Here is a 232,669-nt window from a genome sequence, read left to right as displayed (position 1 = left end):
GATGTGAAGAAACCGCTTGATCTGTTCGTACCTGACGAGCGACAACGATTTATTTGGCAGCGTAACCGATCCCCGGCGGTCCCAGTAGTCGACACGTTGCGGTGCCTTGACCACACCCATAAAGATAGTCGCGCCGAGAAACCACTTCAACTCGACAATCGTCAATGGCTTCCATACTCGCCGGGGGGCTGAAGTTCGACGCCGCTTAAACTCCGCGCAGAGGTTGGTCGCCACAACGATCTGTTTGAGAATCTCATCGTCCCAGTAGAGTGAGAAGATGGCTAGCGGTGATAACTCTGTCCCCTGGGGGACTCGTGGTACACCCAGATGCTCTGGTCTCGGATGCGTTAACGGCGTGAACGTTTCGGCAGGCGCAGTTGTTCCCGGCGCGTCCTTGATCTTCTTCCGGGGGTTTCCGGCGACTTCGTCGAGTGAGTTTCGAGCGCGTTTGGCAGACATGATGGTTGGTTGGCGCGTTCACCGAGGTCTCCCGCATACAGAGGCCTCGCACAACTGAAGAGGTGAGGTTTCTCTGCCAAGGACACTATCCCTTGCTCCGGCACAAAAGGAGGAAAGTGTGTGTTGTGCATCAGTGCGTGCCACAACCACTCAGAAGGAGTTTAGAGTCGGGTTCAGTCGTGGCTCAATTCTGTGGCACAGTGACTTCGCCATTGCGCTAATGCACAATGTTCCTTTTCCACAGCCGTGCCGGACCAACAGATACTGAGCGGCCCAGTTCGAACGCACGGACACTCGGTGGAGGGGGGGTGCCTTCTCCCCCACACCTCGATGTCCGCCGCAGAACGGTGAAGACGCGCTCAACCGTGCCAGCGACGGCATCATGTGATTTTACTAGATGACTTCGCATGAATCCAGAGCCTTAAAGTGGTCACTTTGATGATTGGAGATAGTTCCGCACTGGCAGAGGGTGCTAGGTAATGATCAATTCTCGTCTCGCCACATCTTGACGAATTGACACATCATTACTCATATCCGTATCCACCTCCTCGACCCCGAGTACGCCCACAATATTCCGTACCGACACCTACTCAGTAAAATCTACACCCTTCCATCCACTCCCGGATAAACACCGATGCACCAGTAACCATGAGCAAGAACATAAGCAACAGGTGACCAGACACAACACAAAGAGCTCCTGGGAAATACAACAAAGTGCTACAAAACCTCCATATCATAGCCACCCATCACTATCTAAACAAAGTTTACAAAGTATTAGGTAGCGATCGTAAAAAGCAAGTAGAGTACCACAAGACATCTTCCGCCAGATCACCCCCCATGTTTCACCCTTACGCCTCTTTCGCCTAGCTGAGAAGAACCTCTAGAGATAACTAGAGCCATACTATTGACTCTAGATATCCAACGAGGTTCAACTGCTGCTGCCGCGACAGTAATGGCAGTTACTGGCGATCGCCAGTGGTGGAGAACCTTCCGGGTCCACCGCCTCTTCCACCTCTTCCGCCGCGTCCGCCTCTCGATCCTCCCCTTCCACGATGAAAGATGGCCGGTGGTGGTACAGCTTGGTACTGGCCAGTATTAGACGTATTGGCCCCCTGCTGCCCGTCTGGCATGTGCTGAATTCCCTGAACACCCTGGGCTCCGCCGCGTGGGAGAATGGTCGGTGCGCCGGGGGGTCCGCCACGGCGACTGAGCACCGTCGGGCCTCGCGGGACGAAACCACCTCTTCCGGGCTGCTGCTGCTGATCGTAGCCGCCGCGTCCACGCCCACCTCCACGACCTCCACGGAAGCCGTTGGCTGGCTGCGGCGAGGGTGAGCCAGAGGGGGGTCCCATTGTTGCGTCGGCGTAACTGCTCGTCAACGGAGCTGGCGGCGGCACAGGCTTATACTGGTTGCTCGCTTTCGTGCCAGCTATCAGTTGGCGAGATGTAAGGTTAAGCACCGAGGAAACCGGGACCGTCATGCCCCTGAATGGAGAGCACCTATTGCCTAGGGTAGTTCCGCTCATGAAGGTGAAATCCCAGACGACATCGATGAGAGTGATCCTGGACGTTCGAGTGAGGCCAATGACTGTTCCGCGCGAGGCAATTGGAACTTTGCCCGAGTCTTGCACGTAGACGACCCTGTCGCCCAGGTCGAAACGCTGATGCGCCAGTCGATGTTCGGCATCCACCGGCTTGAGGAGTGCTTTGCGAGGAACGTTCTTGACCCTCTTAGGGACCCGAGAACCACTGTCGAATGCATCCATAGCTTTCTCGATTTGCATGACGACATCTCCATCGAGCTGCATGGCCTCCAGAGGTACCTTCTCGAAGCCCTTGCTGTCAAAGGTCTTTAACCAGTCCTTGATCTCGTTGATCTTCTGCTTGCTTTCGCTGGGATCGTAGAAATCGGTGTCTTTGTAGAGGTCACCGTGCGGGTTCCTCATGAGCGCTGTGAAGAATTGTGGAAAACTCTTCATATAATCCTCAATGAGGGCAACGGCTTTGTTCGAAAACTCCCATCCGCCCTGATTCTTGCGGGAGTAGCCAAGCACTTTCAGCTTCTTGGCCTCAAATTTCAGGTTGAGACCCAGGTTCACGCGTTGGTCGCCAACGAGGACCTGGAAGCTGGATGTGATTTTACTCAGCACCAACGGATTCAGGCCGAGTTGGCGAGCCAAACGGTAAGAGGCCACGTAGGGAGTAGACTGCTCAGCCCGTTGAATAAACTGCTTGGCAAAATCCGGCTCTTTTGCTTGCTGTTCACAAGTTAGTACAGTCTAGTCGATACAAAATGTGCGCACGGTAGTTACCATTGTAGATATCCAGATGTCGGTGCGATTGTCGTTGTGCCTGATGACCTCCAAAGGCCTTCCGTAGTTGAACTCCCCGAGGAAGAACGCTCTGGCACCCTCCGGGAACTCTTCTTCGATGGGAAGAGGCGCCTTCTCTAGGAACCGCTGATCCTCACTGACCACATTCCATACAATCGTCTGCGCAGCGTAATCCGTCTCCACACCGGGAATGGGACCGTATTCCTTGACTACTGCACCCTCGTCCGTCTTGCGCATACCCTTCAACATCTCAACGTGGAATAGAACTTCGACTGGCCCGGTAACGATTCCCATTCGCTTGGAGTAGTGGTTTTCGATTCTCTCGGATTTCCGCCTCCAGTTGGCGAGCTCAGCCGGACCGTGTGGAACGGGAATAATTTGTCCCTCGTCCTGACCTTGGTCCGAAAGCATGTACCTGAACATCTCGTCCGACACCGAATTGATTTTCGCCTCTTGCAAGAAAGGATAGCCTAGACACAGTTAGGCTCGTGTACGGTCATTGACGGAGAGATCTTGCGCCACATACCAACAAATGCTCTCTTCCCAATCATCTGCTGCGCCGCCTGAACCTTTCCGCCTTCGAAGGCATTCGCTAATGTCAATATCATGCTCTCGTTCCGGCTGTCTTGCTGGAAAACAGCGACGCCATGGAAACCCAATTGAGCTATGTGATCCAAAGTGCTTAAACTAGGGAACCCAGCCAACGCATCCGCCCCGAGCTTAGCTCCCTCACAAAGTCCAACAATGATATCCAGACCTTCAAGGGTAGGAAGCTCGTAGATGTTGAGATTGCAGCGGCAATGCGGAATATCCGGAAACACACCCTGCATGCTGCTTTCGTATAAATAATCCAGCTGCGGGTCATAGGTGAACTTCAACGTGACTCCAAACTCGTTGCGAAGTCGCTGAGCGGTAGTCAAATTTGCTTCCTTCGTTCTCATAGCCTGCAACAGACGGTCTTCTTCGATGAACGGGATTTTTACTACAGCCTCCCATTCCATCTTCTTTCCGTTCATGTCGAGCTCGAAATCTCTTGGGTAGAAGTCGATGATCGGCGAACTCGACGAGGTCATGAGTTCATGATAGGCCGATGGCACGATCTTCTTACTGCGATCCGGGAGGACACCCATCAACTGCTCGAAGGGCCTGAAAGGCTGTCCCAACCTGAAGTTGAGGTTTGCCCCTAGCCCTTTTGAGATATCTAAATATCATAATTAGTATTGGTGTGGGTTGAGTTAGATGTTTTTGCCTACCGGAAATCCTCGGGGAATAGTGGTACTTGTAGAACCATGGCCACGAAACCACTCCTCTATAGTAGTAGTAGAGAACCCATTGAAGACCCTCGACGTAGTTCTCCGTCAACTTCTTCATTTCCACCTCGTTGTCCAAGCCGAACCCGAACTTGCTCTTGTAGTAATCGTTCCTCCATTCATAGAATTTCTGATCGTATTTCTTTTGCATTTCCTCCTGCGCTTCCTCAGGAGAAACGTCTATGACTTGGGCTCTCTCGTACTGGCGGAACACTCTTTGCACTGCCAGTTGTCCTTCCTCGTCATCCTCGCTCTCATCACCGCCGATCGTCGGGAGCATACTGATTCGCTGACTAAGCTCCCCGTCGTCGCCCAAAATCCTTTCGTACTGGAGGTTCAGATCACGAGCGACGTCCTCCACAAACTTCCTATCCTTGGCAGCAAGTGTGGCTGGTAGATCCAGCGCAGTGGGTTCGGCGGTATTCTTCGTTTTCTGGACATTGAGCAACCACTTCTTGATCTGCTTGAACAATGCCATCTGTTGTGTTGACAGGACAAGCTTGCCCTTCTTCTTCGCCTTCTCAATGGCCGCCAAGGCGCCAGGCTGCTTGCTTTTGAGCCAATTGCCATCCTCGCTCTCCCTCTCGAAGTCCTTCTGCTCGAATTGACCAAGCTCGTCAAGTAGCAACCGCAGCCGACCGAGGTTTATTACACCGTGTTCGTTCAAATATCCACCCGCCCGGGGCAGAATCTTCTTGTAGGTCTCAAACTGCAACGCCAATGCGCCTTCGTTGATGTGCAGATTCGGCAAATTGGGTAAAAAATCGTTGCCGACAAAGAAAGCGAGCAAAATGAAATCGTCAATAATCCTCTCCAAATCGTAAGGAAAGCTCATAACTCCTGGCTGCCGTAACTCCTGGAATTCGTGCTCTAAGTACTCCCGTACCACGCTGAGATGCATCAGAAAGAAATTCTGATGCTCTAGCTCCTTCGCCTTCCCCCGGGTTGCACGTCCAAACGTAACCTCTTCTCGCAGTAAACAGAAATGTGGGTCGTGCGATAACAGCCCCAACATGATTAGATCGGCGTCTAAGCCGTAGAGACAATGCCGAACGTTCGAGTCGTAGTCGGGCTGCGCTTTCGCTAAACGGATGTACTCCATGATCTTGTGCTCTCCTTCTCCGGGTACCTCGTGGCCAGACAAAATGATCTCGACGCCTTGCCAGTCGCCGTCTTCCGACACCTTCTTGCTAACGAAATACTTGAGTTGCTCGGTCAACCGCGCCATGAACTCCGTTCCTAAGTTCGCCCATTAGCAATCAGCGGTTCCACACAACCTCTGGACATTCCACAACTAACCCGGAGTGATGCAATTGCTGTCAAAGGCGTCTTCTTTGGGCATCTCTACCCCTTTCCGAACCGCCTCCATGTGAGCCTTCTCTGCATCTAGCGCAGTTCTAAACCGTCGAGCTCGTTGTTGGTTCATCTTCGCGCGAGGAGCGACTCCATCGATGGCCATGAAGAAGAGTTTCTGCGGCTTGATCTGACCGAACAGGTGCTCGATGTAGTTGAAGATCTGGATGAACATCTGATCCTCCGTCATGCGGAACGTTGCGCTGTCGCCATCCTTGTGTGTGCAATTATGGATGATGCCGTTCATGTCAAGCTTTGCACATTCTCAGCATAGTCTCTTTCCGCAAATTGCGCTGCCACTCCAGCGCCGCTCCAACCTCGTGCACCACCACCACTACCGCAGCCAACGCCACCGAGGGATAAGCTTACATAGAGGTTGTCGAATTCGGGGATCCTATTCTCCGCAATGAGCTGCGAGATTGTCGGATAGCGTTCAGAGATCCATCGGAAGAACTTTGGGACACCCATGGCTGCAGATGCGATCGTTCGTAGATGAGACGATGTGGTTCCGAAATGAAAGTGTAGTCGAAGGTGGTAGGTGTAGAAGAACCGACTCCACTCGTCAAGCGGCGATGGGGCTGAGTTGATTAAGAAATGAAAAGGTCAAACAGATGAGTGAAAAGGAAAGAAACTTCCTCAGGCAACCTGTAAAAGTTTGGTGCCGTGAATTATCCAAGGGCCTGCTCTTCGTCTTGCTCCTCGAATCGAAATCGTTTGTTCGAGTAATGGTGGCGTGTATTGTGGATGACTCTAGGTGAGCAACTCGGAGCGGGAAGCTTGGCCTTGCATTCCTTGTCGATTAGTCAGAGCGACTGCTGCGACCAATCGGAGTAAAGTCGGATGTCGCATGCTGGGGAATCCCCTCTCGAGTTCCAATACATCACTCCAGATTTGTTCGACTCACACTGTCGACATGGCATCTAGGCTTTCTGTTCTGTAAGAAGTATGATGTATCTACTTTAAGTATTTTAAGTTCTTAGTCGACTTAACTTAATTTTTGTCCAAAGTCCGCAAGAAATATTTCCTTTATTTCCCCAAGACCAGAATCATGCATTAACGAAAGAAACATCGATACGAAACGAAGCGAACGTCTCTACGAGATGTAACGAACACGTCCATGAAACAAACTTTAGTAGGTTCTTCCTCGAACTAAAATGATATGAACCAGAGTAGTCCTCCAGACGAAACCCCACGAAATAAGACGAAAGCGTAAGGGAAACAAAACCTCGTCGAAACTAATCCATATCATGATATTTTTTCTTCAATACCTTAAACAGCCTCTCCATTTTCGGGCATTGCCAAGGACTGACTCTTATCTTATAGTTTGATGAGTCTCCCAATGATTACTGACGCAGCAATTGTAGTGAACTGGTGAACTGGATGGCCGTAACAGGACGGCTGTGGTCCAAACTCCTCCAAACTACATCTTAGGTACATATGACATATCGTCTTTCTACAGTTACTCCAACCTCCAGAGCACCGATACTACTCCGGTCCCGACGCCCTTGCCCGCACATACCAGCATAAGTATCCACCTTTTCTAAAACAAAACTTCGTCAGTTCTGTACGAGTTCAATAGAGCTTGGACAGCCTCGTTTCCCAAGGCTTCGAGGGTCGTATCGTGTCTCAAGCACGAACTCTTACTCAAGACCTTCCTTCGTGAGCCATCGGTGAGCTGATAGGGGAAGGCTTAATGTGCTGGTGAAGCTGTTCCTCCTCTCTACCGGGAACTCGAAAAAAAAATGACGACTCCGCGGTCGTTTTCAAGACGGAATTCGTGGCGATGTGCTAGTGCTTGCATATTCCAACCTCCGTATATTACGCTTCAGTTAGCCCAATTGTTATTGAACAGTACCTATTACCGAACGACTTCGAGATGGTCATGAAGCTACACTTAGAGGAAGGGGCGGTAAGTTTTAGACCGTACAACGGCGGTTATTGGGAAACGACAAGAATAGAGCGGTTATTAGATGGATGGAAAGAGAATTTTGTGACACTGGATACTCTACTCTATTACCAAGTAGGTGAGGATACCGTATGAACTCACAAAAGAGTCACACCTCTTAGCGTAAGACGAGCTCCCGATCTGGTAATTCTCGCGGCTAATCGGAAATCAGATTGTGGGGGTTTTTGTTTTCTGCTTTGGAGATTTTCTGAGAATTAAGCGCGGAATTTTAAAAGAGATCGGTAACTACAGTTGTTATCATGAAGGTGAGGCTTCATTAGAGGATACGATATGGAGAAGGCGGTATATAGAAGATATGATCAGATACCGGTGTCAGACGCGCTTAGGAAAATATGGCCGTTGATCGGCCCGTGGATCTCCAGTCGCAACGCCCCGCGGCCCTGCCCCGGAGGAAGCAGCGGCTCAAAGCCCCCAAACGTCGAATATATACGGCTCCGTGTGCCAAGACAAGAACTAGCTGAAGCACAACGCGCCAACTCCGACGTGATCCCAGCAACTCAAACACGTCCTTCATCTTCGACTCACCACACCTAACAAAACACTAAACTCAACACCGACACCACGAAATTCACCGCTCTTCTATCCCATCTAGCTGCTAAAATGGATGAGGATATCGACAGTATGCATATCCAACCGCGATTTTCTATCTCGGAAAGCTGACGAAATCGCAGTGGACCCCACCTCGCGTGAGCGGGACGAGCAGCAGGTAGTCGACAAGATCGTTAACGAGGGTAAATCGCGCGCTCCTATGCGTAGGTGGAGAAAAGTTTGGTACTAATGCTACTGAATAGAATATAAGATTTGGAAGAAGAATGCGCCGTTCCTCTACGATCTCATCCTAAGGTTTGATGATGCCTCCGGTTCAGACGAGGGTTTCGAGCTGACATTGTGTAGCACGGCGCTCGAATGGCCAACCTTGACCACCCAGTGGTTTCCGGACAAGCTACCGTAGTGATACCAACTCCTCTCAGCCATTGGCGCAGCTCAGCTAAAGAAGACTAGGCATCCCGAAAAGAACTACTCTACGCATCGTCTCCTCATCGGTACCCACACGTCAGGCAATGACACCAATTACCTCCAGATTGCGGAGGTCCAGCTCCCAAACCCTCCGTCGGAACGAGACCCGCGCAAGTACGACGAGTCCAAAGAGGAAGTCGGCGGATACGGTGGCGGGGCCGAGTGCAGGTTGCAGGTCGTCCAGCGCTTCGTGCATGAAGGTGAAGTCAACAAGGCCCGATACATGCCCCAGAAACCAGACATTATTGCGACCATGTGTGCGGATGGCAACGCCCTCGTCTTCGATCGGACAAAACACCCGTTGCAGCCCGATAACCTCACACGATGCATCCCGGAGATGGTCTTGAAGGGTCACGCGAAGGAAGGGTGAGACACATCATTTGTGAACCAATTACAACGTGGATATGTGTGCTAATACTAATTGTAGCTATGGACTGGCTTGGAACCCTCACAAAGAGGGACACCTTCTCACGGGCTCCGAGGATACTACAGTTAGGCTTTGGTACTGAAGGTCTTCCTCTGTTGCGCGACGCCGCTGCTAACAGCGTGACAGGGATATCACAAGCTGGACTAAGGCAAACAAAACGATATCTCATTCTCACTGTTACACCCATCACACTGCGATCGTTAATGATGTCGCCTACCACCCCATCTCCGACCATCTCTTCGGATCCGTTTCCGATGATCGCACCCTCCAGATCATCGACACTCGCGACAGCAGCACCAACAAGGCCTCCTTAAAGGTTACCGCCCACACGGATGCAGTCAACAGTCTAGCGTTCAACCCAGCGTCGGACTACGTGATTGCCACTGCATCGGCTGACAAGACGGTTGCACTCTGGGATATGCGTAATATCAAGTTTAAGCTGCACAGTCTCATGGGTCACAACGACGAGGTGAATGGATTGAGCTGGCATCCGCATGAGGAGTCCATCCTTGCGAGTAGCAGTGCGGACAGGCGGATCATATTCTGGGACTTGGCTAGGATTGGAGAGGAGCAGACCCCCGAGGATGCGGAAGATGGCCCTCCGGAATTGTAAGCTCATCCTGAATCGACCCTCTCTCTGATAGTTTGCTGACTGTTGTAGGCTGTTCATGCATGGAGGCCACACGAACCGTGTGTCTGAGTTTGCCTGGAACCCGAACGACCCCTGGGTCATGGTAAGTGCTGCTGAGGACAACCTCATCCAGTGCTGGAAGGTGTCGAACACGATCGTGGGCAAGGATATGATGGATCCTGCGGCAGACGAGCTAGAGTAGTAGACTGGGCTGGCAGTATGATACCAACCTCTGCCGTCCATACTTGTGTCTTTTGCAGCTCTTTTTTCTTCATGTTTGGGGGGTTCATTTCTTCTTTCAATGGGAGTATTCTGAAGCTTTGGTTGTATCATAGCGGCGAATACTCACTAACGCTCGTATTTCAATTAGCACATGTGAATCGTCTCATATTCCCGGGCCGGGCGGAGGGCCATCTGCGTGCGGGTAGGACAGTGGGGTGGAACCGGCTGTAATTGTCATGATCTAAAAAGGTCGAATGCAAATGATGAGAAAACAAAAAAATCGTCTCATATTCGTGCCAATCGGACATGTAAACAGTCCGTCTCGATAATCCGCATTGCGGGCAAGAATCGTAGATTATCAACCATCCCTTTCGTGCGACATATGCTTTGTTGGGATGGATCGATGGCAAAAGGTCTGTCTACTTTGTAGGATAGAAGCGGCTAAACAATACGAGGTTCCTCCAGTTAGATCTGCAGTAGAGTAAGTGCATACACAGGCGCAACCGTCGAATCGCAATCCCCGCATTTCGGGTAGGACGGGCCCGTGTTGTACATAGACGTCATGTTAGTAATAGTGCCAGGGCTCGACAGACTGCACTACCAATGTCGCTCGTGTACTCTCGACGATCTAGAGCGTCACGGTCTATCAAAGGGACTCCGTGTACATACACTCTTCTGTTCTATGGAGGTTTAAAATGCAAGCATTCAGACTGCGACTTATAAACCGTCAATTCACACGATCAACATCAATCGTCTACCAGCAGCACCATCATCATCCTCAGCACCATCACAACCAGCAGCACCAGCGCAGCATGTCTACGACCACATCCCAGATCGTGCTCACGCCCCAGACCCACGGGATCGTCCCGTTTCCGGGCCTGACGCCCGCCTCCGCCGCGGCCACAAGCGCCGCGCTGACCGAAAACCACGAGCGCAACCACATATACTTCAACAACGACGGTTTCCACAACCACATAGCGCACTACCTGCTGGCGATCTACTCACTCGGCGCCCCGGCGCCGCTCATCCAGAGCGGCTACGAGCGTGAATCCGCCTACCAACGTGCCCTTTTCGCGCTCCCAGCTCCACCGGCAATCGACCTGGCCGATCCCGCGCAGTGGGAGAAGTCCCTGGGCAAGGATGAGTGCTATATCCCGTTCCTAAGGTACTTCTCGAGGGAGATAGAGATCTACGGCGTCGAAGACACCTTGATAAACCAGCTGTTCGATGGCTCGCCTAAAGCAGAGGATATGCTGGTCCGGCTGTTTGCGGGGTTTTTGCACCCGTTCATACACATAGGCTATGGCCTCGAGTTTGGATTGCCGGCGGTTGTGGCGGAGGGCCTGGCGATGGCCGCCGTAGAGGCTAATTGGCTTGGTGGTCTGCTGATTCCGGCGGAGGTGGCCGCACGGGAGGTAGGTTGTTCCGGCTTGTGGGAGGAAGAGGTGCTGACAGATGGGCTAGGCGAAGGACGACACCAGCGCTACCACGTTGGTAACGCTCCTTGACGAGATCCGCGAAGATGTCAAGCTCCGGGACGCACCCAAGTGGAGCGACGGGAACAAAATCAAAGGGATCCTGCAGCGGGCGCCGCAGGAGATGCTCTCGTACCTCAGCCGGTACACGGTGCCTGTCGACAAGCTGCAGGCGAAGATGGCAGAAAGCATTAATGCAGCTGCACTCTTTACCGCTGCGGCGCAGAGGGAGGATAAGGAGATCCGTATTGATTTTTAGTGTGTCCCCCTACCCCACCTTTTCTCGTTGGATGATACCGACGAGTGCTGACTCGTGATGATAGCTACATGCACTCCCACAACTCCTCCATCTTCCTGCCGGCATACCTCTCGCAGCCCTGGCTGCCGGACACCGCAAAGGCGCGCCTACTGGAATGGAAGTCACGGCACGACCTAGCACTGTACGCCTCCCGGCGCTCGCCGGTCCTCCGCGTCGACGACATCCGCAACTACACGGCCAAAGAAGCGTCTTCCGCCACCAATCCATGGCTCAACATCATCTCGCGGGCGCTAAAGCGGGAGGATGACGGACACGTCGTCAAGTTTATCCGCGCTTGTATGCATGGTGAGAGGATTTGCGCCCAATACCAGGATCATGAGAAGGAGGGCTTTGTCGTCCAAGGGGATATGTGGATCAAGATTGCGCAGATGTGTAAGTTTTCCTACGGACGAGGGGTGCGGGCGGGACTGATGTGATGTGCGTGTAGGTATGGACTCGGTCGAAGAGGAGGGCGTCCAGTGGGCCAGGAGTGTCGGCTTCGATGAGGCGTGGGCGAAGTACGGGCCGAGGCGCAAGTACTAGGTGGTAGTTACTGAGTGACTGAGTGACTGTTGTTTTCGTCGCATTGTATTTACACTAGTATACCTACCCCACTCATTATTCAAACCGTATTCCATTCATTCCGTTCATGCTTCCGTCTCGTCGTGGCCGAGTCGAGTCGAGTCGAGCGAAGCCTCATGTTTAACCGCACTACCGGTGTGTATGTACGATGAGGTCCGCAGGCGCAGAGGAGGTTGGTCGTCTGTTGCGTGTATGTAGATCAGTTGCCGATCTATTATTAGCAGCGCCGGCCAGAGATAGACGAAGGTTACACGGATGTCGACATCTCTTGCAGACAGGCAGACAGACAGCGACAAGGCCCTTTGACTCTTGAGATCCCGGCGCACAGGAGCAGGAGCTGGAAGGTTGGAAAGAAGGGATGATGGGGGGATGAATGGCTGGACTTCTTTTCCGAATGCAGTGCAGTGGGAGTTCTTTTGCTTTTGATTTTCTGCGATATCGCTCGAAGTAAAAGCAGGTGGTGAAGTGTACTCGGTACCTAAGGCGGAGGACCAGGTAGGTACCATACTATACCCACTCCAGACTCCGCACGATGGGCTTTACACGGCGTCCCATCTCGACCATGGGCCATGTGACGTTCCACTGGGTCGCTTCGAGGAATATGTACTCTCGAGCGACGTGAAGCCTAAGGATAGGACGAACCATGAGCCTTTCACGGTTCGGATTTCATAGGTACCGTATTCGGATTTCATCGCCACGGCGCCAGCGACCATCAATCCAGTCGACTGCTGCTTGCTTGCTTGCGATGGGGATGGGAACCCGAACCCGAATCCGGCGAATCTGGCGAACGGACGGACGCTGTGGGGTCATCATAATACGGTAGATTATGTACTCTACATATGCAAGTGAGCGCATCGCCCGGCACCGGTCACACCCCTCAATCTCAGCTCCGTGTAACATCCCCACTCCCCACTCTCTTCCTCTCATGGTACGAGAGCTCCGCTTGCGGTACTTCGCAACTCTACCGACTCTACTCTAGGTAGAGGAGGATAGGTACTCTAGATCTCCACACGCACGCACGAACTCGAGGATGCAGATTCGTTGCTTTGATGCGTCGTTGGTTTATACCCGACGCCTTCTGCCCCCCTACCGTACAGTTCACTCTGTCGTCTGCCCGATCGGAGGATCCGCAAGGGCAGCCCCTCCCCCTCCCCCTGCCCCAAATTAAACCCCCTTGGGGCAGTGGCCCAGTGGGGGGGAGGGAGGGCGTTCACCCCTCGCATTCGACTTCTTCCGACGTCCCTCCTCAAGTTGATCAGCTGTCTCGCCTCCCCGCCGCGTTGGATACGTTTGATACCGGTTTCGTTCGTCCGTTCGTTTACAACTACCGTTTTCGAGATCCGAGGGATTTTTGACAGTTGCTGGCGAGGCGGAGCCATCCAGATTATCTACCATCGCTAGGAATTGTTAGCGGTTGGGTGGGCGGGGGGATAATCCACTGGATTGGATTGGATTGGATTGGATTGGATTGGATTGGATTGGATTGGATTGGATTGGATTGGATTGGATCGTCACTTCGACATATCCTTGTTGGCTGGCTGGTACAGAGGTAGGCTGGCTGGCTCGGACCATGATCGATCCACAGAAGGGATGGGATGGGATGGCATGGGATGGGGACGTCTTGTCACACACACAGACACACACACATACGCATACGCATACCCACGGAGGGAGGAGGGAGGAGAGGGAGGAATGCCCCAGCGAGAGAACCGCCATAGATAAAGAAAGCAGAGCCGGCGTCCATCTGCGCAGCGCAGCCGAATTGTTTCTTTCTCTGTTTCTCCGTTCATCTGTCCGTCGGTGCTTTCGGGGCCTCCCATTGATGCGATGCGCCGGAGTGCGCTGCACTCGTTGCCACGGACAAAGACAAAGAATTCATCGCGGACGGCGCTGGAGACTGACTGCCTGCAGAGCTGAAACTACTAGATACCACCACCATCACAGAGCTCAGCATTCGAGAAGACCAGGGTTTAGGTATCGTTCGAACAACGGCAAAAGAGCTTCTTCCTTCACTCGACAGCGACATCGACAACAGCAGCAACGAACTCGCATAACTATCAGCGATCTAGGCACCTAGCCAGAATAGGTAGCCCCCCTCCCCCCCGGCCCCCACCCTACCTTCAGTGGACGGGAGCCAAAAACAAAACACGCCATGGCGCGCGGATCGCGCCGGCCCTCGACAAAGAACACCGCCTCAGTCCCACAAGAAGAGACCGGCGGCTCGATTTGGTTGACTGGCCTCTCTGGGTACTCTACTCTGCTCTAAGTACTCTATGCATAGCAGCAACTGATATGCACGTCGCATCGTCACCGTCCTGCATATGCGCGGGCTGGGCTGCCTGTCTGTTCTCTCTACACATGCGTGGGGTGTGGATGGATTTGATGGATGGAGGATGGGTGGATGAATGAAGGATGGTGGATGGATGAAGGATGGTGGATGGATGAAGGATGGTGGATGGATGATGGACGAGCGAGATCGTCCATGCAACTGCAACTGCAACTGCAAGTGCAAGTGAGAACAGAGCGAGAGCGGGAGATCCAAGTTCCCGTTTCGTCGTCGGTGGGCTTTTCATCATGGAGTCCATACATATATTTTTTTTCTTTCGGCTTTTCGACTAGTGGGGGTGGGCAGTGGGCGCGGCAGCGATTGGCCATGGATGTGACCGTGGATGTGACCACCGATGACACATGACTGCTGCCTGCGCCTGCGGACTGAGGAGAACAAAGCGAAAGGAAACGTTTATACCTATTGGCTGTTTTAAGGGCAGGCGTATGATATCTACCTCCTTTCGTGGTTGTGGTGGTGGTGGTGGTGGTGGTGGCGGCGGCGAAGCGTGGGATTGGAATTAGGGGGGGAGGGGGCCGACCCCCGCCGACGATGATGATGCGTGGGCCGTGGCCGGCGGGCTCATTGCGGGTGTTGGATGGAGCGGCCGACGTCATGGCTGCGGCTTCAGCTGCGGCTTCAGCTCCAGCTCTGGCTTTCAACGGAGTGGATGATTTGACCATAGATTTATGTGGTTAGAGAAGTGCTACTGTCTGCGAATGGCCGCGCAACGGGCGGATGCCGTTGCTTTACATACTTACATGAGCTTATCCCCACCTCAGCCTACTGCGATCGATTGATCGATCAAGCTGCTACACCTCGGTTGGTGTCCTACTAGTATCTACTGGTATATAGCTCCGTCATTGTATAGGTACTCGGCACCATAATTCTCAACACTGCTTAGTATGTATCATACTCGGACACGACTTCACGAAGCTGGCCGCTGGCGACGATCGAACTTCGAATGCTACCCACCGCATCTTGGCCCCACCCCCAAAGATCGTGGAGAACGTTGCTACATATACCGGTATGCATAAACCGGAGCTCCCGTGCACACTGCACAATGGGCATCGGCAAGGCCGGACTTAGCCTGCGAGCAAGACCAGGTATTGCTGCCGCACTAGGTATGATACACATCTCGGCCCCTCAGTGGAGTGTCTGTTCTTCCAGAGATCCGGATCTCAAACTCCTAAATACCCGCGCAGATCCATGAGCCCGCATGTCGCCGTCGAACATGTGCTTACACGTGTCGTGTCGACGGAGGAGCGGGCGGAGGAGCGGGCGGAGGAGCGGGCGGAGGAGCGGGCGAGACTGATGCAGCGGACTCGGACGCAAAGGAACTCGAGATTCGAGAAGTGCAATGCACACACTCGGTGCGGAGAGATAGGTACCTACTGCATCGGCGGCGGTGACGTTCCTCGAAACCCGTGAGCCGCATACATGGTCAGAATTATACATACCAAACGATCCACATTCCCACGGATGGAAGGCCCAAGGGTGGTCGCCAGCCGGGGTGCCTAACTACAGGGATGCGATACCTACTCTCCAGAAGTGAGGATCAACTTCATCGACGAGCCTCGAGAAGAACGGCGGAATTATTATTGACGGGTTTCAACTTTCAGATGACATGGCCATTGGCAGGCTCGCTGCTCAGTGTTGGAGCCTCGTGGACGATACATACGCGGGAGTCGGGACCGGGTCACAAAGAGTTTCAGAGTTTCATACTTGCCAGGTGGGTAGTGATGGATTTCATTCAGCACTTCACTTCAGGCTGTCAGCGTCCGTTCTATGTACCAGTACCAGGTAGTAGGACGCGACACGTTTTACCTGGGAGTTCCATGAGTCCCACGAGTTCCGCGAGTTCCACAGGTACCTACTCGTACCGTATATAGGCGGTACATGAGCGGTTGATTCGTGAAGAAATTCCTTAGCGATGTAATGTTTGTGCCAGTGACACGGTTTGCGACTATCCACTTGAGTTTGAACTTTCGAGAAACTTTCCTTTGGAATCTGGAAGCCACGCACGTGGAGTTTTCGCACTTGTTCAATTGGCCATAGTCAGTCATTTTTTCCTCCTTTCCCCCCCCTCCTTTTCCTTTTCCTTCATAGTCCCAGCGGCGTGGACTCAATTCAAAATTTATCGTGAGTAGCAGCGGCAGCAGCAAAAAGAGTTGCCGCCGTCGTCGATGTCGTTGTGGTCGGGGTCGTTGAAGTTGAGTTTCGAGATATCATACATAGGACAGACACGCACGGAGGGAAGTCGGATATTTCCCGATGGGTGGGATGTCCGATGGATGTCCGATGTCCGATGTTCGGCCGCTGCATGGCAGCCTACCTGGCAGGTGTTAGGGAAAATTCCATTCCTGTCGATATACAGTCAGCTCTAGCCGCTCTGGTCATTGGTCTGGTCACTGGTCGCTGGTCGGCGCTGGTCGGCGCTGGTCAACGCAGCGCACACCATACATATATACGGTTCGCGATTGGAGGTGCGCGTGAGTTGGAGATACCGAGATACGGCGCACGAGAACATATACTACAACTACATACACGGAACGGAAAAGTAGGCAGTTGGAACTTGGAAGTGCTCCTCTTCTCCCGCTGGACTTAAGGCCAGCAGCAAGCAGTCAGCAGCCAGAAGTCAGTCGCGGAAAGCACGGATAGCCACGGGAGTTGAGTTGAGTTGAGGCGTCCTGGACCATACAACTTACACTTTACGTGCGAACTATATATCTGTCGCCGTGGGTGGGTAGGGGGGAGGGAAGCGTGGGCACTGGGTAGGCAGGCAGGCTGAAGAATCGACGAAGACACAACAACGGGATAGGCGAGTCATCATCACCACCAGCATCTCTGTTGCCGCTAGCGACAGTACGTACTCTGCATGGTACGTACAGGCCAGGCCAGGCCTAGCACGCCGTAAGTACCCTACTTACACGAGCGCGGTTGAATATAAAGGCGTATGTACTCCCACCTCCCACCTCCCAGCTCCCCCCGGTGCCATACCCGCCCACGGGCGAAGAGAGAAAGAGAGAGAGGATCAGGATTATGAACGATTAGAATATTGGACGAATGGTATCCGCGCTGTGTGCTGTGCGAACATTCAAGGGATGTTGCCACTGAGGCATGGCAATATAATTCCGAAGGCGTGTGCCGGTAACTCCTCCAGAGTCTAGAATATGTGCTCGCCAGCCAGACGTCAAGATGATGATGGTGATGATGATAGATGGCGATATGTACCAGTACCTAATGCCTATGTCCGCGTGAATCGTGCTTCCTCTCGCTACGTATCCGAAGAAGAAGAAGAAGCTCGGGAGTCTAGCAGAAGAGAGAGAGCTGCTTCTCGGCGACAGAGGTCGAAGAGCGCTCTAGAGTACCCAGACTATGTAAGATCTAGGTATCTCTCTCCCGTGCACCGTACGGTAGAAAGTACTCTAGTTAGCATCTGCTCTGTGGCCAGCCGTGGGCTTACTTGCCATACTCGTAACTACACTTTGCACCTCCTCTCCATCCCAACTACCTGCCTACTCCTATGGGCTAGCGGCGCGCACCGAATTCCCACCGCCGGCACCAACTCTGCCTGCGAGTCTCTTCAATCCCTTCTCCCGCCGTTACCGACTACCACCACCAGTGGCCACCACCACCACCACCCCAACTACCTCCTCGCGCCCGCCCTCGCGCCCGCCCTCGCGCCCGCCCAAACGCCTCCTGCCACTGTCTGCCCGCCTTGCGATCGTCTCCTCGCCCCTTCGCCTTCCAATTCGGTACCGAAAAAAGGATTCTTTCGCTCAAAGGCCTTAATATATATCAGACTGCGCTGCAGACGGAGAGCTGTCACAGAAGGGGTTGGTTGCTCGGTCCAGATACACATATATCTCAGCCCACCCACCACACACACCCATTCAAATCCCAACCCCATCCTAACACCCCCCCCCCCCCCCAACCCAACATCATCCACCTAACCCAACTGCCCGACTGCACGATTGCCAGCTGCCCACCCCTCACATGCTCATGGTTCGGGCCCGTCTGTGATAGTCTCTCGTACGCTTCAGCATTCCCTTTCGACCTCCACGCACACTCTCGACTGGAGTGGCCGCTGCAATTTTCTTGCATGCTCCTCTGAATGTTCCAACCGCTGGGGGCCCGTAGTTTCTCACAGATATACCACAGCCTAGATTACTGTTGCTACCTACGCACATCCACCTGCCTACCCCCCACCTACCACCACCACCACCACCACCACCACCACCGCATACACCGCTTAACCACCAGCACCATTGTCACCCCGATCGACTGCCACCACCATATACACCGCCGCCGCCGCCGCCGCCGCCGCGATGACGCCGGTCGCCGCCACACCGAGCTCCTCCGCCACGGCGACTCCCTCCGCTAGACCTTCGCCGCGCGCCTCCTCGTCGAAAGTGAAAACTAATGGCGCATCCACGTCCGCATCGGCGGCAGCACCGAAACCAGGAAGCGGTACTCCGGTGCCCCTTGCTGGGCAGCCCGGGGGCTATCAAACGGCGCCGCTGAGCTCCCGAAAGGCCCAGTCGCTCGATATGTCGACCGTGGAAAGACGAAATCCCGCTATCAAGGAGAATCCTAAGAGAATTCGTCCGCACGGTTTGATAGAGGCGCCTACGTTTACACCCACTCCCGAGGAGTTTAAGGATCCCATGGAGTACATACGAAGCATCGCGGAAGAGGGCAGAAAATACGGAATTGTAAAAATCATACCGCCGGAAAATTGGTCACCCGACTTTGGAATAGACACAGAGGTTCGTCGCTCGCTCACCCGGCTTCCATCGCTCCCTTCATACACTCTGCCTGCCCCACCACCACCACCATTACCAGCACCCATTACCATTAAAACTACCACTACCACTACCACCACCGCCGCCATCATTGCCGTACTCTACCAATCCAACGAGAACCTGCATTATGCCCGCCCTACTATTTTCCCACCAATACGTTTAGACAAGCTGCTAACCGACTGTTAGCGATTCCACTTTCGTACGAGACGACAGGAGCTCAACTCGGTGGAAGGAGGTACGAGAGCGAATCTCAACTATCTCGACCAACTCTCAAAGTACCACAAACAGCATGGTACCAGTCTCAACCGGTTCCCTTCGGTCGACAAACGGCCACTCGATCTCTATCGTCTAAAAAAGGCAGTAGAAATCCGAGGTGGTTTCGCTACGGTTTGTAGAGGCAAGAAATGGGCTGAGATCGGAAGGGACTTGGGATATTCGGGAAAAATAATGTCCAGTCTGTCTACATCCCTCAAAAACTCATATTCACGCTACTTGCAACCGTATGAGGAATGGGTCAAGTCGGCGAAGCCCGGAGTCCAACAACAGATAGAGGCCGAATTTGGAGGGCCCATCACACCTTCCCCCGCTTCTACCCCGATCAAGAGTACCCCAATGCAGAAAAATGGTTCGCCCATTGGTAGTAGTTTCGGACCGGACTCCCCGACAATTAGAGCTTCCTCAGCTCTGGCAGCGTCGGTGGGTACACCGAATAAATTTGATGTGGATATGCCGGACGCAACCCCCACGCCTTCGGTCGGAGGATTCAACGGGGGAGCATTTGCACCAGTTAATTCGGGCCATGCCCCTGGATTTGCGGTCGGCGGCACGAATGGGGTGAGAAGTGAGCTCGATTCCGGATTGACGCCGAGCAGCAGTTCCATGCGAAGCGCCGATGGAATTTCAAGCACTAGAGAATCGCCAGAGGCCAAGGTGGGAGGAGGAGTCATGAGTTCTCCGTTAAAGCGACAGCATAGCTCAGAAAGCAGCTCAGATTCTCGAGATATCGCGAATGGCAGAGTCGACGATATCGAAAACGGAGAGCGACGCAGTAAGAGGTTGAAGAAGGGTACGTTGTTATTGTTATTGTTGTGTGTCCCTGCTCTGTGTGTGTGTGGATCCTCGCTTGCGAGATCTCTTGGCTGACGAGAACTTGCATGTGTGTAGAACCTGCTCCTATGGTTGCGGGGTCACACATGACATTGCATAAACCATCATCCGTGCCCAGGACCTTGGGTGACCGGACCCACAATAAACCCGGAGAGGTTCGTGCAGCTGAAAATTCAACCGTAATTTTCTATTTAATATTCGTTGGTGCAGCTGCTGACCTTTTTCGCACATTTAGAAATGTGAAAAATGCGGCCGTGGGGATGACATGAAAAGTCTACTGCTGTGTGACGGCTGCGACTACGGATACCACATTTACTGCCTCGATCCGGCGCTGAAGTCGGTCCCTGATCGTGATTGGTACTGTGATCGCTGTCTGGTCGGAACCGGAGAGTACGGCTTCGCGGATGGCGAGATTTACTCTTTGCGACAATTCCAAGAGAAAGCGAACAACTTTAGAGATCTCTACTTTCAGAAGAAGATGCCGTACGACCCGATACTGAACAAGCCGCGGCCGGTCACCGAGGATGATGTCGAACGGGAGTTTTGGAGGCTGGTGGAGAGCGTCCATGAGACCGTTGAGGTGGAATACGGCGCCGACATCCATTCGACAACCCATGGTAGCGGTTTTCCCACAATAGAGAGGCACCCGTGCAATCCATATTCGACGGATCCCTGGAATCTAAACATCCTACCACTGCACCCGGAATCTTTGTTCCGACATATCAAGTCGGATGTGTCGGGGATGACCGTGCCTTGGCTGTACGTCGGTATGTGCTTCTCGACCTTTTGCTGGCATAACGAGGACCACTTCACCTACTCGGCCAACTACCAGCACTTTGGAGCCACAAAGACCTGGTACGGCATACCCGGAGACGACGCCGACAAGTTTGAAAGCGCCATGCGGGAAGCCGTGCCGGAACTATTTGAGCAGCAGCCAGATCTACTGTTCCAATTGGTCACCCTGCTCACACCCGCGCATCTCCAGAAGGTCGGCGTTAGGGTCTATGCACTCGATCAGCGAGCCGGTCAGTTTGTGGTTACTTTTCCGAAGGCTTACCATGCGGGCTTCAACCACGGATTCAACTTTAACGAAGCGGTCAACTTTGCGCCCTCAGACTGGGAACCATTCGGACAGGAAGGAGTTGAAAGATACCAGCAGTTCCGAAGGGCGCCTGTTTTCTCTCACGATGAATTGCTCCTCACGGCCGCGGCTAGGGACACGACCATCAAGACTGCTCAGTGGCTAGCTCCCGCTCTCGAACGCGTCAAGAGCAGAGAATTGGCACTGCGAAGCATGCTTCAGGAACAACTTCCGTCCTTCAACAAAGTGATCCTTGGGGACAACGTGGAACTGACAGAAGAGGAGTACCAGTGCGGGGTATGCAAGGTCTACTGTTACCTCTCTCAGGTCATTTGCTCGTGTACCAGCAACATTGTTTGTCCGACCCACTTCCGCGATATCTGCGATTGTAACAAATCTCTGATCACCCTCCGCATGCGGATGAGTGATGAGGATTTGGAGGAACTGGTCCGCAAAGTAGAGGAAAAAGCAAACCTACCGAAAGCTTGGGCTGCAAAGTTGGAGAAAACCATGCTCGAGACTCCCAGGCCACAGCTGAAGGGTCTCAAGGCGCTTCTCGCGGAAGGTGAAAAGATTCCTTACTACATCCCCGAGTTGGCTCCTTTGAAGCTTTTCATCGAGCGTGCGCAGGAATGGGTCGAGGAGGCTACTCCATTCGTCTCACGGAAGCAGCAGAACCGGGGAAAGAGCGGTAAGGTCTGGAGGACCGGGGGAAAGGCAAAGGTTGCGGAGATGGAGGAGAAAGAGCGTGCGCACCGGAAGCTGGAGAGGATCTTGGAACTGCTCCAGTCCGCCGATGATCTGGGATTCGATTGCCCGGAAATCGAGCAGCTGACCGAGCGCGCCGACTCCATACGGGAATTTCAACTCCGCGCGAGACACGCCCTGGCGACTCCTGGAGCGTTGTCGACGACCGATTACGAGGGACTGGTGGAATTAGGCAAGAGCTTTAATGTGGATCTCGCCGAAACCGACCTTCTCGAGAAGATTGTCAAGCAGCTGAAGTGGGTCGACAATGCACGAGAACTCCGGGGCAAACAGCTCACCCTCCAGGAGGTCGACGACCTGATCAAGAATGGTGTCGAGCTGGGTATTCCCGACAGTAACGACCAGATCCTCTTCTATAAAGCGCAAAGGGAGGCCGGTGAGATGTGGGAATCGAAGGCCAAAGAGCTCATGAGCGCCGAGATGATCAACTTCCAGCAACTGGAGGCGCTGTCTGGACAAGCGGCCACCTTGCCCGTTTCGGGAGATACTCTCGTTCAGGTCGATCAGATCTTGAACAAGCAGAGGGAAGCTCACCGCCAGATCGTCGCCCTGTACGAGGCCAGCAAGTCACCCTACCTGCAGAATAGGCCGATGTACAAGGATGTGCGGGAAGTAATCGATAGCCTCCTGGAGTTCCACAGCAAGCCTTCCGGAACCCTCGATCTGGAAAAGGAACAGAAGCGCCACGAGGACTGGATGCGGCGAGGCAAGAAGCTTTTCGGAAAGGCGAACGCGCCTCTACACATCCTGCAGCAACACATGAGTTATGTGGAGAGTCGGAACGAGCACTGCTTCGCGCTCGAGGATAAACCGCGTACACCCGTCGAACCCTCCAGCAGGGAGCCCAGCCCCGATACCAAGAACGATTCGAGCTTTGGGGAAGGAGAGAGCTCGCGTGGAAGGTCGCGGGAAGTGTTTTGCATCTGTCGACAACCAGAAGCGGGAATGATGATCGAATGTGAGGTGTGCCACGAATGGTATGTTTGGCCAAAACCTATTCTTCCGGGAATTAGATGCTGATTCGATCACAGGTACCATGGCAAGTGTCTTAAGATTGCTAGAGGCAAGGTTAAGGAAGATGACAAATACACTTGTCCCATTTGCGACTATCGGGTTAAGATCCCTCGGGACGCAGCACGGCCCAAGCTGGAGGACTTGATCGAATGGGAATCCGAAATCCCCAGCCTTCCGTTCATACCAGATGAAATGGACTGTCTCCATCGGATTATTGAAGGAGCTTCCAAATTTAGACAGTTTGTCAGCTCGTATACGAACTCTCCTCTTGGCCTGACTTCCGCCGAGGTCCCGACAATGCGATTCTATCTGCGGAAGATTGAGGGCGCCGAGATTCTACTCTCACACGAGACAAACTTCTTTCGCCAGGAGCTGCATAAATGGATGCCGATCGCGCCCGAACCACCCCCAACGGTCGAAAACTCTCAGTCGACCCGCAAGCCTCGACCTACCAAGCAACAGAAGTTGATGGCGCAGATGGGTATTCAGAATCCGGATGATCTCCCACCGCAATACCGAACCAAAGCCCACATATTTAAGAAGAAGGTGGGCGAGGTCAACGGAAAGCCACCTCCGATCAGGCCGGCACCGCTTGGGAACAATGGATCACCGGAGCCTGACCACACACAGTCGTACGACTACCAGCGATACGGATCGGCTACCACGCACGGGTCGCCTACATTATCCCAACCTAGCTACGGAACGCCTGGCTCCCCCGTGTTGGTCAACAATCCCGGCCGCGGACAGACACTCGACCCAGCACTCTTCGGTGGTTACCACGGTCACCGTACTGCCACCAGTAGTTGTTCCGGGAGTCCCCAATACAACTCCGCGAACAGTCGAGAAGAAAACAGCATGTTCGACCTTTACACAAAGGAGCCGTCATCCGGACCCGGCACATCCGGATACGAGTCGATTGCCGCCCAGGCACTGGAAAATACTACTGCGGAGACTCTCGACAGCATGGCGGACCAGTTTCTCCACCGCGATCCCTCATGAATAATGTACCCTTTCTTGCCTTGTCTCTCTTATCCGTCGTTTCCTTCCCTTCTTTTCTCCCATGTATAAAGCCCTTGATTTTGTGCTTTTTTCTCTGGCGTTTGAGAATGGTTGGGGGGGGGGGGGGTTTGTTTTTTTGTCTCTGGGATTGCGTGGCTGTTTCTGGTTGTTTTTTTTCCTTTCCACTCCGTACTTTGCAAATAACTGGATTTTTGGGGGTTTCAATGGGCTTGTAAACCTAGCTCCTAGTGTTTTTTTTATTTTCTCTTCCATACATCGAACGATCGAATGGCTGCTGATGGGAAACCCTTCATTTTTTCTTTCTTACCCGTTACTTCTTCTTTCTTCTTTCTTCTTCTTTCTGCTTCTTGTAACTTTATTTGTAGTCCTGTGCTTGGTGATCCTTGTCTCTTCTGATGCTACGCGCGAGTTTGGGATTTTTTTTACGTGGATAAGTTTGGTTTTTTGTTGCTTAGGTAGTAGATTGTTCTCATCCCAGCTTGCTCTTGGTGCTTGCGAGAGAGGTGAACTTTGAAGGGTGGACTTTGATGGGTATGCAAATGCAAAATGCAAATGTTAATTCTATTGGATGGGTGGATGAGTGGATGGGCGAGTGAGATCTTGTGTACACACTACGAATGGTTTTCTTGACTACAAGCCGAATGGTCAAATATTGCTACTATGATCACAGAGGCCTACATGGTACCGTATGTACTCTTCGTCGAGAGCGTCGATGATACCTATCTTCCTGTGGAGCGGTCGTGGTTGGACGTGATGTCGGGTTGCCGATGTGGTGGGATTGGGATTGGAACTGTACTCTCTGGAAGGAGGACACAATATACATCCCCAGTTGGACTAGAACCGGTAAACCAACCACACCACACCCGACCTATGCAGCTACTTAGCACAAGTATTCCGCAAAATCGACCCCCACTATTCCTACCGCATCCAGCTCATCGAGTGACGTCCGATGAACTTCCACATGCCACAGGCCTCCAGAGTCAACCGGGGTCGCAATCCAAATCCGTACTCTACACAATGTCGTCACTGCCATTCTCGCAATGACGTCATGCACATTGCCGCGTCCACCTCGTCCACCTCGTCCACCTCGTCCACCTCGCCCCTTGAAGAGCACGCGAGCACCCACCCCGTTCTCCTGAATATTTACATTTCCACAACGCTTTAATTACTGCCTACTATCTCGAAATCCCGCGCCACACACGACACGATACTACACGACACTACACTAAAACCCCAAACACCACCACCACCACCACCACCACCAATACCCCAAGCCCCCCAAGCCCCGCAGCACTATGGGGTTCTGCTCCACCTTCCTCCTCGTCCTAATCACGATCCTATTCCCGCCTCTGGGCGTATTCTTCGTCGCCGGCTGCGGCGCCGACGTGCTGATCAACATCTGCCTCACGCTGCTGGGCTACGTTCGTCCCCCTTTCCCTTCCTTCTTCCCCCTTCCCCGCCAGGATTCTTCCCCGCAATGCTAACAATGCTAATAATAATGTATGAATGACAGCTGCCCGGCCACCTCCACGCCTTCTATGTGGAATACGTCTACTACGAGAGGAAACATGATCGTGCGGCGGGTGTGCTGCCTGTAAGGCGCGCGCCGGGGGTGTACTCTGAGAGGGTGCAGGGCGTTGGGACGAGTTATGGGACTGTGGGGCAGACTGGGGTTTAGGGGGGTTTAGGGGGGTTGGCGGGTGGTGGGGCGGGGGGGGGGAGGGGGGCGGTGGGATTGCTTGATTTCTTATGTGCGGTTAATGATGCGGTTGATGATGCGGTGAGCGGGCATGAATTTTAATTGGAGGTGGGGCTTTACTGGGACGCGGGCGGTGTGCTGAGATGGTTATTCGTGATCGAGATTCAGCCTTGTCGATAGTATCTCTTGTCAACGTAGTCGTGAGATCAAATCGGTGCATACTCGTCCGGAGAGGAGCTTGCCCACCTACTATACAAAGCTGCTCTTCATATGTATGTACATACCGTGCTTGGAAATATGCGTTCTTCGAAACTTTTCTGAAATTATTTCTTCTGCTATACTTACACGAACGTCTTGTCATCCTGTTGGGGGCATCATGGCCGTGCACTCGCGCTATGTTCGGTTGTGGTGATTGTGATTGGGGGGCGGTGGATGATGACCGCTGTGCACCCGCGATAGAGAGAGAGAAATTCGGTTTATTATCGCGTACGGGCCCTGTCTTGACTATAGCAACTCGCTGTACACCCGGGTATCCGTAGGTCCTCGGCGAAAGCACAAAGGCTCGAGTGAATACCCATGACCGCTCCAAGCCCGCAACAATGCGTTACAACATACATTTCCGACGTTCGGTATTGGCTTTGGGGGCTGTCTGTTCGTAAGTTCTTGTCCTTCGTGTAGATCCGCCGTTGTTCTAGAATGTGAGTTGGTGATACGGAATCTCCAGTCGAAGGCTGTTGTTCCGTTGTCACGTGGTGCTATTCGCTCGGATGCTGAACCTCCGGAATCCCGGGCGGCCGCCACTAGGTAGATGCGAGGCCGCCGCTGACTCCACAGAACGCCCCGAAGTACCATGACTAAGTACAGTTAGTAATGCGCCATTGTCCGAAGACGTCCTCCGGGCCGCATCGCCACGGAATCTCGGATTCCCCCTCGTCGTCAAAAGTGCTATTTGGGGGTTAGCCAGCTCAAGATACCTATATAGAGTAGATAAGCGTTCTTCGTTCGTTCGGACGGTCGAATCCTGGTACTCTAACAAGCATCCATCGGCTGCCGCGTGCTCCCAAGGGCCAACTACTCTACTCTAGTACCGAGCTCTAGAAATTCTTCAGATTTATCCATTGGAGGGTTTTTGTCGTGTGCATGCTGCGTGTCCCCCTTTCTCTAACACACTTCTTCTTCGCCTTCTTCTTCTTCTCCTGCAGTATTCTTTCTCTTCACCGCTGTCGTCTTTTGATTATTTCATTGGGAGCTCTGTCCAGCAAGCCACCGAAATGGGTCTCTTTAATATCCTGATACAGTACATTGCGCCGTGTTTGTAAGTTGTGCTCCGCTGGTGGTGGGTGGTCGGACGGGGGAGCGAGCGAGCTTGAGTGCTAATGGAGGGAACGGAACAGCCTCATCACCAGTCCGTTGACGAGCTATGGCGATCAAGTACGCACGCGCGCGCGCTCAATGCGAGCTTCACCCGGACCGGAACGCGATTGACTGACTGTCCGCCGGTGTAGATTCGGAATATCCACGTTACGCGCTCGTCGCGCGGGTTCTCGCTTGACGTCCGTCCCCTCCGCTCCCCCCGTCCCCGCCCGCACCTTGGCTGACCGGTCGCGCACTAGACACCGTTGATAATGCTCCTCGCCTCGATCCTGCGGTGTTTCTACTGGCTCGGGGCCGAATTCGAGACGTCGCTTTTGCTACAGAGTATCCTAATGATCTTTGTGCAACTAGCACTGCTCAAAGTGGCGCTGGACCACCGTCCAGCCGACAGCGCACACAACAGCCCATTCGCCGGGGGTGCTGCTACAAAGCGTCCCTATCGCTTCTGGCAGTGGCGCTCGCAGCGCCCCTACTGGGAGTTCCTGGGGTACTTTACGCTCACCACCACCGTGCTACAGCTGCTGTTTGGCCGCTCGAGCTTGTTTGTCGACGCCGTGGGGTACCTCGCGCTCGGCATCGAGGCGACACTCCCAATGCCCCAGGTCATCGCGAATCATCGCAGCAGGAGCTGTCAGGGCTTTCGTGTATCCGTTCTCGCCTCGTGGCTGCTCGGCGATGTCATGAAAATGGTCTACTTCTATAACGCTCAGCATGTCGGTCTGCAGTTCAAGGTCTGCGCTGTCATACAGATGATCATGGACTCGTATCTGGGCGTGCAGTTCTGGAGGTTTGGGAATGGGCCGAAGGTGGAGGAGAAGGGGAAGGGGGTGGAGATGGTGGGGTAGTAGGGAAAAGGAAGGGAAAGGGAGGGGGGCGTTTGCTTTTTTGGATGGGGATACACAAGGTGATGAGGGGTTTTTTTTTTGGTTTTCGGGTTTAGACGGGGGACTTCATGTATATTGACGATCGATGCACGCTTAATGGTACTAGTAGAGTAGATGGGAGATGGTTTTTGGACATCATAAACCGCAGGATCTACTCTATTGTAGTAGTAGATATAGAGGCACATAATTCGTTGAATCCAATTGCCATACAGCTGGATCCCATCACCGCCGTCCACTCTATTCACCGAAATGCCAACCAGCTATCGGACCGCTCTCGATGTCACTGATCATGTCTGAACCAGGCGGGGAAAAAAAGTCTCACTCAGGAGCAGGCTCGTGCCAACGCAGAAGAGCTGATCGACAGAGTGTTCCGGATCCCACGAGATAACTGGTGGGAATAGTTAACCCGCCAACGATGCCCTTTCCACTGCTCATAAAGCGTGCGATCTTGCAATTATCCGAATCAATTATCGGTTGCTGAGGCTTCAAGAGTTGGTCATACTTGTCTCCGCCGTCAGGCCGTCATTGTTCCCCGCGAATGCTGTGCTTTGACGCGGAGGGGTTAAATAGTACCTAATAGTATTACGGCATGACTTTACTACTCGTTGCTCGACGCGCCACATCGCGTCTTCCCACCACATCCCCGCTACCATCACTATCACTGTCACTATCGGTACTCCAGCTCCCACCCACGACCACGACCACCACGACCACCAATACCACAATCCACAACCCACCACTAGCAATGCCGCCCCAAAACAAGAAACGTCCGCTCTCGAGCCTGACCTCGCGTATCTCCCCTCCTCCCGTCGCCGCCGCCGCCGCCGCCTCCTCCTCCTCCAGTGTCACTGTGATCACAACGAGTACGAAGAAAGCTAAGATCAAATCGACAACGACCAGTACTATGCCCTTCCCTCCCGTGCCCAACCGGAAAAGCTAACGGCGCAAAGAAAGCGCCATGGTCAACTTCTTCAAGCCGGCCAGCCAGAAGACGCCCCCGCCGACCACCTGGCGTGTCGTCGGCGGGACGCTGCTGGTCGGGCGGTACCGTTCGCCCGGCGCCACGGAGGTGGCGGTGGAGCGGGGGAGAGAGGGGCCGCGGAAGGTCGCCGGATTTGATCTGGTATGTATGTTCTATACCCGCTGCTGCAGAAGGGGGAGGAAAAGATGCTAACATCAAATCCCAGGACGGCACACTAATCAGAACTCTCTCGGGCAGCGTCCACGCGCGGACCGCGAGTGACTGGACCTTCTGGTCACCACTGATCCCGGCGCGGCTTGCTGCACTATACCAGTCCGGCTACGACATAGCGATCTTCAGCAACCAAGCCGGTCTCAAAGCGCCACGGAAAGACACTGTGACGCTGCACAAATTCAAGCGCAAGGTCGCTGCGGTCCTGGCGGGGCTGGACCTGCCTATTGTCACGGTGTATGCCGCGACGGAGAAGGACGGGTATAGAAAGCCGGAGAAGGGGATGTGGGATGTGGTAGTAAAGGAGCTGCAGGGAGAGGTGGATATGAACGCCTCGTGGTTGGTTGGTGATGCCGCCGGCAGGAAGGGCGACTTTTCGGATTCGGATAGGAAGTGGGCACAGGGCGTGGGGATTGGGTTTTTTACGCCCGAGGAGTTCTTTTTGGGAAAGGAGAAGGACGAGAAAATTGCGGATGCGGGGGCGTCGAGTTGCGACGAGGACGAGGGCGAGGATGAGGATGAGGAACTTGCCGAAGAGGTAGACGAAAAAGTCGGCGGGAATGACGACGAAAAGAAAGAGGATGCTGCAGCTTCCGGCGGTGATAAATGACGCCCCTATCTCTGCCGCCCAGCGGGTATGTAAAATGCTACTTTCTGCCAACATCCAACCAAACTTTTACCTTGTTTTGACCACGCTCTCTTGGGTAACTAGTACCAATAATCTGGTGGAGAAAACCGAAAGATATATTCTGAACGAAACAACCCTAACACCATTTACACGAAGAAGAATCAAACGAACAGGACCACCCGCCACAAAAAACAACAAAACATCTCCCATCACCACCTCCTCCCCGAGCCCCATAGAGACCTGGCAGCACTCTATGCCGTCGGCGATCTCACGTTTGGTAACCCGCCCGCTCCCGACTCCGTACTCTCCCTTATACTCGTGTGGCCCTGGGTGCTCTCCCTCCTACTCGCGTGGCCCTGCGTAGCAGTACTATCCCTCCTCCCACCCAGCGTGACACTGCCGAGGCGTTCAATCAGATTACTCCCGATAGCGTCGACACCTCCGCGTGGCGCCAGTAAACTGGGTCCTTCCGGCGCCGTCTCCTGGACTCTAAACAGCCTTACGGCGGTACCGTTCCAGACGCCAACCGTACCGGTACCCTTCGACACGTGCCGCTCGCCCACAAAGATGAAGCCCCACAGCAGCGACTCGTACCAGCCCAGGGCTTGCGGACTCCACTCAAACATGTGCGTCTTGACGGGGATAGGCTCGACGCCGCGCAGCTCGGTCTTGCGGATGCGCTCCAGGAGCGGTGGGAGCGTGTTTTGCAGCGCGCTGTCGTTGGGTTTGGGCGCGAGGATGGAGCGGAGCTCGGGTTGCAGCTGCTGGATCACTGTGAGGATCGTGTGCAGCGGGAGGTGCGGGAGCCAACTCTCGATCTAGAACGGTTAGTTGCAAAGTCATTCCGTGGATGGGGAGGAACATACCCAAGCAGACGTCGGTACGAAGCCGTTGCCACCGAGTGTTGGTGTTGCGGCTCCCGAGACGTGGTTTGTAAGACTCGTGGTGCTTCCTTGGCGCTGGAATGCACCCTCCGGTAGCTTACCACGAGCTTTCTCCGACATGCCACGGAGCTGTAATGGGACTGCGTCCTCTGATTGCCCAGAAGTGGAAGCTGTTTCCGACATTGCCCTCGGTGATGCTACCATTGGAGATGTTGGAGATGTGGGAGATGTCGGTATAGATTCTTTTGCCTTTGCAGGTTTCGCTTCTTTTTTCCCTCCCTCCTCCTCGCCATCCTCCCCATCCTCGTCATCGTCGTCCGAATCCTCCCCAATCTCGAAGGCGTTAGGCGATGAAGGTGTCGCCGGCGTATCTGGAGCTCCTCCTCCTCCTCCTCTTTTGGGTCGTTGCATTTCCGACATGCTGAAGGAGACTTTAGGCGAGCCCTCGACGCCCTCACCCCGGTCCTTCTTGAGCCTGTTCTCGCGGTCCACCTCCTCCTGGCCCTGCTCCAGTGTGAAGTTTCGCAGAGCTTCAAAGCGCTTGCTTTGGCGGAGGATGGAGTAGATAAAGTGGGGGTTCGCTGCCATCGCAAGTCAGTCTTTGGTCAGATACGGCAATAACACTAAGACCTACCAGAGTACTGATGCTCGACGATTCCGTTCATCGACTCCAGCAACGAGTGCAATAGTGAGTGATTGTTCTCATTTGCGAGCAGGAATGTGGGCGCAGACATCGACGTGAACAGCTGTATTAGTTTGCTGCTCGCCGCTGATGACATATTTTGGACGTGAGGGGCAATGTTTGCAACGATGGCCAAGAGCGCGGGATACACTGCACTCAGTTTTCCTTTACTCGTAGTGATCAGGGTGTATATGGACTGCGGACATGGTCAATACACCGCGCGGGGGGAATGAAAGTTCCGGGGACGACCCACGATTATGAGATAATCCGCATAGCTGCCGCTGAAGGACGGTATCCGAACACTGGCAGGGAGGCTGTCCTGTCCCTCGAAGCGCTTGTTCAAGCTCTTGCCGAACTTATGCTCCGTTGACAGCGTTTGTAAGACAAAGACACACATGCGCACCACTCCCGATCGTGAAGGGTCCAGACGGTGCTCCAGTGCATAATACATGATCAAGACGACAAAGTCGTGGACTCGGTCCGTGTCGATTATGAAGCTCCGGAATCGCTTGTTACACTGTAGTGCCTCCCAGAATAGCATCATCATCTCCGGTGCCCATTTGAGCGATTTCTGGCTTCCGGGAAGGTACGATGTCGTTGCTTGTATCTGTTTCAACCATCAGCCCCCAAGCCACGCAGGATAATCTCATGGCACACATTCATACCGGCTGATTTAGGATTCTTGTCATTCCATCCACACAGAACTGAAAGTCCTGTGTTCTATGCAGTCGGCCCAAGTAGTGGCGGTAGTTGTTCTTCAAGACCGGACCAGGTGCTTCCGGAACGGGATACAGCAATAACACCAGGAGCAATTGTAAACTGTAGGTGACCAGCACTTGCCTTGGATCCGTGAAGACCACATGGTCGTATGGCACTCTCCAGCTCGCCGGGTTGTATTTCAGCGTGGTATTAAGCAGCGAACAAAGCATTGACAAGACCACCCTCTTATCCGGACAGGTAGCCATGTAAGTCAGCACCTTGACGCCCTTGATCGGCAGCACACTCGCCGGCATAAACATGGCTTTGCTAGTGATGGCCAGGAGCAGCCTCAGTATCTCGATCTTATTATTCTCGCCCTCGCGCGTAGTCCCCACCGGCGCATTGCACCCCACTCCGCTCTGCCAGATCGCATAGGTAACCCTCGACTTCCCCGCATTCCCGTTCGTCGCCGGGGGCAGCGTAAAGCCCTGATAGAACAGCAGGTCGATCAGGCAGTCGACCAGCTCCTCCATCAACGGTGGCGCATCCTCATACTCGCCCTCATCTTCCGTAACCGCGGCATCCGGCTCCGTAGTCTCATCGAACAGCACCTCGGCAGGAGGCGCCGCATACGCCTGCCTCGCACGGCGTCTCCTCGCTCCCCAAAAGAACTGGTTCTCCCAGGCATCCAGCTGCTCGCTCTCGTAGATAAACGGCATCAGCCGTGTCAGGATGCGGATACAGTTCAGCGCGTGTCGCTCGGGAGCCGAGTCATCCGGGAACGACGCATGGTGGCGCAGCGCAAGCAGCCGCGAGCTCAGCGCAAGAATGAGGGTTTCGAGGTTCTGGAGGTGGTTATCGCGCGCGCGCCGGATGTCCGCCGCGGAAAACAGCGTGAACACGTCGTCGACCGACTCGGGGAGCTCCCAGAACGAAAGCCAGTACGGGTCGTTCGCCGGAATGTCCTATCGGTCGGCCGGAGCAAGGTCAGAATTCCGCTACAGAGCTTCCGGAGAACGAAGGAACGGGAGGAATGGAGTTGCGGGATTGTACGGTTTCTTCCGAGAGTCGGAACACGCCTTTCTTGAATGACAGCTTGCTATCTCCGGCCCCCATTGCCGCGGTAGTTTGTCGGCGGTGATGTTCAAGCTTGTTGGGTTTTCGGTGCGAGCTTGGGGAAGCTCAGAGGTGTTGTGCAGTTGGATAAGGCGAGGCGATAGGTGGAAATGTGGGGGAATGTGGGGGATAATGAGGAGAGACGACGAGCCACGACGTTGGTGAGCTAGGATGAGACTTGGCGCTAAATAGAACGTGCGGCAAGTCATGCCTCGACGACTCCCGATAGGTAGAGTACAATACTTACACATCCCAATGGCTGCGTGCCTCCCTACCCGCGCCACGTTGCTACTCGGCCCACCCAGCATCTCCGTCACCGAGGTGGTGGGGGCTCGAACCTGTTTGGGCAACTAACTATTGGCCTACCTCACCCAGTATGGCATTGTAACTGCATATTGAAGTGGGGGAAGTCGGCTGTACGGACGGTGCCGATACCTACCGGTGGTGAAACGAGCAGGCCACATCCATTGTTCGTTGGTGGGGAGCTCTTACACGCATAAGCGATGTGGCGCAGTCGCTGCGCCGTCAATGATCGCCCCCATATCGCCCTTCCATCCGTATCATGTGAGTGTAACGGTCGCTTATGCATGTTGCTACCGCGCGACATGACGAGCGTGTCGGCTACGCTAGTGATGTGGTAACGAAGCTCGCGATGAGGACGTTATGTGCGCATGGACAATATTTACCGCTCTTCACCAAAACCCTGATGATTTAACGCACCAACTTTACGCGGCGTCTGACTTCATTTAGAGCGCAAGTACTGGGGCTAAATGGCCATTATTCAGCCACACTCCAGCCTCCGCCACAGAGGGACATCAGTCCTTGTCGTGGACGCTCATTTTTTCAGCTCGTTTCCCCCGAGCTGTTCGCCCGATTGTACATAGTTGGTATCATGATTCCGTGAAACAGCCGAGTAAAATTCTAAGTATGTACTCCCAAACGCCTTTGACCTGAGAAGCAAATCCTCCGATTATCTAACCATTTGCACGGAGATATCTCTGCAAGCTCTCTTCGTCCATCTTGCTGTCCTTATCGCCGCCGCGCTCCTTCAGCGCCTTCTCATATCTCTGCTTTAGTCCATCCTCATCCTCTTGATTCTCATCCATGGCATCGTCCTCATCTCGCTCCACCAGGCCTGTGCCCTCCTCCTCGTCGCTGCTCTCGATGTCGCTCATGACGTTGGGTTCTTCCTTCTCCTTCTTCTTTCCGACAGCGAGGTCTTTCATGAGTCTGTCCAGCTCCTTCTGCTTTCCCTTCAGCTTATCCTCGTCCCTCTTCGCCCGCGCCTTCTCCATCTCCGGTCTGTACTCCTTCTCGTACTCCTCAACCTTGCCATCCACCGCCTTCAAGAAGTCATCGATGCCCGCACCCGTCATCGCACTGACACTGACAATATCGAGGTGATTGTAGAACTCGTCGAGCATGAGCGACATCGAATTCAGCAGCGATCCCATGTAGCCACTGCCCCCGATCGCCTCCTCATCGCCGCGCTCCTCACTCGCCCTCAGCGCGGCCTGAAACGCCTCAAAATCCGTCATCCACTCCTTCGCGAACGCGGCATCATGCGCGTCCGTCTTATTAAAGACAAGTACCATTGGCAGCTTAGTCTTGTAGAGGATCGAGCAAGCGTAGAGCATATTCGCCATGAAAGTAGCGGGCTGTGCCGTGCGGGGCGTATCAATGATGTACGCAATGACGGTGGGGAAAGTCGACGCCAGTGCATCCGTGATGATAGCGCCAGAGGCGGACCAGACGAAGCACTCGATCTGCCCCGGGGTATCGACGAGGACGCGCGTGAGCGTCGCCGCGCGCTTCTCGAGGATCCCGATGACTTGGTCGATCTTGGTCGCGAAGAGGTTGAGCGACGTCATGATCCCGCCGTTCGGGCCTAGGTTGTACTGCGTCATCACCTCCCGGTAGTTCACAGAGTCCCGGATGTCGATGTGCCGGTCGAACGGCACGTTCTTCACCGCTGGGTCGAGGTTGATGATGTAGGGTGGCTCGGCGGCCGCGTGTAGGTGCGCGTTCAGGCGCTGCATGAAGGCCGTTTTGCCGGCACCTAAGGAGATGCGTGAGATGCGTGCACTTGGATGGACTCAATTGAGGGGGGAGAGAATGGTGCCGGACCTGCCATTCCAATGCAAACTACGGTCGCGGGCAGCTTGCCAGGCGGATCGGTGGGTGCGGTCGCCATGGTTGTGGTGTTTTGTCGGTGGTGATTGGTAAGTCAGATGCGGAAGAAGGTGGGATGTCGTAGGTGGGGGCAATGAGACTTCCGGGTTGCTGAGGGAAGCTCGCTACCCGGTCAAGCATCACACTACACACTAGGTAGCTTGATGTCAACGGGCTACGGTTCGCAGTGACTACGTAATATCTCCGTTGGGCCAAGCTACATACTAGTATGTAAGCCTTCGCCAATGCTTGATGTACGACTGGTGGATGTGGACGCCGTTGCTAAATGGTTCATGATTTTCAGCCACACAATGCCAGCCTCCAGACTAATGCTGTAGAGCACCAAATACTCGAGCTTCCTGCTTTGCCGCCTGGTTCCATAGCTACATAATTGACGCACTTGTAGCAGCCTAGCAGGTCGATGAGATCAAGACATTCCTCTTTTTATATGCAGCACAGCATCTATAACGGCAGCATTATTTGCTATGACCACTTTACTTGTTGTGGTTCCAACCGAGTGATAACCCGTGCAGTGTCAGCGAATATTTTATCAGGAGCTCACTATTCCAGTAAGCGAAATGCACAGAAAACCACCAAACCCATCAATTTCGCTAGTCAAAGATTTAGCCATATGTAACAATGCGTTGAGCGCCATTATACCGCCGCCTTCAACTTCTCGTCGACTTCCGATTTCTCCTCTCCCTCAGCGAAGCCATTTCCCCACCAACGGCCACCGAGCGGATCGAGCTTGTCAACTTCTGGAGCGCACAACAGGGCACAGTTAGCTACATCACTCGTCACCATCCTCGTCGCCGTCCTCCTCCTCGTCACCAGAGTCAGACCCGGACGTCGACTGACCAGAGTATTCCTTCTCGTCGCCAACCCAACGATGGAGCTTCTCCCTCACAAACTCCGCAAAATCCCACTCCTCCTTAACGAGCCTGTTCTCATCTTTATAGACGTAAGTCGCGCACTCCCTCTCCCCCATCTCCTCCATCCCCTCCTCCCCCTCCCCCCGCAGCAACCTAACCCTCACCACCTCGCGCCTATACTCGCCGCCTTCGAAAGCGTCGAGCCGCCACAGCTCCATGTCGGTGATTCCGGTTACATACGTGCCGCGCACGCACTTTCCGGGCTCTGCCACGATCCCCGGGTAGTCTGCGAAGCGCACTTGGTGCCGGCAGTAGTCGTGAAGGATCGCCGGGCGGATGTGGAGGCCCTGGCTCTGCCACGCTTCCGGCGTGGGAGTGCCGTAGAGGACTCGGCTGAGAACCTGGGAGGGGGTTAGTGGGGTGGTGGGATGAATTGGGCTGGGATGTGGTAAATGGGATGTGGTAAATGGACGTACCTTGAAGCTCATCAATGTGCCTGAACGTCGGCGAAATGTTAGCACGAGAGCTCAGCGGGTGGAGGAGGGGGGGAGGGTTGTTTCACCGTAGAAAAAACAGGCATGTCCCATCGTCGTCGTGGTAGTAGTAGTAGGGGTCGTCATTTCTGTTGCGTTGTGAGAAGATATGGTGCTCGTTGGTGAGTTCGATTGGAGAAGAAGATAGATGGATGGATGGGATGGGAGGGATTAGAGCGTGTGAGTACACAGTGGAGGTCCTGGAGAAGCAAGACTAGGGCTAATTATTTATACGTACTTGCGTCGCGGAGGGGTGTTGCCTATCATATCGTTCAAGTTTGAGCTGCGTTTGCACGAGGAACCATTGAAAATGTATGTGAATACGAATTGATACTAGTAGTACTCAACGTCAGGTTGCGATCGTGGAGCGACGGATGGCAACCAGCCTTGAGGTTTTCCGACGGCTACTTTTCTGTTTCTGCATGTAACCAGATAACCAGACAAGTACGAGAACCCGCGATACTGTGTACTCACACTGTGCACCATACGAAGGCCCGCATTCGAAGCGCGTTTCGAACTGACACATTTCCGAACGTGAAGCGCACCAAGTCTTGGGCGTTTAGGTACGCGGGCTTCGTCGACGCTACATTGGCGCCGGAATGATGCTGCTGGAAACTGTTTCTTCTTGCCACTCTGTTCGCAACAAAGAAAGGCAGATCTTCAAAATCTAGCAACTAACAGCTGAGCTTCAGCCGGTGCCCGCCAATGGAATGACTCGATGAGCTGCTGGTCAGGATGAGCGGATACTTGCACCGTTGCACGCTCGCCGGTTGAGCATCTGTAGAGTAATCTCCTTTGTCTCGGAACCGAAGGGATTGTTGACGATATGTAGAGTACTATCGAATACGCAGGCTGCAGGATTCAGCCGCAAACCCGAAGCGCTGCTGACCGAGTGTCCGACTATGTGCCCGATCGACCGCCCCGCCCCGCCACCCGCCTGGCGCTAGATAAGCCCGCACCCCACTCCGCAGCTACGCACTGCAAAGCTACTCCGCAGCTACTCCGCAGCTACAGCTACCATACAGCTACTCCGCAGCTACAGCTACCATACAGCTACAGCTGCAGCTGCAGCTGCGTATATACCCCGAACGATGCACATGTGCCATCGGATTCGTCTGAATGCCCGCCGCACATGTTGAGCAGTCAGATATGCTAACTGCCTACCTACTGTACCTGTATGTACGTGCTATGTGCTGTTTGCCTATGTACCTATGATACCCAGTGCCTGTGTACCTGTGTCTGTATGCACTGCCTAAGGATCTCAAGCGAGCGCCTGTCGCCCCCTCTGCGCATTTCGGACTATCGCCAGTCTCCACGTGTTCGCACTCCTACTGCTACCGTCATACTCCCCCATTCTCTGCTCCGATTCCCCGCCTCAAACTCCCCGCCCCGCTCCCCACTCCCCGCCTCAACTCCCCGCCCGCCCCATTCCCACCCGACGCGTGCCCTTATCCCCGCTTATCCCCTATCCCGCCTATCGTGTCGCCCTGTCACGTGAATCGAGCTATTCTTGCAATCGTGGGCGTCGCTCATCCTCGCTCCGCCGTGCAGATCGATCTCCTTTGTGTTTTGATGTGCTTCTCCTCGCCTCGCCTCGCCTGCCGTGCCCACCGCCCACCGCCCACCCACCCCCCCGCCCCCGGCGGTTCCCCAAGCAACCCAGCCCAAAAAAACAACTACCTTCCGCAACAAGGTCCAACCAACCTCACTCACTCTAGATATGCCACCAATTATTATCGCTCCCAACACCCAGCCATCCCAAGTATCACCCATACACTCGAAAACATACCCTCGCTCCCACAATCCTCAACTCACATCACTTCCACATCCCACCCACCCCACCCGAACACTTACCCATAACTGCCTGCCGATACTCCCTCGTCACAGAGAGTCAATCGTTTAAGGTTGCCAATCATCTCCCATCAGCCTTTCATCAAACATATTGTCAATCCCCTAGCTCGCATCCCGGATCCCCCCCGAGCCTCGTGAATCATCACCACCACCAACCAACGCGATCCAGCCACCTCCGATATGCCGGGCGCGGGCAGACCATTACCAACGTTCCCATGCATGTGCAAGGCCATCTACTCGTGGGGAGGAGAGGTAAGCCAGCGTTATTGTTGTTGTCGTTGTTTTTGTCGTCGTCGGGAACGCGAAGTGACGACGGCGCGGCGCGGCGCGGTGTGAGGTTCCAGCTGACAGAGTGCAGACCAAGCGCGATCTTGGCTTCGTGGAAGGCGACCTGATTGAATGTTTGAACGCGGGAGACGGACAATGGTGGATGGGGCGACTGCGGCGTAACAAGACGGTGGGCTTGTTCCCGTCGAATTACGTGGAGGTGCTCGAGAACTACCAGCGACCCGGGATCCACCCACCGAGACCGGCGTCGCGGAACGCCAGTCCTTCGCGTCTGGGGCCCGACGGCGATAGAGGGAGGGCGTCGAGGGCGGCGTCGCCGGCGCCGTCGACCCGCTCGAGGAGGGGGGCTTCGCCCGCGCACGATCGCCATGGTGGTGGTGGGGAGGGGGGGAGCTCCAGGTCGCGGACGGGAAGATCGCGCTCGCCAGCGCCACCGGACCACCACAACCAGCAACGGTCGATATCTCGCGCGGCGTCTCCGAGTGGCTACAATCGCGCCGCATCGCCCAATCCGTACAGTAGAGCTGCGTCGCCTAATCCTAATCCCTACAACAGGGCTGTTTCGCCCGCGCCGTCCTTCGGTGGCCGCGATAATATCCACAGGAGCGCTTCTCCTGCGCCATCGCATTACAGAGCCGTGTCACCCGCCCCGCCGAGAAACTACCAGCGCGCAGCATCGCCGAATCCACACGGGAGAGAAGATGCGTATCGAATGCCCCGCGCTACTTCGCCCGCACCGTCGCAGCATTACAGGGCCACTTCTCCCGCTCCGTCGCAGCATTACAGGTCCACATCGCCTGCACCGCCGAGGGACTACCAGCGCGCAGCATCGCCGAATCCGTATGGTAGGGGTGAGATGATGCATGATAGAGGCGACTCGCCCCCGCCAGCCCCACCGCCTCACAGAGTCAACCGGCGGGCCGCCTCACCACTGCCTCTGCCCACGCCCGACGGACGGCTTACCCCGATGGGTTCGAGAGCACCAACGCCAAACGGTCAGACGCCGAGTCCGCTGAGGAATGCCATGGAAGATGTGATGGAGAGTCTCGAGCATATGAGCTCTTACGACGATCGGCCTCGCACCCCGAATGCTCCCTGGTCCCCCGAATCCTTCGGAGAGATCTACGCGGGAAGTCCCACGAAGCGGCACATTCGACCCGAGACATCACTGGGAATCGCTGGACGGAATGAATACGAGGATGATGAGGACGAGAATGGCATCCCCATGTATCCCACCGAGCCTCCCATGCCGATCGGCTATGCGGAGCGGATGGAAGACCGTCTGCGGAGATTCCAAGAGCAACCAAGGCGTGACTCCGAAGTCGACATACCCCCGCCAACTCCGGCAAAGTTCTCGAGCTACAGCGAGCGACCGAGGACCGGCGATCCCACGCTTAAGGCCCGTAATCCCGCTTTCGATCTTCGCTATGCTTCGAGAAGTGCCAGCCCGGCAAAGATGGTTCGCCCGAGACCGTTGGCTAGAGTCGAGACCCTTTCGTCGAATTCAACCTCCAATCACTCGTCCGCTACAAACAGCACGAATTCAACGGCTCTGACAAGTGCGAGTATCATGAGCGGCATGAGTGCCGGCGGGTTCTCGGCCACTAGTGCTGGTAGTCTGGCAAGGCGGAAATACAAATCCATCAGCACCATCGAGGACCCAGGACGTAATTCGCCCAGACCGGTGAGCACTTACGGCACTCGAGCAGAAACGCCATCGGGCTACATGGCCTCCGGGTCGGGTTCGGGATCTGGGTCCGGAACGGGGACGTTTGGTCGCAAGCGTGGTCAAACGTGGGGCACGACCGTCAGTACTCCGGCCGATGGTGTTTTTGGTGGACTCGTTCCGCCGAAACCCAAGAAGGCAAACTTTTTCAAGAAGATCCTCAACAGTGCGAAGACCAGCGCGGCGTCCATAAGGGGTGTCGATGAGATCCCGGTGCAGTCGAGGGCTATGCAGTCGCACGGACAGGACTGGGTGCAGGTCCGACGAGACGTCAATCGCTCGAATACGCTGTCTAGGAATGAGCGGATAGAACGGCAGGAGAAGCAGCAAATGATGGATCAACCGGTCCTGAGACCGGTGGATGCGTTGGACGAGGACGTGGATGGCGACGAGGCGGCCGATGGTGGCATCGTCACTAATCCGCAGGACTTTGAGACCACCAGCCTGGCTCTGGTCGATAAGGCTGCCAGGTTCATCACCAGTTTGCCGCCGTTCACCACACCAGAGAGTCTTGCCACCCACCAGGTCTGTCGGCCGTACCGCAGCGACGTCCAGCGGTTGCGCGCTATATACACTTGGATCACGGAAAGGATCGCTTGGGAGCACCCGAGCGGACCGATGGACGGCGAGTACGGACCACATTCTATCGATGCGCGGAGAGTGCTGGCACAGAGACGTGGGTCGCCCGAAGAGGTCGCGGCTGTGGTGCAGGGGATGTGCGCAGCAGTCGGAATCCACTGCGACATCGTCCGGGGTTTCCTCAAGGCTCCGGGTGAGGCTGTTGAAATCGAGACCTGTCCCCGCGCAAATCATTGGTGGAACGCGGTGGTTGTGGATGGCGAGTGGCGGTTCATGGATTGTTCGCTTGCGTCTCCAACCCACCCTCGGCGTTACATGTATTCGCAGGCACCGGTCAACCAGGCGGAGTTCTTCTACTTCCTGACAAGACCGAGTGAGTTTGTGTGGACACACATTCCGCTCACGATGGAGGAGCAGCACCTGGTCCCGCCACTGCCGCTACCAATACTGATGGCGTTGCCGTGTGCCTGCCCGCCGTTCTTCAGACATGGCCTGCAGCTGATCAACTACGACACCAGTCTGATCAGGATGGAGAACCTGGAGGTGGTGCAGATCGAGTTCAGCGTGCCGCCGGATGTTGAGTGCGTGGCGGAGGTGGAGGCAAACGGGTTTGCGATCGACCAGGACGGCGACGTGTTCGAGACCGGCGAGGTGGTCAAGAAGCGCGCGCTGGCTCAGCCGTTCTGGGAAAATGGCGTCAAGACGTATCGCGTCAAGGCGGTGCTGCCGGGTGATGAGGGCCAGGGCGTCTTGAAGATCTATGCTGGCCCTCGTGGCTTGATGGTATGTGGACCCGTACTTCCATGTTTACAACGCTAATGATTGTGTAGCACTCCATCACTAGCAATCCCCATCCGCTGGCTTTCGCCCTGCCCATCTACCACCACGGCGAGAACCCTCCGTACGACTTTTACATCCGCCACCCGACGCCGCACGCGCAGCGCCACGACCTCTATGTGTCGCAGCCGCAGTGCGCCAAGCTGGCAGTCAACAATACGTTCGTGTTTGCGGTGCGGCAGAGTCCCAGCGACGGGTCGTCGATGTCGCCAGTGCTGCAGAACGGGATCCTGCCCGCCAAACCGGCAAAGCTCGGGATCCAGACGCCGAGCGGAAAGATCCTCAGGCTCATGAAGAAGGCGGATACCCCCGGCTCGTCGGATGGCATGGTCTGGGAAACTATCATCAAGTGCGGGGAACGAGGACCCTGGAGAGCTCTTGTCCTCGCCGATAGGAGCGCCCGCTGGTGTGTCTATGGCGAGTGGAATGTGGTGTAGCTGGAGCGTGACACGTGATGAGATATATGCCCCTCCCCTCCCCCCTCTCACGGTCGGTGATGTTTTTTTACATTTCTTACATTTCTTACATTTCTTACGTTTGGTGTCTGGGTTTAGGTTGGCGACAATTCTTTCTTTCTTTCTTTCTTTCTTTCTTTCTTCTTTCTTTCTTTCTTCTTTCTTTCTTCCACTTCACTTCTTTTTAACGGTACTGCGTTGTAATTAATACCACACTCCTCGTCTCGTCTTTGCTTGCTTTGGTCTGGTTTGAGCGACATCTTATCTATCTTGTATTGAGTTGCAGACATACATATCATATATATATTGTACGTAGCATGCATGGGTTTTGGCGCTGTTTTCTTCTTTCTTTCCGAGTCTTTGTTCTGGGTCTGGGTCTGAGGTTGGGTCTGGGTCTGGGGGCCTGGGTCTGAGTTTGAGGCTGGGTCTCAGTCTTTGTTCTGCTTCTTATACTATATATACCCTTCTCTTATCACCAAGTGTGGCACTGTGTCTGTCTGTCTGACTGGGGAGGCTTGGAGGCTTGGAGAGGTTTGGAGATGTTTGGAGTGAGCGAATTGAGCGAATTGAGTTGTGCTTTTGCTGTTGCTGTTGCTGTTGCCGTTGCTGTTGCTACTGCCGTTTCGTCTGTATATTTTTCTGAATGGACCGAGTGAGGTGGGGTTGAAGTTGGAATATGTGGATCATCGAGTTCTGCATGCGAGTGATGACTTTGTGCTTCGAAACTGCGATTGAGACGCGATGAACGAACCCTAGTTAGCATAGTGCACCACCCCGCAAGCAACCCCACCAAGCACATCCATCCATCTCCGTCTGGCGAGTACGCGGGGTACCACCCACCACGACACTTCATAGACCATCACCCAGCTCGTCATGTCCCTTCCCAACAAGCTGACCGGCAAGCCCGCCGAGATCGGGGCGTTCCTGGACCGCTTCGATGTGGGCATTCCCCAGCTAACGTGTGTAGTATGCAGATAGCTAACGAGCGACCGCGCTGTGCAGGTGTTCCTCTTCGACTGCGACGGCGTGCTCTGGCGCGGCGACAAGCTGCTCCCGCAAACGGTGGAGACGCTGGATATGTTGCGGTCTAAGGGTGCTTCCTCTTTGCTTCACCCCGCGCGTGCACCTCGGACTGACGACTTCCGGAGGGGCGCACAGGCAAGCAGATCATCTTCGTCACCAACAACAGCACGAAGTCGCGCGCGGCATACATTTCCAAGTTCACGTCGTTCGGTATCCCCGCCGCCGTGGACGAGATATTCGGCAGCGCGTATTCCGCGGCGATCTACATCTCTCGCGTATTGTGTTTGCCGAAGGACAAGCGGGTGTACGTGATCGGCGAGGTCGGGATCGAGGAGGAGCTCGAGTCCGAGGGCGTGCAATTCTTTGGCGGGACTGATCCCGACGAGGATCGCAGGGTTTCGGCAGAGGATCATACGGCCTTCGGCCCGGATGACAGTGTCGGCGTCGTCCTGGTCGGACTAGATCATGGGGTTAATTATAGGAAGATTGCGAGGGCGTATCACTTCCTGCAGAACCCGGACACGAGGTTTCTCGCCACGAATATCGATAGCACTTTTCCGACGCCGGGCGGGCTGTTTCCTGGCGCTGGGACCATGAGCGCCCCGCTTAGCTTTATGCTCGGGGGGAGGCAACCGCTAAGTCTCGGCAAGCCGAGTCAGGCGATGATGGATGCTATTGAGGGGAGGTTTAGGTTCGATAGGAAGCGCGCGTGCATGGTGGGCGATAGGATCAATACCGATATCAAGTTTGGCGTTGAGGGTGGGCTGGGTGGTACCCTCGGCGTGCTCACGGGTGTGTGTAAGGAGCAGGAGTTTTTAGATGGCTTGGATGGGGTTAGGCCTGAGGCGTATGTTGACAGTCTGTGCGATTTGCTGAGTTAGATGGTGGTAAGATAGACGCATATATCACGGTACTCGATAGATGTGGACAATAGAATTTGCATTTAGTACGGTCAGATGCTCTACATATCAAAACTGACTGGCCTCACTTCGGTGTAGGCGGGCGCGGAGGAGGGTTGTCGGGTGGATAGGGGAAATAGGGACCCGGAGAAGTGTTGGTATCCATAGTTTCTGCAGGCAAGATCGATGTTGTGGTGAAATATGAGGTGTTGGTAGCCATGATTTGTGCAGGTACGATTGATGTTGTGAAGTGTTCGGTGAGTATTCGCAGCGAGGCACAGGCGGGGTATTTATACACCCCTCGGAGTTGATCTCGAGTTGATCGAGTCGATCGAGTCGCACCATCATAATAGAAAATCCGCCCACCTACTCCCCCCAAACCACGACCGTCCCATCCGCGCCTCCAGTGATCATCTGCCTCCTCCCCGTGCCAGGCGCCCACTCAACACTGGACACGACCTTTCCACCATGACACTGCAGTCTTTGCACAACCCTTCCCTCTACCAGATCCCACACCCACAGCTCCCCACTCTCACTCCCACAGACAACAAACTCCTCATCCTGCGCGAAGGCACACCTGACCCTGAGCGCCTCATTCTTATGTCCCTTATAACGCATCAACAACCCCCCATTCGTTCGATCCATCAAGCGCACGCTACCATCCAGCGCGGCGACCAGCAGCGCCTTTCCATCCCTACTGACACGCAGACTCGTAACCGGCGCCGGCGAGATCACATCAACCACACACCGCGCCATGCGCACATCATACGCCCTGACTCTTCCGTCGACGCTCGACGCAACTACCTCCGCACCCCCAACCACAACATCCGTCACCGCGTCCTTCGCGTCGTCCAGGCTCTGCACCGGCCGGCGGTCGCGCGACCGCACATCCCACAGCTTTACTGTCGCATCATAACTCCCACTCGCTAACAACCCTCCATCCCCCGTAGCAGAAAACGCAACGGCATTAACCCGCGCCCAATGCCCCTCGAGCCGGCGCAGGGTGGTGGCGGTCGCCACGTCCCACAGGAAGACGAGCTTGTCGCCGCCGGCGGAGGCGAAGAGCGCGTTGTCAGGGGAGCAGGTGAGCGAGAGGACTTCGTAGCCGTGGCCCGCGTACGTTTGTATCTTCGTGGAGGTCGATGGGTTCCATAGGTGGATCTTCCGGTCGCTGCCGCCTGAGAGGCAGTAGGTCCCGGTGAGGGAGGAGTAGGTTACGCAGTGGACGGCGCCTAAGGGGGAGGGGGTTAGTAAGGTGGGGGGAGGACGGGGGGGGAGGGAGGGATGGAGGGAGGGGAGGGGACAAACCGACGTGGCCGGTTAGGACGGTGGTTTGGCGGCGGGTGGTGAATACCATGGTAGCAGTGACGGTGACGGTGGCGGTAGTAATAAGGGCATGGTTTGGTGGAGCTGAGAGACGTGTTTACGTGGTGCGGTTTAGAGTTGCGGTACTCTAGTTACTCTACACGCGCGCCGGCTACTCACACGTGCAGCTTACACGGATGGTCGAGCAGCATCACTTCAAAGCGTACTCTACACACAGCACAGCACAGCTAACGCAAGACGACATAACACAAACACACACATCACTATTATTTGTAAAACGAAAAAGAGACGGAGAATGAGAAATAATAGGGCAGTCCAAGCAAACGTCAAAGCGGATGAGGAGGCATAGGATAAAAAAAACAGCTCGAATGAACGGATATAGGTAGAGAGAAAAAAGCGAAGAAAAGAACAAGCCGAGGAGACAACTACAAAGTAATGTAGAGAAGAAGCGGACAAAAGAAACAGCAGAAACAGCAAATGCGAACGCCTTTGCTCGGTAACGACTTGCCTAACACAGGCCCCTTGGTATCACCACCACCAATCCCCGTCCCCTCCACCGCCCGAGCCGGAAGAATTGCATATAGCTCCAATAAGTTTTGATTCCTTTGCTCTGCTTCCGGAAACAAAGCTTCCCCCACATCCTCATTACTACCCCCGTCCCCACAACGGTCCATTATCGTCATACTTAACGTCTGCCATGGCTTCGCTGGACGCTTCCCTGCATCGACTCCAACTCCAACTCGAGCTGCTTGATGCTGTAGAATGAAACCCAACATTAGCCTCACCCCCACGAAGCAATCAGACAGGTATACATACGCAGCGTGAGTGTTCTCCAAGTCCTTGTTGAGACGGTCCCTCTCGGAGATGAGCTTCTGCTCCCACTGCCTGAACCTAGCCTCCTCCTTCTTGACCTGCTCGGTGAACCGCTTCCTCAAGTTCTCCTCCTCCTCCTTGAATTTAGGGTTGTCGAGCTTCCTGGGACGGGCCTCGCCAAACTTGCGGGTCTCCATCTGCTGCGCGCGGTAGGCCTCGTAGTGCTGCTCTTCGGTGGTGTGGATCAGGTCCAACATGTGCGTGCGGATCAGGATGCTGCGGAGCTTCTTGAAGTCGCAGTGGTCCTCGTTCTCGACCTCGGCGACTCCCCAGGAGTACTGTCGGCCCTTGACGACACGTCCGTCCGAGGTCTTGACGTCCTTCTCGCTACCGATGACGGCAAACGGCATGGCAGCCTATAGATCTTCGTTAGGTGGTGTGCAATACACATGGAGCGAAGATGAATTGCGTACCATCAAGCTGCGGGCGTGCTGAGCAGCAGCCTCGTCGTCCTCTTCAACAGGGGGCTGGTAGATCTTGATACCCTGAGCCTCAATGACCGCACGAACCTAGACAATAGCCATCAGCACCCAGTCCGCAAGATCCCATCAACATGAAATATCTCACCCTCTTCTTGAACAGAGCCAAGTCATTGGGCGACAAGGTATCGGCCTTCGCAACGACAGGGATCAAGTTGACACGGGTGGACAGCCTCTTCATGACTTCGATGTCGAGGGGCTTAAGGGTGTGTCCTGTGGGCCGGATGAAGTAAAGACAGGCGTGGACACGGAGGTCGATCTTGTCGCTGCGGCGCGGCTGCTGCTCCTGAAGCATATACGACTCGTGCTGGTCGTCAATGAACTCGACGATGGGCATCCATGAGTCGCGGTTGTTAACGTAGTCTCCGAAGCCGGGAGTGTCGATGACCGTCAGGCGAACTGCAACAAGCAGAGGTCAATCTCAATTCGTTTTTCCTACGTGAGGTCCGTGTAGGGAGAAGCAAAGCTCAATGACGTACCTTTAAAGAACTTCTCCTCGAGCTCGGCCTTGGTGATGGCAATCTCGACCTAAAATTCCAACACGTTCCAGTCAGGGTCCTGCACCACGCAGCGGGGATCGAGACGCGTCGCGCGATTTACCGTCTTGTCCATCTGTTTCTTGTGACGGAGGCGATGCTCGGCATAGTTCTTGATGGTTGTGCTAAAGAGGGTGTTGATGAAAGTCGTCTTTCCCAGACCACTCTCACCAACTACCATAATCGTGAAAGCGGCACCTCTAAGCAAGCAAGCAGTCAGCATATGCACAACGCAAACAAGCGAGCAAGCAAGCAGCAGCAGCAGCAACACACCTCTTCGCAACGATCTTGTGCCGTTGGTTGGGGAGGTTGGCGATGCCGATGAGCTTGTCGACGTGTGCGGAAACCATCTTGAAGGCAGTTGTTTTGTTTGTTGGAGGTGCAAGCAAGCAAAGAGGAAGATGACGATCGAGGTCTGTTGACTTTCGCCGGGAACGAGACGAAGATTGATGCGATGTGAAGGAGGAGGTTGCTTCTGCTGACAGACAACCTTTCTTGGTGGAGGTGGTGGAGGTGGAGGTGTTGGTGGTAGTGGGTGGTGGTAGGGGGGGAAGCGTGGGGATGGGCGGGCTTTCGAAGCTGGTGTTCGGTCGTTAAAGGGGGTGGGAGATGTTCGCTACACTGCTACTTTCCTCCTCTCGCTCACTCAATTCAATTCGAGAGAAGAGAGACCAACGAAGCCCGACCCCTGATCGAACCTGCGCCAAGAGTCACTGCAGCCAATTCGACCGAATGCAGGCGGTGTAGCGAATTGATTGGGGGATAGCGGGTGGCAGCGTGAAATTAGCTGGGGCCAACTAAATGAGTAGGAAAAGAGATAGGGAGAGTGAGAGGAAGTGAGAGACGTCACGTGACCAAGGTCTGGCTTATGTAAGTATCTTGACCACACGCCCTACACGTGATCACGAGATGAAGACGATGATTCGATTTTCAGCGTATCCCCCCGATGACCGCAAGATGAATGGGGATTACGTGGAGACCGCAAAACGCCGGAGGTGTGCACATATAAATGCACCAGATCGAACGCGCACGCCACAGCACGACATACTGGTATATAGCCATGTACAACATGTCGACATCTAGATTCTACAAACGCAAATGGCACGCGATCACCGCCACATCGCCATCTTGGAGCGAAAGGAAAGGAATTGCCGCCGGAGAAGAGATGGGCCATATTAGCATCGGCTGACAGGAACGAGAAGATGGTGCCTCCGGACTTTTCTGGGCGTGCGTGATCAGCACCTCGGGGAGTGAATGCATCGGACTGGACACGAATTGTACGTATACCGCGGTGGATAATTGTGGAGCGGAGTGAATCTGACGTATGGAGTGGCGATTGTGAGGTTGGAAAATGAACCGAGAGCAGACACTCGAAAGTACTTTCATGTCAAGAAAACATCATGAGTGTAGGCATCATATGTATGCACCGACTGTTGACTGTGCACTGTGCAGAGAACAGATCCGCCCCCACATCATCCTTCACGGAAAATCATTACCCCGCGATCTCACTCTCCACAAGCCCCCAGCCTAACAAAAGTATGTCACCTCATCATGAAACGCAAGAAACTCATCTTTACACGAGCGGATTACTGCGCGATTAATAAGGTGGTGAAAGTTATCCATCCATCTGGAACAGAAGCGACGAGTCCCACCGGCATGCCAGCTCCAACAAAACGTTGTCACCGAGCACAAGTGGGTCATCGCGCCTTCCTCCGGGCCCTTGGGAAGTGACGGTCGGGGAGTGCTTTGCCATTTGTTCGTAGAGAGGAAAGGAAAACAAGAAGGAAGGCGAAGAAAAATCGCAGATTTGTATGGTGTGCAGGGTAACAGGCCTTGGCGAAAGCGGCCAATCGAATCGCGCCGGAACATAATCATGGACCGGGGGACGAGATGTAGCCGAGGACCGCCGAACGGTAAGTGGGTGTGCAGGTGCTTGCTCGAATCCGAACGGCAACCTCAAAACCTCCTCCACAACCACAACCACAACCATAGACCACATACGACCCAGACACACGACACTCCGACAGGACCAATACAGAAATCGAACCGCACACACCGCACAGCAACCATGTCTCTCTCCAGAACCGCCTTCCGCGCCGCCACCCAGCGTATGCACACCCCACCACCACTGGCACCCCACCACAAGTGCAGCACTTCGACCTGATGACTGACGTGTGGTGTGCTGTCCAGTGACCCGCCAGCCCACCGCGGCGTCCCAGCTGCTCCCTCGCGCGTTCACCCAGACACGGTACAGCACCAATTCCCCCGGCACCATCATTCCCGCAACTAACTATGACCCCTAGCACGGCGGCGACCACCTCCTCCACGACCGCCACTGAAGCGCACTCCCTTTTGGTGCAGCAGCGGCTGCTGCGGCCCATCGCGCCCCACTTGTCAATCTACCAGCCGCAGCTGACATGGTACATGTCGAGCGCAAATCGTATCTCGGGCGTGATGTTGGCCGGGACCGTGTACCTCTTCGGGATCGGGTATGCCGTCTCGCCGTGGGTCGGAGGGCACATGGAGAGTGCGTCGATGGTCGCCACCATGGCCGCGCTGCCCCTCGCCGTCAAGCTCGCGATCAAGGGAACTCTCGCGGCGCCGTTCGCCTTCCATGCGTTCAATGGTGTTAGACATCTCACTTGGGACACCGCGAGGGAGCTCAGCCTGAAGGGTGTTTACAGGACTGGCTACGCCGTGCTGGCGGTCAGCGCGGTTAGCACTGTGTACCTTACTTTCTTTGCGTAAGCGTGTAGGTGGGGGAGGGGGGGTCGGTGTAAGATGGGAGGGGATACCTATGCGGGGGATTTCGTCGTTTTCAATGCATGTTCATGTTTGTTGGAATAAAACAGGAATGGAAAGTTCAGATGGGGGGTTTTGATCAACCTACGTAATCTGCTAGTCTGTGCTTAAGATTTGAGGAACCCAATTCGTCAGCTACATGCCATGGCAAATACAAACGATGAGGAATATGGTCCATAGTGGGGGAAACCAAATTCGTCAGCTGATACCATGGCAACTACAAACGACGGAGAGTATGGGTCCATGGTGGAGAATCAAATAACTTTTCTATACCCAATGCAACCAAAACCAAACACGAATTACTATCCTATATAACAAAAGATCATATTTACGCTACTCAAGCCCTTCCCACTCCTCATCTGCCTCCTCTGCTTCCTGTTTCTCCTCCTGTTTCCTAGGCTGCGACAGCAGGTAATCCAGCGCATATCCATTCTCATCACCCCTTCACAGCACGCAGTCAGTTTCCGCAAAGTCTCACAGGTAGTCGGGGGGAAAGGGTGTATGTAACTCACAATCTAGCCACCTCATTCTGCACACGCTTGAGACACCTAACGACGCGTCTCATCTCGCTCTCGACCTCTCCACGATTATCCATGACCCACCTACCATGGCTCTCAAAGATGGCCTCGATCCAGACGAGGCCAAACTCGACGTGAGGGCCTTCCTCCATGAAGCCCGTCACGAAGCGCAGCAGCCGCGACAGGTAGACTCGCGGCACGGCGCCGGCGACTAGCTTGACGTCGGCGACAGGCGTGCCCTCGTACACTTGGTGGATCAGGTACTTTTCGTTGAGCCGGAACGCCATGACCAGGGCTTTGAGGTAGTCTTTCTCGGCCGTGAGAGCGTGCAGCGTTGTGGCCGGGGTCACGTCCACGTCTAGGTCGAAGGGGTCGAAGAGGAGGTCGTTGTCTAGGGAGTAGATCATGAGGCCCTCCGTTGTCGCGGTGGCAAAGGACCGGCCCGTGGGAGAGAAGCTGATGCCAGTGACTCGGATCTCGGGACGGACTTTTCTCGAAGAAAGATCGCCGCGGGTTGCACCAGGGAGGGAGCGGTCGATACGGTCTTCGAGGTCCGAGGCTTCGCCTTGGTCGTCGATCAGGTCCATCGGCCCAGCTTCGGTCAGGTTCTTGGAATTGAGGAATTCCTGGGTGCCGTCGATGGAGAGGTTGACGGAGACGGTGAACTTCTTGATCAGACTGCCCGAGGCTACGTCGTAGAGGCAGATGTACTTGCTATTACCGCCAGCAAGAACACATGTACCGTCCGCAGAGTAGGCTATGCAGTTGAAGTGTTTCGTGGCGGGGTTATTTGCAGCCGTCATACGGTCTGCTATCTTTCGTCCTCCGGAGATGTCCTTCTTGCCGTCAACATGCCCCAGCTGCTCGGCGTTCTCGATCTCCCAGAACGTGAGCTGGCCGTCGAGCGTGCTGACGGTGAGCTGCTTCGAGTCCGGGCGGTGGATGACGGAGAGCACGTCGGCCTGCTGTGGCAGGGGCTCACTGGTCTGCGTCCGTGTGAAGATGCTCCATATCCGCACCGTCTTGTCCCAACTTCCCGACACCAGCGAGGATCCGTCAGGCGCAAAACTCAACGACGATATCGGCCCGTCATGGCCGGATAGGCGCTCCAAAAGCTGTCCGGTCTGGACATTCCACAGGTGGATATCAAAGCTGTCCAAGCTGCCAGCACACACGATCTCGCCACTGCTGTCGACCGCCAGACTGGAGAACTGCAATCTGCTGGGCGCAGTGAAAGTCTTGAAGTTCCGGTATCGGATCAGATCCCAGGCTCTCACACTGCCATCCAAACTGGCGGTGAACAGAAGATTCCGCGCGCTGAACTGGACCGCCGTCACTCCTGCCGTGTGTTCCGTAAACGTCACTATACAGAACCCAGACGTCGCGTCCCAGACCTTTATCCTTCCGTCGTCGGCCGCGGTGATGATCCGCTGTCCATCGGGCGAGTATGTGAGCGCATTCATGGCGTCAAAATGTCCCTGCTGTTTGATAACATACGACTCGGACTGCCACTCCCACACCAACAGCTGTCCCAGCTTCGAGGCCCCAAACGCCAGCCACTCTCCAGAGGCATTGATGGTGACGAAATCGATGCCGTTCTGCGATATGCTCAGGGTATGGATCGCATTGAAATCGGGCAGTTCGTACAGCGCAAACACGCCGCTCGAGAACCCCACGACCAGCAGATTGCTCTCCTTGTGGAACGCCGCGCACTTGACCTTGGCATTGTTCTGCAGGAAGTAATGCCGGTTGACCACGAACCACCGCTCGGGCAGCTCCCGCTCCATATCTTCATCGTCATAGTCCTGCCCGGGCTTCGTCGTATACTGCCACTCGCACAGCGTTCCGTCGCGACTGCAGGTATAGATCTTCTCCTGATCCTTCGAGAACCACGCGCCGACCACGGAGTCCTTGTGGCTCGACAGGGTCGTAGGAACAAACCCTTCCGTAGGATTGAGCGACCAGACCCTAGCGGTGAGATCCTTCGACGTAGTCAAGAAGAACCTCGAGTCGCCGCTCCACGTGATGCTATTGACGGCATCGTAGTGACCGGTGTACTCGCGGTGCTTGATGAACGGGGCGAACTCGCGCTCCTCAAGGTAATCCGGCGTGCGCCAGACCTCGGTCTTGCGCCCCGTCGCGACCGCGAAATGCGTCCCGTCCGGCGAAAACTGGATGTCGTGCACCTCCGACTTGAAGTTGAAGTGGTGCAGCACCATCCGCCGCACGAAGTTCGTAAGGATTGCCCGGCCGTCTGTGCATGCGTGGGACACGATCAGTACCCCTCCCCGTTCCCCAGAACCGAAAGATCTCACCTTCGTCGACCGACAGCAGCAGCGTGGCCTGCGGCGACAGCGCTATGCGCGCAATGTTCTTGCGGTGTTCGAAGCCGAAGGTGAACGACTGATTGCTGAGAAGGAGGCATCAGTCAATGTGCCTGCCCACTGTAGCCTCAGGATACTCAGGATAAGGTAGGGAAAACACGAACTTCACGAGGTCGAAGCAAGTGACCTTATTGCCGACGGGGGAGAGCAACGAGTTGCCATCGGGTGTGAACACCAGATTCCCGCTGCAGTAGACCGTTCCGAGGAGGTTCGAGAACTTTTGAGCACAGTCATTAGCATGGATGCTCCAGAATTACCGCGCATCGGAATGGACCGCCTTACGTTAAATCCGACCTTCATACTTTTTTGAAGGCGAGAAGATGTCAAGTGGCGCGCAACTCCCGAACTGGATCTTCTTGACACTGTTTGGTTGGGTTTAACTTTTTTTAACTTTTTGGCGGATGTTGCCGCATGGCATGTGCTTGGCGCGACTAGCTACTCGCGGTGGCAATGTCGCTCGAGCCATAGTCATCCTCAAGGCAAGAGATACTCGATATTTGTAGTAACCTCCAAGCCCATGCCCAAAGAGACCCTTCAGTCAAGTCTCATCAGAACCGCCATATAATATCTTTCCATTCAACACTCATAACTGTAGCCACATCTACGTGTACTTCCATCGAAACTAGGTAAGAAGACGAAGAACAACATGAAGGAAGGAAGACAAGACATGGAAATGGCCATTTTCCAGCCCGGCGTAGCACTATAAAGAGAACCCGCAGTACGGACCAAACAGACATATAAAAAAACGAAAACACTCTCCAACCAATTAAGAAAAGAAGAAGAAAACAGGAAAAACGAGCATCGATTGTCGCAGTATGTAAACAGCAACGGTGGATTCGCCAGCCCTTCATCAAGCACATACAAATGCCATCCCCCTTCTCCGCCATCCCCTCAGCAACCACTCCGATCAATTGCAATCCAATCAAAAAAAGCGCCAAAACACGTGAAGCAAAAGCACTCTATTTGATTCGGATCTCTGGTCCCTGCCGTGCCCATTGATTCCTGCTGTTAGCATGTCTATCCGCGTGATCCAGGCCGAGAGCATCCTCGGCTTCGTTCGCAACATCGTACAAAATATCATCTGCAACAACTTGTAAGCTTCTTGTCCACTTGAAAGCGATTGCACCGCGGGAACGAACCATCAGCAAGATATATGGGTTTCGAATAAGTGGACTTTTTGACAACTGCAAATTTGATCTTCTCAAATGGCTTGCCCTTGAGACCCGTCCGAGCTTGAAGGCGAGCCTTGGTATCCTCGAATTTCTCGCCCTAATGAAAGGTGATCAGCTGCTGTTCCGAGCCTAGAGGATTGTTTCCGACTGACCTTCTTCGCGACGAACTTGAACGGTACGCCTTGGGTGTGCTGCTTGCTAGGTTCCTTGTGGTAGTGGAAACAGTCAAGGATTCTGGTGATCTTCAAGTCGGCGTCAACCTCCTCTTCTGGCACTATCTCGCAGTATAGCTGATTGTAATCCTGGATGCTGGCCACAGTGTACTGTAGGTTTAATTCCTTATGGAACTTACCCATATGCGCGGTGAAGAAGCGGATCCTGTTCACCATGGCATCCGCAACATTGAACCGCTGTTGGAGATAGGGAATGATGTCGGCCATCGATCCAACCTTGGGGACCAGCGCCTCTGCCGGCTCCTCTTTCGTGATACCTTCCGGTAGCCATGTGAACTTGATCAATCTCTTGGTCTCAAGCTCGGCGAGTGACATATCCAGAACCTCGTATAAAAGTTGATTGTGAGCAATCTGAGTGGTGGAATAGTACTGAGGCGACACCATTTGCACCAATGTCACCGCGGGGTTTCTCTTGATCGGTGTCCGGGCTGCACTGCTCGAAGCGATGATGGTCGTGAACCGGATATGCGTGGGAGGAACGCCGATATGCGCGGCAACCTTCTCTGCAACCTCATCGTACAAGTTCTTCTTGGAGAGCGGTAAGATGAAGTCCTTGTATATATCCGGCTGGCCACCTTTAGGGATGAAGCGTATGGCAATGAGGTTTACGAGCATGTCATAAAATTCCTTCGCATCCCGAGGTAATCTCTTCTCCTTGATGACCTCGTGCTCCTTCTCGGTCGGCACTTTCTGGAAACAGATGATATCCCCGTCTTGGATCTCCGCTTGTTGGAACGTCTGCTTAACCTTGATCGGCTCAATCATCGTGGGCTTGATCTCCTCGAAGAGCATCAGTTCGGTCTTCGCGGGCCACCCCATGATTTCGTTGATCGTCGGCAGTATTTCCTGGACCTTATCGTTTCGCCGCATGTAGACATGTCGCACGCCCATCAGAGACTGGTTCAGTGGGTCGTAATACTTGAGGAAAACAACTATCCAAGGACCATTGGGATTATGCTCCTTGTTAAAGGGCGCGTCCTTGAGACTCTCGGTGTACTCCACCCAAACACGGAAGTCACTACTCTTAGTGTTGTGCTTCATCGACATCTCCTCAACCGCTACGAGTCGTCAGCATTACAGAAACAGATTTACCGGTGAATCCAGTGTGCTTACTCTTGTCAAGATCCAGTAATGGTTGATCGGGTCTCACTGTCTTGTTCTGCCGGTTCACCATTACCCATAGCCTCAGTTGATCCGGCGAACAGCCTTGGCGCTGTGCGAGGTCTTCCACCAGCTCCTTCATCTTACTGGCCTTTTTGAAGCGGAATACAATGGGCTGTGAGTCTTGGTGGGCGTCCTTATCATCCCACGTAGCCAGGTCGAACCCTTGATGCGCTCTGAACTGTTTACCGGTGATTGCTCTCACCCAGAGGTAGAGGTGCTGCTCTTCCTTGTCTTTCCTCCGTCGTTCCAGTTGCAACCTCTCTTCTTCAAATCGTATGGCTGAAGACACATGTCAGCTATCGCACACATAGTGAAGGACTGCTCACTTTTACATACGCAGGTGTTCGGGAGCATCCGCCTCGGTCACAGGGACCAAAATCTCATCAATCTTATTTTTGCGGTGGTAGACCAACATGTAGGCGTTCATCGATCGCTTGGTAGGAAGGGTTCTAGAGAGCTGATTCCGACTGCCGTCGTGGTTAGCTGGTATAGTGTACTCTCCGCCGAAATTGTCATCCATCGCCTCCCGTTTCGTGGCTTTCGTAACACGGTCGTCATCGAACTTGAAGAATTCACCGCCCTTCTCTGGCTTCAGGAAGGCGTAATAGTGACCGGCATTGAGATCACCACTATGCACCAAAACTCTGTGGGAATTCAGCTCGACTGTCTGCGATTTCCGGGGAACGACCGGTGTGACTTACCCATGCAAAACGTACTCCCATCCTGCATCCTTATCCGCATCATCGGACAGATACGGCGCGGCGTCAAAGTCCTCGGGGAATTCATAGTAGTCATTGACCTAAAGAATGCCACCTAATCAGATCTGTAACCAAGTTCGCCCAGAACATGCGATCCCTACCTTCTGCATAGCGTAGGTATTCAAATCATACTCGAAGCGCTTCAGATGAAGGTGGAGAACATCCGGAAAAGACTCAAAGATGACTCCCTTCTCCGCATCCTGTAGTCCATGCCCTTCGGCGTAATACTTATTCTCACCATTCATAGTTTCGACAGCGATATAGTCTTTGAATGACTCGTCCAAGTTCTTGTAGCCTCGAACGTTCAGCTGAATGTCCCAAAAATCTTCCACGCGTTCCGATCCATAATCGACATCGATGCATTTGATGTAGGTCTTTGTCCTGCCTACGAAAATCCTGTTGAGAATGTTGTCGACTTCCGTCCCCTTCATCTTGGTCTCCAAATTCTCCATCAGGACGCGATTCAGCTCCTGTACATCTTGCTGAGCAAAGATGTCTTGTGTCTCCCAGCCGAACGACTTCGTCAACTCCAGAGTAGCTACAGCATCGTGATGGGTTTGGAGTGAGAAAAACAGGCGCTGTAGAGTGAGGGCGCTATTTGTGAGGTTCGCATCCTCGGTAGGAATTTGGTATACCGCCTTCCGGAAACAGTTGGTGAAGTACAGCGACTGCAACAAGGAATTCAGATAGCAGGTCGCTCCCTGGTTCTTCAATCCGACATATCCGGTTTCCGCTTTGGAATCATAGCTACGACGAGTCAGCCATTATCATATGCATGACGAGCAAGTGCCATACTTCTGAAAGTTGTGCCACAACACTCCGGTAGGGTCCTTCATGATGCGCACGTATGCAGTCACTCGAGTCGACTCGTTCTCAATCAATGGCCGTGGCCTCTTGTCGCTGGTCGCCATAAGCTCCCTCAACTCGACGAACCTTGTGAAGCCCCAATCGCCTTCCTCGACCGTGAACCGGTGGTGTGCCTCTACGGATATTCATCAGAAACGCATCCCGCCAACAGTGTCCCCTCGATTTGGAGATTCCTACGGTGGTGAACAAAACTTGTGGGCGCGTTCGGATTCCACATTACCAACCCGAACTGCACGCACTTGTACCATTTCTCCGGCGGCTTATCCGTGAATCCGTGCTCCAGGTAGAACGAAGCGCAGTCGCAGTTGTTTCCGAAAGGGAAGAATAATATCCGCCTAGTAAAGGTATCAGCCGTGTACAGCTGCAGATGGCCAAGAGTTCTCTCGCACATACCATGGGGTGTCACCAACTGTGAATACCGGACTGTGAGACCTCCGCTCCATTTTCCGCCAATTGGTGATGTCCCAGTGGTACATTCCCTCGATTTCCGCTTCCAGACCAGGTTCCTCTGGGAGCACTATGTTCTTCATCATTGCGACTGCACGAACACATCAGGTCAGCTTCGGATCACCGGGACAGGCTAACACCGTCACCAAGACCAGCGAGAAAGAAACGATGCGGATCCGAGGTGGGAACGCCAGCCGAGCCGGGAGGTGTACATACAGTCATCAGCCCGGATGGGGGCAGCTGCAGGAGCCTCAATCTCGACGTCGGGGGTGATGATCGCAACGCCATCTTCAACCACAGCCTGCTTTTCGTCCAGGGCTGGATCGACGTCTATGCTCATCGGATTGGAACCGTCCTGCATCGGCGGAATGTCAGAGAGACGTTAAGGGAAACGGGAGCAACGGTCGTCTGGGGGGAGGGGCATCGGCCATCTCTGCGGAATGCGGGAACTCACAATGTCCGCCATGCTTGCTAACCCGGGGAGCTAGGTATTTGGGCGAGCTTTCTAACGACCTGCTTCGGCACGAGTGAATAGTGTAACGTGGAGTAGCAGCTGAAGGGTAGAAGGTGTATAGGATCGGTTGGGGGTACTGCAGTCGTGCAATTCGGGAACGAGGTGGAAGGATGCGATGACGGTAGTGAGAAGTGTAATGTCGTAGTTATGTAGGTAGGCGGAGCGGACAAAGAAGCGGGCAGCAGTTGGCAGGGATTAGCAGTCGAATAAAGCGCGGTTAGAGCTGAAGGCAGAGCAAGCCGAGAACATGGGATGGGGGGTTTGATTAATGCCCTCTGAGCCTTGGAGCAGGTGGGGGAGAGGTAGAGGTAGAAGGCTGAAATCAGGCGCGGGAGGAAGATGGCGGTTTCGAGCAATAGCTTTGTTTCCGGGTTGGGAATGTAGCCGTGACTACAAGCAACTGCGATGTGGTTTGCGTGATGGATATGTAAAATAGAGTAGAATCAGTGTGTGAGTGGTTTTGTGTGGTTGGGATACGATACGAGCAAGGCAGAAGGAGATGGGGGTTAGTAGAAGGGCTGCTTGCGTGGTGGGGGATAGAAAGGAAGGAAGGGTGAGGAGGGGTGTGGCGGGGCCCTTAGAGCCGCACTTGGAAGGTAGAGGGTACTAGTGCAAGGTGAGTACGGAGTACTACGTAATTTGCCACACCTGTGGCACAAACGTCTAGGTGAGAGGACAAAGGCTGAAGCCCTCTTTGCACCGGGAATACATTATGTAACTGCCTCTTCTCACGGAGTGAATTGCAATTGCGAGTGGAGACTTCTTGTCCGTTGCTTCGTGCCGTCTGGTACAGGCCAAACTACCTTGCGAGATGTCTATTGCTCTAAGTATCGTTGACCACCAAGTACATCATGAATGCCGGGCTCATCATGTACCGTATGCTGTCCACTTGGCCGTTTCGATTCGGGAGAGACCCTTCGCTTGCTCGCAAATCCACAGCCCTCCGTCATAGAATTCATACAGTCTTTGTCGCCCAGCTTCCCCTCCCCCGCTAGCACGCGAGAGAGTCCCAAACGTAGCCATCAAGGCTGGGGTCATCGGAAGCACTCTAACCACATGTGATAGCTCTCGTGGCGCAGCCGTGCTTAACGGGCGACCGGCGGACACTCGCTGACGGCGGGCCCCGCAACATGGCTGGACAGCGAGAAAAAATGTTTACCTATTTGCTGACGGGCTGCCGTCCCGTTTCCAGGCCGCTTCGATCCATTGTTGTCGTTCGGCCCAGCTGTACGGAAACGAGGCTTTCGCTCGAGAGTAGCTATCCGCCGCGGGAATCGGTGATGCAAGCCTTCTCCAGAGTGACGTCGCCCTAGAAGTCTGAGTATAGTATGTACCAGCGCTACAGTACCAGTATCCAGATACATACCGGTACTCCGCCGCTCCGCAACCCGCTTGATTTGTCAGTGAGCCCTGCAGGCCAGTGAAGCACTGAAGCAGGCCATGCGCATGACGATCGTGCCTGGCTGGAATCATCCTTTCGGGAAAGTGGTCGCCTGCTTTGAGACTGCCCGGTCGGGCTGTTTCTTGTGATCGACATCTATACTGCGCACAGCACAGACCAACGACGAATGTGTTCCGTCACCGCGTGTCACTCGGAATGCCGTGTATCCAAGCCACAGAAGAAGCAAATCAACTTGCGGCCTAAGTAGCAAGGCCGTATCCGACAATAAAACCAACGTTCTCTCTCTCAACTTGCAGCCGTGCCTATCACAATGCTGCGTCCAATCATCGCGCTGCACTCTGCCGCCCTGTCCGCAGTGTGGGTGGACTCGCATAAGCGTCTATCCTCTATTTATCTCTAGTACACATTTAACTCAGTTACCTATTACCCACTCCACTCTACCTATGACTGCTTGCTCGTAGATATCTCTTCCTTCACTTCCGTCCATTGCGAGTCCACGCATACCATGATCGTGGGGACTGAAGTCCTGATTCAAAGTGTCGCCGAGTACGCACCGGTACCTATCTCATCCGGTGTCTTCCTCTCCGACACTCACGGCCAGTAACAATCACCGCCATCGATATAGAATACGACCAGAGCGGTATATAACAAGTGCATGCCCTCTTTCCGTGTACCAGCTATTCCCTCTCCTACCATGTACTATCCCCATGATCCATCACATGTGCCCCAGCATCAGTGCCGATCCCCCAAAGTGTGAAGACTTCACTCTAACCCGTCTGGCTTAGGCCCAGTCGCTTGCCTGCTTGTCACACCTTAAATCCACACCCCGCAAAACTGCCGTCCACACGCCACCACTACCCACCACCACCACCGCCGCCGTCACCTCATAACCTCTCATCGCAGAAGAGTCAATGGCATCCTCACGACCATGCTCTTGCCGCAATCATCGCACCGGTTGCTGTCCTTGAGGAAAGGACTACCCCGCTATATCGCTCGTCTACATCTTTCTCCTACTTCTACTGCCGCCGTGATCCATCGAAGATACAATCAGTCGCAATCTGCCCAGCCCAATCTTCCTTCTGTGACCGCAAACGTCACAACCACGCCAACGACATCTACAACCTCAAATAATCCCACAAGATGGCGCTCCTCCACCGTCCTCGATTCTTACGTCGAGAAGCCAGCCCGCCCCATCTCCCTGCGCCAGGTGAGTCCTTCCGCTATTCCCTCCCCACCCCGCGCCCAGCGTGACTCACACCCTGCAGCTCATATTCTTCGGCTGCCGCAACCTCGACGAGAAACGCATCGTGAATAGCGCCAACTATGTGCGAACGGAGCTCCCGGTTCGCCTCGCGCACCGAATCCGTGACATGCAGAAGCTTCCCTACGTAGTCGTCACGAATCGCCACCTGTCGTACGTCTACGAGCTGTACTATGCCGCCTTCGAGTCGTTCCGAAAGGTGCCCGAGATAAAAACTGCAGAGGATAATGATCGCTTCTGTGGCATCATCAAGGCGGCGCTGAAGGAGCATCTCACCGTGATTCCTAGGCTCGCGATGGGGGTGCTGGAGTGTAGGGATCTGCTACCCGCCGAACAGCTGGATAAGTTTATGCATACGTTGTTGAGGAGTGTAAGTGATGCATGGGGGAGTGGGGGTTTGTGGGTTGGGGAATGCCTACTGACTGCAACCAGCGAATCTCCCGCCGCGTCATAGCAGAGCAGCACCTCGCCCTAACCGACACGTTCAACAGCCCGTTCCACTTCCCGGACGCGCCGGCGTACCACCACGGCGACTTCGTGGGCGAAGTCTTCCTCCGCTGCAACGCCAAAGAAGTCGTAGAGCGCGTGGGCGCGTACGCGGCCGAGCTCGCGCGCAAAGCACACGGCGCTTCGCACCCGATCCCCGAAATCCGCATCGAGGGGCACCTGGACACAACGTTCCCCTACATCCTGAGCCACCTCGAGTACATCATCGGCGAGCTGCTGCGCAACAGCATCGAGGCGACGGTGGCGCACCACGGCTGGAAGACGCCAACCCCGCCCCCCATCAACGTGCTCATTTGCCACGCCCCAAAACACGTCATCTTCCGGGTTAGCGACCAGGGAGGCGGCATCCCCCCCGACGAGACGGAAGACCTCTGGTCGTTCGCAAAAACTCGCCGCACCGACCTCACCCGCCTCAAGAATTTTGCGCAGGTTCCGAAGATGGCCGGGACCCTGCAGGAGCTCCAGGAGCTCCAGCCCGACGTCGGCGAGACTAGTCTGCACACCCTCACCTACCGCCCGCCCGACCTGAAGCTCGGCATGGGCCTGCCCATGACCAGGGTCTACGCCGAGTATTGGGGCGGCAGTCTGCAGCATACCAGCATGGAGGGCTACGGAACAGATGTGTTTCTGCAGATCGAGAAGCTTGGAAATCGCCTCGAGCAGTTGAATATCGACCAGTTGTAGCGCAGCTGATCGCTTCTATGTAGTGTTTGGGTGCATGTATGCTCGGCTGGCTGGTTGGTGTTGTGGTTTCGGTTCTGGATTTCTATTTCTATTTCGCAGAGTTTAAGGTTTGGTTATTACAGTTATGCAGTTAGTGCTTTGCAATTGGATTGGATTGGATATTTCGTTGGTCTTGTACTTGGTTTTGATTTTGATATCAAGTTGTCTGTCTGCCTGTCTGTCTTTGCGGTGATTCCCTTTTTTTCCTTGCAAATACATTATGTAGGAAGCAGCGATGTCACGATGCTTAAGTGCTTATGCACATCCAGATTTCACATTGATTTCTCATGCGCCCTCCATCTGTGCAAACAGATATGCAGACTAGCCCTTGATCCAGAAAATATATACACCACGTACCTCCCTCCATAAAAGTAGAGTACAATACAACGCAAAACTCCCCTAACGCCAAAACAAACCCCCCCGTCCCCCCGTCCCCCCGTCCCCCCGTCCCCCCGTCCCCGCTCCCACCTAATCCCTCCCAAACCTCCGGTCCAGCATCTTCAGCACGTCCCTGACCGAACTGATCTCGACCTGCGGACACCGGCCATCGCGACTCTGTATCACCAGCGGGCGCACGAGTGCGCCCAGGTCTGCCGCCGCCTCGTCGAATGCTCGGTGCCGGCTCAGCGCTTGGTAGGCGGCTGAGCAGGGGATGTATGTTCCCGTTTTCACTCCCGTTCCGGTTGTTGTTGGAGGAGGTGGGGCTGGTGGTGGCGGGGGAGGCGGTGGAGGTTTCTTGGCCGTGCTGGCGCGCGTAGTCCGTTTTCGCAGGGGGACGGAAGCAGGAATACTAGTGGGTGTTTCGATGTCTTTGCAGCAGCCGCCGCCTGGGCCAGCGCCGCCGCAACAGCCGCCGCTACCACCGCCGCCACCGCTCATGCGCGTGGAGACGCTTTGGCAGAACAGCGTGGACATGGGGTCGGCCTTGCACTGGTCGCAGCCGCCGGGCTTGCAGCCGGAGGATGGGGGGGCGGGTAGGGAGGAGGGGGTGGCCACGGCGGACTGGGGCGTCGGCCGCGTGGACGGCGAGTACAGTGGCAGCGGCTTGTCGAGGCCGGCCATGCGGCGGAGCGGGACGTGCTCGCCTATGCTGGAACCGGGCGGGGATAGGAGGCCGCGCCCACCAAGGAGTGGCGCCAGCTTGATGTCACCGCCCTCGCCGTCGGTGTCGGTGTCCTCCATGTCCATGGCGTTTGCCATCTCGGCGCACACGCAGGGTGTGCCGTCGGAGCAGAAGCCGCACGGGTCGGGCATGTGCAGTATTCCCGGCCGCGGACGGGCTGTGTACGTGGTGGTAAAGTCGGTTTCGAGATCGTCGAGGTAGTCGATTGTTCGTGAGCGCTTTGGCGGATTGGCTAGTGGAGAGATGGAGCGTTTGGGGACGGATACGGCGGCGACGGCGACGGCGACGGAGGCGTTGTAGCAGCTGCAGTCTCCGTCTTTGCTGCACGAGCCGCAGCCAATTAGGTCGGTGAGGTCGGTGGGAGGGCGGGTGCGCTTGGGGAGGGCGACTACGACGGGTGCGGGCACTGGTGCAGCGATGGCGGGGTTGCCGCGCTCGCAGAGGACCTTGTCTACAACGTCTTGACACGAACAATCGCCCGCGCAGGGCACATCCACAGTCGACGCCGGGGAGGCAACCTGTGTGAGCTCCACCTGCTGCTGCGGCTTCTGCCGCTCGTCTTCAAGCTCCTTTTGTAATTTATCGAGCTTCAGCTTGTAAGCTGCATTCTCCTTGGCGAGTTCGGCGTTGGTCTCCATTAGCCGCCGGATTTGTTCGTGGTATTCGGCATCTTTGGTGGTGGTCTCCGTGGTCACTTCTTTCAACCTGTCTTCGAGCTCGTTGACTCGGGCAGCTCGACGCTCGCGGAATGCTCGCTGAGCGGCGCGGTTTTGGGCTTTCCGCTTCTACCAGGGGTTGTAAATACATGCCGAACGAGGAGGCGAGAAGCCGAACTTACTGTTGGCGGCGTATCAGTAGCCGGTTTCCTTCCCGGCTGAGCTTCATCAGCACTTCGCTTTCACCTCATCGGCGTTCTGTGGAAATGCCTACCTTTGGCCGCGGCGGCACAACCCATTCCTTGTGTGTGACGATTCCCGGGTTTTCAGACGCGCCCTGCAGAGCCGGGGAAGCCCTTGGCGCAAGGGTTGGACATGGACTGCCAATGGAAGATACAGGCGCCGGCGAAGCAATGGCTGCAGCAAACAAGAACGAGACATTGAATGTTAGTGACGAGTGACAGCACGTGCCGGAGTTGGTATCGACCAAAAAAGCAAGTGGACTCAGCTCACCTATCGGGGAAGCAGCGAAATCACCTGATGCCATAGATAAGATCCGCTGTCGGCAATACTATCGAGCAGTAGTAGTGGTGGCGGTCGACGGCGGGAGGAACAAAATGAACAGCAGCTGCCCGTGGGAGACGAGACATTCAGGGACGTCGACGATTATTGCAATGCGCCGGAGGAGCGGAGGGGAGAGTCGAGCACAGCTGGGGGTTTATGACGGAGAGTGTGGAGCGAGTCGGGAACCCCACTGCGGGAATTGCGCCTACACCCAAAAGCGGCAAGCGCCGTGAAAACTCTGATCTGATACGGCAAGGGACATCTGATAATCTCGGATGTGGACGACATCCTGAGAGCCGAGGTGGCATGCACCACGCGTCCGACTGTCCCCTTCCGAGAACTTATCAGATGATCATTGGAGGCCAACGCCCAATAGATAAGGGGCTGGCTAGGTGGGAAGTATGTACGTAAAATACACCTTAACAGACGCAGCAGGAAAGCAGAAGCAGGTATCTACAGAGATAAAAACACGAGTGTGAGTAGAATGGCAGTAGTACCTATAGAAACATAAAAATGATCTTGACTCTGTAATCGTAGCATCGCAACCATCCATCATTACATCGTTATTTCTTGATGCCAGCCACCAACTCCTCCTTTGGCCTGTGCTCCATGGTCTCTCTGTACTGTGGATCCAAGCCCATATACCACGTTCCAATGCTGGCCACATATGTTTCTTCCTCGTCGCCGTATTCCACCGGAGGCCCGGCGCATACGGCAGGCCGCTGTTTACCATGCTCCTTCCACACCGCCCAAGCCGAATTCTCTGTTGACACGCCGACATACCTGTGCTTGTATGATGTGATCTTCCATAACTGTCAGAACTCTACACGATAGGCAGGGATAAAGATGAAACCAACCTTGAATGAACGTAGCATTACCACATCCCCCACCTCAACCTCCGGAAGGGCATTTTTGTACGGCCTAAATATCCGCATAACAATGCCCGTGTTTTGCGAGGAGTCAACGATCCTGAGGGCCATGTAATAGTCCTTCTGGCCCGACTCGGCTCGTGCGATAGGACTGTGCTGACTGACCACGCCGATCAGGTCTACTGTTGCACCCCATGAAAGGAATACCAATGGAGGGAAGTCCGACAGCTGTTGAAATCTATGTCAGCACCGAGATCTAGCCACGAGTATGTCCTTGGCACACTTACAGGAGTCGTGATGCCGGATCTGAAATGGACCGTGCTCCCCCTTCGCTGCAAGTGTGGTTCATGTATACTGTTCCGGCGCTTGTACGGGCCCTTCTCTGCGGTGGGGCTACTCGGAGCTTCGGCTAGACCGTCCTCTTCTGCGACCGAGTACTCGGTTGCATGTGGGCCTGGGCGGCCAAAGTAGGTCGATAAGTCTAGCGGAGCGGAGTCCAGGGATTGACGAAGCAGTTTTCTCTTCTGTCCGCGTGGTGAGTCACCCGCTTCGGATGCTCTTCTGCCGAAGTCCAGCCTGCTCGGCGGAGAAAATGGGAACGACATGTGCTCGTTGCTGGTGACCTTCGGTGACGGCGTCGGAAGGTAAAGGTAGGGGGTTTTCGGTGCGGCGGATCGAGGTGTATCGCCTGGTTGTGGTGACTCCGAGGTGGTGGAAGTGATTTGCAATCTTAGCTTGGATCTACTGGCGGTAGGTGATCGTTCGGGGGTCTTCACCCGCTGGACTTTCCGTAGAGGCGATGGACCCGGTAATGGTGATCTGCTCCTTGGGCGAGTTCGCGAATCCTCCCTGTCTGACATCTCATCGAACAGAGAGTCCTGTTCACTCTCACCGGCACTCGACGTGGGTCTCGAATTCTCTGCTGAGATTGCCGTCACTACGGCGAAGGGATCGTCATCGAATTCATCACCTTCTTGGTCGCGCGGTATTCCCTTCGCAGGCATAGACATAGGCGCCTGCAGCTCCATTCTCAAGCCTGCATCTTCCTGTGTATCCAGCACCTCTGATGCGTTTTCGCGAATTTCTTCACCAGCACTGACATAGTCCTCGGACAGTCCGCGGTGAAGGAACGGGGAAACAAGAGGTAACTGTGGTGATGGGGCTGGTCGTAGCGAAGGTGAATCGGGTATTTCGTCTTCCGTGTTATTGAATTGTGTATTGAGGGGAGGAAGAGGTGGTGGCGGCATGTCCATCCAATTTGAGTGATCACCGGCATCGGGAGCAGGCTGATCTCGAAATATCACCATGGGCTCATCAGGAGTAGGCTCATCTTGAAATATGACAAGCGGTTCATCTGTCATGGCAGCAAGGCGTGCAGCTTCCAGATCGATCTCCGGCATGAAGTCGAAAACGTCCTGCACACCCTCACCCTCGTCTTCGCCTTCGGGCCCAGGGCTTGGAGTTCGGTCCACGAGTCTGTAGGAATTGCCAAACCTGGGTCTCTTCCTCGGTCGTTCCACATCGACCTCCAGATTATATTCTTCATCGCCAAACAGATTTTGCAGATACAACGGTGAGGTTGCGAGCAGGTCCCCTTTCCGTTTGTAGCTCCACTCATTCTGGCGTCGAGGAGTAGTCGGCTGTTTTGTGGACGGAGCAGGTGGATACATAAATGCGTCGTCTTCGTCGGGAAGTGTTGATTCGAATGAGTCCGTAGGTTCCTCCTCTGAAGGAACATCGATGTCTATGCTATCCCAACCGGTGGGGGTTTTGAACTGAACATAACTTCTGTTAGCTACAGGAGCGGCGACAATCCCTCTCCTCTGTCCAGTCAGTTCGTAGGGGACATTATTTATTGTACCTTCATGACCATTCTCGTAGAAAATACCATCTTCCATGGCACATCCCTCGGCGTAGCATTATCCAGCGCTTCAAGCTCGGCGCCCTCCAGCGACAGCTCTATATGATCTCCAATTTGCACTTTCTTCGCGTCCACCTCTCTTGCCGAAGCACCCCGAAACTCGACACGAAGCTGCCCATTTGACGCTCGCAGCCGGACGTCCTCCTCGCAGACGAGTAGCGACAGTGTTGCACTACTCGGCGAAAATGGCCATTGGAGTGATACTACGCCCTTGAGGTATGCCGAAGCTGCCGCGGTTTCGGGCGCTACCGAAGCGAGCGAGAGGTGTGTGGTAGGCCATGAACCGAGTGATGGAGGATCCGACGACATGGTGCGTGATGGTGAACGGACTTGGAGTTCGGTCGCTGAGTGTTGACGGGTGAGCGAAGGGTTGGTGTGGAGAGTCTCGGGTGATGGATCGAAGTATAGTAGCTGAACGAACCTAGCAGCATGCACAGCTTTCTGTGAGGGCGGCGCGGCGCGTTTTATCGTCACGACAATGCGGTGCGGTTGCCACGTGAATTGCACGCGGCTGCAGATGGGCTTGGCTCGCGTTGGGAGGCGTTTCGCTTATGGAGAAGATGGTCGATTTGTGTTGTCTAGGCAGCTGACTCTACAAAGCGTTCTGAGTATGCATACAAATGGGTGACTTGACTTTGGCGACTGGTCATTATTCGCGACTGTCACATCGGTACGGTTTCCCAACCAACACCTCACAGTAGATCGTGAATTCGGAGTTGCACGGTGGGCGATGATGTGATGCGGACGGGAGCTTGCAGGACAAGCCGTGTACCAACATGTTTGGGCCATTGGTGGCTGCGATCGACATGAAGTTAGGGCTTAGGTGTTAGGGCTGAGTGTGAGGGTGGAGGTAGAGCAGAAGATGGCGACATGGACAGACAAGGAAGAGAGGGATCGTTCCCGAGGAGTACGGCATACGGTTGAAAGAGCCGGTAAGGAGCAGACTTTATAAACTCTTCACCTGCAAGGCCGATCGGATTGGACAATGAAAGCACCACTCTCCAATAGTTGGACCTCCCACGGTGTTGGCCGTACTCGTGTGAGTCCGTCCTTTCTCCATATTGATCGAGCACCTTATTGCGCGGGTGGCTGCTGGCCTGTGCGGGTGGAGGGCGAAAACCGTGATGAGAATCACAAGAGCTAGAGGCGGCATTCACCTTGCGGGCTCGTTCTTGCCCTTCCTGAGTATTGCACCCCGCCTCATGTTTTCCCCCGCGAGCTTGGAACCTTGTGCTGTCCCGCCAGAACCACCCTCCTCCCCGCGTGAAGATTTATTGAAGATGAACGTTAACCTACCTACAACTGCGTCTGTCTTACGTCCCCCCTAACGAAATCATGGAGGCTCAGTCTTCAACCGATCGAACCGAACCAGCTGATAGTCCAGGTGATTCAACCCAGTCTTCGGGCGACAGTGAGTGGTATGAAGTCGAGGGAATTACCGGCGAAAGGGGCCGCAAATACCGTGTTAAGTGGAAGGGGACTGATCCAAAGACCGGAAAGCCATGGCCACAACAGTGGGTAAGTCGCGTCGGCCGACGTCCGCGGCGAGGCAGTTGCTGACCGACAGAGGGACAGGTCGTCAAATCCGAGGTTACTAGCGATGCCGTACTAGAATGGAAGGAAAGGAGAAGGAGGAAGGCGAAGCGAAGAAAGAATGGCCCCAGGAGTTCTCTCAAGGGTCATGATCAAAAGCTGTTTCGGAAGGAAGCCACTCACGTGACCCCACAGCAGAGTACCTCTGACACTCCCGTCCTCTCTGACGATGACGACGATCACGCAGCGGACGGAAGAGCGAAACGCGCTCGGCTCTCAGCCACACCCCCGGCCTCTGAAAATCGCGTCGAACTTGATTCTATTACTCAAACTTCGGACTACAGGCCTACACAATCGTTCGCGCGGTCCTCGCAAGATCCTTCATCGCCGTTTCCCCGCAGACTCCTCCGCGAGAGCTCCATCCCGTTCTCCCACCCATCAGTCTGTACTACAAGCGTACCGGCTGCCTCGAATCCGCCACCGCGGCGCAAGTCGTTCTCTGTTCTCATCGAGCGGCCGCAAGGGTTCGACCCCACCCAGTACTATCGCCTGTCGTGTACCGACCTTGTTCCTTCCACACAGACGGACTCTTCCAACCCAAGCACGCCGTTCACAGCGGAAGCTACCCAGAGGAGCGTAGTCATCCCTGATTCCCAGGACTTCTACGACCAGCCGGACTTTTCTACCTTTATTACTTCATCACAGGAGATCGTATCGCAGGAGAAGCAGGGGGCGGTGACCTTTACTTCTGTGATTGAGGTTCCGAGTGATTGGGAATCGTCCCTGGATGAACTTGTAGGTGAGCACGCACAGAACGTCTCCGATTCGGTTCAGCCGCAGGGTCCAGCGGAGCCGCCAACGTCGTCCGAGCCGCCACCCGCGTTACTACAGACAACAACCAACTCGGCCTTTGAGAACCACACCCCACTCGCCGAAGCTACGTTCCGGACACCACCGCCGCTGGAGCCAGAGACTACTCACGCTCTCGACACACAGGACGAGAAGCTTGAGGCATCACAGGAGGCGCAGCGAATAGCGAATCTAGAGCTAGATCTACCTCTAGGTGGGCTGTCGCAGTGTTCACTGGGTGACGATAGCTTTGATCTCGACCTGCCGCAAGGCTTAGATCTATCATATCCTTCCTGGGACAAGGGACCGGTTGCAGTGGGCACTTCCGGGGGAGAGGTTTCAAAGGAAGCATATCAGGAGGTCACGGGACTACGGATCACTGGTGTTGAAGAGTCGCCGTACTCGCAGGAGAAGCTGAATCTTTCTTCTGAGGAACCAAAGGACCCCCAGCATCAGGCTTCTCCACGACGCACGACGACATCGCCGGTCCCGAAAACAAAATCTAGGAGGAGGCAACTGCTTGGAGAGGCATCTTTCCAAGACTGGTTCCGAATCGAAAGAAACCGTCAACGCGGATTCTCAGAACCACCAACAGCCGTGGCTCAATCACAGCAGACCGAAGGGTTTGACTTCCCGCTCGACGCGTACTCAGAATTCACCGATCAAGACTTCCCATTGCCTCTCACACACTCCGCAAGAATGTTACCAGCACCGGACCCGCAAATGGCGCGCAAATGGAGCTCGTTGCGTGAAATGCTGGCTGCAAAACGGAAAGAAAGGGACGAAGACATGGTGCGCAGAAGGGCTAGTGGTGGCAGAGATCACTCTGCTGGTGCACCGGCAATTCCAAGAGGGTCCGCGACAATAAACACCCAAAAATCGACTTCTGCTGCGCGAATAAAAGCGGTCAAACAGGAGATGAAAACGGAACCCAGATCAACCCAATCGCAGTTCCATGCACCACACCTCGGACCGGCGGAATACGCGATCCCTCTACCCTTAGGCACCACGGCACCTACGCCCGATGGTATCAGCCAAAAGTCACTCTATGTACGTGAAATCGTCAACAAGTATGCGGAAATCGAGGCATACCTCGAGCATCGAGGAGATGATGCAAAGAATGTTGCTTTCGACGTAGCCAAACGCTGTGCGAGGATTGCCACTCATCCCCACATTGTCTACCCGATTCCACTCGATAGTGAGGACACGAAGAAGGGGGCAGATTTCCTCGCTGTCATGAGTGCCAAATTCCGTTTCCTCATGGATCTTTTCGCCGTCATCCTTGACGAAACCATCAAGGTTGGGATCGTGGCGGAGGCTCCAGATATGATCGTATGCTAACCCCTTCCCCCCGGTACGTTCGAGGGCCTTACTTACTCCCGTAGGATATGCTGGAGGTTTTCTTTCGCGGCCTAAAGATCTCCCACAAGCGGTTGGACCGGCTCAGTAGTCATAAACCACTACCAGATAATGAGATCAAGGGGTGTATACAAGTGTACTTGATCCCTTCGTCTCGTGGGAGCGGTATAGTCGGGGTATGTGCACGCACAGCGATTCAATTTTTTTCCATCCTACAAATGCTAATGCGGCGGTAAGACTACGTGCCACATGCTGATCGCAATGGACGCTACATTCGACCCTCTCGCCAAAGAAGTGACACAAATTCGCCAGGACCTGTATGATCCTAAGAAGCTCGCACCTGTCCTCCGTCTAATCACCGTCAACACCATCGAGCACGCCATGTTGTGTATCCCCCCTGATCCAGCCCTATTCGTGTATGGCAGCGTCGAGGCTATCAAGCTTCTTAGACACGAAGCTGGTATGGTGGATCCTACCTATGCGGCTGCGATTGGTGATGCTCCTGCAAAGGCGGCAGCGTGGATCAAAGGGAAATGGCAGGGCGAGTTTGGAATTCCTCCATTACCGGAGCTTCCACTGTACGATACCGTCGCACTTACTCAGACGCAGACGCAGCAAGGAGGGGATGAGCATGGTGATAAACGGAAGCGAAAGGTAAATACCACCCAGCTATGAGACACCAGCATGAACTAATGGGGGGGAGGATTCGCCCTCGCAGATACAGGATATTAGTGAGTCCGAGCTCAAGAAGAGGAAGCTTCAGTTATCACCTGCAGGCGTGGGGGATGTCACACATGTTAGCAATACGATGCCGAGTCAGAGTCCGAGTCAGAGTCAGAGTCAGGACTATGCGACCCGTCCAGGTGCTCCCGGCCGCCAAGTGGACGACGGAGGAGAGGAGCCCATGATCATTGACGATAGCGAGACGGAGAGTGAACCGGAGCCAGAACTGGCGTACAAGAAATATGCGAGGCCTGTGCAGCCCATCGGGGGTGATACGCCTTTCGAACAGATGGTAGGAAGCCTTCATATCCCATATCGCCGATTGTTTGACTGACCGATCGAACTAGACCCAAGAGGAATTGATCGAAGAGATCAAGACAAAAACTGTCGACCTGAAGAGTTGGATGGACTGTCAAAACCGCCTGCAAACCAACTGGGAAGAGCAACGCGAAACGATCCGCAAGTTGAAGCTCCAGGCAACCGAGAGCGAACATGCGCACGAGCGAGAACTCAAGCAGATCAAGACCAAGCTTGAGCGAGCCCTTGCCGACATCGACAAGTACAAAGCCCAGATTCAAGGCCTCGAAGACCAACTATCGCAAACCGACGCGCTCCTTCTGAGGGACTCACCTCTCGCGCACAATATGCTCGTCGCTAACGTCGACCTCACCAAGCAAGTCGCCCACCTCACGCGCAAGCTTGAAAGCACCGAGCGGGTCGCCGCCTTCGCGGGCGAGCAATACCAGGCCGCCTCCAATGCGTCCTTCGAAATGCGCAACGAAGTCAAGGCGCTCGAAGAAGCGAACGTCGACCTCCAGCGCCGCGCGGACGATAATGTCGTCAAGGTCCGTGAGGCATTTCGTGATACCCAAGTGCACGACCGCGATAGACGGATCCAGGAGTTGCGGACCCAGCTTACGCAGCGCGATATCGAGATCAAGCGCCTGCAGGAGAAGGTCAAAGATGCCGAAACGCCACAGCCGAAGCGCGGTGTGCCCAGACGAGTTGCTGGTGCTGGTGCGAGTCCCGCTGGGAGCAGGAGCAGTAGTCCGAGTGTTAGGAAATAACACCTAGACCGTGTCGTGCTGGCCACTCTACTTACATGGGGGGAGTTGGGGGGTTTTTTTTTGCGTGATTTTGAAATGCTTCTTCGACCTACCATAACTCTTTAGTTTCTTTACATCTTTCCTATCTTTTACTTCTTGGGGTTTGGGCGTGTCGGTCTTGGTTTTTTCTTGTGCTTTCTGTTTCATTGATTTTTCACGCGGGTGTCATGGTTGTCCTGTACATAGAATGGTCTAGCTGAAGCCTGACCTGGCCATACCTATCGGCTGTTCCTGTCAATCTGAATTCTGCACCACGTGGTGTCACTCATATACAGCCCTCACATCGTAAAATTCAACTCCAGCCCATCGTTCTTTTCTCTATGGCTCAAGCCACAAGTCACAGCGATGATGCAAATTATTTACTGATGTACCCACCCTAAACGCCGCTAAGTATGAAGCCAAAGCAAGATATAAACAACAACCCGAATCCCCATGCTCTAAAACTGCCTCCTCCTAACAGGCGTGCCCAATGGCGTTCCCAAGCTCTCGGCATACGTGCTCCCCCTGATGCTGCTCCCCTTCTTCAGCGGCGTGCTCATCTTGCTGGGACTCAGCCCACGCGAATTCTGCCTACTCCAGTCCACCATTCCCTCGGTACCCATGCGTCTCGCTGGCTGATCGTAGCCGGCGTGCGCAGTGGTTTCTCTCCGGCGGGAGCGGTTTTCGCGCTCTCTATCTTCATCGGCGGCAGCGGTGCGACGGGAGGTATTAGCAAGGGCCCTGTCGAACTGCGGCTGGCGGATGCGTCCCGCCATAGGCTGCATTGGCGTAGCGCCGCGGGAGAAGATGCCGGGAGTGTTGCCGGCGTTCTGGCTGCTCCGCGCGAACGGCGGTGGTGCCGGCGTTTGCACAGTGAGGTCGGAGTAGTTGGGGTTCGCGTAGATTTTGAAGCCGGAGCGGTTGAACTGCGGGGTGTACACGGAGACCTCCGGCTCATTACCACTGTCGGTTTGAGTCGAGAGCGTGCATTGTACCGCCACGTCCCGCTTGATCACGTTTAGCCGTGGGTGCACGTATTTGGCGTCGTATTCGTGCATCACTTCTTTGCTGATTACTTTTTGGTCCCAGGCTTGCTGGACGAACCAGGACTTGAGGAAGATGATCTGCAGCGAGAGGAGGATCTGCGTCAAGAGGACGGTGAAGTAGACTGCGGCCGATGAGGTGGATCCGCCCAAGCCGCCCGTGGGGTGTGAGGTGATGGGCAACGCGAGGAAATAGATTGCGACGTGCACAGGCGAGAGGAAGGCGAGGATGTGGAGGGAGAGGGGCGACGGATCCCATACGCCCACTTCCCAGACGTCGCGGCTCTCGTCCGGATGTGCGCGACTCGCGGCGTCGTTTCGGAAGGGCTCGATTATGTTGCCGAGGATGCGGAGAGGGGAGTTGGCAACCGGCGAAGAGTCGACAGGGACACGGCGGGCTGAGGGGGTTTTCGGCTCGACCTGGATGAGTTTAACTTGCTGCTACCAGAAGGGAAGGGAGGAAGGCCGACTGACCTCAATGTTCGATTCGAACAATCGGTACCTTCTCTTCCTAGTGAAGCAGTACACGGCATTGCCTACACTAAACACCGCGAGGGCAGATTGAGCAACCCAAAGCTGCGTGCCGACACACGTCACAAATGAGCACAAACCGCCGTGACAAATATCTAGGAGAGGTAGGAGTGGTTTGCAAGCCATCATCTGGCCCGCTGCATTGCTCCCGTGACATACAAGATATGAGATACCGTTGGCCATGGACCTTCCCGCGGATGGCTCGCCAAAGACGGGATTAGCCTCGCGCCGGTATTTGTCCGCGTGGCCTCGCGATATCATGCAAAAGACGTTGAGAAGCAGCCCGAGCGGCGTCCCCCACGTGTTCTGCCAGTTGTCCCAGTCGAAGGCCTCATAGTCAGTCGCGAGGCTAAGGAGGTGATCGAGGGGGTTGAGGTAAGAGGAGATACGCTGGTATGGCGTTTGGCGACGGACGATTCGTGACATGCTGTTGGTGTCGAGATATGAAGCCGGGATGCCGACAGCTATGGATGTAGTGATATGCAGGGAGAGGTGTGGCTCGCTGACGGCACGAAGGAATGGGCAAAGGCAGAGGCGAAACTCGCAAGGTTTGTTGGGGTTGTTTACTTCAAGATACACAGTTGCTCTGGCGACGTGACATGGCATCGACTCACGTGTGCCAAGATCAGTCGGAGCGACGTCACAGATCCTCACTCGCGGCACCACTCTGGATAGAAAATCATGGTACACTTCGCTCTGTTCGAGTTGGTTCGCCATAGTCTAGTAAGGCTGCATGCGAAATAAATTGATGTTCTCTCTCCCTTTCGCTCTGTTCAACATCAACGTCTCCCTATACCGCTTTTACTTCCAGAAGCATCGCCTGTTCATTACGTTTCTCAGAATACCCTCAATGCCACATCACGTTTCTACAGCACAGCCTGAAGCGTCGACAAAGACAAGACAGACATAATAACAACATAACGAAAAATCGACAGGGAACGAGAAGAGAAAGGAAAGAAACAGAACAGCCAACCTAACAGTAGCCCGCAAGTATCCCGTCGTTCTAGTATACAGCATACAGAACTTTATACCCATGTCGCACCCGCAAAGAATTTCCGAACAAAATCCGTGCCTTTCATGTCGTCAGTCTCTAGCCACCAAACCTGAACTTCGGGCCCTCAGTCCCGGCGATGCCGGTGAGCTGTGATCTCGGCGTAACCTGTATAAACCAGTCAATATCGGAAGAAACAATATGCTGAATAGCAATGGACAACATACGTTTTTACGACGGTACCAAGCAGTAAAGTCTCGGAGAGTATAGCGAATCTTGTTCCAATCCTTGTTGATGGCAGCGGCCTCGATACCCTTAAGGAACTTCTGGGCCTCAGCAGGACTAACGCTTCCCGGCGGTAGAAGCTCCAATGTGCTCTTGATCCACTCAATCATCTGCAAAGGACATAACTCTACCAGCTCCAGGAGTACACCGGAAGAATCTGTGACGCAGTCGCTGGGGAACGAGTACATCAGTCCGCTCAAGATTCGCTGTGTGATCCTAAGTCCCATGCTAGCCGCCACTGCTTGCACTGCGTTCCGCACTTCTATGGGCGTTTTGCGGTAGTCCTGGTAGCTAGAGTTGGGTGGGTCTTCGCGGCCGTATGCGAGGAGGTCACGGAGGAACTGGAGGACAGACAGAAGGGGCTCGGTCTGCTGCAGATCCAGCGCAGCAAGAGACGCTTCGATGATGGGCTGCAGGAGGGAGGACATGATGATCTTGGCCGGGTGGAACATGATTCCGTCTGCGAGGAAGCGGAAAAAGTCCTCAATCACTGGATAAAAGCTAGTGATCAGCACCAAACATTGGGAAGACAAGATATAACGAACCATCGGGTATGTCCTTAGCCGGAGTGTTGTTCAACAGTCGGAACATGCTCAAGCACTGAGCCTCCAAGAACTGGCAGATCGAGTTTCTCGTAGCCTCATCCGTGAACTCTTCGTCACCAAATTCCCGAATGACGGTTCCAGAAACCCACAAGAAGATACCCTGGTGGCTCTTCTCAAAGCTGGTAGTCAATTTAAGAGCAACCTCCGGCAGCAGCGGGAGCATGGCCGTGCGGTAGCTAATCAACATACTCCTAAAGAACCGACCGACTTGCTCGCAAATTGGTAGGAAATCGACGAAACCGTCAAGGATGGTAGACAGGACGGGGACGATGCTCTGCCAGAAGCGGATCATGGGGTTCTCCTGGCCCTTCGGAACGTGTGGGTGCACGACCTGGACAAAAATAGTAAGAAGCTGGATCTCATCGGCCAATTTGCATTTCTTATCATTGTCGTTGTCGGAAGCGGCATTAGCCTTGGCCATTAGTCGGTTTGCAATGGGCGAGCAGAACAGCATCAACGCATCGTAAACCTTCTCCAGCGGTTGCGAGGCCACCACGTGCGCGACACCGTCCGTAATCTCGTATAGACTGCTGAGCGGCAAGTTGGGCGCCACTCTCTCGTAGAATTCATGCAGTTGAGTGATCATGCCAACAAGCAACTTTCCACAATCCTGGCAGAAGAATTTCAAGGCCATAGCAGCAGCCTGTGCAACGTCCTTCGATCCATGCTGGAAGCCGTTAATGATGTAGTTCATTTGCGGCTCAAGGTATTCGGGGTGCTTAGCCGTCCATTCCGTGTACCGACCAAGGACCAGTGTAGCGGCGAACCGGACTTTCTCGTGCTCGGGAAGCTGTATCAACAGGCTCATAATCTGTGGCAGAATAACCTCCTCCTCCGCGGGTACCATCCTTCCCATTGCCCTCAGACTGAAAAGAGGGGCCTCCAGCTTCTGCCAGTTATGACATTTAGCACGGTCTTCCGGACTCTGTTTCGAGTAGTTCTCCATCCAAGCTTTGACGATCTCGAACGCCTTGGTGAGGCAATCCGCGGATCCGATCACTTCGCAACAGTCCTTCAAGACGTCTCCCATGGCGTGCCTGAACTCCCGGAACTTCTCTTCGTGCTCTCGGTCACCCTCAAAAAGATCCTCGCTGCCGCCATTCGGATACTGGAGGTGAGCGATCATGATGTCCACAAGCCGGGAGAAAAGGTCGGCATAGTGGATGCGGGCCTCCATGTAATGTTCCAGAACGAGGTAGTTCTTGAGGTCGTACCAAAAGTTAAATGTCAAAGAAATGACATCACGTCCGGTATCCTTCCGAGCACAGTCCTCGATCACCTCAACCAGCGGACGGAACTGTGCCGGCATTCGAGCAATCAGAACCACCCATGCCTCACCAGCCTCCGCGAATAACCTGGTGATCCCCTTGTAGACATCGATATCTTCGGCCTCCACGGCCTCGGCGACCTTTGGCTTGAGGGCGATGAGACGGGGGTATAGCGCCTCGATTACCTCCATCGACTCATCCACTTCTCTGGTTTCGCGGAACATAGTGCACGCACAGTCGACTGCCTCATCGAATGCGGTATCGGCGCGAAGAGCATGGAATACTGAGTCGACGAGAGGGGTCTTGACCACATCTGCGCAGTTGATCTCCCGGAGCCACGAGTTCAAACAAGTGATCAGGGCCGGCGTTGGTTTGTCGATACCTGTTGACCCGAGTCAGTAACTCGATCGACGCTGGGATGCAGAAGCGATCGCATATTACCTGTGACCTGTGCGTATTGAACAAGAAGCTGCAAAACCCTCGAAGCATTATCTGTCAATAGCTCCTGTGTCCTGTGCGATAGTTCATCCTCCTGTGCGCCGGATCAGTTCTGTCCGGTGCAAACGATAGTGTGAGCAAAGCTTTGCAGCACTGACCGATAAGGTAATCTTCCTGCCCTCCATCACCTCCTCCGGGAGAACCGTCAAAAACTCCAATAGAACGACCGAGCTCTGCGCATCCGTACCCAGCGCCTGAACCACAAGGTCGATCACATCTCTCCACTCCAGCATCTGGAGGGACAACCCCGCAAGACAGACACATAGCTGAGTTCGTATGGGCCGAGCACCGGTACGGTAGTGGACGAGAAGGCTAATCAAAGAATCCCGCAACGAAAACAGCGATTCTCGCGGGAGCTGGTGCAAGTCGTAGGTAATCTGAGAATCTCATGGTCAGCCACACCGCTTTCCCCCCTGCACACCGCCGATGGCCGGGATGGGGGAGAGTGCCCGCAACAAACCTTCCCCTTCAGCGTGCTAGCCGCGAACAATTTCGCCTCAACCCCGATAGACTCCGACTGCAACACGGCATGACCGAAAGTCCATGCCTCTGGCTGTTCAACAGAATGCCATCCGTCAGCCCATCCGTCCCGAACCTAATACCGATGGCAGCAGCGGAAGTGCTAGCAGTGTGTTGCCCCGCATCGTGCATGACCGCAAGAAACCAGCTTCGCCCTCTTCTTTTTGTGCTTCTTCTGCTTCTGCTTCTGCCTTCTGCCCCGCAACCTGCCGCCGCCGCCGCCCGTCGAAAAAACGCAAGAATGAAGTCCGCTGCAACCAACCGATTTCTGAAACTGTTCTAAAAACTCCGTCGCTTGGTGTTTTGCTTGTCTGTCTTGGTTGCCCTGCATGGTCCCCAGTGCAGCGAGCACCTGGGCGAACTGCTGCTCTGGAGGAAGTCCACTCGACGTGGCCATTGTGTTGGAGTATTTCGAAGGAGGTTAGATGGGCGGGGATATTAAGTATTCGAGTTCGATGTTGGCGAGTGTGTGAAGGGAGTCTCCGGGTGGATCGATCTGCGGCGGGAGTTCTATTGTCAAAGCGACTAGGAGCTCTGGGTAGCAGAGACAGAATAAGTACCAAGCCTTTCAACTTATCGGATCACGTGCGAGCGATGACACAACATGTGGGGTCCTTAACCCCTCTTTGTGGCGCAGCAAATCATGACGTTCAGTGAGCTTCCAAAGTGATCCACGGGTGTGGCGCGTGTTGGAACAGAGTGATCGAATTATTACGAGTCCAATTCTGATATATCAACAATGAATTCTGCAATTTCCACGGGATCTTAAGGGATTCCGATCATGCCCTCCTTCTTTTTGGTTTTGAAATCGTTTATTGCATGCGACCTACAAAGTATCAAATCATACTAAGAAATACTTCCCCCTCCCAACATCTTGGGCCGTATATGAGTGATTTCGGGTGATCAGACTATTCATCGAACCTGGAGAAAGAGCTACTTGGCAAGTAAATCAAATATTACTTATCTCAATATAGCTGAAGGAGAAAGGTCAAAGGACTTTTTCGTTTCTGTCTTGACCCAGAAAAATCTGTAGACAGCTGTCTAGGTAGTCACTCGATCTCAAACGATCACGCCCTCGGACAAAGGGAGTGTCAATAGCTAGCTAAGAGTTATTTTATGGTGATATGTTTCATCCTTTGTGAGGCATGCTAATCGACATCATTTTCTACTTTGTGCTGCTACTTGGAATCGTCAGGTTTGATTACCTGACGGGTGGCAGGTGGGAGGCGGGTAACAGGCGAGAGATGGGTAGCTAGCAGATGAGGATAGTAAATGATCTTTCGCTTATCTGATCGAACTATTCTGTGAAGAAGGCGTGTGGGCTTCATCCTCGAGGTAGAGACCTCTGCGTTGCTCACTTAGCTGTTTATTTATCTCATCTCGGTCGTTGTGTGCACTATTACGTGGACTAATTATTTCTAAAGTCAAAGGCTTGACCATATCTAAATCCCTATGGCGCAGTGGTAGCGCGCCGTTCTTATATGGGAAGCTTGTTTGGAAACGTTTGTTTTCAGGCAATCCTATATGATCTAGCTATGCGGATGTCCTGGGTTCGACCCCCAGTAGGGATATGATGTGCTTTTTTTGTTCTTGATGGGTACGGTTTTGATTGCAGCTGCACAGTGAACGTTGAAGCTTGGGGGTTGGACAAAAATCGAGTGATATATTAAGCATCCAGACATTTACTTATGGGCGAGAGTAGAGACGCTTCACATCAACCTGGTGCTGCTCATTTTATCCTTCAGACTCAGTCGGGATACTTTGCACTTCATTGTAAAGCTTAAACAATCACATAAAACGTGCCTTCAATTCGTCTCGTTGCCGTAACGTTGGGGGCCGCGCTAAAAAGTGAGTCTTGGCGCGCAGCAGAGTAGAACAACTCTCGTGTCGCTGGCTACTTTCATCATCAACGATCGCCTGAACTCAACTCCCTAACAACCTCCACCACCACCATGACCTCCATTGCAGCAGGTCTCAACAAGGTCCTTCCGGCGCCCAAATTCTCCTCCGAGGAAGCCGGACCATCACGACCCTCTACTTCGCGGATCCTTGGTGCCGGCGACGCGGAGCGACAACAGCTCGTGCTCAAGGTGAATTGCCACCACATGACGAAGATGGTATCGGACAGGTCTTTAACTGATGTTTGTTGTTGCCGTGAACAGCAATACGGACCGCCAGCGTACGGACATCGGTCATCATGGCGACCGCGCTCACAGGAAGACTTCGGCGACGGCGGCGCGTTCCCCGAGATTCCAATCGCCCAGTACCCACTCGACATGGGGCGGAAAGGAGGTAAAACAACGAAGTCGAAAGCGCTTGCACTGCAGGTCGACGCCGAGGGCAAAGTCAAGTACGATGCGATCGCGAAGCAGGGACACGGTAGTAATCGGATCGTTCACGCGTCGTTTAAGGATCTTATCCCGCTGAGGCAGCGTGCTGATGTCGGTGAGATCTCGTTGGAGCGGCCAAGTGAGGAGGAGGTGCAGGCTACCGCGGAGAGGACAAGAGCTGCGTTGGAGAAGTTGGTGACCGGGGCGGTCGCAGCGCAGAAGCCGAAGACGGTTAAGGGGAATGAGAAGAGGGAGGCGCAGTATGTGCGGTATACGCCGTCCGGACAGATGGGTGATACATCGAAAAAGAGTGATCGGATCATCAAGATCATCGAGAAGCAGCAGGATCCTATGGAGCCGCCGAAGTTCAAGCACAGGAAGATTCCGAGAGGACCGGGCTCACCGCCGCCGCCGGTCATGCACTCGCCCCCGAGGAAGCTGACGGCTGCGGACCAAGAGGCGTGGAATATTCCTCCGCCAGTATCCAACTGGAAGAATCCTAAGGGTTACACCGTGCCATTGGACAAGCGTCTCGCCGCCGATGGCCGAGGTCTACAGGATGTTACGATCAACGACAAGTTCGCACAGTTCTCGGAAGCACTCTTTACCGCTGACCGACACGCACGCGAGGAAGTCAAACAGCGAGCACTCATGCAGCAGAAGCTGGCGGAGAAGGAGAAGGCGGTGAAGGAAGAACACATCCGGGAACTCGCACAGAAGGCACGGGAAGCCGCCAACGCCCGGTCCAAACCCCGACGTGCCAGATCTACAAGTGCAGACTCCCAGGGCTCCGCTCGGTCACGGTCCCGAAACGCGTCCTACTCCTCCCGATCAGGCTCCGACTCCGAAGGCGACGATGCAGTGCACGAGCGTGAACAGATGCGTCGCGAGCGCCGTCGCGAGGATCAGCGTGAGCTACGGATGAAGAGGATGGGTCAGGAGCGGAAGATGCAGGTTCTTGCACGAGAGCAGGGACGTGACATCGGCGAGAAAATGGCGCTTGGCCTCGCGAAGCCAACACAGAGCACCGAGAGCATGTTTGATTCTCGACTATTCAACCAATCCTCTGGGTTCTCGAGTGGCTACAACGACGACAATCCTTACGACAAGCCATTGTTTGCCGCGGCAGAGGCCGCCAACGCTATCTACAGACCTAGAGTACAGCAGGAGGACGACGAAGACGCGGCCGACAACGAGCTCGACCGGATCAAGAAAAACTCGAAGTTCGAGGTACTGGGCCGGGCACAGAAGGGGTTCAAGGGAGCAGGTGATGGGGAGGAGCGGGATGGACCCGTGCAGTTTGAAAAGGACACAGCAGATCCATTCGGCGTCGAGGCGTTCGTGAAGAGTATTGGGGACGAGGTGGGGAACAAGAAACACGGGTTGCAGATGCAAGGTGGGCCAAGCAGCAAACGGGCAAGGAGCGACTAAGCGGTGGGGGCAGATAATTTTGATGAGATGCTCTTAGGTTGCATTTGGGGTGTTTCTTTTAGTCGAGGCGAGTCGAGTTGGTCGGGTTGAGCACATCATTTTCGTGGAGGTCATTGAGATCTTAGTGTATACTACGGACTGCTGCCTGTCGTGGTTGTTGATGAGGTGGTGGTAGTAGGAGTTCCTTTTTCTTTGCTATTGATGTGTGTTTCGCTACTGGTTGGATATGGCTCCCTGGTAGTTATTAGTGCTATGCGTTCCCTTTACGAATCTCAGAAACCTTTGTTATTCGTTGCAACTTGGCCGTGATCTATCCACGTATGTACATACATCATAGGGCTACTAAGGATGCATTATGATGTTTCCCCCGCAGACCTGCATGTCTAGAACTAAGTCCGCAAATCCTCGCGGTCTACTAGTATCTCCACGACGGAAACAAAAGGCCGAAAACCGCCTTCTTTCTGCAGCCCTCGTGATGCTATGTCCCTATATAGCACCGTCCGGCTTGTCGCACTACTAATCTTTTTTACCTGCTCATCCCAAAGGAACCCGGGCATGCTAAAACCGCCACAAAATTGGCCCACTGTGCTGCGTACCGCACGGGTTTGGCCTTATATCGCATGCCTACAGGCAGATGAGTGAGTGCCAATTATCTGAGTGCCGAGTGAAAAGCCCGGGCCCTTGCCGGGGACCAACAGTCTCCGTACTCTACTCCCCTCCTGCCCGCCACTGTCACTCAACGTATAATTTCAGATATATCTAAGCCACGGCCCGGGCCTGTGGAATAGTTATGGTGCGTAGATACCGTTTCCTTCCATGAAAGGGTTTCATCACAACGCCCACAACGGTGGTCACCTACCTACCTGGTATCTCTCCATAACAGGACACCCGACTTCACTGCTTCAGCCCTCGGTGGCATAGAGGTTAGTGGGGATGGACGAGGTGGATAGAACTCTTGAGGGTCGTTGAGATGGCATCTTGTCCTTTTTTTGCTCATAACACTCAGAAGTCTCGGAAGAGCCACCAAGCTGCCTCAAGTTACTAAGCAATACCTACTCTGAACTTAGTCGTATATATGTGAAGGTAAGCACTTGCGGACAAAGCTTAACTATGAAATAACTGCCACAAGCCTTGATTTCAGGTTGTTTCTAGCAAGCGGCACAATCGTCACCCGTATAGAGGTGTGGATCTGTGGTAGGCAAACGATAGATCCGTAGGGATGTTGAGTATAAAGTGAAGTGTACTGGTTATCAATTCCCCTTCGAGGAAAAACCACCGGCGGCGGCGCCAGTGAGCCCCCACCACGAGGCGGCCAATAGCGATCCATGACAAAGTATGGTTGGAGTAGCGGGAAAGTTGGGGTGCATACAGCTTCCTCGCCGCTGACCCATGTGGCATGTGTTTGTACATGTGTGGGGAGAACTGTCTTTGCTTTCCATATTTTCTTTTTGTTTGCGTGTCTGTCCTGTGCATTCCAGACCAGACGGAGCTCTTCGCTGTTTTTCGTTCGCTATTCGCTTGCTGTACATCGTGAAGATTTTTTTTCCAGCGCACGGGCGTAAAACGCTCATTCAACTTCACAGCATGCAAACACTCGGTGATGGCTTTCCGTCCGTCCTGGCCTTCAAGCCGACAAGCAGAGATGAGATGGAACGAGCATCTGGAAGGTGGAATGAGAGAGTACTGATCTGACTAGACGTCCGCTTGCCGCGTTAAAGGGTGTGCGAGCCTGGTCTGTTATTACGAACTTTGTCTCTATTCATCGCAAAGGGCTGCCGCTGCGTGCGGCCGCGGCGTATGTAGATGTGTTTTGAATTCTCCGCGTTGAGGATGCGGGTGCGGGGTAATCGTATCTCGTGATGGTGAGTGGTGGAGGGTTGCGGAGGAGTTAAGGAAGTGAGTCGAGGCCATCGTCTGCTTTGGTGAGGAGATATTCGGGATATGCAATGCGGCTTGCGAGGTTGTGGTGTCGAGGAATGAGGGGTGGTCGGTAAAGGGTGTCGAATGATGAAGATCGCTGCCAAGACAGTCGACGTCAGCGAGCTTCGATCACCCTGCCGGTTGCTTGTGCTCACATTACTTTACCCCCCACTCCCTCCCGTTGCCCCTCCGACATTAGCAAGCCCAGAAGCACTCTCCTCCTTCTCCTCACCATAACCACAACCACAACCACTACCACTACCATCTTACCTCCTTCTGCCCCGCCAGTATACATCAGTCTTTCCATATCGCTGTCGCCAGTTATTTCCTCAGCTTCAACCTACTACTACCATAATGGCCCACTCACCGCCGCCTCTCCACGGCCCAGAGTCGAAGCGTCCCAAGGGTGCAGCGATCCTTATCTCCCTAGCCGCTCCTTAGTCGGTCCATAAAGTCAGGGCCACAGCTAACCCTGCATTCAGGCATCCTCAAGAACTCCTACCACCGCTCGCCTACGCATAAACCTGTAACGATCGAGGAGCCCATCGCAGTTGTCGAGGAAGCCCCCTCGGCCGTGATCTCTCGGGAAGCGACCCCCGACGGCGACAGTCTTACTGAGCGCGACATCGTGTTGCAAAACACACTCAAGAACGCGGGCCGCCGTCGCTCATCGTCGAACCAGTCTCGCGCTGGCCCCTCCCGGCGACAGTCTCACCATGAGTCCAGCGACAACCCCGATGGTTCCCCTCGCCTCAAGTGGGACGAAGCAAATCTGTATCTCACCGAGCAGGAGCGCACGCCGAAGATGAAGATTGATGAGCCGAAGACTCCGTTTGCGAAGGGGTATGATCCGACCGAGGATGAGGCTGAGCTGAGGATGCTGGATGTCGATGATATTGTTGTCGATGAGCTTGAGGCGAGACCGAAACGGAAGGTTACGCCTGATGTCAATATTCCTGACTTGGATCTGGGTGAGCCTTCAGCTGCACCTAAGCTCACCAGGAAGGAGAGCCAGTCGCCCAAGCAGGTGGTTGTCAAGGAGGATGACGACGAGAGTCATCGTGCACCTGGCGCTGAACCCGAGACACCCGAAGAGGAGGAGGAGAAGCACAAGAAATTCGAGGAACTGAGGAAGAAGCACTACGAGATGAAGAATGTCGCGAATCTCTTGGGGTGAGTCGTGCGACTTTTGTCAAACGGTGCTCAAGATCGTGATTCTAATTGGAAATAGTCACCCTGAGTACTTGGAAGAGGAAGATGACGATGGTGATGTCGAGCTCAAGGATCCTGTGGATGATGCGATAACCCAGACCAACGGAGCGCCCGAGGTTCCCCAGGTTCCCGGGGCCTTCGTCAACGGCGAGCAGACTAAATAGTTTGAGCTAGACTTCAAGTGGTGTTTACTGCTATCACGATGGAACTGGGATAAAATTGCAATGGATTGTATCTTTTCTGCTGTTGAATTGCGACTGTTGAAATTTATTTCGTTTGTCTCGTGCGTCTTGCGTGTTTTTCGTTATTTTTCACGGTTGGCAATGGATTGCTTGCTTTGATGGAGGTGTTTATGGGTTTATTTCTCTTCCTCATTTCTCTTCCTCTGTTCTTCTTCGCCTTTGTACATTTTAGCTAGGTTTGTGAAGAGTTGAATCAGTGAATACCACCTTTGAATACAATCCTCAGATGGCCTATGTTAACGGTCGATATTTTGGTTCTGGGTGATGAATGGGTGGAGATGGGCAATGGGCATACTGATATCAAGTTGTGGGGTTGGCAGAATGTAAGGGGTCATGGCACTCACCCGGGGTATTGCCATACCGGTACTGTTGGAATTGAGAGAAGAACTTGGCTTGATTGATGTATTGATACGAGAAAGAAGAGAAAGAAGACTGCTTATAAAGGAAAACGAGCTCGTGTAGACGACGAGAAGGCCGGGCCTCAGACAGAGGATGCGACGATAGTCGTCGCCGGACTGGGCTGGTGGCTTGAAGGCTTTCGGCTGACGAGGCTGATTCTGATGAGAAGCCACAGACAATGCTAAGCAGCCACGAAGGAAATGAGGGCAGTAGGCAAAGGAAAGTAGAAAGTAGCAGTGACACCGGAACAGGTAATAAGACGCATAATATCAACAGGTACCACCCACGGCGACCCATCACAACCATGGTCGCCATAGTCCAGTAAGGCCATATGCAGCAATAAACCGATTCTCTCTCCCTCTCTCTCCCATCACACCACCAACTCCATTCCTATCGTACCACCATTACTACAAACCACTCCACATCAAACCAGCCCAGAAACAATGAGGAACACCTCCCCAGCGACTACCCCGGCCTCCCCCTCCTCCACCCACCGCACCCACCGGCGCTCCCTCAGCAAATCCCTTTCCGCCGCAACCTCCAGCTACAACACCCGCTTCCTCTCGGCCTTCAGACACCCGCCTCCTCCCCCCTCCCCACCTCCAATCGACCTACCAGGCCTCCCCGGCATCCGCTCCGATAGCGGCGTAGCCCGCGTGTTCCGTCTCGACCCGCGAGTTCCGCGGGCGGGGGTGCGGCGGCGGATTTTTGGGCATGGCCATGAGGAGGAGGAGGATGAAGACGGGCAGGCGGGGAATACGGTCGTGAGAGGGGATACGCTGCCAAAACATGCGAGCGTTTTCACCGGTCTGCCGAGCACTGCGAACTCCGTGTATCCCTCTGCGGCGGCGAGCCCGGCGAGCTCGGGCTCGGATATCGCGGTCGGGGGAGGGAGAGGGGGAGAAGGTGGAGCGCAGCAGACGAGGCATAGGCATCATGCTAGGAGGAAGAGTGTTACCTTCGAGGCGGATGTTGGGCCCCCCACCTCGCCGCAGCAGCAGCTACTGGAACAGCGTTTTTTGTACCAGCGCCTCAAGCCCCAGGCCCGGCGGAAATGCGGTGGGGGTTGGAGGGGAACGGGGCGCAGGCGGACGGGGAAAGAGAGGTCGAGACGATCACGACGTTCAAGATCCGCGTTCCGGCGGATATGAATCTGCCGGATGATATCCATGTGTACCTTCCCAGACGGGGGAGGAGTGCTAGGCCCGGGTTGCCAGCGGAGTGGGCTGTGATTGCGGCGGACCCTAGTGATAGGGTGGTAAGGGAACGGAGTGTGGTAAGGGAGGTGTTTGAGTAGCAGTAGTGTTATTGGTAGCTTGAGTATTGAGTGTTGCGAATGATGGTTTTGTTATGGGTGATATCGCATGATACAAGAAGTGTGCTCACCCGCTACAAATCCACCAGCAGCTACACGAAGACGGAAAAAGAAGAGAAGCGATATGACGGTGTAAAAAAAAGCAGTTCGTGCGGATGTTTGCTCCTGAATTCGCCGCCGCCGCCCATCAGGACCCGTATGACCTGCGTATCGCAGCAGGGACTCAAATGTGCTGTTCAGCAGTTCCTACCGCAGCCGCACGAATGCCGTGAATGATAGCTACCCGTCATAGTACCTATAGTTGATCCCATTGTTAATTTCAGAGGGATATCCTAGCACCAGCCTCAATATCAGCACAAAGGGTTTTCTCCTACGAAACCTGAAGGCAGATGTCGGAATCATTGATCATCACATCCTCGAAACCAGCATCAGTACATTCAACGACGGGTGATCGTTGCCGAGTGATCTGAGCCCGAGAGCGCGCAAAAGGATATGTACAGTCGCAAAAAACGGGGTGAAATTTCCAACGGTGGATACGGTGTTATAAAATCAGCTCGCTTTGTCAGCAAAAACGTATGCCGCAGAATCGGTATTTATCGGAGGTGAGTGTTCACGCGATATTGTGAAGATGAAGACGACGTGTTCTGCGAGAACACCGGTGTCCAAGACAACGTTGTGAATATCATACCGACACTGGGGGTCACAGGAATACCGTCCTCGACTGCGGTTAGTACCCCCCTACCGACCGGATTTACGCAGAAGCCGGACTCTACAGAATTTGGGTTTAATACGGTGCTGATGCAGTGTGTACATAGGAGGACTCCGAATTCAGGCTTTTGTATGAGGCATGTCGAAGTGGGCTCACCCGCGGCTGTACATACTAGTCACGGACTATGCGGCATGACTGACCACTGGATTTTTTTTCGGCAGCGTCGGTGTCTTTCACTGCACCTACATAAACCCATCTCCATCTCCACCTCCGTCTCGCGCTCAAAAACGTACCTACTGTAGAGCGTCACAGTTTCTGACTCGGTGAGTAGCGAGTGATAGTTTATGAACCATCTTTGCCGAAGGTGAGTGGAGAGATGTTCCAAGTCCTTTGGGTGCAGGTTTCGTGAAGTATTGGCATTGTGCATCGTGAGAGGGAATGGCAGTGCTCGGGGTCTTGCAGTGCCATTAAAGCTCCCCTCTTGGAACTGGCGTTCCGCGCCTGCACACATGAATGCACCACCTGTACACTTAGGTGTTATTCAACCTTCCGCTCGCGCAGCCCCACAGCATGAATCAACAGAGCCACAGTGCAATGCTCACCAGCCTTCACCCTTAGCCCTCGCTGACCAAGACGACCACGGCAACCACTACAACCACCCACAACCACCCACAACCACCCACAACCTCAGGGTATTGCTCCCAGCAACCAGCAGCCAGCAGCCAGTGACAACCTACGGGCTACAACTTACACAAAGAAAGACGTGACCAGGCTCTGCCCAAAGTTAGACACCAAGTGCACCATCACTGGCTTCGAAACCCCATGGATATTTCCGTCTCGGGGAGACGGTCGTCGGTATTGGTATCTGTTTCTAGTACTTCGCGACGGCTTCACCAGCCAGTGCCCCTCATTATCTCGCACTCGCACTCGATTGCAGTGGTGGCGATGGTGTCCTACGAGGCTTTTGATTTGCCCGCCTATGGGTATAGTTAGAGTACCTAGGTAGGGAGTTCGTCTCACAGTCAGTCAGTCAACGTGCCGTCCCGAGCGCTGCACCTCTGATGACCGCCGTGCGTGCGTGCGGAAACCACTCAGCCAGTCAGCCAGTCAGCCAGCCAGCACTCTTAACGATTGGAGTGGAGTGGATGATGGTCGAGCGCTACGCGCCGCATATCGTCAAAAAGTTAAAACGCAGAAGCAGAAGCAGAGGCAGAAGCAGTCGTCAGTCAGTCAAGCAGCTCCACTTCCAGGGATACTGATACTTGTCAACCAGCATATATCTGACAGCAAGTTTCAACCGCCATGTGGTGTGGTGTGGTGGGGGTATGGTGGGGGTGGGGTGCGTTCTCCTTGCATGCGGTGACAGTGACAGTGGTTAAAGTTCTCGTTCCTGCCCGGCGCCCGCGTCTTTGACATGTGGCATGTGGCAACCGACAACCGCCAACAACACCTCACACACCTTACACACAGTCTCGTGGAGAACGAACGAACGATTCTTCATCTTAATCTTCTCGCCGCCGGAAGCGAAGCGAACGAACCCATCTCGCCACTACTAAATATGATACCCACCCTCCCACCATGGAATGCAGACAGACACGTAAAATGCAGGGTAACTACCTACCTACCTACCTACCTACCTAATGTACAATACCTACACGTAAATCCCCCACTGGGGATCGTAAACAAAGATAATGAGAAGGAAAAAAAGATAAGGACATCGCTCTATGTACTTCTATTGCTTCATTTTATCGTCTTCCGCGGGTGGTGGGGGAGGAGTAGTGGTAGTGGTAATAGTGGGGGTGGGGGTGGAGGGATGTCTCACGAACGTCACCGCATCCTTCGAGTAAATGTAGCTCAACCCGCTCCACACCGTCGTAGTGGCAACCGTGTATCTTCTTCCGTCAACGTCCTCGTCGCACAGGGGGAGGGTGAGGGGGAGGGGGGGTACCGCATGTGCGGAAACTTACTGCATAGCTTGGAACGCGGCCTCCCAATCGGCACTCCCACCGACGATGGGATGGGCGACACACGCGCCGATAAGCGCGAGTTGCAGTGCGGTATTGAGCTTGCTGATATTGGTAGGATGGACCTCAGCACTGGGGAGCGAGAAGTCCCAGTAGCGCTTCATAGTCTTCGGCGGGGGCAGTGAGATCCAGCGGAAGTAGATCGCGGAGATAGCGAGCGCGACGTCGCGGCCGAGGATCACTCCCGCTATCCACACCGGCAGGATTCCTTTCGCCGCGAGGCAGATCGTCAGGATCGTCATCAACGTCTTGTCCGCCATCGGATCGATCACGCTGCCGACTACCGTCTGCAGGTTCCATCGCCGCGCGATCCAGCCGTCGAGCAGGTCTGAGGCCCCCGCGACCGCGAAGAGCGATAAAGCCGCGACATGTTGGTCGTGCAGGATCAGGTAGCCGATCACGGGCGACGCGAAGAGACGCCCGAAGGTTAGCGTGTTCGGGACGTTCCAGACTTTTTCTCGTGGCGCTTTGGCAGTGCGGAGAGTGCGCTTGAGGGCTTCGAGTGGGCTCTTGGTGTCGCTGCTGCTGCTGTCAGTGGAAAGCACGGAAGGAGGGAGGGAGCGAGTGCGGGGTGGAATACTGCTTGTCCTCAGGCGTGCGAACGACGACGGATGCGCGGAACGCTCGGTGTCCTGTCGCTTGTATCGCGGCTGTAGTGGTGGTGGTGTTGGTGGTGGTGGTGTTGGTGGTGGTGGCCCTGAGACATCCGGTCAGCTCCCACCATTGCGAGCTCAAGACGGCGGGGGCTACCCACCAATTCCTGACTCCCGAACACCTCCACAGCGCTCTCGTCGTCGTGGGCGTCGGAAAGCCTCTCGCCATCGATCCATATAAGCGCCTCGCGATCACCATCGCTAACTACCGTTGTCCCGTTTTCCGTTTTCCGTTATCGTCTGTTGTTGTCGTCCGTTGTTGTCGTCCGTTATCGTCCGGGAAGGTGAAGGTGAAGGTACGAGTACTTGGTTATACCTAGTACAGTACAGAAGGGAAGGCACGCGCGAACCGATTGACGTCAGAATAAGCTATAATTTTCCTTGCTTTAGTTATAATCGTAGAGTGCCGCGCATGCTCGCAAAAAATTTAAATAACCCTCGCTACCAAACATTTCATCCACGACAAGGGTCTGCGGCACAAGTCAGTGGCGGTGGTGGTGGTGGTGGTGGTGATTTCCCTGCCTCGCGTCTTCCATTTCAGCCGGCTTCTTTTTCCGGCCTGCACCCCATAACTACAGGTGGTTTCAGATTTCTGTCCAAGGCATTACCTACAGTGAATATGCAGAGTATGATCGCTGAGGGAGCGGCCCGGCCCGGCCGGACGTCGTTACATACATCATGTCAAGGGAGGTTGCTGGACGCTTAATCGCGATTAATGTCGAGATCCTTTTCCTTCCATCACCCCCGTCGGCTGGCGCGCTTGATAACCGCGGGCAGAGGGGTATTGACAGCAGACAATCACGGATGTCACGTAGCGATATATAGTAGATCTCCACCGGCATGACGAACAATGTATTCGAACAAACATTTATGAACTCGAACTTATGACAGAAAGGCCATATCACTACGCTAACCTGCCCTAGGTACATTACAAGTGTGTGCTCAAGAAAAGAGAATAATAAAAAAGAATCAAAACAACAGACAAAACAGTTCTGTATGCACAAGTTCCCCCCAAGTCTATCAAAGCCATTTAACAACCAAACAGCCCAGAAGAAAACGAAAAAAAAGGTCCAAAATAATAGAGAGAGAATCACACAAGAAAGTCGGTGGAAAAGCCAAAAGCCAAAAGCCAGTCAACGCGGCACGCCTTTTGCAAAGAGAAACAATATGAAAAGACATTGGTTACCCCGGAACAGCATGGACGGTTCCACAAGATGGGGAGGGAGAAGGGGGGAGAGGGGAGAATTTAGAGAGAGAGAGAGAAAAGAAAGAAAGAAAAAAAACAAGAAACCCCCGACGCCTAGTGAAAAGTTCCAGAGAATGCAGGTCGGAATGGATCCAGAACCAGCCGGTATGCAACCAGCGCTCGTCCGACAACACGGCTCTGTGTACCATTACTCTCATACCGGAAAATCTGCCCGGCTATTGACTCAATGCAACTCCAACCGCCATATCCATACTCATGCAACTGTTCAATAGAGCCGCTCAAAGTAACATTGCTCAAAAAAGGAAACCCGAATCCGACGCCACAATTATTTGGTCGTCAAGTTGGCGACTACGACCAGTTGGGTTGACTGAATGTCACGGGGTCTTCTCCAATTTGGTAGCCCAGGCCAGGCCTTTGATCTTCGGGGTGCTCCGGTGTGGAAGGCTGCTGACGTGGAGAAGGGAGGTAGCTTCCATGAGAACCGTTGTTCTTCTCAGGAGAAACAGAACCGGCCGCCAAGGGATGCTGCTGCATGGTGAAGCTGCTTCTCGACGCCAACAGTGGTATCGGAGGAGGGCCGTTCACATAGGACGACGGGTCGGTCATTCCACTGTAGTGTGCGCCGGCACTGTACGACTGGGAGCGGCCCTGTGGCATTCCGGGGTGCGGGTTGCCTTCCATTGCATGGGAATCACCATGCATACCAGAACCGATGGAAAATGAGCGCGCGCTGCTATCCTGTGGGTATCCAGGGTATTCTTGAGGGGGTTGGTATGCCATCTGCGACCGCGGGATGTTGTCCCGAATGGACGGCGAATAAAGGCTTATGTCGTCGTTCCTTCCGTTTGAGCCGTAGCCGGAACAGTTGCGAATAGAAGTGCTGGAGGTCTCGTAAGACAGCGTCTCTCTTTGATAATCGTATCGGTTGAGCACGGGAGGCGAATTGTACCCGCTGGGGCCTGAACTCGACATGTAAGTCTGATGGTGTCCATGGGAGTAGGGATCCTCGTCGTGGTACCGGTGGGAGGATGGACCCGGAGAGCCAGTCGAAGGCGGAGGAGTATTGTTGTTGTTGCTGGCAATATCCGTTCCGTTTACGTCAACAGCAACACGGAAATTCTGACCGTTGACAAGTTCATCGATGAGCTGCGTGGTGGCGAACTCAGGCATCCTCGAAGGCTGCCTACTCATGAGGTCGCTCATAGCATGGCGCAGGGTGTAATAGGAGACGAGATGGTACACCTGATCCTGGTACTTGACGCTAATCGTCTTCTTCACTAACCCTTCCCTCTTGAAGTCGTAGGAATCGATAAGGGAACCGATGAGCATTCGCTCTTCATCCTTGCTGATATTCACAGGCGGAAGCAGATCTTCCTCCGTCTGCTCGTGAGGGCTCTCACTGCCGTCATCTGGGTGTTGCTTCTTCTTCGCGGCCCTTTTCTTTTCGCCGGGGGGAAATCCTTTGTTGAGCTCGCGGTAGATAAGAAAGTTGCCCATGATCCTGCTGGGACTCCAGGTGACTCCATCGGTCCACCGCTTGATTGACGAGCCATGTTCGCAGTAGATGAAGATATTTCCCGACGTGATTGAGGAGGCACGTTCCTTGTCGTGAGGACGACGGGTGATCATAGGAATATGGCCCTGAATAGCGTCCGTGAATAGTAGGAGGGCATCCCTGCTGTTGAGCACGATGCCGTGGAAAGATGGAGTGACACCCGACATGATGGGGGAGAATTAGAGTTCCGAGGAAACTCTGGTGATGCACGGCCGTGACGCTGAAACAAAGATCCCCGAGATGCTCGTTCGTTCCGAAGGGAAAACTAGAAACGGCGTCTTTAAACGGGTGAGTTAGCAGGGTACGAGCATAAATATGAGATGGTTTTTCCGCTGACAATCGCACTCAGATAGACAACGTGCTGTTCTGCATGGGCCAAAAGCAAAGAGGACAGCACAGAGAACCGGAAACGAACCTAGTAGGTATGTTGGGGAGGCAGCAGAGTGCACGGAGCAGAAGGGAGAGTGTGAAAGTCGACAGAGATGAAACTCGAGGAGGTTATTCTGGCTCGAGGACTTTATACTGAGATCTGGCAGTCGTGTCGGGAATCTGGATTTGAGACTAAAAAAGTATGTTTTTCACTTTTGTTGGAGCGATGGAAGAAGGTTTTTTGATATAGCAGGCGACTGAACTCTGCAGAGATGGATATGGATAGCTTGGGGGGGGGGGGGGGGGGGGGTGGAGGAGGAGAGGAGCTATGTGAAGGCGGGCGATGACAGCCAACTGGAGTGTGGTAGCTGGATTCAAGTTAGTATAGGCGCATATGTAGTAATACAGGATATATGTCTAAGTGAAGCGAGAGAAGTGGGGAGGGGGGAGAGGGTGAGTTGGGCATGATGTGTTGGAGATTGAATGAGTGAATATGTGAATGAATCACAGCCGTAAAGGGTAAGTCATTGATCCAGTCAATGGAATGAATGAATGAATCCATAGACGGTGATAAAGAGCTATCCCGTGTCGGCATCGCGGGGATAACTGGCGTGGGCATCACGGCCCACCACGAAACAGCGCCAGGCAGGGCAGCAGAACAAAAACAGGACGATAAAAGAGAGAGAGAGAGAGTGGAGAGCATGGATCCAGAAGCAACACAGACAAACAAACGGACTGTGTGCTGCTCCAGCCGGAAAGCAAAGCAATGGGGAATGTCCACTTACACGTGAAAAGCAAGTATCCTATGCTCAGGCTCAGGCTTCAGCTCCGATATGTCTGTTCCTCTTGCTTTGGAAAACACTGCGGTCCCTGGAAGTATTTATTATAAGAGCTGCCACGGCCAGCCAGGTCGTGTCGGGCACTCGAGGCTGCTTGGGAAATATCGGAGTGCGATGATTACGTCTTGGATCACTCGCTATGCGCGCGTCTAGCCTAGTTGGGCTGGGAGAGGGGTCAAGGGTGAGGGATGTAGGAAGAGTCGATCTCCCCGAAGTGTGTTGGGCTGTTCGCTATCTGCTGACGTCTCTTGCGTGGTGATGTCGAGATTTCTCCACTCGTCGCCTCCGATGGTCTGGAATTGACACGAACGAACGAGCACAACAAGCGATTGGAAGAGAATCTAGGACCCTTCGCGGAGACGTTCTGCTGTTAGGCTTTCGACAACTGGCTGGCTGCTTGCTGCGGCACTACTGGTCGACGAAGATATTCGACAACCACGACTGATCAACCGGCGCGGTCCCAAAGTCTCTGGGAATCGCGAAAACGCTGCTAAAGTACGTGTGTCGTGTCCGAATGCCGCGTCACATTCAAAGAGGCTCGGTCTGAATTTCGCAAACAGGCAGCCGAGTCAGAACACGAAACTATACACGAGGGAACAACAATGACAGAAAGTGCACATGCTGGCCGGGTGGTATGTAGACAATGCCTACCAGCGGGGGGGAGGGGGGGGGACAGACAAACAACTCACCAGCTAGAAGAGGCACCGAGAATGCTGCTACAGAGAGCTCTACCGGAGAACTGCTCGTGGGGCACCGTTTCCAGTGTCTGCCTATCCACGCACGCACGCTCCACCCCGTCCGTCCGAAAACTGGACGAATGGACCCGATCGCTAGCGCAATCGATAACCTTTGTCTAGCAGAGGATCGATGGAAGGAATATTCCAGGACCCGGTGGAAGCTGTTACGGTGTGGCCTGATGGATAGTTTGTCGGCAAAGATGGCTAGGCGTCTATTCCGAGCTACTGGGTGTCTGGAATCTGGATTGCAGGGAGAAAGGTTAGCCAGAAAAGTCCACAGGCAGAGGACACACGGTCCCTGCGATTCGAGACTGTTGACGTTGGGTGTCGAACCTTGAAGTGTTTAGACTTCGGAAAACTCGACGATGACGGGAGTGTTGATTTCTATGATATCGACTTTCTAACCTTGCAGTGTTAACTTTTCTGGTCACAGCTGGACGGTCGAGGTGGGAAGTTACGCGAATATATCGGAAATCTAGTCTGTTACCTTCCTGGGTCGGAGGAGGAGAATTGAAAGTGTCGTTTTGAGAGCTGCTTGACGGTATGTTGGCCGGTTGAAGTTCGAAGTGGAAATCCTTTAGTAGATGCTGATGTACGGGTCGAAGATTGGAAGGAGGGCTGTTGACAGCTTTGACATAATCGTTCAGGGTTCAATCGAGAAGACGCAGGCTTTGAGTAAGCTCCTACCTGAGTCGAGAGCTTGCGCGACGGAAGCGTGTCTTGGGTTGGAAGCCGAAATGATGGAGTGTTTCCTCGGCGTCGTCTGGCGTCTGGCGTCTGCGTCTGCTGCTACTGCTTCTGCTGCTTCTGCTGCTTCTGCTGCTTCTTCTTCTTCTTCTACTTCTTCTTCCTGGAGAGGTTGTGCCGTTCATCCAGATATATGTCTGGAATCGCCTGACAGGTGGATGGGATAAATACGGACAGACCCCAGCACCGAAATGACAGCGAGCGTGCCGGCGTCGATTTGACCAACGGTTCGCAATGAGGCAGAGGCAGAAAGCAGAACAGCAAAACCACCAGCACCGTATCCCAAAACAACGATGCAGAGCACACTAACGATAACGAGAATGGGAGAAGCGGTACTCGGTAAGTCGGTTGACTGCCAGCTGCCAGCCACCACACTCGTAGCGGTGGTCGAGGCCGTTCGTTCGTCCAGACTGTGCGTTGCCGGGGTGCGCGAGAGCAGTCCGATGCTTTTCTCCTTGGGAAATGATTTACGGGCACAGGCAGGCACTCCCCACATACAGACATTCGCACGCACTACGCCAGCGAGGGTGGGTGACTTTCGAATTGCAACATCCTACGGTACCAATGGTTGACCAGCGTTCATGCAAGCAGCCTACCGGCGGTGACATATTGACATCTCGTTCATGAAATGTGGCCACCGACTGATTCGAGGTGCACGGGCGCGGGCGCGGCGAACACACTTCGCACACCTCGTTGTCCGCTCTGTGCTCCATCATCCATCCATCCATCCATCCAGCGTCGAGCCAGCCATCCAGCACCGCGTTGAAGATGGCTTGTTGTCTGACGGCCCTGGCGGTATCCGTGTGCTGTGAGTGGACGTGCGGAATGGGCTCTGGCTCTGGCACAAGAAGAGAAAAAACTGACGGGTAGTGTGTGTGTGTTTTCGGGGCGATCGTGTCATGCAAGTGCAGGTACTGCCCAGTGGACTGTGGAAGTCTCGGGGCAGAAAACTTGGGCCCAGGTGGTTACTGCCTCTGCCGCTGTAGGCCATCGCAATGGCCATTTTTCAGACCTGATATCGGAAGACATTTTTTTTCTCGCTTTTTCTTTTTTTCTTTTTCTTTTCTTTTCTTTTCTTTTCTTTTCTTTTTTTTCTTCCCCCAACGAATGCAGCGATCACCGCCCTCGAAAAAGCAATTATGGCATGCAATGCAGCGACGTGGGGACCGAGACAAAAAGCAATTACCTCTAAGTATGCGAACCGTTAACGAACGTGCAAGCTCGCATGCGATTCGACAACCCGCCAACACGCCGCAGCTCTGGCGGCAGGAGCAATCCTTGGAGGGGTTAGGACACCAGCAATCGTCTGTGCTTCCACGCCAGCTCGCCCCTCCGCTTAGAGCACAATCTATCGAGGTACGTACTTCATACGTGGATGGGACGTGCAATATCGACGAGAAGAAAAAACCAGCGATTGGGCCCAACCCGTCATCGCCTTCCTCTCCCACTGATTCCACAGGTGGGGCCAATGATTCGGTTCGTCGTCACCGTCCGTCGTGGCCCGCGAAGGGCCTAACCCCCACTTGCCCACAGCTCTGGCCGTTCACACACAAGCAGGTGCTTGCCTATCCAGATACACAATTCCCCAGCTTCGCAGTCCCAGCGATCCCACTCTTCCTCTGCATACCGCCTTTTCTTCTGTGCGTTTGGCGGTATGTGAGTGAGTGACGTGGGGGAGAGGAGGGGTGTGCCTGCATTGGCGCAGGTCTCTCGATGCTGATAACTACTGGTCTGCTCGCAAGTAGATTGCTCGAGAGTTGTGCGTGTCGCTCTCGGAAAAGCAGAAATGGGATCCCCACGGAAACTACGCTACAGGATGATATTAAAAGATTTCAACCCATCATCATCAGCAGCATCATCATCATCATCAGCATCATAATCATCAACACCATCGAAGAAAGAATAAAACGGACAAGAACAACACCTTGGGATCCCGCTGGCCGCGATGGCATTAGTTTCGACAGGAATGACTAGCCACACTCTCCATTCGTTCATTTCGTTCCTGGGACGTCCGTCGGGCTTTTTGGGGCATTTAATTTTCACCGCCCACGGCGGCCGACGAAGCCGTCACTTCTGTCCCCATAGAGGAAGCGCCTTGAATGGATGGCCGGTCGCTTAACGCACGGCCCCCAAGCACCTATCGGCTTCGAACATATGGTAAGGCGATGGCATGCCATGATGATACTCGATGAATAAAGGGTTGGGCGCACGGGGGTTACTCGAGCACTCGAGCACTCGATCCAGTGGATCGCTCGCAACAGCCCAGATTTGTACCAGATACCCCAATGCGAGCCGTGCCCAGTGGCTACCTGAGTATCGAATCCAGTTGCCAGCACAGCCAATCACATGGATGCGTTTGGGATGATGGATCTCTGTGTTCCTGGGCGAGACCGTCTGCGTGGATCATCTTCGAGGCCTGGATACTCTACTCGAGCTGCCTCGCTGTAGGCAACTGAAGAATTCGGAGCGGCACTCTGGCATCAAAGGCTACACGGTTTGCATCACACCTCCTCTTCCTCCCCCGCAGCTGCCAAGAAAAGAGGCTGTGCGTCGTTCCAGTCCGCTCCACTGCGGCATAGTTAAACACAGCAGTAGCAACGACGAAGTAACCACCGACCGAATTGCCCCACCGGCTCTTTGTCCCATTCTCGGGGCGGTGATCCGGGTCCTCGATCTCTGAACACAACATGATGTTTTTTTTCGAGATGTATCCCAGCCCGCGTGCAGACACTCCGGCTCTCTGAAGGGAATGGACCCTGCATTATCCCAGGGCTGCTGTGTGCTCTACGGTTGCACGGAAAACTGGCTTCTCGTCCTTGTGCAGTAGACGAGAAGAGACGAGACGAGCCGGGCTAAGTGCTCTAGCGTTCCCTCCTCGCGCTGTCCGTTGCCTCTTCGCCGAACATGAACTGAAAGAGAACTACTGCCGTCGCGCCTACCTACTACAACCACTACTACAACCACCACAACCACCCACAACCACCACCAAAACCTCCACTACCGCAACCAGCATCCCGTTACGGAGCGACGGACTTCCCACCGATCTGCGAGCAGACAGCAATGCGGACAAAGCGTGCTCCATGCCGCTTCAGATGACGCTGACGATGAGCCGGACCGGAACGAAATTGTGGTGACACCACAAAGGGCCATGTCCCACCGCTCATCCAAAGATATTGCGATATATTTGTGATATCTCTTTCGTACCCTTTTTTTTGCCGCCAAAACAGTGGCCGGATATCTCATGGGTCACGGGTGGTGGAGGTCGAGGTGGAGGTGCTGTTCGTCGTCGCCGTCGTTGCCGTCGTTCCGTGTCGTGGAAGGTATATGCCGGTTCGGCGATTGTTTTACCTATCTTTTTCCCTTTCTACGGGAGAAGGCATCATGTGGTGAAAGGGGGATGGGCTAGGAGCTCTGATTCGGAGACGGTTCCGAGGGAGGGAGAGAAACACGACTCTTCTTCTCAGGAACAAAGAGTCGAAAGCAGCATCCATTTTTCACTTTCTACGAATCCCGTTGATTGGTTGATGTGTACAACTATTAGATACGGGACGGACAGCGACAAAGAAGTGTTCCTCACCTCCTCCTTCTCATCATCCTTCTCATCATCCTCTTCTTCCTCCTCTTTCTCCTCCTACTCCTCCTCCTACTTCTTCTCCTTCTGCACACCCTCCTCCCTTGGTTGACAAGCTCAGGTTTGCTCGAACCATACGATTGATCAACTTCGCGAAAAGACGACTCTTCGTTGTCGCCCTCCGCGTATCAAAAAACCACTGGAGGGGTGACAGGGAGCTGAACCGATCGAGACTGACGGTCACCCGCAGCAAAGACAAGGAGCATGTGGCTCCCTCAACACGTTACATCATTTGGCACCCATCTCCTGTCATCCTGCTTCACCACCTCCCGAATCGCCCGCTCTCACTCACTATCGCAGCTCTATCTGTTGCGCACACTCGCGACACGAGGAAACGGATTCCTTCTCGTCCTCCTCCTCCTGGAAGATTCCGTCATGGAATAACTACCTATCTGTGCCACGTCGAGAGGGAGAGAGAGGGAGAGAGAGTAAGCAGACATGAAACCCGTTTTTTTCCTTTGCTCCTCCTGACAGCAGCCGTCGCTGCTGCTGCCGCCGCGACTCGAATATGTGGCATCTTGTCATTGACGGAGGGTCGGTGGGGAGGAGAGAATTGGATTGGAATGGGGTGAGCTCGGGTGGAAAGCAGAGCCCCGCCCCGCCCCGCTGCGAGCTGTCTGTAAGCTACCTACATTCATTTCGCAAGGAGATAGCCGACACTGGAATGGAATGAATGAATGGATTGATGTGATGGGCAGTGCATGTTCGAGCTCCTTCGGAATCGGAGGAATTGACGACGGTGACGGTGACGGACACAAACCCGCTCAGCTCACTCACCTGACCGACCGACTGAACGGGGGGGAAGGCAACCTTTGGGCGAAACATAACATAACATAACATCACTACCTCATACTCCAGAAGATGCACCACCACCACCACCAGGCCAACAGAGAGAATATTTATTGCTTGTGCAAACGGAGCACCGAGAGAGCTGTCCTTTTTTTTCTCCCTTCGCAAGTTCCTGTCTCAGTGGCACAGTAACTTACCGTACCGTACCTTACATTCATCCATCATACGTGGTCTTTGCGGAATGAAAAAAAAAACGGAAAAAATAATACGAGCGTTGTCAACCAAATCGGAAAAGAAGAAAGAAAAAAAAAACAAACGACAAACGACGACGACGACAACGGGGGATGCATACCGGGGGTGGCGAGGAGTGGTATTACTGACAGATATGAGTATCGATTGCCAATTAGTTGGTGGGCAGCGCACCGCATTTTCTGCGTTGTGTTGTGGTTTGTGGTTTGTGGTGGGTGGGTGGGGTGGGGGATGCTGGGAGGAGCAGATCGCGATCATTAGATTCAGATCGATCGAAATCGGATTGGGCAAGGGTTTTTGCAAAGACAGCGTTCGATGATTGCTGAGTGATTGGCGGTGCGGCTCTCGTAGCCGCCACCGCCCACCAGTCCATTGACCACTGACCCCTCCCCGATGCGCGAGCGTGCGCGGGAGCGAGGCTTGCTCGCCACCCCCGATCCTGAAGATTGCCAGTTTGGGCTGGGCTGGCTGGTGACACCGATGCTATCTACTCTAGAGTAGAGTAGATTATGTAGTCACTCTATCTATCTATCGTTTTTAGTGGAGTGGAGGGGTGGAGTGGAGGGGTAGGTGTGTGCCCACCGCCCACCCACCGCCAACATCGACTTTCCGCCTAGATCTAATCTCCACTCCACTCCACTCTACATACCGTACATACAACTCTGCCTGCCTACCTGCCTGCCTACCTGCCAGACGCACGTGGCATAAAAAACAACATAAAAAGAAAAGAAAAAGCAAGGCAAAGTAATATGGAAAATATGCTATGTATGTCGGAGATGTTTGTGGTTTGTGGTTTGTGGTTTGTGGTTTGTGGTTTGTGGTTTGTGGTTTGTGGTTTGTGGTTTGTGGTTTGTGTGTCGGCGACATCGACGGACGGGCGAACGGGCCAGCCAGCGAGCGAACGAGTGAACCAGCGAGCGAACGAGTGAACCAGCGAGCGAACGAGTGAACCAGCGAGCGAACGAGTGAACCAGCGAGCGAACGAGTGAACCAGCGAGCGAACGAGTGAACCAGCGAGCGAACGAGTGAACCAGCGAGCGAACGAGTGAACCAGCGAGCGAACGAGTGAACCAGCGAGCGAACGAGTGAACCAGCGAGCGAACGAGTGAACCAGCGAACGAACCCAGATGCCAGATACGACACGGCCGCCGACGGGGACGGCGGCGGGGACGGCGGCGGGGACGACAACATCCCACCTCCCAGTGAAACCCCCAGTGAAGCCCTCCGCTTTCCTCCGAACTTGATGATGATGGTGCTGACTGATTGACGGATGCTTTGCTTTTGCTTTTTGGCCGTGCTTTTTGGCCCTGTTGTGCTTTTTGGCCGTGCTGTGCATACGGTACATACGAGCGAAAGCATGCTGCCACGTGGGAAGTTATGAATTATGACATACCACCCCCTCCCCCCTCCCTCCCCCCTCTCCCCTCCCCCTTCCCCCCTCCTCCCGTCCTTTCCCGGCGCGCGGAAGGGAGTGGGAGTGGGAGGGAGTGGGAGGGAGTGGGAGGGAGGGAGGGAAAGACATCTCTACGTGTACCTGCCTCCTGCTAGTAGCCTCCTAGCCTAGGTAGGTGGCTACTCTATCTCTAACACGTTCTAGAAACAAAGCAAAGAAACTAGAAACCCCTGGCTTGGATCGGGGATAGTTACGGCGATACGGAGGAGTGGTGTGCTGGCTGGCTGGCTGCTGGCTGGCGAGCTGGAGATCGAAGCGTATCGTTGATGTAGGTAGGTGTGTAGGGTGGGAGGGTGGGAGGGTGGGAGATGTTCGGTATCTATTGGGTGCGGAAAGGGATCTGCTCTACCTATGGAGCAGTGGGGCAGTGGGGCAGTGGGGCAGTGGGGCAGTCGACGGGGTGACTCATTGATGGAGATATGTGTGCGAGAGAGAGAGATAGAGAGACAACATCACAGCAGACCGTGGCCGACCCCCTACGGACCTACAGTACCCGTCCGCCCGGCCTTTACTGCACAGCATGGATGGAGGAAGATGTCCGCCCGCACGTCCGCACGGCACCGGAGCAAAACTCGAGACTCGATACTCGAGGCGAGTGCGAGCGTGTGTTTGCTGGCGCGGATGACGCGGATGACGATGACGAAACCGGAACCGACACCGAAGGCAGAAAACTGACCAACCCAAGGCGGCGGGAGCTTGGAGGCGAGCTGGCAAATGTGCGTGATGTACTAACCAACTACAAACCTGGACAGACAGATGAACGGGAAGTATAACTGAAGCTAGAACTGTGCGCACTCACTGTCTTATGTGGGGGTGGGGGCCAAACGCCCACGAGCACAGCACCTAGGGCTGCGCCGGGCCCGGTGGAGTGGTTGGCATTTTCCTCTGCTGAGGTGAGGTGAGGTGCGGTGCGGTGAGGTGAACGAAGAGGGAATACACCTGCTGGAACCCTAACCATCAGCCCTACCAGGCATGTATGTATGTATGTATGTGGACCAGGTATGTAGAGTACGGTATGTACGGTAAGTATGGTATGTACGGTATGTGCTCTACATACATGAGAGATAATAGCACCGACACCCACCATGGCACCCACCATGGCACCCACCATAGCACCCCCCCCCCCCCCCCCCCCCCCCCCCCCGCGCCCGCGCCCGCGTACCGCACCAGTGGTAATCGACCGTGCACCGTGCGAAAAGTTATTAACCGGCGGCAGATCCGTTTAGATCGGTAACTCCTCTACTATGACTAGCACCCACCTTACTGCTCACCTCCGAACCTCGCCAGGCTCACCTAACCTCACAGCTCACGGCGGAGCTTCCTAACCCGGTCTCTGTGTGGGGTTCTGTTCTGGTTCTGGTTCTTCCTCGACCGGGCACCGGCGACGGGCTACGGGGCGACCGGAGAGACCACTGCCCACTGCCCACTGCCCACTGTCCAGCCACTGTCCTGTCTCTTACGTACATTATGTACTCAGAATGTACTCCCGCAAGTTGCAACCCCTCTCGTTCGCCACCCATGCTTCCAGATTCTTCATCCACCTATGGCCGCAACCTGTGGCCGCAACCGCAGCAGCAGGAGCACAGAATGCTCCGCTGCAACTGCAACGTATTCCCACCGCAGCGCACTCAGCCCAGCTCGGAATTCTTTTGCTCGGTGATGAATCAATGGATGAATGGATGAATGATAAACGGGTATCCTCCCACCTATCCACCTAGCCTCCCACGAGATGGCATGGGGCTATTAAACAGAGTTAACCGCCGCGACCGGGCCGAGTCGAGTGCTGGCCAATGAAATACCCATGTCACCATGTATGCGATGTATGGTATGTATGCCATGTATGTATGAGGTATGTATGTATGAGGTATGTATGTACAACACAGAAAACGTGGGGTGTACATAGACTGTAGTTAGTTCGTTAACTACATGCATACGTGTGGGGGGCAACGGGCAACGACGGACGGATATCTGGCAGTGCCCAATACCAGTGCCAGTGCCAGTGCTAGTGCCAGGAGGTGGAGGGAAGGAATGCAAAACTGATGCAGCCTGAGCTGTTGACGTGAACGTTAAATGTTGGGATTTTTTTATTTTCCCTTTGGTGGGTGGGGTGGCAAACCGGGGAGAAGGACTCAAGTGGGGGGGGGGACTGGGAAGGTGGTGTGGATCATGGTGGAGCACTCGTGTGCGCTCTCGCTGGTGCGAACTGGAGGGGACTGGTGGGGGACTACGGTACGGTACTCGTGCGTTATTACTGGTACCAACAAAACTGCCAATCGGACATCGGCAAAGAGATGGCTTCACTAGGAGGGGTGGAGCGGTCCAGCCCGTCATACATATCGCCGCCGTCGCCGTCGCCGTCGCGCGTCTGGTGGGGCACCGCACAGGAAGAGACGTATGTATGCAAGTATGCAAGTATGTACATACATTAGGTACATACATTCAGCTCTTTCGCCGCGCTGGATGCTTCCGGAGGCAGTGTCTCACCCCGGCAGTCCGAAGGGCCGTAGTTGTCGAATTCCTGACGTTTCCTGACGTTTCCGGTCAATCCTTCCTTTGTCGCTCGCCGGAGGACTCGGTCCAACGATCCTTTATCGCCGGCCGCACCACCGCAATATTTTGCTGTCGCAAGGTCGGGTGCATCGCCGCTTATTGTTACTAGTAATTAGCCTATGCTGATAGAGAGAGAGCGTGACAAAATACTGTACCATATCCTGTGCAGTGGACTCTGGAGATCTGTTTTTTTTCCTTGCGGGAGATCAGAGATTAGATCTGATGCAACGAGGAAAGAGAGAGGAAGAGAGGGGGAAATGTAAGAGGTTGTTCTGGCTATAGACGATGCATGCATACTACGGCCAGGTAGACATACGACGAACGCTTCACACAGTACAGTACAGTACAGTACAGTACTGTGCATGTGTACATATGGCAAGTCACCGAGTACCGCCGCCTCGCAGTTTGATCTCCGGCGGCATTCAACTCTCGCGATCCCGATCCCGATCCCTTCCCTTCCCTTCTTCTCCCTTCTTCTCCTTGCTAGAGTACCGAGACTATGTCCATACCGACGGCGCAAGCATTAAGCATCGCCTTGATCTGTTCAAGGAATGCTTGCTTATCCTCTCCGCCACCGGTGCTCAAATAAAACATGCTGCTTGCTGAGTGCTCGACGTTTCCGGTGGGCACAGCACCTTTCTTGAGTCGTGACTCGTCGTTCGTCATCAGTCGTCGTTCGTCGTCAGTCGTGGTGTCACTTTTTCTCGTTCGAATCGGGGACCAAAAGCATTCAAAGATTCAAAGAGTTACACGTATGCATAGACGGTCCCAACGTTCCTTACTATATCGTAAGTTATAACGGGATCCGATCTATGTAGTTAACTCCTTGATGGGGTTCTTACCAGCTAAGTTAGCAAAGGCCTTTTCGGTTGTCAGCTGCATTTTGAATCTACCAGACAAAATTGAGATACAGTTCAAAACCCTCAGTTTCCGGGCAATGGGTTGCTGTTCGCACACCACCCCAAGTTAACAATTTGAGAAACTGCATATTGTCAACTGAGCCACAATACATACAAGAAGTGTGGCGTGCTGTTGAATATCTGGGTTGCCGGACGGGTCGTCAGGGGAGTTGAGAGCTTGCAGCTGCAGCTTTGACCGGCTGGTATGCTCAGCAGCAGTCGCAAAAAGGAACGCATCCTGCTGGCCACAGTCGAGTGAGATATCATCGCTGTAGCTGGCCGCTTCTGCACGCTAGGCCTGAAACGTAACGTAATGTCACCCCCCGGAGGGGGGGACCGGGTGATCGTCAATGATGACGATGATGACGATGCTCTTCCTCTATGGGCGCGATAATCACCCACACGTCCAAACCTCACGAATACTAAGCCCTGGGAGGAGTCATTCATGTGTATGTGGTAGTTATATCGCGATAGTCACCTTGGTACACGTTCAGGCTCCAACCCTCACGGATAATAGGCTCTGGGAGAAGTCATTCATGTGTATGTGGTAGTTATTTCACGATAATCATCCACACGCCAAAACCTCACGAATACTAAGGTCTAGGAGGATTCATTCATGTATGTGGTGTTTCGCGATATTCATCCACCCTTCCGACTCTCGCGAATCCTAAGCGCTGGGAGAAGTCATTCATGTGTATGTGGTTGGTATGTACGTTGAACTGCATAAGTAGCTATGAGTTTCCACGGCAGTGGAGCAGGATTGGCAATGTTCAAACAGCTACAGCACGGCGCCCGATACAACGGTTTACAAGCTACAGCGAGGTTTTTTCTTTCTCGAAATCGTCGATAGCTAATTCCACCTCGTGTTGAATATTCAAGTAAACGTGCGGCTTTATTGAGCCAGGATATCATATTCGCTACTTTAGGCAGAGACGCCACCCGCCAGCACCGACTGGACATACTCCTTCCTGAACTGGTTCTCCTCCAGCTCCGGAACGCGGTTGAGCGGCGTCCACTTCGGCTCATCCTTAAACAGACGCATGGCCTTGACGTACTATTCGTACGGATCAGCAGCCATCGTGCGGGAGCGGGAGCAGGAGGAGGAGGACTTACGTTCCCCTCATCGGTGGTGAACCTATGCCAGATCCCGGCGGGCAGGATGATGAGATCGCCCTTCTCGAGCGCGCAGCGGACCCACCTCTCGTCGGCACCGTCAACTCCGCCGCGCACGTCGAAGTATCCGCGACCATCGAGGATGTACCGGATCTCCTCGTCCTCGTGCAGGTGCTCGTGGAAGAACATCTTCACCTTGTCCTCGTAGGCGGCGCCCATCGCCGCCGGCGCAACGGTGATCTCGTCGCGGTTCTTGTAGTTGCGCGAGGACGCGAGAACGTCCACCTCGCTGACTGTGGGTAGGTGGTGGTAGATCACCCCGAGACGTGAGAGCTCCGTGACCGTGAGTGACTCCCCGCTGTCGTGCGCTGCCCGTTGGTCTTCCTGGAATCGCGGTCAGCGTCACCCCGCGGAGGTGCTGGTGGTCGTGGCGGGACGAACCGAGGATTCTTCGTAGTAGTAGATCTGCATGGTGGCGGTTGAGGCTGGCTTTCGCTTTTGCAGTTGTAGCTGTATTTAATGATGTTGAATGGGTTGCTGCGGGTGCAGGTGCGGGTGCCGGTTCGCGAACAGAGATGTGGGGCAGGAATTGCGCACGTCATTTTCCCGGCATGTGCCGTGCGTGAACCCATGACATGGCGGGGTCCAAACTTCCCGGGAGGCTGCATACTGACGAGCAACCCTCACGAATAATAAGCTCTGGGAGAAGTCATTCGTGTGTATGTGGCATTTCGCGATAGTCATCCTCGCGCATTCTAAGCTCTGGAAGAAGCCATTCATGTTTATGTGGTATTTCGCGGTAGTCATCCACACGTCTAACCCTCGCGAATACTGAGCTCTGGGAGAACTCATTATGTGTACACGTAGTATTTCGCGATAGTCATATGCACGTCCAAACCGCGGGAATCTAAAGCACTGCGAGAAGTCATTCATGTCTATGTGGTGTTGCGTGAGAGTTATCTACACATCCAACCCTCGAGAGTCACGCATACCAAGCTCTAGGAGAAATCATTCATGTATATGGTATTTCAACTCCGACCCGCCACCCGCAACCCGTCACCCTGATTACAAGCCCATCGCCGCCAGCTTACCGGCCAACCACTTAGCCTCCTCCTTCATCACCTCCTCAGTCCTGGGAGGACGCTCGGTATCCGGCTGGACCGACGGGAACCGTCCGCGGCCCTTCAGCGCGTCCATACTCAGTTCACCGGCGCCATCCAAATCCTTCCCTATGTCCCTCGCCAGCTGGCGCGTACTCGGCGTGTCGACACCGCTCGCCTGCCCGTGCGCGCGGCCGATATCGGCCTCATCGCTCTCGAGCATCTTGTAGATCGCATCTTCCGGCAGGTCGTCTCTATGGCGTGGGATGATGTGCGCATGTACGTGCGGCACTCTGCAGAAGACAATTTCTCAGCCAAATCCCCCCCCCTCCCCTCCCCTGAAACTTTTCACAAGCAGAGGGGAGACAAACGACTGCCCGGCCACCGGCCCGTCCTGTATCGCGATATTGAGGCCCTCGGCCTTGTAGATCTTTTCGAGCGCGGCCCCGATCTTCTGCACGGTCAGGAACAGGTCCGCGACCTCGTCGGAGCGGAGGTCGTGCATGCGCGGGACCACGCGCAGTGGACACACAAGGATGTGCCCCGGAAGCAGCGGCTTGAGGTTCACGATCGCGAAGGAGGACGCCGTGCGGTAGAACACTTGTTGCGTTACCATGAACTGAGAGAAGTAGACGGCCGCGGTGGCGGCCGCGGCTGTTACTGGTGGTGGCGGCATCGTGGCGTGTGGGGAAACAAAGGCTGGCGGGGTTTGGCGGGGTTTGGCGGGGAAGCTTGGGGGAGCTTGTTATGTACCTTATGTACATACTTCCAATCCGCCGATCAGTAGGCCTCCAACCAACTAGGCAGACGCTTCCAACCAACTGGGCAGACGCCATGGAATTGTGTATGTATTGTAATCTACATACCTACTCTAGTTTCAACAACGGATCTTAACGACGACGGTCCCGCCACCACTTTCGAAGCCCAGCCAGACCCTGAAACAGTGTATTTTTAACCATCGGCCCAATGTTTTGTGAAACTTCGTTAATCTGTTGTGACTTTCAGGAACAATATCGGCAGGAAGACAGAATAACTGTCCAAGAGACTGGATTTATTGTTCCCCATGAAGTACCTATCATACTACGATACAAGCAAAGTACCCTCTGACACCAACATATACATATCTCCGCACGGATCCACAATGTCGCGCGCCGCCCGTACTTGGCTCTCACGAACGAGATCTCATGCATACTGACTTACTTATAGCGGTATCATACAACGTGCACAGTACTCCACCAGGTCGTTCGGCAGGTCAGCTCGTTCGGCCAGCCTAAAACCTGACTCACTTTGGAGAAGACCAGCTGATTAAACAATGAACTGCCTGAAGATTCACCACACCAAGGGTAAGCAGTTTAGTAATACTCTCTGATCACCATGCTGACCCGCCAATGGTTGTATTATTACAGTCAAACTGGGTGCATAGGGCGAATGAACTAATTCTAGGTAGGTAATCCAGCTTGCAGGCAGTTCAGTTGGTACCGTTTTCTCGTGGATTTACATAACCCAGCTAAACGGTCAAACTACCTGCACTCACAGTCCAAGGATGCTTTATCAGTACTAATCAAGTACATAGCAACTCACTCCTCGACTCCGCGCTTCCCACTCCGGACCCAAACGGTTTTCACAGTTTACAAAAACTCACAACACCACCGCATGCTCGTACATACCCCACGGTATGACAGCCCGTCGCTGTTCCGCAGCGTCTGACAGGAAGGGCAGGCGGGCTCCGGAGTCCGAACCGGCCGGCTGCGGACCGTTCGCGGTTACGGTTGGACAGTGGACGGGAACTGGTGGGGGTAAATACTGCATTGCCAATGGCCATGATCTACTATTTATACAGGTAGGTAGGTGGCATGCTTTCAACCATCAAACAAAAACAAAAACGCGTAGATATGGCGCCAAGGAATCCTCATTGGCTGCTATTCGGTGCCAAGGGCCGTATGTAGCCCCCAGCTATCAAAATTTACTTTTTCTATGCGCAGCCTTACCACACTGAAGCCGCCTCGATACATGATTGGCTCCAAGACTGTGCAGGAAGATGGCATCGCACCATCAAGGGGAGAGACGTTTTTGTATTTGTACATACATTTTTGTTTTTGTTTTTGTTCGATTATGAATGCATTCGACCTATCATGTTGGTAGATCATGGCATGCGCGCTCCCAGTTCCCCCACTGTCCCCCCCCCCTCACCACGAGAGGCTCGATGTGGGGTTCCAGGCTGGTCCTCCGTCCTCCGCTCTGACCTTCAAAGCGTGAGAGGGACGTCAGTGTATCGTGCTGAGCCCAATCCATTCGCTTCGAGTTCGTGGTCTCCAAACGACTGCCGTCCGCGCTCACTCTCCGCCACCTCAATCGTTCGGCGATATCCATCCCAAGAAAACGAACCATGACTACCACTACCAACCCGAATACTTGGACCGTCCCGACAGTCTACTCGTCGACCAACCTCGGGCCTATGATCACGCCCATCACGTTTCCCGACGACTGTCTCTCGGAGCTGTGGAACATGCAGACGCCGGGGCTGATCGAAAACGCTATGTACACGTACCACACCCAGGGTTGCGCTATCTCTTCGTGCTGTCCATCGTCAACCCCGTACTCCTATTCTTACGAGTGGCTGAGCACCTACTATTCGCCGGCCGTATGCCCGCTGTCGTGGCGCCCGTGTCCGGGGCCGCCATCGGGTCATGTACCTTCAGCAACCGGCGAGACGGTGGCGTTCTGTTGCCCCAGGTGGGTACGCTTACCCCCCGCCCACCCGCGCGGTGCATGTAAACAAATCACGAGCATTTAGCTGACCCAGGTCTCCTATTCTTTTTCTTTCGAACGCCAAAGTAAACACAACTGTCCCGACGACCTATCACTGACATCAGCCGCCTCATGGTGGGCGTGCCAGAGCAGCCGGGGACCAACCACGCACGTCTGGCTCGTCTCTGGCATCCACAACCAGGTCACCATAAGCCAGCCGCTGTCCACCCTCAGTAGCAAGCACACACCGTTCAACAGTGTAGCATACACACAAGTTTCAGAGTAATCGTTCACGTAATAACCACAGGCCGATCCAGTTCAACGACCCAATGACCGAGCAACTCTTTGAGTACCCACAGGGTGTATGTAAAAGCTGCTACGTCTTCGGCATTACTATGCTTGCCATCTGTCTGTCACCGGCAGTACAGACAGAACTACCGCCGTCACTGTAGCCGCTACCACTGTGTTTCTTATGTCTCCAGGTCGAAAGCTTCCGTACCCGTGGGTAATGAGTGGCATCATAAGCAGTCACTCGTCATATTTAACCGTGCAGTCAAGTGCTTCAGCTTCCTCCAAGAGCACCGTCTCCCTTGTCTATCCCGAGGTTTCCAAGAAAGCGACTAGCCTTAATTCAAGCGCACTAGTCGCTCCTGCCAATTCTCGGCTCCACAGCCGGCGGCGGATGGCGTGTCACGTGATACAACTACCTAGTACCGAGTGATATCTAACTACAGCCACCTAGTGCTCCCTCCGTCACGCCAAAAACAAAACAAAAACAAAAACAAAAACCACCCCCGGTAGGTGGCTTGGAAACCCCAATAGCTGAATCCCCGCACCGATGGTAGGCATACTGCCATACCATCTCCTCGGATTCTTCTCTTCTCTTCTCCATGGCTGACATTGCTCATTCACGACTCAGAATCGATTTCTGTTTTCGCACAGCGGCTGGTGTTAGGTATTTGGCCATGATGGATCCAATGAGCTTTGCCGTGAGTACATATTGAAGCAGAGATGAGAAGAAGGCTAGAGTGAGGAAGGCTTTATGTGGGGTGGGGGGCTTGGAACAATTGCTGCGGCGATTGTTCGCCAAAAGTCACACATATCACTCGGAAGTTCTTCAAATCACTTGTAATATTGACCATTTTGAACATCCCAAGACATACATAAGAAATGAAAGCAACCATATTACACACTCGCATATGAAAAGGAAAAGAAAAAAACAGCCTAACCCCACCGTAAACGTACAACCAAATCAATCCATTTCACACCCACAAACAACACACGCGCCTATAACTTCGCGCCCTCAGACAGCAACTCCACCGCGGCCGCCGCGATGGCCAGCTTGCCGGTCTCAACGACTTTAGTCTGGAAGATCACCTTATTTCCCTCCTTCCACATCTCTGTGCGCAACGTCTGGCCGGGAACGACGGTTCCGGCGAAGCGAACCTTGATGTTCTTGAACTTTCCAAAGTTCTGGTAAACGTGCTTACCGGCAATACCCATGAAGCACAGGCCGTGGAGGATGGGGTCCTTGAAGCCTCCAACGCTGGAGAAGGCCGGGTCAATGTGCAGGGGATTGCGGTCGCCGGAGAGACGGTACAGCGCGGCTTGGTCCTCGGTGGTCTTCTCCTCGATGACCTTGTCGGGGTTGCGCGAGGGGAGCTTGTTGGCGGCGGTGGCAGCGCCGCGTTCCGAAACCTTGGGGGAACCACCGAAGCCTCCAGAACCACGGATGAAGGTTGTGGTCTCGTTGACGAAGAGGACGGCGCCGGAAGCGTCTTTGGTCTCAGTGCGGGTTACGACGATGGCGGCGGCACCCTTGTCGACAACCTCGACAAGGGAGGGATAAGAGGTGAGGGTGCCAGAGGTGGGGATGGGGAACTTCTTAATCTCGAGGTACTGTTCGCCGTGAAGGAGCATCATGGGGTTGAACTTGGGGAGAATTTCATCGAAGGTGAAAGGAACCTCGGCGTTGAAGTACGGAACCACACCGAAGGTGGGTAGGACCTCGAAGTCATCGGCACCCTCAAACACCCACTTGAGGTCTGTCCGCTTGGCACCAATACCGAGGTTGTAGAGGATGACCTCCTTGTCGTCATAGGTGAACGGGGTCCCTGCAGCGGTGGCCTTCTTCGCCTTCTCAATGGCGTCGATAACCTTCTTGTTGGGAGCGGCAGCAGGCTTAGCCGCAGGCTTTCCACCCTTGCGGTTTTTCATGTTCGCCATCATCTTGGCGATAGCGTCCTGAGGGTCCTCGGGGTTGTCAGAACGTCCGTCGTTGAAAGTCACGATGTCATTCCATTCGGCCCGAACAGCCTCGGGTGTGAGGGGGACATCAACAGGGAAGCCGTGTCCACCGCTGCGTTGCCAGCGGGTGCGGCCAACCCAGCCGGAGCCAACCTCGTAGAGGGCACCGGTTCCAGGTGCGGGGACCTTGTCGGAAGCGAGGGCACCGACGAGGGGAGCGACATACTCAGGCTTGAAAGCGCGAACCATCTCCTCGGGCATGATGGTGGCGGTCATAGCGGTACCGGCGTTGGGAGCGATGGTGTTGACGAGAATGTTGTACTTCTGTCCCTCCCGGGCAAGAGTGCGAGAGAATCCGAGGATAGCCAACTTCGCGCATGCATAGTTGGCCTGACCGAAGTTACCGTAGATGCCGCTGGTGGAGGCGGTGTTGATAATACGTCCGTACTTCTGCTTCAACATGATGGGCCAGGCCGCCTTGGTGACCTTGTAGGTTCCCGTGAGATGGACAGCCATCACCTGGTTCCACTGCTCGTCGGTCATGGCGGCGAAGGACTTGTCACGGAGAATACCGGCATTGTTGACAATGACGTGGACGGTGCCGAAAGCCTTAACACAGGACTGAATGACGGCTTCACCCTCCTCGACCGAGTGCTTGTCACCCGCAGCCTTTCCGCCCATCTTCCTGATTTCGTTGACGGTGGGGTCGGGATTGACGACATCGTTGACGACAACGGAAGCTCCGAGCTTGGCGAACATGAGGGCGTAGGCACGTCCCAGTCCTCCGCCGGCGCCGGTAACGAGGACAACCTTCCCAGTGAAGTCGGTGGGCTCGCCCTGCTCATTAGGCTTCATGTTCTTCGCACCTTCGAGCAAGCCCATGAAGTCATTGGGTCCCTCAGGGTAGTCGGGATCGGTGAAGTCGTTGATCTTGGCCCATCCCTTGATGATGGCGCTGGGGGTCAAGGTATCGTCGGCCTTGAAGATGGCACCCTTGCTCCGCTCCCACCGGAACTTGGCGATGTGACCACCACCGACCTCGTAGATGCCGCCGGAATCGGTGCGGTTCGACTCGTGGGTAAGACAAGCAACCAAGGGGACAACCCAGTCGGGCTTCAGGTTCTCGAGGACCTCCGGGGGCATAACAGTCTCGGTCATCCGGGACGCAGCGATGGGAGCGATGACATTGCAAATGATGTTGTACTTGGCACCCTCGCGGGCAAGGGTCTCCGTGAATCCGACCATACCGAGCTTCGCAGCAGAGTAGTTCGCCTGTCCAAAGCTTCCGAACAATCCAGCCGCGGAGGCAGTGTTGATTATCCGTCCATACTTCTGCTTCCTCATTATGGGCCAGGCCGCTTTCGCGCACTGTGCATTTCCCGTTAGCCCCCGTTGCAGCGCCCAACACCCCCCATCCACTCAGTCGAACTTACTCTGTAACTCCCCTCCACATGCACCTTCATGACCAGATCCCAGTCGGCGTCCTTCATATTCTTGAAGGAGATGTCACGCAGGATACCCGCATTGTTGAGGAGGATGTGTACAGTGCCGAACGCCTGCACGGCGGTCTCGATGATTTTCTCACCGAACTCGACAGAATCGTAGTTGGCCACGGCCTTTCCGCCGGCCTTCTTGATTTCTTCCACGACCACATCCGCTGCCTAACCGTTACACACACGTTAGTCAACGTCGCCCTCCCCCTTCCCGTGCATGTACGCGTGAGAAAAGAAAGAATGCGGTCCGGTATGCCCGTACCTTTGTGTCGTTGCCCTCGCCCTTGAATGATCCTCCCAAGTCGTTGACGACGACGCTGGCTCCTCGCGAACCAAAGAAGAGTGCGTATGCTCTACCCAGCCCACCGCCGGCACCGGTCACGACAACGACCTTTCCGTCGAAGCGCAGGGTATCTTGTGATGAGCTCATGATTTCCGTATGTATGTGTGTGTGCGATGCGAGTGTAGAAGAAATAGAGAGCGAGTCGGACTACGAGGTAATAATACTACGCGTGGGGTGTAGGTATGTGTATGTGATGGAGTAGGAGGAGGAAGAATAGAAGGAGGTGGAGGAGAAAAGTGTTGGAGGGAAAAGAAGATGTTGGTTCAGCTCAAGTTATGGGAATCACAGCTGCACATTAATAGCATGTGAAGCTGTCGCTGGACCGGTAATAGCTTATGACGAAAGCTCGGATGCGGCCGCTGTAAGCCGAGGCCGAGGTTGAGGGCACGTGTTAGCTTTAGGTTTAGCGTCTCCGGCAACCACTGCCACGGCTTCGGTGTTTGAGGGTATCGGTAGTAACAAGTGCGTGCTATGGGGAGAGGACAAGAATTGATCCGTGAATTGAATGAATGGCACTTTCAGTATTGAAGCACTGGGGACGTGGACCCAAACTGGGTAAAGATGACAGACTTATTGTATTTTTGGAAGAGAAGCAACCACAATGCAAGAAATGACACCTGTGTTAAATTCAGGTGTCCTCCGAGATCCTCGTAAGTTGAATGGTAAGATCAAATGGCGAGATCGAACAACGAAAACGACAAGAAAGCGACAATGGGAACGGTATCGACAATGACGAGAAGACAGACAGACCGGCCGACAAGATATACACCCGGTCAGCCAAAATTCGCCACTCGTGCATTGATTTGGCCGTTCTCAGATGGAATCAAAACAACACCCTTCGCTCATGGTAGAACCGATAAACGCAGCTGGTCTCAACCGAGTCACAGCACATTCACAACTTCTAGCTGTCCGTCTCACCCAGGTCTGCACCTCTGGGTGGAAAAACGGCCTCGCCAAGGCGTCGTTTCAGCTGGGTTCCACAGTATGTACTCTACGTACCTCACAGGCCTTGGAACGTGAATGGCGTGTTGGAGGGTTTAGAGTACACAGTTACACTGCCGGTAAGTTACTCCGAGGTGCTTGTCAACTGCGGCTGACCCGCTCAGAACAGTTGGATGCTCGTTGGCACATGACAGACAGACCCAGGCCGCAGCCGCAGCCCCATTCATATCACACCGCCATTCCCCCTCACATATCACGGAGACGAGACATCACGATTCACGGCATGGAAACGGTTCTGAACCTTACTTAGGTGCCTATTCCCAGAATACCTGAAGCATTCTATGTACATACCGTTTCTAGATACATACCGCTCTCTCAATCTTTCTTTTACCAGTGGTTTCCTCGTGTAAAAAAAAAGTCCGAAAGTTTCTCCACATTCCACGGCTCCGCAGAACACACTTATTCTGATATGTACGCACTTTGGTTAGACCCGGAGCCGGAGTTTTCCCCGCCGTCTGTTTGTCTGCATGGAAAACGTGTGGGGTAGGGAACATGTGTACCGTAGGTATCTAAGCGGTACATAGGTGCATGTGGTCCCATATACCCCACGCATGGTACAGCTTCGGACTCTGCAGTGGACGCTGGATTACTTTATCAAGGCATCGGCTCGCATGTGCCAGTGCCGAGGTCTGGTCAGCAGACATGGCGGATACTCTAGTGCATCTCGGTCTCCGCGTTTCCTGTGAAGATTTTTGAGTGAAAGCACTTCAATGAATTATGAGCACAAGATCACCAATGAACGAGAACGATTATCGTAGATGGAATGAGACCATTTCCATATAATCGAAAGAAAAAATATATAACCCAGCGAGACAATGCTAAAAAAACAGGTATTGCACAGTGATCATCAAGTAAAGAGAAAATAAAAGTAAAAGTAAAAGCAAACACCATGGCCTAAAGCCCCAATTTTACAACTTCGCCAGCAGCGTTTGGCTCTTCTTCAGCTGCGCAACCGCCTCCTCAACCATCTGGTCGACAATGACCTTAGCGGGCAACTTATCGTTGACCACTGCAGCGACCTTGCCCATCAGGAACGGACGGGCGTTGTCCATGGTCTCATCGTCGAGGTTGTCGGCCTCATCCAGCTTCTCAATGTCGTACTCGACGGGAATGACACCCTTATTGGTGAGCTCCTTGATCTCGTCGCGACGGTTGACCTCCCAGTTCTCAATGTAGTCGTTCTTCCGTACTCGCAGGGGGCGACCAGTGAAGATGATGGTGCGGATGGTGTCGTCGAAGCCAGCGGTGCGGACCGCCTCCTGGTGCGCCTTGGGCGCTCCAGCCTCCTCAGCAAGGATGAACCTGGTGCCGACCCAGACGGCCTCAGCGCCCATCATGAGCGAGGCAGCAAGCGACTTTCCGTTGTAGATACCGCCGGCAGCAACAACCATGACGGGCTTTCCGGTGAGTGGCGAGGTAGCCTTCTTCGCGAGGTCGACGACGGTGGGGATGAGGATGGACGTGGGGACGTCTCCAGTGTGGCCACCACCCTCTCCTCCCTGCGCGCAGATGATGTCGACTCCGGCCTCGATGCACTTGGCGACGTGCTTGGGGTGGCCGATCATGTTCATGTATGCGATTCCGGCCTTGTGGAGACGGTCGACGACGGGCTTGGGAGGGATACCGACGGCCGAGACGAAGAGAACCGCGCCGGACTCAATGATGATGTCGACGAGAGCTCCGAGCTTGCCCTTGGTGTAGTCGTAGTTTGTGGCGCGGGCGCCGGCTCCGACCTTGGGCAGGAGGAGGTCAACGCCGAAGGGCGCCTTCTTGTCGTTCAGGTAGGACTTGAGCTCAGCGATCTGGAGAAGGACATTCGTTAGATTCCGAGTGCGGCTGAGGGGCTGAGGGAGGGAGGGAAGAGGGGACGCGAACCTGATCCTTCAGCATCTCAGGGGTGTACCCGACACCTCCAATGACACCGATACCACCGGCATTTGTGACCGCGGCGGCGAGTTTGGGACCAGCGGCAACATTCATACCAGCCAGCGCGATGGGGTGCTGGATCTTGAACAGCTTGGTGAATTCGGTGGTGATTGCTATTTCGCGTCATCAGTAACTGCACCCACAACCGACACGCAGCAGACGGGACTGTGGCACTCACTTCCAGACATGATGGGCGTTCGGTGATGATTATAGACTTGGGAATAATCGGTAGAGGAAGAGAGGCAGTATTGGTGGAGGTGTTAGGACCGTCTTCAAATGTGTGGGGAAGAGAGAGATCTTTAAACGAAGAGGAAATGGCTTCCCAGATGTGGAGCGGTAATGCGCGCTCGCCAGGTGCCGGGGGAAGCTGTTAGCCGAGGCATCTGGGCTGCAGCAACGTAATGGCTGATCTTCGCTAAAGCTCGTGTCTGGGGATTTCGGTGGTGGTCGGCAATGTCGAGGCCGTAACTCCATGACGGATGTCCGCAGTTCTAGAATTTTTAAGCCAGATCTACTCCATCATAGCCGAATTTGTATAGAGAAATCTATCAATATACTGGCCAAGTGCGGTAACAAAGTATGTAGGGAAAATATATGAAGTGAAGATGCTCGTGAAATCAACAACAAAAACGCCCGTTCATCCATCTTAACCATCCGTTCCAACCAGTTCCAGCAGCACATGTCTCAAGTCCGCGCATGGAGCCCTCGTCGTACAGCCCCGCATTCCATCTCTACTCTACAAGCATATCGGGCATATGCAGCCCTCGCAGCAAAACCAAAGTATTGCCGTTGATCGTAGTGTCTCCAATCTTCTCGCCGAAGGTCAATACCCTCCCACCCTCGACGTGGTATATGCGCAACCGCTTCTCTTCGCTATCGCCTTGGTTGTTCAGGTTGGTAACCTGCAGGCTCTTTGCCGCGACATCAAGGACCCTCCCTACGCTCCAATCCTGTCAAGCATCGTCAGCACCCATATCCCATCCCACACGACGTAACTAGTTCGAACACACACCTTCGAGTACCAAAACGTGCCCTTCGGAATCTTCGCCGACGTAGTCCTCGCCTCCGCCTCCACGAAAAGGTAGACCCTTTTCTCCTGGGGAACTTTCTCATCCCCCTTTGCCTCCTTCTTCATCTTCAAGACAGCGGCAACGCTCGTATTCGCCGGTTTCTTCCTAAGGCCCGCAAAAATTCCGCTTCCCGTCGTAGTCGTCTCCGCACCCTTCTGGGAGCCCCACGCCCTAAACTTCGACAGCGCCTCCTTCGCCTTCTCCTGGGCGACCGACGCGGCGGGTGCCGGCAGCGGCTTGCAGTCGTGTGAATCCTGGAGTCGGTGTGCTAAACAGTATTGTTTCCGGCAGATGACGCAGTTTACGCCGGGCTGCGTGGGTGTGTTGACGGTGGTCTTGCATTTTTCTGCGGCGCAAGGCGCAGCGAGGAGGCCTCGAGTCTTCGGGGCGGCGGGGATGGATTGCGCGGGCTTCAGACGCAGCGAGGAGAGCCAGGACCCGGCTTTCTTGCAGGAATGCGCGGTTTCGGTGCGGTGGTCGAGGCAGAACGTCCTATAGTAGTTCGCGATAGCTTCGTGTTAGAGTGTCGATGATTCACGCGCTTGGTGGGGCGCCGCGAAAGGAGGCGGATGATACCGTACCCTTTGCAGGATTCACAAACGAACGGTAGGAAGTCGAGCTGTTTGCAGGTGTCGATGTCGCAGTGCGAGCCGATCGAAGCTATGTCCGCGTTCTTGAGGATTTCCTCGCGATCCCGACTGGTCGCCATCGCGATGGAATTTGAATTCCTAGATAGGTATCACCACTGCGGGTGAAAAAGTCGGTGAAAGGAAGGTGCGCGAGCGAGCGGGCGAGCGAGTGTAGATAATGTATGTAGCTAACAGAGGAACGACCGTGGGCTCGTGGGGGATAGTTATGGCGGCCGGACCAGCCTTACCACGAGGCTGAGCTTCTGGGTAAGACGCGTTGATCGTCTCGGCATTTTCCATAAGCGTCTAGAAGGGTCCCGACATTAAAAATCATATGTAATTGTTTATTTGCTCATATGCCCGAGACTCATCCGCCACTGGTATCTCCTTTGGTTACCCGCCATCTCGTGCGCAACGTGATCATTTCTAAATTGGTATGTAATATTTTTCGGGCAGCTGACACTTGACAGTAGACAGTCCTCATTCGGTAATGCACGCATCATAATCTGTGATCGCGCAGGTACCAGCCACATAGAAGAATGTGTGGCGTCGTACGGAGGCTTGCACGTGAGGAGGCCTTGCGGTAGAATAGACTTCAAAAAGACACCTATCGGTACGTACAGTGTCAAAGAATTCTCCGTTTTCCTGGACGTAGCCCGCTATACAATCTAGATATCATAAATATAATACCACGTCCGTTGTTGGGCGGTGCGGAAGTTTGATCGTACGGACGGAAGAGAGGCGGAGAATCAGTGATTAAATCGACCGTCTAGGTACATACTTCTTAGTTGAGAAACAAAAGAGCGGACAACATGGGAGGTTTTTATACAACAAGCAAGAGATACAGAGTTATATAGAACGACACCTGTGTTCCAATCTCCGAGCTTTCTCTTCCCTCATTGTGTATGACCGTTGCGCATGCCATTGCGAATGTCCATTGCGTGTCATATTTTTCCCACACTACGCGTCCTGGCTTTTGAGTTTGCCAGGCTGTGGTGACGCACTTTTCTTCAACATCAGCCGGCGGAACAACTACAGGGCCGCCAGGGCGAGACAATATCAATCGACAAACAGTCGACGGCAATAATCCGACTCAGAGATCCTCAACTGAGTGCTCTGGTCAAACAGTTAATCGGGGACTGTTTGAAAACCGACAGCAATGCATGTAACGTTGGTCTTTAGGCTGCAGTCGTCGGCCGTGGACATTCGGTCTACCAGTGTGAGCCTTGAGTTTCCGCGGGGATTTCTAATGCCGAGTATATGTACTGACTGTTTGAGTCAACCTAAGAAGCTTACCGGAGGGAGACCGAGTGGAGCAGGTGGCGTTGCGGCAACGCACGAGTTTACCGAGTCCTCAGTCGGAGTCGGAGTCAGTCCTGGACTCCTGGGCCGAATACCTACTTGGTAGATACTATTTCTGGCCGGATTCTCAACACCGGAAGTGTAAGGATCCAATATCAACATTTATTTCAATATAAACCAGGTGGTGATATGGATCTTGCCGTTTCAGAAAATCTGTGAGAACATACCCACGCCTATCTGAAGTTTGTGCTCGGTACCTAATCTATAGTACCTTTGGCGTTGGAACAGCTCTTCTCGGAGTTGGGTCGGTATGTTTTTCGGTCTCTCTTGTGCATGTAGTTTCTACTGGCGCTACTAGGCTTTATTCAAAGTGCACCACCATGATGTAGCCCGGGAGGAAGCGAGGAAGTCCTACATATGTGAAGGAAACTGTCAGACTAAATACCTAAAGTATGAAAGTAATCGACATGATGGAAATCCTCTCGTTATCTCGTCCTAGCCAACAATGAGCTCCTCTCATTCCTTTCATTCCTTTCATTCCTCTCATTCCCCTCATTCCCTAGCGCCGCAAATAGCCTATCGAGCGCCATACGGAACTTCCTTACCATAACTTCCATCACCACACACAGAACCAACAGCCAGCTCTGCAGCGTACCCGGAACTAAATACATTATCCAACTACTCCACCTGGTACCCACCCTCGCAACCAGGGTGACCGCCCACCCACACTCAGGGGGGACTGAATACACATCATCGGAATACTGAAACCCTCGGGACAAGCCGACGTGACCGTGGTATACAGCTGCCAGATATATTGGATCGACACCAGGATGATGCCTTGCACACCCAAAACATCGGCTCACCACACGAGCGTATCCGCTGGCTGCGGGGGAAGTGTCGGGTCTGTCGTCATCGTCGTGGTGGCCGACGAGTGTCGGACCGAAAGCCGCCATGTCGTCACCGCCATCACGACAAAGTGCAGAGCCGACAAGACGGCGATACCTTTTGCCTTCCAGCCCGTTGGTGCGCTCTCCCGCTGGTTGTGCACAGCCTGAAACAACATGAGACTGCCGAGCACACACACACATCCTCATTAGGCGGCTGGAAAGACGGGGGGACTCGGTAGACATACAAAACAACGGAACAGACCCACTGCTGCGCAACCTGCGCAACACCCATCGACGCCGCAATGCAGTTGAACCCGCCGATGCCTTTGCCACAGCACCCGAGGACTCCCCATTATGTTACCCCCAGCAATACGAACAGCGAACTGATGCCCTCCGTCGTCTCGCGCTCGAGGATCCAGACGTGCTGTAGGACGAAGGATGCCTATATGCTCCCGCGCGATTAGCTGAGGGAAATCATTCACTACTAGTTATAGCCGACGTATACGTAGGACATATGACATACGAGGATTTCATAGAATATGACGAACGAGAAGGCTAGACCCGGCCCTGATGGTGAGAGTAGACTAGAGCATTCAAGTGGTACTTCGGTGGATGTGGTGAGCAACATTGTAGGCGTGCGTATGTTGGATTTGGGATGCGGAGCTCAGCGACTGACTGGTTGCTACCGTACATCCAGCCGCATTCATGCAGTGAGGTGTAGGAGGCTGACGTCAACTATCATAGAAGGTCACTCGATATGTCTCAGTTTATACTGCTGGAATGTGTGTACAAGTATTGTATGACCTCTGCCACCCCCATCGCTTGCCTATCTGAAGCGCGGGATCTCGGAAGCCAAATGAAAGGAAACCAAGGCATGGGCTGATAGCAGAGTCACTCACAAGAAGTATCGGTACGGCTGGAAATCCGGCCAGAGACCTGACCCAAATCCAGCGATGGCCCCCAAGCGCCTGGCCTCGATATTCTTCCAACTCAAGACAGGACACTGCCTAACAGGCCAGTATGTACCTCCAGTGGACGAAAAGCCGACCAGACGCCCGCTGCGGATGGTGTCGCTACAAGACCCAGACCCGGGAGCACCTCTTCAAAAATTGCCCTGAATGGGAAATTCAGCAAAAGACACTATGGGCAGAAGTCCGGAAGCAGACAGGGAGGGGCAAAGACCGCTTCAAAATCCGGGACCTCTTTGCAGATGAGCGATGCAGTAAGGCCATCCTAGAGTTCCTCTCTTCCACTGATGTGGGCAGATGGATGCCAGAGGCTACGGAGGAAGATGCAGCAAGTGAGGTATCCGAGTAGGAGCTCAGGAGCGGGAGAAAAGGGAGGCGGACCTGAGGCAAGAGGAGGAGGAGGAGGGTGCTGAGATTGAGGAACCGGGATCACTCCCGCTGTTTCCATCTACACCTTCCTGCATGTCATCTTCTGATGAAGAGGCAGGAGGCGGCGACGAGAACTAGTGACTTGTAGTGAGGCAGGGACGAGTCGAGGGAGTGGAAGTTGTCTTTTCATAGTGTCATTTCTTTGGTGCGCTCATACATCGTTGGGACAGGCCACGGCGGGGGCAGGGAAAGTCACATCGGGCGCCTGATGAAAGTTGGGTTGGACAGTGGCGGGGAAACGGGGAGCAATCAATGAATGAACAAAAAAACTCCAAGTATTGTATTGTTAAGAGTCTGAAAGCCTCGAGAGAAGACATAAAAGAGCGGTGGTAGGCGGCCAGTGCTTCCCGACGTCATGACCGCATAAACGACTAAGCAACGAGTGAGATATTACAACATCTACAGGCGGCGATGAGGGTAAACACTGTATAGATCTGCGGGAGAAGACGAAGCCAGTGAGGCGTCAGAGTGAGATTTGAGGGTGCAGGAACTTACATATCAACGATAGCAGTTCATCCTTCCAGCCCTGCCCTGCATAAGTCCCCCCCAAAAAGACGAGATTGATGAGTTGCTGTTACGACTCACGCCGAGCATAGTAATCCGCCGTTCGAAAAGGAAGACGGACATTTATGGTATCTTTCAATCATCTTAAGCATCCAGTAGTTTGGGAAGAAGGGTGACTGATGATTTCATGGTACGCTGTGACGCAAACAGCCTTTTTGTTTTGTTTAATCATCATTGCATTCGACCTTGGTAGATCATGGCAGATTACATATCCGTTTCCACCCATCTATCACCAACCGCTCGCCGCGAGCTCAATACAGGTTTCCTATTGCTCTTCGCCCAGCCCTACCCCCGAGACAAAACCTGCGCCCCACCCTCTGCGCCCCACCCCCTGCGCTCCACCCTCCCCGATCAACCCGCCCGCCCCCCCGGGTTGATGGTGATGGCCCAGACGACTGCATCCGCGTCCGTCTTGTCATCTTTCTCCTCGGGTCCTTTTCGCGTATTCAATGTTGAAGCTGCGAGCGAACTCGCTCCCATCTTGATACTGACAGAATTCGCATTGTCCTTCCACCATCTCGCGCACGTAACCGCCAGCCTATTGAAACTGCGAGCGAACTTGCTCCCATCTTCATACTGACAGAATTCATATTGTCCTTCCACCATCTCGCGTACGTAATCGCCAGCCTGTTGCACGAAAGGCGTGACATCGATCTCCGGAGAAAACTAAATGTCGGGAGTGAGCAGGGCCAACAGGCCGGGGGGCTGCGAGTAGTTAGTTAGCTAGTATACCGGGCCAGACATAGTGATCGTAGTGATTACCTACAGTATTGTGGGTTGCTGGTCCATATCCCCCCGGCTTTCGCCTCGTAATGCCGTCAAGCGGCCTTCATTCAGTAGTCGAAGAGCTCGTACTCGAAGAGTAAGTAGAGACGAGGGAGCAAGTTGCGTTGATTCTCGTGCCGAACCGATTCATCTGATTGAACTGCCCATTCGATTGAACCGCCAGTCGATTCACCTTGTTGACTGGAGGTCGAGTAGGTACTGGGTAGGCTGAGGATGGGGTGGTGATGGGAGATGAAAAGGATGAAAGGAAGATCAACCACCTTGTAGAGGTGGCTGAAGATGATACGAGAAGTAAGAGTGAGGAAGTGATGGTGAGATGAGGAAAGGAAGCGGAAGTGATGAGGTGGAGTCAGAAATAAGGACGAAGAAGTAATATGTAGGAGATGGTCGATCGAGGCATGAGAAGGACGAGGAAGTGGCGTGTAGAAATTTGTCTTCAACACGAGAGAGCGATGGGTAGATGAGGAAGTAGTCGATCGAGGAAAGAGAATGGCGCGGAAATGGTGTATAGAAGTTGGTTTTCAACACGAGAGAGCAATGAGTAGATGAGGAAGTAGTCGATCGAGGTAGGAGAAGGACGAGTAAGTGGGCGTGTAAAAGTTAGTTTTCAGAATGATTGAGCGATGAGTAGATGAGAAGGAGAGAAAGGATGATGAAGTGATGCTCCGAGGAGATAGAGAAGAAGAAGGATGATGATGAAGTGATGTGAAGAAGAGAAGAAGAGAAGAAGATGATGGCGAGTTCTCGCTGGTTTTATAGGTGGGCCATGGCATGATCCCCGCCAAAAGACGGCTCAGCACGCCTCGGCGCGCATATGCGCCGAGACTGTCCAAAAATGGTGATATGCGTGAGGGAAAAGACGGAGGAGACGTTACATGAGGTTTTGGGCATGTCTGAGTGGTGGAAATGGAGTTTCGTGAATAGGAACGAGTGGTTGTCTATATGTCACTCGATTCGAGTGACGGCGTGAAGACGCCGGAGCTAGGGCCCAGCTACCTGCAGGCTGCTACGCCATAGGTCGTACATACCAGAGTTCAGCTCACCCAGTCTGAAACATCGATCTAGCTCCGTTCTGTTGAATAGTAACGAACGAGTATTGTATTGGGAGAGTCTGAAGCCTCGAGAGAAGAGAGAAAGGTCAGGTAGTATGCCAGTGCCTATCGGCGTCATGACCGAGTAAGCGACTAAGAAACGACCGACTAAGGAACGACCGACTAAGGAACGAACGACTCGATACCTATTACAACAAGATCCGTTCAGTTGAAACGGGTGATATCTTGTGAGTATTATCGGCGCAATCGACTGACCTAGGGACTTATACATTGGGTTTCTGTTCGATCAGTTATATAGGGCGGGGGCAGCGTGGACTTCTTCTTCCACCACAATCATCAAGTATGTTCACCGAGTTCATTGCACCGTCTATACATAGAACAGGCACAACTCCCTGGGGCCCCCTGCCCTCTCGCCCCTTTCGCCCCTCTCGCCCCCCCTCGCCCCTCTCGCCCCTCTCGCTCCTCGTCAACTCCCCCTCCTCCCAGAGAGAGAGAGAGCATGTACTCGTCTCTCCTCGCCGCGTCCATCCCACAGGTGACAGGCCCATGGGAGCCTTTGGGAGGAGGGCCTCATCCGCCGCCTCTACCCTGCCTTCCGCCTTCCGCCTGCGGCCTGCCTCCTCACTGCACGCAAGAAAGTATCCTTCTCCGCCCAACTGGGAGGCCCCGTCGAGCGGTGATCCCATCGAGCGTTGATCCAGAACGCCCACCTGTGTTTAAAAGAGAGCTGCATGTATCTAGACCCTCTGCCATGATCTACCTACTAAGGTCATAAGATCGAATGCATTGATGAAAGAAAACAAAACGCACTGAACCCGGGGCCCTCGGCCAATACGGTACTTTGAGCTTCGTCACAATTCAGGTATTCATTGCCACTTTCTCGCTCACTCACTCACGTACCCGCTCCCAGTACGCACTGCTCACGCCTCACGCTTCACAGATCCGCACTCGCCCCCCCTCCCCCTTGCCACCCGCCTGCATGCGAAATAAATTGAAGATCTCTCTCCCTCTCTCTTTTATGGTAGTTACCCACCCCCCACCACCGACGGCAACTACGCCGCGCGGTCGTACCACGCTGCCGTCCCACGCACGGTCCCACCTCCCCACCGGCGTTGCCACGCTGCGTCGGCATCCGCAGGCCGCCCTGTCACTTGTGTAACCCTCACAACCCTCACACAGCACAGCACGGCACGGAGCCTCGGGGCCTCGGCGTCATATGCATTCCGGGCCCGGATCTTGAATTGTGCTGCACATAATGTATACATATAGGTAGTAGCGCTGTGCGTTCCGCCACTTGATGACGACGACGACGGCTGCACAGAGTCACGATGGGCGGTGGTCACGATGGTAGTGGAGGATACGAGGTAGACGAGTAGTGGAAATTGTTGAGGTGACAGATCTGACGGTTGAGCTCTCGTAGGCTTGGGATTGGGTGGGAAGCTCTCGACGCTCGTGGGGGGGGGGGGCGATGACTCCGTTCAATAGATTCCGCTGCAGTGCAGTTGGTGTGCTCGACGACAGCGTGCGTGGATCGATGAGGTCGTAGGCTTGGGTGGTGATACCTCTAGGGATGCGGGTGGTGAGATCTCGGCAGGCCAGTCTCCACGGTCGACTGTATCAAGAATCCAGAAGGCAACAGTTCAAAACACACAGAACACACAGAACACACAGAACACACAGTAAGATGTAGGTAGGTAAAGTAAAGTATCACGACACATCCGACACCGCAAGCAAGCAGCCCGCGGAGTTCACAAAGAGGTTCACAAGTTGAAATAATCAGAATCAGAATCAGAATGAGCATCAGCATCAAGTCCCCAAACATACAAACAACGGGACAAACATTGTTCCAAGGTAATAAACAGCACACATCACCCACAACACACAGCACACATCACACATCACATCACACACCACACATCACCCACCACATCCACACAAAAATAAGCGGTACTTGATACCCCCTCGCGCACTCGCGTCCCATCATAAAAAACCATTGGCTGAATACAAAAACCATAACAATCCAAATCTCCAAAATGAATAGGCAAAAAGAATAAACGTGGAGTGGATCCAAGACCAGAAGCAGCAGTAGCAGTAGAAAGGAATAAGCAAACCAAAGACGTAGCGCGTTGCTGAATTCGCACGCAATGACGACAAAACGACGACCCAAGCGTACAGAATAAAAAAAAAACGAATCAAAAAGAAAAGCAACCATTAACAGTCCATCCAAAATCATCAAGCTACCCCCTCTCACCCACCGGCATCAATCAACCAGATCATTGCGAGCTGTTGGCGTACGCACGCTTAATCTCCTCCTCGTGGGCCTTGACGATGCCCTTTCGGTTCAGCTTTTGTGCCGATGTGACGAGGCCGTTCTGTGGCGTCCACTCCTCGTCCGTCATCACGACTCCGTGAAGCATCTCCATCCCGCTGAGCCCCCCCTTCCGGCCTTGTGTCAGGAGATGGTTCAACACGATGGATGTCAGCTTCTGGTTGTGAACGAGCTCCTCGAGGTGGTCGCCCGCAATGCCGTTCTCCTTGGCAAGGGCCTTGAGAACCGGTTCGTTGGGGAAGACGACGGCGACGGGCTTGGCCTGCTGTTGGTCGGCGTAGACGAGCAGGTTCTGCACGACCGGAGTCGAACGGTAGACGGCCTCAAGCTGAGTTATGTCAGAAAGTGAATCATACGAGCCTAAATATCGACGGAACTAACCTTCTCCAGAGCAATGTACTCTCCGTTCAAAGTCTTGACCAAGTTCTTCTTGCGGTCAATCAGCTTGAGATGTCCGTTGGCATCCCACTCGCCGATATCGCCAGTCTTGAACCAGCCATCCTCGAATGCTGCCTTGGTCTCCTCCTCGTTGTCGTAGTAGCTGGGGGCCACCGAGTCACCGCGGATCCACACTTCTCCCTGTTCGGGGGTATTATCGGTGAGATATCCGGCTTCGGCAAAGTCGACCAGCTTGACTTCGACGCTAGAAGTAAGATTTCCGAGCGAGGTGTTATCCCACTCGGTGGGGTCCATGAGACAGCACATACTAGGAAATCGTCAGTTCGAGTGCAGGTTTGTGTAAGAGGAAAAGAAACTCACGCGGCTGTCTCGGTCAGACCGTAACCCATGATCATAGGGCAGATGGCCATCGAGATGAAATGGTGCGTCTCCTTCGCAACCGGTCCACCTCCGTTCATGCAGATCCTCATCCTCCCACCTGTCGCCTCCTTGACCTTCTTGAAGACCACGTTATCGATCACACCGACACCGGGGAGTCCCAGCTGCAGCAACGCGCCCTTGAGTGACATTGCACCCCAGAACATCTTCTGCTTGAAGCCGGGAAGCTTCGAAACTTGGTCCATGATACCCTTCTTGACGGTTTCCCAAACGGCTGGAACCGCCACGAGGACTGTTGGTCGCAACTCCCGAATGTCGCCCTTGCAGTTCTTCATGGCTTTGTCGGACAGAGTACGAGGGCTGCCGTAGCCCATCGCTGCACCCCACACGATGATGGCATTTTCAAAGACGAGTTCCAAGATGTGTGCCAGGGGGAGGAAGTTGAGGACGAAGTCGCCTGGAGTGATGTGAGGACCCACGATTGTGGTAACACCAGCAACTACGGAAGCGCGTTAGCAACTTGGGAAGAAGCGCATGCGAGAGGTAAGAGATCCTACCCGCGGCAATTACGTTTCTGTGCAAAAGAGGGACACCCTTCGGGGTACCGGTGGATCCGGAAGTGTACATGATGCAGCACAGATCTTCGCGATCGGGCAGAACCGGATCCACGGGGTTGGCCTTTCCCATTTCCATCAATTCATTGTAGGTGAGAATCGTCAAGTCCGGGTGCGCGGACTTCAACGTATCAAGATCTTCCTGCTTGGGCGGCGACTCGGTTGTGTAGATGACGTATTTGATGTTGGTACCAGCTTTCAAGGGGTTGATCAGGTTCTTGAGGAGATGAGGGTTCAGGAAGATGGCCTTGGCGCCGGTCTGGACGAGCGAGTGCTGCAATCCCTCCTGGCCAAGGGTATCGTAGGCGGTGACAATCGGCATGGACTGCGACGCGCATCCATGCGACATGGTGAGCCATTCCTGACTGGATACGTCATTGCGATCAGCTCCACCGTCTTTTCTTCGCCCGTAGCCCGCCCTTCGAATCACAAACGCGCATCGAAGAAGATCACATACCTTGTAGCAGCGAAGATGTGCACCCTATCGGCCGCGACCAATCCTAGGGCCCTCAAGCCGGCTCCGCATGTGTCCACCGCCACCTTGTACTGGACGAACGACTTCCAAGTGTAGCCGCTCATCTCGTAGAAGGTCCAGTTCTTGGAGACCTCGCGCTCCTCGCCGTCCACCATCTTCTTCACCTTCTTCTCCTCGGTGTGGGTCTTGATGAGCTGTCTGCTGCCCATGCACTCCGAGTCGCCGTACTTCTTCGCGCCGCGAACGACGATGTCGTAGAGCGTCTTGACCTCGGGATCGGGGGTGGTGGTCAGGGCATCGATGGAAAGAGGGTGACGGCGCGGGATTCCCTCACCAGGCTTCTTCTCGACGCCTGGCACCTGGAGGGAGTACGGTGGCTTCTTCGTCGCGATGGGGTAGAGGATCTGTTTCTTCGGATTCGACATGGCTGATGAGGAAGCTGCTGTGAATGACGTTCGCTAGGGTCGACCGGTAGGAATGGTGCAGCAACAGTGTGCCGTGAATTTATAATTTGGGGGGTTCGGTGGTGCGGGAAGGGATTGAATGGGGGATCCGTCTTTATAGGAAAGGTTCCGTGGTGAGGAGGAGGAGGAGGAGCAGAAGCAAGGGAAGGAAGGTGGATTGAGAGCGAAGGGACGGTGGCCGGAGGAGACCTATATGGGGGGGAGGTAGTGATGTGCGACACCAACCAGCCAGCCAATCCCGGGAACCTTGGCAACAGCATCAGAGACCGCCCTAAGTTGCGGCAGAAGATCGGTATTGGCTAGAGTTAGACAGAAATCCCAACAACTTCCCCAATCAGAGTGGCGAGGGCACGGGTGACTCGCAAATGGCAAGCTGTCTGCATTGCTCACTCCATTGCAGGAAACTCCGTCCGCGACGGTTCGAGATGTCAGCATCTGCCTCATTCCAACGGATATCAAGTATGCATGCTCGCCCCTTCTCCTTTCTCCGCGCGGCCGGAGTCGATACAAGTAGGTACATTCCCACGAACGGACAGACAGACGACGCCGGAGGGTCGGGGGCACGAGCAGACAGCCACGCTGGCCACTGGGAGTACTTGGTTGCTGCCCCACATGGAGTTCTCATAACACACGGTACTCGCTCCGAGGCTCACACTCCGCCCGGTGTCGGCGTTGTTATCCTCCGGTGGCCAGCCATCAAATCAACGATCGGACCAATGCTATGGAAGGCATCGCCATCGTACTCTACTCTGCTCCAGACTCCAGAGGTTGATTCCGAGTTATCAGAGGAGCACAGAAGCCCAAGCGTCTCACGGATGGGTGGGTTCTTGGCGAATGAAGCGAGCGAATGACACCTCCCGGACTGCCACTGGGCTGGCTGAGCACATCGCAGACCACCACGCAGAAGCGTCGAAAATACGGAGCGGTGCATGCAGATGTGATGCCTCTCTCCAGATGCTACCTAGTGCTCGCAGCTCGCTCAGCATCCCCTAGAGGAGGGGAGCTGGGTGCGGCAACCTCCGTTCGTGGGGAACAAAAGCCAACATCACAACAACTACGACGGCGCTGTGGACGCGTGAGCTGTGCCGCCCAGCCCAGCCCGCTTGGAAGTGTGTGCCCACCGTCACCACCACCACCAAGCCCCGCAAAACACCAGAATCCTCTAGACACAGCCGCACTGCTAGCAGAGGTTGACGTCTGGCTTGCCACTACTACTCTCATGTGGTACCTAATAGACGATAAACATCCCCCCCTCTCTCTCTCATTCCTGGATGTTGAGACGGAAAGAGGTTCACGGGATCAAAGTTCACCACTTGGCACTCGGCAGCCTTGGCCTTTTCGCGTCGAGGTTGACTGAATTTCCGAAACATCCGCAATTCCCTCAACGCCGACATCAATTTCGGGCGCGGCACACCCCTCGGCACAATTCCGAGCACCTCCGACTCCCGAGCGCGACCACCCAAAAGACAAGCGAACTTGCTGGCGAAAATACTGGACGACAGCCATGTCCGCAGAAACGGCGGTATCGACATTCCTCCATCTCCTCGGCCCTCCTGTTGAGGATGCATACGAAGGTTCGTGACACGCATCGCATAAATGCTATTTCCACTTTTTTTTTTCTCGTGCGCCCGATCCATTCTGGCCCGCCCCCACAACGGAGTGGTCCCCATTTCTTGGCCTTGTCCTCCAAGCCTCGCTTCCTTCCTTCTCCACAAAGCACCATCCATCCCCGTGCCCTCACTCGCTCGTTCGCTCGCGCTCTCGCTCCCGACTTCCGATCCCTCCAAGATTCGGGCGGGGGGGGAGTCAGCTACCTATTCCAGCCCATCGCCTCGGTGTCACCGGCGCACGAGATGGATGGCGTCGTGCCCTGGAAGCCGATGCGACATTGTCTCCTGATGGCCGATGGCAGGAGGAGCACGCACTCTACTTTACACTCACCGGTGCCGTCGTCGCTAATGGGTGATTGCTGCAGGCATCCAAGGATGACTTGCAGCTCCGGGCGATCGCAGCGGCACCGTAACGCCGCTCCGCTGTTTCCATGCCGTACCCTACATACCGCAAACACAAAACAAATGCCGGCCCCGATATTGCGCCGTTTCCCCTGTCAATCCCTTTACCCACAATGCCCTACATTACCCTTCACGCCGCAATGCCTCTCCCCCCGCCTACGCCGCCCGCTGACCCGCCACAGAAACCATGGACCTAGCCGCGCTCGCGCCGTCCGCGCGGCCGCTGGGGATGCACTCTGCCAACGCGGTGGGGATAACCCTCTCAATCCCGCCGTTCACGCTATCACTCACCCAATCCCCCTCTCTCCTACGCTCCAACGCCACACAAGGCACAACCGGCGCAGTGCTCTGGTCCATAACCCCGCACCTCGCGCGGTACCTACTCTCGCCGGGCAGCCCGTTCACCCTACTCCTCACGCCCAGCAGCACAGTCCTCGAGCTCGGCTGCGGCGTCGCCGCCGTGCTCGCCGCGACGGTCGGCACCCGCGTAGCAGCGTACTACCAGAGCGACCTGCCCAGCATGACAAAGCTCGCCGCGCAAAATCTTGCCGCAAACCTTCCCCCTCCCCCGAGACGAAAGCAGCAGGGCTATCGCCCGCCGAACGTGGTCACTATCGATGTGGATTGGGAGAACACGGAGCTGCCCTCACATCCTGCACTCCGCAAGATGGGTGGGCCGCTGGATCTGGTGATCGCGAGCGACTGCGTGTATAACGAGGGCCTCGTCCCCGCGTTTGTCGATACGCTTGTGGCGGCGTGTCGGCTGCATCGTGGCGAGGGCGAGGACGACGGCGAGGGGGAGGGGGAGGGGGAGGGGAACAGAGGGAGGACGCTGGTACTGGTCGCCCAGGAGACGAGGAGTCCGGATGTTATGGAGTGCTTTTTGATAGAGTTCATGCGCAGGTTTGTGGTCTATAGGGTCCCCGATGATAGGTTGAGTGAGGAGCTAGGGGGCGAGAGGGGGTATGTGCTGCATGTGGGCGTGCTGAGGAGGGGATGAGGGGGGTGGTGAGGGGGAGGATTAGAATGTGTTCCAATACAATGACGTACAGGAGTGATGTGCTTTTTCTATTGGAAGCGCCGACTTGGGCCTTGATGCCGGTTCCAATACATAGATCTTAGGATATCGCTATAGTAAGCCTTTAGAATCCAGAATCTGGATGAATAACTCATTATCCACCAAAACCGGCGGGAAGAATTGGAATCTCGAGTGATATACCATGACATAGCAGTAGCAAATCGGTTCGCCGATTTGTACGATACCTTCCTTCTTGCTCTTCCGCGATTTCTAAGTACTTCCTTCATCTCGCCTTTGGTGAGTTTGTCACCACTATGTAGTCAATGAGTTGGGTATGACTGGGTTTGTGATGTGTTGTATTGTGGTAAGGACTCTACTACATAGAACCCCGTCGTGTTTCCTAGTCCTGCTCACTCGATATCTGTGCATCGGCGTCGCTCACTTCCGCCCGTCTTAGTTGCCCATTCAAGTCTCAACCATTCGCTGAAAATAAAGTAAACATGAATGTACAACTTAAGGTACGATGCGCAGCGTAGCATCATAATTTATAGCATCGTGGGGTTTGGTAGATGCAATGGCACAACGGAGTTGCAGACGGCTCCGCTGCCAACACCCACCCCTCCAGCCCACCGATGGGGGAGAGAGGAGTCCACACACTTCCTCTCGCCGACAGCTCCTCCATCAATTCCTCCTCTCGCCAACAGCTTCTCTTCCACTCCGCCAAACAGGGGGCTGTCACTGGTCAGAGTCCAGACAACAAAGGCCATAAATGCTCGTGGGTTATCCGCGGCGAAGCCAGTACTAATGCTGCTCACAGCGGAGACAGTGTGTTATGTATCTGGGGCTCGGCCAGGCCAGCGCGGTATTCAGAGCAACGGCTCACGACTCACGAGCCCCATGGATGGATGGTGTGGGAACTTGGAAGGGCATCGGTGGTTGGCAGCCTGCGGGTGCTTGGATTGGAATGAAAGCATGACAACCATCCGGAATTCCCAAATACATACGTGAGGACTTTTACCACTGAAGAAATCTTGAAGGGCTCTTGGAGATATCCGGTAGAACTATGTATAGTACAGCAGCGTAAAACTTTACGTAGTGTAGGCACTGCCTGACAACTACTTTTCAATTCCGCAAGGACTCGACAGCTCTACTGTACCTATTCAGCTCAATCCGTATCGTTTCCTCTACAGTATTTGTTCCGTAGGCCTATGGCACTTCCTACACTACACGAATGTCGTAACTGCTTGCTTGCGTACACCACGTCTCATCATACTCACAGTAAGTATTTGTGAAACTAGAGGGTTTCTATCGTACTGTATGCATACCGGATTCAGTGACCGGAGCATTCTGCTCAGCACGGCATTTCTTCCGTAGGAATCTTGTCGTCATAGGTTTACCACAGTCTAGGAATTACTTGAGCACCTAGCATGACAAAGCTTTCTCTGCACTATGTACGTTATTGTGCGAATAAGGTAGTTCTCTGGTAGTTTTCTGGTATTCTGTACAGTGCGTAATATATTGCACGAGCGGTAGATAGTACTACTGGAGACCTTCCGCATCAATCGCACACCACTTTTTGCTACCGTATGTACTCTGTAGGTACGTGCATATATAAGCAGAGTGTTGTTTCTCCACCAGTTCCTCTCCATATCCAGGGCTAGGGTTCCCCGCCGGCCCAGAGAAACGGTCTGTCCTGTCTTGCAGGGTGCTGGCTGCAGCCAGGGTTCCTGGCAAACGGTCCAGGTGATTGGGCCCACCCTCCGAAACGGACAGGGGTTGGGTTGGTCTCCGTGGTGGTGGAGGCTCGCACGCACGCACGCCCAGGTACCGTGCTCTCGTTACCGTGTACGTCTATTTACCTGCTACCTGCTACCTCCAACGCAGCAACGGCAGAGCAACTACCTACGCATTGCACCACCACCACCACCACCACCACCACCACCACCACCACCACCGCAGCGATGAAGCCATCACCAGCCGTCTCGCTGCTTCTCACGAACCTCCGCCTGCTCGACTACGACTTCGCCGCCTTCCCCATCACCGCCGACGTCTTCACGTCCCTCACCAACAAAGGCAAGGCGTTCGAGCACATAATCTACCACCTATTCAGCATCTTCGATCCAGAGGAGTGTGCACTGGTATTCCCCCTCCCCCCCCCGTCCCCTTCCCCTCGCCCCCTTCCCCCCGCTCCCTCGCTCACCCTCTTATGCCTATAGAAACTGCACACCTGCTGGCCAATCTACGAGCCAGCGCAATCGCGCGAGCTGCGGAACGTAGTGTTCAAATGGCTCGACGACATCAAGAAGAGCGGACGCCTGGGCGGCGTGCTGATCCGCCGGACGACGCTTGACGACTGCTGCGGTCCGCGGTACGAAGAGCTGCTGCTCGCGCTGTCGACTATGGTGCTGAGGGATCGCATTGAGGGCGGTGGGTGGAAGGGGTATACGCCTAGTACTGGTATGTCCTCGAGGAAGGGGGGGAGGGGGATTGGGGACTTAGGCAGGGGATCTTGGGGGTGTGCTGATGGATCGAGGAAGCGTATCACCAGGCGACCAGTAATGCGCCGAATCCTGCGTACCTCACACCGCTGACCATTGCGCACCGGGTCGTGCTGGAGTCGATACTCGAGGCCCGCCGGAGTGCGAAGGCGCAGTGGGAGTCGTTCGCGCGGCTGCTGGAGGAGAAGGAGGCCATGCTCGCGGCCATGGCGGGGATGGTTCCCTCGGAGGAAGAGGAGGCGGCGGCGGCGGCGGCGGCGGAGAAACGGGCGAAACCCTCGCGACCACGGGGCTACGAAGAGAATATCCGGCGGAAGTGGGAAAACAATTGGCTGGGTGACCCGCGGTGGCTGGATATAATCTTGAATGGAGACCCGGAGTCGACGCGTGACCGGTTCCTGGAACTGCCGTTTGAGCAGGCGTGGGAGAATCGGCAGTATTTTGAGGGCAGTACGATGGCCGCTACGCCGGCGGTTAGTCTGAAGGGGCTCGAAAATCAGGTTGCCGAGCAGAGACGGAGGGTTGCGGAGATTCGGAAACTTAGAGAGCTCAGTTTGACTGGTGCTTCCTCTCCGGTCAAGTCGGGGGCGGCGAGTCCGATTAAGATGGCACCCGAGGAGCAGAAGGAGAAGAAGAAGGGCCTGGGGGTGGAGTTCAATAGGCATCAGGATCTGCATATGAAGAATATGGTTGGACAGCAGATCAGGGGCAGGGTCCATCAGAGTGAATGTGGGTTGAGCTGTGCGCGCAGGGTTGGTTCTTCGCTGATGGGGATTTAGATGCGGATCTGCTCAGTTCCTTGCGAGAGGAGATGATGTTGACCGGTGCCCCGACCCAGCGGGCACACGAAAAACCAGAGGTCCCAGTATATTATTCGTATGACGGACCGGAACAGGCAGAACAGTCGCAATCGCAATCGCCAGCTACACCAGCGGAAATGGATGACGGCCCTGAAGTCTACCATCTGCGTATCAATCTGCAGGAAGGAGGTGGCAGCAGCGATCCAGAAAGCTGCGACGGCGGAATACAGGATGACATGCCATCACCAGTCGACACCCAAGCTAATCAGGATGATGATGCAATGGATCTGGACGACGAGATGGACGTCGATCAAGAGGAGGGGTACGGCCAACAGCAAGAGAGCTCATACTACCAGCCGAGCAAGAGCCCATCGCTCATGCCTGGAACCGGAGAGACCTCAGCCATTGGTAGCGGAATGGCATCCTGCCTGAACAGCAGCGACGAGGATGAGCCAGAGTTGATGCCTCCACAAATACCCGAGATCCGCCGTCAGGAGAGCACTCCGACGCAGCCCATTAACTCGCGAGCCCGCAACGAGCTGTCCTTCGGTATGGACGACGAGCTTTTCGCAGAGCAGGTTCGTACCCAAATTCATCGGAATTCATCTACACAGCGAGCTTACACGTGCATTACAGATCGTCTCCTCCATCGCCGCAGCATCCTTTTCTCCGGAGAAGCCATCGCCCATGAAAGGTCGCGGCGTGGCCATCACTCGCCAAAAGGGCGGTATGATGCCCTGGGAGCGTGCCGCCACGTCTTCACCCCCAGCGCCTCTCGGCCCCAACTTCGAAGACGACTTTGGCGACGACACCACCATGACGCTACCACCGGACGAGGATGAGCCCGAGGTCCAGGAATCCCCAACTCGGACTCGGAACAACAACTTGATCGCCGCTCCCGGACAACCACCCGTCGTGTCCGCCACGCCAACAGAGGACCTCATCGCCGGCGGCGACTACAACTCCGTCTTCAAGTCGCGGCCCAAGATCGCGTTGAGTCCCACGTTCACGCCCAGCCCTCCACGCAACGGAGGCCCGGTCAAGGGGCTCAATATCAGCATGACCGGAGGGGATGACGATAGCGACGACGAGGATGAAGATGAGGTTATGGAATACATTTCGAGCCCGTTGACGAGTAAGATCAGGAGGTAATTGGGGTCTGGGTCGGGGGGGTCGGGGGTCGGAGGGGGATTGTTTTTCGTTATTCCGTCCAATGGATCTTTAGAGCGCGGGCGTTTTGTAGGTTTAGTTCTGTTTTCGGATTGTATGCAAACGACGACCCTTTTGCTACGTTTAACTTTTCATGTCGGTGGATCATGTCGATGGACCATGGCTGGCGCGGTAGATGTACTACCTATGTGTATACTACGTTCACCCACACACACGCATACCGCACTGTATTGATTTCGACAGCCGCGCTTTCGTGCTTTCTTGCCGCGCTTGATTTCCGGAGTCGCCCCCAGGACTCAAGTTTGCCAGGAAGTTTCCAGGAAGTCAAGTCGGGCGAAACGACGGATGGGTCATGGAAGATGAAAGATGAAACGGGCGCGGACGGGTGGATACATTTTTGCGTAATTTTTTAATTTTTTAATTGCGCACTCGCGTATGCATGCAGCTTTCGAAGTACCGGAATGTATTATACTATGATACTATGGTGTGTATATTGTGTATGGTATGTATGGTATATTGTAATTTGTTTCTCGCAGCCTACGCCGTAATCGACGCCGCAATCGACGCCGCAACCTACGCCGCAAAACGTACGATACCAACATATGTACTTTTACTTGCGCACGATGATCGATCTTGATGCGGGGAGGGGGAACGAAGATCTACATGGAGATTCATATGAAGATCTACCTATACAAACATCCAGGTACCAGTACCTATACGGCGTCGGCACTGGGCACTGGGTACTGGGTAGAGTACCTACACGGTGTGAATAGAGTGCCGGCCAGGGCCCAGGAGATACTATGTACCGTACCGGCGGGAGCACGGCGGAGGAAATGATCGCGATTTCTAGGTATTCCCATGGATGATGGTAGTTCGAAGTGAGGTTACAAGTATATACCGGTATACCATATCGGTATATATACACCCGTGCCGCGACGGTACCTATGATACCTCTAGCTGCCGTGGTGAGGCGGGCGTGGGTGGATGGGCGTGGTAAGGTGGCTGGGTGGCTGGGTGGCTGGGTGGCTGGGTGGGTACTCGGGCACTCGGCCGTGAGTCCATGCTCTACGGTATGGTCTAACTGTCATTCATGGCATGAAGTCTATGCCATGAAGTCGTCGACAACGCATCACAGCCAGCCAGCACGTATGTACAGCACAGCCAGCACACTGCGAGTCTACAAGGCTATGTACGAGTCGCAGAGGCCCCTGTGGCCCGAACTGCTGCTGCTGCATTGTTTTTTTTTTGAGCTTCGCCGCGCGCCTACATATTAGTACTGCAGCGCATCGCGGCGGGCGCATCATGTCTCCTGCAGGAGATCCACTGTGCAGTGTGGGTGTGGGCGAGTATCTACTCTACTCTACTTTATACATACTAGTAGTAGGTGGTATATACAAAGTCTATTCTCTCCACAAAATAACCATCTATCAAAGCGTAAGGGTATCTACAGCCCACAGGTCAACGATCAATCATCGACCTCGGGCTCCTCGCACGTAGTGCATCCACAGTCGAAGCCGTACTCTTCCGACAGCGCCGCTCGCCGATTGACGGTGCCCATCCGCCAGTCGGGCCGGTAGCAGTGCGTTAGTTCCTCCCCCACCTGTTCCAAGCACGGGGCGGTTATCAGTTCCTATGTCCTGCTGTCCACCACTTGCTGTATGCTCCAGTATGGGACGGTGGTAGAATAGCAGAGACTGCCTGCGTAGTCCTCAACGCACCGGAGCCTTCGTCGAGGGGGGGGAAACGTACCGCGATATCCCTATCCGTCCAGAACTGAATCTGCCCTCTCTCCGCCTCCCCTTCCCCCTCCCCGCCGTCCTCCCCCTTGCCTTCGCCCTCCCCATCCGCAACCCAAACCCACCTACAATTCTCGCCACCAACACAAGCATGATTCAGTCTCGCGGCGAGTGCAAAGACGCCATTAACGGTGCCCTCACTATCCAAGCAGAAATTATTCGCCTTCCAGACGGCGAGGGCGGTGGACTCGTCAGTGGGCACCGGTATCAGCGGCAGATTCGAGCACAGTGCCAGCAGCGCGGCGCGCGGCGCCGGCGGGAGCAGCGAGAACCCCGCCAGTACCCGCGTTGATTGCGGGAGCGCGTGCGAGGACGAGGAGGTTAACAGGAGTAACGGTGATTCTGAGAAGAGGTGTGTTCCGGTTGGGATGAACGAGGTGGCGAGAAGTGCCAGCCCTTTGCCGGGGAGCGCGGTCACGGTGAACGGGTGGAGAGGTGCCAGGGGGGGGAGGGAGGGAGTATGCGCTCCTGTGGAGGTGGTGGAGGGGGCGCAGGTGTCGAGTTCCATTGATTTGCGTTTGCGGGGCCGTGGTTGGTGCTGCGATTTTGATTTTGATTTTGCGACGGCGGAGGAGGGAGGGAAGACATCGTTGTCGTTTTATCTGCGGTGGAGTAGCGGTGAAGGATGATATCGGAGGGGGAATGCGGGTGAACATGGGGAAGTTGATAGTGCTGATGGCAAAAGGCGCTGCTGTTGATGGCAAAAGGCGCTGCTATGATGGCTAGTACAAAGGGCTCGAGTAATATCGTCCAGTCAAAGGAGCACGATTGGCGATTGTGTCGTGGTCTGGGCCGTGCTATGGCGGTCGGTACTCTATGTGCATTGTGCTATGATAGCGCCCGAGTAACTGTTGTTATCATACATACCGCATGCCATAATAAAGCAGGTGTTGCGTCCGGCCTGCGTGTGGAATAACGATGTTCCGCGCCGGTTGCGGCCAAGCTGAAGCAATGCCTAACAATGCGGCTGTTTGCAGGAAGTCTCTTGTCTCTTGTCTCTTGCAGTGGCGAGCGCAGCAAGCGCTCTGGGAGCCGAGAGCCAGGAGGTGGAATGTGCATTGTGCACCCCTCAGCCTCCGATACTTGGTTATCGCATAATCAGTGGCGTTATCGTGACATCGGGCAGAGAGCTTCAGCACATCGCAGCTAACCAGCCAGCCAACCAGCCAATCAGCGCTTTCCGCGCGCAGACTCCAGAGGCGGAGCGGCGCGGCGCGACTGGGTTTAATCCGAAACGCGGTCTGTTGCGGGGCCGCCCTGGCCTGTCCTGTCCTGCCCTGGCCTGGCCTGCACTGGCGTGCCCTGGCTGACGGCAAGAACTCTGCAGCCGCCAGCCGGTCAGCTACTAGGACGTAGTGGACACGGGCTGAAGAGGAACTTGGAATGGAAGGGGAGTGGTGTCTGCAGAGGAGAGTCCGGAGAGTCCGCGTCCGGGGAAATCTTCCGAGCCCGACCGACGGCGATCACGACGTCAGCCTTCCTTTAGCTGGTCCGTCCAAAAGAGTTGAAACGAAACGTAGGGCACTCTTAGAAATTCAGGGTTCTCCCTCGCCCATCCCGCCTCCCCCCCGCGCCGAAGAAGTCGGGATCAACACGACAGTCCGTCGGTCGGAGTATCGATATGCAGGTCATCCCCGCGATCTGCAGATGCAGTCTAAAGGGAAGGGAAGGGAAGGGAAGGGAAGGGAAGGGAAGGGGGCTTCAAGGAAGGGGATGGGGATGGGGAAGGGAAGGGAAGGGAGGGAGGAGGAATGGGAGGTGAAGAACCGGCGTCACGAGGGTGTGGCTTCGTTCTTGCTGAGTGGCCCAGCGACACGGCTGCGTCCCCCTGAGGGTGTTTCACGCTGGAACGGGGTAACCAAGCACTTTGCGTGGGTATGTACAGGGGGAAGGGGTGATGCGATACCTACTCTACATACATGGCATTGATATGTACCCGGCATAGATACTTAAGCACCCGCGACGTCCTGCGTTCTGCGGAGCGGCCCAGAACTGGAGGAGCCGTAGCGATAAAAATACTCGAGCAGCGCCCGACTTTCGTTTCATCACCATCACCACCATCTTCTACTTCTTCGGCGCAGGCGTCATTCATCCGTTCGTTCATTTGTTTACGGTACTTCACTTCACTTATCTTCACTTCCTCGCTTCACACGATATCACCAGCCCAGCCCAGCCCAGCCAACATGTCCACGAAATCAGTAACCACAATCTCCACGCGGGCGCGGTCGCCCAAGAAGTTCTACGCGACGCTTGTCCTACGGGCACTACAAGTGCTCCTCTCACTCACAATCGCGGGCGTCTTCGTGCGGCTGCTCGCGACCTCGTGGAGCGCCACGCCAAAGCCCGAGCTGATCCTCCTGCTGGCCTTCGTACGCCCCCTCCCTCCCTTTCCCCCCACCTTCGCTCCACACCCCCCGCTAACCTCCCGTTAGACTTCGGTATCCATAATCCAAGCCCTAGCAGGCGCAGTATTCACCTGGTTCGCGCACGAGCGCACATGGCTGGCGATCTGCGACCTGGCGTGCTGCTGCGGCTTTGTCGTGACGGCGATCATGACCCGCGGCGTCACCGCGAGCTATACGTGCGATCAGTGGTTGAGCGGCGAGGGGAGCACGCGGGGGGACGATGGGATGGCGATGATGGTGCGCAGGGACGAGGGCGAGCGAGGGGAGTGCACCGGCCTTAGGGGCGTGTTTGGGATGGCGGTGGTGCAGTGGTAGGTTCCTCCTCTTCCTTCTTCTTTGATAGCGGGGGATGTGGGTGGGGGTGTGCTGTGGATGGGGCTGATTGAAGCGGCAGTGTTCTATTACTCGTCACGTTCCAGATGATCTTTGTACTCATGCGCGCACGGAACTTTGAGATGCGCATGAGGAACATGACCGAGAAGCACTGGCGGGCGTGGGATGGTCAGGGACATGCCGGCGCCGGCGCAGGCGGGGATCCGTACACGAGGAGGCCGGCTATGGCTCAGGTCGCCTAGGTTTTGGGTTTGGGTTTGGGGTTTGGGGTTTGGGTTTTGGGGTTTGGGGTTTGGGGTTTGGGGGTTTTGCGCTTCGGAGGGAAGGGAAGGGAAAAGACCCAGAGACGGGTCGTTCTGTCATTACCGTATGCACTGAAGCATTGTCCGGTTCGGTTTGGTTTCGATGCGATGCGAGTACATAAAGTACCTACGCACACGCATAAGTATACGTATATCTACGCTGCTATCAACATCAACTTGAGCATGCCCTACCTCTAGATATCTGCCCACCAGGTGCACACATATGGCCTCATGAATCATGATTCATCCGTGCCGTGAATGTTTCACGGCCCGCCATCGTTCTGTCCGGTGGCAGTTACGGGTTTAGCACGGAGTCGTCGTCGTCATATGATATCGCAGTCGGTCTAGGATTGAGTGATTGCTCGGTTGCTCGTTTACTTTATCACCAGTGCCCGCAAGCGACGTAAAATTAGAAAGAAATATATTCCATCCATCCATAATCCTGCTACATAGTTTGCAAAACACAATTTATCACTCGGCCACACGCTCACAAGCACTGCGAGTACCAATCTTTGTGCGGAATCACAGTCAGCTTGAGTAGAGTATCGGGGAGTACCTATCAATGGACGGGGAAAGTGTGTAGAGTACGTACCGTTAGATTCCTTGCAAGTGAACGGAGACGCACACTCGGTCGCCCCCGTGTACGTCTTGCCGCCGCACTGCGAGTATTGTGGGAGGCCGCCGGTCGTGCCGCCGCTTGGCGCGGCTGTGGGGACGACGGCGGTTGTCCCTGGCTCGGTTGGCTGGGTGGGCTGCGAGGGGGCGGCGGTGGGGACGGCGGTTGGGTCGACGGGTGGGGCGGTCGTGTCAACGGGTGGTGCGACGGCTGTGGAGTCGACCGGAGGTGCTACACCTGTGGGAATAGGCGTGGCGGTTGAGCCTACCGGTAGAGCTGTGGTGTCGACTGGAACGGCCGGAGCTGCGGTTGTGTCCACTGGGGGTGCTACTCCGGTGGGAATAGCCGTGGCGGTTGAGTCCACTGGTGCAGCTGTGGTGTCGACTGGAACGGCCGGAGCTGCGGTTGTGTCCACTGGGGGTGCTACTCCTGTGGGAATAGGCGTGGCGGTTGAGTCTACCGGTACAGCTGTTGCTGTATCAACCGGAATTCCTCCGGTGGGTACAGCCGAGGGATCTGCCGCCGAAGCCGCGTTGGTCGGTACCGGTACGGGTACCGTCTCCGTCCCCACAGCCGGCACAGTATCAGTGGGCGCCGTCGACACGACGGCCGAAGTCACAGGCGTTTCAGTCCCCACGATCGGCACCTCCGTCACCACGGCACTCGACGCCACAGCACCACCGTCACCACCGTCACCTGCGTCTCCATCCGCAGCGCACTCCTTCCACGAGTCATAATCCGCACTCCTCGCGCTGGAAAGCAGCATTCCAAATTGCCCGAAAGAAGTGTGCTGCGTGATATCACTCTCGGGATCTGCGGGGTCCGTCGGTGCGTCGGCCCCATACGCCCACCCCATCACGGCGGTCTCGCCCGTGAGATCGAAGCCCCCCGTCGTGTTCGAAGATGTCGTCCACGTCTGGCAGTTCTTGCATGTGAATGTCAGGGTGAAGTGTGTTTCGTTCACCGAGGTGCCGCAGGTCAGTGCCGTGAGCTCCGGGGTGGTGGACGTGTAGGCGGTTGGGAGGGCGTATGACCTGCGAAATGTTAGTGGAACGGGAGGGGGGATTGGAATTTGGGGGACTCACTCGGCCATGCGGAAGGCCCGGACGATCTCGCCGTTGTTGGACCAGGCGGTTAGGAGGAGGTTGTCCAGCATTCCTCCGCCGAAGCTGACACCGGCCCAGCCCGTGATTGGCGCTGACTGTGGTAGGGAGGCGCATTAGCAGGCGCTGTGGCATATACCCATGGTGGACAGAACAAACCAGCTGGCCGATAAACTCATCGGTGGGAGACTCGGGAACCGCAATGCCGAAGGCAAAGCCGTCCCGAGCGGACTGGTAGGACTGGAAGGCAATCCCCGTGGCCCAGTCTGTGTAGGGTGTCGAGGATTGGGCGGTCACCGCGGCCACTGCTACGTATCAGAATGTGTAGTTTTAAAGATATAGGTATCCGAGAAACATACCGAGGCCGAGGAACGAAAGGGCTGATGGGGTCTTTGCAAACATTGTGCGTGTCAAGTTTCGGTCGTGCAGATAGAGAGGGTGTGTGTAAAGAACGTTGTGCCAGACGATGGTGGTGGTGGACCGAAACAGATATCTACGGAATCTACGTCGTATTTAAACACCTCCAATCCGCCGACTTTCTTCCTATCTATGGTCCAACATCTCTACATGATACCTGTTGACACTGTCCATCTTTGCAACACAATTCCCCCAGCCTTTTTGCGGTCCGACGAGGCGGCGTTCATGACAGGGGGACCAGCCGGCCCGCTCCTACCGCTCCTAACATCCAACGTATGGTGTATATGAACGAAGCCCATCCAAGATTCCCCACGGGAGTCCTGCCGATCAGTGCCAGATCTCCCAACTTCTCAAGGCCCGAGGACTCCGATCGGACGGCCACTCGGCAACCAGGATGGTGACCGGCTGTGACGCTGCGACAATCTGTGTGAAACCCGAGAGGCGTAATGGCCACGCACACGGGTGTGAGGTATATCCCCGGATCATCTGCCCCGGGGCTCCATCCCGGCATGGTTAAAAGCTGGATGCTATGAAGTATCTACTTCTTTGTTCCGGAAAGCAATCCGGGGAAGTGGACGGGACTTTTCTCGGAAGCGGGCCGAAGAGTGAGAGCTCTGACGTCGGGTTAGCCATGGGTTCGCATTGACCGGAAAATTAAAATCCATACATACTCGTTCTGACATCTGTCCCGACTTCTTCTTTGAGGATACAAATGGCTCTCTAATCTGTCATCCGTGGTGGCAGGTAAACCGATGATATGTGCTTACCTTGTATCGATAACGTGCGTGCTGTAGTGTGCAGTGGAGTACAGCTACAGGGGGACCGGCCCTTCGCGGGAATGCGGGGTGTCGGTTCCCGGGTTATCCACAGACGTCCGCAGTCCGCAGTCTGGAGAAATATTCCACCAAACGAGCGACGAGATCAATGGATCTTACTCTTTATACTCTAGAGCAAGTATCTACAGTATCTACAGTAACGGATGTAGGAATCGCGGATATAACTTGATTACCCTCATGTGCATAGCCGTCGTATCCACCATGCTGTGCAGCATCCAAACTTGTTTACCCCGCCTAAGTGCAGGTTCATGCCGGTCTAGACATCGGCAAACGTGTACCGACATGTAGTTGCGTATGTTTGTAGCATAGGCATACTGTAGAGGTAGTACATACTACAAAGGCGGCACGAGTATTTATATCCAGAGCTCCTCCACCTCTCAACTCCGATCCATTCAAACCTCGAATCAAGCAGCTCCAGCAATGCACGTCTCCACCGAGCTCTTCCCCAATGCCGAAGTCACCGCGGCGGTGACCGAGTATGCCATCGCCAACTCCACCGGTCTCGGCGAGGTCATTAACCAGCACCGCAATGACACTCTGGAGTTCACGCAGCGGGAGGCTCAGGATCCGGCCATGATGATCAATACCCTCCAGGTGAGTCATCGTCACGAAGTGGAATTCGGGAAGAATCAAACTAATGGATTCGCAGGCTCAATTCATGGTGTTTATCGCAAAGATGCACCGTGTCAAGAAGGGTATGTGGATAAAGGCCCCAAGCAAGGCGCTCGCAAAGCTGCACGAGAGTGATGCTGAAATAATGGGTCTGGATATATAGTCCTCGAGATTGGCTGCTTCACTGGCTACTCCGCACTCGCCTGGGCCAGTGCTGTGAGCGACTATCCCGACGGCGAGGTATGTATCCTCATCCCCAATGTATGATCCATCCGATCACCGTTCTAACGTTCACAGGTCGTTACCCTCGACCTGGACTACGTAGCCACGACCTTTGCCGAGTCCACCTTCGCAAAGCAGGACACCAACAAGGTGATCAAGCTAATCAAAGGCCCCGCGAGCGAAACGTGAGTACCTCCTCCCCTCCCCCTTCTCCCCCATCCCCCCTCCCTAACGCTCGCAAAACCACATAGAATCACCACCCTCGCCGGCCGACAATTCGACCTGATCTTCATTGACGCCAACAAGGAAGGGTACATTGAGTACCTGCAGAAAGTGCTCTCGCTGAAACTATTGGCACCCAATGGCGTGATCTTTGCGGACAACACGCTGTACCGTGGGCTCGTTGCAAACACGGAGAATAATCCTGCGGCGAAGAATCAGGCTCAGGTCGGGAGGTCGAAGCATATCGATGCGTTTAATAAGTTTGTGGCGGCTCATCAGGAGCTCGAGAATGTGCTGGTTCCCGCGTTTGATGGGATCAATATGATTCGGTATAAGAATGGGGGGAGTTAGGGTGTTGGGGAGTTAGGGAGTTAGGGAGTTCGGGCAAATGGAGTCATCAGTTCTCATGTGGTCTTTTCACTGCTAGGGTCGAATGATGTGATGATGGAACGAATTTTGTATCTCTCAATGAACGGCAGTCATCAACAAACCCCTACGATACAGTCTCAATCCATCGATGCGTAACCCAACCTAGAAATTTGGTCTGCTGCAGTTCTAATCGACTAACGAATGATAGGTAGCGGGACTGTTGCCATGAATCTCCATCATGCCGTTCGGTGTCATCACCAGGCTTCTATTGGATCCATTGGATCCCGTATCCGTGGTCCCGTGGTCCCGTGCTAGGTACTCTAGCTCTTCAGCCGCTGAGAAAACCCCGATCTCCAAAGGGCCTCCGAGGTTGGCCGAGCTGTGGAGCTGTGCGAACGGATTACCCTGCAGACCTCAAGTTTCCCAAACAGCGCAACCTCATGAGTTTCCTTCGTGAGTGCTCGAGCAGACAGCTATCCACCTCACTATCCGGTTATAGCAAGGCTATCCTGCTTTCGATAGTCATCGTCAACCTGAGCGAGGCTATTCGTCGGGATGTCTTCCTTTGTCGTGCTCCGGCCTTCTGGCCCGAGACTGTCTCTATCCCAAGCGGCACAGTCGCAGAGATCGGGTCCCGTGCTGAGGGTTCGAGCACCATTTTTTCCCTCGAGGTGAGCCGGTTGCGCGCTTCTTCTGGTTAATTCTTCTCCCTTGGTGATCGAAAACTACCGGTAGCAAAATATGATTTATCTAATTTACGGGATTTGAATTTCGCACAAAATTCCAATAATAACAACAATAATAACAATAATAATACACAATTAATTGCACAATACGGACTGAATCTCGATGCTGGCCGATGGAGATTATTAATTGATGAACACTTCCTCCACCACCGCCGCCACCACAACCACCATCGTTCCTTCGCCGCCGCGTAGACGGCACCCATCAAGAAGTCACGGAGTGCACCGTGCGGACCGTACTTGCACCTAACGAGTTCTCGGATATCAGAGCTTTGATGGAAATGAAGGTGATGTGGTCAGATCGCGAATCTGCCACGCGGGACTAGCCGACCGTGGTCTACACGTAGCCCAAAAGACATTGGGGTTTCCGACTTAACCTCAAGTTCATTTCCGCGGGCGGCGATACTTCGTCGGTGTTGGTTAGAAGGGTGGTGTAGACCTGGGTGGCTGGTGCGCTGCCAAGCTGCAAAACAGGGAAGGCGTGGATCCTAATGGGCAACCCCACCTTTCCGCCTCTGAACTGTGCCTGAGCGCTGGCATTTGTGCTGTCTGTCTCCGCTTCTTCAAACCTCCCCCTTCCATCCTCCTTCACGATACACGATCTCCATCTCTCCATCAGCAAAAACATCAACTCACCCTTCCATCTCCAAAACACCTCTCTAAACAATGGCTGAAGATCTCAACGAGGAGTACGACGTCGTCGTTGTCGGAACTGGTCAGGAGCTTCCCCTCACCTAAAACGGATAGCTAAAGCTAACATAATGCTCAAACTTCAGGTCTGACGGAATGCATTCTTTCTGGGTACTTTCATCTCCATCGAACAGAGCTTCCATCGCCACAGTAACTGACGCTGGCAATGTAGTGTCTTCGGTTCCGAGGGCAAGAAGGTGCTCAACATCGATGCCAACTCCTACTATGGCGGGTATGTTCATCCCTTTTTATTTGACAATGCATGATGGGGGTGATGAGGAGCTTATGCTGACCACTATCATCACAGTGAGAGTGCGAGCTTGAACATGTTCGATGTCAGTTACCTTGGTGGCGTGGATTACCTACGTATAAGCTGCTGACTTCCGGCTCTAGATGTGGAAGAAGTTCAGATGGACCGAGGACCAGCGCAGAAAAGAGGAGGAACGCAAGAAGGAGATCGAAAGGCTCGAGAACGAGGAGCGTGAATCCGAGGAGAAGCGTCGGGCTGCTGCTAAGGCGGCCGGCGACGACAACTACAAGGCCGCCCCCAAGGCCCCCAGGCCCGAGCAGGTCGGACCGAACCCTCCTGAGGTGTTCGGAAAGGATGCCCGTGCTTGGAACCAGTGGCACATCTCGTTGACTCCCAAGTTCCTCATGGCCGATGGAGAGTTGACCCGGATTCTTCACCAAACCGGTGTCACCCAGTACATCGACCTCCTCTCCGTTCACGGCAGTTTCGTCGTCAAGAAGGGTGTGCCCAGCAGGGTCCCCTCGACACGTGGCCAGGCCGTCACCTCCCCCCTTGTTTCTGCCATGCAGAAGTACTACATGCAGAACTTCCTGCAGTTCATTGCCAGCTACAAGGAGGATGACCCTACCACCCACAAGAAAGGTACGAACGCCGCCAAGATGCAGCAGCACTGGGTTGATGCTGACTCTACTAGGTCTGAACTTGGACCAGAACACCATGAAGGAGGCGTACGAGATCTTCGGTCTCGATGCCTGGACTTCCGAGTTCATTGGTCACGCCATGGCCCTGTACGCTGAGGACTCCTACCTCGACAAGCCCGCTCGTGAGCCCATCGAGCGTATCATCCTTTACGTCAAGTCCATGGCCCGTTTCGGAAACTCGCCTTACATCTTCCCCCTCTACGGTCTCGGCGAGCTCCCCGAGCGTTTCTCGTTCTTGTCTGCCGTCTACGGAGGTACCTACGCCTTGAACACTCCTCTCAAGGAGATCCTCTACGGTGATGATGGCAAGGTTTCCGGTGTCCGTTTCCCCCACCCCATTACCAAGGAGGACACCGTCGTCAAGACCAAGAAGGTCATTGCCGACCCCACCTACTTCCTCGGCGAGGAGAACAGAATCCGCAAGGTTGGCCAGCTCGTCCGGGCAATCTGTGTGCTCCAGCACCCCGTCGAGGGAACCGACGGCGCCGAATCTGCGCAGATCATCATTCCCGCCTCCCAGATGGGTCGCAAGAACGACATCTACATCTCGGTGCTGTCTTCGGTCTTCAATGTCTGCCCCAAGGGTCACTACCTTGCCAGTGTGTCGACCATGATCGAGAATCCCGACGGTGGCAACCCCCATTCGGAGCTCGAGCCCGGTTTCGAGCGTCTGGGTCTTGCATCCGGCCGCCTCGGTGAGAAGGAGGAGAAGTTCATCCAGGTTGTCGACCTGTATGAGCCCATCGAGGATGGCACCAGGGACAACGTCTTCATCTCTCGCAGTTACGACGCAACCACCCACTTTGAGACCTGCACAGGTGTGTATTCCCAATTCCGTACTCGATGTTTAACAGTTTGACTGACCATCTCGCAGACGACGTCAAGGACATCTACAAGCGCGTCGAGGGCAAGGATTTGGTTATCAAGGAGAGGAAGGAGAAGGTTGTGGAGGAGTAAAGGGAACATCACTGAAGTGACGATACTATCATTTAATAATTGTCGAGCTATTGTTTTTTTTTCGAGACTGTTGCATTTCGTGATGGGATTTTTACGAATGGAATTCGGGGTTTTTTTAGCGGCGACCTTTTGATCTGTTACCTCATTTATTCGCTGGTGATCTTGTCTGTCCATCGTAGAGTACACGCGTTCGCCACATATCTACAGAGTGGGACGAGGAGGGAGGAGATAAGAATTTGCCGTTTAGGTTGGAGTGCGGGCCGCGATGAGGTGAGTATAATGCTTGACTAGTCCAAAACGGTTGGCGAGCGGGATGAGTGACAGGGGGTAATGCTGCGTGAAGCTTGGCAACGACGACGACGTTGACCCTGTTACCTACAGCTATCCCACTGAGCTCTCAAAACCATTTCCCCAAACACAACCCATCGATACGATAGAACACTCTGTACAGCAACCATGATTCCCTCGATAGCTTCGTCGCTGCTACTGGTAGTACTGGCTTCCACCGCAAATGCACAAACAACCGCTGTTTCCGATCCACTCCTGGTCGGCACTTGGTCGTCAAAATCAAGAACCGTCTTGACAGGTCCAGTATGTGTCCTATCCGTACGGTGGTGGCGAAACGAAGATTGGCCGCTGATAACGCAGCGCGTAGGACTTTTACGATCCGGTCGCGGAGCTGATGAAAGAACCGCGTTTGCCCGGAAGCTCCTTCTCGTTTACGGCTGACGGGTACTACGAGGAGGCGCTCTACCTCGTTATATCAAACCGTGCGTTCCTGCCACTTCCAGGCGCCTTCGAGAAGTTGATGTTGACTGGGTGATAGCGACCCAGCCGAGTTGTCCCACGGCGATGCTACAATGGCAGCACGGCCAGTACACAGTCTATGCCAACGGCTCCCTAATCCTCACGCCGATAAAGATCGATGGCCGCCAGTTGTTCTCGGACCCGTGCAACTACGATAAGTCGATCTTTACACGCTACAACCAGACGGAGCTGTACAAGGTCTGCTTCCCTCTTCCCCTCTCCTCTCCGGTTCCTCGCGTGCTCCGCTGACTGACGGGAATGATGTACAAAGTGGTACGAAATCTTCACGGACACAAACCACGACAAGAAGCGGCTAAATCTGTACAAACACGACGGCTCTCCAATGAATCCGATGTACTTGGAATACACACCACCGCAGATGTTACCCACGACGACGCTGCACCCGCTGCCGACCGCCACCACGGCGAGCAAAGATAAGGGGAAGCTGAGGAAGAGGGATTTCCTGCCCAAGGCTCTGAAGAAGGCGGACGATATCAATGCGGACCAGATCTGGTGGGTCGGTGTAGGCTTGACTGGGCTGGGCCTGGTCGGCTGTCTGTGGGTCTAGAAAGTCCACGGAGCGGCCCTGGTGTTGGTGATGGTGCAGAGGAGGTGCAGAGGCCCGTGGCGGTGGCGGGCGTGTTTCAAGCGGCAGTAAAGGCTGGGTATACCTAATGCGCGGGATCATAGACGGTCATGGTAATGCGGTTCGGGTGGAGGAGGAGAAGGAGGGGGAATGCATGCTTCTGGAAGTGTTTGGAGGGACGGTCTCTGTCGCTGTGCGTACTGCGTCTCTCTCTTTCTCCTCCTCTCTCTTCTTCTCGTTTCTGTATTTCGTTCAACAACAACTGGATGGAGTAAGTCAATATGTATTTGGGGCCTTTTTCTTTTGATTTCATACCTTTTTGCTTTTTTGGTGTGTTGTACTCTACCTACATGTTTGGTTATGGTTTTTTTTCACCTTGTTTCCTTGTTTTACTGTCGCGCGAGCTCGGGTTATGCTTTCATGTTGTGCACTGTGTTGTGTTGTCTACGTACATAGACGGATATGGATGGGTTCTATCTGCTGTGCGAAGATGTGACGCCGTCTCGCGCCCTATGCTATGCTATGCAGACATTCTCGCGTTCCGGAGGCGGACGATGAGGCGGACGATATATATCTCTCCACTGTTGCGGATTCCCGTTCTCGTACATGCATGACATGCTCACAGCTGAATCCGGGGAAACACATACGACGCTGCTCGATGCTCATCCCACTGTGCACTGCAGCCAGCTGCATGCTCGGCGGTTTCACGATCGGAAAAAGGACGATATAAACAGAGCGCCGTTTGCTCCTACTTCCTCCTCTCTCCCTTCCTCCCTCCCTCCCTCCCTCAGCCCCGCACTCCTCCTTCCTTCTGTCTGTTCCTCACACTTCTCACACTCTCACCGCAAGGCACTCCCTCAATCTCCTCATAATCACCCTCACCCTCACCCACAATGTCCAACCCCGCCCCCACCACCAGCACCACCAGCACCACCCCAGCCGCAGTGGGCAAAGACTACACACTGCACTGTCACTGCCGTACGCACGTAGCGACACTGCACTCATTCCCCCTAGAGACGTGCCTGAAGATCACATGCAACTGCAGCATCTGTACGGACCGGGGGGTGATCATGGCGTACACTCCGGGGACGTCGGTGTCGTTCACTATCGACGGGAAGGAGGTGTACGGCTCTGAGGCGCTCGAGCTCCTGAAGGACTCGCTGGCCACATACGAGTTTGGCCAGAAGCAGGTACAGTGGAGGTTTTGTAACAGGTGTGGGAGTAATATACTCGGTGTCAAGGAGGGCGTTTGGGGGTTTAATGTGAGTTTTCTTTCTTTCTTTCTGAGGCCTGGCTGGATGGGGGTGGGATTGGGGTGGGAAAGATGGGAGTGGGGCTGATAAGTCGGGGACAGCTGAGGTGTGTGGATGGGATTGATCTTAAGGCGTTTAAGTTGGTGGAGCACGATGGTAGGAGCACCTAGTTGTGGTGGACTGACTGGCTGGATGGGTTGGTGAGTACGTGGAGAGGTTGAAGGATGTGCATTTCTACTATACGCAGGATTGATGAATGAACAAATTGGTTGAATGATACCACTTGCTTGCTCCCATTACTCGTAAATCTCGCTGATGTACTATCACTCATCCTCCGCCAATGTCTCCTCCCTCCCACTACATCAGTTCATTAGAAAATCCCAATCGCACCTCCCCCAGCAGCACTTACCTAGCCCGCGGCGTAGCCACCACACTTAGCAACTGGAACTCCCCATGAATCGCCGCCTTCCACAGCCGTATCTTGCCATCATCGCCGGTGGAACTCAATATCGTTCCGGTAGCATTCCAAGCAACCCTCCAAACCTCAGCCTTATGATCTCCAAAGTCGGCAACCTTCTCGACATCCCATCGAACACCGACATCCGCCAGCTCCTCAGCATCGCCCGCCGATGGCTCATCGCCTCCCAATCCCTGCGACAGCCCCGCCCCGCCCCTTCCACGGCGCCTCATCAGGCTCTTCTCCTTCTCCTTCTCCTTCTCTTTCTCCTTCTCGACCGGAAACTCCGTCTTCCCGCCCTCTCTCGCGGTGAGTCGAAAGATACGTACATGACCATCCTTGCACGCCGTCGCAATGAGATGGTAGCTCCGGCCCATACTCACCGCCCACGCGACATCCCTGACCAGCGCGCGATGTCCCGCCAGCTCCTCCGCCGCCCTAAACTTGCCCGACGTATTATGCCTATAGACCCTGACCTGATCCATCGCGCCAACAACCAGCTGCTCGCCGCCCCAGCGGCTCGGACAAAACGCTATGCAAAACGCGACCTCGACCTCTCTGGCAGGCGGGGCAGCAAGCACGGACACGACATCGATCGCGATCCAATGTGTCAGGTCCTGCGGCTCGCGGCACTCGTAGATGTGCACGTGCCCGTCGGTGCTGATGAACGCGAGCTTTAGCCCCGTGCTCGTGGAGCTGTTGGACGCCAGCGTAGGCGGGAACGCGATGCTGTGGATCGCGGTACGCGCGTCGGACGTCATCTGGAACTGTCGCTTCCAGCGGTAGGGGGACACTGCCGCATCCCGTTACGTCAGTGGGTATGGGCATGGGCGAATGCGCGGCGCGGGACTACCTTTGGGCTCTCCGGTGGGTTAGCTTCTTCTTCTTCTTCTTCCTTTTCCTCCCGCTCCCCCCCCCCTCCCCCCCTCCACCACCCCACCCCACTCTCAGGTAAAAAAGGGAGCGTATATACCCATTTCCTGCTCCTCCCAGATCCTGACGGTGCGATCGTACGAGCACGTAGCCACGATCTGGCCATGCTCTGGCGGCCCCCAGATCACGCGGTTGATGCTGCTGTCGTGCGCCTTGAACGACGACGAGATGACCCACGAGCCCTCGTCGTTGAGGTCGAAGATCTTGAGGCGCTGGTCTGAGGAGACGGTCGCCATGCGCCGGCCGTAGTAGTCTATTTGTTCACCCGGGGTTAGTGGGCCAAGTGGGGGGAGGGGAAGGGGGAGAAGGGGAGAGGGTGAGGGACCGTAGGCGACATCGTGGACTAGGTCTTCGTGTCCGGTCGGGAAGTGGACGTAGCTGTTTAGGTTTGTGGCGGCAGCGGCGCGGGACATCGTGGTGATCGTGATGGTGTGGTGAGGAGCTCAAGGCGACGGCCGCATGTCGCGATGGGTGTGGGAAACGCGTATTGTGGGAGTGGTGGGGTTGTGAGCTAGGTCTTGCCTTCACATGCACGGTGACGTCCTTCTGGGATTGAGCCGCTGGGAACGAATAAACACTACGAATGACACAATATGATTGCTTGCAGAGTACTAGTTACTGTATACAGCGAAGCAAACCGGTTAAGAGTATCCCATCCCAACGTATCGTCTCAAGTCTAAGCAAATTCTATGGCACCAACAAATCCCCCAACTCCGTTCGCGCCCGAACAAAGTAACAGACCGAAAGCAAAACACAGGCAGAGGTAAGAGGATATCGAAAGAAAGCGCATGAATGAAAAGATGCCGAAACGCTGATCAAGAGGGGGGCGGCGGCGGTCGATGCTCACTCGACCTTGGGCTCGAGGCATTTGCTTTTCCAGTACGCCGCACGTTCCAGAAGCGCATCCTCGACCCACTTCAGCACGAAGTCGTTCTTGATGCCAACCCGGACGTGAAGGAATTCTGAGAGATCCTTTTCCGCGTTGTACTGCTTTTCGTACTCGATTGTCTGGCAGATGAGCTCGAAGCGGTCGACTAGATTCCAATTCTGCGTCAGTATGACGTTCTAGAGTAGGGAAGTGGGTAAGACATACCATCCTTGACGAACACCGCCTCCTTGGTCGTGCCGGTCTCATACTCCGCCCAGAGCTCCATGAACTCCTCCGCAATGGTCTCGGAGATGGGCTTCAGTAGCTCATCGCAGATGTATCGCATGGACTCCAGTTCTCGCTTGTACTTTTCGTCTACATCCCTCGTCAGCTCTTATCACGTCCCGAAGACGGGAAGGGAAGGGATACACATACCCTTTGCGATGTTGTCGGGCGGGGTGATATCGCCCACGAGGGCCTCGGCCATATCGTGGATCAGTGCCAGCTTCACACAGCGATCGCGATCGATGCCGGTTTCGGGAGGACACAGCATCGTGATGATGCCCATGCGGTACATGTGGTCGGCAATAGACTCTAGAAGAAGTAGCATTAGTATTAGCATGGCACGGCACGATACTTTTCATGCATGCATGTGGGTCGGGCCCGAGCGCTGATAAGAACTAAACTTACCGCCATTCTGGATATCGAAGCGTCTCCAGCCCTCGCGAGGAGTCGTCTTGAGGCGCCGAATGATGTGGAGGAAGTGGAGGGGGGAGCTCGAAGCGGAGGTGACGGGCTTGGGGATCGTAGCTAGAACTGTATGGTGAAATCGTTAGGATGCGGTAGAAGACGTCGATGGCGGTGTACGAACCCTTTGGCAGAGTCCAGTCCTTGACCATACTGGCGCTATCGTGGGGGGCTCCTAAATCCATCGTGATCAGCGGGACAACTTGGAAATCGGGTAAGACAAGATGTTACAAACCGTTGCTAGACATCTTGAGCGGTTGTTTTTTTTCCTCTCTTGCGATGAGCGGGTGGCAAGGTTGATTGATTTCTTCGTAGGTATCGGTCGAGAGAGAGCAGTGTGCGAGTTGTATGTAGGAAAGACGCCTTTCTCGGAGGGAAATGGCAGGTTTTGTAGTCGTGGTGGAGGAGGAAGGGGTGAGTCGTGTTGAGATAGTGGGGTCAACGCGCCAGTGGGGCAAGATCGAGGCTCTCTCGAAGATGTGACGCAACACAACAAGCGTTTGTTTAGAGTACGGATGCCGCCCCTGGGCCCTTGCATGTGTGGCCGGCCACCGTCCCTATGCCTGGAATACGCTGTATGCATGCATCCGCTTTTCTTTGAGGTTTCTGGACTCTGGACTGGAGTTCAAACGCCACATCCATAGAGGCTGCCGTTCGAGCAGGAGCCTCACTCTCTTTACAGTTTCGGGTGCCGGTAGCCACTGGCCGCCTATGGGTTCGTAAAAAAAGGCACGGAAATGGCATCAAAGCCTCAACACTCCAAAGGGAGCCCACATGCCATTAGGAAACGCTGTTTACATGTATTCTTCGCGCTCTGCGGATGGATGTCTGGATAGAGAGGCAGACCGTGGCTGGACTTCGGCTGCTTATGGCATAGCGCAACAGCAGGAACTCTTACGATCACATGAGCGCCTTTATAGTTCGAGATTTTCAGAGAAGTTGAGTTCGTAAGGGAGATCAAAGAGGAGTCATCGTGAGTGCATACGCAAATACAGCTGGAGATATTTGTCATGTTAGAAGTGATGTATTCTATATCACTCGCTACAAGGTACCACATGCTTGGGGAGAAACAAATCGAACTCGTCAACGCATTTCGCAGGCAAAAGGTGGGGAGAAGTAGGTCGCTGTCATCGAGCTGGTTATCCAGACGGCGGGCGGGATACCTGGTGTACGTATGCCATGGTCTAGACAGGTCAAATGCATTATGATGCAGAAAAATCACCCACCAGCGTTGGCAAATGAAACACCGTCAATCCGTGACGACTCATCACAGCGTGTCACAGAATCATGAGCAGAACAGTCTAGCCGAAGGTGTCACAGTTCCTACTTTGACATCTCCGTGAACCGCTAACAATTGGCCGAAAACTCCTTAACTCCCTCACTCGCCGCACTGCAAAACGATTGATGACTTTCCCTTTATCGATTATGATTGTTCAACGTCATCGACAAAAAAGAAAAAAAAGTCGTGTGGCCACACAACAAAGTATCCCATTTTTTCCCAACCAAACGCAACCGCACATCTAAAGACGACGACCACGGCGACCTCCCTTTCTGCGGGTGCTGTCGGAAGGAGTGGGGGTAACGTCCTCGATACGTCCAATCTTCATTCCGGAACGGGCCAGGGCACGGAGAGCAGACTGGGCACCGGGACCGGGGGTCTTGGTTCCGTTACCTGAGGGTATCAAAGTCAGTATTGGAAGCCAAGAACTAGTGACTAGGAAGACATACCTCCGGTAGCACGGATCTTGATGTGGAGGGCAGTGATGCCAACCTCCTTGCAGCGGACGGCGACATCCTGGGCAGCCAACATGGCGGCGTAGGGAGAAGACTCGTCACGGTCGGCCTTGACCTTCATTCCTCCGGTAACACGAGTGATGGTTTCCCGTCCACTGGAAGGGATCACAGAAGCGTCAGCCTCTACCCCTTATAGTTCATGAAGCCCTCAGATCCCAAACAAATTTGTTGGTTCGTCGGCACGGTGGTGGTGTATGTGCGGTAACTTACGAAAGATCGGTGACGTGAACGAAAGTGTCGTTGAACGAAGCGAAGATGCGAGCAACTCCGAAGACGAGCTCACCTATGCACCATACCAAGTCAGCATTACCATCCTCCTCCATTTCATCACACTATTTCGATTCCAGCATCCTGAATTCCCATCGCTGCTGCCGTTGCATCAAAGAGGTACGCACCATCGCGGATCTGAGGACCGAGAGAGATGTTCTCCTCCTTGCGCTCGACCTTCTTTCCCTTGGGGGCCATTTTTGTAGATGTGGTGAACCGGTTGGATTTCGCGGGGAAATGGGTATTGGCGATTGGGGCGTCGGCGCTGGATTGTCGGTCGTTTGGTCGATAGCTGTCGGAATTTGGTTACTATGCGGAGACCGTCGTCTCACAGTTGTGTGCCGTTGATTGTGTGCCCTAGAAAATTAAGCGAGGGCAGTCACATCCCCCACTACGATTATGCCAAGCATCATAGAAGGTCACTCTGTGTGGTAACCCCACTTAAGGAGAAATACAGTCCACACTAACTACATGTGACAGGAATTGTAACAGTACGAGGTTTGAACCTTGCAGCGACCTTTGTATGTAGCATTCCTCATGACCAGCTAGTCATAGAACAAGCTGCCATTCAAACGATCAAGCATCCTACGTCGTGAGCTTGTCCTACGGCAACACTCTCAGCACAATATCCATTACTTTGGGGGTCACCAACAGATCCCCAGTTAGCTTTGGAACCCCAACTAAGAAGATCTTGGCATCGTCAACCTCATAGCTTTTCCACGGCATCTCACTCGCCACTTGGATGGGCTATCGTGATGGAAAGCATGGATGGCTTAGTCCCACCTCTTCAAATGTTGCCCCGAATGAAGAGTCAGCAGGAGATACCGTGGGCAGAGGTCCGGAAGGAGACGGGGAGGTGAAAGGAGCATTTCAATATTTAAGACCTCTTCGCGGCCGAGCGGTGCAGCCAGGCCATCGTGGGCTTCCTCTGCGTAGGTAGATACTGGTGGCCGCTGAGGAAGACGCAGCATGCGAGGTGTCCGAGTGGAAATTAAGGGAGCGGAGCAGAGGCAAGAGGAGGAAGAGGGTGCTGAGCTTGAGGAGCCGGGGTCACTCCCATTGTTCCTCCCCACACCCTCCTTCATATCTCCTGTGGAAGGGGCAGAGGGCGAGGCAGAGGAGAAGGGAGCAGAAGTTGCTTTTCCTTGGTGTTATTTCCTTGGTCAGTTATACTTACATCGATGACACAGGCCAGACTAAGGGCAGGAAAAGCCACACCGGGCCGCTCGATTGAAGTCGGGTTGGACAGTGGCGTGGAAACGGAGTGTGTATGTGTGGATATTGCCATGATCTGATATTTCGTATGCAATTAATGATTAAACGAAAAAAAAGGATGGCTTAGCCCAAGCCTCTCTAGGAAATGCTTCTTCAACCTCTTGGAAATACTACCAGCAATAAGTGGGGGATGTATGGGTGGGACTGCCGCGGAGGGACCTTTCAGACTAAAAGCAAGATGAGAACACGTTTCTTACATCTTACATGAAGTACCTATGGGCACGTAGAACGTGGGCTCGATGAGAGGAAACGGAAGAAGTGGGGCGCTGATGACGGAAGGCGGAGGGCGTCAAGACGAGATCTGTTATGTTGCATCTAACTAGGGTGAGTAAGAGCATAGAGGGAAGGGTTAGATGGAGATTGTAATAGTGCCTACAGCAGAGATACTTCCAGGGTAAGATAAGAGCGAAACAGGTTTGCCTGCATATATGAATAGAGGATAGGAAGTGGCCATTCACCTTGCGGCACGAGCATGGCAAAATCAATTTGTTTGAATCCATCGGGCGAGCTCCAAGGAGTGAGAGTAAGGAATGTGGCATGTGAAAGATGAATGACTGCTGAGAGGAGTCTCTCCTTCTCTTCTCCTCAATTTCCTCCATGTCCTTCCTCAACCAATTCCCCTTTTTAAAATGCTCGTTACTTCCCCTTAACCTCTTGGGTCCGATATCCAACTGGAAGGACGACATTCACCGCCTTATGCTTGGTCCTTAGGGCTTCTAGCACTTCGTCCTTGCATGTCATTATACACCTCGTTTGATCGAGGTACCCCGAAGACGACAGCCGTATAATGTCTTGGATATCTGCCTAAGATTTATCATTTTATGATTCTTATCGCACTCTAGTATGTTTCTTTTGGATATCCTAACTGTGATTGTAGCTGGCATAACTGGTCGTTACCAGGCATTGCGTATTGACGCACCTTTTCCAACGACTATATACGATCAGTGTCCTGGATTCTCGTGAATGGACTGCGAATTACTATATATCTTTCACCAATACATTTTCAGTAAGCGGCCCACGATCCCCAAAATTTGAGGTGGATATGTTGCTGATATTTCTGCGTAGCTAATCGGGTTCTCCGAGAACAACGAATTAGGGACGAGAGTCATGTCCCGCTGGAGCATATTTCGGACCAACAACTGGGCGCGGGATATACTCATGCACACACCGTCACGTCTGCGCGCTTGAGAAAGTTGGACGTTGGAAGGCCGCAGAATTGCCGCCGCAGAGTAGATATGGATTCAAGCAACAACTGCATAAATAGTGGCGTCTATCATTCCCCCAGGAGATCTCTATCATGCTGGTCCAGCCAACCTTCATGATGGATTGGCCTCCTTGTGGGAATCTCGTTCACATATCTTACAGATAATCACAACTTAGGAGCTGCCTACCTACGATTCGTTACTTAAGGCAGGTATGATACATATCCCCTAACCATCCATCCCAATCTTTGCTGACTCATCTAGATATCACAGTCATATCAGCAAGGCGCTTGTTCGTTACGGATACCGTCCAACAAAACTCGTCTCCCTCGAATCCGGATATCAATCGGCGGCACACGGTCAACTTCTCCGAGGGCTGAGGTGCTTGTAGTCCACCTTGACCTGAGGCCCAATCATAGAAATAGTACCAGTGGCGCATCGATTGGAAGTGTTTTGCTTTTTGGAATTGGAATGTTATGCACCAGAGAAGGCGAGCGTATGGATGTTTTTTTAAGTGCATAATTCATCATGAATGAGTGATGGCCAGTGATGAGGTAAGCTGACGTCGTAGGTACCTTAGGTACCTGCCTTGGTGTCTAGCGTCTGTAATGTGTCCACATCCATTGCCAGCGCTCCCGGAGGCACCGCCAATCACGAATCACGATTCACAAGATGTAGAATATAAGTAGAGAAATAAGTATGTACTTATACAAATTGATATCGTCGAGTTCTCGTGACAAAGAGAATCCTGATCCCGACCAAAGGCCAATATAAATTGATAAAGAAAAAAAGTGGCGAAATAGATCGCGTGTACTACTACCCATTACGAGCAAGCGAAACCCAAAGACCAGTTCAAACGAAAAAGCAAAGTGCACTCAAGTAGAAGAAGAAGAAGCTGCCTCCTTGACGATCATAGCTTCCAGCTTATGCCGCGCATCCAGTATCATCTCGTCCCGCTTCGCCTTATGCGCTAGCATCCGGTCTTGCTTGCTGGCGGGAGCCTTTCCCTTGCCCGAGGGGGTGGACGTGGAGGACGACGGGGAGGATGGTGTTTCTGATAGGCGGCTATGAAGGTTGTATCGCGTAATCAGGTCGGTATGTTGAGGACCCACACGCGACGGACGGGATGCAGGACCGCCGGTCGAGCCGGAGGTGGAGGGTTGAAGGGCGGCTCTAGGGGCGGCGGGGGGGCGTGGCGGCTGTATCACGACATGTCATCAGCTTTTGCGAGCTCGGGGAAGAGGGGGAGGAGGGGGGAGGTCTCACGTCTGGCAAGAACCCGGTGGCCAGTATCCGCTCCGTGGCCACCTCCATATTACCGCCGTTCCGAAGGAGCTCCGCTTCTATTGCCGCGATGGGTACCTGCGGGAACATTCCATGGACCACCTCGATCTGTTGCTGTAGTCTGCGGCGCGTGGTGGCCGGCGGAACGGCCGGTGGTGCTGACGACGCCGTCGGCGTCGACGTGAAAAAGAAGCGGTAGACGAGGTAGGAGATCACGAGAAATGCCGCAGCTTGCGGGAGGATGGGTGTTTCTTCTTTGGACATTTTTGCAAACGGTGGTGGTGGTGCTGGGTGGTTCGAGAAGGTTTCCGTTCGTTGCGTTCGTGAAGCTGGGACGGAACTGGCTGGGTATGGTTGGAGAAGGGAGATCGACTACCACCACCGGTGCTTGCTGGGGTGCTCTGCTATGCCAGAAGATTCCATGTCAATCACTCGGGCCAATCACAGTTGGCCAATCAGGTGACTCAGCGCATCCGAAACCCACAAATTTTTTGGGAACCATCAAACGGACAAACTTCCGAAGATAATCTTTTTTCCCGTTTCCCAATTCACAACCAACATATCCCCAGGTTACGAGCCATTAACAAACGGTGGTAGACTTGCTTGCAGAGGATTTAAGCCGTTCTGAAGAAGAAACGGAAATCTCTACTCATACAAACTTCTACAACTACGACTACAAACGGCAATGAGCTTTATACCCTCTACTCTCCCGCGAGCTGTGAGAGCATTGCGGCCTGCGTCTGCTCCGGTCACGCAGTACCGATGTATGTACGCACCAACGCAGCGTGCAACACCGCTGCAACACGACACCAGCAGCAAGAGTAACCCTCAGTTCCAACAGCGACGGGTAGGCAAGCCCCACCTCACCCCACTCCCGGAAGTGCAATAGAGCTGACAATGCCGCGTCCGAATAGCCGTTCCACGCTTCCAACGCACGCCTCGCGACAAAGAACCCATACACAGTCCTAGGCGTCGAAAAATCCGCGTCCACGTCCGAAATCAAGAAAGCGTACTACTCTGCGGCCAAAAAGTACCATCCGGACTCATCGAAGGAGCCAAACGCGCGCGAGAAGTTCCAAGAGGTGCAGTCAGCATACGAGATCCTCTCGGATCCTGAAAAGAAGCAGCAATTCGACCAGTTTGGTGAAGCCGGTTTTGATCCTTCTGGTGGTCCGGGAGGATTCCACCCGGGTGCTGGTGGACCGTTCAGTGGTTTCGGCGGTGCGGGCGGCGGGTTCTCGGGCTTTGGGGGCAGCCCGTTCGGTGCGGATTTCTCTTTCGAAGATCTATTCAATGCGGCCGCTGGCGGCGGCGGTGGAAGGAGGGGAAGAAGCCCGTTCGCCGAGAATATGGTGGGGCCTGATATCCGGGCTCAGGCCACCATTAGCTTCATGCAGGCGGCACAGGGCACGCGATTAGACATTAGGATCAACCCACAGGTTCACTGCGGGACGTGTACTGGTAGCGGACTGAAGTCTGGCACGAAGACGAAGCAGTGTGGACGCTGTGGCGGAACAGGAACGCGAGTCCACTTCATGCGTGGTGGATTCCAAATGGCTGCTACTTGTGACTCCTGCAGTGGCACTGGAAAAATCATCCCGCCCGGCAGCGAATGCAAGACCTGCGACGGCAACGGAATGGTTCACGAGACGCGCACGATCAATGTCGACATTCCCGCCGGAGTGGAAGAGAGCATGCAGCTCCATGTTGCCGGTGAAGGTGATGCTCCACCAGCTACCCCCGGTGTTTCTAGCGGTAAAACGAAACGCGGAGACCTCTACATTCACTTAGTTATCGAGCCGCATCCGAAGTTTGCCAGGAAAGGCTCGGATATCCTTCACACCACCACGATACCCCTCACCACTGCACTCCTTGGGGGTGTTATCAAGATCCCTACGCTGGATGGAGACGTTGATCTCAAGGTCCCTAACGGCACCAATACGGGCGATACTATCACCATGCCGGGGCGCGGAATGAAGAAGTTCAGCCAGAGTCGTAGAGGCGGATATGGTGACTTGAAGATAGAATTCAAAGTCAACATACCTAAGTATTTCCCTCCACTCTCTCCCCAGTTTCCCAACCATCACTAACCACCCTATAGATCCCTCACCCCCTCGCAACGCACACTCCTCGAGCTGCTGGCCGATGAATTTAACGACAAGTCCGCCAAGCGCATAATGAACGTAAGCCAATACGCCAACGAAGCCAAAGACAAGGGCGCCGCCTCGGAGTCCTCCTCCTCCTCCTCTTCCTCCTTCCAACAACAAGGAGACGAGAGCCACCACGGCCTGCTAAAGCGTATCTGGGACAAGCTCACCCATCACGATAACAACCAGGGTGGAGACGGCAGGTCCAACTGAGTACGGTATATTGACGAATTGAGGACGGCATGGAGTTTTTGTCATTTGTGGCGACAGCGGCGACGGCGGCGGGTCTTTCCTTAACCGATTATGTATGGGGGGCAGTTTTCTGTTTGAGAGTCCTTCATGTCTCTCTTCCTTTTAGTTGTATATTATCTTCACTTCACTTTCACTTTACATTTCTCACCACTCTAGATCTGGGCTGGAAGGGGTAGGTAGGTAGGCGGAGACGGCTGCGGGTACGATTTGTAAATACATGTACAGTACTCCAACATGACTCCAGAAGTATATTATCATACTGCTAGGACCCTCTAAGACACACAGAAGAGAAGCAGAAGAGAAGATAAGTATCCATTACTGTAACTCCCGAACGAACCAAAAGCGAGGTAAATAAAAGTGTATCAAGGAGTAATCCACCAGAACGAAGCAATAGAACGGACCATAACGACCAGATAACAAGGAAAGGTAATAGTAGCATAGTGTGGTAAGATAAGAGAAGAGAAGGAAATGCAAAAGGAAGGGAAATGATAACACCACCAACCACCACTTTGTAAAAACGCCAATATGTGGAACCAAGAGCTCGATTGAATATCACATGCCTCCTCTTCTCGTCACTCCCGTCCAGTGACATTTCAGAAACAGTCGTATCCAGTGTACAAACCTCACTCATCTCGCCTCATCGTTCCACGCACACACGCACAAACACACACACACATTGTAGAAAAACAATCCCCACCCCCTCAATCATTGGAATCAAGAAACGAACAATAGCACCAAATCGCAGTCTAAGCCGAAAGTTAACCCCAAATCTCCTTCTTCAGATTCCTGATGTGCTTGTGCAGCTCCTTAGCCACAGTGACACTGCCCACCTGTTCCAATATTAGCAAACGTGAGGGTCTGAACCAAGCGGGTGATGCGTACTTTGACCGTGATATTGGTGAGGACTCCGTTGTCCTGTGCCAAGAACTGCAGTTGACGGGTTGTGGGTTCCTCGCCAATCTTCATCTCCCGGTATATAAGTGTGTTGAGGATGACAACATAGGTTCCATCGGTCCGCATGATCAACCGCGCAGACTTCTTCCGAGGCTCCTTCTTCTCCTCCTCATCGTCGCTGGCCAGGCCGAAGTCGCCGACGGAAGGTGTAGTCCGGTTAACTCGGAGCTGCCCTTTACCGCGCTCCTTCCATGCCTTGGCTTCGGTATCGAATTGGAATATCTTCGCATTGCACTTGAAGATGGTAGTCTCGTCCTCTTCGCCGGTCATAACTATGTCAAGATTCCATTAACCAACCGCCCCAACACCACCGCAATGGTAAACCTACCCTCCTGCTCCTTAAGCACGATTGGCTTGCCCGAACCGTCGTCATCCTTCGCCGCTTTATCCTTCTTCTCCCCGTCCTCATCTTCCGAGTCGTCTTCATCGGTCTTGTCATCATCTGGCGCACCGAATGGCTTCTGTGCTGCTATCGGCTTTGGTGCCGCCGGCGCTCCGAACACAGAGCCACCACCAAATACGGAACCACCGGATGGATTGCCGAACGCCGAACCGGATCCGAACCCAGAAGATGGGACTTTGCCTCCGAACGGTCCGAAAGGACTCTGGGATCCAGATTTGGCGCCCAGAGTTCCGAAGGGAGAAGCCGAAGACCCCGAGAGAGCGCCGAACTTGGAGTTCGCGAAGAGGTTCGTCGAATTGGCACTACCGCCAAAGATATTGACTCCGGCACTGGCAGCCGCAAACGGAGATTTAACCGAAGTATTGGCAAAACCGCTATTCTCGGGAAGCTGCCAGTAGAAGCAGGTCTCGTTAGTTTTGTTCAATATGGGGAGTGGGGAAGGAGCGGGGAGTTGGGGGGGAGGGCATGTGGCTAACCTTAATTCCTGCAGTGTCTTCGCCGTCCTTCTTCTGTGCCTCCGACTCTTCCTTCCTGCGTTGCTCTTCCTCGGTCTTAGAAACCTTCTTCTTCTGGTCTTCCTCCTCTTCCTTATCCAGCTTTCCCAAGCTTCGTTTCCTCTCCAGCTGCCCCACGGGACTCGCCACCCTCTCCAGCTGCGCCCTCTCAGCTCCCTCTGGATGAGTCGGAGGAGTCTTGACAGAACGAGACCGGAGCCTGTCGGCCTCTGTAACCTCCCTACTCCTCTTCCTCTCATGGGGCTTCGGCACCTTCCTCCGGTTCCCGTCCTTCTCACCCTCCTCCTTCTCCTTGTCTTCCTCACTCTCATCATGGCTTCGCTTCCTCGCCCGCCGCACCTCATCCACCGAGGACTGCGAAGCCATAACCTCGTCTTCGGGTTCCTGGTCTCCTGAGCCCGAGTCGCCGGTGACAGAACCCGAAGCCGCAATTGTGGTATGTTTCAGCTTCTCGCGTACGTGCTCGTTGTCGTTGTCGTTATCCGATGACACCGATCGAACGTCAGTGTCGTCCGGCGGAGGGGCGGCGCTGACGGGAACATCCTCTGTGCCGTTCATTTTGGTCGGTGAAGGTGGTTTCGTAGTTCCGGGCCTTTTTTTTTTTTTGCCTCGTCTACCTACTCTAACTCGGCGGCGAGAAAGGGGATTGAATCTGGCTTCTCGGAGCAGTAGGAGCGAGTGTTGGTTGTTGCGATAAGGGATATGCGAGGTCTGAAGGGTGTACTGTAGTCGGAGATTAGCATGGGTTTGTGGTTAGCCACGTAGGGGTCGTGGATATTGGTTGTGGTTGTGGTTGTGGATGCGATGGTTGTAAAATACGTGGTTGTGGACTTGTAGTAGCCGATGCTTGGTGGGGAAGGGTGGGGGATGTTACTGACGGTGATCGAATATATATCGCGGGGGTCGGAAGGAAGTATGGGGGGTTGATATAGTGGGTGGAGATGAAGCGGCTTCCGATCGATGCAGAGTCTGTGATGTGAGGTGCGGGAGCGGGGGAGGAGGGGGTGACGGTGGCTGTGGTGGTGGTTGCGTGTGTGAAGAATGTCCCAGGTAGAGAGTCGCGAGTAGCGGAAGGCTCGGAGAAGGGTTTGACGGGGTGGTGGGCGTGGTGGTGGTGGAGTTGGAAATTGGAGCACACGAAGCGAGAGAGACAGCGCGGGTGGATTTGGAGCAGCAGAGAAGAGGGGTGAGAGCAGCGAGTGTTACATGGAGCAGAAGAGTATGGGGAGCAACTGACGTTCGCCGATATCTGCTCTCAAGGAGGTGGTTATCTGATCAATCTGGACCTGGCCTAGAATCAAGAATTGGTGCACTCAAGCGAAGCGGACCGTGGCCGACATGCAAACGCAAAAAGCAATGTCGGAAAGCTATCCCACGAGTACTGTGTGCTAGTATGCTAGCTCATCCAACAATCCTGCGGATACCACCATGATCACCAGCCACAAATCTGTCTACAGGATTGTTGGATCAGCTAGCACACTATGCTACAGTACACGAAGCCTGCAGGCAATCTCACGGCGGAATTTCGGCGAGCGGGCAGGATATAATCGTCGTTTCAGCCTTACTGCACGTAGATCATGGACGCAACTATGCACGACGTCGCGTGAAGATTTGTAGCTCGGTGCGTTGTTTGGATAGATTACCGATGTTCTGGATAGCTACCATGAAAGGCAGTGCTCACGGCCCGAAAGAAAAAGACTACTATCGGTATTGCAGTTCCCCCTTGCTGAGATTGCTATACCGATTCAACCGGTAGCTGTGGGTGTCTGGGGTGGCATTGGTATGTTCGGAAACATAAACATGATCGGACAGAACCCTTGTATGCGCGACGTTGCAGAACGGCAGATATTCGATCGGAGAAGCCACTCAAGGAGTGGAAGTGTCAGCATGTGCCTGCTCGTCTCGAGAATTCCAGGGGCCATGGATATGGCAAACCTATCTGGACTGCCGGCCTCAATGTGGAGGTTTATATTCCCCGGCGACGGAACTGGCTCCGGGCCCGGTACCATGGCTCCTCGGGAATAGCACTTCCGCTGGAAGATACCTACTGGATAGTAGACTCGGTTCGACCTTGTGAAGTGGTATCGATGGAACCGATAGCATCCACAGGTACAGTAGGTCTTTGAGTTCTAACATCAGTCTTGGAAGACGGCTCCCGAAACTATGGAGAAGATACCGTACCATGGCACCTCTTATGGTCTCCAGAGACGGCAACCCTTGAGCATAAAACTGGCGAAACACTCGACGAAAACTGTGGGAACCTCCCAAAAGTCCGGATTTCTAACCAGAGCTTCCTGTCCTGTCCTGCGTTAGAGCGTCCACAGGGTACTAGAGGATGTCCACCTTTAAGATTTTCCCGTAGGCATAATGCATCAAATCCACTCCCGTATGTACACCGAGGTAAACAGCCACTTATAAACCCAGACGCCACATTCGTTCGAGGAAGCCGGCGCCAGCAAACCAGATCCCCCGGCGACTGTATGTATGTAGAACAAACGGCCCCTCGGCGACTTTAATGCACTCACCCACCCATATGGCGCTGTTTATACTTCCATGGACGTCAGTCAACCTGGAGACGTGCGTGGCTAGCTGTGATTAAACCGACGACCAAACAACTGGGTGGTCGGATGGGTAGGTGCGTACATAAGGCTGGCTTCGGGCGGAGGGTCGCCGAGAGTGTTATGAATACGATAGGATACATATGCGACGTTGGGTCATGCGTCCCCTGCGACGGAACTTCGGGCAAGAAGTGAACAGAACTCTCCGAGGACAGCTATTCGGTGGTGGGGATTTCTGCCCCAATGGCTGGTCCCACAGATTGGGGACCATGTATCCAGAGTACATAGATAGGCGCCGTGTAAACGATCGCCAATTATATCCGATGCACCCATCCGAATCCTGTTGCTGTGGAAGATGTGTCTTTATTCGCTCTCTTTCCGATACACATGGCCGAGACAACACATGGTAAGGGACCCGTAGGGAGGAAAGTCCTCGGAAGACTCGGAGATTTCCTACTCTGCTGATTCTGTTCTGTCCGAAGCTGCAGAAGCTTTTTGGATCCTTAGCGTCCTAGCTCGTGCCCAGGCGAGTGCTGAGCTGTGTTACTGCCGCCCATTTCTTGCCATGACACCGACTCTCTCCTATGCACCTTTTGCGACGACGCCGACTGTGGCATTAGCTATCGCATTAATCACGTCTGCTAGTAGTCTCGGGACGGAAACGGCCTAAGAGTGGGATATGCCCGCGGTGATCATCGATGGGGATCACTCGGATTCCGGCGCCGGAAGAATGGCTATCGGTGACCGGACATCAGCGCCCGGGGCGATGGATGTCATGCGCATGAGTCCGCATTGTACTCTACAGCCCCGCATCCGCCTCCGTCGCCGATACGCATGCAGCTCGGGTATGTATCTCCGCATGCGATGCGCGGCACCTGGTGCTGACCACCGTCTATTGCTGACAAGCGTTATCGGTATCCGCGCATGAGGAAATATGTAACTCGCCACTCTCCTCCATAGGTAGCCAAAGACGATGTTTATACAGCCCCCCCATGAACTATGCGCATGACCCAGTCAACTAGTTACTTACGAAACCCGAAACAGTGATAGATATCACGCCTCGACATCATAGGTGGAGGATGTCAGCGCCAATCGCGGGCGAAATGAATGAAAACATGAATATGCACCAGCCGATTGGCTCTGCTGCTGTTGGTCGAGTATGTACGAGAAACTGCTCACTGGCGTGTGACCCCACTACATACATGACATACTCCACCCGATCTTATGGCAGCCAATTGTCCTCTCTGCCCAATCGGTTTATCTCTCCTATGTGGTTGAACTGCCGGTGTTCTGTAGAGCGATGAGCATCACCACTTCCAAGACCCGAAGAAACAGCTGCCACGCATGCAGGACCTTCAAAATTTCCTACGGTACGGTTGGGTCCAGCCAGGCCTAAGATTCACGATCTCCGCGGTTGTTTATTCCAATTCAGCTACTCGCAGCTCCATTCCCTACCACAAACCCCTCAACACTCCTCGTCAACTGCTCGCTCCTCAAATTCCTTCCAATCAGCACCAACTTCCCAGCCGAAGCCTTCACTCCGTTGTTCGGCTCATTAAAGATCTCGAACACCTCTCGAACGCCCTGGATGAGGAACGACTTCCTGTCATCGCGGATAACCCGTCCCTTGAGTCTATGCACATCGATATTGCCGTAGTCATTGCCGGAGCAGGGAACAGTGGCATCCCAGAGAACACTGCGTAGCCAGGAGTCTAGATTGTCGATTTGCTGTTGGCTGAGGGTTGGGAGTGGGATGGAGATTGTTGCGATTGTCTGGTAGTTTCTCATGAGCCCCGATCCACGCCGCGGTTAGAGGGAGGACTTACGGGGTCCAAACGGCTCCCCTCGCCCACTTTCAAGTCTTCGACCTTCTCATACGCCCTCAAATCCAGCAAGAATGTCTCAAGATCTTGGACCCTCCCGCGCTCCGTAACAGCAATCTTCGCAATCCCATTAATCGCCTGAATCCTCTCCTTCACCCTCTCCAGCTCCTCGGGGGTGACAAGGTCCTGTTTATTTACCACCACCACATCCGCATGCGATATCTGCAGGTGCGCACACGTAAGGCCTTGTTCCGGCTGCGCTTTGCTCTCCGGATCCGTGTCGTCGGCAAGCGGTGTTTTGTCGTCGAGGCTGCGCAGGATGTTGGATGCGTCGACGAGGGTCACTATGCCGTCGAGAAAGATACTCGAGCCGAGTCCTTCGTCGAGCCAAAACAGAGGCGCGATGTTGCCGGGGTCGGCCAGGCCAGTGGTTTCGAGGAGGATGTAGTCGAAGCGTCCGCGACGCTCCATCAGGTTCTCGATGGCCGTTACGCCGGAGTCTCTGTCGGTCGTCGATCAGCGCTGCTACGGGAGTTGTCCATCGGGGCCCGCGAGTGGTACTTGACGGTGCAGCAGATACAGCCATTCGCAAGCTCAAGCCATTCCTCGACCTGCTGGCCCTCTTGTTGGACTGTCAGGGACTTCTCTATATCCGAAGCTACAATGGGCAGGCAGGTCAGCTCCCCCGCCGCCGACGCCGCACAGCTTAATAGCTACTCACAGTCTCCGAACTCGTTGAGTATGACAGCTATCCGCTTAGAGTGCTGTTCTTGCAGGATGTAGTTCATAAGAGTGGTTTCTACGGGGGTCAGATATCTCTAGGTAGCAAAAGCACTTTTGTCTCATATGGAAGAATCTCACTTCCGGAGCCCAGGTACCCAGTGACAATAGTAATGGGGACCTTCTCGTCACTAGTAGGAAGCTTGTCCTGGAGAGTAGCCAGCTCTTCATCATCCACCTCGACCAAAGCGGGCGGTTCATCATCGTCGATATTCAAACTCATAGCTGCTCGTGGTAGGCTGGCTGGTAGGCGGGGAACGGATAGGTAGTAGTGGCGCTTGCGGTGGTGGTGGTAGTGGTGGTGGTGGTGGTGGCGCAGATGAATTTTCTGTGCAAGTTGCAGCACTGTTGGCCAGGCCCGTCGAGCGCGTGTGTGCTAGTGATATGTAGTCGCGCCCCGGGATCCCTTAGGCTGTCCAAAAATTCCGTTCACCGGGACGTCGGTCGGGGAGGGCGTCAGATAAGGAGCACTAGCAATTGTGGAGGAAGGCCGGCTTGTAATGCGGAGAACGGTCGTGCGGCGGGGGATGTGTGTTGCGGTGATGGGCGGCGCTGCGATACCCCACCTGAACCTCTCTGCTCGACCGGGCCGGCCAAAGCGGGGCGACATACCTGGTAGAGTAGAATTCGGGTCCACCATGTGAGCCACAGCACTCGCCACAGCATTCCCCTTCTGCCTGACCTCATGCTTCAAAGTTCATACTCAGAAGACAATCCTAGCAAGGGATACGTTGCTTTCAAACGTTGTTTCCACTGACTTTAGAGCATGTGTGTCACGACAAACCACGGATACGGATGATCACAAAGCCTAAATAGAAAACATTTCGACAAGCTGCAGCAAAGCCACAGAAATAAAAGTGTGCCGGATGAACAAAGGGTCCAGATGATGGCGGTGACTCTGACGGGTGACCGGCAGGCTGAACTCGGGGTTTCGCAGCGGAGGCGGGGTCGGCGAGACTCGCGGGGGGAGCACAAGATATCCAATCAAGAGTCACTAAAAACCGAGCAAAGAAAAGCGGGGGGACGGCAATTTCTAATTCCCTTCTTTTCCTATTAAAGCTTTCAAAAGCCACCGGAAAACAGATAGAGACAAGGCTGCTTTTTCAACCCTCGATCTTCCCACAAAGTCAGTCGAGGAAGCATCTTTCCTCCATATACCCACTTCCAATCGACCACCGCTACAGCACATACAAAATGCCCGTCGTTGAGAGTGTCCCCTCCACCCTGTACGACAAGATCTATGCCGACCATGTTGTCGACGGCCACACAATCTACATTGACAGGTGAGTTCAATTACTTTCCCCACCTTCCTTAGAGGCAATCCGCTAAAGACTACTGCAGACATCTCGTGCACGAGGTCACTTCGCCACAAGCCTTCGAGGGCCTCCGAAATGCTGGTAGAACTGTACGAAGACCTGACTGCACCCTGGCTACAGTAGATCACGTACGTATAATTACGACTAGTTCCTCATTGGCAGTACTCATCTAACGGTGGTGCAGAACATCCCCACGCACAGCAGAGCCACCTACAAGAATGCCGAGACCTTTATCGAGGAAGCTGACTCGCGGACGCAATGCGTGACTCTGGAAGACAATGTCAAAGCTTTCAAGCTGACCTACTTCGGCATGGCCGACAAGAGGCAAGGAATCGTGCACGTCGTCGGCCCCGAGCAAGGCTTCACCCTTCCCGGAACCACCGTTGTATGCGGTGACTCACATACCTCCACCCATGGAGCTTTCGGCGCTTTGGCTTTCGGTATCGGCACGAGTGAAGTCGAGCACGTGCTTGCCACTCAGACCCTTATCAACCAGAAATCGAAGAACATGAAGGTGCAGGTTGATGGACCTATGGCCCCCGGCGTGACGAGCAAAGATATTATTCTGCACATCATTGGAAAAATCGGAACCGCCGGAGGAAATGGAAGTGTCATTGAGTTCTGCGGATCCACTATCCGCTCGCTGAGTATGGAGGCCCGTATGTCGATGTGCAACATGGCTATCGAGGGTGGTGCCAGAGCTGGTCTCATTGCACCCGACGACATCACTTTCGAGTACCTCAAGGGAAAGCCTTTGGCACCCAAATACGACACCCCCGAGTGGCATCGCGCCCTCAAGTACTGGAGGACCTTGAAGTCCGACGAGGGCGCCAAGTGGGATTCCGAGGTTTTCATCGACGCAAAGGACATCGCGCCTACCGTTTCGTGGGGTACTTCTCCCCAGGATGTCGTCCCCATCACCGGCTCCGTTCCTTACCCCGAAGAGGAGTCTGATCCCGTCCGCAAGGCCGGCATCATCCGCGCTTTGGAGTATATGGGTCTCGAAGCCGGTACCCCCATGCAGGATATCACCGTCGACAAGGTCTTCATTGGTTCCTGCACGAACTCGCGTATTGAGGATCTCCGCGCCGCGGCCAAGGTCGTTAAGGGCAAGAAGATCGCTTCGAACATTATGCGTGCTATGGTTGTGCCAGGATCGGGATTGGTCAAGAAGCAGGCCGAGCGTGAGGGTCTTAACCGCATCTTCGAGGAGGCTGGTTTTGAGTGGCGTGAGGCTGGTTGCTCCATGTGCTTGGGAATGAACCCCGATATCCTAGCCCCTCAGGAGCGTTGTGCTTCTACTTCCAACCGAAACTTCGAGGGACGGCAGGGTGCTGGTGGTCGTACCCACTTGGTATCTCCGGCTATGGCTGCCGTTGCTGCCATCACCGGACGCCTGACCGATATCCGCAAGCACACCCAGGCTGAGACGGAGCACGGCTCGCCCAAGATCGCTGTTCAGGCTGAGCACCCCGAGGCCATCACTGACGACGACTTGGACAAGCTCAATGATATCCCCACCGACGAGGAGGCCACCAATGCATCCACCCCGTTCTCTGCTGGCACATCCACTGGCCTCCCTCCATTCACCACCCTCAAGGGTATCGCCGCCCCCCTCCACATCGCCAACATTGACACGGACGCCATCATTCCCAAGCAGTTCCTGAAGACGATTAAGCGCACTGGTCTCGGCAGCGCTCTGTTCTGGGCTCTCCGCTTCAACCCGGATGGCTCGGAGAAACCCAACTTCGTCCTCAACCAGGAGCCCTACCGCGCCGCCAAGGTCCTAGTTGTCACTGGCCCGAACTTCGGCTGTGGTTCCTCGCGTGAACACGCTCCCTGGGCGCTGCTCGACTTCGGCATCAAGTGCATTATCGCCCCCTCGTTCGCCGACATCTTCCACAACAACACCTTCAAGAATGGCATGTTGCCCATCGCGATTACCGACGAGGCCGCGCTCAAGGCTATTGCGGATGAGGCCGATGCTGGAAAGGAGATCGAGGTCGACCTTGTCAACCAGGTCATCCGCAGCGCGGACGGTGCAGAGCTTGCGAAGTTCGACGTCGAGGAGTTCCGCAAGCACTGCCTGGTTAATGGATTTGACGACATCGGATTGACGATGCAGATGGAGGACAAGATCAGACAGTTTGAGGCTAGAAGGACGCGCGAGTGGTCTTGGCTGGATGGCAGTGGATATCTCGCCAAGCACCGGCCAGGGCCTGTGAAGGTCGAGGCGGCCAAGGTTCCCACCACGAATCGGGGATTCGAGAAGGAGATTACGGAGTGGTAGATGGTGGGAATGAAATGGAATATGTGTGGTGCTCATTTTGCGTGGGTTTGAGTTGTTCTTTTTTGCGGTTGGCCTGTTTTTGCAGAGATGTTCTGGTATTTGTTTTGTGCGGATTTTCTTTGTGTTATCTGTGTCAGGCAGTGCGCAGATTGACGATGGTATGTGTCGATTAGTTATATGAAGCTATTTCATGGATTGAGGGTCGTCAATTCTTCATTCAATTACTCGACCTCTCACCGTGATATCTCATTCACAGAGATCCCTCTGGCCCTTTCTGTCCGAGTGAAGAATTTTGCACCAGCCGTTAGCCACATGCGCTGACATGGGCCGCGTCAACGCTTGCGGGCCATCGTAGCACCAGATTGGCGATATCGGGCCAAAACAGGGTTCGGGATGCACCATTTTTAATGTTGATGTCATTAAGCTTGGGGGAGCGCTTGGGGGAGCGCTTGGGATTGGCTTGGGAAAGCCACCTACAGGACAGGTCAAATAGGCCCGTGTGCCCATCTGCGAGACACTTGACTTTCTCACGGGTACGGGTACGGTACACACAGATACAGCCAATGTCTGCCAACGATTACTACCGCGATTACGCTCCTCCTCAGGGACCGCCGCCCGGGCAGCAATACGGGCCTCCTCCTCAGCATGGGGGCTTCGCTCCTCCACCTGGACCTCCCCCGAATCAAGGTTATGCACCTCATCCACCACAGCCCAGCTACAGCCCCTACAACGGCAACACTCAGAACTCCCAGCTATCCTACGCCCCGCCTCCCCCACAGGCTCCGCAGAAATACCCCGATGATCCGCCGCCATACACCACCTTTGAGGAGAAATTCGTCATCGCGAAGCCGAAATACAACGACATATGGGCGGCGATTCTCTTCCTGGTGGACTTCTTTGGGCTCGTCGTCGTCAGCGGGATCTCCCTGAATGCCTATCGTGTCACGAAGGCTACCAATGGGAACGGGATCTATGATGATCGGAACAATGACTTTGGACTGTCGACGAATACGATGATCCTATTTGCGTTTGTACTTGCTGTCGCATTTGTGACGTCCGCGGCGTATTTTTTTATTGCGAGGAGGTTCACGAAGAGCTTGATTTGGATTACGGGGATTTTGAAGTAGGACCTCTTCTGGGAGACAGGATGATGGAGAAGAGTTGCTGACAGCTTTTTGCAGCATTGTTTTCGGAATTGGAACGGCGATTTACTATTTGTGAGTTATACTATGTGCCTTTTTGGTGCGAACAGATTTAGCTGACTCCATAAGCTACCGCGGGCAACTCGGCGCTGGAATCGTTTTCCTTATCTTTTCCGTCTTCTACGCCTTCTGTTTCTGGTCGTGGCGATCCCGGATTCCATTCTCGGTGTTGATGCTCCAGACGGCCATCGACGTGGCTAAGAACTACGGACACGTCTTTATGGTTTCTGCCATCGGCGGCTTCGTAGCGCTATGCGCGGGTGCTTGGTTCGCGGTTACCTTTGTCGCTGTGTATATCAAGTACACGCCTAGTGCGAATAATCCCGCATGCGGCGTGGACGGTGGATCTTGCTCGAGTGGGAAGCTCATTGGACTGCTGGTGTTCACGGTGTTCTCGTTTTATTGGCTTAGTGAGGTGATAAAGAACGTGATGCACGTGAGCGTGTCTGGTGTTTACGGGTCATGGTAAGGCTGATCTATTCGTCTTGTATGGTCTGGTAGCTGACGAGGATAGGTACTTCTGCTCGCGCACCCAAATGCCTTCGCACCCAACACTGGGTGCCTTCAAGCGCGCAATGACGTACTCCTTCGGCTCGATCTGCTTCGGCTCCCTGGTCGTGTCGATCATTCAGCTGCTGAAGCAGGGTGCGTCGATCGCCCAGCAGAGTGAGGCTATGGATGGGAATATTGTTATGTGCTGTGTCTGGGCTGTTGCGAACTGCATACTGGGGCTTGTGCTGTGGTTGATTGAATACTTCAACGTGAGTAAATGTTTACCAACTGAATTGAAAGGAACAAGTGGCTAATCTACGGGTGACAGCACTATGCCTATTCGTACATAGCCCTCTACGGTGACGCCTACGTTCCCGCCGCCAAATCCACCTGGCGCATGATGAAAGACCGCGGCATCGACGCCCTAATCAACGACTTGCTTGTCGATCCCGTCCTCACCATGGGCGCCGTCTTCGTCGGCTACCTCTGCGCACTCCTCGCCTACCTCTACCTACAATTCACCAACCCAGTCTATAACATGGACGGCTCATTCACCGTAGTCGTAATGGCGTTCTCGTTCCTGGTGGGACTCCAGATCGCAAATGTGTTCTTGGTGCCCATCAAGTCCGGCATCGCTACAATCTTTACCGGTATGGCGCATAGTCCGGACGTCATGATGAGGGACCATCCAGAACTGTATCAGCGCATGGTGAATGTGTATCCGCATATGCAACAGATGATTCATGCTTAGTGTAGGACTGTAAGAATAATGGTACTGGGGGTTTTGTCAAGGGAATAGACTGTGTAGTTTTATTTCGGTGTGTAAGAGACTTTAATGAATGAATCACTATTTTGTACTCGAGTTTTGATGTGACCGCGCATTGGCATCACAACACATTGCAACTGACATGGACTCGCTACACGTAGGAGTTGGGTGATCCAGTGCGAGATAGCCGCCCCTTAAAGTGTCAAGGAAAGCGTACTAAAGGTGTGAGATCGCGGCCTCCGGGGGGGCCAGTCCGGGAGGATTGGGGTGGAAGTGGAGGGCCTTCTTCTTCTTCTTCCACCTCTCTTCTCTTTCCCTCTGTACTGCTCAAATGAAACGCTGTTGATTATTCGTTCAAGAACTTCGAGTGAGGTCAAGTGATGGGGGAGTGGAGCTGGGAAACTGGGCACATTTGGGATGCGTAGGCTCTTATATTTGACTTTGCATCCCTACAGAAAAAGGAATACATGGTGGGTGTCCATTTCCTCGGTCTTCTGGATCTCCAGACAGGAAAGTCGTTGGTTGGACCGTTGGAGTAGAGTGCCTGGATGTATGTGCCAACGGATGTCTCCCGAACCAACCGGCCCGTCTACCTGGTCCTTCTTCACCATGGCGCTGGTCCGCTGGATGACACAGGTGGACCACGATGGGTTCTCGGCACGTGCTGGTTTGGCGTAGGGTTGCGGCTGGGATGGGAGCGACTTGTGGGCGGGGGGTCGAAGGCTGACAAGTGGTTGGGGCGTTGTTTAAACCCCAGAATCACTGGTGAGACGACGGGACGGAACTGGTGGGGACATGGAGAGATTAGAAGCAAGGCGGTATGGAAGGTATGATGTATTAAGGTGGCTTTTAGGGACAGGGTCTGGTGATAATGTGCATGACGGGAGCAAGAGAAAGATGTAGGGTTGGGGAAGATGGGGGCATAATCGACATAGGGTTGGAGTTTTTCCGGGTCTATCTTGGTCGGGCCATTTGTTCACCTCGATAGTCCCGTATTCCATAATCTAATGCCCGGGTGAAACTTGTCCACCGAATCGATAACGAAGTCCTGGGAGGTTTATCTTCGTGTCATTGCATTGCAACACCGGTTTCTTAACATAGGATGCGGTAAACCAATCTTTCCATCGGGAGTCAGGACATATGGTTGTTCTTGTTCTCTTGTACCTATTGTGACTTGAAAAAGTATGATCGTTCGAACGGCAGCACCGACCCTTTCTGTGGGGTCCAGGTGGCGAATCTACGATGAGCTTTGCGAGATATAAATACTGAACCAAGCACTCAGAGACTCTTGTGCCTCGGATTGATAGTTATTCGGTGGAAATATTTGGTCGGGTGGTGGTTGCCATTCGATATGGTGGGCATATATACCAGACATCCCGGCACGGTAAGAAGCGCGCCAATATGATGTGAGCCGTGCACTTCCCTAACCTCACCTCCGAACGCGAAGCTTGACTCGATTTCCGCTTCCCGCGCTTAACACTACTACTTACAATGCCTACCGCCACGACGAGCACGATGACGCCCTCAACACCGTTCAGTCCTTCATCGCACACGAACAGCGTGGAAACCTTCAGTTTTCCGAACACGTACATCCAGCGATCACGGCCGTACCTGACAGCAGCGCAAATCGAGTCGCTACGACCGTCGGAGTCACAAGATGAGGCGCGTGCGATATCGACACGCCTGACAGCGTGCCAGTGGATCGTGCAGGTTTCTACCGTGCTACAATTGTACCCTCTCAATACCCTCTACACTCGGGAGTGTCCGGACGACTGACAACCAGCGACAGCCCAGTGCGAACAATAGCCACCGCAATGATCCTTTATCACCGACTCCTCCTCTTCAACAAAACCCCCTACTTTCAAGAGACGCCGACAGACCCCAGCATCGCTGCGCTTTTCGTTGCCTGCAAAATCGAAGACACGCTCAAGAAGTCCCGCGAGATCCTGGCAGCATCCTACAACCTCCGGCACCCCAACAGCGAGCCCATAAACCCCGACTCGCCCCTCCTCGAGGAAGTTTCCAAGCGCGTAATTGGTATGGAGCGGACGATTCTCGAGACGAGCTCGTTCGACTTCCGGAATCGCCATGCGCAGCCGTTTTTGATCAAGTTTTGCCGGCGGTATAAGGTGGAGCGGGGGCTGGCGCATAGAGCGTGGGAGATCGCTATCGATGTGTATCGAACACTTGCCCCACTGAAGGCTACGCCGCATGCATTGGCGCTGGCGGCTCTGGAGACAGCTTGTAGGCTTGAGGCGGTCGAGATAAGGGTTCGGTATGAGGAGTTGGAGGCTACGAGGGATGATGTGCTTTGTATTTCCCCCCTCTTCTCCCCTTCCGCGCTTTTCTAACGTGAACCCAGCAATCGTCGACGACCTGTTGGAACTCTACACAAACCACCACTCGCTCACTATCGTTGGCCCCAAATACCAAGGGACAGCCTACCTCAATGCACGTATCGAACTGAACCGTGAACGGAAGCGCCTAGCCAACGGTCATGGCCGTGCACACATCGAAACGCCCATCAGCGTACAGTTGCAGACCATGACTGATCGCGGGGGCGGCGGGACGATACGATTCATGATTGATCCTGAGCGCGAGGCGAAGGAGTCTGCGCTGCTGGAGGGGGCGCCCGATGGGAGTATGGGGAGGAGTAAGGTGTCGATAAGTGGGACAGAGGAGACTTCGCCGTGGTCGCAGAGGTAGTCACTGGGTACGATGAATGATGGCACACCTGACATTCATCTTCTTTTTTTCTGTGTATATGATGTAGATACTCAAGCGCATTTGTTTAGTACGGCGTTATTGGTATTATATTCTACAGGAGCACAAGCTTGCATTCGCTCTCCCTCAGGACCATGATCATTTCCCCTCCTTAACCCAATCCATCCAGCTCCCTGGGTACTCCCCAACATGTTCATACCCCTCCTGCAGGGCTAACCTCGCAGCGGCCGCACTCCTGATTCCCGCCTTGCAGTAAAACACAAGCTCCGAGCTCTTCTCGGGTTTCTGGAACCCAAAGCGATCCTCAAACTCGTCGGGCGGCAGACTCAGCGCGTCAGGCGCGGACGCGATCGGAAGGTTAATTGCGCCCGGGATCGCGCCGGCGGAGAACTCCGAGGGCTCGCGGACGTCGACCAGAACCGTCTTTGCCGACGGAGACTGCACGAGCGAGGAGATCGAGGTGAAGTTGTACTTTTTCGGCGTGGCCGGGGCGCCGGTGGTGTAGTTGCAAACGCGCGGGGTGAAGGCGATGGGGCGCGTTTGCCGGATGACGGGGAGGAGGAGGCGGCGGCGGAGGGGGGTCATCGCTGCGATAGTTGTGGTTGTGGTTGTGGTGGTGGTGGAGGTTGGTTGGTTGGTGGGAATTTTGAAGATGGTATTAGGTACGGTGATGCAATGCCGAGTGCCGGCCGGCCGGTGGTGGGGGGATACGGCCCGTGATCGTCCATGACCGATGGATACATAGATCAATCCGGGTTGATTCATGCATCGTCCGGTTAAAGAATTGGTACATATGATACATCGAAGTGCATGCTCTACCACCAACGCTGGAGATTGCTACAATTCGTGGGCAGTGGGTTACCATCGCTTATGGATGTTTCGGAAGCCGGTACGAAGAAATTCAATGCCTATTGCGATATCACGACTAAACGAAGGTCATTGGACCCGTGTCTATTCCGTGATTCTTCTCCGTATAGATACCAGCTCATTATCACGCCGTAATGTATAGCAACAACTTTTTGACGCCTTCCCAAACCCCAGACCATTTTGTATTCTCATGATATTATGGACCCAGAGATTGGAAAGAGAAGAAGAATCCCATAGGAAAAAAGCAAAACCCGGAAAACCACAAGTGCACGCGCAACACCAAGTTTGAATTTTTTGTTACATTTAAGCTTCGGTGGAGACACGGCCCTTGGCGTTGGTCACCTTGACACCGAGAGACTTAGCCTTGGCGAGGATCTCGATGCGCTTGCGGGAAGAGACGGCATGGCCGATCCTGAGGGAAAGTCAGTGGCCAGTCCAATGGTGGATAACATGAGTCATGAGGAATGGAGGAACGAACTCAGCAGCGAAGGTGCGGTTGTGCATAAGGAGGAGCTCAACATCGCTGGCGTTCTGGACAAGGAAAGCCTTGTGTCCTGAAGGAGCCATGTGGCGGGTCTTCTTGTTGGAACCGTAACCGATCTAAATCCATCCAATATCCGTCAGTAACTGTTTCTTGTTGCATCAAATAGATCATTTTGCGCTCTCCACCACAACCTAAGCCATTCAAGAGGGGTGTTCTGTACCGAGGGCATAGCAGCCTGTCCCTTGAACCGTCTCCTCACACGGTTGTCGATACCCTTAGGCTTCCTCCATGACGCATCAACGCACTTGTAGCGGTCGCTCTGGTGGCTGTAAATTCGCATCAGCACTGTCGTATATCCATCATGATCGCTTTCGGGCCGTCGATATATGGCAGCAATCCGACTACGATCTAAAGGCTGATTTGGAAATAGAGTCGTACCGGTTGAACCTCTTGGTCCTCTTCTTGACGATGGGAACGTGTTTCTTTGCGGCGACCATCCTGTTTTCGTAATTTCCGTCAGCCCTTCGGTTCCTCGATAACTCGAACCTCCATTTGTTTTTTCGAGATAGGTCCGACGTAGCAGGTGATCGGGGAGACGAGTTTCCGTACCTTGCGTTGGGTGCTGTATCGACGTCGGGGTTGCTGGTCGGGTTGGCGTTAGTCGTGAATTCGCTGGTTGAGAGGCGGAAATTGTTTTGGTGGGATTGAATTGTGGGGCTGCAACAGACCTGTGCGTGGTTGGCGTGACTGCTGTTCTGAAGCTAGATTACCCGGGGTCCAACCTGGGCCTAGTTCATTTTACTTTGAGCCTCAATCACCACATGCACTCGTATCACGTGCAGTCGCGAGACAGAAAGCCCCACGGGTCGAGCCAAAACAACCAAACAAGACAGTCCCACCGTGTACGAGCTTCGCGTCACAGCACCAATTCAGCAACAACGGCAACCGCATCAAGTAAGAAACAATACATCCTCTCCTCTCCCAAATCTTCTGCGGTGGGTGCGCAGTGCCCCAGCTACAGCTATGAGAGTCACCGAAATCATCATTGATGTACGTCCATCACTCCCAACGTGTTCACGGCACATGTTAACCGCTTCATGGTGCAGGGCTTCAAGTCTTATGCTGTCAGAACAGTCATTACCGGATGGTACGTGTTTTTTTATGTTCTCCTGCTATTAGAGTCGGCAAGTACTAAGTGGCCTGGCCGTGCAGGGACGAGAGCTTCAACTCCATTACCGGTCTCAATGGTTCCGGCAAATCGAACATCCTCGACGCAATATGTTTCGTTCTCGGGATCACCAATATGACGACAGTGCGCGCGCAGAACTTGCAGGTGCCTTCCTCTCCGGACCCCGAGCTCTGCAGGCGACCACCATGCTTACCTCCCTTAGGATTTGATCTACAAACGTGGTCAGGCAGGCGTTACCACAGCATCCGTCACCATCGTCTTCGACAACATGGACAAAGAGAAATCGCCAGTTGCGTACGAGGGATGGGATTCGATCAGTGTTACACGTCAGATCATGCTCGGCGGAGTCAGCAAGTATCTCATCAACGGTAGTCGGACGCAACAACATGTCGTTCAGACACTCTTCCAGAGTGTCGGCCTCAATATCAACAACCCCAACTTTTTGATCATGCAGGGACGTGTCATGAAGGTTCTCAACATGAAGGCGACCGAAATTCTTGCCATGATCGAGGAAGCCGCCGGTACCAGGATGTTCGAGGACCGTCGAGATAAGGCATTCAAGACCATGGCAAGGAAAGATAAGAAAGTTGGGGAGATCAACGAGTTGCTCAAAGAAGAAATCGAGCCGAAGCTTGAAAAGCTACGATCAGAAAAGAGAGCTTTCCTCGACTTTCAGCAGACACAGAGCGACCTCGAACGGCTTACAAAGCTAGTAGTGGCGCACGACTATGTCAAGAACAAGCAGAGAGTAGAGCAATCTGCTGCAGAGCTTCAAGCAAAGAAGCACCGGGTCTCATGGCTGGGGGATTCTGCTGTACGTCTGAAAGGCGAACTGGACAACCTTGCCGAGGACGCCAAACGGGTTAAGGCACAACGCGACAAGGAGCTCCGGAAGGGAAGCAAGTTCCTGGCTCTTGAGAAGGAAGTCAAGGAGAAATCCCATGAGATCGTGCGGCTGAACACTGTGTTGGATCTGAAGTCTAATGGTATCAAAGAAGAGAAGGAGAAACGAAAGGAGATCTTGAAAAACGTCAAGGACCTAGAGAAGGCACAGGAGGCTAGGACGAAGGTTTATGAACAGCTGAACGAGGCCCACGGTGCCGCGAAGGTGGAATATGATGCGAAATGTAAACAGGCCGAACAGACCGATGAACTACTACAGGAGCTTCTGACGGGTGTTGCGTCGAGGGAGGGACAGGAAAGTGGCTACCAAAGCCAACTGCAAGGTATGACACTTCTTGATTCGGTCGAGCTACAGCTGACACTCCCACGATAGACGCAAAGTCCCGCTTAAACACCGCGCAGACTGAGCAAGAACAAGCCAGGCTGAAAATAAACCACTTGACGAAACGGATCCAGAAAGAGGAGCCCCGGGCAGAGAAGGCAAAACAACAAAACGCCACATTATTCAAGGAGTTGGAGGGACAGCGCGCTGCTGTAAAGAAGATAGAAGCCGAACTGGCCAAGTTGGGTTATGAGGAGGGCAAGGAAGAGGAAACGAGGCGTCGGCAAGCTGAGCTGGAAGACTCTATTCGAGATCTGACAAGGAAGGCAAATGAATTTCGCCAACGTGTGAGGGGAATGGATTTCACCTACACAGATCCTACGCCGAACTTCGACAGGTCCAAAGTCAAGGGTCTCGTTGCACAATTGTTCACATTAGATGAAGACAACGAGGTTGCCGGAACCGCTCTGGAGATTTGTGCTGGAGGACGCCTGTACAACGTCGTCGTTGATACATCTGAAACCGCTTCACAACTGCTTTCCCGTGGACAACTTGTTAAGCGGGTCACTATCATTCCTTTGAATCAAATCAATGCCTTCCGTATAGCCGCCCAGGTAAGCATTCACTCTGTATTCCCCCCACTACCGCACCACGATTGTCTCACATCCGTGTAAGGCTGTCGCAACTGCTCAACGCATAGCTCCCGGTATGGTCGATTTGGCCCTCTCCCTTGTCGGTTACGACGACGAGATTGCCAAAGCAATGGAGTACGTCTTCGGAAGCACCTTTATCTGCACAGACGCAGACACCGCCAAGGCTGTAACCTTCCATCCACAGGTGCGCTCAAGGTCTGTCACCTACGAAGGTGACGTCTACGACCCGTCTGGTACCCTCTCGGGTGGTTCCGCCTCCAAGTCTGGCGGGGTTCTGGTCACGATGCAGAAGATCAATTCATTGGAGAGGAGGATCGCGGAGGAGCGGAGCCAGCTGGAGGACATCAGGGTAATGATGCAGAAGGAGAAGAAGAGGCTCGATATGGCGCGCGGGCTGAAACGTGACCTCGAACTTAAGAGGCATGAAATTGGTTTGACCGAAGAGCAAATCAATTCCAATTCCAGTTCAAGCATCATCCAAGCAGTCCAGGAGATGAGGGACAACATCGAGCAGGCGGAGAAGGATATTGTGGACGCCAAAAAACGACAGGATGAAGCGGCGAAAGAGGTCAAGAGGATCGAGAAGGACATGAATGAGTTCAAAAACAACAAGGGTGGAAAGTTGGCTGAACTGCAAAAGAATCTTGATAAGCTCAAGAAGGACGTTGAAAAACGGTCAGAGATCATGAAATCTGTACGCGAAGAATTCTTGTCAGCGCAGATTGAGTTGGACCAGGTTGCCAGCGACCTCACCTCGGCCCAAGAATCGCTCGAGGAGGTTAACAGCGCCATCGAAACCCAAGAGGCCGAAATCGCCCAGCTGCAAAAGGACAAGGAAGAGGTCAAAGATACTCACGATGTCGCTTTAGCCCAGCTCGGAGACGAACGCGCTAAACTCTCGAGCTTCGACCAAGAATTGGAGGCTCTCGAAGAGGCTACCCGCAGCAAACAGTCCCGTATCGCCGAGGAGGCCCTAGAAAGCCAAAAGCTCGGTCACGAGGTGGAGAAGTTCCATAAGGAGACCCAGGCGACGAAAGAGGCCGTGACACGGTTGGAACGCGAGCACCAATGGATCGAAGACGAACACGAGCAATTCGGACGTCCGGGAACACCCTACGATTTCAAATCCATCAATGTCGCAGAGTCCAGAGCGTCACTCAAGAATTTGACGGAGCGCTCCCAGGGGATGAAGAAGCAGATCAATCCAAAGGTCATGGATATGATCGACAGTGTCGAGAAGAAGGAAGATATACTCAAACGAATGCTTCGGACGGTTATTAAGGATAAGCGTAAAATCGAAGAAACTATCCTTCAACTGGACCGCTACAAGATGCAGGCATTGCAAAAGACCCACAGTATAGTTTCCGAGGACTTCGGCAAAATCTTCGCCGAGTTGCTCCCTGGCAGTTTCGCAAAGCTGGTGGTACTTGAGGGTAAAGATATCACCAAAGGACTGGAGATCAAAGTGCAACTGGGTAAAATGTGGAAAGAGAGCTTGACAGAGCTCAGTGGTGGACAGCGCTCGCTAATTGCGCTGTCGCTCATTATGGCGCTGCTGCAGTTCAAACCCGCACCCATGTACATCCTTGACGAGGTTGATGCTGCGCTGGATCTTTCACACACGCAGAATATCGGCCGCCTCATCAAGACAAGGTTCAAGGGGAGTCAGTTTATCGTCGTCAGTCTGAAGGACGGCATGTTCCAAAACGCGAATCGGTATGTTCCTCCCATTCTTCCGTTCTGTCTGTGGATAACTAGCTAATGTATCCTTCCGCAGCATCTTCAAAACCCGTTTCGTCGACGGTACTTCCGTTGTTCAGATTATGTGATTTCTCTCCCTTCAAATTCCCCTTGATCTCTCTTTCACGCGATCACTCTGGTGTGGAGTTTGGGCTTTTTGTTTTTTCTTTCTTGCATTTCTTCTCTTTGTTTATGGATGGGAGCTTCGGGGTGCGACATGATTGATGAGACTTGACGCTTGGTTTTTTGGGGGGTTCTACTCTGTGAGTGTATGGATGATTTGAGCCGCGGTGCTCAAGGGTGGTGTAGATGTGTACCGTACAATAGATCAACACGTCCGTTTAACGTAAATATGGAGGTGGGATGAAGGATGGGGATTGGATACCACGATGTGAGTAATTGGATGTTGCTCTACATACTGTCAGAATAGAGATAGAGGATACCACGATGCGAGTAATTGACTGTTGCTCTACATAAGTACTCTGCCAGAGTAGAGAAGAGAGATAGTGGATACCATTCTTGCCTCCTCCCTGCCAATCAAATCAAGACAAGAACTGCGAGAACATATAATTACCACTTGGGGGAACATGACCGGTGTCGAAATACGGACCCATGTGCCGAGAAAGAGGATCCTGTATATCCGGCGTATCGATGTTCCGATTATCGACTATTGCTCCGAGTCTTGGGCAAACATCCCCTCCCGTATATAATATATTCCTAGTGCTATGCTAAAGCAACACACAGGAGAGGAAAGCAGCCGCAATCTTCCCACCTCTTTTCCTGTTATCACTCGCTCACCATCACGGAACTCGGAGAGTCGGAGGAATGCATAATAGCTTGAGCCTGGCAAGTTGTTGTTACTGTTGCTGGAGGGTCGGCAACTGTGCCACAGCGGGCTGGGTCGTTTCGGAGCGCTACTATATAAGGCGAGGTGCACGGGAAGATGGAAGATGGGACGGCCGGAGATGAGCGCCCGGTATATACCGGTAATGTGGGTGGTGTTGATACATACTGGGGCTGGTCGGCCTGTGTTGGCTATGCGGTGTTGGCTGTGCGGTGTTGGCTATGCAGTGTTGGCTGTGTCGTGCGGTGATTGGGTTGGACTGGATTGAGCCGTGCTGCGCTATGGCGTTTGAAGTTTCTATACAGCTTCATAAGATGTTCTATCGATGAGCTCTGGTGAGTCTTGCACGGGTTATTATTGTTGTCGTCGTCAGGGCTGTCGTAAAGGAGAGGAGTTTCCCGTGTAGAGGGCTCAGGGCGATTGGATCGATTCCGAGTTCCAAGCTCCGAGTTCCAAGCTCCGAGTTCCAAGCTCCGAGTTCCAAGCCGTAAATACGCAGTTGCAGTACCTATTCGACTCAGCGGACGATGTGCAACTAACCGCCAGGCCTCATTCCGAGTGAACGCAGTGCGCACCAGGGCTGAATCGGTCGGGACTCGGGAGTATCGCTCAAGGCTTTGACGCCCCGTGTTCTCCAAACTTGCTACGCGGATATCCACCGGACATCAGCCGAATCAAACTGAAGAACTCGCTGGTGACTGGAGGAGGAGGAGGAGGAGGTAGTCCCGAAAGCCAAAGGAAACTGACAACATCTCCCGTTCCCATTCCCGTCCCCGTCCCCGCTCCCATTCCCATTCCCATTCCCATTCCAGTTCTTATTCCATCCCCTAGAGCCGAAAAATACCCACTTACCCACACCCTCTCCTCGACCGCCGCTCACCAAATATCACACCCCCTTCCCCCCGATGCAGCCGCAGTCCCCATGTCCCGCCGCCCGCACGATCCGCCTGGACCAGCAGCAGAAGTAGCAACGGCAGCGGCGGCGGTCTGCCTATTAGAGTGGAGCAGAGTACACTCGGAACTTCGGAAGCCGCCGTAGAGTAGAGTAGAGTAGAGTACACGCCACCTCCCTCCCACCCAGAGGCCGGAGCCGCCCGGCAGCACGTCCGCCCGGCAGCAGCAGCTCCAATCTTTCGGTGAACTGACTGAGACTGACGGACGGACTGACTGGCGGACTGATCGTCGAAGGTACCAGTAGGTATAGCTGTACCAACGAAAGGTTTCGCAAGATCTTCGTGCGGGTCGGTTTGTGACGGGACAGGACCGATGCTATCCCCTACATGTCCGAGGCGTGTGTGCATTTGTTGCACTGCAAAGTATGTATGCCCGATTGAAAGGCGGCAGTGCGTCTACTCAACCACACGGCTCACTGTCTCAATTAGGTAGTCTGGTTGTAGCTGTGCTGGTGGCAATCGCAGTTGCTACCAGACAGACGCCGTGGAGGTACCGTATCTATCCGTCCGGTGCGGGCACCAGACCCGCACCGGAGACCGCAAGCGCTGCGCTGCGCATATATATGATTTGAATCGACCACGCACGCGCGGATGCGCATGCCCCATGCGCACCGCCGCGGAGATACCGCCCTCGCCCTTCCCACATAAGCGGCGCTTGAGAGTCCCCGCGCCGGTCGGCGGGTGGGCGATCCTGCTAAAGACTAAAGTAGCGCCGCGCTATTTGGATCACCGATCCTCTTTCCCCGGGAATCCCGGATTGCACGGGCTAAAAACAAACAAACGGGAGGGGGGTTTTTTATTTCTCGATTTTCCTGGTCCGTTCGTTCGAAGATCTACGAGTGAGAACCGAGCGCGAGGATATGTAGGATACGGTAGGGCAGAAGAAAATAAGTGGGGCGCCGGGGAGATGAGGCGGAAAAGGCAGAAATATTTCTTATCTAATGGCAGAAATTATTTTTCTTTTTCTTTCAAATAAAATAGGAAGTATGGACGGATATTATGTATGTGGCGCTCGGAAAGAAAGAAAGAAGAAAGTAGGCAGACAGGCATTGGACAGACAGACCGGAGATCATAATAGATCCTCCCTCCCTCCCTCCCTCCTTTCCCTCCCTCCTTCCCCACTACCAATATATTCTGCCAGAGGAGCCTACAACGAATCGATAAGGACACATCGTCACTTCGTCCCCGCAGCTGGCAACCCCCGCACAGCAACAGCAGCAGATCTCGATTCCATGGCTACCGCGTCGCTATCCAGAGATTATTATCGATCAGATGGAGCTCATCTCATTCTTGTTCGAGTCCGTGGGGGTGACAGTTGGTTGGTAGGTGGGTCAAGATGGTCGTGGCGAGTCATGAGCTGTCACTTGCGTACTATACTGGTAGTGTGGTATCGAGGCGGTTCGGTTCATGGGGTGTGATTCGGTCCGGTCCGGTTTTTTTTCTCTTTTCTTCAGTGGGTGCACCAGCTTGGGCTCGGTGGAAAACTAAATGCCAGGCCATACAGTGTTGTGTTTGCTTCACCCACTCCCTCTTCTCGAAACGTATACCCCGCCTGTGGTGCGTACGTAGTATCGATATAGGTACTTTACTCCTCCGAGGTAGTATGGGAATAGAGTACATGTATGATGTATGATGTATGTACCCAGTGTCGTGAAGAGGTCAAGCCAGCCAACCAGCCAGCCAGGTGCAGACAGTGTATCTCTCTTGCCGCCTAAGTTGCAACAAGGGAAGTTAGGGAGCGAGGTGAGTATTAATAGGCTGCACATTTTACACAGTGCGCACTGATCGACTGGTGACTCGTGATTTGTATGTATTCGTATTCGAGTTCGAGTTCGAGTTCGTGGTCGATTCGATTCGAGTAGAGTTGAGAATATCGGTGCAGTCGGTGCGGAGGGGTATCTATTCCCCAGGTTTGTATGTATTTGCATTCCTTTCCCGGTCTCACATCCACTCTGCCAGCCAGCTTCATCCCGGAGCGCGGCGTGTGGTGCACGGCGGGTTGTGTACTGCGGGTTGTGTACTGTACTGCGGGTTCAACTCAAGTGCATGGAGCTTGCTGCACAGCCTACGCAGCCTGCGCTCATCGATGGCATGCCCCCGACCCCCGACTCCCTACTCCCGAGGGGGCTTTGCTGTAGAGTAGAGTAGGTAGATCTGGATGTGAACGCTAGTTATTGTCGTTGAGGGGGAACGTAGGAGTGATCAGAGTAAAGGTCGAGCACGGTGCCTGAGTACGTATGGTATATACGTGTGGTAAAGTACTTTTGGTTTTTTTTGCTCATGTATACGAAACCGATCGCGATCTCGGCGGTCGGGGTCGGAATCGTGGTCCGGGGGGCCTAGGCTGGAGCTCACATGACTCGGGTGTGACTCGGAAGTGATTCGGAAGTTGGCTGGCATTGTTGAGCAAGCAAGCAACGCAAGCATGGAAAGCAAGCATGGAGGAGAAGGTAAAGCGTGCATGCGCGGATCGAATTCTATGCGGGTATGTATGCAAGCTGTTCTTTTTGCTTTGCTCGTACGTTTTCGTGGCGGGGGGATAGGTAGGAAGGATGTATGGCAGCTTGCTGGGTCTGGGTTTGGGTCTGGGTCTGGGCGCAGAACTGCGAAGTCTGATAAGAGGGTACGGTAGAAAACTCTCGAAGGTTTGGTCGTTCATTTCATCCTCCCCCTTGCTATGTATGCAGTTAGTAGGTAATAGGTATGGACCTTTTGAAGGCGCGAGGCTGCTTTTTTTAGATCGTCCGTGGTATTGGGAGGCTTCTCAACTTGGTCCGGGATGAGTGGGGGGAGGGGGGAAATGGAAGGTAGGAAGGGGATCGTGATTGGACTCTCATGCCGGCGCGACAGAAAGGCGGTCCTGTAATTCCGCTTCCTCGAATTCAACACCATGCCATCCACGCCATCCTCGCCCATCCATGCCACTCGGACTCCCAACATCCCTCCTTTCGCATGCTCGAGAGAAGTACTTATCTAACCGATGATACGGTAGGTTCGTTGATGATGATGATGACACCGACGATGATGATGCTAATGATGATGATGTTGGGACCGACCATTCACCAACAGCCTTCGGACCTGTCAGTCAGTCAGCCACCAGTTTGTACTCTACTCTACATACCACAGCGGTCGCCTTTGCAGCACAACCGATCGCATCGGTAACTATGGCCTTCGATTTGCTGCTTATCGGGTACTTGAGCTCGCTGGGGGGGATTTGGGTCTCCTTCGGTCGTGCCCAACGAACGCCAGAGCCAGTCTGCGCACGAATTCCTGGCAACTTTGCAAGTTGCAAGTGAGTTTTGCCGAGAGCCAGCCATCTTCAGTGCTTCACCAAGGCTCTCCTTACAAGCTACACTTCGCGCATCCGATAGCTGCCTTTTCTGTGGGCGTTCGATGAGTCTTACTCGCTGACTTGGGTTTGGCGCCAAACCCCCCTCGTCCGCCCCCCTCAACACTCAACTTCCGCTGCCACCCCCTACCCTAAACCTCCGAACTTGCCCCGAAACAGTTCATTTTGCTCACATTTGCTTCCGCGCCCAACCCAGCAACGTAACCCAGCACCCACACTCTCACCCACACACACCCACACACTAACCACTCACACTAACACTAACACACACCCCCCACGACAAGCCCAGAGAAAACACTATCGCTATCCAATCCCGGCACCTACTCTACGCTGCTCTACCTGCTTTCCGTTGGCGCCAGGAACTGGTCCCGACCGCACAATGAAGGTTGGCCAATTGTGTGTTGCGGTTTGCGATGTGGGAATTCGGAAGTGGAGCTGAACCTCACGCTCGCGCTGACGCCTGCCTGCCTCTGCCTGCCTGGCGGGCGGGCACCACCATCTGTCTGTATGTAAGGCCTGCTTACTGCTGCTGCTTGCTGCTTGCTGCTGCTGCTGTGACATGCTGTGTGTGGCCCGTCGGGTCCCTTGCTCTCGCTACATACTCTACTCTACTCTACTCTTACTTACATACAGTCTCACACTCGTACCATATTATCATCCGCCTTAACTGTCGACAAACGGACGGGCGGACACACGCCGGACGGACTTGCACATGGAAAAACCCCACGACAATCAGCGACCCGGATTGTCGCTTCGGCTTCGTCGACTGGACTGGACGGACTGGACTGCGCATTCCGCAAGGACCTATATATGGGCCATGGCATGGCATGGCGGAACCTTTCTTTATTTCTGTCCGTTGCGTTCAAAGGCAATTTCTCGTGGCCGTACCCGTCGACCTTAGAGTACATATTGCTCCACATATGCCGGCTCGATGACCGTTGGGGACTTGGATGTATACTCTAGGTACTTGAGTGGTACCTAGGAATCCGCGAGCACCGCTTATCCGTCGTCGTCGTCGTCGGCGAGTGTGGAATTTGGAATCCGGAATCCGAGGGCAACATTCCTCCACCGTTGTCCGTTGGCTGTCCAATCGATGTAGATAGTACCTATGCTGTGGAGGACGACGCCCGTCGCCGCGCGGATTTCGGAATAGACAGATCGATGGAGGAACGTCTCGTTAAGGGATGAATGAACTTTGAACTTTGAAGGCGCTGGTGAGAATAGGCAGCGTATGTAGCGTGCTGCGTGCTGCGTGGGTAGATGGGGTCAATAAATAGGTCATCGGTGCGAGTGCGGAATCGGATAAGGTGGAACTTGGAAGCGGTGGCGACGGTCCAGTTGAAATAAGGTCCGAGGCGCGAGGCTCGAGGAGTCGAGTCAAGTCGAGTCAAGTCGAGGATGAGGGCGGCGGCGGGATTATTCTGGAAGCGCTACATAACTGCGCTATGTATCGGTAGAGTACATATCCCAGCCTAAATGGGCAGTGGTGCGGGGAGGATCTGCGGGCTGGGAATGGCGCACCGCCGGCGATGCTTGGCGAAGCACAAATTTCGAAAATTGGTACACATACTCTACTCCTGCCAAGTGTCGAATGCAATGTCATGAGTTACTGGTAACAGTTTGCGGTTTCTAAAGCAAATCAAATCACACGCACAAACATAAACAGTTGTCAGCCACACTTGAAGCTGTCATCCGCCGCGATCGATCTGGCGGTTGATCGGCGAGTCAAACGGGGTGGATGGATGGATGGATGGATGGATGGAGGTGGTGGTGGTGGTGGTGGTGGTGGTGGTGGAGATAGTGGTGGTGGTGGTGGTGGCAGCAGGTGGCAGCAGCAAGTGGCCATGACTCGGGCAAAGAAAAAAAGCCTCTACACAGTGCACACTGTGCGTGGGTAGGTACGGTACATACACACACCATAACTAAGGACCTGCTCTCCGAACACCTCTGCTGCTGGCAGCTGCTACTGTTGCTGGCAGCCATCTGGCAGCCATCTACCAACTACTACCTGCTGCTTCCTGTTCCTGTCTTCGCTCTTGTCTCTCGCCTCGTCTCAGCCCGGAAGTCTTTCATTCTCCCCCACTCCCCGTTTCCTTTCTCGCGAAAGAAATCGGACATCGTTTTTGATTTCCGTCATCCGTTCGCAACTTCACATGGACATGGAAGATCGTCGGGGAGAGCACTCACGCACGCACATACCGTTTCCCACCCTATCCGTTCGACTCTAGGCATGGGCCATGGCACGGACGGGAGGATGGAAAGGACTTAAGTTGAGCTTGCCTACTCTACCTGCTTACCTGCCTACGTACTTCCCTCTTCATTCCGATGTGCTTGCTTGCTTTCTTCTTTCTTTCCCTTCTGCCTTTTTTGCATTTTCCTTCCGCGGGACACGGGAGCCAGCCAGCCAGTTTGTGGAGTGGATGGAGGAGGGAAGGAGGAGGGAAGGAGGAGGGAAGGAGGTCGGCCGGTCGGGCAATCAGTCAGTCGGGCAGTCGGGCAGTCAGTCGGGCAGTCAGTCGGGCAGTCGGGGGCAGTCAGTCGGTCGAACCGTCAACACACCACAACAAACCCGTCCGCCCACTCACTTGTCTGTCTGTCGCTCGCTGCAACTCCCGCAGGCGACGCATCCCAACGCAACAACCATCCTTGCTTGCTTGCCTGCCGGCCTGCTTGCTTGCTCCCTTCAGACTCATACATACTACTTCCCACCAACTCCTCCCCCTCCCTTCTCTTCCTTCCCGTCCGTCCTTCCGTCCGTCCGACACATCTATCGACGATGGCCGATGATGATTGTTGCGGCCAACAACAGCGGCAGTTAACCCCATAGCCACAGTCGGTTGTGGCGCAGTACTTGCCCACCTTCTCACTCCCTTACCTACCCCACAGTTGCAGTACAACAGAGTCCCGTCTCGTTCCACAGCTCCAGTGCACCAGCTGTCCCCGCTCCGGAGCCCGTCTACCTTAGGTACCGTACTCAACCTGCTTTCTTGTCCCCCCGCCCGCCCCCCTCCCCCCCTCTCATAATCATCATCACCATCATCATCGTCAGCTCTTCCTGACCTCCCTGTTTTCCGCCATTCCTTTTTTTCGCGCCCACACCTACCTTGCACACACCATAACACTCCCACACACACTCTCTCTCACACTCCCACACTCCTCCCTCCGCTCACCCCTGCACATCCATCAGCGCCTTTTTTTTTCTTTCGACACGGCGGTGGTGGTAATGCTTGTGAAAGTGGTGGTAGTGGCGGAGGTGGGTGGGGTGGTGGGTTTGTCGGGATGTGCACTTTCCTTTCCCTTTCGTGTTTCCTCCTCTCCTCGCGCAGCAGAATGACATACATGGCGACTTATCCCCGATCAGGTCTTAATTACACTTAATTTCCGAATCCGGTTAGCACACATCAAGGAATTGACTACTAAGTTTTGCGTCGCGGCTGGGGTGGTGGAGGGAAGGGAAGGGAAAGGAAGGAAGGAAGGAAGTTGCACCTGGGTGGTGGTGGAGGTGGAGGTGGTTGCTTTCGAGTTGCCGTCGCAAGCAAAGCAAAGCAAAAGTATGGATGCGTGCCCCCTTCTCTCAGACTGGCTTGGGGTGGTTGTGGTAACTGCTCTGCTACTTGCTACTTGCTATTGCTCCTGCCGCTGCCTCTGCGACAACTCCTGCGAGCAGACACTCATTCTGCTGCTGCCTCTGATCCTCCACTTGCTGCTTGCTGCAACTGCGAACCCACCACCATCAGCATTACCATCAGCTAAACTGTTCTTGTCCTCCGTCTGGTTCGTCTCTCTCTGTCTCTCTGTCTCTCTGCCCCTTCGTCCCTCTGTCTCTGTCTCTCTTCTCCACCTTTCTTTCTCGCTGCCTACTCGCTCAACTGTCGAAAAGAGACGGCTCGCTCTCTGGTCTCTTCCGCACACACCTCCACATCCCCCCCCCTCCCAAAGTCCCAAGTCTTCCCGTAACTTCCTTCCACTCCTGCTCTTCCTCCTCCTCCTACTCTTGCTCCTGCTCCTGCTCATCCACCTCCTCCTCTCCTCCCTCCACTCGCTCGACTACCCATTCCTCACTCACCACCTCCTACCACCACCACCATTACCATTCCACACCACGCACTCTTCCACCTGGTTGCCCAACTATCCCTTTGCCCTCTCACCAACACCACTACCACCACCGCACACTTCCACTTTGCCCTTGCTTACGCCTACCTCTTGTTCAAACTTCAGCATCGCCAGGCCTCGCCCTTCACATTCTACCTTCCGACCGACGATTACGTTCTACCTAGCCACGCTGCCGTTGACTCCACATCGACGCATTCACGCCTCCTCTCACAATCAACGAACAACTACCACACCCCCTCCCCCCTGGGTAACGCTTCGGTCGCCTCCTCTCTCGCCGCTGATAGAGAAGCCTTTCCTCCTACTCTTCCTCCCTCTATCCGTCGTCACGCCGCTGTGCTCGCCTTCGACGCTCTCTCCAAATCCAAATCCCAAAAAAAACACCTCACAACTTTGTCCTCGCGCTCACCGTTGACGATCCTCTCGCCATCTGCGAAATATTACCGCTACAGCGGAATACATTCGTACGATCGAAACGAGAACTTTTAAAAGACAGACGGGCTCTCGGTGATTGCTGCGATCGTGCGTCGCCCCGTCTAGACAGGTCAGCATTCTCCTTGATCCCGTTATTCACGCTCGCCCCGACGCTCCTCTCCCAAACACAATTCCCCCCGAGCCGCTACTACTCCTGATCCCCTTCACGCTCCCCGCCTCCTTCCTTTCCGGCTCATTCCTCCCCCCGTCTTTCGCTCCAACGATGTCCGTCGTTTTCGTTTTCGAGCGGGCAATCTGATTTTCAGCAGATTTTCTTCGTCGACTCTCCCCGGAAACCACCATTTCCTCCCTGGCTTCTTCGACATGGTTTTATTACCAGACGGCTTCTAAAAAAGACAAAATCCACCCTCTCAAAGAAGAAGCCGCAGAGAGGCTACTTTACAGCAGGATAATGACCGAGAACCCAACTGCGTCAACATCTCCCGGTCTTCCGCAGCTTCCCTCAAACGCTACATCCACCCAAACGCCTGACGATGCAGGCGGTGAAATTCGCTGCATCTGCGAGTGCAACGAGGACGATGGATACACCGTTTGCTGCGACAAGTGCGGAACGTGGCAACACGTTGCATGTATGCAGTTATCGGAGGACGATATTCCGTCAAACTACCTGTGCAACAATTGTTCGCCACGAGCCGTGGAAACCAGAAGAGCCAGGGAATTGCAGAAACAGCGCCGACGGGACGAGAAGATCAATCGAAGAAAGCGATCTGCGACCACCTCCCACAAGAAGAAGGAAGTCCACCAGCCCGGCGGACACAACGGCCAGAACGGGGTTACGGTCGGTAAAACGATCTACGGCACGGAGAAAACTGCCATCGTCAAATTGCCTAGCCCCAGGGAACCACAGGCCCCCCCGACGACGACGGCGCCGGCGGTCAGTCGCAAGAGAAACCAGCGAGCGTCGCATTCTGCTGGAAACTCGCATCAGGCCGGATCGATCACTGGGAGCCCATCGCCTTTTCCCGACAGGAATGCAGACGCCGAGAGCGACACCGATACGGACAAGTATCGATACGAATTCATCGACATCGGTACGGGGCAAAACAAGTACACCAACGGCGCGGTCAAGGACTTCCTCTCAACCGCTATCCGAAGCGGTCGGAACGAAGAACTTTATAGACAGTACACGCCACACGATTTCACGGCCACATCCTTCCCGAAAGCATCCGTCCGAGCGGTTCCCGATCCCTCCAAATCCTATTCCGAGCACCCGCGATGGTGCTACGTCTTGGAATCGGCCTGTTCTCGAGGAAAGCCCGTTGCCTTGTTCAAAGGCGAAGTCGGTTTCCAGGCCGAGTACAAAGACGAAACCATCAACCAATACGCTTTATGGCACCACCCAAAGCCTTATGTCATCTTTCATCCAGTCCTGCCAATCTACGTTGATGCGAGGACACATGGTTCCGAGGCACGCTTCGTGCGACGCAGCTGCAGGCCAAACTTATCGATAAAATTCATGCTCGTGGAAGACTCGAGTGTTTACATCGGTTTGTTTGCCGCGGAACCCATCAAGGCCGGAACCGAGTTGACCCTTGGCTGGGATTGGAGCGGCTTGGAGCAGTCGCAGCATCTCCTGGACGAAGGTTTCGATCTTTCAAAGGTACCCGCGGACGAGATGAGACTGGCTGCGCTCTGGGTCGACAACCTGCTCGACAAGATGGGCGACTGTGCCTGTGTCGATCGGAACCAGTGCCTACTGGCTAAAATCAAGGAGTGCGGCAGGATCGATTCCGCCGTTCCGAAACGACCCGCGACCAACGGCAACGGGAACGGGAACGGAAAGAAGCAACGGATAAAGCGAAATCCTTCGACAGAGTCGAATCGCTCGAAGGAGCCCACTCCGGATGTGCAACAAGGGAACAACAATGAGGGCGACCCGGATAGGAAAGTGAAGCCAGGAAGCCGAGACTTGACGCCGGTTCACCAACAGGATATTGCTGTCGACTCGGCGACCATGACCAGACGGGAAGAACGCAAATTCAAAGAAGTTCTCTCACGCATAGAGAAGCAAGTGCAAGAAGAACAAGTACCCCAACCGCCCAAACGTCGAAAGCGAAATAGCGCCACATCGGATCTGAACACTGCTGGCGATGGAGCTGTTGCCCGTTCTGCGAGTCCAGGTTCGGGAGATACTTGGGGTGCCGAGGAGAGGAAAACGAAGTCTCACAAAGGCGAATCGCCAGTAACCAGTCCTGGATCGGTCGGACGTGAAGTCTCCGTTGTGGATGCCGGTTCTGGCCGCTCACCGGGTTCTTCGACAGGGTCGATCGGCCACAAGCGACGGAACAACGCGGGGTCCCCAGCCCCATCGACAGGCTCGACCAAAGTGCGACGAAAGGTGAAGACTAAAGCCGTAAGGTTGAACTATGTCGACTCTTCCGTCCAGACGGAACCGGATGATGAGCTGCCATGGTGGAAACTAGCCGTACCGATGACGCCTCCCCGACCACCTCGATTGCCCCTGCGGAAACGTCTGATGCAGAGCCTGCTGAAGGATAGAGAAGAGGCTGCGTTTGCGTCGGCTGCCACCACCTCTGAGGATGACAAGAAACGCAAACTCGACTGCTTCGCGGCGGACACCACTGTGCCACTTCCAGTACCAAAAGTCCAAAAGACTGCTGAGAAGGAAGTGGCACGTCCATCCACCGGTGTGATGGGCTCGCCTGTCGCTTCAGTCCCAATCCCAATCTCAACTCCAACCCTAGCCCCAATCTCAGCCCCAGTCCCGGCCCCGGCCCCGTCACCGGCACTGGTCCCGGCACTGGTCCAAGAACTCCCCGACGCACCACCGATAGTCGTTGAGACTGCCAAATCCCCACAGTCTACAGTCTGCAGTCCTGCGCCTGTCTCCGATCTCACAAAGCCAGTACGTCCCCGCGCCAAGTCTCCACGTCAGCCGTCGCCAAACGGTTTGGGTCCCACAGATAAAGTCCGTGTGAACGGTGTTAAGCCTGCTGGTTTGCACCTCGAACTGCCAAAGTCACCAAAGCCATCCCGCCCCACAAGTGGTCAGGTTTCGCCAGGCCAACTGACACAAGGAGCCGTAACAGCCCCGTCTCCACTTACTGTTTCCACGGCAGTTCCCTTGCCGCCGGCTGTCATCGCAGCTGTCAATTCTGCTACTTCGGGCCCGTCTCCCAGTCCCACCAAAACCAAGAAGCTTAGCCTGCAAGACTACCGCAAGCGAAGCCATAAGTCGGTTGATGTGACGGCCGAAAGGAAGGAGGATGAGGCGGTACCAGCTCCTACACCAAAGGGCAACCCTAGTTCGACGGACTCGGCCAAACAACTTGCATTTCTCAATGTAGCTGCGCCGACAGATGCGACAGTAGCTTCACAGGCGACAACAGTGGAGTCGAAGATTGTTCCGGGGAGCACGTGGGGTGTACGATAAAAGACCATTCCATTCATTCTTCGGCATCCTACGGATGGCCCTCTTTTTTTCTGCTTTGGGGGCTCGGAGTCTCCTTTCTCCAAAAAAGGCTTCTTTTTTTTTAGGACTTTTAGTTGAATTTGGTGCGCTGTTTCGGCTCGAAGTTGCGCTTATAGCCCACACTTTGAGCCCGAGTTCGATCACGGGATCACGGGATTTCATTTCTATACTTGGCTTTCGGGGTGTGGGTTGGGGGTTATCTGCTTTTCATGTGTTTCTCAGTTGCGTTTGTGAGAGGGTTTAACGGAGTTTGACTTTGTGTTTCCGTGATTGTTTTTCACCAGGCTTTTGGGTATACTTTCCACGTGGTGCTATTGGGGGGTCTTTTATATTTTCCTTTAACTTCTTTTTTTTCTTCCTTTTTCTTTTTTCTTTCCTAGGGGTTCAATGGGCATTTGCACTGTGTATTGTTTGTTCAGTGCTGGATGGTTTTCTGTGTTTGTCTTGCTTGTAGCTGTTGTACGATGTCCGTTCTTCTTCCCCGCCTTTATTGGCTTGGGGTTCTGGACACCGGGGATCAAGTTGTCGGATGTGAATCGATTCAACGGCGGGCGTCGGCGGGCGGGCGTTGTGCTTTTTTTCTTCTCTTTTTCTTTGACTTTGGGGAAACTTCAGCTTTTATTAGAAGAGTTTACGACTGGTGGGACGGGCGGGGGGTTATGTATAATACTCCTTTTTCATAGTCAGGAATGATGGATGATGAATCGAAACCGAAACGGTGAGCGGTTGGGGTGGGGGTGGGTGAAGCGTCTAGCCTAGGTACTCTACTCCAGGATTGGGAATCGGACTGTCGGAATGCAGGCAAAGACGATTGAGCGGCGACGACGGAGTTGTGGAGAGCTGTATGAATTGTGCCCGCCTGCCCGCCGCTTTATGAAAAGTAGATGCCCGCTTTTGGCACTTGGACGCGTTCCCGTAAACTTAAGGAAACGGCGGAACCAACGGTCCCACTGTTTCTGCGGTCATTCACTGTTGTAAAAATCCCACCCTTGTACTGCCCTACAGTATTGTACAGCTTCACAATGGGTACCTACATCCAGATGCCCTAGAGTAGAGTAGAAGATCCGCACACGAAGTCACCCGCCGGTTGCGTGCGTAGGGATGGCAGTGGCAGTGGCAATCCATCCCGATGCCCGCCGGGGACCACCGAAGCGACCAATCGACGCCAACCAAATTTGGCACGCACGCACGTCGCACGTCGCACGCACCATGTAACCATGTTGCGTCATCCATGTGGTATGTGGTATGCATGACTCGTCTCGTCTCCCCTCGCCTCGTCGCGTCGCCCCGGTTGTTGCCTTTGGAGTACATACGCGCCTTCTTCCTCCATCCCTCCACATAATCATTTTCCCAGAAAATAAACAACGAAACTATGCCGCCGAGACGGAAAGCCGCCACTGCCGCCACTACGACCACCACCGCCGTCACCAATAAACCGGCGAAGCGGAGGAAGGTGGTGAAGGCGGGGACGGGGAAGGTGAAGGTGGTGAAGCCAAAGGTGGTGAAGGGGGAGGCGGAGGAGAAGGAGGCGGAAACAGACAAGAAGCCGACAAAACGCCGGAAGCTCGCGATGCCGGGATATACGGATTCTACAACTGAGTCCTCCTCCTCGTCTTCAGAGGAGGATGCGGGGGAAAGTAGGGCTGGGAAGGGGAAGGGGAAGGGGAATGGGGAAGGATCGGAAGTGGAAGACCACGGAGACGAAGACGAAGAAGAAGAAGAAGAAGAAGAAGAAGAAGAATGGGAAGATGTCCTCCCCACCGCCTCCACCGCCACCGCCTCCACCGCCACGTCCCTAATCCCGGTGGATATGGGTTCCGACCTAGAGCTGACGCTCTCGCGCGCGCCCGGTGTGGACGTCCCCCTCTCCGGCAAAAAGAAGGGCGCCTCCGTGCAGCAGCGGCGGATCCGGGTGCTCACGCACTGCCTGCACGTACAATACCTTCTATTCCACGGGTGGGCGCGGAACCGATGGGTCAGCGATGCTGAGGTGCAAGCGGTGTTGCTCAGCCAGCTGCCTGCGGGAATTTCCGCGGCGTTCGAGCGGGTTCGCGAGAAGGCCGGCGGGAAGGGGAAGACCGATCCGCTGCTTACCCCACTGGGAATGCTGCTACATTGGTGGCGCGCGAAGTTTACGGTCGATGCGCCGGCGCTCAGGAAGAGGGGGTATAGAAGTCTCAGGCAGTTTGTGGATGAGCGTGAGGCTGCCGGGGAGGACGTGCTGGCTGTCCCGACCGGAAGGAAGGATGCAGAGGGAAGGGAGGTGGAGACGATGGTTAGGCGCGAGGGCGAGACGGTCAAGGGGCTGCAGGCGTTTAGGACGCTGGCACGGGAGTGTAAAGGCAGTAGGGATGTCGGCGCGCTGCTGTTGACGGGGATTTGTAGAGCCCTCGGATTCGAGGCGAGGGTCGTGTTTAGTCTTCAGCCGCTGGGGTTTGGGTTCTCGACTGCGGAGACGGCGGAGGTGGTTACTACAGGTGATAAACCGGCGGAGGTGAATGGGAAGGTGAATGGGAAGGCCAAGGTAAATGGGAAGGGACACGGGAAACGGAAGCGAGTTGACAGCGACGAGGATGATGAATCCAGCGGCCTGAGTAGTCTCGAGGACACGAGCGACGACGATGATAGCGGCAAGTCGAGCAAATGTAAGTCCTCCGTCCGTATGCCCGAAACAAAGAGTGACATCCCATGCTTAACAGTCAACAAGCCCGCCTTCGATCGTGACCTCCTATATCCAACCTTCTGGACCGAGCTTCATTCCCCATATTCAAACACCTATCTCACGCTCTCGGCATTCCCCTCCCCACTCTTAGGGCACACGCCCGACCTAACGGCCAAATTCGAACCTCGCGGCAAAAAGGCCGCCAACGCAAAACAGGTAATCGCCTACGTAGTCGCCTACTCTTCCGACGGCCACGCACGCGACGTGACAGCACGGTACCTAAGCAAGCGCACGTTCCCGGGAAAAACCAAGGGCTTCCGGATTCCCGTCTCGCAGGTGCCAATATACTCGTACGATGGGAAAGTGGTGTCCTCGTACTCGGTGGACTGGTTCGCGAAGGCACTGCTGCCGCTGGTGAAGCCGCGAGAGAAGTGGACAGATGCGGAGGTGGCGGAGGACGAGGACCTACGCAAGGCGGTCGCTCCACCCGATGAGCTCGCGGCGAAGAAATATAATACCAATACCTTGTCCGGGCTCAAAAACCACCCCGAGCTGGTCCTCGAGCGCCATTTAAAACGTGAGGAAGCCATTATCCCCGGGAAAGGGCATGCGCGGACCTTCACCAGCGGCAAGGGCGACAAGAAGCTCGAAGAGAAAGTCTACAACCGCGCCGACGTAGCCGTGTGCAAAGCCGTCGAGAACTGGTACCGCGAGGGCCGCACGGTGAAGGTCGGCGAGCAGCCGTTGAAAATGGTCAAGCGCCGCGCGGTGACACTGGCTCGCAAACGCGAAATCGAGGAGAAGCAGCGAGAGGGCGAGACCGCGATGCAGGGCCTCTATGCTGAGTTCCAGACGGAACTGTACATTCCCCCGCCGATTGAAGATGGGTTCATCCCCACAAACGCCTTTGGCAACATCGACGTCTACGTCCCCACAATGGTCCCCGCGGGCGCGGTGCATATCCCATTGAAGGGCGCGGGGAGGGTCGCGAAGAAGCTGGGCGTGTCATATGCTGAGGCGGTGACCGGGTTTGAGTTCCGGCAGCAGAGGGCGCTGCCGTATATCGAGGGCGTGGTTGTTGCGCAGGAGAATGAGGGGCTGGTGAGGGATGCGTGGCGTGCTGCCGAGGAGGAGAGGAAGAAGCGTGAGGATGGAAAGAGAGAGGCCGAGGCGCTGGGCAGGTGGAGGAGGCTCGTGCTCAAGGCTCGCGTGCTGAAACGGCTGAGGGAGGAGTATGGCGAGACGCATCCCGGCGAGAACCAGGAGGTCGAGGTTAATCCGTTCGTAAGAAAGGACTCGCAGCGTAGGGAACCTGTGCAGGATGGTGGTGGAGTTGTGCCTACTGACGAGGACGAGGACGAGGATGAGGATGAGGGTGAGGGATACGGTGGTGGTGGGTTTTTGCTGGATGACGACGAGGAAGGCGAACAGCCACCACCACCACCAGTGGATGGTGATGGTGGCGGCGGCGGCTTCATCCTTGATATCGAGGAAGAGGAGAAACCGACTCCACAGTTCCTTAGCATCCGCAACGGTGCTACGGCAATGTCGTTACGAGACATGGCTGACATGGCAGCCACCGACGCAGAGTCCTCGTCCTTGTCGTCGGACGAGGGGGAGGCGGAAGAAGAAGAGGACGAGGACGAGGACGATAAGACACGTTCCAAATACTTCTCACCCCAGAAGGCGGCCGTTAAAAAAGCTCCAATACCCAAGAAAACGCCCGCGGCAGCTAGAAAGAGGGCCACAACGACGAAAACGACGAAGACGCCGCGTGAAACTACGAAAAGAATCACCAAGAAGCCAGCTAAGACGCCAGCTAAGAAGCCAGCTAAGAAATCGAAACCAACCTCCGGCCAGAACGAGGACATGGATATGGACATGGACATGGACGATGGTAGCGATGAAGATGCTCCCGTCGCTGTCCCTGTTCCTGATGCCCCTACAACTACCGGTAGGCCTCGCCGTAAAGCCGCTGTAGTAGCGCGCAGGCAGAGTAGGAGGATGATGAAGAGTCGATATTTCGATGGTGGCTCCGAGGAGGAGGAAGAGGAAGAGGATGGGTAGGAGTAGGTAGTTGCTGGTGGTCAGTGGTTAGTGGCTTGTTCATGTGCATACTTTGGGATTTGGAAGGGCGTTTCTTTTTTTCTTTTTTTTGGCGGGTGCGTTTGTGGCATGCGTACTTCTGTACTATAGACTAGGTTAAAGCTGCGGATTTTTCATGTACATGTATGATGGTTTGTAGTATCTATGATGTACGAAGTGTAACTCGTAGATTTGGAAATGGATAGAGCTTGGAATTTGTGATTGGAGCTGCGGATGTATGCATGATGCCTTGTAGTACGAAGTCTCACTCGTAGATTTGGAAATGGATAAAGCTTGGAATTTGTACATACACATAAAAAGCTTCCATCCTCCCTCACCACTCGCCAGTTCCTTTCTTCCGGCCCTTCATTCAGTCATGGCGAATCACACGGTAGACAGGGGAATCATGGAGAACCAACGCCGAAGGGTTCAGTCAAGGTTTTAAAGCCGGCGTAGCTTAGAACTCGGGGGTTGTCTGTTTTCATCAGAGAATCCGATTGTGCCGAGACAACACCACCGGTCATTTTTCCGAGTGATAGAGTGAAGAGGGGATACGGGCGGTGACGATGTGTTGCTTGATATAACACTGCTAGCATCCCACCAGCCCGCTGACTACAGTAGCAAAAAGGGAAGAATACCGCAGTCATTTGCATACCGAAGAACTACCAGATCTTTGTTCAATACGTATGCCCACTTTTAGAAAAGTCCAAAGAACACGGATTTCCATAATGACAGCTTACAGGAGCCGTACCGTCTTTTTCACATCACGTATCGAAAAGCAATGCGAAGTAATGCGTCATCTATAGACAACGAGAGTTTTATGGTGTTGCAATGCACTGTGTAATTATACTGAGGGGGGTGGTGCGTTCGTCCTATAAACAAGACTGCGTGTTTGGTCAACTTCGGTAGTAATACGTGATATTCGACCAGACGGCTGCGGTATCACTACTTACTGAAAGACTTCCGTGCCTGTAGAAATCGGTGCTCATTACTACTTTAGGGTCCGTACGATGCGATCTTTTGGAGTATCATAAGGTTTGGTAAATGCAGTAGCACAATGGATTTGCAGACGGCTCGTTTGCCAACACCCCTTCAGCTCAGCGGTGGGGTCGAGATGAGTTCACACATTTCCTCTCGCTGATAGCTCCTCTCGTCACAGTTTGGAAGCATGAGTTGTCTATTAGTAATATCTGAAATGAGACGAATACTGTAAACCACACAGTGCATATTGTGACAACTATCTGGAATTCCCAAATACGTAAAGACTTTTGCCATCGAAAGAACTACAGCGGTGTACAATTTACGTAGTGTAGGCACTGTCTGATACTTCACAATCCCGCAGGGACTCCGCAGCTCTACTGTATTCAGCTCAATTGGTATAGTTTCCTTTCCAGTATTTATTCCGTAGGTCTACGGCACTTCCTACCCTACAAGAATGTCGTAAATATTTGCTTACGTACACCACGTCTTACCCACAGTACGTTTTCTTGAAACTGGAAGGTTTCTACGGTATGCATACCGGATTCAGTGACCGGAGCATGCTGCTCAGCACGGCATTTCGTTCGTAGGAATCCTGTCGTCATAGTCTTACTACAGTCTAGGAACTACGTGATTGGGATTAGAACGTTTTCTCTGCATTATGTTGTTTTACGGATACGGTAGTCCTCTGGTAGTTCTCTGGTAGTCCTCTGGTATTGTGGACAGTGCGTAATATGTTACATTCGGAAGAGCAGCGGTAGTCCTTCTGGCTTTTTTGTAGATGAGCGCATCTTTATAAAAGTGCGTATGATTCGGCGATACCGTAGAATTTAGACTGTAGGGGAAAAATATTCCAGAGTAAATCTGTATTCTCCTGAGACTGCTGGATTTATATCCAAGCGGTAGTAGATACTACTGGAGACCTTCCACATCAATCGCACCTCACTTTTTGCTACCGTACCCACCAGGTGCCGTTCGTAAACACGAAAATCCAGAACTCAAGATACTTAACTACGCCTCAGATACAAATCGCAACCACCGCCGAAACAACCCGAAGAACGCAACAAAAGAGTGCGCTGAAAAACTCCTGAGAAACAGCGCAAAAGAATCAGGCTCGAACCCGGATTTGAACCGGGGACCTCTCGCAATTGATGCTTAGGAGCGACCCTAAGCGAGAATCATACCACTAGACCATCCGAGCTGATGATGTCAAGAAGTGATGACAGCAGTCTGTAATATTACATTCGCCGGAATTGTCTTCTCGGACAGAGCATATCACCCGTCTTCACTTGGCCAGGCACACTCAGACTCCACATTAGCATCGTCGGCCCGCGAGATCGAGACCTCCAGTACCACGGCAGCCCGGATGGTGCTATTTTACCTCACGCACCACCAGGACCAATCGGGACGTAGTAGAAGGGGGGGGGAGGGGACAGCGTGATGGAACATGACGACAGGAACTGTTTCATGCCTGCTACATAGGGCTGAGTGGGGATTTGCGGGATTTCTGCGAAGGACGGTAGGTGTGTACATACATCCACCTCCGTCAGCGCCGCGGGAGAAAGCGTCGCCTGGACATTGGTCCCGGGCTTGAGCTTCCGTGGCCGGGCTCACCGGAATACCTTTGTTTGATAAGGATGGAGAGTACACGGCAGCATTCGCAAAGGGTTATCGGGAGTATGTACGTAGATAGCGGTTCCACATATGTACATATCCCCCAAAACTCTATGCATAAATAAATTACCCCGCGATATCGCGGGTGCGTCTTCTCGCATAATAGGTACAGCAGGTACATTCATTAGTCGGTCATCCCCATCCCCATCCCAGCCCTAATCCTTCCTCTTCGCGCCATAGCCTCCATATCCCGCACCGCCACCTCCGTTCGCGGGAAACCCGTATCCCGCATACCCGGACCTGGCCTTATCCCCCGCCGCGGCCGCAAAGCTGCCAATGATGCCGCCGTTCGCGCCAGCATTCCTCGCGTGCTTCAGACGGCGGGGCACGTCCACGCCGACGACCCAGGCGTAGCACACGGTTGCGCCCACCAGCGCCGAGAGGATGCAGTATAGCATCGTGTGCCCCGCGGCGACGGTGGCGGCCTTGGTGGCTTCTCCTGGTGGCAGGTCGGATGTCGCGTACCAGCGTAGGCGGAAGCGCAGGGGGAGCGGGTCGCCGATCACGATGCGCGTGGTGGAGGATTCGAGCGCGGATGTGGAGTAGGCTGCGGCGGAATCGATCGCTCCTGGATTGTCGGAGGAGGACATGTGTAGGAGCATGTTGAGGTTCGTGCTGATGTGGAGATGGGAGGACTCGAGTTTGCCGGCGAGGGCGACGACTGTGTGGGGTCAGCGGGAGGAGGGGGGAGGGAGGATGGAGGCTAGCAGCAGGAGGAGGGGAAAACGTACTCAGCGGAACCCATTCCACGCCACCGCTGCCAGAGTCGCCCTCCGAGGGGAGGAGTTCGCCGTCGCCGGCGGGGCGCGCACGTACGCGACACGACATGGGCGAGTCGTGGTGGATGTAGAATTCGAAAAGGTGGTACATCTCGTCCGACACGGCGGCGATGGTGCAGTTCAGACCTGTGTCCTCGCCCTCGAGGAAGCGCAGCTGCAGCGGCGACTGCGTCTCGTTGCATACCGCGAACGGAACGTATTGGAGCTTGCCGGCTTTGTCGAGAATGTGCTCGCCGGTATCGCTTCAAACCCCACCAGACACGGAGAATCAGTAGATGTCGTGGTGGGGGCGGTTTGGAGAAGTTGGGGCGGTTTGGAGAAGTTGGGGCGGTTTGGAGAAGTTAGGGCGGCAAGTGAGAGTAGGAGCTCACATCGTCCGATCGAGGCATTCGACAGGAATGAGGTCGCCTTTCGCGTATGACAGTTGCTGCGGCACGTCATCGGGCTTTTCGAGGGCCGCTGTTTGTCGCAGCAGGAGAAATAGCAGTGAAGCACTGGGCAGGAGCCGCATCTCGGCCGTATAGTGAGTGGTTGAGGAATTTCGTAATATGGTTGGTAGGACGGTCCGGTTGAGGTTGAAAGGGGAAAACTATCATCTAACGTTACTCCACCTAGGCGCCACGTTGGGGGCAATGGGTTGATCATCGCTTAGCACTCGACCAAAGCACTCGATCACGTGCACACCTTGACTCAGCCGACGCATTAGGTACTCCAATTGCCATGATCTAGATAGGTCGCATGCAATTACTGATTAAACAAAAAAAAAGCATTAGGTACTCCGTTCTAGTAACCAAGAGTAGATATCTCCTCTCCCAATGAACTCTACTAGACTCTATTCAACTTGGTAGCACCACGGCGTCGTCAAAGAAACTGTATGTATCATATGATACGCATCGTAGCCAGTTTTGAAATAATCCACCCTTGCTCGGTGCGTGAATAGCAATTAGCAAACGCCGTTAGCCGTACCCGCCGAAGCCAATGCAACGACGACCAGCCACAAGGCCGAGGACAACACATCTCTTCCAGGTAGGTATGTAGTTAGCAGAGTTAGCTTCGACGTGCGCATTGCAGACCATATAGTTACGTACCTCAGTATGAAACCAGAGTGGTACATACTGCCGCGGCAGCGCCTCCCCGCGAAGTCGAGGTGACTCAACAGCCTCTCGAAACTCACATTCACTCTCCTCTGCATCCTCCGGTAGGGCACTCGCCGAGATCAAACGCTCCTCCAAAGGGCCAAGAATTCCGGGGACATGGCATGCGCACCGTACCGTAGATATTTAGGTATGCATATACACTACGGACCGCAGCCTCATGTCCGCCGTGCATACGGCGGTCGGCGGGGTGTCACGGTGTCACGGTGTAGCTTCTCTATACCATACTTAGTAGGTATAGGTAGTATGGTGGTATGGTAGGTACTCGGCCATCTATCGAGCGGACCTAGCCGGTGCCAGGTCTTCCGGCATACGGTACTTGTTCTTGATGTGCTATTCTGCGGGTGGGGCTGTCACATTCTGGTCAGCCGTGTGTATGTACAATACATTGGGTAGGTATGTACTTTGAGATTACGACTGTCGAGCGCACCTGATGCTCACGTGAGACCTGGATTGAACGTCTGTATGCCCGTCCGCCGTAGTTTCACCTGGTCTTTGCTGGCGACTATCTAACTACTCTACTCTACGGTAGTCGGCGTTTCGCGTCCAGCCTTGACTTCCGGGACGCCGTACATACAGTCGGTGCAGCCGTGTTGGACTCTTTCGTCTTCTTTTCTTTCTTTTGCGCGATCCAGACCCCGGGTTTTTTGTTTCCCCTGCGTTCTCTGGGCTTTGTGAATTTTGTTCGTATGATGGCTCAGAGCTCTAATTGGTACCGGTACCTGCGCCGGATACGGTCTGGAAGGAAGGAAGGAAGCAGGAGGGAAGGAAGGAAGCAGGAGGGAAGGAAGGAAGGAAGGAGGACGGGGGGTTGCACGGCAGCAGCTGCAAAAGCAGTAAAACAAAAATAAAAGCAGAAGCAAAACATCAGTAAAGCAAAGCATCAAAAGCAAAACAGCAAAAGCAAAGCATCAAAAGCAAAACAGCAAAAGCAAAGCATCATCCGAAGTATGCCGAAGTTGAAGTTGAAACTGAAGTTGAAGCAGAAGCAGCAGCAGCATTCCCGAGCGGCTACAGGCTATGTACCTACAGCAAAGTGGCCGTGACTACCTACCCTACCTATGGGGGCACGAGCTTAGCGAAGAATTGTCCCGGCTCCGTCTAAGCTTTTTGAAGATTGCGGCAGTGTTTTGATATATTTGGAAACGTACCTACATAGCACTTACTAACCCGTAGGTATGTAGGTATATAAATGTCTCCGGATTCTGCGTCCGGTCTTGGGGCTTGCGATTTGCGGCGCAGTCATCCTTGCACAGCCTTGGAGTCCGCATGTTCATGTAAGTACCTGATCTGGAATTTAAGTTACATATGCGGCAACGGAGGTTGTTCTTTGGAATCGGCTGCACATAGTACGGGGTAGCATACAGTACCTGCCGCAGAGGACGGGCCACGGGGTTCCCAACTGGGGGCACCTCGATTTAGCGAGTGACGTGCTATGACTACTATGTAGTAGAGGCGCCCGCTGGGTCTCGATCCAGCATCTCGGTCCCCGACCCCCCGTCCTGAACTCTCATCGTCGTGATCCCGTTGATCGTGCTCACTTCTCACTTCTCAGTGCTCACGAATTTCGAATCACATCTCGACACATTACGATTCAGGCAACAGTACACCGTACATACATGAGTACACACATACGTACGTACCCAAGCATAGGAAGTAGTGGCAGTCGGGAGTTTTCAACGACGACGACGACGATGTCATGCATGTCCGCTATGTCCGCTATGTCCGCTATGTACGTAAGGTACGTAAGCACCATATTTTTTTGACTCGGAGAGTCGGAGTCGCGACTCGCGCACCGAGCCAGGCCAGGTGGCTGCCTTCTTTTTGTCTGGAGGTGTATGTAGTCTACTCTACAGTAGCACAAGGTGATCTTGGGGTCTCTGCGAGCAGAGTTGTGGTTTTTTGTTTTTTTTATGCCTGGCCCCCGGTACGGTGGTGATTGAAACGATCGTGAGCCTGTAGGGAGGGATGATGGAGGGGGTGGCTGGGAGGGTTCCGCGTTTTGCTCGTTGGAAGTCTGGAACCGTCAGCCCGGAAACATGTGCAATCATGTGATGACCATCGACAAGATACCCGCAATGTACAAACTTTGTTATGTAGAGTATCGAGGACGAGCAGGGCTGACACGTCGTCGTCGTTGGCTCCTAGCCTCCTCTACGAATGCTGGTAATTACTTGTGGCTCTAGAGTCTAACTAGAGGACGCTTTGGCGAGGGGTATCATGTTACATGTGTGTGTGTAGGAAGTACGTATCTATGTGTGACATGTGTATCTTCTCGCCGCGCATCCAGGATTCTCTCTCAAAGATCAGACTATGGACTGAACTCAAATGAGGAATTTTGCAAGGAAGGCGAATCCTGTTGGTGGTGATGACTAGTTAGCTCGCTTCCGACGTTATCCCCCACAGTAGGCAACTGCTGGGTATAGCCCGCCAGCGTCATGTAGAATAAGTGCTTATGTTGGGTACAGTTGTTACTACTGGGTATATTGCACGCGCAGTGTTATCCTGCTCTTGGTCGCACAGGACACGCATGAAAATCAAACCAATCAGCTGCGCCCGATATTCCCAGTCGTGTGGTATCATGTATGGGGCCTGGGGATGCAGAGAGGTGGAAGGAGAAGGAGAACAAGCAAAGATGGGTCCCTCTATTTCTGTCTCCCAAGAACAAGGTATGTACTGGTGTTTTGCAATTTTCGGCCGGCAGGAGAAGGCTCGCTGCGTTTTGGTCTTCGATATGTAGGACCTAGTACCTACGTACTTGGGTATGTACCTAATGTACTGTTGTGCTGGATGGTTTATGGATTTCAAAACTTTTGCGATCGTGCGCCGTGCGCCGGCCTTGTCGCCAAGCAGAGGCCAACGGGGAGGGAGTGGACGAGGACGAGGAGCAAGGAGCAAGAGCGTGAAGAGATATCTGACTCGATCGATCCACGGTATTTAAGTGGGGCGTGCATCCCGAACCTCTGGGATACATGCCCCCCCTCCCACCCGGTGAGTTACCTTCATGCCTTGAGGTGACTTCACTCGAGATCGTCCATCACCAACGTCATAATATATCCTTCGACGAGCCAGTCAACCCAGGCGCTTGGACGGTATCATAATACTAGATATCTGCGTCTGCTTGGCCTCGAGTAACGTCACAGCCCAAGGGAACCGAACCAACAACCGCCCTCGAGTGTTAACCCCCTACAGAACGCATACAGCGTTGCACCAAAGCACACACACACGCCCGCTAGCCAGGGGAGGCCCTTCGTAAAACGTTGACTGCCAAATTCAGGATCGCCGCTCGCCATACCCAGCAGCCATGGTCATCAACCCGGTATGCTGGCTCTCCCGCTCCTGCGCATGCTGTAGACATGTAGTCTGTGCTGTTGGCCGTGAGCACTCCCCCGCTGACACCAGGGATACACACAAGGTTCTCGCTATGCGCATGGCTGGTACCCTTCCCAGGGAGTTTACTCAGAACTTTGCTCCCAACCTGTCAAAGTCCCAGAGAAGAAGAGTTCGTTCACTCAACATGGCCTCACTGTGGCGACGACTGCTGCTTGCTGACTGCTGCCTGCTTTGATAGGATATCGATCGCATCCCTGGATTCATGGACTCGCGGCCGAAGCAGCAACCTTCTGACATGTCAAAGGGAGTCAAGCTTCACGCCTCCGGACACTACGGGCACAGGAACACTCTCCATCTCCAACGGCCAAAGATGATGTCGAACAGATACGACGTATGGTACCTGTCAGCAGTATGGATCTCCCCTGGTATGTGTTGGCTGACCGCGGTCGACGAGGTAATAGGAATACGGCTATGATATGCCATCGGTAATCGCCATCGATCAAAACACCCAAACGTTCCAAGCCTGTTCGCGAGCACTCGATGTCCATCTATCATCGTCGCAGCGGCACCGCCTTGCCGATGTCGCTCAAGTGCTGATTCGGATGTTTCTTCTCGGCAGAACGTACGCTTCCGACAGCAACAACAACTGTCAAGCACCACCAGGCTACTCCGGTTGTCGACGTGTGAATTCCAACACCGTATCGGGGCGGGCGGAGTTTAAGAGGCCACGGACCTCAGGACCTGGAGGAAGAGACTCTGGCGGCGGTGGCGGAGGAGGCGGCAGCGGTCGAAACGGCGGCGACGATCAGCACGATAGACACGGGTCGGACCGTGTTCACACGCCTGGTGGGCGCTTTCGTTGCCCAGTCTATGGCAAAGCGAGTAATAAAACAAAGAACAATTGCTACTTGGAGCGGTTCGAGACGGAGCAGGAAGCACTGTATGTACTCCATTCTCCTCTTCCCGTTCTGATGTTTTCCCTGACAGCTTAGGGTAGTGAGCATGCTCTTCAACGGCATGAGTGGTGCCCCATTTGTAAGAAAGAAAGGATAGATACGAGGACAGACCACCGATCAACGGACCTTGAAAAGCTTTTCTTTGAAAATATGAAGAACCTAAGGTATCCCCCCCCCCGAAAGATGTCGACAAGCAGGGGCCACAGGACTGACAGTGATCGTGCAGGTTCCATGTACTTCGGCACCACCTAAAAGTGGTTCGCTGCCCGCATGCTGGATGCGAAAAAACGTTCGGACTCCTGAATGCGTTTTCCAGGGATGGCCACGCCAATGCCCACTATCCCGCGGAGGAAGACAAGGACAGATTAAAGACCCTTCTCGAGCGCGATTTCTCATCAGCCGAGCGTATTCTTCAGAGCGAAAACCCAGCACTGTTTGGGCTTTTCGATGGGGTCAGGAAGTGCAAGAGCAGGGAGGAGCTGGAACAATTTCTCTACCGAGACGGGGTCAAGGTATTTGACAACGAGGGCGATGTGGATAGTATGTTACCCTTAAAGAAGTCCGGCGCCCGGCTGCTGACATTGTTTCCAGATATTTCGCCACCAAAGTCGAATGGAATCAGTACGCCCTGGGACCACGGCTCCCCCAGCCAACGAGCCCTGAGCCAAATCCCCCCAGGTACCCCACACACTCCGACCCTGGAGTATCCCGATACTCCTGTTCCAGGTCACCAGGAATTTGCAGGCTTCCAGTCGATATCCAACGATGTGAGCCATGCTGGCGGTAGATTTTCACCTTTCTCGCATACCATCGACCACAACTTCCTTTCATCCGATCAACCTGTGGCTGCACATCTACTGTATCCACCGGTCGGAGCGCCCATATTGCCGGAAATGTTTCCCAGCCACGAAGGCAATATCATGATGAACCGGATGCTCGCATTGGGTGGCGGTGAGTATCCGACTCTCTCGGCGACGGGAACAGACGGGTTTTCGCAGCTGTACGACCATGCATTCCACATGGCGAGCTTATGGGAGAAAGCCGACCTCAGCGAGCGGCGGGCGCTCTTCAAGACTATGTCTTATTTCTTCATCAGCATTCATGATTTCGTTGGGCGGAACATTGATGTGGTCAAAGACATCCAGCCTGCCGATTATCCCAGTCAAAGTAAGTCGAAAACTGGTTCGGACATGCAGTTCGATGGTGGCAGTGCTGATAGGGTATCGTGAACAGCAACCGTCGCCGATAGCGCATTTGGAGATTCCATCGTCCACTCGTACGGTGGCAGTCCTGGTCCGAGACTGCAACATTCCTTCTAAGGCCCTTGAGGTTCGAACACACGTCCGTCATCGAAACAGATTGTCACGTATAAAACTAAAAGGATAGAGCTAGATTGGGTTGCGGGTTTGGGAAAAGAGTTGGGCTGGTGCCACAAAAAAATTTACGATCGTGTCACATGTGTACTGGGTTTTAGTTTCTGATTTCCGTTTCTGCTCTCCGTTTCTGCTTGTCTTTATTTGCTTGCTTGCTTGTCGTCGTTTTGTTTATTGTTTGGCATGGGGGGTTATGGGACTGCTTTAATGTAAGAAACATACACATAGAAGGAATGATATGATGGGGGATAGTTATACCGGTATGCTGCTCGCAAAGGTACATGCTTGGCCACTCGGCACTGGTACGGTGGTTCAACTGTGAAGGTCCGAAACTGGAGATGGCCAGAAGCTGTCGCTCCTCCGGTTGTACATATCCTGGCTTGATATCCGACGGGGACTTTGGTGGTCGCTGCGACTGTAGGATGAGAACAGCGAGCATTCATGAGTTCTCACCCGAACGAGGCAATCGACGGCCACATTCATTACCTTGCGCGGTTTGCATGGCCATTCCATTTCCTCCTCGCCTGATGAAGACTCTGACGAAGCGGCGGCCCAAGCTTGCAATTATCTGGACTCTGGAGGCGGCGATGGTCCTGGCGACCGGTGAGATTGGTAGCTCATGCTCACGGAACATCACGCAGTGCATCATGCTTGTCGAGTGCGCGGTGCACTGCGAACGTTCGCGATTAGTGATTGTGACTGTGATGTTGATGGCGAGCTGACGACGACGACGTTCGTGTTGCGTTACGGAGTTCCAGCTGCACGAGCTCGCAGCCGAGCAGTGGGAAGTGGGGAGGGAGGAGAGAGAACAAGAGGATGGGAGGGAAGGAGTCGAAGAAGTGGACACTGGAGGAAGAAGAAGAAGAGGAAGCAAAAGACGAACAGAAGGAAGGAAGGTATACGAGTGGTGGCAATGTCCTCCGTGTACCTATACGGTATGTACGGCACCTACCTTGTATGTAATGCGGTGTTGTGGCCGCACTGCCCGCAGTGTTGTCTTGTCTTGTGTCTTGTATTTTGAAGCAAAGCTCCAATAACCCTACGGTACTGCTTCACCCTACGGTACTATGTTGCTGTCTGCTTTGGACACTGATACTTACAGGCTACCCGCAGAACTGTGTTCGGATTCTTCCCGCCGCAGCAGCGGGCAATGGTTGTCGGAGTTATTTGCACGATGCATCACTCTCAATCACCGAGAACGGCATCGCGCTCGCGGGTTCGAGCTAGACGGGCTTGGAAGATTCGAGTGAGCGTTGGTGGACCTGCTGTGGCGATCATCCCGTTCTGCCTCGGTTGCTGCTTGCCGGAGAGAGAAAAAAACTCTGTTCGGTAGAGAGGGAGGGCCAAAACTTTGTATCGATTTTTTTTTACGCCTCACAATATTTAGAGTAGGATCACGAGTACCATATTGGTGGGGGGAAGCGGTTGTTATCAAGATAGTCCGCCGCGCCGCCGTACGTCACAGGCTCGCGCGAAACCTATTTCCTTTTGCTATACTAGAAATGCGCGTCGGCGATTTCCTCCCAATCCCTTCGACTGACCCCCGGGATGTTGGACCGCCGGCGACACGAAACTCCGGTTCGTGTGAACGAGACGAGTGGTGGACGCAATGGATCATACGACCTTTCTGTTTCGGACATTGCCAGCGCCGCAAGTGCCGAGAAGGAACCGAACCGAACCAAAAGACGAAGGATCCCGTCATCCGTCGGAGGACGACATCGTCCCCTCCAACAACACAAGCAGCTACTTGGTTAGCAACCTCCACCACCCACCTGCTTCGCCATACCTACTCCACGTCGTACCCGAATACCTATCCAAAGCCGCCGAGCGTCGCTGTAATCGATAATCCAGTCTCGAAACACCCGTGCGTTCCTACATACCACCCGTATTCGATGATCCGCCGAAGCACGCTCCTCCGGGCCCTGCAGCACCGGCCCTCTCCGCAACCGCAAATACCCTCTGCGGCTAGCAGGACTTTATTTACAGCCACAGAGCACGGCCCACTATGCTTTCAGTGCGCTGGAAAGGTTCTCGTACGACCACGATTGAGGGTTCCGCGGATGCGGGGTATGGCTTCGGCCGCGGCAACAGCAACCGAGACGATAACGACAACCACCACGGCGGAAGGCGTGGATGTGGGTGTCGGAGGTGGGTTACGGGGAAAGAGGGAGAGCTGCGAAACTGCACGAACGGACGCTGACGGAAAGGTGGTAGATCCTGCCATCGGGCCGTTGGTGCAGTACGATGCTTGGGTGCGTGAAGGGAAGTTGCGGGACGATGAATACCAACGAGGTCAGTTCACTGTCACTCACCTCCTACACCCTGCCTACCTATTCGGATCGTTGCTGATTCCGATCGCTGGATAGGAATCGTTAGGAGTCTTCAGGGCCTCCACGACGAGCTGGCTCACTACAATCCGCCCACCGTGATCCACCCTACTATCGAGTCCCTTGCGCCGCCTCCCCCGAAATCTTTTCTCGACTCGCTTTTCGGCCGCGAACCCCCGCAAGCACCGAAGACTGAAATTCCGGCGGTCCTTCCGAAGGGTCTGTACCTCTACGGCGATGTCGGCTCGGGAAAGACAATGTTGATGGACATGTTCTACAACACCTTGCCGGCCCACATCACGTCGAAGACGCGCATCCACTTCCACCACTTCATGCAAGACGTCCACAAGCGCCTGCACCGTCTCAAGCTCGCCCATGGTCCCGACTTCGACGCGATCCCGTTCGTGGGCGCAGATATCGCACAGAACGCCGCGGTCCTCTGCTTCGACGAGTTCCAATGCACCGACGTCGCTGACGCCATGATCTTACGGCGACTTCTGGAATCTCTGATGAGTCACGGCGTAGTGATGGTTGCGACCTCGAACAGGCATCCGGACGAACTCTACAAGAACGGCATTCAGCGGCACTCGTTCATTCCCTGTATCGAAATGCTCAAGACGGACCTGGTAGTGATCAACCTAGACTCGCCGACGGACTACCGAAAGATCCCGCGCCCTCCATCGGGCGTCTACCACCACCCCGCCAACGACGCAGGCGCTCTCCAACACGCTGAAAAATGGTTCGCATACCTCGCGGACCCCCGGGATCCGCCTTCGCCGAGGAAACATCAAATCTGGGGCCGTGATGTCAATGTTCCCAAGGCGTCGGGTGCCGCGGCTATGTTCCACTTCAACGAGCTGTGTGGGTCGGCGACTAGTGCCGCGGACTATCTGGAGCTGTGCAGACACTACCGCGGTTTCGTCGTGGTCGGTGTGCCGGGGATGGACCACAAGACTAGAGATCTGGCTAGGCGCTTCATCACGTTCATCGATGCCGTGTACGAGAGTAAAGTAATACACCCCCTCATCACCCCTTCTTTACCCCTTCACCGGTTAACACAATGCTGCAGGCAAAACTGGTCCTCACAATGGACGTACCGATGCAACAACTATTCGTTAGCAACGACGACATCAAAGCGAGCATCGATGACAAAGACGGCGGCGATCTAGATTCCAGCTACCGCAGCCTAATGGACGACCTGGGCATGGATATGAAGATGCTTAAGAACAGCTCGATCTTTTCCGGCGACGAGGAGAGATTCGCCTTTGCGCGTGCTTTGAGCAGGTTGGCGGAGATGGGAAGTGTACAATGGGTTGAGGGCTAGTGGGTAGTGGGGGGAGGGGAAGTGTACAATGGGTTGAGGGCTAGTGGGTAGTGGGGGGAGGGGGGGGGGGGGGGGGGGGGGGGGTGGTTTTTGGTATAGAAGGTTACGTGGTTTTTTTGTTCTCTCTTTCTTGGGTTGTGTGGCTTTGCTTGCGTTGTGCGATAGAGGCTGCGTTTCTTCCGTTCGTTCGTGCGCGATTTATATACCAGGTCTGCCGGCGATATCAATATCATCTTTTTCCATATACATACCTACGTTGTCGTCTTCCTTGGCCTTGGAAACGTGAGTGAAATTAAACAGCGCCTGCCGAGCGATGGGGAGGGGGTGGGGTCCCAGAGGGGAGGGGGGGGAGGGACACAGGTTAGAGCGGGATGGACTCTGGATGTCTCGTTCTACTAGGTATAGCGGCAAGATACCATGGAACGATACGACGGCTGTCCAGCTGGCCGGGTGCAATATACGGGTGGGTGGGTGGTAGTGATAGGATGTAGGTATATATTCCCTGCTGGAGAAGTGCGACGCCGGATCTACAAGGCAGTCACTGGTCACGTACTATCACTCACGCCTGATTTTTTTTTCCCGTTTGGTTCAATCGTACCAGTATCTCGTGCTGGGCCGGAAAGGGTTCTTCTCCTACCAAGTAAGGGCCCGTTTGGATGCGTTCACTTTTCAGTTCCAGTTTTAAAGCCAAATTCAGTTCCCACTGGGACATTGAATACTGTTCAGTTTCAGTTTCTGGAAAACCTTGACGTGAACAAAGTATTTCGCAGTTCCCAATAGTCAGGGCCCGTCTGGATGGCCTCAGTTTTCAGTTCCAGTTTTAGAGCCTAATTCAATTCCCCGCCGGGACACCGATTACTGTTCAGTTTCAGTTTCCGGAAAACCTTGAGGTGAACAAAGGGTTTGGCAGTTCTCAGTATACTCAGTCATAAGTCTGAAAAATAGTCTTCACCAGAACTTTAATAGTAGACGCATTGTGGCCCCGCTTGTCGTTGGGGAGTCCATGGTTGAAGTTAAAATGCGGTACTGAGAGGTGGTGAAGAAACTGTCCTCCAGAGGTCAGTTCCAGTTTCGTCGCCGGAGCCGCACAGTTTCGGGGTTTATTTTCTCAGACGCTTAACCTCGTGACTGGAATCTGGATGCACCAAACCTACGGTAGGTATCGAGCCGGCTCCGGAAACGGTTCGGGGCGGTAGGGAGGGAGCAAGAAGGGAGCCAGGCATGCTAGGCGTTGGCTTTCTGTTCGAGACGAGCCTGAATATTCCCAATGGCTACGATTACGAGTCGGTCTACCTACGCGGAAGCATTTCTCCAATCATCGAAGATCTCCCGACGGCTCGGGAGGCTACTCTATTCGTCGACGAGATCAGCTGTGCGGAGCCAGCGTATGAGATGGGCAGATCGACGACGACGACGACTCACGAGGCTGTGTCACCATTGGTGCCTACTCTACCATCTATATGTAGGAACGATCCTTCCAGTAGAGTCTAGACTACATAGACTTATAGAGGGGTATAGGTAGCTTTAAACTCTCCGGACAGGGCGAGGAGGTGAAGCTATAAGCCGTTTGTCCCCCGACACTCGACACCCATATCATCACCATCACCATCACCATCACCGGAGAAACCCACAACCCACAATTGGAAGCACTCGGCAGAGGAAGACGGTAGTTCAATTGCAGGCCAATATGACGGAGCCCTCTACATCGCCTACATGTTCGCCTTCGCTATCAGAATCCTCCGAGTCACCGACAGACACATGGACAGCCGAGCGCTCGGAGGCCGGCGAGACGGACACCACAGCAACATCCTCATCATCGTCACTGACAGAAGTATGCACAGCCGAGTACTCGGAGGCCGGCGAGACGGACGCCGCAGCATCCTTTACTTGCACATGTTGCCTGCAAGAACTACCCGCCAACGAGCAGACCCGAAGCGCGCTCTGCCACAATCCCGAGCACCTATGGTGCAATTCATGCCACCACCGCATGTTCACGAACGCGCAATCCGACGAATCCCAATACCCGCCGCGGTGCTGCAGCCCGTCGCACGCCGTCGACTCCGAGCCGCTCCACTTCTCTGAGCTGGAGCGCAACAAGTGGCAGCAGCGGCGGGCGGAGATGTCGGTGCCGCCGGAGAAGCGCGTGTACTGCGCAGACTTGAAGGGGTGCGGCCTCTTCGTCGGCGAGCGGCGCGGGCGACTGTCGGCTAGATTTCCGATCGCATTGCGCTGCAGCGACTGCGGCACAAAAACATGCGCCGTCTGCACCGGCAAGGCGCACAGTCGCCTGCTCTGTGTCCGACACAACACCCAGCAAACCGAGCAATCATTGGAAGAGCTGGCCAAGCGGAACCACTGGCGGCGGTGCCCGTATTGCAAAGTTCTGGTGATACGAGCTGGAGGCTGTGCGACTATGTTCTGTCGGTAGGGCGAACACTTTCCTTCTCTCTCTCCCCTCCCCGCCAACCGACTCACGAGAACTCCCCCACGCGCGCGAACTAACTCGATAACCACGTAGGTGCGGTTATAACTGGTGCTACAAGTGTGGGAAGGGGCCCTGCACCAGTTGCAAATGTATCCGGTGGTGAAATGAGCACCGCCTAGGCAACTGGATCTCGGTGCTGACGGACACATGCAGACGTCTCGACCACGCCATGAATGGAAGAGTGAAAGACTCTCACAGCAGAGAGGTTCCTAACTGAAGGCTAGACCTGGAAGGCGAAATTTACCCACACCGGACACGTGAATCTTTTGTAGGTCGAAGGAGGGGAAGAGTGGGGGAGGTGGGGAAGTGGGGACACTGGAGAGGTGGGGAAACTGGGGAGGGCGGCCAGGGCGCGTGCTCAATGGAAAGATAAAAAAGATGCAATGCAAGTATGGGGCGATGTCTGGCCACCTTGCGCCTCGTATGTACTGAAGATCTCGACCTGGGCTGGACACATTCGGAATGCAGAATTGATAGTCTGCGGGTAGATCATCGACTTTGGTTGGCTATGTACGCTAGGTACTTACATGGGTGGTAACATGAAACTCTGCCTCAGCCGTTCCCGGCCCGGAAGATCATTTCACGGCAGCCAAGAACTTTGGCGAGTGCTGGGAAAGCTTGTTCGTCCGTCACCGAGGACGTGCTGTGTTTACAGGTGAATGTGACCACTCTATGTACTCTATGTACCTAGTTACCTACAATCCTATCTGTACTGTTTTCTACAGATAGCGGGGGCCATCCCGCTTTCCTTACGTACAATACATAACAAGTACCTACCATTCCAACCCGACTAACTACATTACCACCTAGACGATGCAGCTCGCCCAGCCTACCCCAGGATGCTAGGTAGAGTACCGATAACTTTGCTTTTCCACTCCTCGAGTTATTGCTCCACTGTACCGTATGATACTGTGGAGTAAGCCACATCCAGGCCTCCCAAAAGAAAGTGTTGGTGTTGGATTCTGGCGGCCAATATGTATGCATACATAAGCTGGGAGGTGCAGCCAAACAGTCCGTTCGCCCCCGCGGGCCGCATAACTATAGGTTGCATACGGAGCTGTCTGGGCTCCAGACTGCAGCGATTGGCCAGCCCGCACGCGCAGCTGTTCAGTGTTGATCACCGGGCGAAGAGGGATAACATAGTACTCTACATTATCATCAAGGCATGTATGCATAGGTATTTCGGCGTCTAGAAGGATCGGACGGGATGCTGTTGTGAGAGAGGAGGTTAATCACTCTACTAGGTATACTTCCTTTATCGAGATTTTGCTTCTCCCACCTCGTATTGCATAGAATTGCGTCCGTATTAAGCCCCCGATGATGGGCGAACAAATAATTGGTTTGTTTGACCGGGAATGAGGGGCGTGACTACATATGCCTTGAAGTCGATATTGGCTGCTAAGCTTCCCTGGCTGGTTACGGTCGCCCCCCGGTCCTGGCCTCAACGGTCAATGGTCGTCAGGGATTTGGCCGAGGAGCTATGGATCGTGTTGGACAGAAACCACTATGGAATATATAAGTAGGCACACTCTGGAGTACCTACGTCCGTTTCGAAACCTTGATGCACGGAATATGGTGAAGGTGATGATCCAGCCGCTGGACAGATACAAGTTATACTTTCAGGGCCCGTTTGGATGGCCTCAGTTTTAGCGAAAATTGTCAGTTTTTCGAGAAATCGAGCAAACAAAACTGTAACCCTGTTTGGATGGCACAAAAACTGAGAGAAAAAAAAAAACTCAAACTGTGCGGCTCCAGCGATGAAACGGGAGCTGACCTCTAGAGATCGATTTCTCCACCACCACTCAGTACCGCACTTTAACTTCAACCATGGACTCCCCAACGACACGCGGGGCTACAATGTGTCTACCATTAAAGTTCTGGTGAAGCCTATTATTTAGTCTTATGGCTGAGTATACTGAGAACTGCCAAACACTCTGTTCCCCTCAAGGGTTTCCAGAAACTGAAACTGAACAGTATTCGGTGTCCCGGCAGGGAACTGAATTTGGCTCTAATACTGGAACTGAAAACTGAGGCCATCCAAACGGGCCCTCAGCCTTTCCTGTAATTGTACATACGCAGTATCGTACCGGTATGCCGTATCCCCTCGAACCAGCGCAAGTGCCAAATCGTCCACCGAACCAAACCAAACCAAACTCTTGCGGCCATCCAGTGGCCACAAGCATAGAAAAAAAAACCATCGGAATCATGAGCCCCGTCAATACAAAAGCGGTAGTTAAGTGCCGTAAAAAAAACAAACAAATAAAAAAGAACACCCCCCATGAGAGCCAGGCAACCCAAAAAAACCCCCAAAAAGTCCCACTAATCGAGAACCAAACTGACCTCCAACCCAACCGGTCTGAGCACCCTCCTTGCGCACTCCTCCTCCGCCTGCTCCAGCTGCGCCTCAACGCCTTCCAGCTCCCCACCCAGGAACCCAACCAGGCCAACCAGCCTTTCCTCCCCACCGGGCCCACCCACACCCACATTCAACTTCCCCACGCCCGTCTTCCCAAGAAGATACAGCGCGCCCTCGACGTGCGCATAGACGTCCCTTGCGGCGCGCACCCGCGCCCGCAGGCCCACGTGCCGCGTGCGCAGCGCATGGACCACTTCCGCGAGACTGGCGCTGGCGCGGAGCTGTGTGCGGTGGGATAACACCTCCCACGAGATGCTGGCGAGCTCTGCGTCTAGTGCTGTGAGCTGGGCTGTGAGCGCGGGGAGCTGTAAGGGCTGGGTGTGCGGGGTGTGCGGGGTGTGTGCGGACTTCTTGGATAACGGGTGCGTGCGGAGCCAGTATATGAGCGGTGATGAGGATCGCCGGGAGAGCGGCGGCCGTGGTGAACAGGTGGGGCTGCAGGAGCTGCAGGAGCCGCAGGAGGCCGCCGCTGGTGATGCCGGTGCCGCCGTTTTTAGGTCTGGGATGCCGTACCGTCGGCGGAGCTGCTGGGACTTGGAAAGCGGCGCTATTGAGGGCATGGCTGTGCGGCGAAGGGGTGTGTTGGGACCAATAAGCTTTTCTTGGATGGTCTGGATGGTCTGGATGGGCTTGGATGGGCTTGGAAATCTCTTGGAATTTCTTGGGCTCGTGGACGGTTGATATAAGAAGGAGAACCTGGGTTGTCCGCGCTCAGTCTGGTTTGTTTACTCGTCGACATAGGTATTCGAGGTATCATACAGTGGTGGTGGCGGCTGTCTGTGCCTCGGCTGTGGTCGGTGGGCTGCCCTGATCATCGGCCAGTACCTTGACCTTGACCTTGACCTATCTACCGTAATATATCGCTGGCAGACGACAGCTACTTATTTAGAAAGATCGTCACCATCCGTCGGAGGTAAGAACGGGAGGGTGGTTGTTTAAACACTGGGCCGCGTGTGGTGGCGGCGGAAACAATATCTGGCGAATCCTCGTCCACTGGCGTGCCGGCGAGCGTCTACACGACACGCAATGACCAGTGTCATGGCGACACCCTGTATGGTATGCATCATATAGATTAAGTGGGGGATGAATTGTCGTCGTCGTCGTGGACCAGCTGCCATATATCTTATGACCTCTCCCTCCTTTAAATATACTATAACCCCACCCCCTCTCAGCATCCCCACAATTCCCAGGAGAATGGGTTGGCGAGCATCAACCCACCAGTATCCTCGGCAGTCTCTTTTCGATCTATTACGAGTTATGCCATCCCCCATCATGATCCATCCCCCCGCACGCCGCCCTCACATAGTATCCTACATATCATACCCCATACTATGTATCTCATCCCCACCCCATCGCACATTGAATTCGCCCCCCATATCCCTCCCCCACCCCTTTCCCACGCGGCAAGGCAAGGCGCAAGCGGGACGATCGACCACAACACGTGGTGCCGACTCGTTGCACTGACATTGAGCGAGGATGTCGCGTGCGTGCGTGCTCTGGAGAAATTCCCCCCGATTCTCCGAAAGGTTGGACGACTCGCATCCTAGGTATGCAGCCTCTAGGCGGCCCCATTGACCTTCGATCTGCGCGGAAAGCTAGGTTATGTATTACTCGCTGATTTGCTTGGAGTCCTCTTCGACTGGCACACCCACACCCACACCCACAGGAATGCGGGGGAGGCAGAGGTATGTAAGGTTTGTACAAGCCGTTCGAATGGGCGAATCCGTTGAGATTCGCCGGCAGGAGCGGCGGGACAATCGTCGTCGCCGTATGTACATATCCCTTCATCCACTGGATACGAGTCCGCTCGGCGGCGCGACTTGGGGATCAGCTCCACGACCGCCGGGTGGCTACATACATAGCACTGCGCATGCTGGGGCTGCAGCCTACCATGTATCTACATATCTATGCGACATATGCGACATATGCGTCCGAGTCTTGGTGTGGGGGGTTGGGTATGCAATGTGGGGAAATGTGGAGGGGGGTATGTATACGGTAGATATGTATATTCCGTCTTGGTCTCCCCGGACCAAGGGATCAATACCGTATTCATTGCATATTAGTATGCATGTATGTACTGTACGTCTGACGTAACAGCCATTCTGGTTGGCTGAAGATCAGCAGCGTTGGAGGAGACCTACATACATCGCAGAAGTTCGCCGGCTGGGATGGTTGTGCGAGCTGCAGTGCTGTATGTACCGTCACCGTAGCGAGGGTAGCGAGAAGTTATGTAAGTATCCCGTAGGTATCATAAGAACTTCATTGGTGGCCATAGGGTCCATTCCTTCGATCGATGGATGCGGGTGCGCAGTGCTAACTAGGCCTCCTGAACAGCACTGCAGAGCACCGTGTTTCGGGGATTGAAACCCGATACAAGGTATGTATATACGTAGTATGGCCGTTGCTAGCTTTGCTCCAGGGGAGGGAGATAAAACTGAAACAGCCGCCGTAGTCACGCCGGGCCGGGCCAGCTCGAAATGCTCGTCGGAATACGAATCCGAAGGGAACCGAAATGTTCGTTGTTATGTGCATAAATCGGAGAGCAGGCGAAGCTTCAGGGGCAGGTCAAGCCCGCCGGCAGCTTATGCATCTCGGACGATTGTGACTTGTGGCTGTCGCTCGGGGTTCGGGTGCATATCTGCATGAGATGGCAGAGTAGAGCAGAGTACAGTCAGCTTGCAACAGGAACATTTTAAGCGGATACAAAATGTACCCTTAAGTGAGACATTTAATGCACCCATTTTCTTTCCGCCAACGATGGGGTGGGGTCTGAGCGAGTGCTTTCGCGGTGAATCAAGATGTCCCGCTGCCTGCCGGTCGGAGTTTAGGACCTGCGGCAATAGCGTTTCCCCTCCATGAGATCCGCCGCTATTATTACCCCAGCCAAGCCAAGCCCCCCCAGCGACAACGTCGATCAACCGCGGCGGGCGGGCGGGCGGTCGATGCACTAGTTAAAGGGGAGAATTTTTTCAAAGATGTACCGGCTGGCTGACAAGGAAAACCTAAATAAAAAAAAGAAAGAAAGAAAGAAGAAAAACAGGTACTTTGTACTGCTTCCTAAGTGCCCAAGTACCCATGGTCCCATGCGGGAGACGGACGTGAGAGTGGCTTTCCGGCAATCCGCATGGAATAGTGTTCTAGAACGATCAACTGTAGTGGAGGCGTCGGCACACCCGTTTCGTCGCCTCCGATGCCTATTCCGGCACTCCGTGGGTCCATGTCCATGATATGCGCGAGAAAGGGTAAATAAGTAGAGTACATATATGCTGGATACATACGTACGTCGGCGGACCAGATCACTCGACGCTATAGGCCTCCAAAAGAAATTCGTATGTACATACGGAGCCTGTATGTACATACATACAGTGGCCAACTCGACTCGACTCCACTACATACAGTCATGGAGACAATGCAGTGCATACATCCGCCACACACAAAAAGCAAGGGCGCATGTGCTGCTCGGTGAGCCTGTGCACGTATCGGCTGAAGCCGGTGTGATGCTGTGCCGCAAAACTGCATCCGCCGTCTTCACTATTCTCGCCTGTTGTCGTCGTCGTCGGCGTAGTTGGTAGGGAATAGGGCTGGGCGCGGAGGTAACTATAACTTGATGCAGCTTTAAACGAATTCGCGAGGGATCAGCATGCTCGTCTTCTTCGAAAAATAATCCACTCTCCACGGCGCCGGGTCCACGAAGGATGGTTGAAGAAAACCAGGAAATTTCGGATAGCACATGCCTGGCTGGCTGCATTGCTGTGGCGTGGTGATGAAGTTGGGGGGCGGGCGAGCGGGCTGCTTCTGTCGCACCTCGAAATCGCCTGTGTCGCAGCTTGGAATGGCCTGGGCCGGGCGGGCTGCCTGCGTTGCAGCTTAGAAATTCCTGGGGCGCGGCGGCTCCACATTCAATGCGATCATCGTCCCGCCAGAACCGTGTGGATTCTGCGGGATCTATTGTGGATGGAGACTTGCAGCCTCACCGCCGTGCGGTCATGGTCAGCTGGAAGTATAGTACATAGTAGGATAGGATTTTAGCTTCGATTCACCAGAGGAGTGTCACTGAGCCGGTGGCGCTCTAGTATGTAGTATGTACACATAGGAGCGTCCGGCCGTCCGACCGACTGAACAACTCAGAGCGTGGGGATTCCTAATCATCAGGCTCCCAATTAGCATGTAGTAAGTAGCAGTAGGCGCTCGTAGTATTCCTTGACTTGTTGTCCGATTGAATCATCAGAAATCTCCGAATGAACTTGCTTTTGGTGACGTCGGACTGGCTGAGTCTCCTTCACGCGCTCGGCGAGCTATAGTAGTTTCATCGGCGTTGTCATTGGGGCTGCTTCCGTATCATGTATGCGAAACGATAACCGTTGCCACCCCTAGAAATTTCTCCTTGGATGCTATTTTGCTTAGCTACAGGCTTCCCCTTGAGACCAATTAGGAGGGCCGTCCTGTACCGAGTGATCATTCGTGAGAAGGGTAATAAGAGTGTGCTAATCTTGATAGCCTGTTTTTTCGGGGGGAGGGGGGGAAGGGGGTTACTCCAACCCCACCTCAAAATTTGGAGGATTGGCTGTTAAGAAGGACTTTCGTGCGGAGAGCCTTCCGGGCTTGCTGGCTTTTTCGGTGAGCACAGTTCCTGCGGACAAGTCCGTCCAACGACACTTAGCTGATTACCTCAACGGTCGAGGTCCCCCGCTTCCCTTTGTGGCTATCGGTGTCGATCGGAAGAGGCTATGACCAAAAAATAAACGTTCAGAAGATCTGCACTGAGGCCGGAAGAACATGTGGTGTAGTGCGGCCTGAAGTTGAACGTCTCGGAATAGCCCCCCGCTTGCCGCTGAGCACATATCCAGTCGTTATGTATCCACTGCCTTAGGACAGCAGCAGCAGCAGCAACAGCGATAACTGCACTTTGCCAATGTACATACCGTCGCCCAACAGCGGCTGGAAACCATCCCACAATCGCTTCTCGCTGCCAAGTCCCTTTCGGACTGCAAACGGCTGCGCGGTGAATCACACTGGCTACACCTAATCAGCAGAAGTAAATCTCGATGCTGGCTAGCAGGTCCAACGTTGGCACTCCCAATGCACCCCACGACCACGACCGCTACCACGACCAGAACGACGACCACCACGACAACGACCACGACAACCACGACAACCACGACAACCACAAAGACCACCACCACCACCATAGGCTCTCTGACAGCTGCCAGTTCAGCAATCAGCTCCTTCCGAAATCGGAACGTCACAGCCTAACAAGCGCTTCCACACCCAACCTGTTACCATGCGGGCAGTTGAACCAGACCAACACCGCCCACTAGTGTTGGACCTCACGGGACAAGGGTCACGTCACGAGGGGGAAGGAGGGGTTGCAAAGTCTCTGTCGGAGATCAGGCCGTCTCTGCAGTCCTCATCTCTGCAGCCAGGCTGGAGACGTGTACAAATGACGGTGAACAAGCTGGCAACAGGAGCTTCACCCTCCGCCCCCGTCCTCGCCTGGACGAGCAATCGAGCCAGCAGCAAACGCTTCACCCCCGCCTTGAGATCGGAGATCTGAGCTTCTCGCGAGCTTCGGGGACCACTGATTCCTGTCTTCGCCCGGTGGTGCCAGAGTCAGACGAGAAATACTCGCCAACTCTGTACCTATGGTCTTCTCTGGGGGGATTCACACTCGCATGGAGAGGTCACGTCCATGTCGGTGCTCTCGGATCGCTACCACACACCATCGAGACGGCCCTACAGTTGTTCGACAGGGGCGTCCAGATCATGCGCTAGTTTTCCCGTAGGTGGAAACCGCTCGAAAGGATTCTGTGCGATTTGGCGTTGTGATTCGGCCGTGGATATGCTGTCGACTCACCAGACTTCTCAGCAGCAGGCATTGACCACGAGAGACAGGTTTCAACGACTAGTGCAGTGCAGTGCACAGCATCAAATCCCAGCAAAACCGACCCCAAGACCAGTAGTTCTGCAGTATGCGGAGAAGATCTCCATGGCAGAATCCACCCTCCTCCATGTTCCTACACTAAGAGCGCCGTCTGCAGTCCTTCTACTGGCCTGATAACAGTGGAGGGTGTTGGTCTGGTTGGAACAGCAGCGGTGGGACCAGACCGATGCTAAATCGGGATGGTTGGATTAGGCAGAATTATTCACCACGATTCTCCTATGTTACGTCTGTAATGTAACGCAGTGGCATACGTTTCGCTGCCAGCCCCCCACCGCATCCCAGCTCGATTCCGCCGCATCGTCATCCATGGTGGCCGGTGGCCGGTGGCACAAATCTTGCCATCTGGTCCGATTGCTTTTGCAGAAGCTGGAACCGGCGCCCCTTATTTGTGGCGCCTGCACTCCAAGACGGGTACCGACCGACCGACCAACGTCGAAGCTGGCCATCCATCCATCTATCCAACCATTTGGGGCGCCGAACTGTCCGAGTGCGGCACAACACAACGTCCACGATGGGGCAGAGGCGTTTCATGCGGATAAATTTCCCTTTCAAGAAGGTTCGGAGAATCTCCCCGTCCGTTTGGAGTTGTTTTCGCCGCCGGCGGCTGGCCTCCCGTGGTTCAATCGCCGGTGGTGGAGCGGTGGAGGGCAGTCCGGATCCTTCATTCCACTGCGGGATGGACTTTCTGCCTTTGTTGCTCCTCCTTCACATCCCAGGCGAGGGATCGATCGAAGCAATTCTCGATCAAGGGGGCGCCATCCGTGAAAAAATGTGTGTTCTATCAAAAACTGTTGGTGGTGGTGGTGTTGGTGGTGGCCAGAAATGTGGTGCAGTGTTCGCCTAGGTAGGTACCGGTAGATACCGATACCGGTACGGTACTCCTCTGCCGAGATCAGGGAAGACTTGCCGCAGAGAGGATTATCAGCCTTGAGCTGTGGACGCACGGCCTTTGTCTTTGCCTTTGCCTTTCCGCGTTTCGTTTGCGGCGAGTTGGACAAATTTTTTTTGTTTTGTTCTGTTGGTCGATGTGGCGGCGGCGGTAAACGGTCATTCATGTTTGTGCCCTTCCTTTCTAGTCTTTGCGTTGCCGCTGGAAAGAGCAAGAGCAGAGAGAATGGGGAGAGGGAGAGAGAGAGTTGTGTGTGCGTCATGCGTAGAGCAAGAGCAAAAGAGAGAGCAAGGGGAGGCAAAAAAAAAAGTGTTTTGATCGAAACTCTTTCCCGTCGATGCGTGTGTAGTCGCTGGGCTAGGGTTCGGGAATGCGCGTACCTATCAGCTTCCATAGAATAATCTACTATACATATCGATTTTCCCGTGTGCATTCAACCGCCGTGTGAGAGAGAGTGCGAACACCTGCGTCGGTAAAGTAGAGGTATGCAGTAGAAATTGCGCGCCCCGTCTCAATCGAATATCGTCATTGCGAACAGTTCCCACCGTGATGGTTGGCAACCTTGAACCAACACCCCGCCTCCCTTCCATAAAACATCACTCGAGTGCAACATTACAGTTTCTCTCGCCAACTTGCATCTGATTGGCCCCATTTCCGGACGCCATCCCCTTGGATCACAACATGCAGAATTGTGTACATAGCAAAGCGGCAGGAGTAGAATCCAGTATGCGTGCTCGGGTTTGGGTGGGCAACGGGTTGTTTGTTTGTTTCTTTTCTTTCTCCGAATCATCATCATCGTCATCATCAAATCTAACCGTGGGTATTTATGAATCTATAGTATCCCCCTCTTGAATCACCCGCTCTGCTCTGCATGTTTTGGCCAATTCTAGCCTGCCTAGTCTAAAAGCCCTGTTCCCAGAGCTGCTTGTTATAATTCTCCGTCAACCGCTCGTCAGTTCCCTAGGGTGTGGCGTTAGTCTCTGTTGCTTTCGCTGTCGCTGCCGCCGCAGCAGGCAATCAAAACCAAGAAAGGAACCAGAGATAGTCACGCACATATTCCTGCTGCCACCTAACGAACCCGCCATCGAGTACGTAGACCTGCTGCCTCAGCACAGCGCCTTTACCATCCCTCTCTGCGGGCTCGCCATCATCGATCCATAGCGCCTCCTTGGCGACCGACTCGGGGCCCATCAACCTTTCCCGCTCGCGGATATACTTTATCGCAGCGCTCGGCCCGCGCTCCTGCGACAGCGCGCAGTGGAAAACGACTTTCTCGGCGCCTTGCAGCGTGCGTACGAGCTCGGGTGCCGTGTAGTTCAGCGTGCCGGAGGGCACGTGCCGTGACGACTTGATGTGCCCGCCGATGTGGTCGGAGTCCCGCACGTCGATCACGGCGAGCTTCTCTTCCGTCGGCTGAGAAAGGAGGATGCTGCGCAGACGCTCGGGAGGGACGCGGACTAGCTTGGGGAGCTGCGTGTAGGCCGACATGGGGTAGGTGGGGAGGTAGGCGCGGGTTGGGGTGGTTGTGTCGCGGGTGGTGGTGGTGGTGGTGGTGGTGGTGGTGGTCGTGGAGGGGTATCGAAACAGTAGCGTCAGTGTACGGCCGAGCAGGGAAGCGGGACATTTTTAGTGGGGTTGCGGCTGATGAGTTGTGCACGCGGTTAGGGGTGATCGAAAAGAGGGGCAGGACGTGTACGACAACTCCCGACAGATGACGGGTATTATTGTACCAATTCATATAGGCAGAGCAAGTATAAATTCAGAGACCTAAACGATATCTGTTGCGGCCAACGTCGGTATTACAACTGTCCCCGAAATCAAAAAACGTCAACCTTCAAGGCAAGATAGCCTTGCGGCCCAGTTACCGGTACATTTCTTTCGAGACAATTATGTCTCAAAAAATGTAGGAAAGCTCTAATAGTATTACTAGTAGACCTGGTAGCGGTCCGCTGGCAGTGGGGGGAATCCGGGCCACGGCTTCGCAGGCGACACCACCGCAAGGACTGGAGCGCTTAGCTGAGTGACAGTCTTCTGACTCGGTTCGATGAACCCCTGGAACGGCACATCGTGCCTGTCGTCAAGGTGGAGAAGAGACTTGGCTTGTGCTGGTGGAAAGGCATGGCTGGATCAACACGCATACACTCTACCACTCTTGAGATCTAAGGAACCAGTGGGCTCGAAAACCCAGTATTTCCAGCCCCCACTGCTGCTCCAGGCTTGCAACGGTCCGACGCTTCCCGCTTCATTGATCCTATTGGGTCCGTCTCAAGGACGAGCCAGAACAGAAGACGTCACTAGTGGGGGATAGCACATAATATCCAATAGAAAATCCAACATGATGCGCTTCTCCCGTACGCTGAAACAGGTCCAGATAAGAAGCGGAGTATCTCACAAGATCGTCGCTCTACTTATGTATGTAGAGTATATGGAATGCCGGCACCAGTGCTCACGGACCTTGATAACCACCACCACCCAGCGTGAGCCGATTTCGAGTGCACGCAACTCGGTAGGTAAGCGGAGTTGTAGATAACGGTGAGGAGATTGATGATTGCCGTCAAAACGGTTTCTCCGTGGATTGAACCAAGGCACCTAGGTATTGCGACTTGTGCGCGCAACAACCCCGCAGAG

The 232,669-nt window shown here is 54.2% G+C and overlaps 72 protein-coding genes and 2 non-coding genes across 74 annotated transcripts; 37 read left to right on the top strand and 37 right to left on the bottom strand.

Annotated features, from left to right (window-relative positions):
• Positions 1–1,418: 1,418 nt before the first annotated feature.
• On the bottom strand, positions 1,419–6,275 carry BZA05DRAFT_429618 (exoribonuclease 1; the record flags this gene model as incomplete). The annotated part of the gene is made up of 7 exons (XM_051486137.1): positions 5,825–6,275; positions 5,402–5,708; positions 4,046–5,341; positions 3,319–3,993; positions 2,772–3,262; positions 1,608–2,717; positions 1,419–1,571 (listed from the first exon to the last, which is right to left on the bottom strand). The coding sequence occupies exons 1-7, from the start codon at positions 5,921–5,923 to the stop codon at positions 1,419–1,421; spliced, it is 4,131 nt and encodes a 1,376-aa protein (XP_051340820.1). The 5' UTR covers positions 5,924–6,275.
• A 1,574-nt stretch (positions 6,276–7,849) lies between these two features.
• On the top strand, positions 7,850–9,991 carry BZA05DRAFT_429617 (WD40-repeat-containing domain protein). Its single transcript, XM_051486136.1, has 8 exons — positions 7,850–8,040; positions 8,093–8,152; positions 8,213–8,264; positions 8,316–8,369; positions 8,424–8,804; positions 8,866–8,940; positions 8,992–9,474; positions 9,527–9,991. The coding sequence occupies exons 1-8, from the start codon at positions 8,022–8,024 to the stop codon at positions 9,696–9,698; spliced, it is 1,296 nt and encodes a 431-aa protein (XP_051340819.1). The 5' UTR covers positions 7,850–8,021; the 3' UTR covers positions 9,699–9,991.
• Positions 9,992–10,304: 313 nt separating this feature from the next.
• Positions 10,305–12,388, top strand: BZA05DRAFT_393853 (uncharacterized protein). Its single transcript, XM_051483272.1, has 4 exons — positions 10,305–11,133; positions 11,183–11,451; positions 11,517–11,884; positions 11,940–12,388. Exons 1-4 carry the CDS (start codon positions 10,414–10,416, stop codon positions 12,032–12,034), a joined length of 1,452 nt encoding a protein of 483 aa, XP_051340818.1. The 5' UTR covers positions 10,305–10,413; the 3' UTR covers positions 12,035–12,388.
• Positions 12,389–14,288: 1,900 nt separating this feature from the next.
• On the bottom strand, positions 14,289–15,399 carry BZA05DRAFT_262709 (uncharacterized protein). Its single transcript, XM_051480145.1, has one exon. The coding sequence runs from the start codon at positions 15,080–15,082 to the stop codon at positions 14,426–14,428; it is 657 nt and encodes a 218-aa protein (XP_051340817.1). The 5' UTR covers positions 15,083–15,399; the 3' UTR covers positions 14,289–14,425.
• Positions 15,400–15,691: 292 nt separating this feature from the next.
• On the top strand, positions 15,692–16,603 carry BZA05DRAFT_393847 (uncharacterized protein). Its single transcript, XM_051483271.1, has 2 exons — positions 15,692–15,950; positions 16,022–16,603. The coding sequence occupies exon 2, from the start codon at positions 16,022–16,024 to the stop codon at positions 16,289–16,291; it is 270 nt and encodes an 89-aa protein (XP_051340816.1). The 5' UTR covers positions 15,692–15,950; the 3' UTR covers positions 16,292–16,603.
• Positions 16,604–18,707: 2,104 nt separating this feature from the next.
• Positions 18,708–24,314, top strand: BZA05DRAFT_393841 (PLU-1-like protein-domain-containing protein). The gene is made up of 5 exons (XM_051483270.1): positions 18,708–19,171; positions 19,394–20,273; positions 20,372–20,469; positions 20,550–23,140; positions 23,195–24,314. The coding sequence occupies exons 1-5, from the start codon at positions 18,731–18,733 to the stop codon at positions 24,174–24,176; spliced, it is 4,992 nt and encodes a 1,663-aa protein (XP_051340815.1). The 5' UTR covers positions 18,708–18,730; the 3' UTR covers positions 24,177–24,314.
• A 944-nt stretch (positions 24,315–25,258) lies between these two features.
• Positions 25,259–25,898, top strand: BZA05DRAFT_393833 (plasma membrane proteolipid 3). Its single transcript, XM_051483269.1, has 2 exons — positions 25,259–25,618; positions 25,711–25,898. Exons 1-2 carry the CDS (start codon positions 25,493–25,495, stop codon positions 25,873–25,875), a joined length of 291 nt encoding a protein of 96 aa, XP_051340814.1. The 5' UTR covers positions 25,259–25,492; the 3' UTR covers positions 25,876–25,898.
• Positions 25,899–26,986: 1,088 nt separating this feature from the next.
• On the top strand, positions 26,987–28,429 carry BZA05DRAFT_262558 (uncharacterized protein). The gene is made up of 4 exons (XM_051480143.1): positions 26,987–27,211; positions 27,291–27,327; positions 27,402–27,449; positions 27,510–28,429. Exons 1-4 carry the CDS (start codon positions 27,168–27,170, stop codon positions 28,113–28,115), a joined length of 735 nt encoding a protein of 244 aa, XP_051340813.1. The 5' UTR covers positions 26,987–27,167; the 3' UTR covers positions 28,116–28,429.
• A 470-nt stretch (positions 28,430–28,899) lies between these two features.
• Positions 28,900–29,956, top strand: BZA05DRAFT_417643 (polynucleotide kinase 3 phosphatase-domain-containing protein; the record flags this gene model as incomplete). The annotated part of the gene is made up of 3 exons (XM_051485470.1): positions 28,900–29,053; positions 29,105–29,277; positions 29,342–29,956. 3 exons carry the CDS (start codon positions 28,900–28,902, stop codon positions 29,954–29,956), a joined length of 942 nt encoding a protein of 313 aa, XP_051340812.1.
• Positions 29,957–30,045: 89 nt separating this feature from the next.
• On the bottom strand, positions 30,046–33,538 carry BZA05DRAFT_262574 (high-temperature-induced dauer-formation protein-domain-containing protein). The gene is made up of 6 exons (XM_051480144.1): positions 33,293–33,538; positions 32,206–33,204; positions 31,794–32,147; positions 31,493–31,736; positions 30,841–31,439; positions 30,046–30,792 (listed from the first exon to the last, which is right to left on the bottom strand). The coding sequence occupies exons 1-6, from the start codon at positions 33,353–33,355 to the stop codon at positions 30,226–30,228; spliced, it is 2,826 nt and encodes a 941-aa protein (XP_051340811.1). The 5' UTR covers positions 33,356–33,538; the 3' UTR covers positions 30,046–30,225.
• Positions 33,539–34,253: 715 nt separating this feature from the next.
• On the bottom strand, positions 34,254–35,651 carry BZA05DRAFT_393826 (uncharacterized protein). The gene is made up of 2 exons (XM_051483268.1): positions 35,483–35,651; positions 34,254–35,414 (listed from the first exon to the last, which is right to left on the bottom strand). The coding sequence occupies exons 1-2, from the start codon at positions 35,547–35,549 to the stop codon at positions 34,330–34,332; spliced, it is 1,152 nt and encodes a 383-aa protein (XP_051340810.1). The 5' UTR covers positions 35,550–35,651; the 3' UTR covers positions 34,254–34,329.
• Positions 35,652–36,015: 364 nt separating this feature from the next.
• BZA05DRAFT_393824 (AIG2-like family-domain-containing protein) lies at positions 36,016–37,429 on the bottom strand. Its single transcript, XM_051483267.1, has 4 exons — positions 37,319–37,429; positions 36,962–37,265; positions 36,876–36,895; positions 36,016–36,800 (listed from the first exon to the last, which is right to left on the bottom strand). The coding sequence occupies exons 2-4, from the start codon at positions 37,017–37,019 to the stop codon at positions 36,318–36,320; spliced, it is 561 nt and encodes a 186-aa protein (XP_051340809.1). The 5' UTR covers positions 37,020–37,265; positions 37,319–37,429; the 3' UTR covers positions 36,016–36,317.
• A 1,332-nt stretch (positions 37,430–38,761) lies between these two features.
• On the top strand, positions 38,762–42,811 carry BZA05DRAFT_371568 (uncharacterized protein). The gene is made up of 3 exons (XM_051481683.1): positions 38,762–39,035; positions 39,142–42,159; positions 42,207–42,811. Exons 1-3 carry the CDS (start codon positions 38,964–38,966, stop codon positions 42,648–42,650), a joined length of 3,534 nt encoding a protein of 1,177 aa, XP_051340808.1. The 5' UTR covers positions 38,762–38,963; the 3' UTR covers positions 42,651–42,811.
• Positions 42,812–43,243: 432 nt separating this feature from the next.
• Positions 43,244–44,628, top strand: BZA05DRAFT_351446 (HAD-like domain-containing protein). Its single transcript, XM_051481293.1, has 3 exons — positions 43,244–43,607; positions 43,671–43,761; positions 43,827–44,628. The coding sequence occupies exons 1-3, from the start codon at positions 43,542–43,544 to the stop codon at positions 44,570–44,572; spliced, it is 903 nt and encodes a 300-aa protein (XP_051340807.1). The 5' UTR covers positions 43,244–43,541; the 3' UTR covers positions 44,573–44,628.
• A 136-nt stretch (positions 44,629–44,764) lies between these two features.
• Positions 44,765–46,280, bottom strand: BZA05DRAFT_262445 (WD40-repeat-containing domain protein). The gene is made up of 2 exons (XM_051480142.1): positions 45,899–46,280; positions 44,765–45,822 (listed from the first exon to the last, which is right to left on the bottom strand). The coding sequence occupies exons 1-2, from the start codon at positions 45,945–45,947 to the stop codon at positions 44,957–44,959; spliced, it is 915 nt and encodes a 304-aa protein (XP_051340806.1). The 5' UTR covers positions 45,948–46,280; the 3' UTR covers positions 44,765–44,956.
• Positions 46,281–46,601: 321 nt separating this feature from the next.
• On the bottom strand, positions 46,602–48,154 carry BZA05DRAFT_335323 (Septin-domain-containing protein; the record flags this gene model as incomplete). The annotated part of the gene is made up of 7 exons (XM_051480760.1): positions 46,602–46,671; positions 46,733–47,145; positions 47,203–47,298; positions 47,357–47,667; positions 47,748–47,796; positions 47,869–48,004; positions 48,078–48,154. The coding sequence occupies 7 exons, from the start codon at positions 48,152–48,154 to the stop codon at positions 46,602–46,604; spliced, it is 1,152 nt and encodes a 383-aa protein (XP_051340805.1).
• A 1,556-nt stretch (positions 48,155–49,710) lies between these two features.
• Positions 49,711–50,741, top strand: BZA05DRAFT_393803 (uncharacterized protein). Its single transcript, XM_051483266.1, has 3 exons — positions 49,711–49,912; positions 49,995–50,052; positions 50,108–50,741. Exons 1-3 carry the CDS (start codon positions 49,873–49,875, stop codon positions 50,550–50,552), a joined length of 543 nt encoding a protein of 180 aa, XP_051340804.1. The 5' UTR covers positions 49,711–49,872; the 3' UTR covers positions 50,553–50,741.
• Positions 50,742–50,854: 113 nt separating this feature from the next.
• On the bottom strand, positions 50,855–53,903 carry BZA05DRAFT_351435 (WD40-repeat-containing domain protein). The gene is made up of 5 exons (XM_051481292.1): positions 53,791–53,903; positions 53,613–53,725; positions 53,440–53,534; positions 51,119–53,378; positions 50,855–51,048 (listed from the first exon to the last, which is right to left on the bottom strand). Exons 1-5 carry the CDS (start codon positions 53,806–53,808, stop codon positions 50,940–50,942), a joined length of 2,595 nt encoding a protein of 864 aa, XP_051340803.1. The 5' UTR covers positions 53,809–53,903; the 3' UTR covers positions 50,855–50,939.
• Positions 53,904–54,302: 399 nt separating this feature from the next.
• Positions 54,303–58,800, bottom strand: BZA05DRAFT_262373 (uncharacterized protein). Its single transcript, XM_051480141.1, has 12 exons — positions 58,604–58,800; positions 58,366–58,504; positions 58,096–58,240; positions 57,880–58,037; positions 57,631–57,817; positions 56,937–57,582; positions 56,779–56,876; positions 56,414–56,721; positions 56,027–56,356; positions 54,833–55,971; positions 54,648–54,777; positions 54,303–54,589 (listed from the first exon to the last, which is right to left on the bottom strand). The coding sequence occupies exons 1-12, from the start codon at positions 58,613–58,615 to the stop codon at positions 54,468–54,470; spliced, it is 3,414 nt and encodes a 1,137-aa protein (XP_051340802.1). The 5' UTR covers positions 58,616–58,800; the 3' UTR covers positions 54,303–54,467.
• Positions 58,801–60,866: 2,066 nt separating this feature from the next.
• Positions 60,867–62,993, top strand: BZA05DRAFT_435307 (branched-chain alpha-ketoacid dehydrogenase). Its single transcript, XM_051486363.1, has 3 exons — positions 60,867–61,272; positions 61,331–61,696; positions 61,759–62,993. Exons 1-3 carry the CDS (start codon positions 60,994–60,996, stop codon positions 62,515–62,517), a joined length of 1,404 nt encoding a protein of 467 aa, XP_051340801.1. The 5' UTR covers positions 60,867–60,993; the 3' UTR covers positions 62,518–62,993.
• A 31-nt stretch (positions 62,994–63,024) lies between these two features.
• BZA05DRAFT_371545 (uncharacterized protein) lies at positions 63,025–65,040 on the bottom strand (the record flags this gene model as incomplete). The annotated part of the gene is made up of 5 exons (XM_051481682.1): positions 64,849–65,040; positions 64,610–64,752; positions 64,518–64,553; positions 63,348–64,464; positions 63,025–63,227 (listed from the first exon to the last, which is right to left on the bottom strand). The coding sequence occupies exons 1-5, from the start codon at positions 64,880–64,882 to the stop codon at positions 63,025–63,027; spliced, it is 1,533 nt and encodes a 510-aa protein (XP_051340800.1). The 5' UTR covers positions 64,883–65,040.
• A 251-nt stretch (positions 65,041–65,291) lies between these two features.
• On the bottom strand, positions 65,292–68,226 carry BZA05DRAFT_371544 (uncharacterized protein). Its single transcript, XM_051481681.1, has 4 exons — positions 67,630–68,226; positions 66,056–67,543; positions 65,757–65,996; positions 65,292–65,702 (listed from the first exon to the last, which is right to left on the bottom strand). The coding sequence occupies exons 1-4, from the start codon at positions 67,996–67,998 to the stop codon at positions 65,463–65,465; spliced, it is 2,337 nt and encodes a 778-aa protein (XP_051340799.1). The 5' UTR covers positions 67,999–68,226; the 3' UTR covers positions 65,292–65,462.
• Positions 68,227–68,589: 363 nt separating this feature from the next.
• BZA05DRAFT_393777 (uncharacterized protein) lies at positions 68,590–73,535 on the top strand. The gene is made up of 7 exons (XM_051483265.1): positions 68,590–68,728; positions 69,088–69,207; positions 69,265–71,403; positions 71,457–71,606; positions 71,668–72,084; positions 72,134–72,445; positions 72,501–73,535. Exons 1-7 carry the CDS (start codon positions 68,675–68,677, stop codon positions 73,218–73,220), a joined length of 3,912 nt encoding a protein of 1,303 aa, XP_051340798.1. The 5' UTR covers positions 68,590–68,674; the 3' UTR covers positions 73,221–73,535.
• Positions 73,536–75,371, bottom strand: BZA05DRAFT_393769 (uncharacterized protein). The gene is made up of 3 exons (XM_051483264.1): positions 74,972–75,371; positions 74,756–74,857; positions 73,536–74,701 (listed from the first exon to the last, which is right to left on the bottom strand). Exons 1-3 carry the CDS (start codon positions 75,236–75,238, stop codon positions 73,697–73,699), a joined length of 1,374 nt encoding a protein of 457 aa, XP_051340797.1. The 5' UTR covers positions 75,239–75,371; the 3' UTR covers positions 73,536–73,696.
• A 139-nt stretch (positions 75,372–75,510) lies between these two features.
• On the bottom strand, positions 75,511–79,502 carry BZA05DRAFT_393766 (armadillo-type protein). The gene is made up of 7 exons (XM_051483263.1): positions 79,241–79,502; positions 78,920–79,012; positions 78,558–78,836; positions 78,403–78,493; positions 76,634–78,343; positions 76,031–76,578; positions 75,511–75,971 (listed from the first exon to the last, which is right to left on the bottom strand). The coding sequence occupies exons 1-7, from the start codon at positions 79,373–79,375 to the stop codon at positions 75,903–75,905; spliced, it is 2,925 nt and encodes a 974-aa protein (XP_051340796.1). The 5' UTR covers positions 79,376–79,502; the 3' UTR covers positions 75,511–75,902.
• A 922-nt stretch (positions 79,503–80,424) lies between these two features.
• On the top strand, positions 80,425–80,549 carry BZA05DRAFT_t126. Its single transcript has one exon. It is a non-coding gene; the product is annotated as a tRNA-Ile (tRNA).
• Positions 80,550–80,930: 381 nt separating this feature from the next.
• On the top strand, positions 80,931–82,739 carry BZA05DRAFT_335705 (SKIP/SNW domain-containing protein; the record flags this gene model as incomplete). Its single annotated transcript, XM_051480782.1, has 2 exons — positions 80,931–81,068; positions 81,141–82,739. The coding sequence occupies 2 exons, from the start codon at positions 80,931–80,933 to the stop codon at positions 82,737–82,739; spliced, it is 1,737 nt and encodes a 578-aa protein (XP_051340795.1).
• Positions 82,740–85,013: 2,274 nt separating this feature from the next.
• BZA05DRAFT_443797 (uncharacterized protein) lies at positions 85,014–86,035 on the top strand (the record flags this gene model as incomplete). Its single annotated transcript, XM_051486870.1, has 3 exons — positions 85,014–85,065; positions 85,142–85,832; positions 85,891–86,035. 3 exons carry the CDS (start codon positions 85,014–85,016, stop codon positions 86,033–86,035), a joined length of 888 nt encoding a protein of 295 aa, XP_051340794.1.
• A 666-nt stretch (positions 86,036–86,701) lies between these two features.
• BZA05DRAFT_393760 (uncharacterized protein) lies at positions 86,702–87,869 on the top strand. Its single transcript, XM_051483262.1, has 2 exons — positions 86,702–87,463; positions 87,526–87,869. Exons 1-2 carry the CDS (start codon positions 86,956–86,958, stop codon positions 87,807–87,809), a joined length of 792 nt encoding a protein of 263 aa, XP_051340793.1. The 5' UTR covers positions 86,702–86,955; the 3' UTR covers positions 87,810–87,869.
• A 2,399-nt stretch (positions 87,870–90,268) lies between these two features.
• BZA05DRAFT_443795 (phosphatidyl synthase) lies at positions 90,269–91,382 on the bottom strand (the record flags this gene model as incomplete). Its single annotated transcript, XM_051486869.1, has 4 exons — positions 90,269–90,428; positions 90,504–91,082; positions 91,141–91,257; positions 91,315–91,382. 4 exons carry the CDS (start codon positions 91,380–91,382, stop codon positions 90,269–90,271), a joined length of 924 nt encoding a protein of 307 aa, XP_051340792.1.
• A 1,348-nt stretch (positions 91,383–92,730) lies between these two features.
• On the bottom strand, positions 92,731–94,407 carry BZA05DRAFT_262114 (Gti1/Pac2 family-domain-containing protein). The gene is made up of 2 exons (XM_051480140.1): positions 94,391–94,407; positions 92,731–94,253 (listed from the first exon to the last, which is right to left on the bottom strand). Exon 2 carries the CDS (start codon positions 94,140–94,142, stop codon positions 92,769–92,771), a length of 1,374 nt encoding a protein of 457 aa, XP_051340791.1. The 5' UTR covers positions 94,143–94,253; positions 94,391–94,407; the 3' UTR covers positions 92,731–92,768.
• A 12,603-nt stretch (positions 94,408–107,010) lies between these two features.
• On the bottom strand, positions 107,011–107,933 carry BZA05DRAFT_393748 (Acireductone dioxygenase ARD family). The gene is made up of 3 exons (XM_051483261.1): positions 107,793–107,933; positions 107,352–107,735; positions 107,011–107,292 (listed from the first exon to the last, which is right to left on the bottom strand). The coding sequence occupies exons 1-3, from the start codon at positions 107,820–107,822 to the stop codon at positions 107,161–107,163; spliced, it is 546 nt and encodes a 181-aa protein (XP_051340790.1). The 5' UTR covers positions 107,823–107,933; the 3' UTR covers positions 107,011–107,160.
• Positions 107,934–108,078: 145 nt separating this feature from the next.
• BZA05DRAFT_393746 (HIT-like domain-containing protein) lies at positions 108,079–109,286 on the bottom strand. The gene is made up of 2 exons (XM_051483260.1): positions 108,823–109,286; positions 108,079–108,744 (listed from the first exon to the last, which is right to left on the bottom strand). The coding sequence occupies exons 1-2, from the start codon at positions 109,125–109,127 to the stop codon at positions 108,417–108,419; spliced, it is 633 nt and encodes a 210-aa protein (XP_051340789.1). The 5' UTR covers positions 109,128–109,286; the 3' UTR covers positions 108,079–108,416.
• A 1,353-nt stretch (positions 109,287–110,639) lies between these two features.
• Positions 110,640–111,578, top strand: BZA05DRAFT_262005 (uncharacterized protein). The gene is made up of 2 exons (XM_051480139.1): positions 110,640–111,184; positions 111,287–111,578. The coding sequence occupies exons 1-2, from the start codon at positions 110,838–110,840 to the stop codon at positions 111,483–111,485; spliced, it is 546 nt and encodes a 181-aa protein (XP_051340788.1). The 5' UTR covers positions 110,640–110,837; the 3' UTR covers positions 111,486–111,578.
• A 908-nt stretch (positions 111,579–112,486) lies between these two features.
• Positions 112,487–115,369, bottom strand: BZA05DRAFT_425003 (uncharacterized protein; the record flags this gene model as incomplete). Its single annotated transcript, XM_051485939.1, has 3 exons — positions 112,487–114,814; positions 114,880–115,107; positions 115,202–115,369. The coding sequence occupies 3 exons, from the start codon at positions 115,367–115,369 to the stop codon at positions 112,487–112,489; spliced, it is 2,724 nt and encodes a 907-aa protein (XP_051340787.1).
• Positions 115,370–117,004: 1,635 nt separating this feature from the next.
• Positions 117,005–118,604, bottom strand: BZA05DRAFT_393741 (2-nitropropane dioxygenase). The gene is made up of 3 exons (XM_051483259.1): positions 118,389–118,604; positions 118,160–118,323; positions 117,005–118,086 (listed from the first exon to the last, which is right to left on the bottom strand). The coding sequence occupies exons 1-3, from the start codon at positions 118,396–118,398 to the stop codon at positions 117,193–117,195; spliced, it is 1,068 nt and encodes a 355-aa protein (XP_051340786.1). The 5' UTR covers positions 118,399–118,604; the 3' UTR covers positions 117,005–117,192.
• Positions 118,605–118,713: 109 nt separating this feature from the next.
• On the bottom strand, positions 118,714–120,252 carry BZA05DRAFT_393740 (uncharacterized protein). The gene is made up of 3 exons (XM_051483258.1): positions 119,862–120,252; positions 119,223–119,772; positions 118,714–119,160 (listed from the first exon to the last, which is right to left on the bottom strand). Exons 1-3 carry the CDS (start codon positions 119,987–119,989, stop codon positions 118,942–118,944), a joined length of 897 nt encoding a protein of 298 aa, XP_051340785.1. The 5' UTR covers positions 119,990–120,252; the 3' UTR covers positions 118,714–118,941.
• Positions 120,253–121,589: 1,337 nt separating this feature from the next.
• On the bottom strand, positions 121,590–122,668 carry BZA05DRAFT_261895 (uncharacterized protein). The gene is made up of 3 exons (XM_051480138.1): positions 122,622–122,668; positions 122,340–122,540; positions 121,590–122,278 (listed from the first exon to the last, which is right to left on the bottom strand). The coding sequence occupies exons 2-3, from the start codon at positions 122,388–122,390 to the stop codon at positions 121,697–121,699; spliced, it is 633 nt and encodes a 210-aa protein (XP_051340784.1). The 5' UTR covers positions 122,391–122,540; positions 122,622–122,668; the 3' UTR covers positions 121,590–121,696.
• A 5,276-nt stretch (positions 122,669–127,944) lies between these two features.
• Positions 127,945–130,781, bottom strand: BZA05DRAFT_261816 (uncharacterized protein). Its single transcript, XM_051480137.1, has 5 exons — positions 130,075–130,781; positions 129,561–129,982; positions 128,986–129,502; positions 128,608–128,932; positions 127,945–128,554 (listed from the first exon to the last, which is right to left on the bottom strand). Exons 1-5 carry the CDS (start codon positions 130,515–130,517, stop codon positions 128,171–128,173), a joined length of 2,091 nt encoding a protein of 696 aa, XP_051340783.1. The 5' UTR covers positions 130,518–130,781; the 3' UTR covers positions 127,945–128,170.
• A 1,974-nt stretch (positions 130,782–132,755) lies between these two features.
• On the top strand, positions 132,756–133,782 carry BZA05DRAFT_417615 (uncharacterized protein; the record flags this gene model as incomplete). Its single annotated transcript, XM_051485469.1, has 2 exons — positions 132,756–133,531; positions 133,722–133,782. 2 exons carry the CDS (start codon positions 132,756–132,758, stop codon positions 133,780–133,782), a joined length of 837 nt encoding a protein of 278 aa, XP_051340782.1.
• A 1,716-nt stretch (positions 133,783–135,498) lies between these two features.
• Positions 135,499–138,036, top strand: BZA05DRAFT_472900 (HAUS augmin-like complex subunit 6 N-terminus-domain-containing protein; the record flags this gene model as incomplete). The annotated part of the gene is made up of 5 exons (XM_051488034.1): positions 135,499–135,724; positions 135,803–136,043; positions 136,124–136,813; positions 136,864–137,462; positions 137,521–138,036. Exons 1-5 carry the CDS (start codon positions 135,548–135,550, stop codon positions 138,034–138,036), a joined length of 2,223 nt encoding a protein of 740 aa, XP_051340781.1. The 5' UTR covers positions 135,499–135,547.
• A 1,483-nt stretch (positions 138,037–139,519) lies between these two features.
• BZA05DRAFT_467826 (uncharacterized protein) lies at positions 139,520–140,518 on the bottom strand (the record flags this gene model as incomplete). The annotated part of the gene is made up of 2 exons (XM_051487828.1): positions 139,804–140,518; positions 139,520–139,654 (listed from the first exon to the last, which is right to left on the bottom strand). The coding sequence occupies exons 1-2, from the start codon at positions 140,356–140,358 to the stop codon at positions 139,520–139,522; spliced, it is 690 nt and encodes a 229-aa protein (XP_051340780.1). The 5' UTR covers positions 140,359–140,518.
• Positions 140,519–141,071: 553 nt separating this feature from the next.
• BZA05DRAFT_261787 (uncharacterized protein) lies at positions 141,072–141,931 on the top strand. Its single transcript, XM_051480136.1, has one exon. The coding sequence runs from the start codon at positions 141,234–141,236 to the stop codon at positions 141,777–141,779; it is 546 nt and encodes a 181-aa protein (XP_051340779.1). The 5' UTR covers positions 141,072–141,233; the 3' UTR covers positions 141,780–141,931.
• Positions 141,932–142,033: 102 nt separating this feature from the next.
• BZA05DRAFT_467820 (uncharacterized protein) lies at positions 142,034–142,864 on the top strand (the record flags this gene model as incomplete). The annotated part of the gene is made up of 3 exons (XM_051487827.1): positions 142,034–142,219; positions 142,283–142,566; positions 142,650–142,864. The coding sequence occupies 3 exons, from the start codon at positions 142,034–142,036 to the stop codon at positions 142,828–142,830; spliced, it is 651 nt and encodes a 216-aa protein (XP_051340778.1). The 3' UTR covers positions 142,831–142,864.
• A 1,339-nt stretch (positions 142,865–144,203) lies between these two features.
• BZA05DRAFT_321355 (uncharacterized protein) lies at positions 144,204–144,915 on the bottom strand (the record flags this gene model as incomplete). Its single annotated transcript, XM_051480448.1, has 3 exons — positions 144,204–144,540; positions 144,592–144,703; positions 144,765–144,915. Coding segments are annotated over 3 exons (600 nt in total), but the record flags the coding sequence as incomplete, so codon positions are not given.
• A 1,367-nt stretch (positions 144,916–146,282) lies between these two features.
• On the top strand, positions 146,283–147,415 carry BZA05DRAFT_467818 (O-methyltransferase; the record flags this gene model as incomplete). The annotated part of the gene is made up of 5 exons (XM_051487826.1): positions 146,283–146,456; positions 146,512–146,557; positions 146,638–146,714; positions 146,772–146,881; positions 146,948–147,415. The coding sequence occupies 5 exons, from the start codon at positions 146,283–146,285 to the stop codon at positions 147,267–147,269; spliced, it is 729 nt and encodes a 242-aa protein (XP_051340776.1). The 3' UTR covers positions 147,270–147,415.
• Positions 147,416–148,516: 1,101 nt separating this feature from the next.
• On the top strand, positions 148,517–150,856 carry BZA05DRAFT_371508 (GDP dissociation inhibitor). The gene is made up of 7 exons (XM_051481679.1): positions 148,517–148,745; positions 148,807–148,831; positions 148,893–148,952; positions 149,028–149,055; positions 149,114–149,612; positions 149,665–150,489; positions 150,546–150,856. The coding sequence occupies exons 1-7, from the start codon at positions 148,697–148,699 to the stop codon at positions 150,626–150,628; spliced, it is 1,569 nt and encodes a 522-aa protein (XP_051340775.1). The 5' UTR covers positions 148,517–148,696; the 3' UTR covers positions 150,629–150,856.
• Positions 150,857–151,084: 228 nt separating this feature from the next.
• Positions 151,085–152,003, top strand: BZA05DRAFT_335581 (chaperone for protein-folding within the ER, fungal-domain-containing protein; the record flags this gene model as incomplete). Its single annotated transcript, XM_051480774.1, has 4 exons — positions 151,085–151,234; positions 151,284–151,398; positions 151,455–151,633; positions 151,707–152,003. The coding sequence occupies 4 exons, from the start codon at positions 151,085–151,087 to the stop codon at positions 152,001–152,003; spliced, it is 741 nt and encodes a 246-aa protein (XP_051340774.1).
• An 830-nt stretch (positions 152,004–152,833) lies between these two features.
• Positions 152,834–153,562, top strand: BZA05DRAFT_261589 (uncharacterized protein). Its single transcript, XM_051480135.1, has 2 exons — positions 152,834–153,283; positions 153,376–153,562. Exons 1-2 carry the CDS (start codon positions 152,915–152,917, stop codon positions 153,442–153,444), a joined length of 438 nt encoding a protein of 145 aa, XP_051340773.1. The 5' UTR covers positions 152,834–152,914; the 3' UTR covers positions 153,445–153,562.
• BZA05DRAFT_393711 (WD40-repeat-containing domain protein) lies at positions 153,550–155,250 on the bottom strand. Its single transcript, XM_051483257.1, has 4 exons — positions 154,990–155,250; positions 154,705–154,917; positions 154,585–154,593; positions 153,550–154,524 (listed from the first exon to the last, which is right to left on the bottom strand). The coding sequence occupies exons 1-4, from the start codon at positions 155,075–155,077 to the stop codon at positions 153,680–153,682; spliced, it is 1,155 nt and encodes a 384-aa protein (XP_051340772.1). The 5' UTR covers positions 155,078–155,250; the 3' UTR covers positions 153,550–153,679.
• BZA05DRAFT_393703 (HD domain-containing protein) lies at positions 155,242–156,769 on the bottom strand. The gene is made up of 6 exons (XM_051483256.1): positions 156,515–156,769; positions 156,404–156,454; positions 156,223–156,348; positions 155,968–156,126; positions 155,758–155,907; positions 155,242–155,698 (listed from the first exon to the last, which is right to left on the bottom strand). The coding sequence occupies exons 1-6, from the start codon at positions 156,525–156,527 to the stop codon at positions 155,508–155,510; spliced, it is 690 nt and encodes a 229-aa protein (XP_051340771.1). The 5' UTR covers positions 156,528–156,769; the 3' UTR covers positions 155,242–155,507.
• A 731-nt stretch (positions 156,770–157,500) lies between these two features.
• Positions 157,501–158,730, bottom strand: BZA05DRAFT_393701 (ribosomal protein S11-domain-containing protein). The gene is made up of 4 exons (XM_051483255.1): positions 158,469–158,730; positions 158,284–158,356; positions 158,008–158,168; positions 157,501–157,951 (listed from the first exon to the last, which is right to left on the bottom strand). The coding sequence occupies exons 1-4, from the start codon at positions 158,536–158,538 to the stop codon at positions 157,800–157,802; spliced, it is 456 nt and encodes a 151-aa protein (XP_051340770.1). The 5' UTR covers positions 158,539–158,730; the 3' UTR covers positions 157,501–157,799.
• A 2,690-nt stretch (positions 158,731–161,420) lies between these two features.
• Positions 161,421–162,466, bottom strand: BZA05DRAFT_393696 (uncharacterized protein). The gene is made up of 2 exons (XM_051483253.1): positions 162,084–162,466; positions 161,421–162,016 (listed from the first exon to the last, which is right to left on the bottom strand). Exons 1-2 carry the CDS (start codon positions 162,363–162,365, stop codon positions 161,693–161,695), a joined length of 606 nt encoding a protein of 201 aa, XP_051340769.1. The 5' UTR covers positions 162,366–162,466; the 3' UTR covers positions 161,421–161,692.
• Positions 162,467–162,554: 88 nt separating this feature from the next.
• On the top strand, positions 162,555–164,718 carry BZA05DRAFT_393694 (uncharacterized protein). The gene is made up of 3 exons (XM_051483252.1): positions 162,555–162,948; positions 163,016–164,148; positions 164,203–164,718. The coding sequence occupies exons 1-3, from the start codon at positions 162,787–162,789 to the stop codon at positions 164,459–164,461; spliced, it is 1,554 nt and encodes a 517-aa protein (XP_051340768.1). The 5' UTR covers positions 162,555–162,786; the 3' UTR covers positions 164,462–164,718.
• Positions 164,719–165,258: 540 nt separating this feature from the next.
• On the bottom strand, positions 165,259–166,930 carry BZA05DRAFT_443771 (uncharacterized protein; the record flags this gene model as incomplete). Its single annotated transcript, XM_051486868.1, has 4 exons — positions 165,259–165,330; positions 165,383–165,726; positions 165,783–166,245; positions 166,334–166,930. 4 exons carry the CDS (start codon positions 166,928–166,930, stop codon positions 165,259–165,261), a joined length of 1,476 nt encoding a protein of 491 aa, XP_051340767.1.
• A 3,366-nt stretch (positions 166,931–170,296) lies between these two features.
• Positions 170,297–171,872, bottom strand: BZA05DRAFT_261449 (CobW/HypB/UreG, nucleotide-binding domain-containing protein). The gene is made up of 5 exons (XM_051480133.1): positions 171,615–171,872; positions 171,475–171,552; positions 171,315–171,411; positions 170,757–171,255; positions 170,297–170,703 (listed from the first exon to the last, which is right to left on the bottom strand). The coding sequence occupies exons 1-5, from the start codon at positions 171,754–171,756 to the stop codon at positions 170,359–170,361; spliced, it is 1,161 nt and encodes a 386-aa protein (XP_051340766.1). The 5' UTR covers positions 171,757–171,872; the 3' UTR covers positions 170,297–170,358.
• Positions 171,873–172,506: 634 nt separating this feature from the next.
• On the top strand, positions 172,507–175,380 carry BZA05DRAFT_371486 (aconitase family-domain-containing protein). Its single transcript, XM_051481678.1, has 3 exons — positions 172,507–172,816; positions 172,875–172,977; positions 173,034–175,380. Exons 1-3 carry the CDS (start codon positions 172,728–172,730, stop codon positions 175,137–175,139), a joined length of 2,298 nt encoding a protein of 765 aa, XP_051340765.1. The 5' UTR covers positions 172,507–172,727; the 3' UTR covers positions 175,140–175,380.
• Positions 175,381–175,609: 229 nt separating this feature from the next.
• BZA05DRAFT_472884 (putative DUF580 domain protein Pns1) lies at positions 175,610–177,696 on the top strand. Its single transcript, XM_051488033.1, has 5 exons — positions 175,610–176,262; positions 176,321–176,356; positions 176,411–176,806; positions 176,856–177,102; positions 177,162–177,696. The coding sequence occupies exons 1-5, from the start codon at positions 175,703–175,705 to the stop codon at positions 177,582–177,584; spliced, it is 1,662 nt and encodes a 553-aa protein (XP_051340764.1). The 5' UTR covers positions 175,610–175,702; the 3' UTR covers positions 177,585–177,696.
• A 1,321-nt stretch (positions 177,697–179,017) lies between these two features.
• Positions 179,018–180,378, top strand: BZA05DRAFT_393684 (cyclin-like protein). The gene is made up of 3 exons (XM_051483251.1): positions 179,018–179,329; positions 179,389–179,912; positions 179,962–180,378. Exons 1-3 carry the CDS (start codon positions 179,091–179,093, stop codon positions 180,303–180,305), a joined length of 1,107 nt encoding a protein of 368 aa, XP_051340763.1. The 5' UTR covers positions 179,018–179,090; the 3' UTR covers positions 180,306–180,378.
• An 83-nt stretch (positions 180,379–180,461) lies between these two features.
• BZA05DRAFT_393682 (Rhodanese-like domain-containing protein) lies at positions 180,462–180,908 on the bottom strand (the record flags this gene model as incomplete). The annotated part of the gene is made up of 1 exon (XM_051483250.1): positions 180,462–180,908. The coding sequence occupies one exon, from the start codon at positions 180,906–180,908 to the stop codon at positions 180,462–180,464; it is 447 nt and encodes a 148-aa protein (XP_051340762.1).
• Positions 180,909–181,232: 324 nt separating this feature from the next.
• On the bottom strand, positions 181,233–182,369 carry BZA05DRAFT_393680 (ribosomal protein L32e). The gene is made up of 4 exons (XM_051483249.1): positions 182,113–182,369; positions 181,895–182,000; positions 181,669–181,790; positions 181,233–181,602 (listed from the first exon to the last, which is right to left on the bottom strand). The coding sequence occupies exons 1-4, from the start codon at positions 182,169–182,171 to the stop codon at positions 181,494–181,496; spliced, it is 396 nt and encodes a 131-aa protein (XP_051340761.1). The 5' UTR covers positions 182,172–182,369; the 3' UTR covers positions 181,233–181,493.
• A 120-nt stretch (positions 182,370–182,489) lies between these two features.
• BZA05DRAFT_261380 (RecF/RecN/SMC N terminal domain-containing protein) lies at positions 182,490–184,292 on the top strand. Its single transcript, XM_051480132.1, has 4 exons — positions 182,490–182,724; positions 182,781–182,821; positions 182,887–183,007; positions 183,066–184,292. The coding sequence occupies exons 1-4, from the start codon at positions 182,698–182,700 to the stop codon at positions 184,137–184,139; spliced, it is 1,263 nt and encodes a 420-aa protein (XP_051340760.1). The 5' UTR covers positions 182,490–182,697; the 3' UTR covers positions 184,140–184,292.
• A 7,150-nt stretch (positions 184,293–191,442) lies between these two features.
• BZA05DRAFT_417595 (uncharacterized protein) lies at positions 191,443–192,815 on the top strand (the record flags this gene model as incomplete). The annotated part of the gene is made up of 3 exons (XM_051485468.1): positions 191,443–191,570; positions 191,912–192,023; positions 192,591–192,815. 3 exons carry the CDS (start codon positions 191,443–191,445, stop codon positions 192,813–192,815), a joined length of 465 nt encoding a protein of 154 aa, XP_051340759.1.
• Positions 192,816–195,072: 2,257 nt separating this feature from the next.
• Positions 195,073–196,419, top strand: BZA05DRAFT_261329 (uncharacterized protein). Its single transcript, XM_051480131.1, has one exon. The coding sequence runs from the start codon at positions 195,181–195,183 to the stop codon at positions 196,150–196,152; it is 972 nt and encodes a 323-aa protein (XP_051340758.1). The 5' UTR covers positions 195,073–195,180; the 3' UTR covers positions 196,153–196,419.
• A 204-nt stretch (positions 196,420–196,623) lies between these two features.
• BZA05DRAFT_467780 (uncharacterized protein) lies at positions 196,624–199,939 on the top strand (the record flags this gene model as incomplete). The annotated part of the gene is made up of 2 exons (XM_051487825.1): positions 196,624–197,279; positions 197,853–199,939. 2 exons carry the CDS (start codon positions 196,624–196,626, stop codon positions 199,624–199,626), a joined length of 2,430 nt encoding a protein of 809 aa, XP_051340757.1. The 3' UTR covers positions 199,627–199,939.
• Positions 199,940–201,322: 1,383 nt separating this feature from the next.
• BZA05DRAFT_393668 (uncharacterized protein) lies at positions 201,323–204,700 on the top strand. Its single transcript, XM_051483248.1, has 2 exons — positions 201,323–202,310; positions 202,365–204,700. Exons 1-2 carry the CDS (start codon positions 201,476–201,478, stop codon positions 204,392–204,394), a joined length of 2,865 nt encoding a protein of 954 aa, XP_051340756.1. The 5' UTR covers positions 201,323–201,475; the 3' UTR covers positions 204,395–204,700.
• Positions 204,701–206,501: 1,801 nt separating this feature from the next.
• Positions 206,502–206,591, bottom strand: BZA05DRAFT_t124. Its single transcript has one exon. It is a non-coding gene; the product is annotated as a tRNA-Pro (tRNA).
• Positions 206,592–207,037: 446 nt separating this feature from the next.
• Positions 207,038–208,419, bottom strand: BZA05DRAFT_393664 (uncharacterized protein). The gene is made up of 3 exons (XM_051483247.1): positions 208,215–208,419; positions 207,796–208,085; positions 207,038–207,725 (listed from the first exon to the last, which is right to left on the bottom strand). Exons 1-3 carry the CDS (start codon positions 208,352–208,354, stop codon positions 207,220–207,222), a joined length of 936 nt encoding a protein of 311 aa, XP_051340755.1. The 5' UTR covers positions 208,355–208,419; the 3' UTR covers positions 207,038–207,219.
• A 3,876-nt stretch (positions 208,420–212,295) lies between these two features.
• On the top strand, positions 212,296–214,919 carry BZA05DRAFT_393659 (uncharacterized protein). Its single transcript, XM_051483246.1, has 7 exons — positions 212,296–212,499; positions 212,569–212,721; positions 212,792–213,270; positions 213,328–213,450; positions 213,513–213,826; positions 213,878–214,453; positions 214,520–214,919. Exons 1-7 carry the CDS (start codon positions 212,302–212,304, stop codon positions 214,603–214,605), a joined length of 1,929 nt encoding a protein of 642 aa, XP_051340754.1. The 5' UTR covers positions 212,296–212,301; the 3' UTR covers positions 214,606–214,919.
• Positions 214,920–216,129: 1,210 nt separating this feature from the next.
• On the top strand, positions 216,130–218,373 carry BZA05DRAFT_393656 (AFG1-like ATPase-domain-containing protein). The gene is made up of 4 exons (XM_051483245.1): positions 216,130–216,807; positions 216,874–216,951; positions 217,026–217,996; positions 218,056–218,373. The coding sequence occupies exons 1-4, from the start codon at positions 216,162–216,164 to the stop codon at positions 218,308–218,310; spliced, it is 1,950 nt and encodes a 649-aa protein (XP_051340753.1). The 5' UTR covers positions 216,130–216,161; the 3' UTR covers positions 218,311–218,373.
• Positions 218,374–219,819: 1,446 nt separating this feature from the next.
• Positions 219,820–220,970, top strand: BZA05DRAFT_393655 (uncharacterized protein). Its single transcript, XM_051483244.1, has 2 exons — positions 219,820–220,734; positions 220,829–220,970. Exons 1-2 carry the CDS (start codon positions 219,998–220,000, stop codon positions 220,896–220,898), a joined length of 807 nt encoding a protein of 268 aa, XP_051340752.1. The 5' UTR covers positions 219,820–219,997; the 3' UTR covers positions 220,899–220,970.
• Positions 220,971–222,770: 1,800 nt separating this feature from the next.
• On the bottom strand, positions 222,771–223,345 carry BZA05DRAFT_393649 (uncharacterized protein). Its single transcript, XM_051483243.1, has one exon. The coding sequence runs from the start codon at positions 223,073–223,075 to the stop codon at positions 222,845–222,847; it is 231 nt and encodes a 76-aa protein (XP_051340751.1). The 5' UTR covers positions 223,076–223,345; the 3' UTR covers positions 222,771–222,844.
• Positions 223,115–224,000, bottom strand: BZA05DRAFT_467772 (uncharacterized protein; the record flags this gene model as incomplete). The annotated part of the gene is made up of 1 exon (XM_051487824.1): positions 223,115–224,000. The coding sequence occupies exon 1, from the start codon at positions 223,769–223,771 to the stop codon at positions 223,115–223,117; it is 657 nt and encodes a 218-aa protein (XP_051340750.1). The 5' UTR covers positions 223,772–224,000.
• A 6,941-nt stretch (positions 224,001–230,941) lies between these two features.
• BZA05DRAFT_417586 (Rhodanese-like domain-containing protein) lies at positions 230,942–231,529 on the bottom strand (the record flags this gene model as incomplete). The annotated part of the gene is made up of 2 exons (XM_051485467.1): positions 230,942–231,001; positions 231,095–231,529. The coding sequence occupies 2 exons, from the start codon at positions 231,527–231,529 to the stop codon at positions 230,942–230,944; spliced, it is 495 nt and encodes a 164-aa protein (XP_051340749.1).
• Between the last annotated feature and the right edge of the window lie 1,140 nt (positions 231,530–232,669).

This window comes from Tricharina praecox (genome assembly GCF_024521635.1).
Source record: "Tricharina praecox strain CBS 144465 chromosome Unknown BZA05scaffold_8, whole genome shotgun sequence".
In the NCBI taxonomy this organism is placed as follows: domain Eukaryota; kingdom Fungi; phylum Ascomycota; class Pezizomycetes; order Pezizales; family Pyronemataceae; genus Tricharina; species Tricharina praecox.
This window is presented reverse-complemented; position numbering and strand designations above follow the sequence as displayed.

Coding starts and splice junctions, on each gene's coding strand:
- BZA05DRAFT_429617 (XM_051486136.1), top strand. Junction 8,153..8,212: donor CGACAAGATCGTTAACGAGG/GTAAATCGCGCG, acceptor GCTACTGAATAG/AATATAAGATTTGGAAGAAG. Junction 8,370..8,423: donor TGGTTTCCGGACAAGCTACC/GTAGTGATACCA, acceptor AAAGAAGACTAG/GCATCCCGAAAAGAACTACT.
- BZA05DRAFT_393853 (XM_051483272.1), top strand. CDS start 10,414: ATGCAAGCATTCAGACTGCGACTTATAAACCGTCAATTCACACGATCA. Junction 11,452..11,516: donor GAGATCCGTATTGATTTTTA/GTGTGTCCCCCT, acceptor TCGTGATGATAG/CTACATGCACTCCCACAACT. Junction 11,885..11,939: donor GATCAAGATTGCGCAGATGT/GTAAGTTTTCCT, acceptor ATGTGCGTGTAG/GTATGGACTCGGTCGAAGAG.
- BZA05DRAFT_262709 (XM_051480145.1), bottom strand. CDS start 15,082: ATGGTCAAATCATCCACTCCGTTGAAAGCCAGAGCTGGAGCTGAAGCC.
- BZA05DRAFT_393847 (XM_051483271.1), top strand. CDS start 16,022: ATGACATGGCCATTGGCAGGCTCGCTGCTCAGTGTTGGAGCCTCGTGG.
- BZA05DRAFT_393841 (XM_051483270.1), top strand. CDS start 18,731: ATGACGCCGGTCGCCGCCACACCGAGCTCCTCCGCCACGGCGACTCCC. Junction 20,274..20,371: donor CAGTAAGAGGTTGAAGAAGG/GTACGTTGTTAT, acceptor GCATGTGTGTAG/AACCTGCTCCTATGGTTGCG. Junction 23,141..23,194: donor TGTGAGGTGTGCCACGAATG/GTATGTTTGGCC, acceptor ATTCGATCACAG/GTACCATGGCAAGTGTCTTA.
- BZA05DRAFT_393833 (XM_051483269.1), top strand. CDS start 25,493: ATGGGGTTCTGCTCCACCTTCCTCCTCGTCCTAATCACGATCCTATTC. Junction 25,619..25,710: donor GCCTCACGCTGCTGGGCTAC/GTTCGTCCCCCT, acceptor TATGAATGACAG/CTGCCCGGCCACCTCCACGC.
- BZA05DRAFT_262558 (XM_051480143.1), top strand. CDS start 27,168: ATGGGTCTCTTTAATATCCTGATACAGTACATTGCGCCGTGTTT. Junction 27,328..27,401: donor TGACGAGCTATGGCGATCAA/GTACGCACGCGC, acceptor CCGCCGGTGTAG/ATTCGGAATATCCACGTTAC. Junction 27,450..27,509: donor CGCGCGGGTTCTCGCTTGAC/GTCCGTCCCCTC, acceptor GTCGCGCACTAG/ACACCGTTGATAATGCTCCT.
- BZA05DRAFT_262574 (XM_051480144.1), bottom strand. CDS start 33,355: ATGGGGGCCGGAGATAGCAAGCTGTCATTCAAGAAAGGCGTGTTCCGA. Junction 31,440..31,492: donor CGTCGAGCATCAGTACTCTG/GTAGGTCTTAGT, acceptor TTGCGATGGCAG/CGAACCCCCACTTTATCTAC. Junction 30,793..30,840: donor TCGTACCGACGTCTGCTTGG/GTATGTTCCTCC, acceptor TAACCGTTCTAG/ATCGAGAGTTGGCTCCCGCA.
- BZA05DRAFT_393826 (XM_051483268.1), bottom strand. CDS start 35,549: ATGGCGACCGCACCCACCGATCCGCCTGGCAAGCTGCCCGCGACCGTA. Junction 35,415..35,482: donor AGTTTGCATTGGAATGGCAG/GTCCGGCACCAT, acceptor GCATCTCCTTAG/GTGCCGGCAAAACGGCCTTC.
- BZA05DRAFT_393824 (XM_051483267.1), bottom strand. CDS start 37,019: ATGACGACCCCTACTACTACTACCACGACGACGATGGGACATGCCTGT. Junction 36,896..36,961: donor ACATGCCTGTTTTTTCTACG/GTGAAACAACCC, acceptor GCCGACGTTCAG/GCACATTGATGAGCTTCAAG. Junction 36,801..36,875: donor GCACATTGATGAGCTTCAAG/GTACGTCCATTT, acceptor ACCCCCTCCCAG/GTTCTCAGCCGAGTCCTCTA.
- BZA05DRAFT_371568 (XM_051481683.1), top strand. CDS start 38,964: ATGCCGGGCGCGGGCAGACCATTACCAACGTTCCCATGCATGTGCAAG. Junction 39,036..39,141: donor TCTACTCGTGGGGAGGAGAG/GTAAGCCAGCGT, acceptor GACAGAGTGCAG/ACCAAGCGCGATCTTGGCTT. Junction 42,160..42,206: donor CTGGCCCTCGTGGCTTGATG/GTATGTGGACCC, acceptor ATGATTGTGTAG/CACTCCATCACTAGCAATCC.
- BZA05DRAFT_351446 (XM_051481293.1), top strand. CDS start 43,542: ATGTCCCTTCCCAACAAGCTGACCGGCAAGCCCGCCGAGATCGGGGCG. Junction 43,608..43,670: donor CGTTCCTGGACCGCTTCGAT/GTGGGCATTCCC, acceptor CGCGCTGTGCAG/GTGTTCCTCTTCGACTGCGA. Junction 43,762..43,826: donor GGATATGTTGCGGTCTAAGG/GTGCTTCCTCTT, acceptor AGGGGCGCACAG/GCAAGCAGATCATCTTCGTC.
- BZA05DRAFT_262445 (XM_051480142.1), bottom strand. CDS start 45,947: ATGGTATTCACCACCCGCCGCCAAACCACCGTCCTAACCGGCCACGTC. Junction 45,823..45,898: donor CGTCCTAACCGGCCACGTCG/GTTTGTCCCCTC, acceptor CCTCCCCCTTAG/GCGCCGTCCACTGCGTAACC.
- BZA05DRAFT_393803 (XM_051483266.1), top strand. CDS start 49,873: ATGTCTCTCTCCAGAACCGCCTTCCGCGCCGCCACCCAGC. Junction 49,913..49,994: donor CTTCCGCGCCGCCACCCAGC/GTATGCACACCC, acceptor TGTGCTGTCCAG/TGACCCGCCAGCCCACCGCG. Junction 50,053..50,107: donor CGCGCGTTCACCCAGACACG/GTACAGCACCAA, acceptor TATGACCCCTAG/CACGGCGGCGACCACCTCCT.
- BZA05DRAFT_351435 (XM_051481292.1), bottom strand. Junction 53,379..53,439: donor GCTGCTGTCGGTCGACGAAG/GTGAGATCTTTC, acceptor ACGCATGCACAG/ACGGCCGGGCAATCCTTACG. Junction 51,049..51,118: donor CAGAATGAGGTGGCTAGATT/GTGAGTTACATA, acceptor CGTGCTGTGAAG/GGGTGATGAGAATGGATATG.
- BZA05DRAFT_262373 (XM_051480141.1), bottom strand. Junction 57,583..57,630: donor TTGTGGCACAACTTTCAGAA/GTATGGCACTTG, acceptor GACTCGTCGTAG/CTATGATTCCAAAGCGGAAA. Junction 56,357..56,413: donor GGATGCTCCCGAACACCTGC/GTATGTAAAAGT, acceptor ATGTGTCTTCAG/CCATACGATTTGAAGAAGAG.
- BZA05DRAFT_435307 (XM_051486363.1), top strand. CDS start 60,994: ATGCTCTTGCCGCAATCATCGCACCGGTTGCTGTCCTTGAGGAAAGGA. Junction 61,273..61,330: donor GCCCCATCTCCCTGCGCCAG/GTGAGTCCTTCC, acceptor CACACCCTGCAG/CTCATATTCTTCGGCTGCCG. Junction 61,697..61,758: donor TGCATACGTTGTTGAGGAGT/GTAAGTGATGCA, acceptor GACTGCAACCAG/CGAATCTCCCGCCGCGTCAT.
- BZA05DRAFT_371544 (XM_051481681.1), bottom strand. CDS start 67,998: ATGTCGTCGGATCCTCCATCACTCGGTTCATGGCCTACCACACACCTC. Junction 67,544..67,629: donor CTACGAGAATGGTCATGAAG/GTACAATAAATA, acceptor AGTTATGTTCAG/TTCAAAACCCCCACCGGTTG. Junction 65,997..66,055: donor GATCCGGCATCACGACTCCT/GTAAGTGTGCCA, acceptor AGATTTCAACAG/CTGTCGGACTTCCCTCCATT.
- BZA05DRAFT_393777 (XM_051483265.1), top strand. CDS start 68,675: ATGAAAGCACCACTCTCCAATAGTTGGACCTCCCACGGTGTTGGCCGT. Junction 69,208..69,264: donor AGCCATGGCCACAACAGTGG/GTAAGTCGCGTC, acceptor ACAGAGGGACAG/GTCGTCAAATCCGAGGTTAC. Junction 71,404..71,456: donor CGGAGGCTCCAGATATGATC/GTATGCTAACCC, acceptor TTACTCCCGTAG/GATATGCTGGAGGTTTTCTT.
- BZA05DRAFT_393769 (XM_051483264.1), bottom strand. CDS start 75,238: ATGTCACGAATCGTCCGTCGCCAAACGCCATACCAGCGTATCTCCTCT. Junction 74,858..74,971: donor CCAACGGTATCTCATATCTT/GTATGTCACGGG, acceptor GTCGGCACGCAG/CTTTGGGTTGCTCAATCTGC. Junction 74,702..74,755: donor TGTTCGAATCGAACATTGAG/GTCAGTCGGCCT, acceptor AAACTCATCCAG/GTCGAGCCGAAAACCCCCTC.
- BZA05DRAFT_393766 (XM_051483263.1), bottom strand. CDS start 79,375: ATGGCCACGTCGAGTGGACTTCCTCCAGAGCAGCAGTTCGCCCAGGTG. Junction 78,837..78,919: donor CTAGCACGCTGAAGGGGAAG/GTTTGTTGCGGG, acceptor TGAGATTCTCAG/ATTACCTACGACTTGCACCA. Junction 78,494..78,557: donor GCAGGAAGATTACCTTATCG/GTCAGTGCTGCA, acceptor TCCGGCGCACAG/GAGGATGAACTATCGCACAG.
- BZA05DRAFT_393760 (XM_051483262.1), top strand. CDS start 86,956: ATGAGGAACACCTCCCCAGCGACTACCCCGGCCTCCCCCTCCTCCACC. Junction 87,464..87,525: donor GCATCATGCTAGGAGGAAGA/GTGTTACCTTCG, acceptor CTACTGGAACAG/CGTTTTTTGTACCAGCGCCT.
- BZA05DRAFT_262114 (XM_051480140.1), bottom strand. CDS start 94,142: ATGTCGGGTGTCACTCCATCTTTCCACGGCATCGTGCTCAACAGCAGG.
- BZA05DRAFT_393748 (XM_051483261.1), bottom strand. CDS start 107,822: ATGCAGATCTACTACTACGAAGAATCCTCG. Junction 107,736..107,792: donor ACTACTACGAAGAATCCTCG/GTTCGTCCCGCC, acceptor CCGCGATTCCAG/GAAGACCAACGGGCAGCGCA. Junction 107,293..107,351: donor TCACCACCGATGAGGGGAAC/GTAAGTCCTCCT, acceptor CCGTACGAATAG/TACGTCAAGGCCATGCGTCT.
- BZA05DRAFT_393746 (XM_051483260.1), bottom strand. CDS start 109,127: ATGCCGCCACCACCAGTAACAGCCGCGGCCGCCACCGCGGCCGTCTAC. Junction 108,745..108,822: donor GGGCCGGTGGCCGGGCAGTC/GTTTGTCTCCCC, acceptor TGTCTTCTGCAG/AGTGCCGCACGTACATGCGC.
- BZA05DRAFT_262005 (XM_051480139.1), top strand. CDS start 110,838: ATGACTACCACTACCAACCCGAATACTTGGACCGTCCCGACAGTCTAC. Junction 111,185..111,286: donor GTGGCGTTCTGTTGCCCCAG/GTGGGTACGCTT, acceptor CGAACGCCAAAG/TAAACACAACTGTCCCGACG.
- BZA05DRAFT_393741 (XM_051483259.1), bottom strand. Junction 118,087..118,159: donor CTGAGATGCTGAAGGATCAG/GTTCGCGTCCCC, acceptor GTCCTTCTCCAG/ATCGCTGAGCTCAAGTCCTA.
- BZA05DRAFT_393740 (XM_051483258.1), bottom strand. CDS start 119,989: ATGGCGACCAGTCGGGATCGCGAGGAAATCCTCAAGAACGCGGACATA. Junction 119,773..119,861: donor GTTTGTGAATCCTGCAAAGG/GTACGGTATCAT, acceptor GAACTACTATAG/GACGTTCTGCCTCGACCACC. Junction 119,161..119,222: donor GCACGTTTTGGTACTCGAAG/GTGTGTGTTCGA, acceptor GATGCTTGACAG/GATTGGAGCGTAGGGAGGGT.
- BZA05DRAFT_261895 (XM_051480138.1), bottom strand. CDS start 122,390: ATGGGTGTTGCGCAGGTTGCGCAGCAGTGGGTCTGTTCCGTTGTTTTG. Junction 122,279..122,339: donor TCTGTTCCGTTGTTTTGTAT/GTCTACCGAGTC, acceptor TGTGCTCGGCAG/TCTCATGTTGTTTCAGGCTG.
- BZA05DRAFT_261816 (XM_051480137.1), bottom strand. CDS start 130,517: ATGTCGAATCCGAAGAAACAGATCCTCTACCCCATCGCGACGAAGAAG. Junction 129,983..130,074: donor CACATCTTCGCTGCTACAAG/GTATGTGATCTT, acceptor TGACGTATCCAG/TCAGGAATGGCTCACCATGT. Junction 129,503..129,560: donor CAGAAACGTAATTGCCGCGG/GTAGGATCTCTT, acceptor GCGCTTCCGTAG/TTGCTGGTGTTACCACAATC.
- BZA05DRAFT_261787 (XM_051480136.1), top strand. CDS start 141,234: ATGGAAGGGGAGTGGTGTCTGCAGAGGAGAGTCCGGAGAGTCCGCGTC.
- BZA05DRAFT_371508 (XM_051481679.1), top strand. CDS start 148,697: ATGGCTGAAGATCTCAACGAGGAGTACGACGTCGTCGTTGTCGGAACT. Junction 148,832..148,892: donor ACGGAATGCATTCTTTCTGG/GTACTTTCATCT, acceptor CTGGCAATGTAG/TGTCTTCGGTTCCGAGGGCA. Junction 148,953..149,027: donor GCCAACTCCTACTATGGCGG/GTATGTTCATCC, acceptor CTATCATCACAG/TGAGAGTGCGAGCTTGAACA.
- BZA05DRAFT_261589 (XM_051480135.1), top strand. CDS start 152,915: ATGTCCAACCCCGCCCCCACCACCAGCACCACCAGCACCACCCCAGCC. Junction 153,284..153,375: donor AGGGCGTTTGGGGGTTTAAT/GTGAGTTTTCTT, acceptor AGTCGGGGACAG/CTGAGGTGTGTGGATGGGAT.
- BZA05DRAFT_393711 (XM_051483257.1), bottom strand. CDS start 155,077: ATGTCCCGCGCCGCTGCCGCCACAAACCTAAACAGCTACGTCCACTTC. Junction 154,918..154,989: donor AGTCCACGATGTCGCCTACG/GTCCCTCACCCT, acceptor GTGAACAAATAG/ACTACTACGGCCGGCGCATG.
- BZA05DRAFT_393703 (XM_051483256.1), bottom strand. Junction 156,127..156,222: donor CTTCGATATCCAGAATGGCG/GTAAGTTTAGTT, acceptor TACTTCTTCTAG/AGTCTATTGCCGACCACATG. Junction 155,908..155,967: donor GCCCGACAACATCGCAAAGG/GTATGTGTATCC, acceptor CGAGGGATGTAG/ACGAAAAGTACAAGCGAGAA.
- BZA05DRAFT_393701 (XM_051483255.1), bottom strand. CDS start 158,538: ATGGCCCCCAAGGGAAAGAAGGTCGAGCGCAAGGAGGAGAACATCTCT. Junction 158,357..158,468: donor CGGTCCTCAGATCCGCGATG/GTGCGTACCTCT, acceptor TATGGTGCATAG/GTGAGCTCGTCTTCGGAGTT. Junction 157,952..158,007: donor CAAGATCCGTGCTACCGGAG/GTATGTCTTCCT, acceptor TGATACCCTCAG/GTAACGGAACCAAGACCCCC.
- BZA05DRAFT_393696 (XM_051483253.1), bottom strand. CDS start 162,365: ATGTCCAAAGAAGAAACACCCATCCTCCCGCAAGCTGCGGCATTTCTC. Junction 162,017..162,083: donor CCACCGGGTTCTTGCCAGAC/GTGAGACCTCCC, acceptor GTCGTGATACAG/CCGCCACGCCCCCCCGCCGC.
- BZA05DRAFT_393694 (XM_051483252.1), top strand. CDS start 162,787: ATGAGCTTTATACCCTCTACTCTCCCGCGAGCTGTGAGAGCATTGCGG. Junction 162,949..163,015: donor CTCAGTTCCAACAGCGACGG/GTAGGCAAGCCC, acceptor GCGTCCGAATAG/CCGTTCCACGCTTCCAACGC. Junction 164,149..164,202: donor TTCAAAGTCAACATACCTAA/GTATTTCCCTCC, acceptor ACCACCCTATAG/ATCCCTCACCCCCTCGCAAC.
- BZA05DRAFT_261449 (XM_051480133.1), bottom strand. CDS start 171,756: ATGAGTTTGAATATCGACGATGATGAACCGCCCGCTTTGGTCGAGGTG. Junction 171,553..171,614: donor TGGGTACCTGGGCTCCGGAA/GTGAGATTCTTC, acceptor TGACCCCCGTAG/AAACCACTCTTATGAACTAC. Junction 171,412..171,474: donor ACTCAACGAGTTCGGAGACT/GTGAGTAGCTAT, acceptor TGCCCATTGTAG/CTTCGGATATAGAGAAGTCC.
- BZA05DRAFT_371486 (XM_051481678.1), top strand. CDS start 172,728: ATGCCCGTCGTTGAGAGTGTCCCCTCCACCCTGTACGACAAGATCTAT. Junction 172,817..172,874: donor CACACAATCTACATTGACAG/GTGAGTTCAATT, acceptor AGACTACTGCAG/ACATCTCGTGCACGAGGTCA. Junction 172,978..173,033: donor CCCTGGCTACAGTAGATCAC/GTACGTATAATT, acceptor ACGGTGGTGCAG/AACATCCCCACGCACAGCAG.
- BZA05DRAFT_472884 (XM_051488033.1), top strand. CDS start 175,703: ATGTCTGCCAACGATTACTACCGCGATTACGCTCCTCCTCAGGGACCG. Junction 176,807..176,855: donor TCTGGTGTTTACGGGTCATG/GTAAGGCTGATC, acceptor TGACGAGGATAG/GTACTTCTGCTCGCGCACCC. Junction 177,103..177,161: donor GGTTGATTGAATACTTCAAC/GTGAGTAAATGT, acceptor TACGGGTGACAG/CACTATGCCTATTCGTACAT.
- BZA05DRAFT_393684 (XM_051483251.1), top strand. CDS start 179,091: ATGCCTACCGCCACGACGAGCACGATGACGCCCTCAACACCGTTCAGT. Junction 179,330..179,388: donor GTTTCTACCGTGCTACAATT/GTACCCTCTCAA, acceptor AACCAGCGACAG/CCCAGTGCGAACAATAGCCA. Junction 179,913..179,961: donor TACGAGGGATGATGTGCTTT/GTATTTCCCCCC, acceptor ACGTGAACCCAG/CAATCGTCGACGACCTGTTG.
- BZA05DRAFT_393680 (XM_051483249.1), bottom strand. CDS start 182,171: ATGGTCGCCGCAAAGAAACACGTTCCCATCGTCAAGAAGAGGACCAAG. Junction 182,001..182,112: donor AGGACCAAGAGGTTCAACCG/GTACGACTCTAT, acceptor GCGAATTTACAG/CCACCAGAGCGACCGCTACA. Junction 181,791..181,894: donor GACAGGCTGCTATGCCCTCG/GTACAGAACACC, acceptor GGATGGATTTAG/ATCGGTTACGGTTCCAACAA.
- BZA05DRAFT_261380 (XM_051480132.1), top strand. CDS start 182,698: ATGAGAGTCACCGAAATCATCATTGAT. Junction 182,725..182,780: donor TCACCGAAATCATCATTGAT/GTACGTCCATCA, acceptor TTCATGGTGCAG/GGCTTCAAGTCTTATGCTGT. Junction 183,008..183,065: donor TGCGCGCGCAGAACTTGCAG/GTGCCTTCCTCT, acceptor TACCTCCCTTAG/GATTTGATCTACAAACGTGG.
- BZA05DRAFT_261329 (XM_051480131.1), top strand. CDS start 195,181: ATGGATGCGTGCCCCCTTCTCTCAGACTGGCTTGGGGTGGTTGTGGTA.
- BZA05DRAFT_393668 (XM_051483248.1), top strand. CDS start 201,476: ATGGGTTCCGACCTAGAGCTGACGCTCTCGCGCGCGCCCGGTGTGGAC. Junction 202,311..202,364: donor TAGCGGCAAGTCGAGCAAAT/GTAAGTCCTCCG, acceptor CATGCTTAACAG/TCAACAAGCCCGCCTTCGAT.
- BZA05DRAFT_393664 (XM_051483247.1), bottom strand. CDS start 208,354: ATGCGGCTCCTGCCCAGTGCTTCACTGCTATTTCTCCTGCTGCGACAA. Junction 208,086..208,214: donor GAATGCCTCGATCGGACGAT/GTGAGCTCCTAC, acceptor TGGGGTTTGAAG/CGATACCGGCGAGCACATTC. Junction 207,726..207,795: donor CGTGGAATGGGTTCCGCTGA/GTACGTTTTCCC, acceptor GACCCCACACAG/TCGTCGCCCTCGCCGGCAAA.
- BZA05DRAFT_393659 (XM_051483246.1), top strand. CDS start 212,302: ATGGTCATCAACCCGGTATGCTGGCTCTCCCGCTCCTGCGCATGCTGT. Junction 213,827..213,877: donor CAACGAGGGCGATGTGGATA/GTATGTTACCCT, acceptor CATTGTTTCCAG/ATATTTCGCCACCAAAGTCG. Junction 214,454..214,519: donor TGCCGATTATCCCAGTCAAA/GTAAGTCGAAAA, acceptor TATCGTGAACAG/CAACCGTCGCCGATAGCGCA.
- BZA05DRAFT_393656 (XM_051483245.1), top strand. CDS start 216,162: ATGCGCGTCGGCGATTTCCTCCCAATCCCTTCGACTGACCCCCGGGAT. Junction 216,952..217,025: donor GGACGATGAATACCAACGAG/GTCAGTTCACTG, acceptor ATCGCTGGATAG/GAATCGTTAGGAGTCTTCAG. Junction 217,997..218,055: donor ATGCCGTGTACGAGAGTAAA/GTAATACACCCC, acceptor ACAATGCTGCAG/GCAAAACTGGTCCTCACAAT.
- BZA05DRAFT_393655 (XM_051483244.1), top strand. CDS start 219,998: ATGACGGAGCCCTCTACATCGCCTACATGTTCGCCTTCGCTATCAGAA. Junction 220,735..220,828: donor TGTGCGACTATGTTCTGTCG/GTAGGGCGAACA, acceptor ATAACCACGTAG/GTGCGGTTATAACTGGTGCT.
- BZA05DRAFT_393649 (XM_051483243.1), bottom strand. CDS start 223,075: ATGGGGGGTGTTCTTTTTTATTTGTTTGTTTTTTTTACGGCACTTAAC.